The 288,358-nt window shown below is 39.1% G+C and overlaps 2 protein-coding genes across 7 annotated transcripts; one reads left to right on the forward strand and one right to left on the reverse strand.

Annotated features, from left to right (window-relative positions):
* Positions 1 to 31,327: 31,327 nt before the first annotated feature.
* cdh10 (cadherin 10) lies at positions 31,328 to 181,916 on the reverse strand. 6 transcript variants are annotated; one of them, XM_062977614.1, is made up of 12 exons: positions 181,769 to 181,916; positions 138,049 to 138,430; positions 85,426 to 85,720; positions 72,371 to 72,490; positions 71,456 to 71,623; positions 64,476 to 64,663; positions 60,682 to 60,935; positions 48,740 to 48,876; positions 45,010 to 45,131; positions 39,748 to 39,856; positions 36,668 to 36,919; positions 31,328 to 32,790 (listed from the first exon to the last, which is right to left on the reverse strand). In XM_062977614.1, exons 2-12 carry the CDS (start codon positions 138,277 to 138,279, stop codon positions 32,297 to 32,299), a joined length of 2,370 nt encoding a protein of 789 aa, XP_062833684.1. In that variant the 5' UTR covers positions 138,280 to 138,430; positions 181,769 to 181,916; the 3' UTR covers positions 31,328 to 32,296. The 6 variants fall into 6 exon arrangements, with proteins under 6 accessions (XP_062833684.1, XP_008112411.1, XP_062833685.1 ...); XM_008114204.3 differs by lacking the exon at positions 181,769 to 181,916 and adding an exon at positions 177,007 to 177,586; XM_062977615.1 differs by lacking the exon at positions 181,769 to 181,916 and adding an exon at positions 175,836 to 176,067.
* Positions 181,917 to 191,546: 9,630 nt separating this feature from the next.
* On the forward strand, positions 191,547 to 195,103 carry LOC134298202 (uncharacterized). The gene is made up of 2 exons (XM_062977612.1): positions 191,547 to 192,454; positions 194,733 to 195,103. Exons 1-2 carry the CDS (start codon positions 191,618 to 191,620, stop codon positions 194,838 to 194,840), a joined length of 945 nt encoding a protein of 314 aa, XP_062833682.1. The 5' UTR covers positions 191,547 to 191,617; the 3' UTR covers positions 194,841 to 195,103.
* Positions 195,104 to 288,358: the final 93,255 nt, after the last annotated feature.

Raw genomic sequence — 288,358 nt, forward strand, 5'->3', positions numbered from 1 at the left:
CTCCTGGAACTTTTGGATTGCCAAAGTTATGGTATGACTAGCTACCCCTCCTTCTCTCTAATTACAGTTGCATCCCCCATCTTTGTCTTTGTAAAAATACATTGTTATGATTTATTCCTGTTGCAATTCAAAGTATTAGGGGATGATTTGGTCTCGAGTTGGCCAGAATAATCCACTTGGATGAAGACATATCATAGGTGGAGATTAAAATTGCATTCATATGAGAAGAAGAGAAGAAAAATACACCCCCTCCCATATTTTGGATTTTCCTCGAGCATGTTAGTATGGGGACGACCAGGATTTGAATTTTATTTTTTCCACTAAATCACTGTCTCAGACCATTCCCAAATGTATTGACAGCCAAATGGTAGTCTTGCCACAAGAACTAATTCAGAGTTTGGGAATATATCGTTTGGATAAATTATGAATATGACATGATTAAACCATTTATAGTTGACTGCTTATGGGATTGTGCTCAAAGATTCAGATCATTATCTTATGGCCTCATCACACGGGCTAATTTTCCCAACATGCACTGTTTCCTCTCCCCTTTTGCCATTACACAATGTACTTCTGGTGGGGCTCTGTGGCAAAAAGGGAGATGAAGTGGCATACACAGTAGCTTCCTATGTTATATCTGCAACAATGAGGGGAATCCAGGTGGTGGATGGGGCCAAAGGTAAGTCGGATGATGTGGGGCATGGGGCCATGGGTTCTCCATTCCCCCTGCCAGCACCCCACAGATTTGCCACAATGTGTGGAGAATCCTGTTGTTAATGTGATAAGTTCCTTAGTTATGGATGGCTTCACCAAGTTATTTTCGTCATTAATTCAGAATTCAACAACAGCTGCTTGGAAAAGATGTAAGACATGAAGGTGATGACCTATTGCACTGCCTAGTGAATTCTGGGAGCCATAGCCCTAAATGTAACCTTTCCTCAAAAGCTAGTATTTAGAGGTTAACTGTCCCTGTAAATGGAGGTTCTTTTTAATTATAATAACTTATTGATGTTTCTTCTATGAATTTGTCTTATCCATTTTAGAACAGCCTCCTCAGGAAGCTGACATCTTGACATCTCAGTAAGTTGATATGTCCACATCTGAAGGAAGTGCTAACATGAATTTCCTTTCCCCTGTCCTGTTAGTACGTTGGATCAATTTACTTGTTCCCAAGCAATGTCAGGTTTTGGCCCACGGGCCATCTATGCACTTTGCCTTATATCTTCAAACAGAAAAAAAAAATAGTCTTCGCTAAAAAAATTGAAATAAAGGGATTACCCTTAAAGGAAGCTGAGATACCACAAATTCTTTATAAACACACACACGCACACACACACACCATGCCTGTGGCCATAGCTGTGAACTGCATGTTGTTAAACAAAAGAATAAAGGCATCGCAAAATGCAATATCTTTCTGAGTAATCTGACTATTCATGTGGAGCAAATTAACACTCTCTTTTTCAGGTGTCAAACTTCAATCATGAAATTGATATTAACTCTGCAGGTAGAATCCCAATTTAGCATCCTTGGAACTAGAATGTTAGATAGCATTTTAGATAATCCAGCCTGTGATCAAACCTTTGCTGTAGGAATTGGGGAGGAGTGGGAGGCCAAAAGATAGACGGCAGAAAGATTAGAAGCATCAGATGAAATAAATGTGGCTTCTTTGCTTCCATATTCAACAGACATTTAATTCTCTACATTGGTTATTTTTCTTGAGTCCCCTGAATTATTATCTGTATTGAAACACCCAAAACATTATACAGTTAATGTGATTAGTTAGAAGCATTTAAGAGTTGAGTGATTGTGTATAAAATGAATGAACCGTGCTTTGGGAAGTTAGTAATTGATATGTTCCCATCATCTCCCTCCCCCCCTCCCTCCCTCCCCTCTCTCTTTATATATGTGTGTGTGTGTGTGTGTGTGTGTGTGTATTCCCTATGAAAAAAAAGATAAAGTGTCCAGAAAAACTTTATGAATATGGAGATCACACAAACACACACTTATTGGATATATTGTATATGTACATTTTAATATAAATATTGACAGGGTAAAAACAGGAGAAATTAGGTAAGCTAAGTAAAATGTGTGTGTATGTGTGTGTGCATAGTCATGATGTCAGATATATTTATTTAGATCATAGCAAGGTAGCTGTAACAAAGATACATTTTTTTCAGACACATAACTTCATTTCTACTATTTGCATTGTCAATGATGATTCCAATGGTGCAGATGAACATATTTTATAGGAAGATCCCAAATGAATTCTGCATTGTTTTGAGGAGAATATATTGTGTGATCTGCCCATTCCACTCATTCACTATTTCAAATGTTAGTGGCATTGGGATTAGATTGGGTCATGCAACAATGTCAGGAATGCCATTTAAAGTTGGGAGGTTTCAGCTCACCTTCATAGTATCTAAATTTTTTGGGGAGAATCTTATTTCTGGTTTAGTACTATGAAGTTTGTTGCTATTAGGCTTGTGCAAATTGGCTGGAGGACGATCTATTTTTGGTATCTGATTTTCATTGGTCATCCAAATCCATTTTTGAGAACTTCCCGAAAATCGGTTAATTGAAATATCTTTTTTTGGCTAGGCAGCTGAAAGATCTGGGAAGATCCAGCCAATTGGTGGCAATGGGGAACTTACAAGGCTCCCCTTTCCGCTCTTGGGATCTTGTCCTTTCTTCTTTTCAAGGGAGTTTGGGTTTGATCAATAAAGTTAAGAAAGCACCCTTCCTGGAACCCTTTCCTTTCTTGCTTTCAAGGGAGTCTGGGTTTCAGCAACGAGGTTAAGGAAGCCTGTGTCTTGTACTAATGAATAGAAGGGAAAAAGTCATGCCTTGCAGTCATGTGGACCGTTTAGAGCTTTAAAAAAGATGGTGCCTGAGTCCTTGCCATTACAGCCATCCGAACAAACTAAACAAGCTGGATTGGCCAAAGGGAACCGACCAACCCAAATTTGTGCACATGCCTAGTTGCTATGCATACATTCAAGTTCCTGCATGCAAGGAGTTTTGTTCTTGTCAGGAACTGGGAAAGGAGAAGTTGGACATGTAGGCTGGCTTATTGATTAGACTCTTCTCTATTGGACATTGATCTGGGAAGAGTTGTTTTCTCTCTGCTCCCCATACATAGGATCCCTATATGGATCTGACCAGTGCTTACATTACCTTGACACATTCACTTTCCTCTCTATGGAAAAAAGGTTAATAATAAGTTAATGAGACGAATTTGTGGCTAAGATAGTCATTAGTCTTTTAAGTGTTTTACTTCTTCTGCATAAATATATTTATTTATTATTTATTTATTTACAGTATTTATATTCCGCCCTTCTCACCCCGAAGGGGACTCAGGGCGGATCACATTATACACACATAGGGCAAACATTCAATGCCCATAAACACATCAAACAGAGACCGAGACAGAGACAGACGCAGAGGCAATTTAACCTTCTCCTGAGGGGATGTTCGATTCTGGGGGGAGCAGCTGCTTCATCATCCACTCTGATGGCACTTCCTCATTCCAGGTCGTAAATTAGTTAAACTTGCCTCCCCACTTTTTATAAGTGGTACCTTATTTCCTACTTGATAGATGCAACTATCTTTCAGGTTGCTTGGTCAGCAACGAGCAGGGGCTATTTTTTATTTTTAATTGACGGGTGCTCACCCCACCACGGGCTGGCCTCGAACTCATGACCTCATGGTCAGAGTGATTTATTGCAGCTGCTCAACAGTCTGTGCCACAGCCCGGCCCAAATGCTGGTTATTTGGCATATTCTCAAATGCTGATTATGTCAAAACTATCACATGCAGCTATGGAAACCTACTGGATGAACTTCAGCAAGTTTCATTCTCTCAGCTTGGGAAAGCAAGGGAAAATCACCTTTGAACAAATTCTACCAAGAAAATGCCATGATACATTCATTTTATGGTCACCATACATCAGAAATCACTTGAACTTATACAACCACCACCACAATTGTGAGCGAGGTGTGCTAGGGGGTAGGAAAATAAAGATGAATGGACAGCAGAAGAGGATCCAAGGTAACATCCCTAGAATATGGGAACAGCCACAGAAAAGGTCCTCTTGTGTATTCCTATCAAACAAACTTATAATGGTGGTAGGGCTGAAAAAAGTCTCTCCCTGAAGATCTTATAGCTTAGACAAGCTCATAGTAGAAGAAACACTCCTTTAGATAATCTGCACCAAAATATATAGGATTTTATATGTAATTAGCAACTCTTTAAATTTCGTTAATAAATAACCAGGAAGCAGCAGAATTTTTCTGTAATAAGGGACTTCTATGCTCCGTGTACCCAATTTTAATTAATGGTGTACCTGATGGTCTTTGAACTAGGTGGAATTACAGAACATTTCAACAGCAATTCCACACAAGACATGTAACAAAAATCCACATGAGATGCAACTGAGGTATGCTTGCCATGAACAAGTCACACATCCTCCAAAACGCATCTAATAGGTGAATTAATTTTAATTGTGCAAATGCATTCCTAACCTCTGCTAAAACCAGATTGTATGCAAATACGAATCAACAAGTATGCCCAAAATATGAAATCCCCCCCTTCCCCGGGAGATTGTGGAGTGTGTAGTTTCTTACCACCTATCTTGCCCAGGAATGTAATGATTAACAACTAGAATGAGATTCATTTAGATTTTTTCAACATGAATTTTCAATGGCCACCCTTTTGCATGACAGAACTCTACCTCAATCATTCCTGTTACCCATCCAGCCAGTCACTCTGTGGCCTTTTTAATATCAAGTGGTTCTCAGCTCTCCAAGACCGCAATCCATCTTTAGGTTATACAAGTTGAAAACAGACAAGCAGAAAGCAACATTGCACTGACTCAGGCTGCCTTGTGAATGGTGCTTTAATACATTGTTAAACAGTGGTCTTCTGAATTGTCTGTATTCTGATATTTTTGGCCAAGATTTGAAAGACCTCAACCTCTTGAAACAACTCCACTAGACAGTGCATTGTAGTTGCTATAGAGACCTAGAAAAAGAAAAAAAAACTATGATGATATTTGGAAGATGTTTAGGCACAGCTCAATTCCTTGGTTCTTGTATTAGCTATTGGGGAGCACCCAAGTACAACCAGTTTCAAAACTGCATTTAGGGGAATGGAAGACCTTTGCCTTTGTGGACTTCTATAGATTATGTTGGGTTGCAGATTAGTGATGGCAAATCTTTCACTGACTGTGCTATTCAAGCCAGATATCTGCTTCCTCATCACTGATTATTTATAGAGCTTCATTTGTGACAAACTTTACTTCCACTACACAGGTGACAGGAAAGGAGAAGAACTCACCCTTCAATGTAGGTACACTTTTAATACTTCACTAGGGCACTTATTACATCATAGTTATGAACTCCAGAACAATACTTTTTCTTTATAGAAGAATACATATATTAAAAAGTTATTCCGACATGTTAGGTGCAAGAGGGAAAAAAGGGGAAAAAAGAAAGAAAGAAAAAAGGAAAAGTCGAATACAGAAAACCTGGAATCCCAGTCCTTCATTTAATTTCTGGTACAATGCAGTTTCTAAAGGCCAGGTTTTTTTTTGGGTGGGGGTGGGGGGTGGGGGCGTGTACTGCAGAAATGTAAATTTTGTACATTTTGTTCTCAGGTAGATTTTATGAATGCTTAAAGAAAAAAAAGACTTTTACATTATTGAAAAATGTGCATATTTCAAAGACTATTCACAATTGGAGAACTTTGTATGGAAAACCTGCAAAACAAAACAAACAACAAAAAAACCTAAAAAATCTGCTAAGAAAGATGAAATAAAAGAACAAAACACACACACACACACACACACATATATATAACAGAAAATGTAACCATCTGCAGAGAAAATGTATTTCCTGCACAGAACTCTTTATTTCTACCCAAAAATGTTATTTTCTTCAAAGGACTGTTATATTCTGCAAATAAACAAGGTCACTGGTCATATAATGTTGTTTATTGAGCAAAGAAATATACCGATTTCATGCAAAATAAATCTTGGATTCCCAAGATTCTCAATTAGATTTCAACATATTGCTAGAATAGGGTTGTTGTATGTTGTATGTGAATCTGGAAACATAGGATTTATAAACAGGAGTGGAGGGATTGGAGAAGGGGGTAATGGTGCTGATGGCATCCGTAGCCCAATATATGTGTGTGTGTGTCCGAAAAAACTTCTGGAAATGTAGACATTGTTGAATTTCTAGGCTTTTTTGTACCAAAGCTAGCACTATACTTTCTTCAACATCTTAAGTCAGAGTTGAAAGCAAGAGAAAGCTGCAGGATTAGACCATTAAAGGGTTTAGATAAGCTTCAAATTTAATCAGCTACACTTTGGAGTGCTTATCAGAATGGCACCTCTGAAGTGTTTGAGGTTCACCCATCACTAACATGGGAGAAATGCGATAGAAAAAGCCATCTGTTGGTAATGCAATATGACCTTCCATTGTCACCTTCATGCTTAATGTAGATTCCTCCCTCAGTGCGCACAGACAAAATCCTTTTGGTATAACTGCACCTATATAAAAAGAGACCTTTCGACTGCAGCCATATAAAAAGAGACTTTCTGTTTATTAGCAACTTGATGGAATGCATTTGGAAGGGGGGAGTTATTTTCAACTCTAACTGATATCTTAAACCAATGTTCACTTATTTTGTAAATGTCCATATGTTAGCTGTAAGCTGTACTTTTAGTGCTAGAGCAAAGCAGATGGATCCTTATGCTTTTAACTTCTGCATTATTTCAATGTTTACATTCCTAAAGTCAGGATGTAAGTAAGAAAAGGGATTTGAACGAGTTCTTAACCTCATCAGCTCCACATTACTAAAAGGCTCTCTAACCACCTTGCAATGGCACCCAGAAAAGGGTTGCCACATACTACAGAGAACCAGGAAGTAAATTCGAAGCACCTAACGACCACATGGAGCCAAATCCTTAAAAGAACCAACTATCTAAACTACCACAATTACACACAGTCAGATGTCATACAGTGCCATGCACATATATACAGTAGAGTCTCACTTATCCAAGCTAAATGGGCCAGCAGAAGCTTGGATAAGCGAATATCTTGGATAATAAGGAGGGATTAAGAAAAAGCCTATTAAACATCAAATTAGGTTATGATTTTACAAATTAACCACCAAAACTTCATGTTATACAACAAATTTGACAGAAAAAGTAGTTCAATACGCAGTAATGTTATGTTGTAATTACTGTAGTTACGAATTTAGCACCAAAATATCACAATATATTGAAAACATTGACTACAAAAATGGCTTGGATAATCCAGAAACTTGGATAAGCGAGGCTTTGATAAGTGAGACTCTACTGTACTAAATATGGAGAGACATGTACTTCTGCAAAGATACACTGCTGCACATGCACAACCAGTTCCTGGATGCACAGTGATCCATATGGCATAACAGGGGCCGGGCTGTGGCGCAGCTGGCTAGTAACCAGCTGCTATAAATCACTACTGACCGAGAGGTCATGAGTTCGAAGCCTGGGTCAGGTTAAGCCTCCGACCATTAAAAAAAAAATAGCCCCGGCTTGCTGTTGACCTAGCAGCCCCGAAAGACAGTTGCATCTGTCAAGTAGGGAAAATTTAGGGACGCTTTATGCGGGAGGCTAATTTAACTAATCTACAACACCATAAAACTGCTCACGAGGAAAAGAAGAGGAAGAACAGCCACCAATGGACGGTGAAGCAACAGCTCCCCCTGTGGCCGGAATCGTGAACCTGGAAAGATGTTAAAAAAATGCCTCTGTGTCTGTCTAAAACTGAATGTTGTTGTCTGTTGGCATTGAATGTTTGCCATTTATGTGTTCATTGTAATCTGCCCTGAGTCCCCTTCGGGGTGAGAAGGGCAGAATATAAATACTGTAAATAAATAAATAAATAAACAGCATGGACAGAGGTCTTCCTAGAGATGAAAAAAGGCCAAATATCTCACAGTATTTCTTTGAATGAACATGGACCTCTTCACACTTACCTATTCTTCGGTGATGGCAACAGGTACTCTGTATTTTAGCCATGGAGCCTGATGGCTCCCATCACACCATGGAAAACTACTACTTGGACGGCTCTGTGGTCGAATTGCTGCTGCCAAATTGTCAGCAATGGACAACAGGAGGCTCCTTGTCTTTCCATTAGGAAAGATGGGTCAAGCTGGATTTAGAAGGATTCCCCTCATCTGATGAGGCAGGGAGGAAGCCAGAATGGAGAGGGGCATGGGGTAAGAGGTCCCCATGCTCCTGGGTGGGCACCACTCAAATTGTCACAGTTCGTGGCAATCCCTGATAATTCCATGGTGCATATGAAAATGTGGTAAATCAATGTATTGACATACCTTTTTTTGCTCTGGGTGAAAATGTTTGTAATTTATTAAAGATGCAGATACATTTTCTTGCTGTACTTCATGACACTCGCCTGCTTTTTCACAGCTCACTTGGATTTGGGAAGCAAATTGGTTGACAACATTGCAGCTTTTATATGGCTTTGCTTTGGCTAGATTTCTCTCAATATAGTTGAGGCATAGTGGTAAACCATTTATCTATGGATAGAGAACAATTTAACTGGATTTATCAGTTCCTATGAAATTAATATTTGTAAACCTCTGGAGAGTTGTTACAAGAATTAAATTACTTCAGGCTGAAAATTCACACATTTGTGAATTCTGAGGGAAGATGACTGGTTTAGCTTTCCCATTAGTAGGACTTTACAGGGAAAGAAGAAATGTTAGATTTTATTGACTGGTGACAAGCTCTGGCTGGCAATGAGCTTCACCTTTGCCGATCAAGGGCAGGCAAAAGAAGACTGCCTCAAAGGGTCCCTTTACCCAGCATTTGAAAGAAGTTATGAGAGAAACTGCTTGTGGGAGATTTCATCATGTCGTTCTGTTATGTACATTTCTAAAGGGCTGGAAAGGCACTGTTTATGGATAGTAGACTCAAAACTATCTTTCTTTATTCAACTTTCTAAATTTTAGAATTCAAGGTATCTTACATTCAGTTTACTTCTGTCTCAGTAAGTTGTCTTCTTTTATTTCTTTTAAAAAATAAGGACATAAAGTTTAATTAGAATTAGAAATATTAAAGTTTCCAACAGGTAACAGGATTAGCAACAATGAAATTTGATATATTATTGATTTTATATTGGATATAATTAATTAGAATTTATAAATTTTGGAAAACAAGATATCATAAGTATTTATTTTATCTTTTTTAAAAAAAATATTTTTATTGAGATTTTAAAATTTTACAGTGAAATCGAGAAATAAGGGGGGAGTAAACTAAAGGATAAATAACGTGGGGAACTAAAACTAAGTTGTTTTGGAAACAATAAGAGAAGAGGGGAAATAAAAGAAAAGAAAAAAAAAGATAGTTGAGGGGTTGACAGTTAGGAAAGGAACCCTAACGGGGGGGGGGGGGGAGGGAGTTGATTTCCAATCTGCTAACTTCCATCTTCATTACATTTGATTTCTTCATTTCGACATGTCTTGAATATATTCTTCAAGGAGCGACCAATTTGTCTCTTTCATTGGTCTTCCGGTTGATTTTTTCATCAAAAAGGTCAGTCTATCCATATTTTTAATGTCCATTAATTTCTCCAGCCATAGTTCTTTTGAGAGATTTTTCTTCTCTTTCCAGTTTCTTGCTAGCACAAGTCTGGCCGCAGTTACAGCATAGGTAAATATTTTCTCCTTATTACCTTTTTCTTTCTCTGGCATTATCTTTCGCTCTTCTTTGAAATTATATAGACGTAATAAGTAATATTCTGGTTTACATTCAAATTCTAATTTTAAGATCTTTTTACATTCTATATGGATTGTTCTCCAGTACTTTTTGATTTCTTTACAATTCCACCACATGTGGAAATATGACCCCACTTGTTCTCTACAGTGCCAGCATCTATTGTCCTTATCTTTGTACATAAATCCTAATTTTTTGGGTGTTAAGTACCATCTATGTATTGTTTTTAGCCAATTTTCCTTTAAATCGGTTGAGTAACACAATTTTGTCTTTTTGTCCCATATGTCATTCCATTCATCTATGGTTATCGGCCTTCCTATATTTCTAGACCATTTTATCATTGAATCGTTAACAATTTCCGTTTCTGTGTTCCACTCTAATAATTTGTTGTATATTATTGTTATAATTTTTTTCCCTTTTAAGTAAATTATCCCAGAAGTTAGTGATAGTGTTAAAACCTATTATTTTGTCTTTTTTATAATGTTCTTTTAATTGGTAATATTGTAGCCATGTAATATTCTCATAGTTTCTTTTAATTTCCTCCCATCCTTTCATAGGAGGTGCAGACGCTCCTGCCTCTGTTTTTTAAATAATTTCATAATACATTGGCCACTTTTGCCATCCAAGTAGTCTACGTTGCGTTGCTTCTAAAGGGGACAACCAAAGTGGAGTTTTCTCATAGAGGAATCTTTTATATTTTAGCCAAATTGCAATTAGAGCTGATCTAATGAAATGGTTTCCGAATTGTTTATCTATTTTAATTTTGTCCTGCCATAAATAACCATGCCACCCCCACCGCAAATCATGTCCTTCTAATGTTAATGTTTTTATCTTCTTCAATCTTACCCAGTCAATTACCCAGTCTAAGGCGCATGCCTCGTGGTATAACTGTAAATTGGGGAGGTCAAAGCCTCCTCTTTCTTTTGGGGTAGTCATCGTTACATATTTAATTCTTGGTTTTTTTATTATTCCATATAAATTTATTTATTACCCGGTTCCAATCATTGAATAATTTTTTGCCTCTGACAATGGGGATATTACGAAATAAATATAATAATTTGGGCAGGACATTCATTTTAATCACAGCTATCCTCCCCAATAGTGAAATATTTAAATTCTTCCAATTCTCTAAGTCTTTTTTTATCTCCTTCCATTTTGCTCCATAGTTAAGCTCTAATATTTGATTATCCTATTTCCAATCCAAATTCCTAAGTATTTAAATTTCCTAACAATTTTTAATCTCGAGATATCTTTCAATACCCCCTGGCTTTTATCTGACATATTCTAGTATTTATTTTATCAAAAGGAGTCACTGGACTGGACAAAATTAAAATAAAAGCTAGATAATGTCAATTACTGCTAGCTAGGCACTTCTGGAGGATATAGAGAAATGTCTGTGTTTCAAGAATGGAAGTGGGGCACTTTTTGTGCATTGCAAAGTCAGATTTGTTTCAAGTAGGATTTGACAGAGAAAAATAAGTAAGGTTGAATTCCATTTCAAAATCCTTTAAAGAAGACATACAAATATTAAAGCTCAATTAATATTTTGAACAATCAGAGGAATATAAAGAAGTGAATCAACTATTGCAGCATATGGATGTGATGAAATGGTAAACTATTTCACCAGAGGAGAGGAAGGAAAATGGAACAATGAGACCAGACAAGGAACACACAATCATACTACAGAAGGATGAATGGGGAGATGGCAGAGATTACATAACCCTGACATAAGAAGAAGAATTCAGTAAGTAGGTGTTTTCATATCAGACTATAAAAACTCTGATGAAAGAGTTCAGGGATGAAATTGGAGGAAATCATTGGCAATCTATCAGATTATGATTGTGGATAGTGCAGTTAATAGTGAAAGTATTGTTTTAAATGTTTTAAAATGTTTAAATGTATTTTATTCTATTTTAAAATGTTTATTTTAAGTGTAGATTGTTTTAAGGCATCAAATAGTTGCTTATGTGTAAAGCTGCCTTGAGTCCCCTCCAGGGTTGAGAAAGGCAGGGTAGAAATGTTGCAAATAAATAAATAACTAAAGCTTGCTCCTCACTAATATGTCCACATAGGATTCTTGTTTCTTGGCCTAGTCCATATATAACACTTTTTCTCATTGAAATTGACTTGAACTTTGATTATATAACTTCTACAATTTGTAAATATTCTAAGATATTGTTGAGACAATTAACATCTGTTATAATGGTGTGATGAATCCACTCTGTGGTTGTAGTTATATCTGAAAGGTGCTGTCCAAGATTCTGAGCCCTTTCTCTAAAATCCAGTTCAGCACATCGGACCTTTAAAGTTCAGACTAAAATTTGGATATGATTCATCATCATACTGGCCACCATGGTCTGAGATTAATATTACCTATTTGGATAAGGAGGAGATTTACTCTCACAAGGAGACATAAGACCATAGTTCTGATTGGTGTTATGGTTCCCAGAAGGCGCAGGATTCGGATTTAGAGTCAGTATTTTTAAAACAATTCTTGAGGTGACACCCAGAAATTTTTCCTAGTTAAGGGTGACATTCAGTACAAATGCTGTAATGTATTACTAAAAATAAAACAAAAAATTGTAAAAGACAGATGAAGGAGAGAAAAAAATCCAGCCTTGCCAATTGCAACTGACTCAAAAACAACAGGCCAAACCACCCAAGCCTTGATTTGGTTGTTTAATTTTGGTCAATTGGCAACATCACGTGAGCTCATAAAAGCTTTAATGCATACATTTTCTATCCTTCATCCATCAATACACAGTTTGTGTGTCATTTTAGGACAGTTGTTATAGTTAGAGAAAAATGCATAGGGTGCCAAACTAAAGAGCCAAGAGCCAGGAATTTGTACATAGAGCACACTCACAAAGAGATAAAATTAGGATGCAATTTTGGAAACTGGAAACTCAATCAGTGACTGAGCAGCTGTGACATCTGAGAACCCTCACAATCATGGCTGGCCTACCACTTACATAATGTTTGGGCCTAAATCCAATTTTTAGTTCCTAGTAAGAGTAATCCCATAGAATAGACTGTTGATCTATCACATTCACATTCATCTAGTGGGTTCCTCTAGACAGGTAAAACAACTGGATATGGTTCTATTAAGAAATTAAACTCTCAGCAAAAGTACTGCCTGGACAGATGAATTCTCCTGTTTCTTTGTATACAAGTGTACTTGATGCATATATGAATGAACCATGTGAGCAGTTTGTGGAAACTGTCACTTTGTATTGTTAACAAAGAACACTATCATTGCATATGCAATCGTGTTTGTTCCTGGGGAGAAGGGGGGGGGGGGAGAGTGAAAGATTGAAAGAAAGAGATTGAGAGAAAGAAAGATTGTGTAAAACATCAAGCAACACTTCAAATTCAAACAATTGTTTAGAATTCCAGAAGCATGTAGTCAACCCTTTAAATTTACACGATTGAGTAGCAAAAACAGAATGTTAAAGTACTGTAGGAAATTATATTTTATTCCAAATTCTTTAACTGCTTTAATTGGGTATACGTATTTCAACTCATCAGGAGCCCCGGTGGCAAAATGTGTTAAAGCACTGAGCTGCTGAACTTGCAGACTGAAAGGTCCCAGGTTCAAATCCCAGGAGCGGAGTGAGCGCCCGCTGTTAGCTCCAGCTTCTGCCAACCTAGCAGTTCGAAAACATGCCAATGTGAGTAGATCAATAGGTACCGCTTCGGCGGGAAGGTAATGGCGCTCCATGCAGTCATGACAGCCACATGACCTTGGAGGTGTCTATGGACAACGCCGGCTCTTCGGCTTAGAAATGGAGATGAGCACCAACCCTCAGAGTCGGACACGACTGGACTTAACGTCAGGGGAAACATTTATTTCAACTCACATCAGAGCATGTGATGCAAGTGGAAGTCAAGTGTTTTGCTAAAACACTTCAATATTTCTGTTTTGGTAGTTACCACACACCGGGGAGGGTGTGTGGAACTGATGTGTACTCAGCTCTGTTGAGTTCCTCCTAATACTTCATGAGGTCCCCAGTATTTTTGCTCACTATCCTTTTCAGGCTCAGGAAACTTATCAGTAATACCACAAAAAGACTTGTACAATTCCCCCACTCTTTCTAAACCTCAGAAATCTTTCAGTAATGGTTTAGCCCTACCCTGTCATCCTGCTTTGATTTTAAAAATAATGCCTCAAAACTCTTAGCAGCTAGACTAATGTCCTGTCACAAGTACAAATCGGAACAATGTGGATAGGTGGAGTGGGAAACTCTAGTCGAGATCAGGCCTGCACAACATACGGCCCATGGGTCAGATGTGGCTCACAAAGGGCTTCTCTGTAGCCTGTGGAAAGGGCTAGACTACCCCTTTGCTGATCAGCCCTTCCCCTGCCTGCCTGACTAGGGAGGGAGGAAGAGAGAGAGAGGAGGAGTGGCCCTCAGAAGGTTTTTTTAAACAATGGACCTTTATAATTACTAAGTTGTTTAGGCTTGACACAGAAAAAAATCAATTTCTAGCATTCTATCCCCATAGTAACCTATGTATGCGAGAGCTGGACCATAAGGAAGGCTGAGCGAAGGAAGATAGACGCTTTTGAACTCTGGTGCTGGAGGAAAATCCTGAGAGTGCCTTGGACTGCAAGAAGATCCAACCAGTCAATCCTCCAGGAAATAATGCCCGGCTGCTCACTGGAGGAAAGGATATTAGAGGCAAAGCTGAAGTATTTTGGCCACATCATGAGGAGACAGGAAAGCTTGGAAAAGATCACGATGCTGGGGAAAATTGAAGGAAAAAGGAAGAGAGGCCGACCAAGGGCAAGATGGATGGATGGTATCCTTGAAGTGACTGGGTTGATCTTGAAGGAACTGGGGGTGGTGACAGCCGACAAGGAGCTCTGGCGTGGACTGGTCCATGAGGTCACGAAGAGTCAGAGATGACTAAACGACTGAGCAGCAGCAGCATTCTATCCATGTTGATTGTTGTTTGTATGCCTTAAAATACTCTTAATATATTGATCAATATTAGCAATTCATAATATGAAGAAGTTACCTTCATTTAGCTAATTTTAAATACTCACCATATTCTGAGAGACAATCATGAAAATGCTTGTAGTATCATAGTATTTATGACTGGTTCAGAATGAGGTGGCAGCTTCAAGCAAAGCTGTAGCCTAGTTCTGGCCATGTGCAAGATGAGATAAAACCAAACTATATTTGCATCAGTCCGACACCAGATAACAACCATAGTCTTTATTAGTTAAGGGACCAAAGAGATTTCTGAGCAGTTTCATCCAACTGTTCCTTCTTTGATATCCCTGTACAATTCCTGTCATCCTAATTAATGAACTGAGTCCTGTGAGACTTAAAGGATTCTGTTATGGAGACATAAATTGCCCTTTATATAACTTTTTCCTATTAAAATGTGTTCGATGTTGTTGCTGTACTTGGTAGGCAAATTGTATTTCCCTGATAATTCTTGGATCTGTGCACTATCCACTGGGAAGGAAAGCAGTAGGCTGGTATGTCCTTGGCCCATTCAAAGACCTTGAGATAATAATTAGGAAAACTCCCAAAACTCCTCAACTAGGCAACAGTTTTAATATTATTTGGATCTGGGCAACTGACTTAGGCTGGTATTATTCACAGCTGAAGCCAAGATGCTTGTTTATAAAGCTATTGTCCAACTAACTCTATTGTATATTTGTGTAACATGGACCTTCTACAAACTTCGCTCTTGACTTCTGGAACAATTCCATCAGGGTTGCTGCCACAATATTCTGCAAATGTTTTGGAAAGACAGGTTTATTTTATTTCGTGTCAAAAGCATTCTACATTTCAAATAATGGAAATTTAAAAAAAAAAGGAGATCACAAGCAACTAAATAGTTTTGGACCAAAAGCGGGCAACAGCAACCGCATTGTCTGTAGCTTTAAACAACTCCTCCTCCGTACATGAGGCAGGGCATTGTGGGCAAGCATACATATGAGGAGTTGTTTGTTCTGCTCCACAGTCACACAAGGTGGAGGATTCCTCCAGGTAGTGCCACCTTGCCAAGTTGTCTTTTGATCTGCCCACTCCACTTCTGAGTCTGTTCAGGGACTTCCAAGTTGCCCATTCTTGGTTTGCCCCTGGAGGAAGACCCTCTTGGGGGGCCATCCAGTTAGAATTGCCAGGTTTAGCTGCCCAGAGGGACACCCTTGCTGCTGCTGGAGGAACATCAAGAGGAGTGGTGGTTCTCATGAAGCCCTTCCTTGATTTGAGTCTGGTGGGAGGAGGCTGATAGTCATGCAGTGGGTGGCTTTCACAATGTTCGACCTTTTTTCTTTCACCATTAGCAGCAACTTCCCGTTGCACGTCAGGAGGGGCAATGCCAGCTAACTTGTAGAGTTTATCAACAGGTGTAGGTTTAAGGCATCCCGTGATGATTCTGCATGTTTCATTCAGTGCTATGTCCACCTGCTTTGCATGGGCAGACTTGTGCCAAACAGGACAGGCATACTCTGCAGTTGAGAAAGACAAGGCCAGGGCTGATGTTCTTACTACTTGTGGGTCTGCACCCCATGCGCTGCCAGTCAGTTTCCGCAGGATGTTATTGCGTGCAGCTACTGTGTGCTTGGTGTTCATGCAGTGTTTCCTATATGATAGTGTTCGGTCTAAGGTGACACCAAGGTATTTAGGATGGAAACAGTGTTCGAGCTCTTGTCCTTCCCAAGTAACTTTCAGTTTCCTGTTGGCTTCGCGGTTACGTAGGTGGAAAGCACACACTTGTGTCTTGGCAGGGTTAGGCTTCAGGTGGTTCTCTTTGTAGTAGCTGGAGAGATTTTTCAAGGCATTGGTGAGTTGCTTTTCAACTGTTTCAAAATCTTTTGCTTGTGTTGTAAGGCCAAGGTCATCAGCATATATAAAGCTCTTTGTGAGTGGTGGTTGTGGCTGATCGTTCGTGAAGATATTAAATAAGATCGGTGCAAGAACGCTGCCTTGGGATAAACCATTCTTTTGCCTCCTCCATCTGCTTTTCTGGCCCTGAAACTCCAAAAGCATTGGATGAATGGAAAGACAGGTGGACAAATGTCAATGTTCTGTAAGAAGAAAAGGTCACCAGCATTGAAGCAATGATTCTCCATCATCAACTTCACTGAACTGACAATGTTGTCTAAATGCCCCATCATTATATCCCAAATCAATTACATTACTCTCATCTCAAGAATAGGAGCCCCCGTGGCCTAGTGGATTAAAGCCTTGTGACTTGAAGGTTGGGTTGCTGACCTGAAGGCTGCCAGGTTCGAATCCCACCCGGGGAGAGTGCGGATGAGCTCCCTCTATCAGCTCCAGCTCCATGCAGGGACATGAGAGAAGCCTCCCACAAGGATGGTAAAAACATCAAAAACATATGGGCGTCCCCTGGGCAACGTCCTTGCAGATGGCCAATTCTCTCACACCAGAAGCAACTCAGGTTGCTCCTGTCACAAAAAAATCTCAAGAATGGAAAACAGAATGTCAGTAAGTGGAAAAGCAAAAGAGATTTCAAGATGGGCTTAAAGCTAACTTTTTTTTTTAAAAAAATGGAATAAATACTGAGAACTGGGAAGCCCTGGCCCTCAAACGTGCTAACTGGAGGTCAGTCATTACCAATAGTGCTGTGGAATTCAAAGAGGCATGAATGGAGGGCAAAAGGGAAAAAAAAAACATGTCAAGAGAAAGGCGTGTCAAGCAAATTTTTGTTGTGACTGTATTCCACATGGAAATATAATAATAATAATAATAATAATAATAATAATAATAATAATAATAATAACAACAACAACAACTTTATTTATATCCTGACACCATCTCCCCGAAGGGACTCGGGGCGGCTTACACAGGGACAAGCCCGAATAACAACATAGACACAGTAATTTAACAATAAATTTAAAAACATTTCAACACAAAATAAGAACGACATAACATGGCAGTTACTTAAAAACCTGAGCATCCATTATTACGCATGGCAGAAAATGACTAGTGCAGAGCTCAAGGGTCCCTAGATAAAATCAGAGTGAATAAAGAAGGAACACGGGAAACAGAAATGTATGTCCTCACTGCGAAAAGCCATGGGAATCAAGAATAGGTCTCTTTATTTATTCAGGGACCCACTACCAAGTATTTACCTTTGGAAGACAATCATACTTGGCCATGAGTGACATCCTATGATGATGATTTTGATTGATAGCAACAAATGTCTGAAACATGGGGGAGAGGGGCAAGAGAAAGAGTAGCTATGGAATCAGATTACAAAAGGAAAAAGTCCAATGACTTTGGAATATTGCTAAGTGGGAATCGTTGGTACTGAACTCATTGAGCAGATTATCTTTGCATGCCATTTTTAAAATAAGAAAACTAAGTTGACTTAAAGTAATTAAATATGGGAGTTCCATGTGAAATTTACTTTGTAACCATTTCAGATAGTTCTAGAGCAACAAGAATGTAATAAATATAAGCAATGTGAATGCTGGAGCTAGGAGATGATGACCTGATTTCTATTTATGGCAGTCTCCCTCTTGCTTTATCATGATAAAGCCATTCATGGGTGTATGAAATCCTTAGGTGTCCTATCTAAAACATCCCCAAATGTACTCTTGCTTTGCAAAAGAAATAATGCAATATGAAGTTGTAATGTACTGATTGGAGGAAGTAGGGCTGTTGGTGTTGGAGGATCATGTGAGCCTTCAGTTGTTTGTTGAATTGAAACATCCAACATTGTTTATTATTTGCTAAATCATTTGGGATATCTGGGACAACTACATCTGGAAGGGAGAATATGAATTTTAGTGTACACTATATTTTAATTCTGTTTTTTTTACCACACTGTTACTATTTAATTGATTTTAACTTTTATATTGCACATTTTAAACTTGTCAAGTGTGGTGTGTTAGTCACCTTGAGTCTCCACAGGGAGAAAGTCAGGGTATAAATAAAGATGATAATGATGATGATATAAGGTCTTGTGATATCTTTTCCTGAAGATCAGATGGAGAACCAGCATGATGCAGTGGGTAGAAACAGCCCTAAAACTATATTACTTACTTTGGAGCAGTCACTGTCTCTCCCCAGCTCAAAGGATTGTTGGGATAGCATAGACAACTCTAGATTCTTCCTGGACATTGGTCAAAATAGATTTTTTCTCCCCCTTGCAGGCAATGTAGTGGAGGAGATCACTTTGTTGGAGGACATGATACCAATGGCAGGGTGTGGCCAGAGTTATTTAAGTCTGTATACCATCATCTCTTTTTCTTGGCTTTTGTTTTTATCCACCCTCCTGTCCCTAATACAGTGTACGCTTACTAGGGCTGTGTGATCAATGAAAAAATGCTTCAAAACTCCTTACAAACTTACAGCGCACTGGTGTTTCGTTTCTGAATTGTTTCTGTAGTCTTAGTGAAATTTTTGTTACTCTAACAAAATTATAGCAATTGTGCAAGTGGGGAAACTTCAGGGCTCCTTTTCCCTCATGTTTATAGCTACAGTGGGGTGAAACTTGCTATAGTGGTAGAAGGCATTTACCACTGTTTCCCCATCAAGTTTCAGAATGTTTCACTTATCCACAGATTTTTGGGGAATTTTCAAAGTTTTTTTAAACAACATTTTTTTAAAAAAACACTACAAGAGTTATCACCTTGAATTTTCTATACAATGACATAAGATAACAGGGTATCATTCCCACCAACTGTCAGAATTATTCATACATCTACTGATTTTGGGGAATTTTTCAAAATTTTTGACAAAAACATTTTTTTAAAAAAGCCACAACAGCTATCTCACTGAATGTCTCTCATATTAACCAATAGAACTTCCATTTAGGGATTTCTTCCCAGCCCTGCACATAGATTTACTTACTAGAAGTATCAGTCAGTCCTCCTCTTTGCAGATTCAACTATTTATTGGAACTCCGGCTGGCTGATGCTCCTACGGAGGAACAAATCTCTCCCCTATCCTGATTGGGGCTTTCTGATCCTGAGCAGAATTCTGGGAAATGTAGTTTAGGGCAGAGCCCCTTGATTCCTTGCCTTCCCAAACTACATTTCCCTGGATTCTGTGCTTTATCAGTCTCTTTCCCAGTAAACTCTGCTTTCTCCCTGCTGATTCACTCTCCTAATGGCGAGAGGCTATTAATATAAAGAGGAATTTCAACCTTTTTGGCTTGGCTTTGCTTGCGCTGAAAATGAAACTGGCTTTGGGAGGCTTCTGGGATTTACAAAATTCAAATGAGATACTATTGTGTAAGTTTCAAATTGTAAGTTTGGGTGTGGGCTATGCCCATATGTCAGATATTGCATCATAAGTATGATTTTTGTGAATTTGATCCAACTTATGAAGACTAACCATAATTTTGCACAGCCCTAGTGCTTCCTGATCCCTTTAGGACCAGAAAGGACATTCTTCTTTTTTCCATGGATTTATCCCTACTCTACACTGTTGATTGCAACTTGGGAACATGCCCCTTTGGGCTGACCTCCCAGGAGAAGACTAGCCAGTGAGCAAGTCAGAATTTGAGTTTTCTCTGGAGTTTAGGTGTTATCACTAAGGAAAGCTAAGGAGGACCTCTGGAAGACAGCAACTGCTCTAACTTCTTCCGCTCTTCTTACACATCTCAGGGGAAACTACATAAGTGTCAGTTTGAATAAAGTAACTTGTGTTTCCATGCAACTTCTTATTTCATGAGTTGGTCGGCAATATGTGATACAAATAGGATATTTGATAGATATTTTTCAAAGTACCAATTTAATTTATTCATTTATTTTATGATCTTCTAGTTTTTAATATGACGTGACAGTGGTTTTATATGCTGTGTGATGCTTTGAGGAGGTAACCATAAAAAGCAATCTATGAGAATAGAGAAAGAAACATTTATAATGTTTGAAACATTCTGTGAAATGATAGGTGGCATCTTCCATGTCAGTGATTAATTTGCTATGGAATCACTATTTGCAATTCAGGATGTATTCTGTGCAAAAAGTCATGATTGGTTTGAATTAAAAAAATTGTGGAGAAAACAGCTTTCCTTGAGCACAAAATAATATTTCCATTCAGAAATAGCTGTTTCCTATGCATGACTGTCTGTGCAAAAACCACCATATTTTTACATCTCAGCTGCAAAGATTCTTTTAGCTCAGGTTTCTTCTTATGAAGAGTTCTGAGTAGTTGAAAAAATTTGGTTTTTCTAAAAATATGTTTTCAATATTTTTGGATATGCTTTCTATTCTTACTTGGAAGCTTTCCACTACAAAATTACACATTCCAGTCGTCCTTGGGATAGAGACCCAACATTTATAGAGTTATGAAATTGAAACCTTTTGATGACATTACAGCTTTAATGTCTTGTTTAAATGAAAACTAAGTACTGTATTTAGGTCATGGGAAATATGACATGGCTAGTTTTTAACTAAAAGCTCAGGCAATTGGGCAATATGGCAATTGCAATTCCCACTTTTTTGTTCAGCTTTTTTGTCTCTTCTCATTCACACTTTTCATTCATGATTCTCCTCTATCAAGCAACTAGAACCATTATTATTTTTCTGTCTGTGAAAAGAGATATAACATATAGATTAACATGTGGAATATGAACTGCCATAGCTCTTCAGATAGCAGAGTTATATAGAAATAGGCCTCTAAAAAGAAGGGATTTTTAAAAAAATCCTCTTTATGTGTATATGTGTACCTTAAAGTTACCTGTCTACTTACAATGAGTCTATGAAAGTCTCCATACAAAATTAGCTACAAGCATTTGAATCAAACTTTATTACTTGCTGCTCATAAGGAACCTCAGGTCTATCTCTTCAGTAAGGAAATGTGGGCTACAATCTATTTTAGTTAATTAAAATTAATGAATCAGTTTTAAAAGAAAGCAACACCATAACACGAACCTTCAGTGTCTCCAGAGTATGCACATTGAATTCACAATCTTGGGGCTATGAAAGAGACAAACAGATATTCTTTTTAATTATAGATCAGAGTGATAACTAGGGAACCTGTCATCATTCATAACTATGCATAACTAGTGACTAAAGTAGTGCTAAAATGAAAGAGAGATATAGTATTTCAAATAACTTGTATTCAATCCATCTCAAGCTTTATAGATTAAAGTCAGCACTTTGAATTGTGCCCAAAAATGAGCTGGCAGCCGACACAGTTGTTGCAACAAGGAAGTTGTGTGATCCTCACAGCCAGGTCCAGTTAACAAGCTCATTGCTGCTCTTTGGACCAAGTAAAGTTACTGAGCACTTTTCAAAGACAGTCCCATGTACAACATATTACAGTAGTTCAACTGGAATGCAACTAAGGAATGTATCATCATGGCCAGATCCAACTTTTCCAGGAATTGGTGCAGTTGGTGCACTAGCTTTAACTGTGCAAAAGCACTCCTGGTCACTGTTGAGACCACGGTCTCCATGTTCAGAGATATTCAGAAGTACCCCCAAATTGTGAATATGCGTTTTTAGGGAGACTGTGATTTCATTTGATTCAGCTAGTGAATGTGACTTTCAATTGATTAGGTACATGTCTGTCTTCTCTGGATTATGTTTCAATTTGTTTGCCATTATCCAGTTCATTACAGATGCCAGGCACCTGTTTAGCACAGGCACAGCTTTTTTGGAGTTCAATGGAAAGGTGTATTAAAACTGGGTGTCATCAGCATACTGGTGACACCCCACTCCTAAACTGAGGTTAATCTCTTTCAGGGATGCCATGTAGATGTTAAATAGCACAGTGGACAAGACTGAACCCTGAGAGCTTCCAAAGGCCAATGACCAAGGAACGAAACAGGAATCCCCTAAGAACCACTTTCTAAGACTATCCCTCCAAGAAAGAATAGATCCATGGAAAAACAGTACCCCCAAGCCCCATCCCAAAATGGTGCCATGATTTATGGTATCAACAGATGCTAAAAGCTCCTGCAGAACCAATAGGGACACACTCCTCTTGTCCAATTCCCTTTTTAAGTCATCACCAAAGCAGTCAATTCCTTTTCTGTACCATAACCAGGTCTGAAATCTGCCTCATCCAGAAACCCCTGGAAGTGAGAAGTGACTATATGGTGTAGTACACTCCCAAAAATGGAAAGATGAAGACTGGACTATAGGTATCAAGTACAATAGGATCCAAGGAAGGTTTAATTACCAGAATTTCCTTCAGACATGTTGGGATTCTAACTTGATGTAAAGAGAAATTAATTACTTCTCTTATCCATTTCACCAGGAGGGTCAAGGGACTAGAACACACATTATTTCTATTTTTTCTAATTGCTTCCACAATCAAAGGATTTATTTGTTGTTTCAGAAAATACTTATGTGTGATAAACAACCTTAAAAAGGAGAGGGGGGTAGAAATTGACACAATGAAATTAGTTCTGTGATAATTGTTTGTATGAATTGTCTCAAAATGCATGACCCCAATGAGGCATCAGATGGAGAAATCTGTGTTTTTCAGATAGATACCACCATTCCACACACACACATTTCACACAATTAATGATGAGAAAACAAGCTCCCCTATGCTGTGGCTGTCATCTTCAAAGGTTACCATGACATTTCCCAAATATGTCGCACATGCGAATAAACCATGTTTGTTCCTTTGTTGTTGCTAGATCTGCAATAGCAAATCCTTTGGAATGGAACTTGACATTTTACATGGCAAAACAGATTTCTTTTTTTGTTAATTAAATTTGGGGAATTAATAGTCTCAAGTTGGAATGTTTAACCGAGTATCAAGCAAATATGCCAAAATGATTGCAGTCAGTGCATCAAGGATCCAGCTACAGTCTTTGAATAGCTAATCCTCCACAGCATTGAGGTAAGCCTGTGTATGGTTCAGGAGACATGGAGCTGAGTGGGGTGACATGTGGAAATAATTATTGACAAAGAAGTATACTTAGTAGTTGTGCTAATTTATATTATTTGGTTATGTTATGACTCTGTTGCATTTAGTGAAAAGGGGGTGTTTCTATTGCTTTTGGAGTTTACAAGATATAAGGAGCTATCCTAAAAAGATCAGAAATAACAACAACAGCAACTACAGTAGAGTCTCACTTATCCAATATAAATGGGCCGACAGAGCGTTGGATAAGCAAATATGTTGGATAATAAGGAGAGATTAAGGAGAAGCCTATTAAACACCAAATTAGGTTATGATTTTACAAATTAAGCACCAAAACATCATGTTTAACAACAAATCTGACAGAAAAAGTAGTTCAATAGGCAGTAATGTTGTAATTACTGTATTTATGAATTTAGCACCAAAATATCACGATGTATTGAAAACATTGACCACAAAAATGCGTTGGATAATTTAGAACGTTGGATAAGCGAATGTTGGATAAGTGAGACTCTACTGTATGTTGTGATTGACACTCTGAGAAAAATCCAAATAGAATGACAAAATATCTGATAGAGATGCTGGGAAAATATGCTATGGAACATGCTTGTAATGGATTTGGTATATTGTAAAGAGGCAACATATTCAAAATGCTGGACTTCTTGGTCTCAATAGGATTTGTGGCTGATTTAGAAAAAATCAGCCACCAAGAGCCCCCAGTGGAGCATCACATTAAACCACTGAGCTGCTGAATTTGCTGACCAAAATGTTGGCAATTTGAATTTGGGGAGTGGGGTGAGCTCCCATTGTTAGTCTCAGCTTCTGCCAACTTAGCAGTTCAAAAACATGTAAATGTGTGTAGATCAACAGCTCTGGTGGGAAGGTAATGGCACTCCATGCAGTCATACCGACCACATGAACTTGGAGGTGTCTACAGACAACGCCAGTTCTTTGGTTTAGAAATGGAGATGAGCACCAACCCCCAGAGTCAGACATGACTAGGCTTAATGTCAAGGGGAAAGCTTTAAGAAAAAATCTGATGTCCACCAAATTGACAGAATTTCACTAGTTATCCTACCATTTCTTATACTATATTTATATAAAATTCTAAATGTAAATTTTGGCTAAATAGTTCATTTTTAAAAAAGGGTCAGTAAAAAAGGGCCATCTGTCGGGGGGACTTTGAATGAGATTTTCCTGCTTCTTGCAGGGGGTTGGACTGGATGGCCCGTGAGGTCTCTTCCAACTCTACGATTCTATGATTCTATGATTCTATTTCAGTACATTGGTGGTAAAATTCTCCTTCCTTTGAAGTTTCTAAAACAAAGTTTGGATGTCCAGTCCACCTCCCAGGAATATTTAGTAGTGGATTGATTTTTCTTTTAGCAGAGTTTGGACTAGATAGCACCTTGGGATACCTTCCAGATATGTATGATTGTAATGTTTTTCATAATGGATCAAACATTTTTAGTCTTATGACTATCTAAACATGGATTTGAAATACTGGAGCAGAATACTTAATTTGCTGCCATTCGTTTCTTCGGTCGCAGGGGGTTTCAATCATTGCTGAAGAAATAAATTATGTACTTGGGAAAATGTTCAGTGTTACATTCCACAGTTGAATATACAATATTTGTTTAAAGTGATACTTGTTTAATTCTGTCTCCTCAGAAAGTCATTCCATAACAGAGGCTCACTTAATAAGGAAGCATAAAGATTTTTTTCCCACCTCAAAAGTAAATGGTAACACATTATTACCTGTCTGTTGACATAATGCTTGGCAAAGCCTTGTGCCTAGGAATGGATAAAAAGCATATATAAAGAGGGTTTGTCAAACATTCTTAGATGAAATTACTTAATGTAATGGCACAGGGTGTAAAAGATCCCTTGGCTGAAATTCATAGCTCATTTGGCTTAGATAGTGTTCGTCTACAGCAGCATTGGACCAAAAACAAGATTTGGCTCAGCCTCATAGTCCATCGAGATATCTTTCTTCTAACAGATGGTCTTGAAAAGAAAGAAAAACTTCAGCAACAATTTCTGCCTCTCACATCACTGGCTGTTCCAAGGGAAAATAAAAATGGCTATTCCATGAGGAAGGGGGGCAACATATGTCCCCTCTGGGGTTGTTGCATGTTTTCCGGGCTGTATGGCCATGTTCCAGAAGTATTCTCTCCTGACGTTTCGCCCACATCTATGGCAGGCATCCTCAGAGGTTGTGAGGTATATGTCCCCTCTCTTTTTGCATGCCACATGCACACATACCTTGTTTTTGTTTTTGTTTTGTTTTTTTAAACTGTATGATTTCTTCCACCCCACTACAAACGAGAATTAGATCTCAGGTCACACCTCATTCAGAAAACTGCAACTCTCAATTTTTTGAAGGGAGTGTGACCTACAGTGTGTTTTGAAAGGCAAAATTGTCCGAGGATTTGCTGTAGTTGTGTGCCATCTTTTCCCCTATGCTCAGACTAGAAGAGAATAACCTCATTATAAGAGGCAAGAATGTTTATTGTTATATCAGCCTTAGCCCATCGATGTGTTAAAATAATTTATGGATTCTACCAATTCAGACAGCTAGTGATCGTAATGGTACTGAAAGTTAGGAATGGAAAAGCATTGTATCAGAATTAAAATTATTGATAAAAAATGTTGTTTTCACCCTCTTGATTGCTGGTGAGCAACAAAATGTGCCTTGTTTCCCAAACTCGCAGATCCATTAGGCTTGCTGAGCATATGTTCAACTGATGTGTACTTTTTGAAAATGCAAATGGTTAAAAACACATATAACATATGCACACCCATATTCTAGTCAATTGTTAATAAATGTGTATATAAATATGTGCTTTTAAAACAAAAAACAAAAACAAAGGATTGGAAAGCAAAAAAGAACTAAGTCTCAGAATGGAATATGTATGACTGCATATATCCCAGTAAATCTTCTGCAAATAAGCCTATTGCTTTGAGAAGTAGACAACAGTTTCACTGTGGTAAGTAGGATATTAAACAAGGAAAAGAAACTTACTTACAAAAACAGTGAACTAGAAACTTTCTCCTTCCTTGCACAAGGAGTTCTGACATATGGACATTTTCTGTAATGAAATATACTGTCAGAAGTGGAAGAACAGTTTTAACTCCTCTACCTTTCAATTTACTCAGAGCCTTAATTGGTTGGAAAGATAAATAGTATTTCGTTGGGTTGTGAGCTTCCAGTCATAATTTAATGCCTGGAAGCTCTAGGCACAGTTTATGCATCCTATCAGTGTTGGATAATGGAATAATTGGTATATTTCAGGATAAAGTATGCTGTGGGTGTAGCGTAAACAAGCGAATAGAGAAATCTTTTCTGAGTGGATGTATTTTTTTGCCTACATACTTTTTGTAAATCTTGAGCCATCCCTACAAAGATGTATGTATTGGACTGCAGTGTGCAAATGTAGATTTACCTTAGGTTTTAGGGTTGAAAATTAACATCATAAGTTAATTGAGATAAAGTCCACAACATCATATATCAGTGTTGGGTTTCTTGGCATCTTCAGTTCCCTGTTGTCTTCTTGGCATATTCCACCCCTTATTTTCATCTTGCCATCCCCCCCATGTTTTTTTATTATTATTATTACAGAAAACGGGGCTCAATTTCCTCTTCCTTGAATTGTCCAAGAGAAGAATTTACCTCTGAAACAGGTTTTAATGTTCCATTAGCAAAAGACACACACATCCCCCCCCCCCCGCCAAATCAAAAGGAAGTATCCAACTACTCAGTAATTTTCCAAGTTTTTGACAGTCTTGTTGGCCCGCCAGAGAGCTCTGGGCAAAAATTTCTCTGTTGTAACCCATCACTCTGCCATATAAGCTTTAAAAAGCTTTAAAAAGCTGTTTTGAATGCAGCCAGAATTTTCATGGTTATCATTAACTCTTAACTCCTTAGGAAATATTTTTAGTACTCTACATATATGTACAAAACATTGATATTCAGCTGAGTTTGGCTTGTTGGCTTACCAAGTGTGCTAAAAAATCTTGGCATTTAAGGATGTTGATTTTTGATTATCAGGGATAGTTATGTTTTCTGCTATCTATTCTTCATTCCTGCTGATTTTGGTTATGATTCTCACAGTAATTTGGCAGAAGTAATGAGAGGAATAGACTTTCTGCCATGATTACATTGTTGTGGTCCTTGTGGCTTCTTCCAATTCTAGAGTTCTGTGACTGTGTGAACAACCCCTGCTTTAACTTAAAAGATTTGGGAGCAGTCTAATCTCAAATCAACATTTATGAGCAGTTAGCTTTATAAGATACGTCTTCTCTTAAGATAAAACTGTTGGAACTCAATTGTTGATATGGATTGTAACTGTTATTTGCCTTGCGTTCTGCTTTGGGAGAAAGGCAGGATACCAATGTAACAAATGAATAAAATTTAACTAATTTTTGGATTATGTGAACTGTCATGGTGAATACATGCACTTCAGAATTTACCATTTTGGAACCAGTAATTATTTACTTGGGCATAAATACTCTAAAGGCACCAGTTCTTGCCTGATCTCGGAAAGTAAGCAGGGGCAGCTCTGATTAAGGATGGATGGGAGTTTTTCAAAAGTGAAATATTCAAGGCGCAAATGCAAACAGTGCCAACAAAGAAGAAAAATAAGACAAGTGCAAAGAAGCCAGAATGGATGTCCAAAGAACTTCTAACTGAGCTAAAGCTCAAAAGTGACATGCACAAGAAGTGGAAAAGGGGAGAAATCACCAAAGAAGAATTCAAACGTATAGCCAACACCTGTAGGGAAAAGGTTCGCAAGGCTAAAGCACAAAATGAGCTCAGGCTTGCAGGGACATAAAAAACAACAAAAAAGGCTTTTTTGCTTACGTTGGTAGAAAAAGGAAGAAAAAGGAGGCGATAGGGCCTCTGCAAGGAGAAGATGGGGTGATGGCGACAGGGGACAGGGAAAAGGCAGAACTGCTCAATGCCTTCTTTGCCTCGGTCTTCTCACAAAAAGAAAGTCATCTTCAACCTCAGCAACATGGAATGGACGAAGGATTGGGGGAAATCCAACCCCAAATAGGGAAACAAGCTGTCCAGGAACACCTGGCCTCTCTAAATGAATTCAAGTCCCCAGGGCCAGATCAGCTACATCCAAGAGTATTGAAGGAATTAGCGGAAGTTATTTCAGAACCATTAGCAATTATCTTTGAGAGTTCTTGGAGAACGGGAGAAGTCCCAGCAGATTGGAGGAGGGCGAATGTGGTCCCTATCTTCAAGAAGGGAAAAAAGAATGACCCAAACAATTACCGTCCGGTCAGCCTCACATCGATACCAGGCAAGATTCTGGAAAAGATCATCAAGGAAGTGGTCTGCGAACACTTAGAAACAAATGCGGTCATTGCTAATAGTCAACACGGATTTACCAAAAACAAGTTATGCCAGACTAATCTGATCTCTTTTTTCGATAGAGTTACGAGTTGGGTCGATACAGGGAATGCTGTGGATGTAGCCTACCTGGATTTCAGTAAGGCCTTCGACAAAGTCCCCCACGACCTTCTGGCAAATAAACTAGTAAAATGTGGGCTAGACAAAACTACGGTTAGGTGGATCTGTAATTGGCTAAGCGAACGAACCCAAAGGGTGCTCACCAATGCGTCATCTTCATCATGGAAAGAAGTGACAAGTGGAGTGCCGCAGGGCTCCGTCCTGGGCCCGGTTCTGTTCAACATCTTTATTAACGACTTAGACGAAGGGTTAGAAGGCACGATCATCAAGTTTGCAGACGACACAAAACTGGGAGGGATAGCTAACACTCCAGAAGACAGGAGCAGAATTCAAAACGATCTTGACAGACTAGAGAGATGGGCCAAAACTAACAAAATGAAGTTCAACAGGGACAAATGCAAGATACTTCATTTCGGCAGAAAAAATGGAAATCAAAGATACAGAATGGGGGACACCTGGCTTGACAGCAGTGTGTGCGAAAAAGACCTTGGAGTCGTCGTGGACAACAAGTTAAACATGAGCCAACAATGTGATGCAGCAGCTAAAAAAGCCAACGGGATTCTGGCCTGCATCAAAAGGGGAATAGCGTCTAGATCCAGGGAAGTCCTGCTCCCCCTCTATTCTGCCTTGGTCAGACCACACCTGGAATACTGCGTCCAATTCTGGGCACCACAGTTGAAGGGAGATGTTGACAAGCTGGAAAGAGGAGGGCGACTAAAATGATTAAGGGTCTGGAGAACAAGCCCTATGAGGAGCGGCTTAAAGAGCTTGGCATGTTTAGCCTGCAGAAGAGAAGGCTGAGAGGAGACATGATAGCCATGTACAAATACGTGAAGGGAAGTCATAGGGAGGAGGGAACAAGCTTGTTTTCTGCTGCCCTGCAGACTAGGACACGGAACAATGGCTTCAAAGTACAGGAAAGGAGATTCCACCTGAACATCAGGAAGAACTTCCTCACTGTGAGGGCTGTTCGACAGTGGAACTCTCTCCCCCGGGCTGTGGTGGAGGCTCCTTCCTTGGAGGCTTTTAAGCAGAGGCTGGATGGCCATCTGTCGGGGGTGCTTTGAATGCGATTTCCTGCTTCTTGGCAGGGGGTTGGACTGGATGGCCCATGAGGTCTCTTCCAACTCTACTATTCTATGATTCTATGATTAATCCATAATAAACATTTAAAAAACAAAACAAAACAAAACACCATACACACATTACTTTTTTAAAAGCAAATATACCAATCAATATGTAAATCCTCATGTCATATAACAAATATTTATTTCAGAAATTCTAAAATATTGCATTTTACCTACATTCAATATTTCCATTTTCTGAGTCAAATGTCCTCAGTAGTGTTTTCTTCTCTTAAATTCATGGCAAGTGTTCTCAAGCAGTTTGGGCCAAAGTATTCCAAAGAGTGACATTTGGCCCTAACCAGGGGACAGGGAATAAAAGTATCATTTTCTTCAAACAACTAAGTGGCACAATTGTTATTAACTAAGTGTTATAAAGAGTTCTTCTAACAGGTAACCTCACACCTTGTGTATACACAGGACTAAAGGTCATTCCTACTGGGACAAATCCCACTTCTCAGTCTACCACCGGACTGGAGTCACATGTCAGTCAGCTGAGGATTTTAGCAGGCTTTCGCAATTTTTATCTGTTCAGAACTAAGCTATGGAATGGATGAAAATCTTCATTTATGTCATACCTGCATGCACAAACAAATAATTTTGTGATATGATCATAAGCAATGAATGGATATTGTGAAAATCTTCTGAACAATTGTGCTGAAATTCAACCAGAAACATACAATTACATATATTTATGCCTAATTTGACTTGCCTGTTAGGGGTATGGGTTTGTGTACATATATGTGCATTTAAATCCTGCTGACCTAAGGAAACATCATGAATTTCATAGGTTTTTCTTAGGCAAAAAATGCTCAGAGGTTGTTTTGTCAGCTCCTTCTTCTAAAATATAACCTACAGCACATGGTATCCATTGGTGGTTTCCCATTCAAAAACTAACTGGGTGGCAGTTTCTGGAAACAATATGATATACTTTCTGTGAGAGAGAGTGAGTGATTGGCTCTATACTGAATTGTTTTAGATCCCTCAATTGTTAATCATCTCAAAATAAATCCCACTGGTTCAAATCAGACTTACACATAAGTAGGTTGGTATAGGACTGCAGTCTTAAGCAGTAATAAATCACTGTTCTCTATAGAATGGGCAGACAACTACATCGTTATAAAACTGGTTTATTTCTTAAAAATAAATACAAAAATATAAATATAAAACATTGGCAGATAGAATCTGATGAAATGAAGTTGCACAAAGTTTTTTTGTTCTTGTTTTTTTTCTTATGTTTTTTTTTTAAACCAGCTGCATATCACATTAACACCACGTGTACATTTTCAGGGATTTTTTTAATGTACAGAATAAGGACATATTATTTTTGATTTTCACCTTTGGGGCCAAAACTCCAAAAGAAGTGCACAGAAATTCTGTGCAAGCATCTGGTATTTTTAAGAAATATATTCCTTTTTCCCAGAAACTGCTCAAACAGAACATTTTGTATTAAAGCTACTGTGAAAATTATTGAAAAAATATTGAAAAAATCTGGTGGGCTGAGAGCATTGAGCTCTTCTACAGAGGACTTTTTATTTTAATTTAAAAAAGGAGGGGGAGAAAGAATGGTAGAAGTGTTCTTTTATAAATCAGTTTAATAAACTGTGTGTATATATAGCAGTTTCTGAGAAAGAAACACATTTTTTAAAAGATGTGGGTGTGTATGTGGATCGTGCATACAGGACCATTTGAGTCTTTTAAAAAAAGCCTGCACTTGCAAGTGTAGAACATGTATTTAACAGAAGCAACTTGTATCTATGATTGCTTGAGAGATTCTATACCTGCTCAAACAGACTGTATTGTTTCTTTAATAAAATGGATGACACTGAATTTTGATAGCTTTGGCTTTCGGACAGGGGTTAAATTAACTGCTGTATATCTTCCATGTGACATTCTACAAGAGAAAATAAGGGACATTAATGAGCAAATTCCAAAAAAAAAAAATGAAGAGAGATAGAGAAAAAAAAAGCATTGTGCTGAGTGGCAGGAGAACATTCCTGAACATCAAATATTGTCACGTGGAGAAGGTGTCTTTAAAATTACTTCCTTTCAAATGAACAAAAATTGTATATCCTACTGCAAGTTAGGAAGTGTCTTTATCACTTTCGCCTCCACCATACATCTCAGCAAGCTTATTAAATCGAGGGCCCCATTCCTTGAGGTAATCATAGTTTTGGTCTCCTTCAGTAGTGCCAGACTCTAAAGAACTCAAGGATTCAGCTATGGAATCATTTCCTTCATAGGCATAGGTTGCCAGGGAGTCGTACGGTGGTGCAGTGGGGTCATTATCATGCTCTTTTAACCTTTGGTTAATGAAATCTCTGACATCTGTATTATCTGGTGCAGAAGGAGTCCTCCGTGGTATAAATAATGTTTCTGGTATAATATCTCGACGGAGCTTTTTATCTTCAATAGCTGCAGGATTCCTCAGGGTGCCAATATCAAAAGCCTGTGTATCTTCTTCTCCACCACCTTCATCATTATAACTCACAATGTTGTCTCTGATGTCCTCCTTAGACAGGATCAGAGGCTCTTTCTTTCGCTGTCTCTTTAGAGCAGCAAATAACACCACTATGACTTGAGGGGGAAGGAAAAGAAAGAACAAGATTAGCTGAAAATCACATCTTACACCCAAATACCCTTGGTTATTCTGTGAATTTCTACTTTTGTGCAATATTTCAGTTGTTTCTGTTTGGCACTGTATGTTTATAAATATGACTTGCTATCTACTAGTCTTGACTATATATGATGAATAAACCATACTTACGTGTGTGTAAATATTTATAGCAACTTACAAAGAGGTAGGGGGAAGCATGACCTTTGACAGGTAGAGTTAATTGAAAGTACAGTAGAGTTTCACTTATCCAACACTCGCTTATCCAACGTTCTGGATTATCCAACGCATTTTTGTAGTCAATGTTTTCAATACATCGTGATATTTTCATGCTAAATTCGTAAATACAGTAATTACTACATAGCATTACTGCGTATTGAGCTACTTTTTCTGTCAAATTTGTTGTTAAACATTATGTTTTAGTGCTTAATTTGTAAAATCATAACTTAATTGGATGTGTAATAGGCTTTTCCTTAATCCCTCCTTATTATCTAACATATTCACTTATCCAACGTTCTGCTGGCCCATTTATGTTGAATAAGTGAGACTCTACTGTACATAAAAATTATCTAACTAAGGGCTATTTAAACTTTTCCACTCAGAACGCTTTTTGGCCCAATACATTTTTACGTGACCCCGGGCATATAGGTATATAAAATAGGTATAAAAACCAAATGTTTACTGAAAATAAAGCAGCATTTGAAAGGCTTACTAAACATGCTGATTTTCCTTTTTATGAAGTACAGCTGAAGCATCCCCTGCAGAGTTCACTGTAAATGCTGCACAACATATTTGTGTAAATGTCTAAAAAGCCACTAGGTGACATTTATATTAAAAAAAAATCTTAATCCCAACATAGACCTAAAGGGACTGTATTTGGGATCAGGGCCCACAGTTTAAGAAACAATAATCTAGCTGACATAAATCTTGGTTGCCTTCCTGATGGTGACTTATATAAATGTAAATATAGTTTATGAATTCATCGGAGCACAAAGGCCTATTCACTTTATTCACTTGTCTCTCTCTATTTTGCAACCATCAGGATTGGAAAAGGAACTGCACAGCTGTTTGTTACTGTTGGTAAGGGAGATCCAGCTCTTCTGAACTCTCAAGGCACTTCTGCATAGCCATATAACCTAGAATATCAAGGCAGAAAATCCCACAATATCTGCTTTGAACTGTGTTATCTGAATCCATACTGCCATATATTCCAGTTGAAAGCAGATAATGTGGAATTTTATTCAGCTGTGTGGAAGGGGCCTCAGGGGAAGGGAAAAATAGCCACAATTCATTTGATTTGCACTCCAGCCTCCAAGACCAAGCTGCCATGTTCTGAATTCTTAAAGATTTCTATGCTTTTAAATTGACATTTTATATATTTTAATTCTATAGATTCAATAAGATTGAAGACTGTGAAAGCCACCCACTGTATGGGTATCTGCCCCCTTTCAGTAGACTAAATCAAGAAAAGTTTCATGAGAACCACAACTCCTCTAAATGTTCCTCCAGCAACAGCAAGAATATCTCTGTTGGCAGCAAAATCAGGCAATTCCAACAAGGGTGTTCCTCCAGGGGCAAACAAAGAATGGGCAACTTGGAAGTCCCTTAACAGACTCAGAAATGGAGTGGGTAGATCAAAAGACAATCTGGCAAAGTGGCACTACTTAGAAGAATCCTCTAGCTTGTGCGACTGTAAAGCAAAACAAACAACTCAGCATTAATATTCTTGCTCACACTGCCCTGCACAGAGGAAGAACTGTTTATAGCTACAAATAATGCAGTCGCTGTTGCACATTTTGGGTCTAAAAGTATTTAGCTGCTTGTGATCCCTTTTTTCGATCAGTTCTAAACATATTTATTATACAACTTTTTTGGCACAAAATAAATAAATAATTCTATAGGTGGTTTATTATCATTTTAATCTCCATCTTTTCATATGACTATAGCTATACAGTCAACCCTCTGCATCCACGGCCTTTGAATCCACAGATTTCACCACCCTCTGCTTGATAAAATTACAAAACAAATTTCCCAAAATTTAACTTGTATTTTGCCATTTTATATAAAGGGTGCCATTTTGCAATGCCTTTGCATTAAATGGACTTGATAATCCATGGAACTTGAAATCCACAAGGTGTTTTGGAACCAAAACATAGTCAATACCAATGAACCACTGTCTGTGGCTTCACGTGCACTTCTTTTTTATTCTGCAGGCCATCTTGAGTCCCATTTTTGGGGAAAAGGTGAGACATGAATAAAGTGAATTATCAATTGAATTGCCTTCCTATTCATTCATTCTTCATCAGTAAGCAATAAGGGCATGCCAATCTTAGGGCATGAGAGCTCTTAGGTGAAAGGTAGATGTGGGCCTGTGAGCATAACTTTATAATGATGTTGGATCTCAACCACCATGTAGTTAACCTTTTTTCCAAGTATTACACTGAAGCTCACAGTGTATTAAAATAATTCCCAATTTCTGTTACAACAAAGGCAAACCATGTCTCAACATCGAAGTTCTTTTCATCTGACCTATGAATTATTGATTTGATTAATCATTTTTAAACTTTTAAATGCACGAAAATTAGTTTCTATCACCATGTTTTGTGGCAGAGAATTCTGTAATGCATGGTGTTAAAGCATTTTCTTTTATCTGTGTCAAGCCTGCTGCAAATACACTCTAATTAAAACAACCCAACACTCTTGAATTATTTTTAAAATAAAGAAATAAAATAAAGCTATACATTGATGCAACAGTTAACTAATGCTACCTTTGTTCTTTTGCTTCAAAAAGTACTCATTAATATCATTTCAAATTTTGGCAGCTGCCTCTTGACACCTCTACTCTTATATAGTTTCCCACGTATCTACGTGCTGAGGAGCAAACAATGCCTCATTTGAGGAATGAAGTGACAGCAAAGCTAATTGGAAACTTCAGTAAAAATACATTTAATTGACCCCAATACTCTTATTATGGGAGACACTGTTATAAATTATTTACTCATTTGTGTTATATACTGTGAAATAAAGGTACTTTCAAGGAAAATAAATCATAATTTAGGCTGAAACGCCCAGGCAGAATATGTTTATGGAACTAGGTGAAGGCTTTTTCTTTTTCCAAAAGTAGACGTCAAATTGAGAGAGAAAAAGAGAGATTGTAACAGGGGAGAGAAAAAGCCACTCACCTGTGTTATTTCACAACAAGCACACTCAAATCACACATTTCATCCTAAGGCATTTTCTCTGCTATGGCAGGTTATATATTCTTTTTATGGCATGTTGTTTCATACAAATAGTTCCCCTTGTGAAAATGAGATGGTAAAGCTGTCTTGTGCGAAATAAGGGTACAAATTCATATTGGGATTTTGAAGGACTGGTAATAGTATGTGGGGATCTCCAGTAAAATAGGGTTATGTCTTTTTAACTTGGGTCATTTTTTAAGGAGTGGCTTGGAGGCCTGGGAGGCTTTAATAGGATTGACCTAAAATTAGCATGACATTCCTGAAAGCTGGGATGAGGGATGGAGAGATAGAGATAAAACGTTAATTTCTTTGATGACAGAGCCCATCATCCCTTCAGGGGGTTTAGAGCAGCAGCGTAAAACCTGAAATATGCTAAAATTGTGTTACTGAATCCAGGCAGGTGATTCACTACCATAATAATGCCATATAATCCAGTTTAAATGACAAGCAGCATTTAGGCTTGATTACCTAAAAAGCATTCAGCTTACTGCAGGCTGTAATAAGCACATAAGGAGCCATGTTTGTAAAAAAAAAAAAAAAAGAGTTCAAAATGTAGCCTAACATTTTCCTGTTAGCAAGTGACCACCCTCCTGTAACTTACCCAGCAGAATAATGATGCAGAGCAAAATGGCAATGAGTGCTCCTGTGCTGAGGCCGGCTGGAAGGAGCAGCGCTTCAGCATTACAGGACTGCATGTTCCCTCGGCTGTCGCAGGCACATACTCTGATGGTGAGTGTCCCAGTGCTACTTTGGATGGGGTAGTCATTGTCAGATATGACCACTGGCAGCAGATAAGTACTTATTTCATGACGGCTAAAGCCATTTCTTCTTGTCAAAATCCGGGCAGTATTATCTATATCAGTAAGGCACAAAGTATAAAATTGCAATCCATTAATCAAATCAAAGATTTGAAACTCCAGTATTAATTTCTCTCTATAAAAGTCCAAATACATTTGTATGTACTGGTATGTTTATAATAATAATAATAATAATAATAATAATAATAATAATAATAATAATAATAATAATAATAAAACTTTATTTTTATACCCCGCCCCATCTCCCCGAAGGGACTCGGGGCGGCTTACATGGGGCCTTGCCCAATACAACAATATAATAACAACAACAAAACAATAAAACAAATATCCCAACAATAAAAACATCAACATCAATGTTTATGTATGTATGTATGTATGTATGTATGTATGTATGTATGTATGTATGTATATTTGATCCACAAAGGCTCTTACACCACTTGATTTTATTTATTTACCATATTTATATCCTGCTTGATGGATCTGAACCAAACCTGGCACACGTATTGATCATGACCAAGATAAAATACTGGTGGGATTTGGGGAGGATTGAAAGAGGATAATGAGAGTTGTAATCCACCAACATCCAGAGGGTCGTAAGAATCCCATCAATGATACATCTGGACCAAAATGGGTACACAAGCCCACCATGGCCAATTTAAGATATTGGTGGATTTGGGGATTATTGACAGAGGATAATGGGAGTTATAAACCACCCTCATCCAGAGAGCTGTGTTAATACCACCAATATTAGATTTGATCAAACACAACACCTATCCACGATGACCAACTTATATTACTGTCAGGATTTGAGAGGAATGGCAGATGATGATGGGAATTGTATGCAACCCACATCATGATAGCCATGTCAATCCCACCAATGATGGATCTGGACCAAACTTGGTATACATGCCCTTCATGACCCAACTGCAAATACTGGTGGGCCTTGGGACAGTGTAGAGATGATGGCCATTGCAGTCCACCACATCCAGAAAGCCACATGATTCCAACCTACTGTTAAAGGAGCTCCACTGGCTGCCATTTATTTTCCGAGCCCAATTCAAGGTGCAGGTCATTACCTACAAAGCCCTTAACAGTTTGGGACCCATCTACCTTCGAGACCGCATTTCCCCCTATGAACCCACACGATCTCTTCGCTCGTCGGGGGAGGCCCTCCTCTCGCTTCCACCACCCTCGCAGTCGCGGTTGGTGGGGACGAGAGAGAGGGCCTTCTCCATTGTGGCCCCCCAGCTTTGGAACTCGCTCTCCAGGGAGATTAGGCAGGCCCCCACCCTCCTTTCCTTTCGGAAGAGCCTGAAAACCTGGCTCTTCCAGAAGGTCTTTGATGATTGATCCTTGTAGGATCGACTTACTTGCCTACTAAGCAATAGACCCTCATGTATGCCTTCTCAGGATTACACTTAGCACTTTAATGACTATGCCAGCTGTGTAATTACCCCTCCCTGATGACTTGACATTTTTTCTGCACCTTGGCCCAGATCTTTGGATCCAACTCATGATTTTAACATTTTATTTTGTATATTGACCTTTTATGACTGTTTTTATCGATGCTGATGTTTTATTGTTGGTTGATTTGCTTGTTTTTGTTTTGATTTTGCGCTGTTGTGTCCGGGCATGGCCCCATGTAAGCTGCCCCAAGTCCCTTCGGGGAGATGGGGCGGGGTATAAGAATAAAGTTATTATTATTATATTATTATTAGGGTGCAGCTCTCCTCCAAGCCAGTCAAATGGCTTAGCCTACTTACCAGAATGCATCCTTATCCTTTTCCTAGGCAGCTGGGGAATTATTCGAATTGCAGCCCAATAAGAAGGATGAGCCATTTGAATGGTTGGGAGAACAGCCACAAGTTGCAGCCAGACAGAACCAAATTCAAGAGGGCAGTTGGGCCACTAGAGGCTGGCCATGGAGACCTTTATCACCAGGGTGTGATCAATCTAGGCATACCAGCTGAAGCTAACAGTAAACACTCCTAACCATCACATCAACTTGGGCTGACATTTGGCGAGATGGGCACAGGCGCACTCTCAAGCTGTGTTCCAGGGGGAGTGCATATTCATCCAGAACTAGTTGACACACCCCCATCCTTAAAATAGGAGCCTTAATTATAAGCACTGCTGCTTTGTCTAGATTCAGTTCCATTTTTCCCCCCTCAACCACCCATTACCTCCTTCAGACATTCATTCAGAGGAGACACACTATACTTAGCTAGATCTATTTTGGAAGGCATGGAGAAATATGTTTGGGTGTCATCCGAATACTGATAGCACCCTGACCCATGCCTCCAGATGATCTCTCCCAGTATTTCATGTAAATGTTAAAAAGCATTGGGGATAGAATTGCTGATTGGAAAAGAAATGGTTATGTGGATTTTATCCATTCAAAATGCAGTCTACAATAGATCCCCCCCAGACGTGTTCAGTAATTCAACAGACCAGGGAAAATATCCCTTCTAATTTCATCTTATCTCTTACTGCAGAGTTTTCTAATTGGTATGTTGTATCTACGCTGTAAAATTAATGCATTCTCACAGCACTTTAACTTGCCATGTTTCAATGCAATTGAATCATGGGAGTTGTACTGTCTTGTACACAGTCTTTAACTTTCTGTGCCAAAGAGTGCTGGTGCCTCATCAGATTACAAATGCCAGGATTGCAAAGCACAGAGCCATGACATCTGAAGTGATGCCAGACTTCATTAATTCTACTGTGTAGATGCACCTTAGCTATGCTTTCAAGATTTCCTGCTGACTTTTTGAATCCAGTTGTCCAGCTACCCCCACACTAGCTACAGAAATATGCCTACAGGATTAAGAATTTCACATCCTGAGCAGTCAATGCATTATACCTTCATTATCCTGGACGGTGAAGTTGGGATTAACAGCAGCTAAACTGAAGAAAAACTTTTGTCCTCCAAGGGGATCATCCTTATCAACTGCACTTATAGTTTGTATTAGCTGTAGGGAGAAAAAAAGCTCACATTTATGACATGGTTGTCTTCTTTGTATGTGATCTTAAAGGATATTTACAAAACATTTCATTTTGGGTGTGCTTGGTTGCATACACCATTATACCAAACATTATCCCCACTAAACAACACAAGGAAAAATGGAAATATTATACAATTTACTTGATTATCATTGACATTTGGGCATGGGAGGTATGCAGACATGTGTTATAAATGATGGTGAAGGGTATTTTTATATCAGGCCAAAGTTCAGACCTGGATTCTGTTTGGTTCATGATCCTTGGAACCAGTTCATGCCTCACTCATGTATTTTAAGGCATCTCTCCTGCTCTGTTAAAAAAAGGACTCTTTTGTTCCCGTCTTCAATGTGTGAAAAAGGAGATTTGTGCACACAGCAATACACACATACCTATTATATCTTTCAATATGGTAAGTACCTATTATATCTCTCAAGACACTAAAAACGTGCTTGCTGCCAAGACCTCTGTTGGTGTTCACACATATCTATTCAAGTACAACACAAAACAGGGTTTCAATTCAGGAATTGGCAAAGTGTGCCCCATCACACAGCTCCTAGGGTCTCCAGGGATAAAAGAATGGCATAAAAGAAGGGGTGTTTGTGGACGTTCTGGGTTAAAATATGTTTCATGCTTCTTTCTGCTCTTTTTGAAATTCATGCTACATTCATTTTTACACCAGCAGTGGCATAAGCACTTTCAATACACTGCTGAATATCAGTCACAATCATCTCATTCTTACTTCTGAAAGGGGTGGAAATGTTATGTCTTACAGACATGAGTGTTTTATGGTGGATAAGAATGCTTAATGTGGTGGTGGGCAAGGAATCTTGTATTTTGATGTTGGTTTCTATTGGTTGATGTCAGTTGCAGGAACTATAGCGATGGTATGATTCTCATTAAGTTTTTTTTTTTTTGGAGGGCAGGAAATGCAGTGAGTCAACCCATGATTTAGGTTTCATGTATAACAATTCAGTTCAACAACAACAACAACAACAACAACAACAATAATAATACAAAGACTCTGGCACAAGCCAGTCAAGGTGGTCCCAGTGGTGATTGGCACACTGGGTGCAGTGCCAAAAGGCCTTGGCCTGCACTTAAACACAATCGGCGCTGACAAAATTACCATCTGCCAGCTGCAGAAGGCCACCTTACTGGGATCTGCTCGTATTATTCGCTGATACATCACACAGTCCTAGACACATGGGAAGTGTCCGACGTGTGATCCAATTCAACAGCCAGCAGAGTGTCTCATCTGAAAATACATCACACAGTCCTAGACACTTGGGAAGTGTTCGACTTGTGATTTTGTGATACGAAATCCAGCATGTCTATCTTGTTTGCTGTGTCATACAATAAAATAATAATAATAATAATAATAATAATAATAATAATAATAATAATAATAATAATTAATATACTGCCCTCTCCTCAGGAGGACTCAGGGCTGTTTCCAACATAGCAAAGAAACCATACAGCGGGGTCAAATATAATGACCAGGTCTCATGAATTCTTCTTTCTTCTGGCCTGACTTCCTACAAAAAAAGATTTGAAGCTTCTGCTTCACTGGGTTGCCTTCAACAACTTATTCTTCTTCACTTTTACCCTATTTTTACTCGTTGGCTAAATTTCGACACAGTACATGCACATAATGCTGAGCCAAATTCCAAACTATTTCAATGCGAGGGAGGAGGCTAAGAGCATTTTTTGTCTATGCACTGACTTAGGAGAAGATAGATGCAGACAGAACCAACTTAACTGTGTCTGCAAACCTTGTCTTGTTTAGTTATTTTATTTTTAAAAATAATTTTCCAATATGCAAAGCTGAAGCCCTTCTTGTGAACAGGTTCCTAATAAAATGAAGAGATCCTTGCTTTGAAATGATGACTACATTTTGTTTTACACCTGCATACTGTTGTGACATAAGCCACAGCCGTCTGTAACACAAAATGTAGTACAGGAGTTGGATCAAAGTTATCCAAATAAATGCCATTTGCCAAACCTTTCCTCCATATTAGAAAGAATGCAAGTTGACTAATAAATTGGCTCATACACTCAGTCAGGAGGCATCATCCCAAGCCTTTACTCTAGCCCCTTGTCTGGCACATAGCAATATGTCAGAAGAAAGTTCATTCATAAGACTGTCATCTGGGATTGCTTTTGAAGAGTTTAGTTTGGCTTTTTTTGCTTGCTTTCTGCACTAGTGCCAATGGAGAGTTTATCTTCTGTCTTCATTGGGACCTGTATCTTATATTGAGGCCTATACTTTACTCTTTCTACATTACAGCTCAGAGAATTCAAACACATATTAATGCTTTAAATAGCAGTAGTGTTTACAGATTAAAAATATTAAAGCATATCCACAATTCATCTCCCGCACATACTTTGTTAAATACTATATATTACTGATATTTAAATAGAAACACTATTTCCTGTCTTTAAATAAAGGTCATCTCTAACATTTGAACAGGAAGTGCTTCATAAGAAATCATATAAGCCTCCTAAATTACTTCCCTCTACCTGCATAAAACACTGTATCAATGTGATAATCTGCACTGGAGCATTTGTTATGTCCATAGGGAATCCAGTATAGAAGTGACAGTTCTTACAATATATAGTCTGGCAAATCGCCCTGATTCATTTAACCCTGAACAAATACTGAGTGTGAAAATAATTAATGCATGCATATGTATGCCAAAGAGAGATATCTTTGCTGTGACAGTTTGACAAAACAAGTGCAGTAATTTTGAGGTATAAAAAAGTAATCACAATACAAGCTCTTATACTGCAATTTAATGTGGAAATGATGGGAAAGTGTGTTGTTTAGAGTCTTATCTCCCCTTACCAATCTGAAATAGTAGGTAAATTAACTCGCAATGGTGTTTCCTTGCAAGTTATAGGCTGGTGAATCATGTTGTCTGGCTTTAGGACAATACAGTAGAGTCTCGCTTATCCAACATAAACAGGCCAGCAAAACGTTGGATAAACGAAAATGTTGGATAATAAGGAGGGATTAAGGAAAAGCCTATTAAATGTCAAATTACATTATGATTTTACAAATTAAGCATCAAAACATCATGTTTTACAACAAATCAACAGAAAAAGCAGTTCAATACACAGTAAGGTTATGTAGTACAGTAGAGTCTCACTTATCCAAGCTAAACGGGCTGGCAGAACCTTGGATAAGCGAATATCTTGGATAATAAGGAGAGATTAAGGAAAAGCCTATTAAACATCAAATTAGGTTATGATTTTACAAATTAAGCACCAAAACATCATGATATACAACAAATTTGACAGAAAAAGTAGTTCAATACACAGTAATGTTATGTTGTATTTACTGTATTTACGAATTTAGTACCAAAATATCATGATATATTGAAAACATTGACTGCAAAAATGGCTTGGATAAACCAGAAATTTGGATAAGCGAGACTTGGATAAGTGAGACTCTACTGTAATTACGGTATTTACTAATTTAGCACCAAAACATTGCAATGCATTGAAAACATTACTACAAAAACATTGACTCCTAAAAAAAATACTACAAATAAAGATGGGCAAGAGGCAGACTGCACTGGATAATACAGAATGTTGGATGACCAAAGGTTGGATAAGCGAGACTCTACTGTACAATGTAAAGATGATCACAACACAACCAGTGTGAGGTGCAATATTCGGAATATTTGATTGAGATTTGGGAAATACAAATTCTACTCCATACTGAACATAAAACTCATCGAGTTACCTAAAAACATACACTGTTTTTTGGTCTAACCTTCCTCACAGGATTTTAATGAGGACAAAGGGATGAGGAGAAGGAGAAAGGTGGAATACAAATGTCATGATTTTAATCATATGCCATTGACCTGGTGCCAATATGTAATGGGACAATGCTTCCTGCATTCTTCCTACTATTATATTTGCATGCTAAGAGAGAGAGGGGGCCACTGACAATCATCACTGTTTATAGGAAATGCATTGCAGTAGCAAGAAAGGTTCATCTGACTTCTGAGTCAAAAATTCTGTTCAAAATGTTAAAGCTCCAAGAAGACGTTGCACTCTGATTTTCTCTGCTTTGATTGAAGATGGAAGAATATTCTGACTGCTAATTATTCCAAAACCTTTAAAATTGTACTCCTGTAATAGCTTCCTCTCCCTTGCAACACACTCAGGAAAACATGATTGGAGCTTTTCTCTCTCCTGTCTTGTCAACTGCTCAGAAACGTCTCCTCAAAGTTGTTGTTTTTTTCTCTCCCATAATTTCCATCTTCTCCAATCAACAGGAAAACAATATGGGATAAATGTTTATTTTGGACTGAAAAATAACAAGGGAGGGAAACAGTTAAACTATTCCCCCTTCCAATCTGAAGTTTCCAAGACTGTTTGTGTCCTCAGAGACACAACTGGGAGTTTCATCAAGCTCTAATGGCTGATACTTTCCTTCTCTTGATGGCAAAGTCATTTCACACTGATCAAAGGACAGTTCAAAGCATCTCTTGGAGAGGAAAGCAAAACAAATGCTTGCCCTTCTGATATGAGCAACTTTTATACTTTTGTGTGATTTGCCTACAGAAAGTCTTTTGAGATAAATTGGCATTTGCATAAAAATGGAATGCTGACAGTGATGTTTTAGAACACCAGCCATGTCAACTCAAACCACAATTGAGTTCTGTACTGAAGGATGATTTGGGGAGGGGGGGGGCTCACATTTGATTACAAATGACGGTTTATAACATATAGTGTTTTCCTCTACTGAATGCAATTAAGGGATTGTTTTTTCTAAGATGGACACAGTGGCGAAAACAACCAAACAGAAACAGCAGGGGTGAGGGACTTAGAAGTTTTAAAAGCACAATGCCCTTTTTGTGGATCCTACAAGAAAGCCATTTTGCAATTCACATGTTTACGTAGCTGCAAAGTGTTACTGTAGATCTGATTCACTGGGATCTGATTCACTGGCAGCCATTTTCTCCCTTTTCATGTTCCATTTCCCAGGCTGCTCCCACATAAGCAATCTTTCACTCTTCAGGAATAGATGCATGATTGTGCCAATGAATGACTTGGTGCCTGTTCCCATAACCAAACCAAAGAGCTTTAAGCATTTACATAAATGACTTACTTGGCCTGCTCTTGCATTTTCACACACAAAAGTGTCATAGAACACTGCAAACTGTGGTGCATTGTCATTCACATCCAATATTCGGACATAAACAGAAACACGAGTCATCTCTTTGGGATTGTCTGTCAAAGCAGAAGAAAACCCAACCACTTTCATTTAAAAATGATTCTCTTCTTGAGCACAAATAAACACACTGTATGTTTTAAAGCTCATTTAAGATAACCAAATTCAATCAGCTATATAAAAAACATTGATATTACAGCCAATGCAGAATTACAATGAACTATAATAGGAGGTTCCTTTGATACAGGATTTTGTAGGAAAGCTTAAGTCTCAGTCTTAGAACTGCTTGGAACTACTTTGTGGTGAAAGCATGAGTCTCAGTATTGAATCACTGGGAAGTTTTCATTAACATGATAACATCCTTTCCCATCCCAACCAGGCTTGGCTGCTCCATCTGACTTTAGATGAGATCCTCAAGTAATAACAGTAAGGATATTTTTCTGCAACAGTATATTCCTATTGTGATCCCTGTTGTAATAAAAAATATAGTGGGATGGAATTGTTTAATTATCTGAATTAAAAGAATCTAGATCTGGTTGACTGATATGACTTAATGTAGCTGCCTGCATGTTCAGAGTCGTCTTGAAGGAATGGCTACCATGATGAGGTTGGATGCTTCAACACTGACCAATATGTACATGTCTGCACCAAGGTGATTGTTCCAGTGTAAATTTGCTCTTTGAGTACTAGTGGATTCGACACAAGCTGAATCTGGTGCCACTGTCAAGATGTCTTGGGACATCTGTCCTAGTGAGCTGTCACCTTTTTCATGTCACTACACCAGTTTTAACAAGCCATGGAACTTTATCTTTGTTCTTGGCCTCCATGGACACATTTTCTGATGTCAGAATGGGACAACCACATGACCAGTAAGTAGAAGAATCAATCTGAAGGATGCATGCAAAGGATGATGGCACTAGTGTCCAGGGTTGATAGTAAATTGGGCTGAATTGAATCCAGTCTTGCAGTCCAGACTGCCTTAAAGGCTGAGAATACTCCAGTTTCCAGCAAATTCCAGAGTATCCTTTGACTTTGCTTAAAGTGGAGCAAAGTTCTAGTGTAGAAATAGATCCCACAATATTCCCTGGAAGCTCCTGCACATAAGACTGACAGCAGTACATTTGTACTGAGTAAAGAATTTAGGGCCAGTGTAGACAAGTCTGACCACATTGATTTTGACTAAGGATGCAGTTCTTTGCATAATGCATTCTTTACTGAATACACAAGAATGGAGCAAACAAACACACCCTAAACTTTGGGCCTTGATAGATTAGATTTCCAAAAAGTTTGAATTGCATGGGTGGTCGGGTGTTATTTTAGAGACATTTTCAACCTTGTGTATGTGTGCATGGGTACAAAAGCATTCTGAATTACATTTGAAAACAAAAAAGGCAAGGGTTCGCTGACCTCCACCATAGTTTATGTAATTTTTTTTTCAAAATTAACAATAATACTCCAAATGGAGTAGATCAGTCTTTGTCCTTTCTTTCTGATGCATATGTGCCCAGACATAAGCCACTTTACTCAGTTGTTACTGCTGTGGACTTGACTTATTCTAAAGTGAAGAAGTGGTCTTTAGTGAATTTCAAGGAGCTGAGATCAGGGGTATGATAAGTGACTTATCTGATGTGATGTGATGTGATTGTACTTTACTTTAAATCAAAGCTGAAAGGTATCTGGATGGCAGCCACTGCTCTAAAAATATACTTGCATGTAGAGCCCACTACCACCCAGAAGGGCCCTGCATGATTGTTACAGACAGTGGTAAACCACTGGAAGCCAATGTCATGCCCTGACATGGGCACCAGACTGGGATCAAAACATCACCATGGATAATCACTGAGCAGATGAAATAGCCAGCCTCAAGCTTGCCGTGCCTACTTATAACCAGACTTAAAAGTCATGCATTGCTGGAGCTGAGCCAGTAGACTTCTCTCAAATGAATAGATGACCTGCCGCTAGTTTTAGTTATGATCCAGACACCCCCTGAAAGTTAGCCCTTCAAGCTAACTTCAAGCTAACCCCTTAAAGCTGAACTCTTGTAAGGAGAGGGATCTCGGAGAGTGAGCGGCCATCTAATCTCTCTATTTCTATTTCTATTTCTCTCTCTGCAATGTGCTTTCTTTTTTCACTAGATATCTTTCCTTCGGCTCTGATATCCCTTTTGACTTTTCAGTTTACCCTGTTCCCGAAGTAGAGACTGAGTTTGGCATAAATCATGTGAAAAGCAACCCTAAGATAAAGCTGACTAGAATGTCAGCTGACTCGTTACTTAACCCTGAAAGTGGGATATGGTCCTCCACTACCTCTGGAAGAACTAGTTTAAGGTTAGAGGAGGGAATGTAGTGAACACAAGCTTTGTTCTCCAAGCCAGTGAATGCCCAAAGGCTAAAGAGAAATATCTGGGGAAAAGGTGTACTCCCTCCTTCTACCCAATGATATATATATGACTCTGAGTTATGACTGTATTGTACTCTTTCCTTTTTCAAAATTTACTGTTAGAAGTATCATAAATTAAATAACAGTATAAAATCAATGTTCGTTGCATACCAATCATTTCAAATCCACTAAAGTGATTACGGTTTTATATTGTCTAGGAATTTGTGACCCAGTGACCACATTTTTATCTAAAGAGATTTTCTAGTTGATATCATTCTCTCATCTGTATAAGCATGATTACTTTGGTAATTATATTGATCACCCAGACTTCATAAAAACCATTCTGAAGGTGGTGGTGGGGATCTTTCATTTTCTGCAGATCACTATAGACAATTTTCTTGCTGCCATTAAATTAGTAATAATATCTAGGTATATGATGCCTCACTGAAGTACTGCATATAATAGGTTTGGGGAAATCTTATATCCCAAAATAGGCTCAGTATTATGGAGATTTTCTATTATAGCGCTACTAAAGTGAACAGGTACCTCTTGCACAATCCTGCCCATTCTGCTGGTCCCTTTGCTGAAAAGCTTGCCATTGCACCAACAGAAACTGTCAGAGCTTTACAAAGAAAGAATCAGGTGATTCCAGGGACAAACCATTTTCCTTATAACATCTATTCTGAATAACAACTTCCTTTCCAATAAATCATTCACTACAATCTTTTGCATAATAATCAATCTTTCAGAAGCCCTTGGAATTAGCCAGCTTCTAACAAGAAGCTAATACAATTTTACCCCAGATCCAGGTTTGAATTGGGAATGTTTGTTGTTTTTTAGATGGCTGCAATCCAACTACATGGATGGTCAGGTGATCATTGGCAGTTACACCAATTAGCATTTGGAAAAGAACTAAACAAAACTGTTGTTATATCTGATAATATGCATCCTTTCCCAAACCCAGAAATTCAGCTACTTTGACATACAATTCCCATTAACCTCAACTAGCATGCACTAGGGATGGTGATAGTTGCACACCAAAATATATAAAGGAACCCACATTGGGTAGAACTGGTTTATGCACATTCAACCCAGTAGGTATTCTGATTAAGGAGTCAGATCAGCAGCAGCCTGTTAGTAATAAACTTGTTCCATTTCCTGCTAGTCATAAGCCTGTTTTACTTGCTAGAGGAGGACAAGTAAAATCAAATAAATGTTACACTGCCAAGATTTCCCCCCCTCACACATGAGGAGTATAACAATAGAACCAAATGAACAATGGACTTACTGATCTCCGCTGCTATCACACTAAGATTGTGCCATTGTGATATTTCTCGGTCAAGCATTTTGGAAGTATAAATAGAACCATTTCCAGAATGTATGTTGAAGATCCTGTCAAGGTCAGTATGACGATCCAAGGAAAATCTAATGAATTAAACAAAATTTGTGTGATGACAACTCCACATATGGCATTTTATTCTATTTTTTATATCATAAAAAATTCTAACTCAAATACGTGTTACTTTTCTAGCAATACAGACACTTGGATGTACTCTCATCACAATATTTGGACTGACTGTTTCCTTTCCAGCACTGAGCACTGAGAAATCCATAATAGAAACTGTGAACTGTATTCTCTCATAATAATTCTTGAAGCTTCAATAAAGCTTTATATAGAATAACTTTCCAAATACTGCAATGCTTCCAGGTTCCAGCTGATCTCTATATGTGGTATAAGAACATTATGAAGAACAATGTAGCCTCAGGTAGGGATACATTCAACTGGAAACAAGGAAAGTTAATATTATTATTGAGTCTATTATTTCTTTGCTGAAACTGTGTTTAGTTTATTGAAGATACACAGCATGAATTAAATCTAGAGTTAGATATTGGAAGGATATTGGAAGGAACAGAAAATGCTAGTCATGTCTTACATGAGTCCTATTGATTTCACTGTATATTCTGTAGTTAGACCTACCACTATATTTGCCTTTTTTGAAATTGTAAAATTTTACTCATAATGGGGAAAGTAATAAAGAAACTACTGCACCTTCCACTGTGATATCCTGTTGGCTCTTCACATTTTTTGTTTATCATATGGATTATTGAAAATGTGTTCATACTGGCATTCTTTTTTTCTGTGTTCAAAATTAAAAAAAATATTCTTGTCCTTCTCTCAGTGCTAGTCTTCTTGTGACTACTCTCTTAATTTATTCAAGTCTACTCTCATGCTTCTAGATGAGTAGTTCTCAACCTGTCTGTCCCCAGATGTTTTGGCCTTCAACTCCCAGAAATCCTAATAGCTGGTAAACTGGCTGGGATTTCTGGGAGTTGTAGGCCAAAACACCTTGGTACCCACAGGTTGAGAACCACCGTTTTAGACTATAACCTTGTGAGAAGATCTGCTACTATTTTGTACTCTGCCTTATTATGTCATGGGCTTTTAAAACTCACAGTATCAACATTAACAACAGTAGTAAACAAAGCAATAATCAGCAGCAACATAATGTTAATATTTTTGTACAATACAACTGTGTACTTCTCAAGTCAGCATCTCAAGGTCCTTCTACACTGACAATGTAATGCATTTCAAAGATGACTCAAGGCTATGGTGGCCACAAGATGCATGTGAGCAATGTATCCTGTAGCTCACATCTAAGGACATACAACACATTTTTTAAAATCTCTAGAAGGTCCCAGTTCATTCAAATAATATGCTGCAGCAGATGTCAGTTCCAGGGCAAAATAGGCTCTGCAGAGTGTAGACACCCACAGAAATGCAGTAAAAAAATCCAGAATGGGGACTGTCAAAAACATCCCAAGGGCATATCTGAAGATCAGGGGGCTTATTATCTCCCTGGGAGGGGTAGCTGATTATTTTCACTCTTAATTATCACTCACCCCCCTTTTTTCACCCCATATGCCCCTAGAGTACTAAAGCACATCTCTGAACAAAATGAAAAATAAACCCTGCAAAGTGATGTGAGGCCACATTCCATTGTAAATGTATTCACCTTCCTGGCTTCAAACAGGTTCCAGGCATGATTTCTACAGCCAAGCAAGACTTTAAACCAGGCATGGGCAAACTTTTTTGCCTTGGGGCCACATTGCGGGTCTGGCCAGGAGGGAGGCGTGCCGAGCACATGCTGGATAAAAGAGAGCCAGGAAAGAGCAGGGCAGCAGTCACCCTCAGGTTGTTCTCCCAGCATAAGTACAGGGCTGCTCACTCCATCCTTATGCTGGGAGAAAGGCAAGACACGTGGCAACTGCCCCAATCCTCCTCCCCTGATGCTCAGGTTGTCCTCTAGGCATTATGGCAGGAGGAGGGTGAGACAGGCAAAAGCTGAGAGTGCTAAATTCAGGTTGTAGCAATTGAAATGAGCTGAGGAAGAAAGGGGAAAGTGGGAGATGAAGTGAAAAACTAAAACATCTTAGAACCACTTGATATAGTGGAACAACAGAGGATTAATCAGGATTTCCCCTGCCATATAGGGAGAGTTGGAGAAAATGTGCTTATCATGCTGCTGTCCCACTCCATTCACTGAATTTTATGAGAGCTTTCCATCACTTTATACTCCAGATGTAGTTCCTTCTTCTTTTTATCAGCCCATCTATTAAAGAGGAAGTGATGGAATAACTGCAATATTTCTAATGGCTTTCCTCCTGCATGACCTTATGTCTGGAAAAGCTGACAAATGGTATGGCTGAAATATTACAACAGAGGAAATCTGTTGCCCCTCCCAGCCTTCTCTCCCTTCTATGCCTAGAAATGGTGATGGTGATGATAGTATTATTGTAACTATTATTTCCAGCCATATTCCATTGGATTCCATAGCACTGAGCCACGACAGTTAAAGTTGTGTCAAACTGCATTAATTTCACCGAGATGTACCCATAACAAACTTCCTGCCATAACAGACTGGCATTTGCTCACTTTTCACTTCATTCAAGGAAATATATGTGACTTCAGAGGAGAACTTTTTTGCTTTCCAAGCTGTTAGAGCACTCACTTTCTAATAAGTGAGCCTCATGCAGAATTTCCAGTTGTCTGAAAACCATGGAGTTATAGTTCCACTCAGAAAGCTTTTCGTGTGCTTCCTTCCTGTACAAAATCAGTCAGCTGTGAAATGTGTCAATTTTGGTAAAGTACTCCTGACATCTTCTGCTGACATGGAAAATCTGTATGTATGCTTGTGTTTGAAAGGCTTATGGTAGAATAAATGTATATAATCATCATTGCAGAGAAGTTCTATTTAATCTCTGCTTTCCTTTATATATAAATAGTTGTGCTACATCAAGTGTCTTTTCACACTAAAAAAAAAGACAGCTCAGACAGAACTGCAATAAGCAACTCCTGTGCTTTAATAGACAAAAGGCAACTTTCGCTTCCCTCCAAGCTGAACCTAGATAAACGCAGTCATTTAACTTTATTAGCCTTATTATCTCTGTAGGGCAAAAAGGATTTAATTAGGAAGGTGTAATGTAACCCTGCTGCTCCTGCTTCAGACCCAGATAATATCACTGTATATTGAATAAATGGCAGACAGGACTGACTCTATTCTTTCAATATTATCAATACTTTTAGCTTATTCTTCACCTCCACTTCATTGCACAAAATACCAAGAAAACTAATTTGTATTCAGGTTTTTTTAGAAGTGTAGTGGAATTGATATCCATGTTTTGATTAGAGCTTTATGCAAATACTCTCTTCAAATTTTCCGCTACATTTGTGTATAGAGAAATCGTGAAGGTGGTATGTGAAGACATGAGAGTGGGTGTGTGTAGAAGTTGTGAACAATGTTCAATATCTCACTTACTCTACAAATTTGGAAGCTAAATAGTTTTTTTTTGTTGCGGGGTGGAATTTTCTGGGACACAGTGGGATCATTGTACCCTTTATCTAAAGCTACACTTGTTTTGTAGCAGTGCACCTTCATTCTTTTCTAAAGGTTATTCTTTTCTTCATTTTTGTTGAAATTTTCAGCTTTTCCTTTTCATGGATTCTGTATCCACAGATTCACCCACTCATGGTTTGAAAATATATAAAAATGTATTATTATTATTATTATTATTATTATTATTATTATTATTATTATTAAAAATAGAAACTCTTACCATTTTGTAGAAGGGAGTACCATTTAGTCTGAATGAAACGGGAGGTGAACAGCTATGGATTTTGATATCTACAGGGTGTCCTGGAACTAAACTCCATCAGATACCACCAATGGCCTACTCTATCTATTGCATTTATGTCAACCTGCATATAACAATGTGTCCTCCACAATGCCCCACATCTAGTGTTATTGCCTTTAATGCAGATGGTAATAATTTACTTCCTCACTTTCAGAGATATAGTTTTGAGGGTGGGTAGTGGATGGAGCTACAGATGTATCAGAAAACATTTATAAAAGATCTTTAATTTTTATTAAGAAGCTTAATATTTTTCTGCTTGATTTTCAAGTGGTTTAGAATTATTTTAAAATTATTTTAATTGATTTTTTTTTAGTTTATTGTGAAGTGATCAAGGTCCTGAGCATATTTTAGTTTCATTTCCATTCCCTCTTCTTACTCTTCAAGCCTGTGCCTTTTGCCTTAAACTGAAGTGCAAGAGGTCCTGGAAGTTCCCAACCATGAGAGAAATGAAAGACGGAATATTATGTCACACATTTTGGGGTCATCACATAAATAAATAAATCATTCCCTTCTGATAATTTCTCTTATATTTTCTTCTCCATTATGTATTTTGATTTTATTTTTTAAAAAATAACCGTGGTCAATATTTTATATCAGGTGCGTAATTGAGAATAATAATGAATCTTGCCATGTAGCTAATGCCTGGTAAAGTATACTTAATTTGGTAAATTCTCCTGGTTTGAATGTCCTCTACATTGCCATTTACATGTGCTGATTACTGACAAAATGGATTTCTATGTTCCAATTGCTAGCTGTATGGGCTTCATTTTTTCCATGCAGCTGATGTCATCTAAAATAGGTGGATAGGGAGTTAAATATGTATCCATAGTGTCACAAGTGTGACTATGTAATGATCATGAATACTGAACAGTTGCCTATATTAATTCATCTCTAACTGTTCTGTACGCATGATTGCTGTTTGTGACTCTATCGCAGGCATGGACAAATCCAGGTATGGGGGCTGGATGTGGCCCCTTAGGCTATTTTCTCAGGCCCTCCTCTTTCAGACCATCCTATCCTTCTTTCTTTCTCTCTTTCCTTCCCTGTCTCCCCCCTTCCCTTCCACCCTTTCCTACATCCTTCCTTCCCTCTTTCCTACCTCCTTCCCTCTCTCCTTCTTTTTCCTCCCTTCCTTCCTTCCTTCCTTCGTTCTATCCTTCCCTTACACCATTTCATCCTTTTTTCCTTCTCTCTCTCTCTTTTGTCTTTTCTTGCTTCTCCTTCCTTCCTCCTTCCCTCCCTCCCTTCCTTGCCTTCCTCTTTCTTCTTCCCTTCCTCCCTTCCTCCCTTTCATCCTTCCTTCCTTCCTTCCTTCTTTCCTTCTTTCCTCCCTCCCTCCCTCTTTCCTCCCTCCCTCCATTCCCTTCGACACTTTTACCCTTCCCTCTCTTCCTCTTTCTCCTTCCTTCCTTCCCTTTTGTCTTTCCTTCCTTCTCTCTTCCCTCCCTCCCTCCCTCCCTCCCTCCCCCTATTTCCTTCCACCCATCCACCCTACCTTCTCTTTTTCCTTCCTGGGGATATTTAGCTGGGAGAAGAGAAGGTAGAGAGCGAACATGAGAACCAAGTTGCAAGATTTTAAAGGATGTCCCATTGAGGAGGAAAGAGAGGGAAAACTGACTTTCTGCTGCTCTAGAGACCAAGACACAAGGGAGCAATGGATTCAAATGGCAGGGAAAGAGATTCAACTGAAAAGTTGAGAAATAATGTCTTGAAGAGTGGCATAGGCTGCCTAGGAGTGCGATGCAGTCTCCTCTGGAGGCTTTTCCACAGAGGCTGTCCTTTGGGAGTGCTTTGATTGTGTCTTCTTGCATGGCAGGGGGTTGGGCTGGATGGTCCTTGGGGGTCTCTTCCAGCTCTTGGATTCTATATTAGAAGTAGGCAAGATACACTCTTTTTCCCCTGTTCAATATTTTATCCTGACCAAGGGCAACCCTTTTGACACCCAAACATTTCCCGTCTTTCCTTCACTTTCTGCCTCTGAAAGAGAAGATGAAGGGGAGAAAAGGGCAAGGAGGGAGCTTGGGGAAAAGGCCCTCCTTCCCAGCACAACCACCACGCTCCAGCCTGCCATGCCGCCCCCAAGTTAGAAAGTTTGCCCATGCTCAGAGCCGTCCCTAGGCAATTTTCAAGAGTAGGCAAAGAGAATTTTTGCGCTCCTCACGAATTTTGGCGCCCCTCAAAACCAATTGTTGCAATACTGCACCTCTGAGGAGTAGGTGGCGGTGGCGGCGGCAGAGGCAGTTGGAGCGGCTGCAGCGATGGCTGCGGGTGAGCCCGTGGCAGCCTCCTGTAGAGTGCGCACACTGGCGTGGGCCCTCCTTCTGGGCAGCGAGAGTGCTTTCCAGCTGCTGCAACTGGTGGAAGGAAGCTTTCTTCCACTGGTTGAAGCAGGTTGAGATTGCGCACGCCGCCCTGAAGGCCCAGGCTGGCCGGAAGGTGGGACCATCTTGTAGGGGGCATTGTTGAGGTGCTCCCGCGTTCACCTCAACATGCATGCACACATGCATGTGCACACACCCTCAACGGTGCCCCTTATAAGATAGCGCCACAGGCAAGTGCCTAGTTGGCCTGGTGGTTAAACCACCTCTGCCCATGCTTGCTCTATCGCCACAATAACTTCCTCCACTTTGGGCATCAGTTGCATGGGGAGAAGTAAGCTTATTTTATTGGTCACTGTAAAACAGGTGAATGGCATTTCTGTCTAGTTCAGAGGGTCAGGCCAGCAAAGGTGACTTTGTTATGTACAATGCTCCTTTCACATCCACAGGATCAAAATACAGTAGTGTACACAACATAATCCACAGTTCCTTGCACAACACAAGAAGCATAATACATACAATATTGTATTAATAAGGCTGGAATGGCTGCACTGAGAAGCAAGGCTGTGGAGACACAAGGATCTGTGAAGTGGGATGTGTGAATTCAAGCCAAGAAGTGACTTGCTGTGACTTCACACATCCCAACATTTCACAGATCCTTCTGACTTTCTGCAGCCTTGCATCACAGCCTTGTCTCTCTCCTGTCTTTCCCCTTATTTGAAAGTCCCTTATTAATGCAAATAGTGTAAGATAGAATCAAAGATGGTGCCAAGCTCCAGTTGCCAGGTTCAAGTTTTTCATTCTCACCCAATTCTGAGGAGCCAAAGGTGGAGGAACCTAAAAATGCATGCCCAGCATCTGTCTCTGTTGCTGCCCTACACTATTTTAATATCCCATACAGGCAGTCCCTGAGTAACAAACATCTGTCTTAGAAACAACTCATAGTTTAGAAGGGGGCAAGACAACAGGAAGTGAGAGAAATATACTGCTAGGAAAGTAAATTTACCCCTGAGAGAGTTATCATGGGGGAAAAGAGGTGTCTCCACTGAAGCTTTATCACCAAGATAGATGTTGGGGAGTAATCTTGCCACTTTTCATGATTAATCCTCATGACCTTCCCCTCAAATCATGAAATATCTATCTATGTTCTAATTTTCCCCAAAAGGTATTCAAAGCCCTTGTGCCATTGGGTGACATATAGATGTTACTAAAATATCTTTAAATTCTAGATACGAAACATGAAGTACCATTCATTTTCTCTTCCTATTCTTCCTAAGAGAAATTGAATATGTGAAGAGATGGATCTTTTAAATGATATCAGATTCAAACTTATTCAATTCTTCTGCCAGGAACCTTTCATCTTTATTTTCTGCCACACATTGATGTCTTTCTTTAACTGTTCTTAAAATACCTTTTGGCATTCTGCGGAATATCCAGACTGCCTGGGCAGACATTAACAAGATAATTATCATTGGCCTGACTGTCACATAATATGAACAACAGAATGTGATGGGAGGTGAGATTATGCTATTATGGAACTTCAAGCCTTTGTAGAGCCAATTAACCTTCAGATTTTTTTGTTCAGAATTGGTTTATGTCAAATAAGACCATAATAAAGAAGCCATATATTATCCTATTAGTTCTTGGTTATATAATTTTCATATCAACAGTTGAAGAGGAAAATAGCATATGGGATAGGCAAGAAAAACAGCATGTATCTGGAGACCCACAGAAAACAATAGAAATGAACAAACATTTGTCAACCAACTATTCCTTAATGCTCTAATAGTACCTAAATGTTCCTTCACATACCAAAATTCATTTCAGCATCTTGTCCTATAAAAACAACAATGGAGAGCTAAGATATTTTATGGGTACTATGGAACACATTTTATGACGTTAAAAAAGGTTTTCGCTGATGCTAAGTCCAGTCATGTCTGACTCTGGGGGTTGGTGCTCATCTCTATTTCTAAGCTGAAGAACCAGCGTTTTCCGTAGACACCTCCAAGGTCATGTGGCCAGCATGACTGCATGGAGCGCCATTACTTTCCCGCCGGAGCGGTACCTATGGATCTACTCACAATGGCATGTTTTCGAACTGCTAGGTTGGCAGAAGCTGGAGCTAACAGTGGCTGCTCACGCCAATCCCGGGGTTTGAACTTGGGACCTTGACGTTACATCCTCAAAAAAAACCTTTACCTTGTAAGCATGATGGAATTACACTGTAGAATACCTCTCTCAAGATGCTCATATGTATGTCCTAAAATTGAAGCACAATGATTTTGTTGACCAAATATCTAGAAGGGTTACCTGAAAAGGTCTCCCTGAGCCACATCCTGTAGCTAGCACCTATAATGATCTTCATTAATAAGTACATTTAAGTGCATTAAGATTACTGATTAAACTATTGGCTATATATGTTCCAGACAAAGTTATTTCAATCTCCACATATGGCCCTGCTGTTGGTTAGAAGGAAAATGGTACTGATAAAAAAAACATGACTTTGGAGGAAAATGTGATTTAATTCTTTTATGATGTGGGCACTTCTCTTAGTCATAGCTCACTTCTGGACTCCTCTTGTTGAAATCACTGGCTGAAATCACTGGCTAAGTTTTGCTTCTTTTAACTGAATTCATTCTTATTGATCCGCAGAATCTGGGATTTTGAATCTTGCTAGTTCATTCTTTTTCTCAAAAAGAAAAAAAAATGGCATAATGGGCCATAGGTAATATGTCCTCCTTGTCTTTGCAATTTTTAGGCCAGGCGTACAAATACTAGTAGTATCTCCCCATTTGTAATGGGTTGGAACAGGCTGACAGGTTTTATATTCCTCATGGTCAAACATTGATAGCTATTCAGTGGTGGGAAAGAGTTAATCATTATTAGTAATACAGTAGAACCTCTACATACAAATATTCCAACATAAGTAAGTTTTAACTTATAAATCCTCACTCAGCCTAGCATGACATTTTGACATTCATATGCCATTTTGACCTACAAACAGTGCTAAAGAGGCCAGCTCTAACAAGAATGAAGAAACAAACAAAACCTGGACTGGATTCCTGGCTGGAGGAGCTCTTGCTCCTTTTCCTGCAAGGTAGAATCTCCACCTCCATGTGATTGCTTCCTCTGAATGTTCTGGGAGGAGTCCAATATGAAGAATGGCAAAATTTGCTTTAAAAAAAGAATGTTTTGACTTAAGAATATAGTCATGGGACATATTAAATTCTTAAGTCAAGGTATCACTGTATTTATAAGATATCTTTGAATTGCATTTGAGACTGAGGAAATATGGGTTATACGCAGTTTCTACCAGAATGCATCCCATAATTTTTTAGGACTGGATGCATGCTGTATTCAGAAGAGATGTATACTGACTCCATCTAACTCAATTCTTGCATTTAGAAAATATTGTGCATTGACCCATCACACCACAGAGGGCTGGCTATTCCCAGTCCATCAGAATGTCTCCCTACATTACTTTTTCAAAAAATCTAATATTGAGCAGTGAGATAGCCTGGAAGCCTCGAACTACCATTCTCATGAATTTTTAGCTGATGAAATGCATATTCATTTTATCATCACATGTAAAACAGCACCTCAGAACTGAAAGGCAGAATTAGAATTATACAAGCTGTGCCCGGCCATGCATTGCTGTGGCTTATGGGAATCATTTGTTGACCAAGTGGAATAGCAGTGAATAGCCTTGCAGCCTCAAAGCCTGGCTGTTTTCTTCTTATGTGAATCCTTGTTTGGTGAGCTGGAATACAATGGAATAGGCTTGCTGCTTGGAAGGCTGGGTACTTGCGTTCTAGGGGAATGGTATTTAGGCCAATTTGAATTGGACTGAATAGCCTCGTTGCTTCAAAGCCTGGCCACTTTCTATATAGGGACATCCTTCCTTGGGCAGGTTGAATGGGATGGAATAGCCTCATGGCTTCAAAGCCTGGGGAAATCTTGGTTGGCCAGGTTGAATAGCACTGAATAGCCTTGCTGCTTGCAAGCCTGGCCACTTTCTACCTTGTGGAATTCTTTTGCCAGGTTGAATAGCAATGAATAGTCTCAGTGCAGCAAGTATGAATGCTGCAATTAGTCACCTTGATTAGCATTATATTGCCTTGCAGCTTCAAAGCCTGGCTGCTTCCTGCCTGGGGGAATCCTTTGTAGGGAGGTGTTAGCTAGCCCTAGTTGTTTCCTTTCTGGAATTCCCCTGTTTTCAGAGCGTTTCTCTTTATTTACTGTCCTGATTTTAGAGATTACATTGTTCTGTATTATTATAACACAACAATTATTATATATTATATTTATAATCTGATATTATCTGCTTAGAACTGGATTATGTGAGGCCCCTTCTACATGGCTGAATAAAATCCACAGTGAACTGGATTATATGACAGTATGGACTCAAGATAATCCAGTTCAAAGAAGATCCTGTAAATTATGTGCTTTGGCATTCTGGGTTATATAGGTGTGTGGAAGGGCCTTGAGTCTACGCTACCATATAATCCAGTTCAAATCAGACAATCTGTCTTTTATAGGCAATGTAGAAGAGGCCTAACTGAACCCTGGATGTCCCTTGGCCAAGGGGGTTGCTAGGAGATGAAGTGGGCGGAGTCTACCCTTCTAACTGGCAGCAAGGGAAAAAAAACAGTTCTTTCTTGTCCTCTAATTTGGACTTCATTTTTCTTGGTTTTTTTTTAAATTGAAAGTCATATTTTAGATGACTACGTTTTTTGTAGCCAAATTTGGTGTGATTTGGTTCAGTGGTTTTGTTGTTTACTCCATAATAAAACACACATTACATTTTTATTTATATAGATGTGTGATTACTGCATCTCTGTGACATTTTACAAATGGGTTCAAGCAGGTTCAAATGGATTTAAGATCATGTGATAGAACTTATTAAGAATTGCATTCAAAGTGTCTCAGAAAAAGAGTAAAACCCAACGTGATAAGGTCCAAAGGCTGGGAATGGACTATAGAATTAATTTGTAGCTAACCTGCTTGGGCAGTTTTCCTAGTTAATCTGGGAGAAGATGGATCATGCTTGCACATTTAGATTTTCTTTATTTTTTCTGCACTATGTAGCACTTGGCAGCCCGTCTTCCACTAGCTTTGCCTTTCCTATGGGGACTGGATTTGATTGCCAATTGAGAGATAATCTAGGTAGAATTTGTTTAGGGACCCTATTCTACCATTGGCTTTGAGGGGATGCTGGCCTTATCAGAACATGGATTGGAATGCATCAATCAATCAATGCATCCCTGCTGTATACCTTCTGCTACATCATTTATTATCAATTGCAGTAATGTGTCACAGAAAAGAAAAACTCTTGAAGAGGCCTGGAATTATACGTACCTAGGAGTTACAGAACGAGACAACATCCTCAAGCAACTTTCTTATTTGCATATAATGTTTACAATTTATGACTTTCTACCATAATGTTCCAATGCAACTATTGTATATATCTTGATTTTATGTGTTCAGTGAAATTTCCTGTTTAGTGAATTTGGATGGTCATAGTTTGTTGCATCATTTTTTTCCTAAGACTAAGAAAGTTCTCGAGATCCCTCACAAACATATGTACTCAAATCAAATTTCTTCTCTAATGTCATATCTGATAACAAAAGTGCATTCAACACTAACTTTATATATATAATGCAAATGGATTGTTAACTGTATTGCATTTGTATTCATTTTTAATGATTTAAATATTTACCTGATAGGGCCTGCTGCCGAATCTGGATCCCGGGCCATCACAGTGCCTATTATTGTGCCCACTTCAATATCTTCATGTATCTCAAAAAGGTATGAGGATCTGCTGAATATGGGAGGCTCATCAACATCTTCTACAGATATTTTGATAGTTGTTGCATCTTTAAATGGTCCAAGGTAATAAAAACGTGGATCAACATAAAGATTCTCTGCCTCTACCTTCAAAGTATATAGCCTTCGATTTTCATAATCCAGTGGCTACAAGAAAACATAGTGGGAAAATACAATTAATAATGAAAATATCTACTAATGTTCCTTTTGACTAAATGTCAAAAGGAGCAACACCGTTTGCCTTGTATTTAAAACATTTATTATTCAAGTAAATCATTTATTAAATAGAATGGCATATTATAACCTTGTTAAATGTTATGCACATATTATGTATAGCTTGTGTTGTACTGCAGCAGAAAAAAAACACCTTGGTCCATTGTCCTAAAATACTCTTAGATTTTTTTTCAGCAACAAAAACATGTGACATTTTGTCAGCAATTTCTTTCAAAAATGAAAAGATCAAAAGTTTGGAATTATTTTAGAATGCTTGGGGATTGGGGTTGACAAGAGATTTTATTATTTGATTTATCTCTGATAACAGATGAAAAGTGCTAGCTAATTAACAATTTCTAAGGAATGAGCAGGCTGAGAAGAGATGCAGCTTGTTTGACACTAGAGCAAAACTTCATTAGCATGCACTATATAACAGAGATATATTAAAATGGCCTAAAATATATTCTGGGGCCATTTTTGAAATTATTTTCCCTTAAACTTTAATCTGAAATTAGTACTCACAAAGAATGTCGGACTGTCTTGGTGTTTAAATCTATTTTCTCTGAAGTCACAGTATATTGGCAACAAATATTCACTTCCGACATTACCCTGAGACTCCCCTCTCTTCCATTTTAATCTTTCAAGGAGAACTTTATGTCTCACATGGCTGGTCTTCAGATCTGGGACTTTCTGGGGTGAGATATTATAATGCAACTATTTCTCCATCAGATATTGTTTGTCCCTGACTGGACAGCTGCATCCAGAGGGGTCATGGAAAATGATATCATTATGATATCTATATGTTTGTCATTTTTAGACCTGGAGAGCCCTCCCCACCCCAGGAGTGGTATAATGGATTTAGCAGTGGGATAATCCCTGAAAGTGGATAATCAGTCAAATAACTTACTGCAGTTAACTTTCAAGCTCTACATACAGCTCCTGTCATGTCACCTTCATGAGTTCACAAACTTCCAAAATACAATTATATGCAACATTCATTTATTAACATTTGTTCTGATAATAGCAACAGCATTATAAATATGAGACACACTAATGAGTATAGTGCCTTTGGGAATTGCATACACATTGCATCAGTTGAGCAGTGATACAGAAACAATGATAAATAGATGCAAAATTATCTTCACATCAGCCTGTGGAAATCCAAATCTGCATCTTGTGTAATGGAAGAAAACAGCATAATATAAATGCCACATATGGTATAGCATAAGGGTGGGAAATGTGCGGACCTCCAAATATTTTGCAGTAGAATTCCAATCAGCTTGATCCAGCACAGCCACTAGTCTTAGATAATAAAAGGTGTTTTCCAATAACATCCAAAGGAACATATATTTCCTCAAATATAGTACAGCAGGATGGATTTACCTTATAGAGTGTGTTATTTTAGCTTCTTCGATAGGCAGGCATTACTCTTTTAGACCTAACATTTAAGAGGACGGTGTGAAACTTCACAGGATTGTAGAAAGGTATCAGGACATTGATTTTTTTAAAAAAAAATGTTTGACCTGTTTTTCACTATTTTATTGAAGAAAAAAGCCAACGCACACACAAACAAATGGACATTTTTAATCAGATAAAGTTGATACTCCCTAAAAGCCTCTCGCATATGTAATTTGAGAGATCAGGAGTTTGGAAATGTTATTTTTGGACTATATCTCTGAAACTCTTCAACCAACATGATTAGGAAAATTTGGCAAGTTGGAGTCTGAAAAAAAAAGGATTTTAAAATAATGTCTGTCGAGAAACATTATACACAACCATTAAGCAAATCTAAAGGGAAGATATTATTTTTCTTCTCAGGTATTTCATGAATGAGGACTATGTTGAAATGTACTATTTCAGTGTGGCTTTCAACTGCATATGGTAAGTTGTTTATCCTATACTTTGTTCTTTTTTAATTCCAAACATAATGTACTTTCTGGATAGCCCTCGTGTGTGTGTGTGTGTGTGTGTGTGTATGTATATATATATATATATATATATATATATATATATATATATATATGTATATATATATATGTAAATAACGAAAGCTACTTTGGGACTCTAAGCTGAGTCTGGGAGAGGAGTGCCTCCTCAATTACATTTCATGTGTACCAATGGGTGTTAATAATAATAACAACAATATTATTAATAACTATTAGTACTCTGGGGAAGATCCAAATGTTTTAAAAGTTGGTGGGCTCAAAGGGATCAAAATGCCCTCTGTGTGGTGATTGTCACCCTTCTAGCTCAATGGCACAAAAAATTTCATGTTTTTTTTTGTTAGCCAGACAAAAAATTACGTCATATAGATGGCCCATTTTCATTAGCGGGAACCAAATATGAAAATGAGATGACACGAATGAAACTACACAAAACGAACAACAATTCCATACAAAAGCACAACACTAATAATCACATAACATTTTGGTGAAAACATCTGAATATTCATTATAACTCAGCTCTGAAATAATCTTATGCTCAAAACCAGCAGTTCATCAACAATTCTAGATGTTTTATATATGTTGTATACACACTAGCTGGTAGGTTTCATGTAAGGGGAAAGTTGAATCTGTGTCATTGGTGTTACTTATCACTATTCTTAATGCAAGTTTATAATTTTCCTGAAATTATAAAGCAATGGGAAAATATGTGGGAAATGACTTTACCAAATAATGCTATTCTCAGATAATTATTAAAGCAGTTGCTGATGAATCATGGAATAACAATGACAAGGTAATTGGGAGGGGAAAGGCCACTATATTTAATGTTAACCTAATTAAATTGAGTTGAACCTTAAAAGAAGCAACCTAGTATGTGATCAGATGATGCAGGTGCCCATCCAGAGCTTTCTCTGGGTGAATTATCTGAACTCCAAGGTCAATCCATGTCTGGCCATGTACTGGAAAGCAGATCTAAGGAACTCCATCCTAGCTTGCAGGACAAGTGAAGGCAAAGACCCAACTTCTGGGCCTCAGGACCTAACGAGGCAGTTCCAGACTACTACCATTACTTCACCAAAAGGTTAGCAAGGTGTTTTCCACAACTCCTATTTCTTCCCTTAAAACCTGTCAACTGACCACCTATTTAGAAGACTCTATGACAGTAAGGTGCTTTTCTGTGGCATTCACACAGCCAAGGATAGTGGCAAATTTTGTCATCCTTCTCATTGAACTGCTGCTGGCATCACACAATTGTGACACCTCAGCTCTGCACTTCTAGATGAATAGCAAGTTGCCCTCTCCTTCGGGACCAGAAAAGTGCATCCTCCCACACAACATCTTGTGCCTCACAAGTCCAGATCCATACAATCCATTAATGTTCCCATCAAAGTGCTGATGCTATGCAGATATGAATCACACAATATTTCCTGATTGAACTTTTAAAAGGGCTATCACTTGTAATATATACTCTCAAAGTGACTTTGTTTCCTCTTTAAAAAGAACTTCAGTGCTTCACAGTGAAGATACCAACCTTCCTCACTGTTATAATGCCTTCTTGTGTGTCCTTTTGGGTAACAATGTCAAACATATCCCTTCCATCACCATCAACAATGCGATATTCAAGTTCTGCATTTCTCCCAACGTCTGCATCAGAGGCTTTGACACTTCCAATGGGAGTACCAACTGGAGAGGACTCCTGAATACGGAAATGAACAGAGCCTGCAAAGGAAAACAAGAGTAAAAAATACCAAAGAAATGTGTTATTCACTTCTTGCATATATTGGTTAATATCTTAGCATTGCAGTTCCACCAACTAATTTTACAAAAATTTAAAAGGGAAGAAGGTATAGATAGTATACTAAAATCTAAGGTTTGTTTTTAAAAGCTATTCTGTATCATCACAATGAATGTTTTGAAAAGAAGTCTGTACATCTTGCGGTTGCTAACTCCCAGGGCTCATATACACAAGTCTGAAAATCTGGTAGAAAATGGGATTAAATGGGGAGGGGGCTACAAAACGCATACCCATAATGTGAGCTTGATTGTGGAATGACTTGAAAAACACATGATAAAAAGGTTTGCATACAATCCGATATGCAGCTAAAAATGTGCTGCTACAGAGCACTGTATACCCCAGTGCTCCAACAAAAATTATAGTACCTTGTGGTATGCTGGTGTAAACTACTTCAGTTCGGTGCTTATTTTCATTTTAAAATCCCAAAACAGCTGATGGAGGAATGTAAACAGATGGAGCTATGGACACACAGGAAGCATGAGAAGAAAGCAATTTCCATGAGAACTCTGTTCAACCCTTCCTTTGTTCTAATTTCTCATGTATTACTGGAAGGAAATGGAGCTTGACAATACACAGAGAGGAGCAGCATGTCACAAGCAAGTGAACCCAAGGGGAAATGGGGTTCCAGAGGGCTAACCTGGAGGTACCAAGACAGGGGGTAAGGAAGCCGCCTTGAGTCCCCTTCAGGGTAGAGAAAGACGGGGTATAGAGTAAATAAATAAATAAAATAAAATAAAATAAGGAGAAATGACAGAAAATCTGCTTGTACACCTTGCATTATACTTGCATCAGCACTGCAACTTTGGCAAAATGCTTAAGAGGTGCAGTGTATCTCGGAGTGTCATAAGGGGAAGAAAAGAAAACCTCTGGTGGATGTCCCGCCACACCTTTTGTGGTTCTCTTCAATCTGCATTAACCATAACTTTCTGGATGCCATGGGACCATTTCCTGAGACTGAGAGCTACATGTGTGCACTCTCCTTGAGGCATCAGGAGTTTTAATCCCACTTCCTTACACTGGATTAATCAGCTGTCTGGAAGGGCCCCCAGTCGTGTGGAAGTTTGCACAATTTATACTATGCCAATATCACAAGTTTTCCCTCTGAAGAAAAACAAAATTGTGGGTGAAATGCTGGATTCCTGCACTTACCTTAAGTATGTGTCTGTATTTAAGTGTCTGCCTTTAACTGTATGAGCATTTATCTATGTCAGATGTCTATTGGCTATTCATGCATTATGTCATTGTGTGGGCTTTCCCATAAATGCTGGAAGTAAGCAAGATTAACTACCATTAACTGGAAAGCTGTTGAGTAATGAGGCAGACTGCACAATCTATGGCACACCTGGGAAACATCTTCACATTTGGTGGCAAATTTCTGTCTAAAACTAAGTGAGGCCTGCAATTGCCCCACCCCACAATAGGAATTTTACAATGGCCAAGGATGTAAAATGAAAGGGATGTGTATGTGTCCCACAGGCAACATGTTGTTCATCTTTACCCTGTATGAAGAAGGAGTATAAGATGAAATGATGCTACCAGAATAAAGTGCCTGTGGATTATGTCTGCTATCATTGGAAGACTTTCTTATGATGACCACTGTTGTCTATATAAGGAAACATTTTTTAAAAGTATTTCGGTTTTGAAAATAAGCTTTGGTGCTGAAAATGAGCGGAAGGTAACCTCCACAGATTTGTGAAGTAACCCTTCCCAAAGAGTTTTGTCAGGCAATGAATCAAAGGCAGACAATGAAGCAATACATTGCTGAAAAGAAGTGAAATATATAAAAACACAAAGACACACATAGCACCAGTGTCTACCTCATAACAACAATACAAGCTTCAAAATGTTGTGAAAAGAGATTCAAAAGAACTTATGAAATGCCCTTATAATGAGAAAACGGTGAATCTTCTTACTTAATGGAAGAAAGAAAATGGGAGGATGTATTTCAGTACAGTACAAGAACATAATATCAAACACCCGGAATGTCACAATATATAATTCAGCTGTGTTCCACATGGAAAATTAAATGTTGACCAGGAACAAACAGCTTGCACAGTAAAGCTACTACTCCAAATTGGATGTAATGCCAGATAAAGGTTGATCTCACAATGTAAAATAACAATTCAGTAATAAATAAGTCATTTGAAAATGAAGAGCACTGCTGCATCTCCAAATTACAAATCCCATGATTCTACAGCATTGAGCCATGACAGTAAAAGTGGTGTCAGACCATGTTAATTCTACAGTGTAGATACATCGTATGAGGTTTTCATGCATAAGTGCACAGTTTTGTTTTTTGGCCATCTCTGTTTCACTGTAATGTGTTTGTTCTGCTAATTTTAATGTAAAGCAGCTGGATTTTTTTTCTGAAAAGAGCAACTTTCATGCACATGGAAGATAACTTGCTAAACATCTACAAAACAATGCCTACTAAGAAATCTCAGGTTTCTTAGTAGGCATTGATAATGAAGATGGATCAACTTCCACTGTAGTGAAAATGGGCTAAAGTGTCTCTAGCAATTGATAAGAAATATAGTTCAGACACAATTACATCTAAACACAGTTGAAGCAAGTTAAGAAGCATTACTTTCTTTTCTACTTCATTTCTTAGGCAGAAAACTTAAATTTTTAGGGTGCTTTAAAATGATAGTAGATTTTAAAAAAATGTTTTGTACTGTTGTGTCACACAGCTAAAGGACTTTGGTAGTTGTAAAGGAAAATGAAATCACAAGCTATCACTTTTAGAACTATAGGACATTTTATGTTTCTGCCAAACTGTTAATCTCTTCTTAAATCACAACAGTTGGTCAGATTTTATTTTGTGATGTTTTCCCTGGTGGCTCAGCATGTTAAAGTGTGTAGTGTTTTAATAAGGGTTCCATACTAGTCAAAGGATCATCTAAAACTATTATCAAATCATCTTTCTTAGAACTTTGGCCTCGTATGCATAATCCTTTGATGTATTCAGTTTGTCTAATATTCAGAATCAAGATTTCCATTGAGAATATTAACAATAGTGGGGAAAGAGAGCAATTTTGTCTCATTTTTTTCTGGATTTGTCATAAGTTTGCTAAATTTCCATTTACTAGGATTTTTGTATGCTGAGTATTATAAATTGATTTCATCCATAATATGAAGTTGCTCCCAAAATTCATATTTTCAATTATAGATATAAAGAATTCCCAGTTCAATTGATTGAAGGCTTTTTCATCATCCAGGAAGATTAACATCACTTCCTTTTCATTTTGGTGCTCTACATATTCTATGCTGTCTATAACTTCCCTTGTGTTATTTCTCAACTGCCTTTTAGGTAGAAAGTCATCTTGATGAATCCTTTCTTGAGGCATGTTTTTGGGTCTTTCTGCCAATATAGACTTGATTATTTTATAACAATTGTTTCAGAGGGAGATAGAACTATAATTGCTCACCTTTGTCATATCCTGGTCTTTTGGTATTAATGTTATTGTTACCTCCTCCCATGTATGTGGGATTTATGTTTCTTTCAGAACCAAATTAAGTGTGTATTTCAATGGTATACACAATTCTTCTTTGAAACATTTATAATACATTACTGATAAACTATCTGGATCAGGAACTTTGTTGATTTTTATTTTTCCAATTCAGCAGTTTATGTTGTTGCTTTGAGATGCTTGATATGTTCTGTTTTTGTAGATATTTATACATCTTTTCCTGAAGAATTTTTTGATTTTATATAAGTTTGCTTAGTACTTATGAAATGTTCTTAATATTCTTCCATTAATGTTGACATTTCCTGTGCAGAAAATTTTATTTTCTGCACAAAACAACCTTTTGCAAATTTTGTGCAAAGTTCCAAATTGCAAACAGCTTTTAAAAATTGCTAATAGTGTTTGCATGTTTTTCAAAAACTTTCTAATAGTCAGAAGAAAATTACTGAAATTAGTGTTTGCTACTTTCGTGGATCATTCTATAGAATTAGGATGGTAAGCTGGATGAAGGCTTGGGATGTTTCAGTCTCCCTAAGTCATTATTATTATTATTATTATTATTATTATTATTATTATTATTATTATTAGGTATGACACAGTCAAAATGAACCATGACACAGCCACTGGCTACTGTGATGAAAAGAACTGGCAGAGGATAACGGTAAAAGTTCAGCATTACTGAACAATTATGACATTGTCCTACTGATACTGAGTTTTCTGCATAGCTGAATTTGATCAGAATACCTCACACTATTAAATTAACTTGTTCCCGCCACCATTTCAGGACAGGGATATATTCTACTCCTAATGTATTTCCTCAGAAGAATTTCAGTAAGGGCGTTTGTCCATCCAGCTCTGCATGAAGAGAAATATTTCCATAGGACTGGAAACTATATCTGTTTTAGTTTTCCAGTCATGCTAACAGACCTTTCAGTGTTTACAGCTGCACTGTCCATAACTGAATTAATGAAGTCAAAAGTGAAGCCTTGCCACTGTAAAACTGTTCAGTTTATTCATTGTACTTTCACAAATGACTAAAATAGCCTAATGGGATCCCTTGGTCAAGATCACACAGTGAAAAAGACACAACTGATGCTGAAGGGTCAGAACAGAGATGAACACTGACTGCAAATTTGAAAATTGGGAAGAGGGGGAAATTAAGTGATTTCTCCCTGGAATAAATGTTGCAACAAAATCCAACCTGGAACAGCACACATGCATGCAACATATTTAACATTTCTTATAATTTGATCTTTAGAAACATAAAAAACTAAAGTAAAATACAGTTTGATGTGTAGTTTCTCAGTTCCTATAATATAATATCTATTCTGACATTTTTAAAGTCTTATTTCTTTAGACTCACTGGCAATTCCAGAGACAGCATTTTTAAAACTGTGCATAGCACTGTGATATTTCCTAACATGTTTTCTATATTCAAGCATATATATTTCTGGTAATGATTTTAATATGGAATTTTATTTTTAAACATTTCCATAAAGAAGAGCTACATAGCCCAAAACATGGTTCAGTTGTGGACTTTTTAAAATAAAAAATACATTAATAAATATTCTGAACACCTCTAATAGTCTGCTTTGCATAATTTTATACCAGCAGTAGCAGAAAGCAATCAATGAGACAGATATTCCGTGCAGTAAGAATATGCATTACAACCATTTTCAGTAGTCCATAAACTTCTCGAGAGTAGTAAAATGTAGAATTTACATCCTTAAGATAGCTGGGGCTGCTCTGGTGATTCTCACTATTCCTCTTTACTTCTTCTCCCAATCCTCTTATTAAACATGTGTGTGTATGATAGCATGCAATCTACCTTGAAATTCTCATTTTCCTTATTGTTTCCCTTTAACATAAAACAGAGTGATGAGTACATGTATTCAAAATCTCATATAGTAAGTCATAGACAAATAAAAAGTATTGAGCTATTGAATGACTGAATGTAATCAAAAATGTTCTCTTCTTATAGTGCTGTGTGTATTAATCTTGTGCACTTCCAAGCATGCCCAGAATCTGTCTGCTATTGCTTTATATAATGAGAAATGATATTCCCAGTGTCTCACTACTTAATGGATTGAGAAGGCAATTGATTTTTCAAGTTCTCCTGGTTAGAACAAAAAAACACTAGGACTTAAAACGTTGAGGTCCATGCAGCTAGTATTACTCACAGATAACTGTTTTCATGTAACACTTATGGGGGAGTCCGGCCAGAAGGCTAGCTGAGCTTCATTTTTCAAAGCTTTCTTGGAAAAGAAAAGCTCTGTAAGAAGCATTATCTTTCCAAGCATTACCTAAGAATTCTTGGAAAACTGGACTAATTGCATAGCAATCTGGAATAATTATGTCAGTTACCTCTTTATCATATATTTTAAAAATTTCAAGGAGATAAAATTGCATGCAATTATACAATAGAAATTGAAGCAATCTTTTAAAATAATAAAATAAAAATTGAAAATTGCAAGGCCCTGATGCGAAGAATCCTGGACAGATGAGAATCTTCATAGCGTGAGGAGTATTCTATACAGAATTTTGAAATGACATTTTTGTGTGGAAACAGCCTTTTCTGTGCAGAAAATAATATATCTGTGCAGAGAATATTGTTACATGCACATAAAACAATGTCACTTCCTGCTCAAAAAGCAGCATTTTCCTGTAAAGACATGGCTGTTTTCTGTACAAAAAAAGTCACATGGAAATATTTCTCAAACTGTGAATAGTTCTTGAAAACTACACAGACTGCAGGAATGCAGTGTTCAAATACTTTCTCAATGAAAGTCAGCATGGTATAGTGATTTGAGTGTTGAACTAGAATTAAAATCCATTGAGTGAGTCACACTCTCTTGGGCATGTCATACTTTCTCAGCCACAGAGGAACACTAAGGCAACCCTTTTCCGAACAAAATCAAAAAAAAAAACTGAGGGAAATTGCTTCAGTTACACATTGCATCAAAAAAATTACATCCTTTTAATGGATTGTGGCTTTCTGATTATAGAGCTTATCAAAAAGGTTTTCTCCTGTTATTCTGTCTGATCATCCCCCACCCTATAACAATGATGCTCCCGTAAAATTTCATTTTTGCTTTTAATAAAATTGAATAAATCAGCATATAAGCCTTTTGTTCGTGTGTGCCAGATTTTCTAATTTAGGTTTTCTTTAAATTAAACCAGATGGTGGTTGCTGAACTCTTTGCATTCTGGTGCTTTTGTTGTGCAGAAGGGCTGTTAAAGGAGGCTTACTTTGGGGGAACCGAGGTGGATTGTCATTGACATCAGTCAGGGTGATGTTCACTGTCGTGGTCCCCGATAATCCACCCATCTGGCCTCCCATGTCTTTTGCCTGGATAACAACTTGGTACTGCTCTCTGTTTTCCCTGTTCATGTTTGGCAAAGCGGTCCTGATGATTCCTTTAAACAAACAAATAAGTACTTGTTAGTGCTCACAATACTTGCATCATTTAAAGTTGCATGTAAAAATGCATACACATATACAAGCACACATTTTGAAATAATATAACCATTCTAAAATTTCAAAAGATATTTTATAATCTGGAATAATTTAACAAAAAAAGCTAAAACTCAGAAAAAATGATAAGCAGAAAATAGGGGTGTCCTATTTATTACAAGATGATAGCATATTTGATGTAGTATTTTAAATGGTGAGAAACTGAATGCAATTCAATGTTCCCCACAATGGAATTTGTTATATATATATATATATATATATATATATATATATATATATATATACACACACACACACACACACACACACACACACACACACACACATACCATTACATTTGCAAATTTAGTGCATTGAATTTTAAAAAAATAACATGGTAGAGCATTCAAGGAGATTTTTCTCACCTAGATTCCAAAGTGGTACTTTCTAGAATTACATCATTTCATTTTGCATATAATATACAGAACAGCTTTCACACTACATTGCACTTTAAAAAAAGTTATTTCCCCTCTTTTTCAAGTACAAAATCTATCAATACGATTTTCACATTTCACACATCCGGGATTTCATTCCTAAAAGTATCAGGTCATGACACACAGCTGAAAAATAGCTGTGACTGTTCTGCTTCTTTAACATTCTTGTCCAAGGCAGATAAAAAATTGAAACAAAATAATATTCCTATCCCTGACCTGTTTCTGGTTCCACTGAGAAATACGGTTGGCCTTGAAGTATGCTGTAGATGATTCTGGCACTGTTTCCATAAGAAGGGTCATCGGCATCCGTGGCTGTGACTTGCACAACAGAAGTACCTATAACATTCAGATAGGGCTTAGTTTTACATGCTGTTGGAAGATGAGAGTGCTACACACAACATTCAAAGAAACACGGAGAGAAATTTTTCCCCTGCTATTTTTTTTACGATAAGTATACAATAAGACTAAGAGACCTTCCATTGAACCTAATAAGAGCATTTTCATGATAGCAGGAATAACTAAAGATGGATCCACTGTGGGAAAAATAATTACACTGGATCCTGCAGGGACTGGTTGGAGGCAACAGCAGATATCATCAGTAACTCCATGTGAACCCATCATTACATTTGAAGTCCTGAGGTTAGGCCATTTTTTTAAAATAGACCCAGATTATGATTATGAACACTCAAAGGTACTCAGCCTGGTGAAGCCCATGGGATGCATCTATGCAGTTTGGCATCATTTTAACTATCAGGGCTCAATGCTATGTGGTTTGGTGAGACACCAGCATTCATTGGCAGGGAAGGGTAAAGTACAGCTCCCAGGATTCCATGGCATCGAACCATGGCAGCTAATGTGGTGTTAAACTTCAGTGATTCTACAGTGTGGATGAACTCATGGTTAAAATTGGGGGTGGAGAGACTCCACACTCTAAATTAGGAGGCTGAGCTACCTCTTCAGCTTGAATCCTAAGCTGCATCTGTGTTTACTTGTGCTAAGAGTTTTAAGTCTTGGAATTACTATCCTTTCATGAATGAGTTAAGCAAATTATCTTAACCAAAGGGTCATAATTGTCTCTATATGAGACAACACTGTTTTTTTTTAAAACAATTACAATACAGGCAGTCCCCAAGTTGCAAACATCCAACTTACAAATTACTCATAGTTACAAATGGGTGAGAGAAAACAATAAGTTGGAGAAATCTACCCCTCTGAGGGGAAATTCAACCCTTAAAGAGTAATCATGGGGAAAAGGTGTCTCCACTGAAGCTTTATCACCAAACCTTGTTTCCACAACATGTCACATTTTCTGGAATCCAATTATCACAGGAACAGAAAGTGAGGTGAGACCTTCTGAACAGGGGCACAAACAGCAAAACAAACACCACAGGAGTGTTAACCTTTACCTGTGATCCAAAGCTTTTATATGTGTGTGTGTGTGCGTGTGTGTGTGTGTGGAATTACATTAAAAAATGTACCTGTTCCAACTTATATACACATTCAACTTAAAAATAAACCTATAGAACGTGTTGTCGAAGGCTTTCAGGGCTGGGATCACAGGGCTGTTGTGTGTTTTCCAGGCAGTATGGCCCAGAAAACACACAACAACCTACAGAACCTATCTTGTTTGTAACTTGGGGATTGCCTGCATAGTGTAAGCTTCCTGGCATAGTGCCCCATCTGCTTAAACCATATACAAAGCAATAAAAACAATGCAACTATGTGGTCTATAAGTGAAAAAAAAAACCCTCCAGGAACAGTTTTCATTCATTTTGTTAAAGTGTTCTAAAATGGAACATTAGTGATGTGACATTTGAGTTCTCCAGCACTTTACATCAAACATGATATACAAGAATTAGAGGAAAAAATAAACAAAAGAATAAAAAGAACTGAACTGGAGGATAGGGCACTGTAGGTCCCTATAGCTACATGATGCAATCTCATTGAATTCAAGTCTTTTTAACAGCTTTCTTGTTGGGATATATAGTTCATGGGAGAGTAGGTTTTCCTTTAAGATGTATTATGTTGTTGAAATGGCATTGAATGTTTGCCAGTTTTTATGTTTTATGTCTGTAAGCCGCCCTGAGTCCCTCCAGTGAGATGGGGTGGGTTAGAAATTATTATTATTATTATTATTATTATTATTATTATTATTATTATTAAAGCTTCACCATAGGCAATTTTATAATTAAATGGAAGATTTTCCTATATCCATCATACCAAATCCTTATCTCTGCTTTCTTTAAGATTTGTCATCAATATATATCCCGAAAAACTCATAACAGCATATATAGAGGGGTTATTCTTACATTCTTACAGGAGCGGGAGGGGGGGGGGGAATGAAGTGTTATCTCTCTTAAATCTTTCTATGCTATTCTTTCGGTAGGCAAAACAAAAGCCTGGCAGCACAGGAGGAGTTTGAGAGGCAAGAGTTCAAAAGGACTTTTATGATCAACACAGGAAGAGGGGAGAATGTTGAAAGAGTGAGGTTTCTATGGTTGCAGAGACACTAGATGAAGTGCAGAATTTGCATCATTGCTATTTTCTCCAGGATGTTTTGAATATCTTGTTTGCTATACCCCCTCAGTCCCAAAATGGCAATGGCAGCAGAAAGGAATCAATTCCGCCCTTCCTGGCACCTCCCTCCATGACAACATCATTGTTTTATTTACAAACGGGCAAAGGGGGATTTCCATCACATGATAATTTAGGCATTTTTACACATCTCTATGTGGGGAATTAAGGAATAAGTCGCTTGCCAATCAACTCAGGAATTGTGGGGAAAACACACACTCCAGACACTGCAAACTATCTCTACCCCACATTTGAAGCTTGTATCGTGTGAAGGGCACTATCAGTGGCAGTTTCTTAAGTGTGTAGAAACTATTACTTAATTGTGTGTTATGAAGTCAGGAGAGCAACCTCTGCAGAATGCCAGTATCTGTGATGCTTTTCATTATTTTAGTTGTTAGTCAATGTACATAATAACAGGCTCAATAAGCAATTACATAGTCTAAATGGTAGCACCTTTGTATAGCTTCAATGCAACCCACAACCATATGAAGTCCTAAGTATAGAGGGGAATAGTTGGCATCCATAGGAAAGAATGATGAAAAGCATTATTGTTTCACATTCAATCTAATAGCCACTGTCTTATCTCATAGTACTCCTATTTATTCATCACTCATAATCTTTCCACTAGGGTTGTTAACTATTAAATGCCTTGAGATTTCACAGCGATTGTTGCAATGTCACAAGGATGGGTCAAATTCACCCAGGGGTTGGTGGGGACACAATGTCTTTTTGGCCTTCATGATTGAAATCCGTGTCAAATAAACCCACCTAAACCCTTGCTGACTAGATGATATGACAAACCCAAAATTAAAAGGGAACATTTTCTGGCTGATAGACAGTGACCAAAAGGTCTCCAGAAGCTGTACTAGTTGCTCCCTTTCCACAATCACAGAGCTGTGCACACAGCAAAATGGGTTTTTTTTCATACATATTAACAGTACACTGACCCACAGGGCCCTGCAAGCCATATGAGAATGGATGGAGATCTATTAGAGGTACTGGGCAGGCCTCCTGGGCACCCCTGCTTTTAAACAGGGCCCAGCCAAAGATGGCACAGAGGCACTGCCTCCTGACTTGCTGGCCAGCAGTGCACCAAACCGAATGGCACAAAGGGGCTCCTGGGCAGAGGGAGCCCTTACAAAGATGGCAGAGGATGGGGAGCACCATCCACCACAAAGTCCCTGTTTGGTAAGTCAGGCAGGGGATTTAGAGCCACATCACTCTCAACAATAAAACTATATTTTTCCAGTACCACTCATCTTGGGATTTGTCTGCAGGCTTATGGAGGCACAGCACTTCCCTGGAGCTTCAACTGCTGCCCTGAGACCAGACAACTCTGTTTGATACTTTGGTAAAGAAGCCTTGTCCACATTTATTACAGGGATGGAGCTGGCACAAATTAATCCATCATAGATAAAAATGACTGATCATTAAAGCAAGAAGTGGGGGGCAATAACTTTATAATGAATAATTTGGCCAGCTTTAAAGGCACAGCAAATTCTACCCTGTAGCTTCCTTGCCGTCTCTTTTGCCATGCTGAAATGCCTGATCCTCTAATCAGGTGGAAGACTAATCCGTTCCAATCAATTTGAATATATTAAGGGCCTTTCCTTCTGTTTCATCTCTACATTTAACCATTTTAGAAACTGTACAGCCTTCAAAGGCTTCTGAGGAAAAAATAAAGTGAGCCTTGACTCACCCTTGCAGCATTACCCAGCTTGTTACAATTCTGCATTTTCAACTGTTACTTTTTTTTTTAAATCATCTTATTTCTTGCCTGCCAGCCAATTTTTAATCTCTTTCAATGGCACACCCGTGTGCTATGCTTTGCAGATCAAAATCTTTTGAAGAACCAGGAGTCCGGTTTCAAGGCACTGGAGAATATCAGAAGGAATTCCAAACAAATTGTGTGGCACTGTTTTTCATTTCCGTTCTGTTTATTTGGTTTGGGTTTATTTTGTGTGTTTTTATTTTCGGTTTAGGAAAAAAAGGTTTATTTAATGCCTTTTTTCATATTTGGAATTTGGCATAATCTTTAATACAATGATCCATTTTCAGTGAGGAATTAAACTAACATATATTATTAACCTATGGATGTGGAAGGAGAATACTTGTCTGACACAGTGCCCTCTGTGCAAATATACCATCTCTATGATTTCCATTTCAAGAATCCCATTCCCATGGGATATTGCAGTGAATAAATTATTGCCACCAGTTTGCTGAATGATGGCATCTTACACCATACACACACACACATACATATACAGGTTTTAAATCAGATTTTTTGCAGTAATGGAAGGGGAAAATTGAATCTTATTTGAAATTAACAGGAGCCAGTGTTCAATTTGTCAGACTGATCACCGAGTAGGTTTTCATAGCTTAGCATATATCTGAACTCTGATGGAATAAAATTGAAGTTGAAATGAAGAAGCTATGCTATTTGTAGGCAAAGTGTGTCCCTTGAGATGTTGTTGAACTGCAGCTCCCAGCAAGTCTGGCCAGCAGGAATTGGTCTTTAATACCTGATGGACCACATTATTCCCATTCCTGATCTGAATGCATGAAATCAAATTCAGAGAATAAGAATTAAAAAGAGGTGGTGGGAAACTAAATAATACATTAGACTATCCCACAGAATTGGTGAAGAACAATTGATTATTAAAGGTTATGAGAGACATATCTGTCTTTATTTGTTGTCGCAACTTTAATTGCAGCATTTGGAGGCTATCTTTTATGGTAACAGCACCTCCTTTGCACATAATAATTGGGTATCCCTCTTAAGAAGAGTGAATCTGTATTGATTTTGCTTACTGATGTTTTATAAGACTATACAGATACGCTGTGTGGATTTGTTTCCTGGCCTAAAGCACAACTAAAGCAGTTTCTGAAATTAGATTTCTCAACTGTTGTATTTTCCTGGCTTTTGGAAACATTGGAACGTAAAGGGAGTGCAGCAAAGAGAGAATGGGGAGTGTTGGGGGGGGGGGGGTGCAGCAAAGCTACACTGTAATTTTGCAAGATTGTTGTATGAAGCTATCAATACTTGTGCTTCTAAGGCATTCCACAAATAATTTAAGAAACAGTAAAATGCTATCTTTTGGTGTTTCTTTGGGTTGGGAAAAAGGTATTTAAACTCCACTAGGACAAATGAAAGAAAGACAAAAACACACCCTGTTAGGAAGAATCATTGTGGATCCGGCAGCAGGAAAGAGGCCATATCCTACTAATGATGGAGTGAATGAAAAAGCCTGCAGAGAGAGGGAGGAGGTAGCCACTATAAATAGATTGTTGGACTTCAGAAGAGAAAGACAAAAGGAACACCAGCTCAGAAGGACGGCAATATAACTGTTGCAGCCCTCCTGTGAACTCAGAAGGTGGTCCCACCTGTGTGAAGTTTGCATTGATATCTCTGAGGCAGGAGGGCGGAACAGATTAGAAGGCTGAGAGACTGGGAAGGATGACAGCAATCAGCAACAAGGAGAAAATCATAGCTTCCGTAATTCAGATGTAGAGCTGCAAAACCAAAGGATCCAAGACAGACCAAAGGCAAGCAAAGAAATGAAAGACAAAGAATAAGTAGGTTAGGAGAGACAAATGAGGGGACATGGGGAAAGAGCGGTAAAAAAAAAAAACCAATTTGAAGAGTGGAGAAAAGTGAGGAGCTGTGAAGTCTTCTCTTGGCCTCTGCATACCAACAGGAAAGCCACAGCAAAGAAAGCTGGCTCATCAAAAGACAAAGAAAGTACATGGGATTTCAAGATGCAATGAAGGAAGGGAAGAGATAATAAAGGATATTCCTCTACAAGCTGTTGTGGCACAAGAGACAAAGGCCAATGTGTAGGGAGCTCCTCACAATGCAGCTTAGTATAGATCCTCTAGATCTTTTAATCCATCCCTGAGACTCCTGTATAATCACTGATTGTTTCATAGTGGATTAATATTTAGGACATAAGCAGTACTTGTGAGGCAGTGTGTGAGGGAGTTCAACAGCTGGTGTTGCAGGATCTTGTTAATCAGACAACCATAATATGATGGTGTTCCAAAGCCATTGTGTATCATTGCTGTAGGAGACGCTTTAGCTTCACACCACCATCACCCCACACAAATCACATGTAACCTGATTCTTGTTTTGCTGCTGATCAGCAAAATCAGCCTAGCATGTCTCTCTCACCCTGCTCTGTCTAGCAGACTCCTCAGGTATTAAGAGGTTATTATTTGTTTTATACTTTGTCAATTTGCTCTGCCAGTCATTTCAGCACTTAAAGGTTATGAGGCAATGATGGCTTGAGAGTCTCCTCCACAAAGGAAGCTGTTTGTTGGAAGCACCTTGTCACACCAGAGTCATCCAATTAATGGTTTCCTTACTACAAGTTGCAAAGTCATATTTGTGTGCTGGACTAATAAACACCGTCTCTTCCCCAAATCCAGGCTTAATTCAGTTGTGCTAAGAGGAAACAAGATTTGCCAGAGCCCAACTGTCTTCTGAGATATACTGTGTGCTCTGACCTTTTACTGCAAAATAAAAAAAAAGATGTCCCTATTAGGGGCATATGTGATCAGCAATTCTTGTGCAAAATACAGTGTTCCCTCCCTTGTCGCAGGGGTTATGTTCCAGGACCACCTGCAATAAGTGAAAATACGTGTAGTAGGGAAACTATATTTATTCTATGTGTGGAGGAGAGCAAACCACAGACTACTTATTACAATGCGGTCTGTACTTTATTTTAGCAGTTACAATATAGAGTACACCGGCAGAGAAGAAGAATGGAAGCTAAATAACCCTTTTTTATTTTCAACCCTTCCCTCCCCTCCCCTCTCCCCCCCTTCCAAAACCCTTTGCACAATGCAAAAACCCACGAAACTGCAAAAATACTGCGATAAATGTGTACATTAATATTAATTAAAAACCCACAAAACAGCGAGGGAGCAAAAAGTGAACCACGAAGTAACAACAGAACACTGTAATTACCACATGGTTGGCCATGCCCATTCTGAAGCTCTGGTCATTGGTAAATTGAACCCATTGATGGAGCATATTGAAACTGGATTTTAACTTTTGTGGATTGTTTTGAACTGTACTTATTTTATTATGTTTATTATTTTTACTATGTTCACATTGTTGTATGGTCAATTGAACGTTTTGCTTTATATTGGAAACTGCCCTGAGTCCTCCTGAGGAGGTATATAAATAAATAAATTATTATTATTATTATTATTATTATTATTATTATTATTAGTAGTAGTAGTAGTAGTAGTAGTAGTATTGGTATTATATCAGCTTTGTACTTAGTGTAGTAATGGCTGATCTTTCTCTTCCTTTTCTGTATTTGTTAATTTCTTGTTGGCTACACTAAGGAACAAATGTCTCCCCACCACCATCCCAATCAACATTCAAATTATTCTTACTTTGTAGGAAGCAGGGCAGAATCAGAGGAGATAAAGGAGATGCTTGTATCTTTTTTTAAAAAAAAATAATGGCTAGATATATTGCTGGGTATTAATTGTATTGTGTCAATTACTGTAACTCCTGTAAAATATTAATTAAACAATAGCAAACAGAGCATATTTTATTTTCTCTATAGAAGTGAGCACTGATTTCCTCACAGACAGATTGGATGATGTGTTAACATGATGCATATTTTTAAGAACTTATTTTTCAAGTACTGTTCATAGTAGTATGAAAAGGTAATTAAAATCAAAAGATAGGGTGAAAGGGGTTGAATAATATGGGAGGAAAAAAACCCAATATATACAATGCAGGTCATTGGATAAACTTTTTCAGTAGTCGTTAAACATGTTTTGACACATTACAGCTGGGATGAGGAAATATGTCACCATGAATTTTGCTAGACTGCAGCTCCATCCACCAGTTATCCGTTGTGAAACTGGTTATGGATTATTAGACTGGTAGCCAATCGGGCTGTGTGATTGATAAAAAATGTTTCAAAACTCATTACAAAATTAAAGGGTGTTGGCATTTCATTTCTAAAGTGTGTCTAAAGTATTGTTAATGACAATTTCAATACTATAATGAGAGTAAAAAAATATTGTTACTTTTTTGTTATAGTAATTGTGCAAGTGGGGAAACTTCAGAGGCTTTTTCTCCCTCATGTTTACAGATAATGTGGTGAAACTTGCTACAATGGTAGAAGACATTTATCACTGTTATCCCATCAAATTTCAGAATGTTTCACTTATCCACAGTTTTTTGGGGAATTTTCAAAGTTTTTATAAACAACATTTTAAAAAACCCACAAGAGCTATCTCCTTGAATTTTCTATACAATGACACAAGATAACAGGGAATCACTCCTTCCAACTTTCAGAAATATTCATACATTTACTGATTTTAGGAAATTTTTAAAAAGTTTTGACAAAAACATTTTTATTTTTATTTTTTAAAAAGCCACAACAGCTATCTCATCAAATGTCTCTCATATTAACCAATAGAGACTTCTTCCCAGTCCAGCACAGATATTTACTTACTAGAAGTATCAGTCAGTCCTCCTGTTTGCAGATTTAATAATTTATTGGAACTCTTGCTGGCTGCTGCTAGGGATCCTCACCTTCCCAAACTACATTTCCCAGAATGCTGTGCTTTCCCAGTCTCTTGACCAGTGAACTCTGCTTTCTCTCTGCTGTTTCCATTTTCTAATGGTGAGAGGCCATCTATTTAAAGACGAATGTCAGCCTTTTTTACTGTCCTTTGCCTGCTTGCGCTGAAAATGAAACTGACTTTGGGAGACTTCTGGGGTTTACAAAGTTAAATAAAAAATATTGGGTAAGTTTTGATTCTTAAGTTTTTGCAGTTGGCCACGCCCATGTGTTGGATGTTTATTTATTTATTTACCATACTTATACCCCACCCTTCTCAACCCCGAAGAGGACTCAAGGTGGTTTTACATATAGGCAACTATTCAATACTTAATACAACATACAATTAAAATAAACATTAAAATTAAAACTAATACACATTAAAACATTTAAAAACATTACATTCACTAACAAAACCACACCATCCACAATCGTAATCTGGGTCATTCCAGTAGTCATTGCACATATTCCGTATCCATCTATCACACTACAATTATTCTCTGAAGGCTTGATCCCAAACTCAAGTTTTCACTTTCTTTCTGAAGTCCACAGTGAAATCTAATATCACTGGGGAGTTCCACAGCTGAGGGACCACCACTGAGAAGGGCCTGTCTCTCATTCCCACCAACCACACTTGTGAGGGAGGTGGGACTGAGAGCAGGGCCTTCCCAGATGATCTTAATCTCTGAGATGGTTCATATGGGGAGATGCATTTGGACAGGTAATCTGGGCTGGAATAATTTAGGGCTTTATAGGCTTAAGACAGCACTTTGAATTTGTACTCTCTGTACGCCGCTCCTGTGAGCAATCTGACTGCTGCCCATTGGGCCACTTGAAGCTTCTAAACAGAATTCAAAGGCAACCCCACATAGAGCGTGTTGCAGTAGTCTATTTGGGATGTAACCAGAGCATGGACTACTGTGGCCAAGTGCATCTAAAGTATGAATTTAACATATTTGATTCAATTTATGAGACCTCATGATAATTTTGCACCGCTCTAATAGGCAAACAACATCTGGGAAACCACATGGTTCACAAAGCTGCCTTAAAGAATGAGTGGTGAGAATAAATTGAAATGTAAACTGGAAGAAAGTTTAAATATAAGAAAAAGCTAGAGGAGACACTCTTTATATAAATAGTGGGAAGAGGGGGTAAAGTACAAATGGATCAGAACTTGAAACATTACTTCTTCTAGAAGTACAACTTCTAGAATGTTTTAGCCCTTCTGTCATGCTAGTAGGGCTGAGGCTGGGGGTTCCAGGAAATTACCAGAATCTGTTAGCAACTATTGCCGATATAAATATGATTACACCAACACACTTTCTAGAAGATTGAACAATGATTGCATTCTATTTAGGGTTGTGCATGTAGTACCAAGTTTGTATAGCAGATGAGTGTGAGGTATTGCCATATTTTGCATGATTGAGTTATTCAATGGTGCAATCTGGAGTAATTCTATTGCACTGTACCTTTGGATTACATTCACTGGCTGAAATTTACACTATGCAAACGATGAGCAGGATCTCAGTATTTCAAAGCAAACTTTGAATGTGCCAAAAAGAAATATTATCTATACATGAACAAATGTAAGTCAAAGGTTAAAATAATATTCATAAATCTTGTTCATGCATTTCTCATCAGTGGCTTTTCTATCTATTGTGTAATAATATGATCTGTAGTATAATGGAAAGTCATCAGAAATATTACAGTAACTTTTATGTCACTCCAAGTTCTTACATATTTTGACTCTATTTTTATTTTTAAATTTATTTTGCTGTTTATATGAAAAACCCCATCTATACTACACATAAATAAGGAAAATTGAGTTTTCATAAAATTATTCCCAACCCCCAGACATTAGAGAAATGGGATTATTGAAATATGCCTCTTCAAAACAACCTGGGGAACATTAAGATCATGATTAATCTCAAAACCGAGCAAAATAATTGTTTGCATTATCTTTGAAATAGTAAAGTGTCTTAGCAATCCAATTCTATGCAAAATTCTATGCAAAAGTAAGTTTGCTTATGGTGCTCCTTTCCATATCTGTCATTATGCATTTCCACCTACATGACACAGGGAGTATGAATGGAAATAATTTTGATTAATTTGCTCTGGATTTGCTTTGTGATGTAACAGTATACCCGAGTAATTGTTTCTCACGCAGTATAGAATACTGACTACGAAAGCATCCTTCCATGCATTCATATGCCTTATTAAATCCAAATAGATTTAATACCTGGTGCCTTGATGCCTATACTCTTTTGCTTGCTTTCTTACAATGCCTCACTGTTTTCTGATGTTGCCAAATGGCCAAAACTGCACAGCTTGGATTTTACACTAGATAGATAAGCACATTTTCTATTAGGGAATATTCAGCGAACAGCACATAATGTTATGCTCAGGATGTAATTAGCTCCGACATTTGCAAAATAGGGAATGGATATTCCTTCTGGTCAGAAGGAGAAATGATAGTGGTTATTACAAATTCATATAACAAAAATAATAAAACAAACTAGATATTTCCACTCAGAATCAATCCTAATTTTGTTGAATGCACAGGTAAATCTTCACACTTAATATAATTAACTTAATAATCTATTTAATTGAATTGTCTTGCAAATATTATAAAATAAAATTATTAGTGTGTCATCTAGTCCAGCCAAAGCTGCTGATACTTTTCAGGGCCATTCTGTCTTTAATGGGAAGGTGTCTTAAATACTTCCAATTTGATGGGGTCACATCATCAATACATTCCTCCTTACATGCCCATCTTTATTGTGTGCTGAGATGGAGCCCTTGTTGCTTTTTCTTATTCTCGTTTTAATTTTTTAATCATTTTCTTTTTTTTTATCAAATAATCATGAAGAAATAGAAAGAGAGAGAGTGGAAACCAGTCATTAATGCTCATTTCTGGAGAAACCTGGAAGTTATTAACAAACATTTAAAGGTTATACCACTAGTAATGCTCAATGATTATCTAAGTAATAAGTAATTATTGGCAGAACCTAGGGATATAATTCTTTCCTAATTTCCTTCTCAAAAGAAGTCTAGTCGCAGTTCAAGACATACTCTGTGCAAAATTAGCACAAGTTACTTTCCTACAGAAAAGAGTGCATTTATCTCCACAGAAAAATAATGCTTCTTATAGAAATGTTTGTTTCCTGCAAAGAAAAATACTTCCTCTCTCTGCACAAAATAGCTACAAGTAATTTTTGCATTCAATGAATCCCAGATTTCAGCAGACACTAGGGTTGCTTCTGCACAGTTAAAACTAGTATGCCAACTTTGTCCTTTCCTGGAGAAGTTACATCTGGCCATAGTGGTACATTCCTTGGTTATATTCTGTTTTAATTGCCATAATGCACCTTATGACTTGGGTCTCAGTTATGTGAAGAAGCGTCAAGTAGAGCTAAATGAATATTTAGGTAAAGCCTTCTCTTTGTCCCATTATTTTCAAAGGTTCATTTGGCTGGAACAAGGGACAGGGCATTCTCAGTGGCTGCTCCCGGACTTTAAAATTCCATACCCAGAGAGGCTAGGTCCTTGCTATCCTTTTAGAAGCAAATCAAATTATTTTTGCACCAAAAGGATAAATTAAAAACAAATTCTTAAATAAGCAACCCCACCAGCAACTTCCTACACCAGGTTGGAAGTTTATAATCTATGGGCTCTTTTGGCTCTATGTATCCTCTTTTGGACTTTACTAATTTCTCTTTCTATAAAATAAAATGGTCAACTAAAGGAGAATCATTATTCGTAGAAAATATGTTCCCACCCTTGCTCTAGTACATAGATATGTAGGGCACCAGGTATGAAAGTGAAACTAGGGCAAGCTTTGCATTTGATTCCCCATATAAGAGAACCCTGACTCATTGATTAATCCACTCAATTGTGAAATAAGGAATAAACATGTAGATACATTCATGAATTGATTCAATAGATCTTTTGTAGTTAGGTTTCATGCAAGTTGATCTCTGGGTTGACATCCACATTAGCACACACAAAATATAGGTTTGAACATAATTTGACTTTAACTTCCCTGTTCCCATGCCAACTATCAACCAGTGCAGACACTTACAGCTATTTCATGATGACACTTACCAACTACTGACATTTCAGGGACGCTTGCAGTATAAACCTCTTCAAGAAACATTGGTTCATTGTCATTGATGTCATGGATTTTGATCACAAATTCTGATTCCGGTTCAACTGGCCGAAGCGTTCTTCTGTTAATAGCCTGGGCACGTAGGGTATAGAAAGCTTTCTCTTCCCTATCAATTCTTCTTGTAGCATGAATGTCACCCGTTCTCTCATCAATAACAAAAAGAGTGCCAGCCCCATCTCCTGACAAAATGTACTTGAGGGAACCATCTCCTTTGTCTTGGTCTGAATGAAGCTGGGGGAGAAAAAGGGGTAAGATTGGGAAGACAAAAATTTAGTTTTTTAGAGGACCAAAGCAAAGAACTTTAATAATAATATAAGTCAATCTTTTAAAAAGCCACACAGTGTGTTTCAAGAAAAATTTGCATCAACAAAGCAAAGTGTTTTTCCATTTACAGTGACTGAAGACAATGTAGAGTCTGATTGTATGTATACATGTGTCTATGTGTGTAGCATTCATGCTTTTATAATGTCTTTGAAGCTCACCATAATCTTTAGAGTGCAACTCCTATGGCAGATTTTAAGCTTTTTTTTTTCCTCCCCAGCAACACCTGTTCTGTGTCGTGGAACATTTGTGTCACAAATCTTGAAGAAGAATTTTATGCTAATACTGACCTTTTCATTCCTTGAAAAAGAATCTATTAAACATTCACAACCTGCTGTGTTAGTTGTAAATTCTCTAAGCAGATAAGGGACATGGCAGGATACATGGCAATTAAGGAAAGAAGAATAGCTGGGGCTGATGCTGAACATTTTTTAAAAAGTGAAATCTTACCATTTGTTCCAAATGCAAAATGTACGGAGAATCCTGCCTTCCTAGACCGTAACTTTAAGATCTTAAGGTTTCTGTATTTCAATCAACATCAAAAATATCCCAGGACAGTTGAATGGAGGAGTTGTAGCATCAAAATCTCTCTCTTTTTTTAATCTCTGTGACCCCAAGAGGTTGTAATCCCAGAAAATCTAGCCAGCATAGTCTATGGTGGGAGAGCCAGGGAGCTGTTTTCTAGCATTTGGAGAGCCATTTTACTTTTCCTCATTTACCTATCCATGAAACAGCTCTGGTTACCCTGAAGAGGATGAATTAGCTAATGGTTCATAATATGTATTGGGATGGGAAATTATACACCCTTATTCACACAAGGAGCCCTGGTGGTGAAGTGCATTAAAGCACTGAGCTGGAGACCGAAAGGTCCCAGGTTCAAACCTCAGGAGCGGCGTGAGTGGCCGCTGTTAGCTCCAGCTCCTGCCAACCTAGCAGTTTGAAAACATGCCAATGTGAATAGATAAATAGGTACCGCTCCGGAGGGAAGGTAACGGCGCTCCATGCAGTCATGCCAGTCACATGACCTTGGAGATGTCTATGGACAATGCCAGCTCTTTGGCTTAGAAATGGAGATGAGCACCAACCCCCAGAGTCGGTCACGACTGGACTTAACGTCAGGGGAAACCTTTACCTTTTACCTATTCAAACACTAAGGCCATTTTTATCAAAATATTATCTCACTTTATAGGAAGGAAAGAAGGAAGGAAGGAAGGAAGGAAGGAAGGAAGGAAGGAAGGAAGGAAGGAAGGAAGGAAGGGAGGGAGGGAGGGAGGGAGGGAGGGAGGGAGGGAGGGAGGGAGGAAGGAAGAGGATAAACAATATTCACACTGTTTCCCACAACGAGAAGGCAATACAGGTTGAAATACCCCTTGCAAAATCCAACTGGAAAGGGCAAGAAATCAGTGAACTTTTCACACACATAAAATTTTTGAAGTGCCCCCCAAAAGTGGCTTGCTCAGCATTGTGTGTGTGTGTGTGTGTGTGTGTGTGTGTGTGTGTGAGAGAGAGAGAGAGAGAGAGAGAGAGAGAGAGATTCCTTTCCATGTGCAAGAAATAAATAAGACAACTTTATATCCTTCATGGATATTCAGAAACAAGTCCCTTTCATAATAGTGTTCCAGAGAGGTTTACCTGACATCTACTTTATCTTTTTGGCATTAGGCAAATGCCACTTGAGTCTCTCAGGCTCTTTGGCCATCTGTACTGTTCTACTGCTATTCTACATTCTTAAATAGTATTGTTTCTCATATGCTTTTAGATTGGAGGAGACACAACTGGCTTGAAGGCCCAGCATAAAATCTGCAGAGGCTCCTCACATGGCCTTCAGGTGATCCTAGAAAAACTCCTTTTCAATTCTATCATAAGTACATTGTCTGGACGATAGCAAGGAGAGGAAATCTATCATCTCCAATTACTGATAAGATATTCTTACATTCTTATGGCAAGGATTTTCCTACACAGAACTTGCCCTCCGGTGGGGATAACACATGGTGAAAAAAGATAAACAGAAACTAGCTGGTCCACAAGCTCGGACACTGCCCAACATCTGCAACTGACAACTCTTCATTTTGTTGCTTCTCTGCCTTCCACAAGTACAAACACTATAGAAGGGAATCCTTGCACACATCCCACTCATTAAGTCTGATGAGTATACAAATGGATAAGCCCCGTAGTGGCTTATCGTCACACAAAGCTGATACAGGTTGCTAAATGATAAGCTAAATTGGGGAAAAGCTGAAATCCTGATCCAGGATCTGGGTCTTTCCCCAACTTAGAGGAAGTGAAGATAGTTGGACCAGTTTCCAAGCAGAACTGGTCACAACTGTCTTCACTACTAGTCTGCATTCCCCAGACAACCCAGGGACAGCAGTCCCCTGTTATTCCCAAGCTTTATGTTGAAGCACTACCTTGCCCTCAGTGCTTTGCCAGATGTCAACCAGAGCACCACTGTGCCGATGGAGGGGGGGGGGGGGAGAGAAGGGTTGGAGACTACCATGACATGGGGCTGGGGATCATCATGACACAGAGGAGATCCTTAGGGTAGCAGCCTATCTGTATCAAATTGTGTTCAGGGTGGCTGGGAAGTAGAGTCTACCTTCTGCCTCTGAAGACACCCTTGTGGGCTCAATCTGGCATCTTGGATACAAGATAGGACCCACATTCGTTTCCAATGTAGAAGTGCCCTTTTCCTGATCTGACATTAGAACCAGGAAAAAAGTCAGGAGAAGTCATGCTTTTGGGTTATAACATTCAAAAATCTTTCAACAGGCATGATCAGTACAAATGAGTAATGTTACTAAGCTCTGTCAGTAAGTGGGTTGCTGTGGATTTTCTGGGCTGTATGGCCATGCTCCAGAAGCATTATCTCCTGATGTTTTGTTCACATCTATGGCAGGCATCCTCAGAGGTTGTGAGTCCTGCCATAGATGTGGGTGAAACATCAGGAGATAATGCTTCTGGAACATGGCTATATAGCCCAGAAAACTCACAGCAACCATGAAAATCTTTGACAACACTCTGTCAGTAACTTTTTATGGTCCCAAAGTATCACTTATTTTAATATCTAGGTTTCCTTCTTTTAAATGCAAGTATATTCTAACATAAATCATTGCCTTTTTCATTATTTTCAAATAGTTAAAAGTGCTTTAATGTTAAAGGAACAGATTTATTAAGCAATCATTCCTCAATCAAATTCTAGCTGGTTGCTACAGTTTCTCTTCCTTTCCCACCTTTAGTTGCTAATTCAGTCATAGCACAAAATACAATTTCACAGTGTAATTTGGAGAATAAGCATTCTATAACTACAACAAACTTTTAACTTCAGAAAAGTTTGCCAAAAGCTTCCCTCACCCTTGATTTTCTTATCATTACCTTGTCTGAAGAGTGAGCTCCAAATCTGCTTGGGAATATATCTGAATCCCAAATTTTGGAACAGATCTGGCAACTGGATATACTGTGTTTAAAACAGCATTCAAGGATTTTTGCCAGACATATACAGATGGTAGCTAAAGTCCAAGTTTTTAAATTATAAATGTATTGTTTTTACATATATGCTTTTTAAAATCATGATTGATTGATAATGCATTTTTAATTGCTGGCCATGCTTTTAACTGGGTTAGATGTCTATTTGTTGCTCTCTTTTAGGACCTCATCACATTGACTTTTGGTTCCATCCCAGGATGCTTCCAGGACGGATCCCACTGGAGCCCTTCACACAATGCAGGGCTACTTCCAGCAGGGCTCCATCCTGGCTCAATTCTGGAAGTGTCCTAAGATGGAGTTCTGAGAACAGGGGTGACTACCTGTGTTCTCATAGCCCACAATGGGGCCACTGTATGGGAAGCTGGGTGGGGATATGGGGCATGGGACGATGGTTTTCCCCCTGCCTAATGGATTTGCCATGCTGCCCAACAAATTCCCCCCACTGTTGCTCAAATTAGTAACCTCAGTGTGATGAGGTCCTTGATCTTTGGGGATATATTACATGCCCAAGGAAAAATGAGAAGACAGTGGAAACAATACATCAAAGAACAATACAAAATAGATAAAAGGATGACAGATTCATTCAAGGAAGAACCATTTGAAACTGAACCTTAGAAATTCCAGTGAAAGCTGAACTTGGGGGGGGGGGGGATAACCAGGAACAGATGGCATACCAATAGAGCTGCTTGAAGCTAAAGAGGCAGGATCTACTCAATTCAAAACTGTCAAAAATATGGAAAACAGAACAATGACCCACAAATTGGAAATACACAGTATACACTCCAATTCCCCACAAATGGGACACCAGGAACACAGCAGGGCCATCACTTTAAACTCCCATGCAAGTAGAGGGATTGTAAAGAACTAATAACGACTAAGGCTCTTTCAGTCAGGGGGGAATCTTTTATCCCAATGCTGCCACCACTGTGTAAAGGAGGGTAGCCTACAAGACCCAATTAATAATGAATAGATGTTCCAAATAATAAAAGTTAACTGCCACCGATTAGTGGAAATGCAGCCACCACTGTGTGGAGAGACACCTTTAGATTATAAAAGTGCTCAACCACCCAATAGCTCAGAGGAAGCCTTTTACTTTATTCGGTGTTAAAATGGTAGCACAATTGTGTTGAGGGAGTCTATAGACGACAGAGGTTTTGATGTTAAAAGAACAATATCAAGTTTATTCAGGCACAAGTTTGGTGGTTACAAAAGATGTTTCTTATTAACAGTTACAATACTAGAATGAGATGAATCATCTCTAAAGTATCACTTCTTTTACTTAAAGTAGTTAAAACTTCTTCCTCTGCTCCTTTTGAACTGTTACTTCAATGGATCTCTGTGAGACCAGCTGGGATTGGTTCCCAAAGTCTGAAACTTGGACTACCCAGTGACTTCAAACCACAGTCACCCCAATGATATACTATCACAGATTCTCTGTGCCTTTCCAGGACACAGACTACATTAAATAAGTCACCAAACATATTTAAAACTGACTCAAAATGAACAATTGAGTCTCCTTGATCCCATCAACCTGGAATCAATCTTCCCTTTGCCTCATCAGAGCACAGACTGAGGCTTCACTTTTTTTTAAAAAAAACCTCTTCACTTCTCCTGCCCTCGGCAGATGGCTCCGCCCACATCTCCATGGCAACTGCCTCAGAGGAGAGCCACTAAATGGCTGCCGCCGTCTCATACCTACCTAACCAAACCACGAGCACATAGTTAAACACAACAAACATGAATACAAAACTCATACTTCATTACAGGGATGTTCAAAAATTTACAACAAAGAGTTTTACCATAAATGGAGTGAGAAAGGCCACAGGACAATGTTGGGTTCACAAAAGGAAATAACAAAATGTTGAATATATTGGATAATGGAGCACCCTGAAGAATTCCAGAAGAAAACCTGCCAGTGCTTATTAGATTACAGAACAGTCTTTCAGAAAGAATTACTTTTAGGACCTCTTCACACAGTCCCTGGGACTGTGCCGTAGCGCCAGCAGTTGCCTGTGAAAGGGAAGGTGAACAGGGTGGATAGTGGCACCTCCGCACCCTCTCCCCTCATCATATGCTGGATATGGCACAAGGCGCTTTATTGCCCTGTTCCCATCATATGGGAGAAAGGGTGGCAATGAAAATTTCCCTGCCATCTTTCCCCCCATTATATGGGGGAAAGGAGGTGAAAGTACAGTTAGCTCCATTGGAGCTTCCTAAAAACATTTTCCTTGAGATGCTTCCCCTCCACTTCAGGAGTAATGTGGGCAGGGCCAAGACAGTGTCATTTGATGGCACTTGACACTGCCTAAAAGAAGAAAAAGGGGCACAAAAAAAGCCCCATATGAAGAGGTCCTTAAAAAGAAATGGATATGCCAAACATTTCATTATCCTGATGTATAATCTGTTCTCAGGACAACCTGCTACTGTCAGGATAGAATATGGAGAAACAGAATGTTTTCCAATTGGTCCAGGGAGTCAGGGAAGGCTGCATTTTCTCACCTTACCTGAATATATCATACATAAAGCAGGGTTCAACTCGGAAGGAGGTTTGAAAATTGGATGAAGGAACCTCAACTATTTAAGATATGATATGATAACAAAATAATGTATTAGGAGGAAGGGCTCTAGTGGACAGATATTTGCAGTGAAGAGTGGTGGTAATTTTAGGGAAACTATAACATGTTTCTTCTTGTGGAAAATACACAGGCTGAAGTCTACCCATAAGAAATGTAACTGGGGGTAACCTAATGGGGAAGTAAGCATGGCAACATTCTGTAAATTGACACATAACAAAGATGTACAGGCTTGAAGAGACTATGCTTTTGTGAGAATTTTATCAGCATTATGCTTCAGGATACATCACCTTACCACTGCTGGTTGACCTCATGCCCCTGCCCCCAAAACAAAACAAAAGTCTAAGAATTCCTGTACTTTTAGAGAGAGTTTATTGGCATTATGGCATGGAACAATATTTTATCACTATGAATGTGAAGCTTATAATATATTACTCTTAGTGAAAGCAGGAATATTTCATTTCCATAAGAGGTTTGAATTCAAAATTAAACTCTTGATAGAGCAGAGTTAGGCTCATCCTCTGGACACCGATTCAAGGACAAAGGAAACCAAAAGAAGAATATAGATTTCATTTTATGAACTTCTAGTAAGTTTATGCAAATGATCTGAGACTTTTTTTCCTGGTGCAAATAAGCAGCCATACGGTTATGTTCCTAATGGCCAACATTTGCATATTGGTCTCATTATATTTAAATGTTAACAGCAGCAGCAACAACTTTTTGTGCATAAGCAGTCTGCTACATATTTGCATACTATAAAATGCTTCTTGGAAAACATGCACAAGGAAATATACATCACCCTTATAGAGAGAATATCTCAGAAGTCCCTCTAATTATGTTTCAGAATGAACCAAGAAACAATGACATATTTTTAAATGCAAGCTCAATGCTGTAGAAAGCATTTTTCCTAGCCCATATAAAGAATAGGGGAACATTAGTAAAAAAACAAAAAACAAAACAAAACAAAACAAAAAACTGGAACAAGCTTTTATGGTAATACCTTCAGTCATTACAGTCAACAATGAAATGCATGTGAATTAATTAAATAAAAAAGATAGAGATGGGAGAAAGACAGACAAAATTCATAAAAAAATATATTGTAATGCATGCAGGGTCTACTACAAATTCCTATTCTTATCTACACCAGAGACTTCATCTCACTGAACATGTCATGTGTTTGGAAGAGTAGATTACCATCCAGCTCAGGCATACTCTGTTTTGAAATTAAATGGATGATTTTCCTACCTCCATCACACACTAGCAAACTATCTGTTTTGTTCAGAAGTTCTCAGTTGATTTGCCATCGCATTGTAGAGAGTTGTTTTCACCCACTGTCCCTCCCATGTTTTATTTGTGAAAAGAAACACCTCCTCTCCTGGACTATGGTTTTTGTTCCTGGGTTAAAAATGTAATATCCTAATTGGATCTATCATAAACACATGGGAAAAGTTTATTAAACTGAAAAAAAACTTTGCAAGAGGGACATCCTGCTATAAGCACATTTTGGTCTAGTTTCTCAATGATTGAATATCTTGTAGAATCTCCACCAATTTAACATAGCTTGTGGACACAAAAATATGGAGCACAGCTACTTTCAAAGTAAGGACTATACAATTAAACAGGAAATAACACTTGAAAACTAGGCACTTACTATTATTATTATTATTATTATTATTATTATTACTGTATTATATTGTATGACACAGCAAACAAGATAGATATGCTGGATTTCATATCACAAAATCACAAGTCGAACACTTCCCAAGCGTTTAGGACTGTGTGATGTATTTTCGGATGATGCGCGCACATCCCAGTAGGGTGGCCATATGCAGTTGGCAGATCGTAATTTTGTCAATGCCTATTGTTTCCAATAATAATTTATTATTATTATTATTATTATTATTATTATTATTATTATTATTAATCTGAGGGAGGATGACTATCTGTCAGGGGTGCTTTGATTTTGCTTTTGCTACATGACAGAAAGAAGGGAGTTGGACTAGATGACCCTTGGGGTCAACCAAAGGAGGAGAAGGAGAAGTAGGGAATGAGGCATTTGGGGCTCTCCCTTCATTCCCTGTGATGGAATAAGGAAGGAAGGGAAAAAGGAGGAAGATGTAACACATTGCACACACAACACAGAAAAGAAAGGAAGGAAGGTCCCCATAAAGTGCATGAGACAGAAAGGAACATAATGTACTGTCGATCTTCCCTTCTTTGTGAGCAAAAGGTAACGATGGAACTTTTTCTCAAGGGACATTTCATCTCCTGCCACAAATTGCCTAACCAGATCATTTCAAAGGGGCCCCTGGTGGCACAGTGCGTTAAAGCTCTGAGCTGCTGAGCTTGCAGACCAAAAGGTCCCAGGTTCAAATCCCAGGAGCGGAATAAGCACTCACTGTTAGCGCCAGCTCCTGCCAACCTAGCAGTTTGAAAACATGCCAATGTGAGTAGATCAATAGGTACTGCTCTGATGGGAAGGTAATGGCGCTCCATGCCATCATGCTGACCACATGACCTTGGAGGTGTCTAAGGACAACGCCGGCTCGTCGGCTTAGAAATGGAGATGAGCACCAACCCCCAGAGTCGGTCACGACTGGACTTAACGTCGGGGAAAACCTTTACCTTATCATTTCAAAGCTGAGAATGGTGAATACCATCACATGACAGAATTTTGTCCATCTCTATCTGGATAATTTGCAAAAAAGTCTCTTGCCAACCAGCTTAGAAAGCATCTAAAAAGATAATTCTTTGAAATACTTTTTTAAACCCAAATATCTCTACCCTACACTTGAAGCCTACGTCATGTGATGAACACAGTAGGTTGCCATTTCTTAAGTGGGTGGCTCAGTAGTATTTAATGACTGCGATGAAGTGGCAGGTTACAACTACAACAATGATAATCTACACATATCAGATAAAAATCTAAGGTCCATGAATGCACATCTCAGCCAGGAATGGACAAATATGTTATGTAAACTTTTTCAACTTCATTTTTATTGAATTATGAAATCTGTAAATATGTTTAAAAAATTAAAAAGAAAAAAAACCCAGAAACAAATGTAACTCTTAAATACTGTATTATCAATTCCAAGAGGCATCACTATTACTAATACAGAGGGAATGGTATTGTATCTGCTTGCCACATAATGTTTAAGTATGAGAAATCCGACAGGGAAAATAAGGATACTGCAACATTTCTAAATTCAGCATCACGAACATGGTTGAATACACACCTTTACAACCATATTTTTAAGAGCTAGGCACTTAAAACTCTCTGCCTGGATGGATGAACCTGTCAGTTTTGGTTTTTCCACCCTACATTTAAAAACAAACTCATATCTTTTTGTTCAAGTATGTGAAATTTTAGGTGCATTGATCCAAATACAAATCTAAAGAAATTCTCATCAGTTTTCATTTCAGACTGAAGGGAAATCCCAGATATGGAAGGGCTGCATATGCAGCCAGAGTAAATAACACTGGGACACAGAGACCAACCATCTGATTTGATAAAAGACACTTTCCTATTTCACGAAGAAGCACTTCAAACATTTGGAAGATGTTACACAAATAGAAAGGGTTATTTTTAGTATTGTCCTGTAATACTTGAACGTGCGTGTTCTACTAAAGATATTATATAAACTAAAGCTGTATAGGGAAGACATCTAAACTTTTGGTTCATTTGCTCTTTATGTCATAAGATACTTTAAGCTTTATTATTAACAAATTACACATCGAGCTACAAAAGCCCTCTCCCCCTTTCTTTCTTGCACATATGCCCAGCTGACATGCCCTTTCTTAAATATTCATGTCTGCATTCAGGTCAATGGCAGGTTATGAAAAATAGATTTCAGAACAGACTTATTTCAAATATCCTTAAGAACAGCAACAATGACCCTGAAATGCATGCCAGACATGTTGATAGCAGATTTTTGTGCAGAATAACTTGGGGATTGCCTGAACTGTATCTTATCACTTCTCCAAAAAAGAGAAGCACCCCTTTCTCTGAGTAGAGTGATAAATGGTAAGAACTTTGCCCATCCCTAAAAGAATAATAAAACATAATAAATAATAAATAATAAAACATAATAAATAATAATACATAATAAATAATAAAACATGCAAAGATGACTGACAAAGTTCTGGAACACAACACACCAGACATCACAGTTGTGGAAAAGAAAAAGGTTTGGATCATTGATGTTGCCATCCCAGGTGACAGTCGCATTGACGAAAAACAACAGGAAAAACTCAGCCGCTATCAGGACCTCAAGATTGAACTTCAAAGACTCTGGCAGAAACCAGTGCAGGTGGTCCCAGTGGTGATCGGCACATTGGGTGCTGTGCCAAAAGACCTCAGCCGGCACTTGGAAACAATAGACATTGACAAAATTACGATCTGCCAACTGCAAAAGGCCACCCTGCTGGGATCTGTGCGCATCATCCGAAAATACATCACACAGTCCTAGACACTTGGGAAGTGTTTGACTTGTGATTTTGTGATATGAAATTCAGCATATCTATGTTGTTTGCTGTGTTATAATAAAATAATAATAATAATAATAATAATAATAATAATAATAATAATAATAATAATAACTTTATTTTTATACCCCGCCTCTATCTCCCCAAAGAGGACCAAGGGCGGCTTACATGGGGTCAAGCCCGAATAAAAACAATAGCAATTTTAAAAAACACAATAGACAAAAACATGCACAATTATAAAAATTTAAACATTAGCCAATAAAAACAAATGAAAAGAACTAATAAAAACATGGATTAAAAGAAGCACCCTCCCCTCTACTCTCTCTGCCATGATATTGTTTCTGGCCGTTTTTGGATGCCTGGGTGGGGAAATGGGGCTGGCTCCCTAAGGCAGTGCTGATCTTTTCCCGTCTTTGCAGAATGACCTTCGACTAATCCATGGGTCATAAAAAAAATCCATACCACAGTTAGCTCACCAAATTTCAGAGTGGTTGACTTATCCATGCATGGAATTTTGGTGAATTTTCAGTTTTCATAAACAATTAAAAAAAACTACAAGAGCTGTCTACTTGAATTTTATCTACAATGAACCAGATAACAAGGGCACCAATCCCTGGAAGTATCAGAAAGATTCACATATATACAGATTTTTGGGGATTTTTAAAAGTTTAGACCAAAACAATTTATCCCCTAAAAGGTGATAACAGCATTCCCCTTGAATGTCTGTCTGTCTTTATGACACACAACCACATAACTTCAACTTAGCACAAATACTATTACTTACTTACTTTAGTCCTTTTTGCAGGTATTTATTTCATTTGGAATAACTCTAAACGGTGACTGCAAGGTCAGTCCTCACTTGGGCTCTTCAGCCTCATCTGAGTCCTAGGCAGCTTTGCATTCTGGGAAATGTAGTTTACAGAAGGGCCTTTTGCAATACTCTACTATATACTCTACTATTGGGGGCCTGGCCTTTCCAAACTACAATTGAGATGGCTATGATTAGTCACACCCACAGCTCCCTTTCTTATGGCAGTGCCGGCAAGGAATGAGATTTTAAAAACACTTTATGTTACCTTGGTTTGCCAATGTTATAGGCAAAATTAGACTGACCTTGAAAGACATCCAAATGTTACAGAACATTTATAAAAAATGGATAATTGATTCAAATTCTAAATCCCCCCCTCACCTTTCCTGCATGCCTCAGAATTCACTTTCATATACAGTAAAGTCTCACTTATCCAACATTCGCTTATCCAATGTTCTGGATTATCCAACGTATTTTTAAGTCAATGTTTTCAATATATCATGATTTTTTGGTGCTAAATTCATAATTACAGTAGAGTCTCACTTATCCAACATAAATGGGCTGGCAGAACGTTGGATAAGCAAATATGTTGGATAATAAGGAGGGATTAAGGAAAAACATATTAAACATCAAATTAGATTATGCTTTTACAAATTAAGAACCAAAACAACATATTATACCACAAATTTGACAGAAAAGGTAGTTCAATACGCAGTAATGCTATGTAGTAATTACTGTATTTACGAATTTAGCACCAAAATATCATGATATATTGAAAACATTAACTACAAAAATGCATTGGATAATCCAGAATGTTGGATAAGCGAGTGTTGGATAAGTAAGACTCTACTACGTTGCATTACTGCATATTGAACTACTTTTTCTGTCAAATTTGTTGTATAACATGATGTTTTGGTGCTTAATTTGTAAAATCATAACCTAGTTTGATGTTGAATAGGCTTCTCCTTCATCTCTCCTTATTATCCAACATATTCGCTTATCCAACATTCTGCTGGCCCGTTTATGTTGGATAAGTGAGACTCTACTGTACCAAAATTTAATGACTCAAAAAGAGTTCCAATTTTTATTCCAAATTATGCACAACCAATATATATAAAAAATTTACAAATGCAACTTAAGAAGAAACTCTGGGACTGCCTGTATTCTTAAAAATGTTTCATCATTTCCAAATAATGTTTCAGCTTTTGTTTTGATTTACAACCCCCCTCCCCCAGTTTCCTATTTACTTTAAAGACCATTATTAAGTATATAGGTTAATCTTCTAATTTCCTTATAAAATTGACAGTGCAGGCTTGGAGCAAGGATTTACATTTCTGCTCATTTTATTCTTCCACATAAGAAAGGAATTTTTTAAAATCATATCTCTTTTAAGGGATGGTGTACAAGTTTTGCACATTGTTCAGTGCTTTTGTGGGATTTCTGGAGACCATTTTTAAAAATGTTTTGCAAAAAAGTGTATGAAACGAGCAAAACATTGGGGATTGCTTTTCTCCCAGTGGGGACTCAAGATGGCCAACAAATACATATTTTGGTCACCAGTTAAAGAACAATAAAAAAACAATTTAATAGTACTGTGTGGGTTAGGTTAAATTACAGTAGAGTCTCACTTATCCAACATAAACGGGCCGGCAGAATGTTGGATAAGCGAATATGTTGGATAATAAGGAGGGATTAAGGAAAAGTCTATTACACATCAAATTAGGTTATGATTTTACAAATTAAGCACCAAAACATCATGTTTAACAACAAATTTGACAGAAAAAATAGTTCAATATGCAGTAATGTTATGTTGTAATTGCTCTATTTACAAATTTAGCACCAAAATATCACGATTATTGAAAACATTGACTACAAAAAATGTGTTGGATAATCCAGAACATTGGATAAATGAGTGTTGGATAAGTGAGACTCTACTGTACAATTAAAACAGAATAAAACACAAAACTCCCCCCCCCCAATCCTATCCACAATCTCCCTAGCAGTGTGCCCCTTATCCTTCTCCAAATGCTTGCTGGCAGAGAAAGATCTTTATATGTTTGCAGTAAAAAATAACTTAGGGCCCTTCCATACAGCCCTATATCCCAGAATATCAAGGCAGAAAATCACACATTATCTGAGTGTGGACTCAGATAACCTAGTTCAATGCCAATATTGTGGGATTTTCTGCCTTGATAATCTGGGATATAGGGCTGTGTGGAAGGGCCCTTAGTTCCACTTCCTCATATTTCATTTCAATCATTTTCAGTTATTACTATTTTTGTTCCTATTCTTAGTGCTCAGGAGAAGAAAAAAGTGCTGTTGTTTTTATTTCTATGCAGGGGCGAAAACTCTCACAGAAGTTGACAAGTTTTTACAATCTTGATTAAAACACCATGTCTTGTCAAAGACAAACACATTTGCAATATACCCACAGTTCAGATGATGCTTCACACTTGAATAAATAGGTTCAGATCAATTTTATATCATTCATCTCTATAACACGTAGTATTAACTAAGCAATGATGCTGGCCAGAATTCAAACACTAAATTAAATGCACATTTTTCTGGACTTCAGAGAAATCTGATTAAGATTTTGATTTAGCATGAATTACCAATTTCCTTTCAAGGCTTTCTAAACCTGAGCTTCATTTCGTCTTTCACATTTTCTCTCATGGAATCATTCCTGGACAATTAAAGAAATATTAACTAATATGAATTCGTTAGAGCATCTTGTTAAATTATTCATTTTAGCTGGTGGGTTACCAGATGGTTACGTGATACAAATAACTTAGTTACTCATTAGCGCTCATTAAATGAGCATGAGGAAGCTAGATTATTCCAGCAAAAGCCAATGTTTAGCTAGATTCGTTTTGAATATTTCTTTTTATTTTGGAAATAATCTAAAACCAAAACCCGCACAACTTTTAGCCATCATCTTTCAAAAATATAAAAATGAGCTGCCAATTAGCAATTGACAAAGACAGACATAGCTTATAAACTTTGAATGAGCGGGTTGGAAATGGGTTTAAAATGTTTCTCTGTCTTTGCAGGGAGAGTGTTTCTTGTGAATTCAGGTCCCCCCCCCCACACACACACATTTATTAAATTTTAAAAATTAAACATACAACTAACATATACACAAAACATACAGTATATCAGTCATACAATTAATCATATATTTTATATATGTAATCTCTGTGTGCACCCATCACCCATAGGACATTTATTCATCCTTAATATTAATAATTTTTATATTAACCTCTTCTCCAAAATGCTAATATACCATATATACTTGAAGATAAAGTGGATTTTTCAGCTCTTTTTCGAGCTGAAAAAGCCTCCATTGGCTTATAATGGGGTCAAGGCCAGGCAGCGGAGCCTGGAGGCCATTGCTTGCAATATATGATATATTTTTATCTCCTCTTACCCTCCCTTATCAGTGTGTTTTCTCTTCCAAAGCCTCCCTCACTCTTAACCAAGGGAATGGTTTGAAAAGGGAGAGGGAGAGAAGCCCTTACACATCAGCAAGAAGAAGAAAAAATATATCCATTAATGAAAGCATTTTCCCCTGATTTATTTGTTAATCTCTCCTACAGATATCTAGGCATTTTCTCCTTCAAGCCTTTGCAATCCCTATCTATCTCTATCTATATATCTATCATCTATCTATCTATCTATCTACATTAATTTTATATATGAATTTTCCCTTCATATGTTTGCAGGTCTTTGCAAATCCTATATACATATAGATATGTAGAGATTTCCATGTGTGTTAAAACGCTGAGCTGCTGAACTTGCAGACCAAAAGGTCCCAGGTTCAAATCCCAGGAGTGGAATGGGCGCCCGCTTTTAGCCCCAGCTCCTGCCAACCTAGCAGGTCTTTGCAAATCCTCTATACCTATAGATATGTAGAGATTTCCATGTGCCCTGGTGGCACAGTGTGTTAAAGCGCTGAGCTGCTGAACTTGCGGACCAAAAGGTCCCAGGTACAAATCCCGGGAGCGGAATGAGCGCCCTCTGTTAGCCCCAGCTCCTGCCAACCTAGCAGTTCGAAAACATGCCAATGTGAGTAGATCAATAGGTACCACTCTGGCGGGAAGGTAACGGCGCTCCATGCAGTCATGCCGGCCACATGACCTTGGAGGTGTATATATCTGTTTATCTTTCTCTATGTGTATGTATATGTGTATATTATATATATATATTCTCCTCACATGTTTGCAAATCTTTTCAAATCCTATATATATATATAATTATCTATCTATCTATCTATCTATCTATAGAGAGAGATGTCTAGATACAGATATATATGAATATAGATATATAGGGCTTGCAAATATTAGAGGGGAAATGCATACACAATTATATAAACATGTCTAGATAGATATGAATATAGATATATAGGGCTTGCAAATATTGCAGGGAAAATGCACACACACATATAGAGATAGAGGTCTAGACAGATATAAACATAGATATATAGGGCTTGCAAATATTGCAGGAAGGAAATGTACATACAGAGAGAGGATTTGCAAATGTTTCAGGGGAAAATAAATATGTTAAATTAGTACATATAATCATAGAACTATATCTAGTTCTGCACTGCTAATTTTATTGGTATCTATTTTTATTTTGAAATTTACCAGTAGCTACTGCATTTCCCACCCTCGACTTATACTATAGTCAATACGTTTTCCCAGTTTTCTGTGGTAAAATTAGGTGCCTTAGCTTATATTTGGGTCAGCTTATACTCACGTATATACAGTATGTTGATTTGGTTTTATTCCCTTTTCCTTGAAAAATATATATTCTAGGAATTCACCACATATGGCTTGTGAATTGGGTTTTCAAGGCACACCTATCCTTGTCTACCCAGAAAGAACACTTTAGGCTGTTTGATTTCCCCCTTTTGCCCATCACAAGAGAAGAGGAGGGTGGGATTTTGCCTTCCTTAGTAGGCAAAAACTGTTGCAACTTTTCCCAGCTTATGTGTTCTTCCCAATTAATACTACACCAATTAATGCTACACCAATCTACACCAATTAATATTGTTTTGCCATCTTGACCACACATTGATGTTACTTGACCATACATGCCCCAATTTTTCACTGTGAAATGTTGGTGAGTCTGATGTATCCTCTGTAATTTAGAGGTAACAATTAGAAATGTTAGCATTTGAAGTATTAACATAATTCTGAGCCATTACTTACAGTTGAATTTAGTATTATTCCTTTCTTTTTGTTAGTTTGCAACACTTTCTGGCGCTGATCAAGAAAGATAGAGGAATTAGTCTCAAACACTGTGCAAAAGCAATTTCAGAATAACTTGCAGGCTTCAGAAATCTCCACATCTTTAGCTTTTTTGGTGATAAGCACAACCACAGTGTTAACACTTGCCTGAGGTCCATGGTGCCTGTTAATATAGCGGGAAAGAGCTATCTCCATAGAAGTATTAGCTCAAAATGTTTTCTGTCTAAATAAAAGAAATAAAATGTTCTTCTACATTCCAAGTCTGACTGTCCTAGATTGGCATTTGTTTTCTCCATCAATAATGGTGGCAATATCCTCCATCATACCAACAGTAGAAGGCTATCATCAAATGTTGGACTTACATACATAGCACTTTCTCACAGAAGCTCATCACAAGTACCCATCCCCTAGGCATTCAAAAATAAAAACATCCATCTCACTCTACAGAGATATCTTTCTTTGTTGGATAGATTTACAAATTGGTGGTTGCATTTAGATTTCTGGGTCAGAATTTGTGCAAGCCTAATTTAAAGATAGTTCTTTGTCCAAGTAAGTGAATACATCTGGATTGAATTATCTGAGGAAACTTATTTTTTAAATGAATGAAGATAGTGTCATGCTATCCATAGCTTATCAATGGCAGCCTCCAGTGGCGAAGTGGGTTAAAGCATGACTTGAAGGTTGGGTTGCTGACCTGAAGGCTGCCAGGTTCGAATCCAACCCAGGGAGAGTGTGGATGAGCTCCCTGTATCAGCACCAGCTCCATGCGGGGACATGAGAGAAGCCTCCCACAAGGATGGTAAAAACATCAAAACATCCGGGCATCCCTCGGGCAACGTCCTTGCAGATGGCCAATTCTCTCACACCAGAAGCGACTTGTAGTTTCTCAAGTCGCTCCTGACACACACACACACACAAAATGGCAGAATGATGCTCTGAGTCATTTCCTACCACTGTTCAGGTATGGATAATTATGCTATTCTATTGCTTCCCCTGAAAAGTACATTTCTAAGCAATGCATTTGCCCCAATGAGGATCTTGCTTTCTTCCAAATGTGGCTGATATACAACTTCTAGTATCCCAGAACACTAATCATTCTGACTGTAGTATTTTATTTATTTATCTATTTCCAACATTTATATCCCACCCTTCTCACCCGAAGGGACTCAGGGCGGCGTACAAAATTGGCAACAATTCGATGCCTACACATAATTAAAACAGCAATGAAAATCCAATTAAAACAATTAAAACAATATAAAAATATATAACATATGATTAAAATCCATTCATCCAAAATCCTCGTGCTGTAGCCGTAAATCAGTCCGGGTCGTCTTTATCATTTAATCTTCAATCAACACTACTGGTTTCCTAACACCTCCTCATTCTTTTGTAGTTCAGCTTTTCCTGGCAAGATGGTTTCCTGCTTTTGATTTGAAAATAGTTAGGGAGGATACTGGGCTAGCTATTAACTTGCCTCATCCTGACATGCTTTTCTCCTGTGTAATAGAACAACCATTTACCTGGTTCCTAGAAATCAGATTGCTACCCCTTTTTCAAAAATCATGCAATCTTTAACAGTTTAACAACTTAAGGATGGTCAAGGAGATTTCAAAAGAATAGCTCAGCAGATTTTTTTTAATCAATTCTCAATGTGGACTGTTGAGATTATAATAATAATGTTACTAATTTCACAGTCCAACAAAAAAATTCCTGGTGTCTTGGCTTTTAGGTCTATTCCTGGGGTTATTTTGTGTTCTGATTCATAAAATTGTATTGGATAGACTGCATCAGCTCTAGTTTTTCAGCTATGGTTATCATGGTGCTCTATGGGTGAGCAGTTGACAACTGGCAGGTGGGATAGGTTATAAAGCTCAAAATCTAGAGCTGATGGGGGGAAATGGTGGCATTTTTGGAAACAGCAGGTCAAATATACCCAGAACCAGGACTAACATTTGAAGCATCAAAATGTGTGTTGGTCAGTGTTAGTTAATTTAACAATGCTGCCACCTCCTATATTTATTATGATTTCTCTGATAATTACATGCCTCTATAATTATTTCTAGAGTCACATAATGAAATAATTAACCATGAAATGACAAGACGTGACACAACAAATTGGGTTAAACAAGGGCCATTTTATTTGACCTATAACCTATTTAGGTGAATTGTGCATGGGGATGAGCAAAGAGGAGAGAAGCATCCTGATGGAGGTCTAGGTCAGATAGTGTATCAATTTGTGACAGCCTTCCCTTGGACTAAACACCTTATACTGAGGATAACCCAATGCTATGAGTTGCTCATTCTGGGCAATCCAGAGCACCTTCTCCCAAGTCCCAGTACTTTAGAAGAAAAAGGAAAACTCCAGATTAATCCCAAAGGCAGTTTTCTTCACAACACCCCACCTTGGGATCGAGGACATTAAGAGGCCATTTCAAAGCCCCTTCCCAGTGTCCCAAGGTGTACACCAAACTCTTACACAGTTGAACCTCTACTTAAGAGCCTCCCAACTTAAGAGCATTTTGAGTTAAGAGCTGTCACTCGGTCTGGGTTTCACTTTTATATAAGAGCAGCATTTTGAGTTAAGAACTAGCTCTAGAGGGAGCACTAGAATAAGAGTATATGGCTTTAGGGCTTCAAGGGAGCAACATTCATGCCTGGAGTTCTTGTCCACTTTGGGACATTGCTATCTGATTTCATCTTGTCCGTTTTGGGAGATTACTATCCACTTTGCTCTCATCGTTTTGAGGAAATTTGGGTAAGCTGATTTTGTGTGATTTCTATTTCTGGTATGTTTGGCTTTATGAAGAGAGAAAGGGAGAAAGAGCAAGAGTGGGAGTGAGGCTGGAATGAGTAGAGTATGAAGAAAAGGATGCCTATGCCTCTTTACTTTGTGCTTTTACCATTTAAAAGTTGATTTTTCTTTTTTATTGTTCCATGTGAATGTGCATTTATACATTATTTGTTATTTATAAAGTACATTTTCTTATTTTAAAACATTTAACAAAAATGGGGGTGGAAGCCGGAACAGATTAATAGAATTTCAATGCATGTCAATACATTTCTATGGGAAAATTCTCTAAAGACTGATAAGTATGATATGAGTTATGGGCTCAGTCATGGAACAACTTAAACTCTTAAATCAAGGTCTCACTGTATTCTCCCTTTGACACCTGCCTGAGACAACCTATTTATTGACACCACCCTTAACCAATTGTCCAATCATAGAATCATAGAATAGTAGAGTTGGAAGAGACCTCATGGGCCATCTAGTCCAACCCTCCGCTAAGAAGCAGGAAATCGCATTCAAAGCATCCCCGACATATGGCCATCCAGCCTCTGCTTAAAAGCCTCCAAAGAAAGAGCCTCCACCACAGCCCGGGGGAGCTGTAACATACCCCCACAGGTATGTTATGGGGTATACAAAAAGCTCATGTAAAAGAGAGAAAATTCCTACCTGGCCCCAAAACAACCAGAAAAGCTGAAATTGCACTGAAGGCATGAGGAAGGGTCAACCAAGAAGAATTGTGAAGGGGCAGGCTGGCCTTTAGTAACTAGGTTGTTCTGCTTAGCCTTAGTGAACCATGAAAGATTCCTCTAATCAGTCTCAGAAGCATCTTATTGGACTACTCATTAGAGTCCATCTGATCTTGGAAATTAAGCAGGATCAATTAGTATTTGGATAAGAGATTGCCAACTAATATGAGTTATTGTGATCTATGTTTCAGAGAAAGGTATTGGAAAAACCAATCTGAGCATTCCTTGCCTAAGAAAACCCTATGAAATGAACAGGAATGCATAAATCAACAGGTGACCTGAAGTTACAGGGTTGTTGTGCGTTTTCCGGGCTGTATGGCCATGTTCCAGAAGTATTGTCTACTGACGTTTCACCCACATCTATGGCAGGCATCCTCAGAGGTTGTGAGGTATATAGCCCGGAAAACGCACAACAACCCCTTGATTCTGGCCATAAAAGCCTTCGACAACACATTGACCTGAAGTTACATACACACAGGAAAGAAATACTCTTTCACAAACTGCCCTAGTTTTAAAAAGTATCTTAGTTCTTTTCACTAAAAAAAAAACAAGTTACCACCATCATCACAACCACAATTACCCAACAACTAACAAGGAAGTTCTCATTTTCTATCTTAAAGCATAAAATGTTCTCACACTTCCTTTGGCTAATGGGCATCTGTGATTTATGTCAGCCAAACTGAGAAAGGAAAAGACATCTGTTTCACTTAGCAATTTTGTCACCCAGAATGATCATCTGTAGAGATGTGGTTTTGTTTTTATATCTGTCTCTGATATTTTGCAAACTGTTATTTCAATGAATTCCTTTCCTCTCTCCCCAATGGTAGCATCTCCTTTTCCAGCAGTCAATGCTGTATCTTTTTTCCTGCACATTTGAATAAATTTAAAGTTACATATTCATTTATCATTTTCATTTCTGTATAATGATGATCACACTTATAGCAATTACTGAGCATCATAACAGTATTTTGCTCTTCGTATGGTTCCTACTTTAGAATGTATTAATTGGTGTGATTTTACACACTGCTGTTAAGCTAAAAACCATTTAAGAGTTGTGACTAATAAATGCTTCATAGCAACAAGGAAGATTTTGTGCAAAAATGGGCTCGTACATGCTGTAGATAAGCTTAATACACATCTGACAAGAAAAGCTACACAGCTGCTAGAAAATGAAACTGAGTTTTTATAAAGCCTGCTTTCTAAATTAAAGTTTTATCTCTTCCAGCATATATTTAATTATCTTGGCTCTTCTTTTCTAAGCATTTGTGGCATCTGAAGTTGTCATATCACTTTTTCCCCATTGGCATAAACTTTACAAATGAAAACATTTCTTGTTAATGTTTTCCTCTGCAACGTTCTGTGCTTGTACCTTCTCTCCATTAGATGTTACAGCGAAGAATTTTTTTTCAGAATGAGGACCCTACGCATTTGCCAAGTATCCCATAACACTGGAAAGGAAAGGAAATCCTTGAGGGAAAAACAATAGTTTCCTCATTCTACTGTATCCCTTGTGTTTCAGCTTTCCTGATTACAATAAAATACATTTATGTCCTTCTCATTTTCATATGCTATTACAAAATCATGTCTACAACTAAGAGTTTAAATGTCACTCAGGGTGCTTGAAGATTGAAGGTGGCTTGAGGTTGGGGTGTACAAAACATATACCTCCAGAAACAGTGTGTTAAGAAAACAGTCACCAGAAAGTCCAAAACAGGCCAGATAGTGTGCTGCAAGAGTTCACAGCATATCCATCCAGAGTTCAAAACTAGGATGATCCCAAATGGACATGGATAGGCAGGCACATCAACACATCTCAGTGGACATTATGGGGAAAAATCCTATGTTTCCAGCAGCTGTTTAGCCGCAGATACACATTGTGGTTCCTAGGTTCAGTTCTGATCTACAATCAGTTTATACTGTAACCCCCACCATTCCAGCCTCAAACTGGTTCCTGGCATGTTTGTGTAGATGCTGCACAGTGAAACCAGCTTGTTTTAATCCTCTCCCAAACTGATTTATAATGTCTTTGTAGAACTACTCTCAGTTGAGTAGTGCAAAGTGATTTGTTAAATGTTGGTGGGCTAAAAATGTTGGTGTGTGGCGATTTTCATCCCTCTAGCCCAAAACCTGAGGGGGGTGAGCCTCAGAAGCCCTCCCATTGCTTTTCATTTGCCAGATGAAATTCGTATCATATAGGTGACCCATTTTTGTCAGTGGGAACCAAATACGAAAATGAGACGACATGAATGAAACTACACAAAATGAACAGCAATTCCATACAAAAGCACAACACTATTTGATCCCTTATTTACCTTTCACTTACGCAAGAGAACCATTGTCTTGTCTTGACAGTGCTTTAGTTTCTTCATCTTCAACCAGTCCATTACTGATTGTAGACACTGGTTCAGAACTGAAACAGCTTCCTTAGAATTAGATGGGAAGGAAGATAGTGTTGAGCCTTATCACAATATTGGTGGCATCAAATGCCAATGCTCCAGTATCCTCTCCCAACTGTTTCATGTTTGTACACGGAGGATAAAACCAAGCCTCAAGGTACTTCTGAGTAAATGAATGGAACCCCCAGGCACTATAGTCTTAATTAAATAGGGTTCTTAAGTCCCATCCCAGAATAAACTTCCCCCCACTGTGCAGCTGGGGGAGGGAAGTGGATTTGCCCCCTCCCAAAGAAGGAGACTTCTAGAAGGGGGCGGGGCTTCTAGGAAGCTGCCCACCTCTTAGATCACTCACTTTTGGAGCTTCGACACACCCGCCCGCCGCTAACAGTATAGCAATAGTGTGGTCGCTTAGATGGGCCAGGTAGGAATTTTTTCCCTCCCATGTTCTGGGAGGGTTTTTCGCCTACCCTATACTGTGTGGAGTGGTAAACTGGGAGGTGTGGTCATTTAATTAGGTGGTCAGCAGAATGCTTAGGGGAATCTCTTATTTTGGTGTGCACTACAAGGCACCTCTGTTTTGGTGTTGGCCAGAGGCGTGAATCCTCGCTTAGGGTTTGTACAGCCCCGTCGAGAGTGAATGATTATGGCCTTGGAATGGGAGACTTTGACCTCATTTGTTTCAGAGGCAAAACTCTCCAACACATTCCCCTTTAGGTCATCCAGGTTTAGATAGACTGGGGACCTGGTGTTTCGCCCTAAATTCAGTCTTAATGGATGGTTGGGTATGACCACTAATATTGGCTTATGCCTTACCAAATTCTTAGATGGCTAAGGATTTTTGGCCCTAGTTCCAAATTAAAGTTAATTAGGTAACTATCAATAAAGTTGCCCAGTTTTAAACCCAAGCTTACTTGTCTTGTCTCGTTATTTTGGAGGGTTGGAGGGCAAATGCAGTCCTAGTCCAGAAGGATGCCATGTCTTGATGACTCAGACCATTAGTTGATCTAGCTCTGTATCTGAGGTAGATTTTTTTTTGAACCTAACTGGTGAACTCCTGTTCAAGTACTGTGCAAGCCAAAACCTGTTTAGTTTCCATAATCAGTGACTGGATGTGCTCAGGGTATTATGTCATGTTCTTATACGTTTTCAGTAATTGTAATGGTTCTATTTGAAGTTATTAAATTGACCTATGTACTATGCGTTTTTTGCATTAACTGTTATTTGCTGTAAGTCACCCTGAGTCCTTCCGGGAGAGGGGGCAGGATATAAATAAAACTTCTTCTTCTTCTTCTTCTTCTTCTTCTTATTATTATTATTATTATTATTATTATTATTATTATTATTATTATTATTTATGGTAGCATGTGTCATTTAAGAATTACAGCAATGCATAGAGACAACTTAGACTCGTGGTGAATCATGCAACATGTACATATCTGTACTTCAACACCCCCTCACAATTTTCTGCTCTCCTATATGCGTTGCTTGCTTGGGATGGCTCCTTCAGTTTGCCTAATGATGGTCAACCATATATGCAAATAAAACTTAGCAGCTAGTAGTCATGATAGATATGCCAGAATGTCTGTGCTGTTGTTATGCTCATATCTGGGATTTTCTTTTTCTTTTCCTTTGTTTCCCTCAGGACAACTACTCTGTGTCCCAATTTACTATTCAATCACTGTTCCGCCCCCCAGGGGTTTGATTTGCATTGTCCCATAGTTGTAGGAAATAGCACCCTTTTTGCGTTTCTTTCAGGGTTGCTACAGATTCAGCAACACCCTGATAGTTAACCATCAACAGAGGTTTCTAGTCAGTCTGCAAAGCCTTTGCTGCTGTAGGCTTGCAAAAAGTATCTTTTTGATCTTGAGGCCGCCTCCTTTTTAAGAAGCCCTTTTTGCCTTCTACAAAAGAGAAAAAGAACTCAGATGTGCTTGTGTGGTCAAGTCAGGTCAACTCAGACAAGCCATCATAATTACTAACCTCTTGCCTTTAAAACTAGTTCTGAGTTTAGATAGGGAAAGACCTGCTCTTTCTAAAATAGTAACTCAGCACTAGGGTAAAGAATATCCCAGGATTTCTCTGCCATTGAAGCTCTAACCACTTTGTCTCCAAGCTAGCTTTGAGTTTAGATAGGGAAAGTCTGCATGATTCATAAGTTGACTGTTTGTATTTGTAACCTCAACAACTTGTGCCAAGCCTGTCAAGAACTTTGAAAAAATAAACATCTTGTTTGATGTTCAATTTGGAGTGGCCTTAGTTGCTGGGACTCCTGAGCTTCAAAGTAAGCCCCCCCCCCCCCCCCCGTGGTCCACATCTTAATTTCAACCGTAGGTGCCTGGGTGTGACAGCACAACCACAATGAGAATCACTTATTATAACTTATACTAAAAGCAGTGTTAAAAGTAACTTTGTTGGTGAAGAATGTCACACTGTATTTCAATAAGACAAATTAGATTCTCACATTTAATTTACTGATTTCTCACTCATTTACACTCCTATAGTTTGACATTCCAAAGTGGAACAGGATCTATCAGACACTGTGAGTCCAATTTCACAACAAAGGGAGTATTTTCATAACTGATAATGGGAGCTCAATATCCCATGGAGAACCTCATATAAGAGGGACAAAATGCTCTCAGATTTTGGTAATATAATTATGGCAGAAGCTACAAATTATGGGGAACTCTTTGACTAATGGCATCATGGAAATACATTTCCATGGTGTTATTTGATCTTATTTGTATTGGCTAGTAGCAGCTTTGATATGGTATCTGTAGCAAAACACTGAGATCTAGTATGGTGTAGTAGTTTACGCATTGGACTATGACTAGAGATCAGGGTCCTTATTCAGCCATGTGAAGCCTTTCAGTGACCTTGGAAAAATAACTTTTTCTCAAGCCTTTCAGGGGAAGTTAAAGGCAACCTTCTTTGAACAAATCTTGCTAGCATTCTTGGCACATATTCAGTCATTTTCTTCCTCTTCCTCTTTATTATTGCTATTTTTCACGTAACAATAAAACAATCAAAAACTGCAAATGATTCCTAACTTATACATGTGTATGTCTTCAAGTTGACTATCAACTTATGGAAGCCCAGGAGAGGGGGAAATGGAGAATATTACCTTCTTCAATATATGGCTTCTACCCTGCAGGAATTTTAATTGAACAAAATCCACTCTTTAACATTCAGAAGAAATCCATGACAACTCACATTTTACTGTTCCCTTGCAGGGAAGTATTATATCTAGTGTGTTTTTACAAACAAAATTAGGCTTCTTTCTATACCCAAACTAGTCATTGGCACTGTTTCATTACCCAGCTTCTTATTGAGTGTATTTTAGAGTTCTTCATACATTTGAAAGTGAGAAACTCAGCAGATCATCTCCTCACTACTTAACTTTCTAGGTGGGGAACAGTCATAGTATAATTTTAAAAGTCCTAACTGACTACATATTTTGTCATAATTTAAAATCATTGGCTTTAGCTTTTTGGTACATAGATTTGGGATAGAGAGATAGGTTTGTGTGTTTACTGCTTAGCCATGCAGACATCAACCTTCTGTCAAATGTTACCCTGATGACATTTGGCATCAGGGTTTATTCTCTCTTTCTCACTTTAGTATTCAATAAACTAGCAATCTAGAATCTATTTGCTTATGTCAAAGTAGTGTTAACTGGAAAAGCTAAAGCAATGAAATCTATGCTGCTGAATGTGGCTAATTCACCTGGCTCATACCTAGCCACAAACTCCTCTCAAGAGATGAAGATTCTTTTTCATTTATGAACAATATGTACTTACTTAATTTTCCTTAAAGGACAGAGTTATAGCTTTTCTGTTTCTGAAGTTCTTGCACATTTTATATTCATGTTTCCAAATCTTTTTGCCTTCCTTCCTTCTTTCCTTATTTGAAAAGAGTCTGTAAGGCTTCACAGCTTGAGTTTACAGTTTTCTTTAACTACAATCATTAGGAACTAGAATTTTCAAGATGTGGTTTTATGCTACATGCCAACTTTTATAGGTGAATCAGTGTGCTGACTCAGGATAAGGCAAATTCCTGTGCTTCCTAAAATGCTTTCCCATTATAAATGTACTATAACAGGGGAAAGAAGTGAGACAAAAATAAAGACTTTTAAGCTCTTTTTGGTACTGTGGTAGAAATCGATGGCATACAAGTATAATTTTGACATGAATTATTGATTGGAGTATCTATGTAGCAAGTAAAATCTAGAAAACACTTTCCTAAGCATTTTACTCTGGAGGAACCCTTTTAATAATTCATAGGTCTCAGGGAAATTCTACATTAGAAATATTATATCCATAGGTAAAGGTAAAGGTTTTCCCTTAAGTCCAGTCATGTCTGACTCTGGGGGTTGGTGCTCATCTTCATTTCTAAGCCGTTGTCCGTAGACACCTCCAAGATCATGTGGCCGGCATGACTGCATGGAGCGTCATTACCTTCCCGCCGGTAATGATCTACTCACATTGGCATGTTTTTGAACTGATAGGTTGGCAGAAGCTGGAGCTAACAGCGGCCGCTCACGCCACTCCCAGGGTTTGAACCTGGGACCTTTCGGTCTGCAAGTTCAGCAGCTCAGTGCTTTAACACACTTCACCACCGGGGCTCCTTATTATATCCATAGCTTATTTTATTCTGTACCACATCAGAATGCTCAGTGGTTTCTTGTAGCATCCAAGAATTCCAAGAAACCAGGGTGAGAAATCTTCGGACTTTATCACACAAAATTAGTATATCTCAATATACAGCAGGATAATAGGTCTTTAGACAAGACATATCACACAATATCATGTCTATCCTGTTGCTGCTAGTGGGTAGTGTGCACATTTTCATTAATGGAAAAAATATTGACTCAAAATATTGCTGCTTTTCCATCACTGCCTCTGATGTGATCAGTCCCTTGTATTGCATTTCTAATATTGGCAGCCATGTGGTGTCAGTGTGCATGGTTCTCCTCCATCCCCTTCATAATTCCCAAGCAGGATGAGGTTGGTCTTGCTTCATCTTACTTCTGTGCAGACAAGTGAGCCAGAGAAGAAGAGGAATAGCTTTATTGCACAACAAAATTAAATGCCTTCCCCGGTGCACAAAAAACAACACAGTCATTCATCCACACCCTAACCACCACCACACAGCCCCCAAGGCCACATCAGTGTGAAACTATGGAGTTCAACATCGCCACAGCTCTATGATAAAAGCTATGTCTCAGTCTGTTTAGTTTTTGTCACCCTTGACCATCTGCCAGATGGCAATAATTAAAAAAAATGCTGGGTGAGATGGATCCCCAAGAATGCTCTGGGCTTTCTTAAGGTTGCAGGAATTATAAAGTTCTTCCAAAGAGGGGAGAGGGCAACCAATGATTTGCTCTTTGGAGCACCTTCCTGTCTGCCACTGTGCAGTTACCAAACCACATGCAAATGCAGTAGGTTAGGACACTCTCTATAGCACAAAGTAACCAGCAGTTTTTCATTCAGTTGTTGGTTCCTTAGAAGTTTCAGGTCTTACCGTCTCTGCTGGACCCTCTTAACCAACAGAGAAGGAAGATGGGGCTTAGCAAGTTCGGATTTCACTCCTTCCTTCCCCTGGGAAGCACCTTCTCCTGAATCCAACTGTTTAAATTTTCCCTGCAGTCACATTGGTTCTGCCTTTATTGATGCTATTAAAGTGAAACCCTGCTTCTCCAGAGATTAATCACATTGTCACTGACTACAGAACCAACTATGAATTTTATTTTGGAAAAATAAAGAGGCTTATGCACAATATGTTGATGAACAATACAAGCTTTGCTGTCTATCACTACTAATTAGGGATGGCAAGAATATCCAAAGACATTGTGGGGCAGAAATGAAAAGGGGCTTCTCAAGTTAGGAGAAAACCTGATGAGGAGAGTCCTTCTGAAGTCCTTGAGGGGTTTTTTCCTCTTTCTTCTAAAAGGACCTTATCTGGTTATTTTAAGGGGGAAGGGGAGCTTCCCAGAAGTTTAAGATCTATGTTAAAAGACCTCTGGCAATAAGCTTCAGTCTGTCTGTCTTCTCTGATTACCTTCTTGCAATGCCTACCTATAGCCATAATAAAAGTGAAAAATCTGTATGTGTGTATGTGGCATGGGTGTCCGCTCACACAGGCAGACTCCAGCCTCCACAAACAGGCTATAGTTTTCAGTGCTATGGAACCACCAAGTCACTTCCTCACCTGACTTTGCAGGTTATAGTGAGCACCACGAACATGCAGCCCAAACCCTGCCAGTGTCCTCCGCAAACACCATTCTGCCCCCCACCCAAGTGAAGGCTTTCATGTGGGGCCCATTTCATCCTAGATGTTCTGTTTTTCCTCCAGAATGGACATCCCAGGGTTCCTTCATTTGCATGACCCAGCCCACCGCCTCTACCTTAACCCTTTTATATCATTTCCTGGCACACAGTGAACAGAGGAATTAATCAGTAACTGAACAAGAGGTTAGGGGAGAATCCACACCATGATTTACAAGACTTGTACTTGTCCTACATCCAGAGAGGCATGGGTTGGTTCACCCAACCAACAAAGAATCTGAACCACATTTGCCATGGATGATGGGACTTCCAGTACCCTCACTGGTACTGTGACCCCCACTGACTATGGATTGGGATCAAACTTGGCACAGAGAAGCCCCATGACCAACTGAACATACTACAGGGGTAGTGGGAATGAACCTTGATTTTGGGAGTTATAGTTCACCTGCATCCAGAAAGCACTGAACCCAGCTGATGTCTGATCTCGATCAAACTTGGTACACAGACCCAACATGGCCAACTGTGCATGCACACCTGGTTTGGGAGTGATTGACCTCAGATATGGAAGTTGTAGTTCACCCTTATCCAGATAGCATGGAACCCAGCTGACGTCAGATCTTGACCAAACTTGGCACACAGCCCCAACATGGCCAACTGTGCATACAGGCCTGGTTTTGAGGTGATTGACCTTTGCTCAGGGAGTCGTAGTTCACCCTTATCCAGACAGCATTGAACCCAGCCGACGACAGATCTGGACCAAACTTTCCACAAAGCCCTAACATGTTTAACTGTGCATACAGGCCTGGTTTCGGGGTGATTGACCTTTGCTCTGGGAGTTGTAGTTCACCTTATCCAGACAGCATTGAACCCAACCACGATGTATTTTGACCAAACTTCCCACACAGACCCAACATGGACAACTGTGCATACAGGCAAGGTTTTGGGGTGATTGTCCTTTGCTCTGCAAGTTGTAGTTCACCCTTATCCAGACAACACTGAACCCAGCCGATGATGGATCTGGACCAAACTTGCTACAGAGACGCCCCATGAGCAACTAAACATACTGAAGAGGTTTAGGGGAATTGACCTTGATTTTTGGAGTTACAGTTCACCTGCATCTCGAAAGTACTGAACCCTGCTGACATCAGATGTGGACCACATTTGGCACACAGACCCAACATGGCCAATTCTACATACAGGCCTCCTTTGGGGGTAATTGTCCTGGGAATCTGGAAGTTGTAGTTCACCGTTATCTAGACAGCACTGAATCCAGACAACAACGGATCTGCACCAAACTTAAATGATATTTCCTAACATCCCAAAATAAATAGTGCCTTCTTCTAATAACCCGGGCACCACCAGGTCCCCAAGCTAGTGGAAAATAAAACTGAACTTCCATTTTTTCCTGTAAATGCAGTAAAGATGAAAACTATTGTCATATCAAATCAATTACAGCAAAGTCAATGTAATTCCTCCTCCTGTCATTAGGGGGTTTATCTTGCTTTGTCTAGCGATTTTGTTCAGTTGCATTTTCCCATTAGTCATACCTATCTATCCATTACTTTTAAGTCTTTTGAGCCTCCCAAGTTGATTTACACTAGATAATCATATAAAACATTAAATATACAAACAAAACGTATTTAAAAACATACTATTTCCTTTTCCAACACATCCAGTGCTTTCCACAAATCCGGAAAAACATAAAGAAATATAGAAAAGATGTGCATAAATATGTACAAGCAAGAGCAATATTGCCTTCTATTCTGCTACATAGTTATGGCATTGCTGCCTACACTGCCTCATCCCAGGCCTCCATACTTTTCTAGAGTACGCCTTTCCATCACATAAAATGCTTTTTACTGCCACCTGTCTTGATTTGCCAAGAAGTGAACTAAATGGCAATTTCTAAGGCACTAGTTATGGTCCAGCAGTTTCCAGATGTTGATTTCTACACTAGAGGGAACAGTTATGACCTGCAAGAAAATGTTAAGAGCTTTTTGTTTATTTTGACATAAACCATGCTGCTCTGTACAGGACAATGTGTTCAATTCATAATTACACCTTGATTCACAAGATAACTATGTCAGCTCTGAAAGAAGCAACAAAACACAAAACAAAAACACTGTAATCAGAAGTTAACATTTCTGTAATGTTAAGCTGAGTGAAGAAAAGAATTCTAAAAAACCCATGCATGTAATGGTAAAACTTCCCACAGAGAAAGATTTCGTTAAAAAACAATAACAATATAAAAAAACCTTTTTGGATGCATTGAAATAGCCTCAAGGGAGATGTAAGGCTCTGATCCCCCCCCCTCCCATCTAGCCACCCACATTCATCCCGAATGTCCACATAAGTAGGAGATTTAAAAGGTCAACAGCATTTGTGGGGAAAATGGCTCTTAACAGCAGATTTCAAACTGCTTCGAAAATTGCTGTGTTTTCAGCTGTTGGGAGCATTTATAACTTAAAACAAGGTACAGATTTAGACTTTGGAAGCTGTTTTCTTTCTTTCTCCTTCCTTTCTTCCTTCCCTCTTTCCCACTTTCCTTTCCTCCTCCTCCCCCTCCATTCCCACCACTTGGGGTGCATTTACACTGTAAATTTAATGCAGGGATTCTGGCCTGCATAAATAGGGGTATAGCATCTAGATCCAGGGAAGTCATGCTCCCCCTCTATTCTGCCTTGGTCAGACCACACCTGGAATACTGTGTCCAATTCTGGGCACCACAATTGAAGGGAGATGTTGACAAGCTGGAAAGCATCCAGAGGAGGGCAACTAAAATGATCAAGGGTCTGGAGAACAAGCCCTATCAGGAGTGGCTTAAAGAACTAGGCATGTTTAGCCTGCAGAAGAGAAGGCTGAGAGGAGACATGATAGCCATGTACAAATACGTGAAGGGAAGTCATAGGGAGGAGGGAGCAAGCTTGTTTTCTGCTGCCCTGCAGACTAGGATGCGGAACAAGGCTTCAAACTACAGGAAAGGTGATTCCACCTGAACATCAGGAAGAATTTCCTCACGTGAGGGCTGTTCGGCAGTGGAACTCTCTCCCCCGGACTGTGGTGGAGGCTCCTTCTTTGGAGGCTTTTAAGCAGAGGCTGGATGGCCATCTGTTGGGGGTGCTTTGAATGCGATTTCCTGCTTCTTGGCAGGGGGTTGGACTGGATGTCCCATGAGGTCTTTTCCAACTCTACTATTCTATGATTCTATGATTTGCGGCCACTTTAACTGCTGTGCCTCAGTACTATGAAATCATATGCCGTAATTTGTTGAGACACCAGCTCTCTTTGACAGAGAAGGCTAAAGACTGCAACTCCCATGATTCCATAACATTAATCCAGTGTTGTTAAAGGGATGTCAAACTGCATGAATTCTACAGTATTGATACACCCCATGGATAACTGTATTGCAGTGGAATAGACTCTTGCATCCCTACTTTTTCTTGTTAGCTATCACGATGGATAAATATTGTGCCACTTAGTTATCTTTTTTGATGAGGGAGAGGCTTTTGTGACCCATCATTTAAAATAAATAAAATAAAACCTTTCTTTGTGAGATATTAATTTAAATTGTTTACGCAACACTGCATTGTTTTATGCAGTGTTGTAGTGTCTTTGGGAGGGGAAAGAGAGAGAGAAGACGGAGGGGAAAATATGGCCTATAGCCTCATATCATTTGCAAATAAGAGCCTGGCAACTTCTCAGCAGCTAAGTGCATATCACTGATGATTAATTATCTTGTACATTTAGTGGACGGGTGCCCGCTGCTTAGACTGACTCTACATCAAATCTCCTGGCCAGCTGATCAATGAGATCCCATTTATTTTTGGCATGTGGCTATACCAATAGTCTGATTTAAATGGGAAGGGCAGCCATGACAGATCAATGCTACAATATGGATGGGTGAGTTTGGTGGCCAAACAAATGTTCAATAACCTTTTAGAAATCATTTCCTCCTAGAGTCTAAAAGAGGCAAGCATTCCAGCCATCATAAAGACCATACAGAGATTACTTGAGCTTTAAACATTTACCAAAAAAAGCTTGCATCACAAGCATAGTTCAATTAGACCTGGGGGGGGGGGGGGGTTATGGATCAACTTTCACATGCCACTCAGATAGAATTCAGCCCTAGTTCACATGGCCTGTAATGAGGTATGAAGGAAGGAGGTACTTTCGCTCCTCAAGAACTGAGCAAAGCCCTAACAAAATCAAATCGGCATATGCAATCTGTGTGCCATCACATCAATTCCAACATTTCAGAGATCCAGGCTCACCAAGCAACATCAGTGTCATCAAGACAACAAAAACGATTAATGAGGAAAGACAGACCAGCTTGGAGAAACTTCAGAAGTTCACTTTTTCCTGAACCTAATGAGAAAAGTGAGATTTACCCCCCTCTTCTGCCCTCGGTTGAGTAATTAAATGCAAAATACTTTTGCCCCTTGAGCTCAGCCATTGGAATAAGCTAAGAGCAAAGGGAGGAAGTGAGCAAAGGAGAAGGAAAATGGAACATTTTAAAAGCAGCTGAAAAAGTAGAATGGCAGAAGATTAATCAGGACTGTCCCTACCAAATCAGAATGCATTTAAGCCTTGTACATCTGTCAGGCATGCATGGAGGCTTTTGGACCCCTTGGTAGATTCAGCCCATATCATTCGTAAGTATTTAGGAGGCTTCATGAACCAAATATTGCAAAAACACGAATATCACATACTTCAGGATTTCTATGCTGTTGATTCCCCAGAAACTCTCTAATGATATTATTTCAGCTGCAACTGAAATACCTTTCAGAGATCTGTCCCAGGGAAATAGTGGTTTTCATATGTTTATTTCTTCTTTTCTCTTTACATTGTACAGTGAATGCTAGCAGCAGGTGAAATCTGGAAAAAAGCAGCTCCACTAAAGTGATTGTTCTAGAACTGGAGATAGTTCCAGTCCTCCCCAAAACATCATTTGGTGCCAAAACTGACACAGTGCTACTATAAGACAAACTTTATTGGTTGTAAATGGTTCAGCAGATGGTATACAGCAGATGGTATGCAGCAGACAAAGCTTCCAGTCCAGCATTCCCTCACAGCCAATTGTAGGATTGGGTGTCTAAACAACTAACACGATCCAGAGTATTGTTGGCCAGCAGCCTTTTTTATTATGAGTGCAGACATCTCTCCCACCTTCATGGATGAAGCCAATGGAAAATAGACTCCCAAGAGTTAGATAATGCTTAAAATAAAACTTTGCAAACATGACCCTATCAAATAGTGATACTTGTATAAGCAAGTTTGATTCTAGAAAAAAATAACAGTGTGTGGTAAACAAATAGCAGCAGCAACAACATTGTATGATTTTAAAGATTGATATTCAACTAATCTTCAACTAAAACCTGAAGTATGTCTTTTGAAACTGTTGACTGCAATGTTAGAGAAGACCTATGGATGATTGCTTCCATATATGACCATGATAGCAAGAGTGTTGTAATGTACACGTAAAGTTGGAAGGATTCAATATTATTGACTAAGGGGGAGTGGCTGGCTACTGAAACTGATAGACTTAGCAGGAATCCATAAATTTACTTGTGTACTCAGGAAAAAGATTTCTCAAAGATTGGAAACGTCTGATGGACTTTTTTTTTTTTTGCCAAAAACTGACTTGGTATCTTTGGTTTGGGAACTTAGAAGGTATAAATTATGAAACAAAGATAAGTTGTCTTACTATTAGAGTGTGAAGTATGTTATTATGTATAACTGCTGAAAAGCCAGTAATGTTACCAGTTTTACTTTTTTTCCCCTTTTCTCTTTTTTCTTTTTCTCCATGTGTGTGTATGTGTGTGTGTGTGTGTGTGTGTGTGTGAGAGAGAGAGAGAGAGAGAGAGAGAGAGAGAGAGAGTTGTACAAACAAGTTCCTAACAGAAAAATCACCCCCTCTCAATTCTTAGCGTTCATTTTCCTAGCCTCAAACAATTAAACTAATTCAAACTGTCCCAAAGGCTGACTACTCTACATGGATCTCAGATGTAGATATATACTAGTGTAAAGTAAGATATATATATACAAAGACATTTTATAGCAAATTAAATCAAGGATGTGTGTGCATGAGAGAGAGAGAGAGAGAGAGAGAGAGAGAGAGAGAGAGAGAGAGAGAGAGAGAGAGAGAGTTTATATACTGTGCTCCAATCCAAGCTGTTGTACATTTATTCCTTGCTTTGAACAGGTTAAAAAAATCCTCCATTTACTTCCCTCCCTGTTTCTTCCCTTTTTTTTTCTTTTTTTCTTTCCTTCTTTTTTCTGCATTTTGAAATGAATTTGTGAGGAGATGAGTTTTGTAAGCATGCTCCTGAGGCTCGCTTAACTCCATACAACTTTCCTGGCATATAAAAGTTTATTGCATAAAATGTCTTTAAGCACAGGAAGCAAGAAGGGCAATGGGTTCTTAGCTATATTAGGGGCTTGTTTTATTATGTTTGCACTGCAAAATATACTTCATATATTCATGGGCAGTGAAAGTCAGAGTGGGAAATTGCAGGCAGGGAAAATATATTTCAGCTTTGAGTATATTTCAGGTTTACCCATGTGTATGAAGCTGTTATGAAAAAGGTTTCATACACAAATATTAAAGTACAGTAATTAATTAAGTTTTCATTACTACGTTTACTAAGTTTCTTCTTAATTAATGTGAGTGCTTAATTGAGTGTGAATAACAATAGGCTGGCATGGTAATGTTCAGACATGAATGTAAGTCTTTTCTAAAATTCTATTATCATTTGAAGAAGGTGAAAACAATCCTTGCTAGGAGATGGAAAATGATGCCGCAGTCCCTAAATACATCAATTTTACAGCAAAATCTAAAGCTTCTTAGATTATTTACTTGAGCATCGGAATCAAAACTGAAACTGTAATCCTCAAATGTGGTATTCTAACACTGCCATGGATCATCTTTCACTAAATGATTTCACGATTATGAGCTGTATATATCTGCTGTGTCAGTTATGAATTCTTAGAATGTTTTCCTTTTCATCCTATGACAGATATTGCTATAAAAGTTACAGTCTAATAATAAAATCCAATATACCTCCTACATGTATATGCACTACATATTCATCACTGTTTTCATTAGCTAGGGAAGCACATTTAAATATATTGATCTTCATTTAAAAAGAAAAGATTGCTTCGTAGCTGAACTGATGAATATCATAAATCTACCTTTCAACCGGGTTTAATTTGACTTGCAGCACTGTATAGATTTTAAGGTGGCAATCTCAGGACCCCTAAAGGGAAGTACAGAATTCATAAAATGTTTTGACTCCTCTCCTGCCATCTGACAAATAGTGGACAGAGAGGGTCTGACTGCAAAGGAGGAAATTTGGCTTCTCAAATTACTGATCTTACAAATCCCACCACAAAACAGTCAGCAAACCCTTGATTTTCCATTGCTGAAATAGTGCTGTGGACTTGTTACCATTGGACATGAAGCTTTCTAATTTCCCTAACACACATGCTGAAATGTATATTGGCATGAGGCTAACATACATTGACTAGGAAAGACGAAGAAGAAAGTATTTAGTACCTACCCAGGTTGTTAACACTGGGGTGCACACCCAAAAGAAATCAGTGTGCATGGGAATGAGGGTTGTCTTATGAGTGCCAACCAGCTTTTTTTTTTAACAGCTATGGAATATGTTGTGCTGCTGTTTTCTCAGATTTCTAATAAGAATAAAATATTTGCAATAATGTTCCTTCACTTGCAGTTAACGAGAGAAATGGAAAAGTACTTTCTCTTCCCTAAAAAAAAAAAGGGTACGGCAGGAGGGAAAGGAAGTGAAAGAAAAATCTCTGGGTTGCGGGTGCAAACATCAACCAGATCAATCAAATCTCATGCTAACTTAGTCCTCTAATCCTTTCAAACTTAGTGGATGTCATCATCAATGAACAATCTGTTATCATATTTTGACATCTCTTTTCATTTTGGGTCAGGTTAAAATTCATGCTTCAAGCACCTGTCTTCCTCTTTTGACTGTTCAGCAATGATGGTTCACGAGAAAATTGTTTTGCTTTTGCTCTATAGAATATTTTTGTCTGATATACCCCTCTCTCTCCCTTTCATTTTACTTAGAAGTGTCTGAAGTCAGTTTTCACATTTGTGCCAGACAGTATTGTCTTGTGTTTTTTTCCCTGTCTCCAAGGGGCACCTTTCTTCTTGCCCTTACAAACTACCAAATCTCTCAAAAAGAGATTGGTGTTCAACCTGAGTAATACAGAGCAGATGAGGTAATAGGGGAAATGCGACCCAAAATAAGTAAAGAAGTAGTCCAGAAATACCTGGCTACTCTAAATGAATTTAAGTCTCCAGGGCCAGATGAACTACATCCAAGAGTATTGAAGGAACTAGCAGAAGTCATTTCAGAACCAATGGCAATAATCTTTGAGAATTTTTGGAGAACAGGAGAAGCCCCAGCAGACTGAAGGAGGGCAAATGTCCCTATCTTCGAGAAGGGAAAAAAGAGGACCCAAACAATGACCGTTCAGTCAGCCTGACATCAATTGTCTTTGTAGGCAACAAGTTGAACATGAGTCCACAGTGTAATGCAACAGCTAAAAAGGTCAATGGGATTTTGGGCTGCATCAAAGAAGTATAGTGTCTAGATTGAGGAAAGTCATGGCATCTTTGTATTCTGCTTTGGTCAGACCTCACCTGGAATACTGTATCCTATTCTGGGCACCACAGTTCAAAAGAGATATTGGCAAACTGGAAGGTGTCCAGAGGAGGTCAACTAAAATTATCAAAGGTCTGGAGGCCCTATGAGGAACGTCTTACAGAAATGGGTATGTGTTGCCTGGAGAAGAGAAGGTTGACAAGAGACATGATAGCCATGTATAAATATGTGAAAGGGTGTCATAAGGAAGAGGAAGCAGGTTTGTTTTCTGCTGCCCAGGAAACTAGGACTCAGAGCAATGGTTTCAAATTACTGAAAAGGAGATTCTACCTGAGCATTAGGAAGAACTTCCTAATGAGGTGTTCAACAGTGGAACTCTCTGCCACAGAGTGTGGTGGAAACTCCTTTCCTGGAAACTTTTAAACAGAGGCTGGATGGCCATCTGTCAGGGATACTTTGTGCTTTTCTTGCATAGCAGGGGATAGGACTAGATGGCCCATGTGATTTCTTCCTACTCTATTATTCAATGATTCTGTTATCCTACCAGTACTTATCAATGTGCGAGTAATCATGTGAATACACGTAGAAACTCTTTATCCTATTAAAATTCTTAAAACCAGGATTCATTTTTGTCTTGTACCTTGAGCTTTCACACAATTGTTTGGGACTGGCCTAAATACTCTAAAAAACTAAGATCCTGTCTGACCGTGGAAGGTAAACAGGGTTAATCCTGGTTAATATTCAGATTGGGATAGCACCAATGACTACCAGGTACCATGGGCTGTATTTTAAGGCACATAAAACAAACACGTGTCTCATTAATCACAGTGAAGAGTGAGAATATATATTTTTCCTACTTTTATCTCATCAATGAGTATAAAAATTAAAATCCCAAATACTGATTTTGTGCAAAATACAACACTTTCTACATCCACATTTATACAAGCAAAAACGGAATCTTTTTGTTACAGGGTAATGCCATTTTGTAATCTTGGACACACACAAAGATCTTGCTGCACAGTTGACAATATTTTTTGATTAGAATGAAAGAGGTGAATCTTCCTAACATTTGTTGTTCTTAACTGCTTTCAGGTTGACTTCAACCCCATTAATAGTGGGTGAAAATTAGAAAGCGGGACTGCACTGTTAATCCATGGATATTTGTGTGTCTGTGCCCTAATTAAATCATCAGACAAAATCAAATTTTGATGGAATTTTGTTATGGCATCAATATTCCTTTTTGTCTGGGGGTTTTAATCAATGTGCATTTGCGTTTGCATGCAGAAGTGAAATCGGGAGGAGAGAGATGCATCCTGAAAAGTGCAACAATGCTCAATCACATGCATTTTAAAAAAAAGAAAATTGGGAGGGGAGAGAAATAATTGTGGATCAATAATTCATCTCTGTTGTTCAGCAGAGATTACACCAAACTGGGAGTGATAGCACATACCTCAGAGGACAGGATCAGAATTCAAAATGATCTTAATCGATTAGAGAGCTGAGCCAAAACTAACCAAATTAATTTCAACAGAGAGAATTAGCTTTCCTTCCCCGCTTGCTGGGCATTGGGGCACTTTGTTGACCTTCAATGAGCAAGATCTATGGGCAAATAGTCCCTACTGGGACTATTTTCAGGGCGGGGCTAATTTAGCCTTGCAGCCCTGACCTTGAATTCACTCCAGTTCTGGTACTGACCCACCCTCTTGTCCTCTAACAGTGTACTTAGGGGTGACTTCTGGTCTGGGTAGGAATTCCTCTCCCCTAAGAACTATAGGGTTGTTGTTTTTTTTACCTATTCTACATAGTTTCTTTATGAGATAATTGGTGTCATGGATCTTAAATGGGCTATCAAACAGGACACAGGGATGGGTTCACATCTTGGTGTGCACTTAAGTCACTCTTTTTGGTGAAGGCCTGAAACAGCAACCCTCACGTGTGGTTTGGATAACCAAGATGAGGGCAAATGGAAACAGCCTTGAAGCGGGAGGAATTCTGGCCTCAATAAATCCTTGAGACTTGGGACAGAATTCCCTATACTGCTTCCCTAAGTGGTCACCCTGGAATCAGGGCAGTTTTATTGCATTCAGGGGACCTAGGTATCACAGCTAAGTTAGCTGTGTAGTAGGTCTTAGATGACCACTGCCTCAGCTTATTCCACATCAAGTTAATATTTGTTAAGAATTGGTTTGCAGATCACAAGAAAGTTAAATAGATAACATTGATAAAAGTTGCCCATAGTTATCCCATATTATTGTGTGGTCTCATTATTTCAGTGGTTGGGGAGCAAATGTATGTACTACACTTTGACACTAAAAATGATATAGGATGGGTGACACCTGACTTGAAAACAGTCCGTGTTAAAAGGATCTGGGAGTCTTAAAAGGCCACAAGCTGAACATGAATCAATAATGTAATATGGCATCTAAAATAGCCAATGAGATTCCAGGATGCATCAAAAGGAATATAGTGTCAAGATTGCAGAAAGTCATAGTCCCGATCTACCCCACTTTGGTCAGACCTCACCTTTAATACTGTACTCAGTTCTGGGCACCACAATTGTGTGTGTGTGTGTGTGTGTGCATGCATGCACACATGTGTGTATAAGCTAGAACATGTCCGGAGAAGGGCAGCCAAAAATGACCAAAGGTTTTGAAGCCAAACCCTATGAGGAATGGCTTGGGTGGCTGGGTATATTTAGCTTGGAGAAAAGAAGGCTGAGAGGGGACATGATAGCCATATTTAAATATTTGAAAAGATGTCACACTGAGGAGGAGACAAGCTTGTTTTCTGCTGCTCTAGAGACTAGGACACAGATCGATGGACTCAAATGGCAGGAAAAAAGATTCCAACTAAACATTAAGAAGAATTTCCTAACAGTAAGAGCTGTTCAGCAGTGGTATATGCTCTTTCTGTGAAGGTTAAGTAGGGGCTGTGTGGCCATTTGTCGGGGATGCTCTTATTGTGTGTTCCTGCATTGCAGAATGGGGATGTGCTGAATGAGACTTTGATCTCTTCTAACTCTATGAGTCTATGGTTCTACAGTTTTATGCATATGAGAAAAGGCAAATACTAGTACTGAGTAGTCTATGGAGAAAATTGGATTTTATACCTACCTCTAGCTTGTTCTTTCTATCTGTGCGCACACACACATACATATATATATATATATATAACTATTAAATTTACTTTGTTATATTTCTTTGAGGATGTTTATTATATAGCTGTGCATTTATCTAGTAAACATTCTAAAGAAATGTAACAAAGGAAAGTACACAGTTCTTAGGAAAGGTAAAATCTATAAATACGACTGGCATTTTTTCTCACTGTCATTGTTCATAATAATAAATTGCACAGACAGACTACAAACAGAGGCACAACTACGTGGCCCAAATGATTCATTGGAACTTATGCCTCAAGTACCACCTTCCAGCAGCAAAGAACGGGTGGGATCACAAACCTGCAAAAGTATTGGAAAATGAACATGCAAAGATACTGTGGGACTTCCGAATCCAGACTGACAAAGTTCTGGAACACAACACACCAGACATCACAGTTGTGGAAAAGAAAAGGGTTTGGATCATTGATGTTGCCATCCCAGGTGACAGTTGCATTGACGAAAAACAACAGGAAAAACTCAGCTGCTATCAGGACCTCAAGATTGAACTTCAAAGACTCTGGCAGAAACCAGTGCAGGTGGTCCCGGTGGTGATGGGCACACTGGGTGCCGTGCCAAAAGATCTCAGTCGGCATTTGGAAACAATAGGCATTGACAAAATTACGATCTGCCATCTGCAAAAGGCCACCCTGCTGGGATCTGCACGCATCATCCGAAAATACATCAAACAGTCCTAGACACTTGGGAAGTGTTTGACTTGTGATTTTGTGATATGAAATCCAGCATATCTATCTTGTTTGCTGTGTCATAAAATAATAATAATAATAATAATAATAATAATAATAATAATAATAATAATCATCATCATCATCATCATCATCATCATCATCATCATCATCATCTGTACAGCCGAGTTTCTTAAGGAAGTTCAGATTGGCACAATGACTACAATAAGTCACTTTAGCTCTCAGCTAGGAGGTGTTGATGAGCATTGTTGATTATTAACACCAGTTTTCACTTACAGATAAACAACCATGATCTTTGAAAATTTACTGCTACCAATGCCACATTCCTCGAGTGTTAATGAATGTTCTACTTCCTTCCTTCTTTGAGTCCTAGACTGCATTATCATTTTATCATTTTTTAAATATACTTTATGGAGGGAAAACTACAACTCAGTTGTAAGCAAAGCATTGCAATACAATGCAACCCTGAGTTGTTTCCTTTACTCACTCTTGTGGTTCACTATACGCATATTTTAGGATCTTTGATTCCCTCTGGCTAAAGTTGCCAAACCAAGAGGGGTTTATGTTCAGCTTTTAAAAAGCACATGGTCACAAGGTTGTTCCCTCCCCAAAAGTAAGACATTTGTTAACAGTTTCTTCTGGTTGAAAAAATAAAATGTCACAGGGTTTTGGATTTCTACCAAGGATCACTTTAGGGCCATAATCTTATACATTTATTATCCCAATGTTTTATACTATATAATATCAGCATGTACTTAGAACCACGCTGAATTCATATTGGAGTGATGCTGTTAAATTATTTAAGTAATAAAGCAGCTGCAGAAGTCAGTTGCGCAACACATTCCTATCTCAAACTTTCAGCTGAAAACGAATCTTCCTACTGAAGGGCATGGCAGAAAGCTTTGGTGGAATTTGCCCTCTCATTTTTTGAGCTAGGCAGCCAAGTCATATGCAAAGAAGTGATGATGCATGTATTGATCACTGGCAGAAGAGAAAGAAATGGGAAGAGGTAGAACCAATAAAAAAATACACACTTATAAGGAAATGTTTCTGGAAGAATATCTGCCTTGAAAAGGAATACATAAGGTAATATTTTTTTTTTGGGAGAATTCACAGGCTTGGTGAAAAAGTCCACCCTGTGGATTCCCATTTGTGCACATTTTTCTAATAAATCTTTCTTTTCCTATCTTCCCAACTCGTGTTGGGGCACCCACAAAAAGGTGTCACTCATATTAATATTTTAAAAGGCCATATCATCATCATCTTTGGTTGTAGTTGTGGGATGTGGGATTATGGGTGTTCAGGAGATAATTTAGTGCTAGTCACCAATCAAAACTAGAATACAATAACACGGCTAAAAATTGGAAATATATTTTTTCTTTAAATGAACATTTAAAGTTTTTTTTGTTTTGTTTTATAAAGCAATTTTATAGTTTTATATTTGTTTTCTGTTGAAAAGAAAGGAACTGTCAGTATCCAATAAATGCATTAATGATACTTTGCTTTTAACTGATCTACCATTATGCAAATTACCATTGTTATTGTCATATGTTTGTATAGCACCATCAATGTACATGCCACTTTAAAAGTAGAATGACAAACAATAACAATAGCCCTACCAAAGGTATATAATCTAAAATATGCATACATGTACACACAGGGAATAGATGAAGTAATCCAAATGTAAAACAATGCAATACAATTATAAAATAGATTATCCAGATATAATACACAGTGACAAATACACATCTTCAAAATACACAAATGAACGAAAGAATGTTAAATCAAAACTTCAAATGAAACTAATATCATTTTAGCTGCTTTGAAAAATAGATGGTTAAGAGCCCGGGCCCGGGCTGTGGCGCAGGCTGGAGAGCAAGCCAGCTGCAACCAGCTGCAATTAATCACTCTGACCAGGAGGTCATGAGTTCGAGGCCCACTCAGAGCCTATGTTTGTCTTGTCTTTGTTCTATGTTAAAAGGCATTGAATGTTTGCCTATATGTGTAATGTGATCTTCCCTGAGTCCCCTTTGAGGTGAGAAGGGCGGAATATAAATGCTGTAAATAAATAAATAAAAGGGACTCACATCTTGGATTGTTGGCCTTGTTGTGTTTTGGGTATTTTTTGTCGGAGGTGGGTGGAGGTGGTTTATTTGTTTTGGGTTTCATTTACCGTTGGCTCTTGAGGGTTTTGGTCATACAGTGGGCCTATGTAACTTGGGTCCTAGTGGGTTGAATCTAGTCTTCTAACCAGAGCATGAAGAAGTCATTTTTCTGAGTACCAAATTGATTGAAATTGAGCAATGAACATTTCTTTAGAGTTTTGTTCCTTTCAGTAGTTCCAGAACTGGCTGTGCAATGAAACGTTAGCATGCTTCTACCAATTCAGTATAAAATTTGGTGGAACATTGAAATGGGTTGAAATTGATGCCCATTAAAATTACTGGGATAAATGAATCCTTAAAATGAAAGCAAAATGGAAGCATTTAGGAAGGCACTATTGAATTCCAGGGGAAACCTAATGTGTAGCATGGAGCATTGGGGAATTTGCTATGAAGAGAAGTCTCACTAGCCATATCATTTTTATGGTTCTCTCAGTCATGCACGTTAACTTTTATTACTATTATTTCAACTTATGGACCATAGGACAAGTGCTCAAGAGGGCGCCCTTGCAAGGATTCAAACTGGTAATACTAATCTATCATTCCAGAAACAGAACTAGTGCCATAAAGGGCAAACATCAATGCATACAGCTCAACTATTTTAATAATTTGTCCAAAGGAAGACACTCAAATTGATGAAATTTTCAGTGAACAAGCCCTTTGAAGGCCATTTTAGGGTGTTAGGAATGCTCAGTTTGGAGAAAAGAAGATCAAGGGGAGATTTAAATCTTTGAAAGGATGTCACATTGAAGATAGGGCAGGCTTGTATTATGTTGCTCTAGCAACTAGGACCTGCAGCAATGGATTTAAGCTGCAGGAAAAGAGATTCCACTTGAATATTAGGAGGAACTTTCTGCTGGTAAGAGCTCGTTGATTGTATAACAATCTCCCTTTTTGGAGAATTTTAACCAGAGCCTGGATGGTCATTTGTCAGTTGTGGTTTGATTATGTATTTCTGCATGGCTGGGGGGTTGAATTGGATGGTTCTTGTGATCTCTTTCAAATCTATGATTCTTTGATTCTGAATCTTAATGAAACTACCTTGTACGAGGAATGGGAAAATTTACTAGTTTAACTCATTTATGATGTTGTTTTATGAATTTTACTGTGCTTTATTTTAAACCATGTTGACCGGGCTTGTCCCTGTGTAAGCCGTTCTGAGTCCCTTCGGGGAGATTGTGGCAGGATACAAAAATAAAGCTATTATTATTATTATTATTATTATTATTATTATTATTATTATTATTATTTCCACATTCAGTTTTAATTCTTGCCAGATCAAGTATGAAGTTGTTATATTTTTGTAATAAGGAAGAATTAAAATGAAATTTCATAATATCCACTGTAAAATTGCATAGATACACTGACTACTACAGTGTTCCCTCACTACTTTGCGGTTCATTTTTCGCCGATTCGCTGTTTTGTGGTTTTTCAATAAACTCTAAAAGACTATTATACATTTTTTAAAAATTACAATTTACAGCCTAAGGAAGGGAGGAAGGAGAAGCCAAAAGGAGCCCAAGCAGCAACGGGAGGAGAAGGAGGTGATTTATCAACACACGATTGGTTGATAAAGACTTAAAATAGTGTATAACTACTAAAATAATGTATAAATATTAAAATAAATATAGTGTCCCTACTTCGTGGATTTTCACTTATTGCGAGTGGTCCTGGAACCTAACCCCAGCGATAAGTGAGGGAACACTGTATATAGGAATTTAAGAGAACAGGTATCATGAGGGAAAGGACATGTGGAAATCCTTATGGAGCACTGGGATAGCTGGGCACACAGTGATCCAAAGCTAAACTTCAGTATTCTATTTTACTCTCCAACTGTCTTGATTTGGCTGAAATACTCTGTCTTAACCTGCTGTCTTTATGTTTCTTTTTCAGCAACATTTATAATTCTCAAAATTTTCCACCTCTTTCCATTTTCCTCCTTTTAATGAGGCTGCCCACAGCTTGCTTCAGTTGTTGAAAACATTTGATTACAGTTACAAACTGAGTATGAAAATAGTTTGCACTCAGCTGGCATGGCAGTGGGGGTGGGAGAAGTGGGGACAGAATTTCCCTCTTCCCTATAGAATCACACTAAAGCAAACTAATACATTATATTCTAGAATTTTGAATTTTTTTCTCATTAAAAACTTCTGCCATCTTTATTACACTCCAGTGTTACTTGGCACATATATCCCATTTTTCATCTGTGAGGGTATGAGTCAAACATATACCTTCACAGGAGAAAAATGGGATACATGTGAGTTGATTTTTTTAAAAAAATTGTACTGTTCGATTATCTAGGCAGACTCCAAAAGGGGAGCTAGAGAGAGAAGAATATTCCATTTTAAAGGGGAGGAGGGAGTTGAAGGAGGTGGAGAGTTGAAGGAGGAAACCTGTTTTTGCCATTTTAGCTCGATATTCCCCCCTTCCCATGTCATAAACGAGAATTGTTTCCAAGATAGTGACATAGGTGCGGGAATAACAGGAAAAAAGGAGAAAATGGTTTTAATCCTTCAATCCACCTTCCACCCCCATAAAATAGACTATTTTTCTCTCTCCAGCACCCTCTTGTGGCCTCCGCCTGGATACTGGAACAGTACCAAAAAAAAAAAATTAAATGCCCACCAGAAAGGAAAGAGAAATAAGCAAAAGGAAGAATACCTTCAAATGCTTTCAGCCCTACCTATGAATGCAGGGATCTTCTTCAAATAAAGCCTGTGCACTACCACTGAACTAAGAGATACATCACCTTATCTTCTACCCCCTACTCCATTTTGCATTGTGGATATAAAAAAGCCAAGCTTTTAACCTCCACTGATGTTAAGAATTATAGATTTAGACTATTAGAAAGAGCTCAGTGTGTCCAACACCCTCCATATTTTTAGATTCAAATGTATGTGGATATGTCTGACTTAATATCATCAAACTAAATGCATCTCTCTGGCATGCTCAATAAATTGATTTCACTTGAGCTTCTGTCAGCAGAAAAAGCCAAAATCATTTTCCTACTGAATCTGGCCTAATAGAATTGATAAAGCATATGTAATCTGGCATGTAACATTGCATTAAATGAAGTAATTTCAGTGGAGGGCCTGTTCTTGAGGAAAGCAACATAATGTAACATAGATATTTTCTCAGGGAAATGTGGCATAAACAGATTTTTCAAAGCCATTACCCACTGGCTTCTGCGTTATAGTATAGTATAGTAAATTATTCATGTGTTTATTTATTTTTCCATCTGAAGGAGTCTGCCACTAATAAAAAAGCATAAAATATAAAATGTCCACTCATACATGCAAACATACATATTATGTTCATTAATTATAGATCTTCGGTTTCAGATAGCCAAGCTCAATGCACTCAGATAACCACTACTAGAAAACATGTACAGGATACAAATCTTTTTGATTAATCTTTAGTGGTTCTAAATGGGTTACTTATGTTAAGAAAAATGCACTTATAAATGACTTTTTGGATGTATTTGTGCTGTTTTAGAGACAAAGTGCATATGGTATCTGCATACCTGGTATCAAATGCACTGGCCCACTTTGTATATTATGCAAATCCAGTGCAACTTGTAAATAGTACAGTGGTCCTCAATAAAGTTTTGGCTTTTGTGTGCTCCTCTTTTTTCTGAATATGTGACAAGGAGGGCAATTTTGGAAGTGTTCATTTTAAGGTTTCTTCCATTTTGATCTCTTGTGTCATGCATTTATTAAATTCTATCCATATTAAAAACAAGGCCATTTCAAAACATAATTTGAGCTGTTATATTTTTCATCTTTCTTTTTTTACATTTTGTTAAGAGAAATGACCTATAGAAAGGGCCAACTGTATTACAATATGAACCCCTCTGCTTTGGCCAAAATCTGGTAAGCTTATTAGAATCAGAGTGTATTAAAATATGGGCAAATCTAGTTTTGGGTAGAAATTCAAAACAGGAATTAATCTTCCCGAAATATATTTTTGTCTGTGTGTATAGCAATTTCTCTGAATATTTTATGAGGCCGTGAATATTTTCTGCATATGGCTAAGACCCAGTGCTTCTACTAAACTCCAAATAGCTATTGCAAATATAGAAAAAATTCCAGCATGATCCATCTATTTCTACCATCTATTCATATATAGGGTGTTTGAAAAAGAACTCCCTATTCACCATTTAAATTAAATGGTGAATAGGGAGTTCTTTTTCAAACACTCTATATTTCACAGCACCATGGTTATGACACTATGGGCAACTTTTATATATTGTACTTTATTATGTTATTTAACTATTTTAACTGTTTTATTATTTTATTGTATTATGATATACTGGTAGTGATCCTGCCAGTTGTGTAAGCCGCCCTGAGTCCCCTCAGGGAGAAGGGTGGGGTAGAAATATCAGAAATAAATAAATAATAAATAACTTTGTTTGCTACAAAGAAGCTCCAAGACAGAGCTGTGTGGTGTCTAGATAGTGTGTGTGAATATTTACTTATTGTATCATCATCATCCAGTACACCCCCCTGCTAAGAAGCAGGAAAACCTCATTCAAAGCACCCCCGACAGATGGCCATCCAGCCTCTGCTTAAAAGCCCCCAAAGAAGGAGCCTCCACCACAGTCTGGGGGAGAGAGTTCCACTGCCGAACAGCTCTCACAGTTAGGAAGTTCCTCTTAATGTTCAGGTGGTATCTCCTTTCCTGAAGTTTGAAGCCATTGTTCCATGTCCTAATCTCCAGGGCAGCAGAAAACAAGCTTGCTCCCTCCTCCCTATGATTTCCCTTCACATACAGTAGAGTCTCACTTATCCAACACTCGCTTATCCAACATTCTGGTTTATCCAACACATTTTTGTAGTCAATGTTTTCAATATATCATGATATTTTGGTGCTAAATTCGTAAATACAGTAATTACTACATAGCACTACTGTGTATTGAACTACTTTTTCTGTCAAATTTGTTGTATAACATGATGTTTTGGTGCTTAATTTGTAAAATCATAACCTAATTTGACGTTTAATAGGCTTTTCCTTAATCCCTCCTTATTATCCAACAAATTTGCTTATCCAACATTCTGCCGGCCCGTTTATGTTGGATAAGTGAAACTCTACTGTATTTATAAATGGCTATCAATTGCTCGAGTATTAATTGTGTATCCTTCCAACACATTAACATTAAAATAATGATTAAAACACACCAAAATGCAAACATTAAATCATAAATTCAGCAAGACTCCAATATAGCATATATTGCCTAGGATGGAACCTAAATCAGTTTTGAATCTCCATGAGTCCACTGATTTAGGTGAGCCTATGCTGAGGAGTACTTCAGCCATTACACAATCAATTGAAATCTTAAAAATAGCCATTCAAAACTGATTTCTGACACTGGGCAATGCAGTCACTTCAGAAATGTTTGAGTGAAGAGGTTGCACTTCAGCATGATATAAGAGGTGGAATCTGAATACCAGGAAAGAAACCATTTATGAAGTTAGTGATCACCATGAAGAAAGCTCAATGCTGGAATGACTACTGGTATCTGAAGGGGCCCTTCATTGATTTTTTTTTTGTATAGGTAGTAGCCAGACTTATAGATATAGCTTTATTCAAATGTAGTCACTGTTGATAGTGAGCCATGAAAGGGTGGAAGATACTTGATTCACTCAAGCACTCTATCTGGGTGTTTTCAAGCTCAATTGTCACCTGGGATTCCATTGAGCAGGGGCAATTCTGTGTGGAAGAGTGATTCATCCATCTGAGTTGGCATAGAGCTTAGATAAATTTATTTCCCACTCCCCTTGGGAGGAACTCCCATCACCACTCTGAAGCATCTTACTTCAGGGAATGGTACTTGCCAGAGTGAAAACGTAGTAGAGATACATTACTATTTGTTGAGAAGTTGCTACATAGATTTCCCAGTAGTCATGAGATCATGTTGAGAAGAATAATAGATGTGCAAGAACTTTGACCAATTTTATTCAAGGATTCAAATGTCCCTGAGCATTGCAGAATAATTATTCTAGAGATCTCTGCATGCAAGAGCACACTGATATACACACACAAATGTTTTCTGCATAGAAAATGGGTTGCCTATATTAAATAACTTTTATGTGTTGATACAAATATTTCCAACAGATTTTTATGCTCTAAAACAAGAATTGAAAATACAGGGGAAATACTACATAGGATTTTTTTTTTCATGTAGCAGTGAGAAAACTAATCCTTGCATGCTACATCCCACAAGTAGGTGGGACTTGAACACTTTCAAATGTCTTGTGCTCCAGAACTCTAAAGAGCAGAGTGGCTAAGAAAACTATGTATGCTACAACATTGCTTTCATTCTCCCTGGCTGTGCTACATAGGACAGATCCCTTAGCACAGGGGTCCCCAAACTTTTAAAGCAGAGGGCTGGTCCACAATCTTTCAGACTGTGGAGGGGCCGAATTATCATTTGGGAAAAAAAATGAACAAATTCCTATGCACACTGCACATGTCTTATTTGTAGTGCAAAACAACAACAACAATGAAAGAACAATACAATATTTAAAAATGAAAACAACTATAACCAACATAAACCTATCAAGACTTCAATGGGAAATGTGGGCCTACTACTGGTCAATGAGATAGTCAAGTTAATTAGGATTGTTGTTGTTGTTGTTGTTGTTGTTGTGTGCCTTCAAGTCATTTCAGACTTTGAGCGAGCCTAAGTCTAAAATTATTTATTTATTCATCTACTACATTTATTTATTACATTTATATCCCACCCTTCTCACCACAAAGGGGACTCAGAGCAGCTCTATGTACATAGAATATATTATATTATTAGCATTGCACAATATTAGCATTATATATTACTATATTGAACTATACTACTATACTGTAATATTATATGTAATATATAACATATAATTAATATTATTATATGGTATTATCATTTGTATTATATTGTATAACATTATAATATTATTATCAGTATTATAAATACAATATATTATATTATTAAAAATGATATAAAAAGATTATATTATAAAACTGAGGGCGGGGGACAGGTAAATGACCTTGGAGGGCCGCATCCAGCCCCCAGGCCTTAGTTTGGGGACCCCTGCCTTAGCATATGTTACTAAGACTAAATCGTACTGGAAATACCAGAAGTAGTCATAAGAAAGGAAGAGGGAAGGGGAGGGAACTATATTCATCCATTCTTTTGGTGACAATTAAGAGGACTACAAAAAAACCTGTAGGTCTGGCTGTATTTTTCTCATTTTTTAAAAAATATGTTCACGGGGTCCTTTTCCATATTGACTTGTGTGTTTGGCACCCCTAATAATAATAATAATAATAATAATAATAATAATAATAATAATAATAATAATAATAATAATAATAATAATAATTTGACTTGTGATTTTGTGATATGAAATCCAGCATATCTATCTTGTTTGCTGTGTCATAATAAAATAATAATAATAATAATAATAATAGTTTACTGAGCATTTAGTCCATATGGAACTATGGGCTATTCAAGATTATCATTATGGGCCCTTCCACACAGTTCTATAACCCAGAATATCAAGGGAGAAAATCCCACAATATCTGCTTTGAACTCAGATAACCCAGTTCAAAACAGATATTGTGAGATTTTCTGCCTTTATATTCTGGGATATAGGGCTGTGTGGAAGGGCCCTGTATTACTTTAAGTTAGAATGCAGAATATATACTTTTCTGTGAATTGTTCAACACAGAAACATGTACAGAAACTTTTTGCAAACTCCTAAATGAGATCTTGACATACTTTTCAAGTTTTTTATCCCAAATGATACCATCATAATGCCACATCACAACCACCATCATGGCCTCATGGATGTTTTCATATATTGAATTAGTCAAATAATAAGGTTTAGGGATAGAAATCGTCTAGCCATATCAAAGTCTCAGCAGTCTTTGCTAGCATAGTCAATGCTTAATAACACGTGGAGTTGCACCAACAATACCTGCACGACTGCTCACCAGATAGTACCATTTCACTGTTTCCCAACTACAGCAAGATTCATGACATAAATATAAGACTAGAACTGTAATTAAAAACACTGTATACTTGGATATAAATCAGCTGTATTTACTTCTGAATAAATGGACTCAGGGTCATGTTAGCCAACTAAGAGCCCTTCCACACAGCCATATAACCCATAATATAAAGGAAGATAATCCAGAATATCTGCTTTAAACTGGTATATCTGAGTCCACACTGCCATATAATCCTGTCCAATGTGGATTTTATACAGAAGTGTGGAAGGAGCCTAAAATAAAATTACATCAACACAGCTTTGTCCTTCTTTATCTGTATTTTGACAGAACAGACAACTCTTCTTTCCTGAAACTATTAATCCATTAAAGATTTCATGCCAAAATTATTTCTCCATCTCATTCATTAGTGTGGGTCGTATTTTTTCTCTCAAAGACAGAACCCAGTCTAAATAATGAAGCAGCAGAGAAACAGGTACCAAAAAGATAAGGCATTTCATAATTTAGTACTTAAAATTTACTCATACGTATACACACACACAAAGGAAAGCTCATATTTCCACCAGTAAATTAATACATCAAACGGAAAAAAATTAATGCTGTCTTCACACAAGACCATATGTGTCTGTTGCTCTTCTCAAAAATATTGCCATTTTAATTTAAACAAAGCAAACAGTAATGTTGTGCTGGAAGTCAATTTCCTATAGTTAGATCACCACAATTCATGGGATGGACAAAAGAAGGGGTAAACAAGGCCTACCTTTCCAACATACTGGTAATCAGAACCAGTATATTCCTCCAGCAGGAAAAACTGGTTCCACATCCAGCCTCGCTTTTGGCGGTGGAGAGTTTTCCCATCACTCCCTGTTCCACGTGCAGCAAATGCTTTCGGCTGGTGATCTGTAGTCCTGCTGAATACCATTGCTGTCAAACAGGGGTGTAGCAGGCACACCCAGAGCAGCACCAGCAACAAGACTTGTTGTATGATCATAGTCCTTCGCTGTCGACTGCCTTCCCAAGTGCCTTCTGATGCAAGATCAATATGACACTTTGTCTGAGATGCAGCTCTTGGTACTCCTTTAGTGGAATGTGCAGTCAAGCGGTTTATAACAGCTCATCTCTAGCTGGTGCATATCCCAAATCTTTAAAAAAAAGCGAACAGGAAAAAAAACTATGGTTACAGATATATATTTGTAAGCTGGAAAACATTCATTTTTTTTCAGTCTGCATTAGGTTTCACATCAGTTTTGGCATCAGAGCTGCAAAATCTTACAGAAAATTGGTTATTTTTCCCCTAAGCATCAAACAAACAGTTGATGTGGCAACTATAAAGGTTATGTAGTAACTGTCACTTAATCTGAGATTTGCAAAATACATTTGGCAGCTTAGTATAACGTAAAATACCCTGGAAAAAATGAACAGCACAAATAAATTGGCTTTCCCTGCCCCCAACCCTATCTAATAGCTTCTGCTTCTAACTTTTGAATCTAAGGTTTTTGAAAACATTCATCATGCAGACTGGGGGATTTGTACCATTGGTACTTACATATTAAATACCACAGTCTTTACTTGAAATGTTTTCCACCTGATTTGATTTACAAGTAACTCAGTGTTTTCTTAATCTTGTTACCAAGAGGCACTTAAAGGCTAAAGCATAGGCAGTTTTAGAAACCATGGAAATGGTGAAATACTAGCTCCCTAGGGTGCTTTAAATGGCAAAGGAAGACATCATATGCATCGGAAGAAATACAACATGACAAGAAGCAAACTTCTAACCGAGAAAGTTCCTAGGATGCAGAGTTCCGGCAAGAACTAATGTAGCAGGGTTAACCATGAGTAAAAAGAAATGACGGAATGAAGTGAGATTTGTAGTGTGCATTTGAAGCTACAGCAGGAGGAGTTTTGGGATGTAACACATTTTGAGTTTCATTTTCACACATTGTCACTATGGTGCAGAGGATCAGAAAAGATGGTCCGTATATACAGACTGTCACTTGTAGATTATCAGAAGCCATATATACAGACTGGATGCATATATGTGCTGAAGATATTATGTTTTCATTTAAGGTTTATGCTTAAATGTCACCACTGCCATTTTGGCAGCATGATGATGCTTTCTCCATCAAACAGAGGAAGTGTTGTCCAAACAAGGCTAAAGCATGCTGGCTTCAATGGAGCCAGAAGAACTCAGGAAGCCTTCTATGTTGCGGGGAAAGTGTCTAACAATGGTTGGGGGTAGAGCCTCTACTGGAAGTTGCTTGACATCGTGTGATAGCTGGCATGAGGCTTCAAGAAAGAAGTGTCCTGAAAGCATCCTAGGATGTTAAAATTACCTCATGTGATAAGGTCCTTGATCTTTCAAGTTCAATACTCTTTGTCTTAAAAAGGAAACAGGCCTTTCTTTTCCCAGTCATTTCAGAACATGCACAAAGATACATGGGGATTTGAAGTTGGAACTTTGACTAGTGATACATGTTCACCCCATTTCAAATACTGGCTAAAATGCTAACATATTTATTTTATAGAAACATATGGGGAGTTTATATACAATTGAAAACTGACATGTTGGGAATCGAATAACTTCACTGTAGAAGACCAATGAAATGACTCAATTCCTAGGTGTTTTTGGCTTGTCATCGTGAATTGATTGGATACATACAGACCTTTAGTTGTCTTGTTTCATCATAATGAAACAAGTTGTTTTCTGTGGTTGTTTGTAATAAATCATTTATCACTATCTGGATATTATGAAGTCAAATTAATTTGTTTGAATCAGATGTTCTGCCTATAAGCTAATGGGGATGTTGAGTGGGTTGGGTGGGGATGGGGGATATGAGTTTTAAATGTTATTTTACTGTATTTATTGTATTTTAATTCTATTTTTACCACATTGTTACTATTTAATTGTTTTTAACTTTTGTATTGCCCTTTTTAAACTTGTCTAGTGTGGATTGTTAGCCACCATGACTCCCTACATGGAGAAAAGCAGAGTATAAATGATTTATTTATTTTATTTATTTATTTACAGTATTTATATTCCGCCCTTCTCACCCCAAAGGGGACTCAGGGTGGATCACAATGTACATATATATGGCAAACATTCAATGTCATTAGACAAACAACACACAGACAGACAGACACAGAGGCTATTTAACTTCCCAGCTTCTGGCTTTGTGAGGGTATGCTCGATTCCAGCCACAGGAGAAGCTGCTGCTTCATCATCCACTGTGATGATGAGTCCTATTTGATGGAGTACTTCCTCATCCGGTGTTGTAAATCAGTTCAATTAGCCTCCCCACATAAGTGGTCCCTAAATTTTCCTGTTGTTGAAGGCTTTCATGGCCGGAATCACATGTTCTAGAATACTTCTGGAACATGGCCATACAGCCCGGAAAACACACAAAAACCCAGATAATATGTTAATTCTGTCATCCCTCACATTTAGAAAGACTTTGAGAAGAAGAGGACCTCATCTATCCACGCAGAATCTCAATACATTTTACAATAATGAAAATTTCATGTGTATTTAGAGAGAGAGAGAGAGAGAGAGAGAAATTTACAGTTATATAAACATATTCTATACATTTTCCCCTCTTTTATTTACATTCACCCCTGTGCTCCCCTTCTGCAGAGCCATCTCTTCTTCTAAAGTCCCACCAAAAGTTCAATTCTTCATTTGGAAGTAAATTTCATGTTTTGGAATGTATGAATGGCCTCTTTCAGTAGAGATCATAACACCTATTTCAGACTAATAAACATTTGGTGTCATACACAGACCAAGTAATAAGTATGTCAGAAATCCATCTGAATGAAACAAGAAGTCTAAACAATTTACCTCTGCTTCCCCCCCCCAGACCCCCCCCCCCGCAGAGTCTCATGAATACTTGTTTTTTTAAAGGGGACCAGAGGTCCTAGACCTGACCTCAACATTAATTCTTGTTCCCTTAATTTCAAATCTAGCATTGTTTTTGACAGACTTCCTACTTGTTGTAAGTAAGATTAAAACTATTATGTTTATGATAGAAAGTATGGCATAAATACTAAGCATAATCATGCTATTTTTATCTAATATACTTATTATTTGATCATACTATTTATTTCTTTTAATTAATCTATTGTCTAAAATCTACAGTGAAATATAACACATAAAAGTTGTGAAAAATATGCATGCCAAAAACAGCTGAAAAATACTGATATCTGCATGCACAGACCAGGACTTGTAGCAATGAGTCATTAAGTTTCCTACACTTTGTTGGAAATTATCTATCACCTTGTGTAATGTGTGACTTTAGAAGAGCTGATTGAGCCATCTCCTATCACAGCCCATTTCTATAGAGTCTACAGCATAGACCATATAATGAGAATAACAGCATGAATGACACTGATTGGAATTCAATATAACGTACCAATTATGACTTGCTTTTGTTTCCCAGAAGTCACCGTTTTTATGCAGCCGCATAAACATACAGAAAAAAGCTTAATGGACAGCTATAAGTTAATATTCAGGCCCTGTCATGGTTGACTAACACATTCACTATCAATAAATCTCACTGTAAATTTGCAGAATACATGTCCTTTGAAATATTAGTGATTCAACATGCTCCATTGTCCTTGCAATCAGTACTGATGACTATAAAGACAACCAGAACTTGTACACATTATTGACAATAATGGAAGCTCATTGCAACAGCTGACTTCTTTTCATGGCACTGTTCATACACATTATACCAAAATATTTGCTTGTTATCCTTCAACCAGCCACAGAAAAAAGACTATCAGAAGGTATTGCTATGTCCTGTTCCTTTGCAGATATATAACCATGGAAATTACATGAGAGGATATAAATTGTCCTTAATTTTGGATAATTCTCAGAAAATCATGCTGTCAGTAAGTTATAAGTTGTGGTCAATTCCTTCTACTTCACAAAGTTGATATAATACTACACCAAATAAATGAACATTGAATTCCAGTGGTATAGGAGAACTAGAGCTCTTGGGATCAAACTGCCATGGGTAGATGATGATGAAAAATTGTATCTTCTATGCAAATACATTTCCCTGTCTCCTCTATACCTCCTACAATCCTGGTGGAGGAAAACAAATTTCCTCTTCCAATAACATATATTACAAAATTCACTTCAGCTGTCCTAGTTCAGCAGATGGAATCCTGGGACTAAGGTAGAGAGTTATTTAGAATAATCAGACAAAGAGATCTACAATCTCTTCACACATGCTGCTGGAATCACCATGGATTGTGGTGATTCCAATAGTGCATGTCTAGGGGTGTGGGGAAGCCATCACCCCATACCCTGCATTGCCCACCGTATCCACATTCCCATCTCATGGGGGAAGCGTCTGCTACCCAGTTTCCCCCATTGATCCAAGGCAACACAGGAAGCCTCTCGTGTTGTTGTGGCAGAAGCATGCACTGATCTGTCTTCTCCTTTAAGATGGAGCCCTGCCAGAAGCTGCAGTACATCATATAATGGGAGCTTTAAGGTTCCATCTTAAAAGAGAAGCCGAAATGGCACATCCGCCAATTTCACCCCCTGTGATATGGAGCCCCCAATGGCGTAGTGGGTTAAAGCCTTGTGACTTGAAGGTTGGGTAGCTGACCTGGAGGCTGCCAGGTTCAAATCCAACCTAGGGAAAGCGCAGATGAGCTCCCTCTATCAGCTCCAGCTCCATGCAGGGACATGAGAGAAGCCTCCCATCAAAACATCCAGGCATCCCCTGGGCAACATCCTTGCAGACAGCCAATTTTCTCACACCAGAAGAGACTTGGTGCAAGTCACTCCTGACCCAGAAAAAAAAACCCCCTGTGATGAGGTTGTTAGTGCAACATCAGACTACAAATTTCAAGATTTCTTTGGGTACAGTGTTAGCAATTAAAGTGGTACCAGATGGCCTTGATTGTGTAGTCTGAAAAGAGCTATACTGAATTAGGTGAGATTGAGAAACCTGCATAGCCTTTTTTTGTTAAAAAAGGAGCAAAAATCAAAAACAAAGAATTTACCACCAAGTATATTGGTTTAAAGACTTTTGCTCCCACCACTCTCCGCACCTCCTCTCCCCCCCCCCCAAAAAAAAACTTCCTACAAGGAATAGGTGTGCTTTACCAGTTGGCGGTGACGTACAATTGCATCAAATTATATATTTTCTTATAGCTTCCATAATGCTTCTTTAACCAAATGAAACATTTTTGTTGAACTATCTGAGAAAGAGACTCTTTAAACAGGTCGGCTTCCTCCCTCTAGCTCCAAAAGCATGCTTAGTCCACTCTTTGCACATTTGAATTTGATGTTGACATGTTGTTAATTTTCTCTTGGGAAATAATTCTTCAATGTTAGCAGTTGTTATTGAATTTCCTTCTTTTTAAATTAGGTCAGTGGAATGAAAGCTTAGATGGAATTTGTTGAAATTACAAAACTAGCTAATGTACACAGACTTGGCAGGCAAAGGCTGCTTTGGCTTAATGGATTGCTATAGTAGGCACACATCTTTCCCCTCCATCCACCCACTTACTCGCTCCAACTCATACTCACCCCTTTGGAGACTCCTGCTTCGATTCAGTTTGCTGTGTTAAGTGCAAAAGCCTTAATGGTTACCTAGCTGTAAGCAATAATGTATTTTTGTTCATGAAAAAGGCTGTAATAACTAAGATCAACTATGCTCTTATGGGGAACAAAAGGTCATTTCTACTGTAGACATTCTGAAAATATACATGAGTTGTTATAAAATGAAGGGAAAGCTAGTTCTGTGTTGTTATATTAGTTTGTCAACTTTGTTTAGGCAGTAATAGTATGTACATGTTAGGAAACGTACTGAATACTAGTAGGTTTCCTAACATATGTCTGAGTATCTGAGACATTAATTTTTAACCTACAGCAAGAGTAGTCGATGTCCTATTTTGAGAGGACAACATTAAATTCAACATATTTTAGAATGGCTCTCCCTTAGCTGCTCCTCACACTTGTACCTGAAGCTTTTTTTTGTTTACTTCAAAACATCTCACATTTTCATGCACTGCAACATCCACGATCGCTTCAAGTTTATGGTTAGAGAAGTCAAGCAGTATGAATGTATCCAGTTTAATCCTGTTCAAAAGTTGGTTTGTACGACATTTTGCTTACCATTCCATCCACCACATGCTCATTCCAGCCTATTTACTTCAGTATGCACCTGCACCTTCCCTCCGTTCACCTGAGAACATACCCAAAGGCCCACCATCAGAAGTCCAAGGCCAGAAAGGCAGGTGCACCTCAACAGGGTACAGGGCTGAATGCCTTACCTTTCCCTCAATCCCATATGTCAAGTCTGAACAAAACAGCTGCCCTGGGAGTCACATATGAACCAGCATGCAGTTCATGCAACCATAAATTTCCCATCTGTGACCTATTATATGCTTATTTATAAGAGACAAAGACAGCATACATGCATCATTTAATCACCCTCAAGTTCTTTCTCTCATTATAACAGGATTTCCTAAGTATTTGGTGTCAGAATTTGCATTATAATAGCTTGGTAGGATGCCAAGAAGTGGGGAAGTTGTTCTATAGGAAGGAACATAAACCAAAGTGTGGTCTCTTAACTACTAAAGGTTTAATAAGAAAAGACATTACCATTTACCTGTACCAGGTACTGTATAGAACAAGCAAGTCTCACAAATGCATTATGTTGTGCCCTTATAGTTTAGAAAATACTGAAGCCAATTCTGTATTGGAACCATTGTGAGTGGTTTTAGACGCAACACAGTGAAAAATCTCAAAGGAAAATAAAGGACCAGGACTTTCATGTACCCATCTTCTTTCTCCTGAAGTCCTTATATATTTTCTGCCTTCAATGTATAATGTTCATTTAATAAAAAACACACATTTTCAAGGGCATATCAGTGTACCCTGGATATAACTCTTCCTCTCAGTAGTACTCAGCACTACCTGAAAACTGTATTTATGCTTTTGTTTTTGTAAATTGTGCTAGTTGGGCCTTGCCCTATGTGAGCCACCCCGAGTCCCCGTGGGGAGATGGTGGTGGGGTATAAATAAAGTATTATTATTATTATTATTATTATTATTATTATTATTATTATTATTATTCCTGTTGGAGTTCCCAGTTCTTTCGAGTAACTTTTTTTTTTGGGGGGGGGGGGAGCTCTACCATGCAGAAAAGAAATTGTTCCCATTTTTTCCATTAATTGATGGGGTTCCCCATTGAATTAGGTCACAATCAAAGGGAAAATATGACACTAGAAATGCTATGTAGAGACAGGCCCTGTAATCAAGTTTTGTTTAGTCAAAGTAAAGCTAAACCACATTTAATTGCTCAGCATATAATAGTTGCTTGTCCTCAAATTGGCTTCTCGCATGCATTGAGGCAACACAAGCTAATTGTTAAGTAGATTAAAGCATTCAGTGGAATTAATTAATGCAATAGCTAATAGTGCAATTCTTTTCCATACCAGAAAATGAAATCAGTCAGACTTTATGCCTTCACAGAATTTGGAAGTAACTAATTACAACCAACTGGTTATTTGAAATTTATTTATTTTTCTGCTACAACAAAGATGCATTAAGAGTATACCTTCACTCCTTATAGTTTAGTTATATATTTTAAGTCTACTCTGACAGTTTTGGAGATGTGGTCTGATGAAAGGGTGAAATGCTGTGAAAGAATTATTCAAATGCTGTGAAAGAATTTATTTCCCTTAAAGTAACTTCCCAACCATTGCCATTTAAACTAGCAGTTGTGAAAAACACTGCTTAGTCTAAAATTACACAGAATATTTAAACCAATTAGCTATGCTAAAGTACAACATTATGTATGTGAACTAAATGGGTATCTGTGATAGAAATATTTGATATTTCTCCAGTTCAGTAAGCATTATCTTTAGCATAGTGGAGGTTGGATGAAGGATTGAGAGGATGCAAGACACTAGAATGTTGTCAACAGCCCAAATTAATACTGCATGAATAGGGCTTAACATTTCTCATGTCCTCCGGGTGATTTCCTGCCCTGAAGTGTGAACTCCACAGAATGACACGGGATGTCTATAAAAGAGGCACTTTCTCCCTTTAGGGCAGTAGATGAAATAAAATAAAATACAAATCTCCAGGCTCTTGCTTTTCAGCACACTCATCGTCCTGTCAGCTAGCTAGTGAGTTTATCAGAGGAAGGGTTTCAACATAGAGACATGGCGAGTATCTAAAAACCCACCATTAATTCATCAAGTGTTCCTCGCTTCTGTTTGGGCTGAAGCCTTGCAGCTTTAAAGAACGACACCGGTTCACTGAGCATGAAGAACTGGGGCACCGAGAAACGGTGCATGCTTAGAAGACTGTGTAATTTAATAACGTGTTCACTGATGGCTGTACCCAAGCATCGCAAAGTTGTGGTACAACTCAAGCATAAAGCATGGAGAATACCATTACTGCTAATTAGATGGTGACAGTACAACTCAGTTCTCTTGTACAGACGGACAGGTGCCATCAGCCATATTCCCTCAAGCATCCTAGGATGAAAATAATCATTTTTCTCAATGATGAGAGCAGAAGATGAGCCAACCTTGTAAAGCTAAGTATTTGCTTTTCCAATTAAATCATGATACCAGCTTCTTATTTGCATTTCCAGTAGCCCCTCAATTGATTTTTTCCAGGAATGTGTGAACATTTTCATCTCAGCAAATTCCTATATCCAGTCACTGGGTCTGGACACTATGCACCTCTGGAGAAAGATCGATTAAGGATACCTGGTCAGCTTGCCCATTTATGGTCTTCTACTACACAGCTCGTTTTCTGTTTTCTAAACTACTCTGTGTTCAAAGATACTTTCATTACTGTATTTGGAGAAAGTCTGGATTACCAGTCCAGGAAAATTTCATAGATTAAAAGGGTGGAAAGTGACAAATGGTCCTTCATCTCTAGTTGCTAAATGGCTTCAACTGTCGGACTGTGGTACTTAGGGGCTGTCATATTCACCTTTCTCAGAGAATTGAGAGGGTGTTCAAATTTTCTTTCTTAAAAGAGATTTCAGATAGCGAAATTTCACTGTATTTTCTTTCATTGTATATGGTTTTATTTTTGCCTAAACCATGCTCCCATACATCTGGAGGTATCTTGTTAATTAATATGCACTTAATAGGTTTAGTACAGTCAAATTTTAAGGTCAGTGCTTTAATCCAAGGAACAAGACAAAAAGATATGTAAGTAGGTTTTGGTGTTAGAGATATGTCACCACTTTTTTGCATATAGATCTCAGACATATTGCCCTTTATATCTTGGTTAAAGTAGAGAGAGGGGCTCTGATGGACACTCGAGGTTGTCCTTGTGCTGAATTCATGCTTTCTTTTCAGATGTCTTGTCCTCACATGGCATTTTGGAAGACTGACATGAATAAGTGATGTACTAAAGCTATAAAAAGGACAGCTCATAGAGTTCCTAGCATGGAGTGGGCAATTTCAGATGGCAATGGGAGCACATTGACCATCTGGAATGCGAGCACATTGACCATGTAGATCTCTTAGGGGCTACATACAAACGCTTCTGCTTGATTGCTAAAATTTGTCAGGGTAATGTGGCTTTTTAAAAAGTGCATGGTATTCGTTTTAGAACGGCGCTTCATGCAGTCATGCCAGCCACATGACCTTGGAGGTGTCTACAGACAACGCTGACTCTTCAACATAGAAATGGAGATGAGCACCAACCCCCAGATTCGGACACAACTAGATTTAATGCCAGGGGAAAATCTTAACCTTAACCTTTTAAATGAAGGTTTGTGTTATTTCTGGTTGTTTCATCGCTGCAGGAGCTACAGCAGTGGGGTGGGAGGTTTCAAAGTGGTCTACAGGCATGGTATAGCCTGCTAAACATTGGACACCTTAACATATTTGACAAGTCGCTTATTTCCTTTGGCAAGTTTGAGGGTGCATCTAGACTGTAGAATAAATGAAACTTGACAGCACTTTAACTGTCATGGCTCAATGCTATGGAATCATGGGGATTGTGGTTTTACAAGGTCTTTAGCCTTCTCTGTGAAAGAGTGCTGGTGCCGTTCCAAACTACAACTCTCATGATTCCATTGATTCATAGCAGTTAGAGTGATGCCAAACCTAATTCTACAGTGTAGATACACCCACAGTTTTAGGCATACTGACCCATAGTATGGAAGTCTTTGATACTAAATAATCAACACCTTAAAACTAATTTGAAATGTTAGTGCAGAGGATTTTAATTTGAATACATGTTATATTTTCAGTATCCTGCTTTTGAAGAAGTTTGTTTTGAAAAATGCAATCAAGGAAATTGCTCTGTCTAAAATAGAAAAGGGTTCAGGAGGATGAAAATAATATAATTATAAGGATCTTTAGCATGGCTATAGCACTATACATTATCAAAGCTGTGCAGAATATTTGCTAATTAATTCATTTTCACACACCCCTTGTGATGTTAATTACTAGCAACCTTATATGCTGATATGAAATAAGGCATATGCACTGTACACTAGCAGATAACAAAAAGGAGGCAATGTGTCCTATTGCAATATACGTCACCATTTTTATTGACCCAAAAGAACAGATCAGTCTTTCTGAAAGGGGAAGTATGAACAGGAAGAGAAGGCAGGGTGCATCTACACCAGTGTTTCACAATCTGTGCTCCTCCAGGTGTTTTGGACTTCAGCCTACAGAAATCCCAGCCAGCTTGCCAGCTATTAGGAATTGTGGGATCTGAAGTTCAAAACATCTGGAGGAGCAGAATTTGAGAAACACTTATCATCACTGCTGAATTAATGCAGTTTGCCATTATTTTATCTGTCATTGTTCAATGCAATGGAATCAAGAGGATTGCATGCCACGTCTGTCATTGAGTGCTGGTTCCTGACTAAACTACAACCTCATGACTCCATAGGATTAAGCCAGGGCAGTTGAAGTGATGTCAAATTGCATTGTTTCTACAGTGCAGATGCAACTGCAAAAGGATATTCTTATCATCTGTTTTATTTTCCCCTCAAGGCTTCCCTTTGATTGACGTATTCCCCATCTACACTGCCCTATACTGCAGTTCCATACTGCATTATATGGTCATGTAAACTCATATAACACAATTGAACTGCATTATATGCGCCTACAATGACCATATAATGCAGTGGCAAACTTCATTATATGGCAGGTAGATGGAGCTTCAGTTTGCTTCTCTGTAAGGTACAGCAGTATAATGCTAGATTTGGAGTGCAAGTGCATAGACAGACAATCACTATAATATTGCCCCAAGCTCAAAAAAGGCTGATGGTTTCTTCCATATCAATGGGATGCCAAATTGATTTTGAGATTGAGTCTCAGCTTTAAAGAAGTATTCAAGACATTGACCTTGTTATGGAAATAAGATTCAATATCTTAGATGGTTGAACCCAGAGCATATTCACCACCACACTGACACACGAAGCTTTACTGACCAAACTATGTCAGTTTATGCCAGGGGTCCCTAAACTAAGGTCCATGGGCCAGATACGACCCTCCAAGGTCATTCACCCAGCCCCCACCCTAAACTTTAGACTTAGTGTTGCCCTAAGTCTGAAACAACTTGAAGGCACACAACAACAACAATCCTAATTAACTTGACTATCTCATCAGCCAAAAGCAGCGTACTTCAAATTGAAATATTGGTAAGTTTATGTTGGTTAAAATTGTATTGTTCTTTCTTGTTTGTTTGTTTTGCATAAGTAAGAGATGTGCAGTGTTCATAGCAATTTGTTCATTTTTTAAAAAGTATAGTTTTCCCTCCCTCCTCCAAATAGTCTGAGGGACCATGAACTGGCCCTCTCCTTAAAAGTTTTGAGGACCCCTGGTTTATGCCTTTGCATGAATTTTAGTAGATTTCCTTTCCAGGAGAAGATCTGTTGTAAACCTAAGTAATTTCATAATCAATTGTGAAAGAAACAGACTATATGCAAAAACTGAGATTGTATAATGGCCACTTTATTTAGCCTATGTCCAGATTTCTCCCCCCCCCCCTTTTTTTTTTTCTTGGAGCTTAAAGGTGTTGTGAGTGGGGGAAGGGGATGACAACTTCAAGTAAATCCAGCTAAGGCTACGTGTCTACCTGAAAACCACTCCCATAGTCTTCTCTTTGAGCAAAGCACATGAATCCTGAGGACAGTCCAAATATTTAGACCGATCCTCCGCTGGCCACTTACCAGAAGATAACCTCAGATACTCCCATTCATGTCACATGCCTTTCAAGTGAAAGCACAATTTGGGCAGGATTGATATAAAGATACTTCCCATTTCCTCCAATCTTGCCACCAAGCTCTTAAATTCTGTGCCATTACCTATCAAATGACAACCTATTTATAGAGTGACCTAGCCAATAGTCAAAGTCCACCAGATAAAATAAGGAGTAGGCAAAAAACACAGGTAAAGGGGGAGAAAATTCCTACCTGACCCTGAAGTGACCAGATAAACTCACAGGGCTGTAGCCGGGGGGGGGGGGGGGGGGAGAGTAGGGGTTCAACCCCCTCCCCCCAATTTTTCAGATTTTTTAAAAAAACCTACTTAATTTTAACTGATTAACTCGATCCCCATGAGTGCCCACTGAAGTTTATCTGTCTTGAGTGTCCACTGAAGTTTACTGATGGAGCTTGATTTCTGCATTATGGAACTACTCTTCGTGATTCACTAAAATTAAAGTTTCAACCCCCTCCCCCCCCCCCCAGAATTTTTTTTTCTGGCTACTGCCCTGACTCACACTGCACTGAAGTCATAAGTCAAAGGACCTCTTCACACAGGTTAATTTTAAGCAGCAGTGAAGGTGTTTTTAAAGTTTGTCCATGGAGCCCAACAGCTCCCATCACACCCATTACAACTACTTCTGGGGCGGCTCTGGGGTCGAAGTGGAAAAAAAAAAACCCTGCCGCCACAAAAAACAAGCTGATGGCCAATGGGAACTCCCCATTTTTTTATTAGTAAAGATGGGTTGAGCCAAATTTAGGAGGCTTCCCCCATGTGATGAGACAGGGGAGAAGCTGAAATGGTACAGGGCATGGAGCAACAGGTCCTCATGCCCCTGGGATGTCATGAGACTGGATGATTCCGGTGACACATGTGACAAGGTTGAAAGAGTCAAATAAGGGGGATAAATTATCTGTAACGTCTCCCCTCCCCCCCCCCAAAAAAAACCCAGTCTTTAGGCCACTGGTGTCCAAAACAAAGTATCCTGGTCTCTATCCATTAAAGAGGAATCTCTTCTCTAGCATAGATGTGCTGTCTGGATACACACAATCTGACTTGCCCATTCAAGACCCAACTATAGTATGATACCGATACATTAAAACAAGGACAGCTCATTAAATACATGTATGTGTCTGTGTGTAATGCTTCCCCCATATTTGCTCTTAGGGGGCAGGGATGCTTGGGTGGATGTGGCAGATGGCATCATTATACCTCATAATCCCGAAATGCTGGTGTGTTGTCTCTGTAAAGACTGGAACATTTCAAGTGAAAAATATGAACAGCAAGCAGTGAATCTTATTTCTCTTTATTTGAATTAGAATTGTTGTTAATTATCTTTTCCACCCCCTCTCCTGAAGAGGCTGGTATCTTGTTGTAGGTCATCCCTTGACAGTATAAGATTGTGTACTTTTATCTGTTTGTCTGTAAGTGTTCATACAACAGCTGTATGAACCAGTAGCAACTCCAGATAGCATGACATCTACGCAGCTATTAACAAGCCTAGGGTAACTGAAAAATTAACTTGCACTAGCCATTTAGAAATAACCCAGTAGTTTCTTTTAATGCAGCTTGACAACTGGAAACAAGAAGCCTGCATTGTGTATCTAACATTCCCGCCTGTCAGACACCAGCATTTGGGAATTACTCTTTCTAAAGAATAAAAAAGCCACTTGACCGAGATTCAGAATCAGCTGATGAAAGAACTATGGGCTTTTTCCATGCCCCCCAGGGTTTAGTTTAATTTGAATGCTGAAAAATCAGCTTGTGTTATGTTTAAAGGTAGTTCGCCTTGCTCTACTGGCATTTTAAATTGTCACTTTAGACTACAACTTTTCTAGAAGTACCTTTTAACATTATGGGCAAGGGAAATCTAGCTCAAGGGCATAACTATACAATGCTCAGTGCCTACATATATGGTGTAGTCAAAAGGAAAGTGGGACATTTCTAAATGTGGGGGTGAAACTGTCTCTGCAATGCACATAAGATTATCCCATGCAAACATATCAGTGGTGTTGCAGTTAGGGAGGGATGTCTCGTCTCCAGCATAGTGGGTGACTTTGAGCTTAAGATTTGTATTTTTTCTTTCAAAACACATGCGGTTCCAAGTCGCTAAGTAACGGCATGATCCAGCCAAAGCTAGCTGCTATATACAACTAATTTCAGTAAAAAATAATTTACTACCCATACAATATCTGTGCATATAATTAAAGTCAAAAGGCGTATCTATATATGTATGTGTGTGTGTGTGTGTGTATGTATATATATATATATATATATATATATATATATATATATGTATGAAAAGGAGTCCTGGTGGTGAAGTGTGTTAAAGCACTGAGCTGCTGAACTTGCAGACCGAAAGGTCCCAGGTTCAAATCCCTGGAGCGGAGTGAGCACCCACTGTTAGCTCCAGCTTCAGCCAACCTAGCAGTAGGAAAACATGCCAATGTGAGTTGTTCAATAGGTACCGCTCCGGCGGGAAGGTAACGACACTCCATGCAGTCATGCTGGCCACATGATCTTGGAGGTGTCTACAGACAACGCCGGCTCTTCGGCTTAGAAATGGAGATGAGCACCAACCCCCAGAGTCAGACATAACTGGACTTAACGTCAGGGGAAACCTTTACCTTTTATTATGTATGTTTCTATTGATTTGTGAATGTGTGTGTGTGTGTGTATGTGTGTATGTATATATATGTATATATGTGTGTGTGTGTGTGTGTGTGTGTGTGTGTATATATATATATATATATATATATATATATATATAGAGAGAGAGAGAGAGAGAGAGAGAGAGAGAGAGAGAGAGTTTCCAGATTGGCTCCCATACCTAGAGAGCCCTGTCAGTCCCAAGAGCATTGCCATTGGCTCTAAACCAAACTTGGCACACATATCCATCATGACCATCTTAAAAACTGGTGGGCTGTGGAGGAGATTGATGATGGGAGTTGTAGTGCACCCATATCCACAGTGAACCACAACAATGATGGATCTCGATCAAACTTGGCACACCTACCCATCATGACCAACTTTAAATCCTTGTGTGGTTTCTGGGGGCTTTACAGAAAATAATGGGAGTTGTAGTCTGCCCACATCTAAAGACTCACATGTATCCCATGTATTAAGTCTTACCGAGAGCTGACTCTCTGAAATTCTTGATGACTGAAGACTAAAATACAGTTAATTTATGCAGTTTAACACCACTTTAACTGACATGACTAGAAGCTATGGAATTCTTTGAGTTGTAGTTTTGCAAAGTCTTTAAAGATTTTCTGCCATACAGTGCAGGAGTCTCACCAAATCCCAACTGCCTGTGTAAATGCACCCATAGTCTCTATCCAACCCAGATATTTATTGTCATGTTTTTTCTTTTAAAAATGGCAATTGCATCTGACATTTATTTGGAACTGTAGTCTTCAAAAACTTGTCATAAGCAATAATGTTCACCAGATGATTATGAAAACTAGAAGAATCGGTTTGAAAAAAGAATTTGATCCTTTTTTTAAGTGTTAGCATTATTTTCTCAGGGAAAAAAATTCTCTCTGGGAATCGCATTAGATTACACTAGTTATGGAATACTTTCTGAACAAGTGTCTAAGGTATCCTATATTCACTTTTGCCACAATTCCCCATTCAAACCATTGCCAGCTATTATTAATTGTTTGAGGTCATTGTTCATTATTCAGAGACAAATCAGCTAAGAAAAATCACTGCCAACATTTTGTGCCAGGCTATTTCCGATCAGTTCCTCCTTTCAAAGGCCTCAATCTATTTCAGAAACTGGACTCTTATTAACAGTTTGACATTCATAACTTAGCTTCAACTAACTCTTATACTGCAAGCCACATTAATTCTCATGAGATGACCATTCAAGAGCTATCCCACTGTCCAGAGGTTTCACACACTCTTAGAGATTTCTGTGTTTTGTCTTATTGACCTTGTGATACTTATCTTCATCCATGGCTATTCAAATTTGACTTAGTGGATAGAAAAAATATCTGTAGGACTCCTAATGATTTGCCCTTCAAAAATCTCAATATTTGTTCATTACTTCATATGTGATTTTGAGAGAGAAGAGGAAAATATTGGGCATTTGCAAGCAGTAAAAAAGAATAAGCCACATAGCCCAGCAGTCAGATGTAAGTTGCCATGGATTTGCTATCTGGGAGAAAGGGGGGGGGGGGGAAGAAATCTCCCTCACGGTATCAATCTCTACTCACAAATTGCTCTTACTGAATCAAAAGGCACTGTGCTAATTCTTGCAGCAATCTACATCAATTAGTGACAATAAGAATATTGCCATCGATTTCAGATGAATGTAGATTGTCACTTTTGTGTGTGTGGCAGAGCAGGGTCATTTTTCAAATTTACCTCTGTTGTGTAATTATTGGATTCTACCTCCTGGAAACATCCATCAAAACACTTTGTAAAACAATATTTTTCCATTGACTGTTACTTGCAGTCCTTATACAACAGAACAAAGCAGCAGCATCAGTCTGATCTGGGAGATGCTTCTAAACATTTGGGGTAACACAGGAGAAAGTGTTGAGATTTATAATAGATATTAAAATGTGGGGAGGTAGTAAAGCTGGAGGTATGTTGATCATAAGTATATGCAATCGGATGCAAGTGGAATGGCAATGAAAGGGTTTGTGAGGTTGAAATGTATGCCTGAGAAACATGTACCAGGTCTGGAACTAGATAAGAAATCAATGCATGGATTCAAAGAGGAATGCCATCTGATCAGAAAAATCAGACAGTTTAATTATTGGATAGTGATGTGCATAAGTTAAAGACATTTGATGATGGCTTGGTGGAATTTTGGAAAATCTTCAGACAACTTTGAAAACATTAATAAAACATAAAATAAAAGAATGTGGTGAGCTAGTGTGCTTTAAGATAAATATTAATATAACAAATAATCTGCCCCAAAAGTAATGCTTTTTTGTGTGTTCAGTGCAGAAGGGCCAGGAAAGCAAGAGGTAGGGGGCACCCAGACATACATTTTTACCTTCCTCAGTTGGTACCTTTGTAGCAATTGGTACGTCAGCTAAATATGTAGTTTTTGTGCCTTGTGATGGAAAACATGCAGAGTATCTGGGGCACTGAAATGGTTTCTAGAGTCATAGCTCAATGGTGAAGCCACTACACCATATAGGCTCTTGTCATTTGTTACCCTGAGCTTTTTTTTTTTAATGTGCTCGTCTGTAGAGTTTGAAAGTTGACTGCTTCTTATCATTCTACAAGAATTAGTTTTTCATCTTAACCCATCTGTGTAGCAATGACATTTAGATGAATTTAGCCATTACATTTACTTCAATTAATGAATACCTTCCCACTGTTGCTTTTTCAAGCTATCTTTTGCAATCTTTTCAAATCTTATAAAAGGCTGATTTGTAAATACCCTGATAATATTATGTCTAAATCTTCTTTTTAGATAATCTTTAAGTACTTTACTTTTTCACATCATTTTACATCTTCTTAGTTCTTGTTTTAGATAATCTCAATTCAGCCCTGGTCTCTTACTTATTCGCACTGATCTTGTATCTCAATATTGCTTGGTGATTATTTCTAATAACTTTCAAGAAAGTTACTGATTTATTCTAGGCTCTTATCATTAAGTCAGAAATTCATAAAGAGTTTGGATATCCTTTTCTCTTGGTTTTACTGCCTTTATCTTTGCTCTATCCTAATCTATGAGCACAAGCTTATTAGAGTCAGTGAACCATCCTGATGTAAACCAGTTACAGACTGTGGCCCAAGAAGCACATAATTAATGCTGCTTTATGCTAATAGTTCACATATTCAAATATTCATACTGCTAGAATATCAATGATGAGAAAAGCTTTTATAATTTCTTAACCAAGGGTGAATAACAATGGCCTTCGGATGTTTTCAGAGTGCTTTTACTTCTCCAGCAGCTAGACTGCTAAGGAATAGGCCGGATAATCCACAAAAGGAGAAAATTGCATTCCCTTCCCCACAGAATCTGGTGCCCTAAATAGACTGTTTCATTTCACTTGTGATAAGAAATGATCAAGGGTACTCACTTTGTTGATGTGATCTAAATCAGAAATAGGCAAAGTGCAAATCTGGAGCTATAAATGACCCTTCTCTCTCTCTCTCTTTCTCTCTCTTTTTTTTTTTTTTACCCTGCCTATCAACACTTTCAGAATCCTTAGATATACCTTTCTTTGATTACAGGGGTAGTTAGTTACTGCTTCTGGAAGCCTACATGTATAACTATTTCCTTTTTTTAATGGCTGAAAGGCTATTCACTGCTGTTCAATGTTTTAAAACACTAAGAATCAGAAGTGAATTGTCTGGCACTTAGCTCCCCCACCACAACCCACATTAATCTATGAAACCCATGGAGACTCCAATTACATAAAAGTCATTGAACATAAAAGCAATGCTTCGGACCATGCTGGATTCTGCCTTGGTGTTTGTGCTACTCTGCAGAAGTACAGTCCTCATTGTCTGATGGAGTTGATTCCAGTTTGGCCCCATTGGATAGTAAATCTTACCTGTGTCTCTTGATCTTTGAGGCTACTGCTACATGAATAAAAATGCCATGTTCAAGCGCCATCTCATTTTTCCCGCACCACTGAGAGTGGAGGAAGTTGGTGGCACTCACCTAAGTGAACCACATGTCCGGTTCCAAATCAGAACCACTCCTGCTCTTTACATGTACATCTAAGGTGTGGGGGAGCTCCCTAACTTTGTCCAACATGGGGTCCAACCTTGTTAGGCAGCTATGTCCCACATTGGCAAGAGATGGTTCCATGTGTCATGTAAATGCCATGGGGCCAATTCTTATCCTCTTTGGGTTAAGTGCCCACACAGATATGCCCTAAGAGAAAGGAATGGAAAGGATATTTGACAATTTTCTGACTCTGGCCAAAATTTGCTATTCCCAAACATTCTGGAAACATTGAGAGGAAGAAAGCAGTGCTTAAAAAGTCCCACACTACATTATATACTCAATGTAAACTCATACGACACAATTGAAATGTGTTATATGGGTCTACATGGTTAACTGCACAGTTGGAACACAGCAAAAATCTCAAAGGTAAAGTTGCACACCTACACTAACTAAAACTACAATTTTGCAAGCTTCTTCATGGCTCAACACTGAAAAGGGGAGAACAAGATATAACATCCCTAGCCTGCTACGCCCTCAAGTTGTAATATCTCAACTGTGAAAATCTCCTAAAAAGTAAAAATGGGTGAATGGATAGACCCATCTGGCTTTTATGGATCTGCCTCTTTTCCATGTTCCATGTTGAACATATGTTCAATCATATTCACACAATTTGCCTAATTATTTTAATACACAACTATTTGAATATATTTCCCCCACAAATACATATTCCGTTTTCATTTCCCCTCAAAGCATTTTTATATGTTTAGCATTAAAATGTACATTTTAATGTACCTAAAAGATGCTTTTTGGATGGCATTTCTGGTTTAAACCTGAAAAACCTTCAGACAACCATGTGAAATTCCTATTAAATTGAAGCTCACCAGCACTGAAAAAGTCCATAAACCACTATCTAAAATGTATTTTGAATAGATTCTAGGTGAGTTGTTTGAGTCTTGAGCTCTGCCAGTAACACCTATATATATAAAAAAAATGCTTCTAAGTCTCAGAATCTAAACTACCTCAAATTACATCCAAGTTCTTACTCTGCTTTTGTGGTATGGCTTCCATGCTACCATGGTTGGTTCCAACATGGCAACTAGCTTCCTTTTTTCACACATTATTAGTAAAATAATTCAGCATTTTTACAAGCAAAGTTATCTCTGTTGTCATTGGAGTTACTCCATAAGATGAGAAATCCTATGCAGCACAAATTTTACAAGAGAGTCAACTGCAAAAATGGATAGCAAAAACACTGTTTCCTCACCCCTATTTTGGGGAGGGCAAAAATGGAGTTGTGCCATTGCTCACATTCCCTGCATTCCTTCTCTCCCCCCTCCCCAGCCTGTCCTCCTTCTCTTTTGGCAAGGGGGCAGCAATGCAGGCAGATTAGACTTCACCCACCTGCACACCTGTTCCCTTTAAGTTAGTACTCGTGCAGGCAGGTGAAGTGCAACCCACATGCATGGGTACTCTCTTTGAGTCAATCCTCACAGCTACAAAAGGCAAAGATGGTGGGGAGGAGCAAATTCACTCCCTCCCTCCCACCCACCCACCATTCTCTTTCCCTTTGTGCAAGGGGGCAGCCATGTTGGCAGGTAAGGTCACCCATGCATGCAGGAGAAGCGTTACCTGCCCATGTAAGTCCTTATGTTGAGGTTGCACCTATAAGGAGAAACTGTATGGGTTGATGACATTTCACTCACCTATGTGACTGCCTCTTTAAAGGGGCAGCCACATAGGAAAGTGGAGTAGTCAAAGAAGCCCCTCAAATGGGTTTTTCCACTGCATATTAGACATCATTAGGGGCAGGGCTGTGGCTTAGGCTGTTGAGCAGCCTGCTGCAATAAATCACTCTGACCATGAGGTCATGAGTTCGAGGCCAGCCCATGGCAGGGTGAGCACTCGTCAATTAAAAAATAAAAAATAGCCCCTGCTCGTTGCTGACCTAGCAACCCGAAAGATAGTTGCATCTATCAAGTAGGAAATAAGGTACCACCTATAAAAGTGGGGAGGCAAATTTAACTAATTTATGACGTTGGAATGAGGAAGTGCCGTCAGAGTGGATGATGAAGCAGCTGCTCCCCCCTGTGGCCAGAATCGAACATCCCCTCAGGAGAAGGTTAAATTGCCTCTGCGTCTCTCTGTCTCTGTTTGATGTGTTTATAGGCATTGAATGTTTGCCCTATGGGTGTATAATGTGATCTGCCCTGAGTCCCCTTCGGGGTGAGAAGGGCAGAATATAAATACTGTAAATAAAATAAAATAAATAAAATCACTGCATAATAGTAGCACACCCATTTTCCTCCAAAATGGGGAGGAAATGTGTGACTATTATGTGATGAAATATATTATTCAAAGTTACAGTTAGACTAAAATCCTTCTGTTGCATGTGATGGTTACATGCCTTCAAATCAACTCTGACTTATGGTAATCCTATCTTAGGGTTTTCTTGGCAAGATTTATTGAGAGAACACTTTCCTTGCTCCAAAGATGAGATAGTGTGACTTGCCCAAGGTCAACAAATGGGTTTCTGTAGTAGAGTGGGGATTCATAACTTGGCATCTGGAAATTCTAGTCCAAAAGACAAATCACTGCACCACAGGCTTAACAGTGTTTATGTACATATGCACACACTCATGGAGGCATTTGGCAGTGATGGCAGGAGCCAACAATCAGACAGGGCATATTCTAAACCATTTTTGCCTGAGTGCTTTATCTCTGATGATGTCTCCTTACAAAGCCAGATATTATAAGATCTCACTGTTTACTGCTGCAGCCCTTTCCCCTTCTGCACTGCTCGTGTTTCCATAGCCTTTTCACCCACTTTGTCCATATTTGTTTATACAGATGTAGGCAAGTCACCAGTGTAGATAAAAGGGTTCCAGATAAATCCATCAATAAAGGTTACATTTCAACCAGGATTTTCCCTTTTGGTTAGTGTTATCTGCCTCTATCTATTATATTCAAAGTTAAGTGTACAGTTATAGTTTGGAATCATCCCTTTTGATTGTTATACACACCATCAAATCATTTCTTCCAAAAATCATTTTACAGACCACAAGATGGCAGCAAAGGACTTAAAATCATAAACTTCCCAAGCCGAAGCAAAGAAAGGAACATTGATGGGAATTCCATTAAAAAAAACCTGATTCACCTTCTTGTGGGTCAATACATTATTAACATAACCCTGCCTGCTTTGACATGCCACTATAATACCTAATTCAAATTCATTTAACATGCTTAATGTTTCCCCTTCTTTACAAAACCTCTGTGTCCAGAACAGGAGAATGTATGGTATTTCCGTTGTTACAGGGTTATATATATTATAAATAATTTAATGTAGGTAAATGTTAAAAGTAAATTAAGCAAATAACAATATTACATCATTGATATAAGTGAATTTTATGTTATACACATTTGGAATAGACTAATATTAGTCTGATGCTAGAACATAGCCAGTGTTTTTCATGCTGTAGCAAGACACAAAACATGATGCTAGTTCCGATCTTAATCCAATTGCTACTTCTAAATACACAGAGAAGGCACATTAATTAGGTTTCTAAGTGATAAGATAGCACTTATTGAAATTCCAGTGATTTAATGCACCTGTCCTAGTTGGTACAATAATTATACAACCTAGTGACACATATATAATATTTCTATAGAGAGAGAATGGCAGAAATAAACAATTTAAAATGAGCTGACTAGATGCCTTTATGGGGTTATTGTAAAAACAAACAAGCAAATGAAAATGTTTCTTTCAGAACTGTATCAGAATCCTTATAGTACTTTAGTTAGAGAATGAGGATTCAGCATATTTATTTTTCCTAACCCTTTTAAAACAGTAAAATGTACTTTTGTACATACGTTCTTATTTGGTTCTGAACCTGACACTACAATACAATTGTACTACAATTGGGAAGTATTACTCTGAGAGTGATTTTTGTTGTATTGTTCAATTCCAGGCCAGCAAAACTTGAGTTAAATTCCATTTCCCACTAGCAGACATTCATTAATACAACAGGACTTTCTTTTCTTCCTACCCATTCCTGCAGCCATCTGTATTGTGCAAAAGCTGTTGTTGATAATTTCCCAGCTCGCTGGAGAAGATTTTGAGATGTTGCAGAGGAGAGAACAGATGGGAAGGGAGACATACCTTCCCGGTTCTGCTGACAATAGTGGAATAACATCATTGGATTCTCCTACATATGCAGGGCCGGCCCCACTATAGAGGCCCCTGACGCCGCCGCCTCGGGCGCAGGCCCGGGGGGGCGCCGTCAGGCTGGGCGGGAGGCGGGGCACCGCCCTGACGGTGCCCCGCCTCCCGCCCAGTGCGCTCTGGCCCGTCTGGCCTTTTCTAGCTGGCCAGACTGCAGCGGAGGTCCCTCCAGGCCGCAATCGCGGCCTGCAGGGACCTCCGCTGCAGTCTGGCCTGCTAGAAAAGGCCAGACGGGCGAGCGGGAGTAGCGTGGGAGGCGGAGCCAGCTCTGGCCCTGCCCCCCGCCCAGCGTGCCCTGGCCCCGCCTCCCACGTTGCGTGGGAGGCGGGGCCAAGGCACGCTGGGCGGGGGGGCCAGAGTTGGCCCCGCCTCCCACGCTACTCCCGCTCGCCCGTCTGGCCTTTTCTAGCAGGCCAGACTGCAGCGGAGGTCCCTTCAGGCCGCAATCGGCCCTGTACATATGCCACAAAATAGATTTTCAGCCATGTGTGGTGGCCCATCAGATCTTTGGTGTATCATTTATTCCCTGACATTTTAGGTCAATGAGAGCTTGACGTATCTGGCAGAACCCAATACACAGCTAGACCACAAATTAGATTTAGTTAAAGGTCATAAATAAAATACATGGTTTGGTATTTACAATTTTATATCATACAAACTCTTCTTTCAAACATTGTGGCATTATCTTAAATATCTAATGTAAAATAGCTCAGATTCAGTGATCTGTTTTAATCAAGGCAAAGTCTGCTGAATCATCTTGAATAGTACAAATATCAAAGTTTCCACAGGGCTTATTTTAGTGGGTTGGATCAACCTAAAATCTCTATTATGTTAATAATAGGGATCAAAGCACAACTTAGAACTCAAAAGGTCCATATGTATGTATGTGAGAGAAAATGTGAGCCACAATCGTTGATATATTTAGATTGATACATATCTTTTGAATAAATGTATCTGTAAAGGCTGAAATGGAAGTAGTTGTGGTCATGATACACATACTCATTTTCATACTATTATAAAAAGAATTTCCTAAGTCCTATCATGTGCTTGGGCAAAGTGTTTCCCTTTACAGTATGCACTGGTGGAATGATTTCCACTTCTTGTTCACTGATTTCAGTGCTGGGATGCTGGAAATCTAAAAGAACCAATGATGGGACTACATATCTAATATGTTTTAACAGTATGCCAAAAACATTGTAAAGCTTGAACATGATAGACACATTTGCAAAGATGCATCAGGTCAGTACGTTTGTCCCGGAGCTGTGAGTAGCTCACCTCCCTCCTGAGTCACACTTTTGATCTGACAACTCTTGCCTTCTGGCTGCAGAATCTGTGAAATGGTCTTACTGACGTTCCTAATATCTGAAAGCAGGCGTGCTTTTCAAAGAAATTGATTATTTTTCTTTTAAAATGGGAGCATTTCACATCTGGATTCATTTCTGTATTTGTTAAACAAGGCAATGTAAGAACAAACACACATGTTTAGAAATGCATGTTCATGTGAGTTTCAGAAGGTCATATAACTCTTCATTATCTCTTATGTTGAAAGCCTACTATAACAGGGAAAAGATAGCCACCTATGTATTCTTGGACTTTGTGGCATATTTAAATTTCACACAGTAAAATATTTGATGAATAACACATTCATCACTCTAACATATAGTAATACTGGTATTTATTGGTGCCATACCACCTTCCTGATATTAACTTAGTATAGAGATCTGCTGAATACTAATAGCCATAGCCATCTTCATTTTGTACCCCCCCCCCCTCACACACACATCCGATTCCTCAAAGCATCCTAACATATTCCACTTTGTCTATTTTAGGCAGTAAGCTGAACTAAGGCCAGTTAAGGCAAAGAAGGATATGCCAAAATTCTACGTAATCAAAATCTGTGTCTACAGACATATTAATGCTCTTGGGGAAAGGAGGGAGGAGGATAACTAAATCCACCTGAAATAGATATTCATAGTTGGAGCTAATCTCCAGAAAAGTAGATCTGGTCCATGACACATTTTGACCAGAAAGCATTTTCAGCAATTCATTGAAATGTGGCCCGATTGCATTAACGAAATAAAAATGTCTTATTCACCATGTATCAATTGGATTCCCCCCTCCCCCAACAATACTTGAAAATAGAAGTGTGCATTTTGTTACCAAACCCAGATTAGCACTGGTGGAGAAGCTGCTTGGAATATATCTACTTACATTAGAAAATTTAACAAATTTGTGTTGTGAAAAAAACTACAAAATTATGTACAAGAAATGTTCACTTAAAACAGAATTTGGCATGGAAATGGGTCCACATGCAGCACTGCCAAATAAATTAAATTAATTAAAACCCATAGCATGTGAGAATACTTCATGAGACTGTTGTGATATCCATGTATCAGAAGAACAGGTGCTATTTCAGGTCTCAGTAGAGGAGGCACAAGTCATAGCAAACTATCTTGGAATAGATTGAAAAACCACCTACAAAACCAACATTTGGAATCATATTGTTTACACATTGTCAACTAAGCACCCTTCATATGCCAGATAGCATACAGTACAAAATCTTCTAAGAAATTCTGGTGCAAGATACAAAAAGTGAAGGGCTTTTAGAGTTTTCACACAGAAAGCTATAGTGCCTTGTCAAAGTACAAACTGGCTTTTAGTAGGATGAAGCCATGGCAGAAAAATTGGCCCCAGGAAGGCAATTGTTTGCTCTCAGATACACCATCCTCATACTAATTTATGTCTGAAAATTCAAGTAAAAGTATGGGTACATGAAAGGTAAGTTGTATGCATACACAAGTTTGGTACTAAAGAACATCTCGAACTATAATAGATCAAAATTAAGGTTATGCTCCATTATAATATAGGATTTATGTTACAGCATCAGCATTAGTTTTTAATTTCCTGGCTCTGCGGATTGTGAGCCAACATGAGATAACCTTAATTCTTGTCTATTACTGATAAAAGTAACTGCCCAACACATCTCAAAAGGCTAGAGTATTCCTACTATTTTGTCATACTGCACTTGTGCTTCAATTCTCTATAGCATACATTCTAAAAATAATACAATGATTAATAAAATGATCAACCATAGCATAATGGCAAACAGATGCCATATATATCTTGTACAGCTTCTCTCGGTGAATTACACATTCTAATTAAACTGCATCCAACTTTATGGAATCCAATTTCCTGAGCAGTCTACAAAGTTATGCAGTGAACTCATGCTCATAATAGTTGCACAAATGTGTGTGTGTGTTCGTTCACACACACACACACACACACACACACACACACACACACACAAGCATTCAGGCAATGGAAAGATTTTTTATGGGGAACAGGCTACACACAATGTGAACTTCTAGGTCTAGAGAAGGCCTGAAAAACATATGATCTAACAATCTAAATTCAATTTTTGAACCGTTTATATAGGTCTACCAAGAACAAACAATGTAATTCTATACATATCTACTAAGAAGCATTTCAAAAGGATAACATGGCATAATGTGTTCTCTAGGGCATATTGCCAAATGAGAGTGTAGGACTGCACCTAAGCTTTCTACTTTTGCTGCTTTCAGAAGGACAAAAAAGGGAAAATTAAGCAACAGTGTTGTGAACATTAAATTCATGTTTGCAGATCAAAAATATTATTGAGAATGGCCTATACATGCCTTTGCAGAAATAAAAACCATAAATGACAAAGAAGAAAAGAAAATATATGTGAGAACTTGAGTTAAATATTGAAGTAGTTCAATATATGGCATTTAATTGACTAAAAAGGCTACAGTACAGTTCCGTACATAATGACTCCCTTAAATTTATCAGCCTTTATAAACTAAAATACAGTTCAGCTTGTGTCACTCAAGTTCAAAACTTCATTAGTAAGGTAACCTTAACTTTATTTAAAATGAATGTTTTTTCAAAGCTTCTTTGATGGCCTCCATCCCATTCCATCTGGACAAAAAATAATACTATTAGTCTGGGCCAAATGTGAGTGAACTATACCTAACTATTCTTAGATATGCCAAAGAAAGTGCATCTTCATGAGCCATATACTAATTTTCAGCCCCGTTTTCAGCTGCCCCCCTTCATTCCATTTCAAGGAAATTCCTGAAATTGGGAGTGGGGGGGGGACCATGTTTTCAGTCCAGTAAGATTTGGTTCATTGGTGCCTATGGGGAAACTTTAGATGTTAGTTTCTCTACCATGTTTAGGTTCATCAGGATGAAACTTGCCTCATTTGTAGGCTACATGTATGACTACAAGCCTGCCAAGTTTCTGAACATTTCACCAATCAACTGATTTTGGGGAAAATTTTAAATTTTTTATCATAACACTTAAAAAACAAAAGAGGGGAGGAAAATGAACACAGTCAATCAGACCTCTGATTAGCTGAGAAAGATACATGAGAAACACAACACACAGAGAGAAACCTCAACTCCCATCATGCCCCCAGAGGTAGTGCAGAGGATCCTTCAATGCCTGTGCCATGCAAAGTGCTGCTGGGAAAGTGGGTTCCCGGTGAGGCCTTCTCTGGAAGAGAGGCCTAGGGAGGCCTTTCTCCTTTCTCTTGCTTTTTCTTTCTCTTTCCAGCCTTATTTGCTTCAAGCGGGCATTCCGCTGGGAGGGGGGCTTTAGGAAAGGATGAAGCAGGCTGCTGAGAAAGAAAGAGGAGGAGCTGCCACCGCCAGGCGCCTACTCTTGCCTGATTTGCAAGACCACCCACACACTGCAGCCTCCACCTCAGATAGAGTGCTGCTCAACGCCATCACCCCCATGAGCTAAAAGACCTAGCAGCACATGATCCATTCTGGTTAAGCCTTTGGCTGGGTCCAGTCCACTTTTGGTGATCCAGCTGCCAGATCATGGAATTTCCAAAAATTTGGAATTAACCAAATGGAAAAATGCATACCCCTGCCATATAAACCGAGACTGGTCTGGAGTAGATTCCTACAAAAAGGCCCCAACTATATGTATAAAGACCATTTTAAGCAGACTTTCCTAGTGTGTAGATTGGCTCCATGTGCCATGTGGACATCACAGAGTCCATTTATCCCTGCTCTGCCTCATTGGGCTCATGTAGATGGGCCCAGAGACAGATGCAATTCTGACAAATGACAGTATGCCTTGTGAGATTATGATAACAATTTTCCCCAGCCTCATTTATTTTCAAGATAGGGAAGCATACATCCAAGATTCTGATCTAAATCCAATTGCTTGTGTATATAAATGTAAATCCACTATGAATGGTAAGTCAGTACTGTAAAATATCAGCGAGTGTGATCTATTTGAAACTAACAATTGAATATAGGCCTCTAGCCTTTGGGTATTGATGTATTTTCCATTACTAGAAAAATATGCAGATATCCTTCCCCAATCCCTACCTACCAAAAGATGATGTGATGTCTTCATCTTTGGAATTTGGACTGGGCCAAACTACTCAAAGTTAATATGCTGTCATTGACATATATAGTTACAAATGTTCTGTCTTTCATGTGGACAAACAACTCATGGATACTCTCTAAATCTGAAGGTAGCACTGGTTTATTAAACATTTGTAAGCACTCAGTTCCTGAGTGTTGCCACATCTGCAAGAGTTATAAAGACTGGATTAATTTAAAATGGTGCAATTTTAAGCAAGGCAAAACATATGTGTCTTTGTTCAAAAGGATCTTATAGTACCATTGAAACCAAGAGAAAGAAGTTGGTAGCATAAGCTTTCATAGCCCTGAGTTTACTTCATCAGATGCAACTTAAATCTACCACATCAGATAAAGTCTACATTTCTATGCTGCTCTTTAACACACACGTACAAACACATACATACAAACAGAACAATTTGGAGGGGGAGAAAGATTTTCCTTTTGAGTGCTAACAGGACATAGAGGATGACTGACCACATCATTTTCTAGTAACATTTATTTGACAGGCTGCTTTGCACATATCATCTTCTTTTTCCTCCTTTAAATATAATTTGTCTTATGTGCAAAGAAAGGTAATCAACGGCAAAAGGGAAAGAAGTTTAAATGTTTGCCTAGATTGGAAATCATACATGGCAATGTTATTGATAAAACAAACCATGCATCTACAGCTAAAAGAAGAAAAAATACAATAAAACATAAGGTTTTGTATTCTCTTGATGCCAACAGCTAGTGCTGAGAAATATTACATCCTGCACCTAGTAGGCTTTCCTCTGGAAGCTGCTACTCCAATCTTATCCACTCTGATAGAGCAAGTTAAGCAATATCTCAAAAGAAACTTTCTGCACTTATGCCACCTGCAGCACACAATTCATCCTTATCAACAGAATGCAGAGGAATCTATTCTGTCTTGAGTCCTGGGAGGTATAAAAGAAAAAATGGCAGCTGAAAGAAAGATACCAGAAATTGATGTCACTTGTAAGTTAAGGAAATGAAATGTGCTAATGCTTGGCTCTCCGGCTAACAGCAAACTCTGGTTTGAATTCTTCAGTGAAATCCCCATTGTACCTTTTCATGCCTGTTTAGTAAGAAAAGAATATACTACACATAGACTCAGAATTCAATCCTCTGAAAATAAGAATATTCACAGCAAATATGGGATTGCATAGATGTGCTGGTGAAATTCTTCCTTCCAGGTTTGTACCTTTCTTCAATGTTTCATATACAGTAGAGTCTCACTTATCCAACATAAACGGGCCGGCAGAACGTTGGATAAGTGAAAATGTTGGATAATAAGGAGGGACTAAGGAAAAGTCTATTAAACATCAAATTACATTATGATTTTACAAATTAAGCACCAAAACATCATGTTTTAGAAAAAACGACAGAAAAAGCAGTTCAATACATGGTAACGTTATGTAGTAATTACTATATTTACAAATTTAGCACCAAAACATTGCAATGTATTGAAAACATTGACTACAAAAACATTGACTACTAAAAGGCCAACTGCGTTGGATAATAAAGAACGTTGGATAAGTGGAGGTTGGATAAGCGAGACTCTACTGTATTCCTAAATCTCTGTTGCAAGAGCCTTACGAACTGGCCACAATGTATTGGTGGTGGTGGTGATGATGATGATGATGATTTTTGATTCAATCTGTACATTTAGGATAACCAACTGGAGCAGTCCTTTGTGGACTGTGCTTCCTTTGATTAGAGCTGATGTGATGGTTGATGGATGTCAAATGTTTCCTCTCACGCACTAAAAAACAAACATATTTTAATATGTAAATGAGGATTCACACAATATTTTTTCCTCACTCTGCTGGCATAGTTGTTTTTTCTGTTACTTCTTAATGGAGAATGATATTTTAAATGCAAGAGATACAATGCAAAACAGAGCTGTCTCATAAAACTTGAAATGGTTATACTCTGCAAACTGCAGAATTGAAAAGTTTCATCCTGATTTCTGAGGAATTGTAGCTCAGCATTTCAATTGTAAACTCATGTCCTTTGTTTAATCTCCATTTTGTGTATTTTAATATGTGATTTATAGAAATATGTTTAATACATATTCTATAGAAATGCATTTTAACATTTATTTATTTATTTATTTATTTATTTACAGTATTTATATTCCACCCTTCTCACCCCAAAGGGGACTCAGGGCGGATCACATTATGTACATATAGGGCAAACATTCAATGCCCATAAACACATCGAACCGAGACAGAGACAACAGACAGACAGACACAGAGGCAATTTAACCTTCTCCTGAGGGGATGTTCGATTCTGGCCACAGGGGGGAGCAGCTGCTTCATCATCCACTTTGATGGCACTTCCTCACTTCCTCATTCCAACATTGTAAATTAGTTAAACTTGCCTCCCCACTTTTATAAGTTGTACCATATTTCCTACTTGATAGATGCAACTATCTTTCAGGTTGCTAGGTCAGCAACGAGCAGGGGCTATATTTTATTTTTAATTGACAGGTGCTCACCCCGCCACAAACTGGCCTCGAACTCATGACCTCATGGTCAGAGTGATTTATTGCAGCAGCTGTTTACCAGCCTGTGCCACAGCCTGGCCCCAATAATGTGTATTTATATTATTTTTTACAATGTTTATGTGTTTTAATTGTTCTGTAACCCACCTCGAGTTACAAGGAGAGGCATATAAGAAATATCATCATCATCATCATCACCACCACCACTTCTCCTTTGCACTCTCATATTGCTACATTTCTCATGAGTTGTTGATGAAGAAGATAAGTATTATACAGATAGGCCTTAAAACAGTGCAGTGTACATCAAGTGTCCAGGTTTGACAGGTCTAAGGGACAATTATATCCACCTAGACCACTGAAAGAGGCACATAGATCACCAGTAATCCTCTTCCCCCCCCCCCCCAAAAAAAAAATCCAACCAAAAAAACAACCACAGATGAACAGGGAATCAAAATCCCAGGGACATCTAGAAACCCACTTTTTAATTTTGACAAACATTGTTATCATTTACTTTGCTTTTGCTTGTTTTTTGTTTTTGTCTTGGCATAATAAGCAATATGTGTGAAGACACACAGCTGAATGATGCTTGAATTGTGAATTTCTATTCTTGAAGTTTTCTAGAACAGAGAATTTACTTTTCTCCTTGGCTAAAAGAGGGTGGTCTTGGATATCTGGAGGAATCAGGGGCTACATAAAAAGCTTTAGGAGCCACATGAAGACCTAGGGTCTTCTTTTGCTTGCTCCTACTGCAGGCATAGTGGATGACCTACAGGTTTTGAAAACACTCTAAGCACACTTACTTTGACATAACGCTCTGTACAATGTATCTAATCTATTCTTCTAAATGGTGCTGAAGACAGTAAGATAAATTTCTCTCCATGTATAATAAAGTAAGGCCTTCAATGGAACAACTACATGGAACAATAATAAGAAGCAAAAAGAGCAAGAAATCAGGGCTGGATTTATAATAAGACGCAGAGCATCCTCTTGCCTGTGGCCTCCAATTTTTTAGAGGACAAAAACTCTCCGGGAAAATAAATGGCCCCTGCGCTAAGACTCTCCTAAGGCTACCTTTTAATGAATGCTTATACAGAAGAATATAAGAGAAGTCAGAACTGGCAGATGAGGCTTTCAAACTGCAACTTCCCACTGGCGTCAGAAATAATTTAAGTTACTTTGGGAAAAAGGCCAACCTTGAAGCCTTGATCCCGTCACACTAGAAACTAGATATGTTTTTTTTTAAAAAATGCAGAAGCAAATGTGATGACTGTGGCCACAATTCAGCCAAAGGCAAGCACTTTTCTATCACATGGATTTCAATGGGAAATTTGAGCTTTACTGCCTGTCACTAGCATACATGTAGCTTTGAAAGCTTTCATACTGGTGGACTCATTTGCCCTGTATTCTTTCAGATGATAATTAGATGCCCTGTGAGGGAGTGATGAAGACACCAATTTGTAAAAACCTCAAGAGACACCACAAATCAAGAACTAATCCTGGTCAAATTGGTTGTTGACCTTGGGAGTGATAGGAAGGAAAGTGTGTGAGATGGTGCATACTTATGGGGAAAAAAGGCAAAGGCCTAACAAAGAAGATTGTGTTTGTAAATAATAGCAAGGCAAATCTAAAGTGGCAGCTTTGACATGGCAAAATACACTAAACAGAGAGGAATAGGCTGTGAAGTCAATATTTAGAAGCCAAATTATATCCAATAATAAGTTAGCCCTTTCTGACACTATTTTGAGTGTACACACACCCATATTTGCCGCCCACAGGGGAGCAGCAAAACACAGATTGCCATGGCATAGCAGCATAATAAGCATGAGCTTCTGGTGGCCTAGGGGATAAAAGCCTTGTGACTTGAAGGCTGGGTTGCTGACCTGAAAGCTGCCACTCGGGGAGAGTGCGGATGAGCTCCCTCTTTCAGCTCCAGCTCCATGCGGGGACATGAGAGAAGCCTCCCACAAGGATGGTAAAACATCAAAACATCTGGGCGTCCCTGGGCAACGTCCTTGCAGACGGCCAATTCTCTCACTTCAGAAGCAACTCCGGTTGCTCCTGACACCAAAAAAAAAAAAAAAAAAAAAGCACGCAGCAACATTTATTGTTTATAAACCTTGTTATATCTTGCCTCCAATATTTTACTGGCTTGTAAAATACAATTAAAACTTGTTGGATAATGAGTTCAATGCCAAGTATTACACTGCATGTTTTTGCTAGCATATATTCATGTTATTGTCCTCCTGAGAAACCCATTCCTTGCAGAGGAGAATTTGATGGGTGTGTGGGAAAAGGCTTCCTCTTGGTTTGATCCTGGATTATGAAATGCACTCTCTTGAGAGCTGCAATCAGTTGCTATTCTGTATGTTCTTAAAAGTGGAATAAGGAGGATTCCTTGCAATCTGGCCTTTGAAACCATTTCAATTATTTTTGATGAACGTAAGGATTTTTATACTGTGCAGAATCTGTGTTAGTGATACATGATACCCACCTTAATCAGTATTCACTATTTTAGTGGAAAACAAGATAAAATATAACAATGAGGAAAGAAAATTAATTTTGCAGGCCCACAGATGGGAATCACTAACTAACACACTCAATTTTAGGTTGGAAAAGAAAGGCCAAAACTTGTATTGGTTTTAGTTATGAACGTCAGTTAGCCTTGCATGAGTTCAAATCCAGGCATTGGATGCATCTTCATCAACATGTTAAATACTCTAGCCTTCTGCTGGAAACAGGGATAGAAGGACAGATCAGTTATAGTGGATGCCTCCTGCATGATCCCCTCGCCACTGTGGAGTTCAGGAGAAGTACTAGCTTCTGAGTTGGGCCACCCCGAAAACTCACCACATCCCTTGAATCCCACAAGGGAGCACCCTCTGTTACCAATGTCAAGGAGACCTTGACAATAAATATCCTGGAATCATGGCCTATGCCAACCGCCATAAAAATTGATACAAAAGACCAGGAATCCAATATATTCAGGGAAAAAAAATCACCCACATGGAAAAAACACACGGCAAAATGTCCATTTTGTAGCAGATTTTGCAACTACAGTAGAGTCTCACTTATCCAAGCTTCACTTATCCAAGGCAGTCTGCCTTTTAGTAGTCATTGTTTTTGTAGTAAATGTTGCAATGTTTTGGTGCTAAATTCATAAATACAATAATTACTACATAACATTACTGTGTATTGAACTGCTTTTTCTGACAATTTCTTGTAAAACATGATGTTTTCATGCTTAATTTGTAAAATCATAATGTAATTTTATGTTTACTAGGCCTTTTTCTTAATCCCCCCTTATTATCCAAGATTTTCGCTTATCCAAGGTTCTGCTGGCCCAGTGTATCTTGGATAAGTGAGACTCTACTGTACTAGAAATTCTCAGAGGTAATAGTTTTCTACTTATTCTACTTAATAGTTATCTACTTATCAATGGTGGGGTGACTAGTGTGATATACATGGGAGCATTCTGTTTGGAATGATAGAAAGTCTGAGAATTGGCTTTATAAGGAACAGAAGCTTGATTTCTTTTAGGCAATCTATAGTTTCAGGATGAAAATACAGGTACAGTAGAGTCTCACTTATCCAACATAAACGGGCTGGCAGAACGTTGGATAAGCAAATATGTTGGATAATAAGGAGAGATTAAGGAAAAGCCTATTAAACATCAAATTAGGTTATGACTTTACAAATTAAGCACCAAAACATCATGTTATACAACAAATTTGACAGAAAAAGTAATTCAATACACAGTAATGCTATGTAGTAATTACTGTATTTATGAATTTAGCACCAAAATATCATGATGTATTGAAAACATTGACTACAAAAATGTGTTGGATAATCCAGAACGTTGGATAAGCGAGTGTTGGATAAGTGAGACTCTACTGTATACATAATCCATGTCCTTGAATCTAACCAAAGACAAGGAAAATGTTCAATAACCTGAAATACATTTTTTGGAAAAGTCCTTATGTCTAAACAATCACATTACAAGCAAATTCATTAACTAAAGGGAGCAACATATCAAAGATTGACCTTTAGCATCAAGTTTCATGAGATTCTTACAAGGTAAATGAAAGTATCCTCAACAGTTTTAAGTAGTGAGACCAGCTACTTATCAGCTGCCTGGCCTTCCCAACTGTATCACCATAAATGTCATCACAATGGATGACTCTCAGCATTATGCTGAAACAGAAAGTAGATTGAGTTTCTTTATTGCAAGTTGGTTGGAAGATATGCAAAGGGGAGTGGTTCACCTTTCCAATGGAGAGGCAACTGATACAAAGCAGCTTATGCTTTTATCCGCAGCAGTATATGTGACTCTTCCTAGACACTACCCAAGAGGTGTGGAAACTGGAGATATGGCTCCCACCTGCTTCTTATTTCAAAGCTTCCATATACCTTGGGAAATCAAACACTGCTTATGACATCTCCAGTATAGAAACCCATGATGCTAGCTGTTAACTTAATTCTATATGCCATTTGCTTTTAAAGTGCCTGAAAGTTTTCACGCTGTCTTTACACATTTTCAAGGGTCCTTCATCTGATTTTCTCTTGTTCAAAATGTAGTCTTTCTGTTTCATGAATAAGATGCTAATTAGCCCCCTGTGCGTCTATTAAATAAATAAGGCTGTTGTGCCACTATACTGGGGTAGGAAGGTAGGGAAGTAGTTCAGGTATTTGGTATGTTTCTCTCATCAGTCTTTATCCTCATTGGATTCAACCCCACACATCTACGCCTGGCAGAATGAAAGATCTATAAAATCCTTTCCTTGATCTATAGGAGCCAAGAAATGTGGGAAGGTCTAATGAGAAAAGTAGGAAGATCTAGCAGAATAATTTGAACCATGAATCATTAACCATCCAATGGGGCAGTGGGTGGGGAGCAGCATAAAAGACACACCTCTTCTTTCTTCCCTTCAACAGTCTTCCAATCTTTAATCACCCTAGTGTACTACTGCTGACACTTAGTAGCATTCCAGAGCAGAAAATTCAATATTTTTTATCAAATCGAAATAAGTCATCTGGGTAAGAAGAACACAGAAAAGAGATAGTGGAAGAGTGACTCTGTTATCTGTTTCCTTGGGATATCACATTGAGATCAGGAAATGACTTTCTAAAGTGCCAGAGGTGGTTATCATTTTTAAATTAACCTTCCTTGTCTTCTACACTGAGTCTTTTAATGAGAAAGGCACAGCATTATAGGATTTGTTTAACAGTCACATTCACTGCCAGGGCTCCCTGGATTGCTTTTAACTTACAGTGCTAAGATTTCTGCATACTTCTAAAATAATAAACAACTGCCACTTCAGAGGAAATATGCCATTAAACATTGCCTAAGTACCACTACAGAAAACACTCGACGTATCATGATTTTTTTTTTAAATGTTCATCTCTGCCACAAGGATTTATCATCATTAACTGAAGACAGAAGTAGCAATATGAGTAGAAAACAAGCAAATTAATATGCCCTCTGTGGCTATCTCCCAAAAGTGAATAATTTTGTAATGCAAAAATTAAATGAAAATAGTGACAGTGATGTCATGTGTTTTGTTGCTGAACCTTTGTTGAATAAAAGTAAACTGTTCGTTTTAAAATGCTGTCTAAATACTTTAAACCATCTAAAATCTGTAAGGTTACATTCTGAACAGTCACAATCATTACAATGGAAACAGTCACCTCCCTACATTCAATCCTCTTCTCCCAACATGTACAGTGGACCAGTTTTGTTTATGAGGGTAGATTTCAAATTAAGGAGTTTGAGTCTTAGCAACATAATCTCATGATATTCCTAAACACGTTGTCTCTCTCCACCAAATTACACTGACATTATGATATAATAAAGGGTCTCCTCAGGAAGGAGAAGTTGTCTTTCTTATCCTTTCCCCTCTCCCCAGCTACCATCTCCACCTTTTCATTTTCTTTTATAGTAGTTTACTTTGCAATATTTTTAAAAATAACAGTACAATGAAATACAATATTCATATTAAGACATATTACCAAACCTGTAATGAGCTATATAAAACACAATAATGGTTCAAAACATAAGTAGTACACAATATGTATATTAGAGCATCATATACATATTACATTCACAGAATCAATGCTCAGTCCAATAGTATATTACCAAACCTACCAGCCCAGAAAGAAGGAATCCAGTTGCCCCAAGATTACGATATGATGACAGGGAATCATTTTAAGAAATGAAACAGAAATCCAGTTGTGAATACCAAGGCAAAAACTGCTCACTTACGGGCATTAATACAAGTGTACTCCCAGAAAAAAAGAAAAAGCAAGTAAATATCTCTTATTTTTCCTTCTTTCACCCTTCTTTCTCTCTCTCTCTCTCTCTCTCTCTCTCTCTCTCTCTCTCTCTCTCTCTCTTTCTCTCTCTCCCTCCCTCCCTCCCTCTCTCTCTCTTTCTCAGTCTAACTCATACATGACTTAAAATCATGCACCCCTGCCACGTTTTAAAAGTATTGGAAGTGCAGTTTTGAATAACACAGATGCCTTTTTGTTTGCTTACTTGCTTGCTTTTTTTACCAGAATGAAAGCTGACAATGACGGGCAATGGCTCCATTTGGGTAGAAAAAAACAAAGATGACAGCTTCAGTACCAGGGGCCGCTGTCTGTCCCCAACTGCAAGTGCAGTCCCTTGCTAGCATCCTTTATGTTAAAAGCTCTGTTAAGGTTTAGGTGGCTCCAGCTGGCATCATGGTGTACACTGACTTGCTGCTAATTCTGTAGCACAGCAGCAAAGGCAGCTGACAAAGCCACCAACAGTGACTTGTCAGGAGCTGAGAAGGGGACTTGCAGCCTGCTGCATTAATTTAACACCACATCAAATATGGATTTTATTGCAGCAGCGACAAGAAAGGCACACACTTACTGCTGTCTGAACGACCATGGAACATGCTCTCATTCTCTTGAGCATGCTGTCTTCTCTATCCCTCAGAAGTCCAGTCTCGCAAAGTGGAATGGGTACACACTTCCCATTTTGCTTGGGTCCTACTAAGTATCTCTACAGAACCATAAGTTTAATGGGGATGCTTCGATCCCTCCCAAATGCCTGCATGTGGTACGACTCACCTCAAATGTGTGCCACCAGACAGTGAGCAACGTTATGCAAAAGAGAAAGAGCAAACTATGACAGCCTCACTGCTGAAAAAGCCAGTTGCAGTCTTACAAGAAGAATGCTGTGAGCACCGGGCATGTATGTTTGTAATTCATGCCACGTTACTGGTGAGAGACGAAGCTTTTCAAATACACATTCAGTTCTCTGCCCTGGCTGTTCCATCTCCCTCTTCTCCAATTTCTTCACCACAAGAAAATGCCAGCAGATGAATTTTGATGCTGCTGTGTTTGCATGATGAGAAAGAGAGGGGGGCATTGTATGCACTGTACAGAAATCCAGCTTGGCAGTTAATGCCCTGGTTTTGCAAACTGCACAGACCTTTGCTTTCTTGGCAGGTAGAAAATGCAGCTCAGCCAGAAGGTGATCTTTCTCTCTCTTTGTGTGTATGTATGTGTGTGAGATATAACTTCTCTTTTGCAATCGTATTCACCAAGATTTCTTTTTCACCCTCTCTGGAAAGTTACAGATCTTCGAGCATTGTTGAAAAAACACAATTCAAAAGCTGTTCCCAAATTCGCCCACACACTCCCAGGTAGAAAACCCAAAGGCGAGAAGGTCCTACCTTTCTCCCTTTGGAGCGAAGCAGAGCATCCAAACAAGCAGAGCAGCAAGACAGTCGGATCTTGAGCTCTTTTCTCTCTCTGTATAAAAATCAGAGAGAGCTGGTCCTTTTTCAGGCTTATTCCCAGAGCATCACTTCACTCCGGACAGCAGAAAAAGCAGTGCTGGGGCAGGTGGAAGGGGGAGGGGGAGGAGGAAAAGGAGGGAGAAGAAGAGGAGGAGGAAGAAGAGGCAGAGGAGGAGGAGGGAGAAAGCTTGCCTTCCCTGGCTCTCCTCTCTCGCTCACTTGGACTGGCTTTCATTCAGAGTGCCTGATGATTTTTTTTTTTTTAAAAAAGGGCACAGCACTGAAAAAGAGAGAGACTGAGAAAGGATAGGAGAGAGGGAGATGTCAAGCGAGGTTCTGCTTCCAGAGCCGCAGCACTTGCCATGGGAAGGTTAGGCAGACTGGGGGAAGCAAAGGCTTTTCCAGGCTCAGAGTGATTTGCAAGTGAATGTAGTGGGAAGGGAGGGGGGAGAGAGAGAAAGGAGGGCTTTCCAAGGAAGATCTCCCCTCCTCCTCCTCTTGCTGCTGCTGACAGAATGGCTCTCTGTGTTTCAAGCCCAGCCTCATCACTTTGCTTTCTCTGTCCCAAAAACACAGGGCACACAAGTCGTGCATCCGAGCATCACTGCTCCTGGACCCGCTTTCTGGTTTTGCTTTCCTCTCCCTCTTCCTCAGGGACAGACTGCAGCCCTTGTCATGTCCAAGCCTCCAAGCCACCCCCTCCCTCCAGTCCCACGTCCTCAGCACAAATGATGGCTGAGATGACAATTAAATTACAGCCCTCTCCCCAAGTGATACCAAAGTAATCGTCTCGGCGTTTTCTGCCCAGGCTATTAGAGATAACCCAGCAGTGTTACAAGGACTGATAAGTGAAAGGTTTGGGGGTGGAAACCTCATTGAAACAGATTGGATTGCACTGGATTTCTTTCTCCTAAACTCTGAAAAAAAAGGAGGTGTTTATTCCCCCCTAATTATGAGATGGAGAGGGCACATTGGTCGCTGTTGTCTCCTCTGATCTCTGGCATCGCATGCGTCTTGGTGACATTATGGGGATCACCGCCCTGTGTCTTTCCATACTGCAGCTGTAATCCTTTGCACAGATTAAATCTGTAACCATTGATGCTCCCTAATGCAACAAACTGGACTCCGCACAATCCTTCTTGGATCACTCTGAACCTCTAACAGTGCACAGACTTCCTAAGACTTGGTTAGCTGGGGGAGCAGGAGGGTGTTACTCCCTGAAAAGAGTAAGCCAAAGGATGTCAGTGTTGCTCCATCCACTTCTGTGCCATGGGGGATTTGGAATGGATGCTTACAAAAATCATCGTCATAACGCGAGGGCGTGCACAAGGGTTCACTTTAAAGGAAGGGAATTTGCCTATTTATCTACAAGGTAGAGCTCAAAGCTATTGTTCTATTTCAGACCAGCTGATAACTTTTAATTGATGTATGCGTGTAATTTAATTCATTTCTCTGTGTGTGGGTGGGAAGAGTTGTAGATCCTGTCCTTGTTGGCCAGAAGAGGCCCTCAAGGCAACGTCTCATCATAACAGCATCAGGAACCAAAATAAACACATTTTTAAAACATGCCTATGAAATGATAACCTCAAAGAAGGATAAAGTCAGCAAAATAAAACAGCAGGAAGAACAAACAAGGCAGCTTATAGCCCTTAAGGGCCTCTGAAATGAATAAATATGAATATTTGTTCTCCTATTTTCACTCAAAGTCAAGGTAGATCAGCTCTAAGAAACCCAATTAAGGTGCAAAAACCACAGACTGGAAGCCGCAAGAGACCACCTGTTGCTTACGGATAACTGTCTATAGATTGATCTGTAAAAAAGAACAGCAACTGGTGGCCTCTGGGGGAAACCTCCAGAGATGAGAGTTGTCAATGCAGAGACAAAAATAGTACCTGGAAGATCTACCGTTGTAGCATTGAGGATTTGTCTGAATTTGTTGTATGTGATATGTTGTTACAATGGGACTTCCTTTCTCCCAGTGTTCCTCTAACAAATTTACTACTGAACAGAGGTAATTGCTCTATCCCAAATTATCTTAACCATGCAGGAAGTGTCATCATAATGGGCATTTAATCAGAATTGAGTGCTAGCCTACACAAACAAAAATCCCTGAACTCATCTCAGATTTAGCACTGGATATCAATGCTCGACAACGTTCAATGAGTATCCTGAGTTTTCTGCCCTTAGCCTGACTTTATTCCACTTCAGGAAAATGCAAGGAATACTCTAGAGCTTCCTGGCAACTTGGGAGTATCCTGGGGCTTTGGGGCCTTCTAGATAGGTGGATTGGCCTGATCCACTGACACCACCAGCAGCACTCTTTCATATGAGTTATCCTTGTGTTGTTGTTGCTGTTGCTCCTCACAGACTATAGAGATCTCTGCAAGTGTCTGGACATCATCATCAGATCTGATGATGTCAGGATGGGGCACTCACATGACCAATAAGAAGGAAGGGTTGAGTTTATCCCTGATGATCACATTGGCACCCATTAAGACCTCAGCAGATGCAAGAGGTGATGGCCAGGTGCTCACCGGGAACTTAGTGGCCAGTAGAGTAGTGGCAGAGACGCAGGAATGGGTTAAACAATCTGGACAATTGAAAATATCTCAGCAGGTATATGCTGGATCTGGATCAGTTCTGAGACAGAAATACCCTTGAGTAACTTGTTCTGTATAGAGGTGAACTAAGTCTTGCTGAGTTTAACATCTAGAATCCCATATCAACACCACAGTGTAATAGTCCATTCTGTAAGTGATTTTGCTATATGTGCACTCAAATACTGCAATGTACCACCTCCTTTTATGTTCCCAAAGTGTTCTAGTGGCAACCACTGGTTTACATGTCAAGAGTACTGTAAATTCACATTGTGTTTTATTCCAAACTCACAAGAAGCTATCTAAGGTACTGAAACTATTTTGGAGATAAGGTTTAGCACCTTAGATAGCTGTTTGAAAATCTGAGTAAAGTCTGAGTAAAAGCTGAAGCAGATTGACCACACCCCTGACATGAAAGCCACCTTCCAACATTAACTCCAGAGTCTACCTCCTTTCTTCACCAGCCAGGGATTTCATTAAAAGGCAACACAGAGCTGACCATCTTCACTTCCCACTCCAGTTTTTTTTCTTATTTCATCTCCATTGCTTCACCTCATTTAATAGTCTACACTATTGCCTCTCCCACCTTCAGAACTTATATAATTATACTGGATGGGGGAGCAATGGAAACATCACTACAGAGGTGGAATTTTATCACTATACCTCCTGAAGCTTCTTCAAGATGAGTTAGAACCTTTCCAATGCTGAACTACATCTCTTCAGAGGTGTAGAACTGATAGAGCTCTTCCATGATGATGGGTAGCTGTGGGAGAAGTGGTGGTAAAAGCAAGAATGGATCTGCCACCTTTGCGCTGAATTATAAGTAATGACATAATGATTTCCTGTCATGTCAAGTACCTCACAAACAATGGTAACCTGACAAAATGTCACCAGCAGAAAGAGCTGTGGAGCTATGCTATGATCTATGGGAATGGAGAAAATCCATTAATACATTTGTACTGAGATTGGTCCATGCTACTATGTGTGCGCATTGTGGGATTGACATATTGTCTCTTATCAGAATGAATGGCTATACATATTTCAGAGAGTGTGGAAATACTGTATTTTTTTTAAAAAAAAGTATTAGTAGTAATTTTATTGATAATAGTGAAAATGGAATGAGGGGGGAGGGGGAGTGGTAATGGAGGAGAAATGCATGAGTACAGCTGCAGTCTACACACTTACCCTTAGATCTGAACAAGAACATACAAATTGGATTATTAGTATGGGAAACCCAGCAAGGCATAATATACAGAATCCTGATCTGAAATCTAAGCAGACTTACCAGGGAGTTGGCACATATTACTTCTGAGTGAATGTTATATAATTGTACTTTTGGGCATGAAATGGGAGGTATTGAAATGAAATACACATTCACTAGGTGTTCTTAATTCATTAACTGTCTTAGTAATGAGCTAACTAACTTGGAAGTAGGGTAACATTGTATTCATCAAATAGGAAAAGCCCACATATAATTTTCCAAATTTCCATGCTCTATATTTATTTATTAGGTATATAACCTGTCTTTTTTCCAAACATGGAACACAAGGTAGCTCACAGCAAGATTCAATAAAACACATTAAAAACACACACAGCCAAATTCAAAAATAAAAACACAGCGTGAAAAAAGAAGTTAAAAACGCAATGTAAAACACATAAATAAAAAGCAATAAAATAAAAAGTCACTTCTCAGGTAGCTGATTAATTTTTTAAAAATCTGTCTGGTAATAAAGACATTTATTTTGGAAAAAAAATCATTGTCAGAAATAAATCATATACACATAAGACCTGCATGTAAGCTAAAATATAATGGATGGGTCAATATGAAATGATGGCGTTAGTTAAAGAGACTTGTCTGAGGGAATCCCAAATACTCAGTTCATAAGAACACACACCATCTTGCAACACAGTTCCTATTTCCTAAATTGTGCTGCTTCCCTTCTCCACAATACAAAAGGAACAAATTTCAAGCACTTTTTTCCCAAGGACACAAAAGCCACTTGCACTATTCTCTGTGCTTCTTTCCTGACTCTGGGTTGCTTCAGTCATATAGACATAAGAGAACTCTGCACTTCCACAAATCATTTCCCTCCATTTACCTGAAGATGGGCATTAAACAGCCTCTGCAATTTTGTACATTCTCTGCAGAGTCAGCCTTGCAAATTCTTCCAGAAGCAACAGACGTTTCCAGCAATCCCCATTCTGTCTCTGTTTCCTAAAGGCAACAGACCTGCACACTTTCTCTCCAGTGTTGGAAACAGCCTCTTAAAGTGACAGCCACACTGCAGGTTTTGCACTACAAGACAAGAAGCTGATGGAATTCATAAATACTGTACATTGAAAATATGTCAGTCTAAAACAGGAAGGAGTTGGAACTGATGACTGTTAGATCAATTCTTTTCCCTTCAGATATGCTGCGTTTCTAGTTCAGATGCAGAAACTGAAGGTAGACACAAAACAGATATAGCAATAGGATTTTCTGCATAAATTATGCTCTAATAATATTGGCTCACCCATATAAATATTAATGTTCCCAGCTCATTCTAAACATTTCAAATGTGCAAATAGACACCGATGTTGCCAATTGCTAGATGATGCACAACACTGAAAGCAATGGCAGGAATCTAAATAAAAATTGTGTACCTGGAGAAGTGCAGTGATTTTCATGGTGAAAGTGGACATTTTTGATACCTCTATGAACAAGACATCAGAATGCGAACATAATCACATTTAAGACCTGGCTTCTCCCTTACGTGCTTCTCAGGATTAATGCAGTACTTCCTTCTCTTGTAGGCCACATGCACTCCTGCAAGCCTCCCAAGTTTCAGAACGTTTCACTAATCCTCTATTTTGTATTTTTTTTATTTTAAAAAATACTGTAACATTAAAAAATGATAAGAGGTTGTTCTGGGAATTGAAGTCCCAGGCTCATGCCACAAGAGGGGTGGAGAATGGATAGTCAACCAGGCCTCTGATTGAGAAATAAAGTGAGAAACATATACAGAGAAAAACCTCAACTCTCATTATGTCCCGGGAGGAGCACCAGACTCCTTTAATGCTTGTGCGATACAAAGTGTTGCTGGGAAAGTGAGTTCCCATTTGCCTCAAGAGGGAGAGAGTGGGGAGGGTCTTTGGGAAGGGATGGAGGAGCCACAGCTTTCCTGATTTGCTAAGCTGCCTTGCCCATACACCATGGCCTTCAGCTCAGGTAGAGCGCCGCTCAGCCCCATTGGTCCCTATTAGCCCTCATTATTCAAAAAGATAAGACTGCTGTGATCTGTACTGGCTAAGACTTTGGCTACCCTGCACTTGGCTAATTTTCATGGATTTGGCAATCAAATTCACCAAATTCTCTGAATCTGGTACACAAAAACAAAATTATGCACATCCCTACTGTACACCTCAGTACCCTTTTTAGTGAAAGGCAGGCACAGTGCGTCAAAGCGCTGAGCTGCTGAACTTGCGGACCAAAAGGTCCCAGGTTCAAATCCCGGGAGTGGAATGAGCGCCCGCTGTTAGCCCCAGCTCCTGCCAACCTAGCAGTTCGAAAACATGCAAATGTGAGTAGATCAATCGGTACCGCTCCGGCGGGAAGATAACGGTGCTCCATGCAGTCATGCTGGCCACATGACCTTGAAGGTGTCTATGGACAACGCCGGCTCTTCGGCTTAGAAATGGAGATGAGCACCAACCCCCAGAGTCGGTCACAACTGGACTTAACATCAGGGTAAAGGTTTCCCCTGACGTTAAGTCCAGTCATGCCTGACTCTGGGGGTTGGTGCTTTACCTTTTACCTAGGGCTCTGGAAGGAGCCCCAGTGGTGTACTGAGTTAAACTGCTGAGCTGCCAAACTTACTTACTGAAAGGTCACTGGTTCGAATCCGGGGAATGGAGTAAGCTCCCTCTGTCAGCTCCATACTGTAGCTAAGTTTTCTTACTTTAAAAAATTCATTATGTTAAGATAATGCTTTATTTCTAAGAAGAGTAACAGTAGAGCACATGTGTACCTGGAATGGATAATACTGAGCCTGGAAGCATTTTCTTTCCTAACCAAGATAGGAAAACAAGCATTATGTTGAAAGAAAATCACTGTGCACGTGGTCAAATGCTCTGTGTTCTTTGACAGAATGCCATATTTCCCACAAATAAACCCTGTGATGCATGATTAAAATTTATCTCTGGTCCTAATTGGAGAATAGATATCAGAGATGTAAACTGGAGGTTAGTAAGGGGCTAATCAAGTTACATGTGCTAATGTTTTCATAGTAGCAGCACTTTGACTTTGTCAAGCACAAATACATTCTCATTTGAATTAGAATGTCTATTTCCTATTGGATACAGGATTGCAGTTAGAAATGTACATTATGAAGCAGAATGTTTATAGAGAGAGAGAGAGAGAGAGAGAGAGCATGTCTTACTTCTCTCTTAGAAACAGAGGGAAAGGGGAAGGGAAAGAAGTCAAAGTGTCACAGGGACAATGATGCCCTGCAGGTTTAAGGATGTTCTTTGCATCAAAGCACAAGAGGGCAACTAAAAGATCTGATTAACTGTGATAAATATCAGGATGGAGATCAAAAAGAACATACGCTATGTGTGACTAGTAACAAAACTTCTCCTTAGTATCAATGGAAGTTTAACATTTCTCCCCTCTTTCTCATGAAGTAGGCATGTACATGTACTTTCATTCATTATTTCTTTATCACAATTTCTTTTGTCATGTAAAGACTGCATGAACTTTTCCGCACAGGGTGGATCTACATGTTAGGCAAATGTGAAGCATTATTACTCGACTCATCATTGGTTTGCCTTAAGGTCCTTCAAAAAGAAGCACCATAGCCAGGGTGATGAGATGCTCAAATTACTTTGTGAAGGTAAATTTGAAAAAAAAATCTTTGTAAGTTTGCTTCCCTGTAACCCAAAGTTTATTAGGGTTACAGATCATACACATGCTGAATAATGGAGAGATCATAAGAATAAATTAGAGAACGAAATATATACAAACTATATGAATTCTTAGTAGTATTTCAACCTTCTAGTATATAGTGAGAGCAGCCTGCAATATTGGATAGAGGCTGGCTAAAATTCAATTGCTACCATGCCTCAATTTTTCTTCTCTGAGGGAGACTGGCATATTTTATCCATGATTTTAAAAATCCAGATTAAAGTAGCACCGAAAGATCTATATGGTTGATGTTTTGTGTTTTAATAATTCATATTTTAATTATTGGTTTTAATTGTAATTTTTATTTGATATATGTGTGTATGGCATCAAAATGCTGCCTGTTGTAAGGCCACATTGAGTCCCCTCTGGGGTTGAGAAAGGTGGGATATAAATATGGTAAATAAATAAATAAATAAAGGTTTCCAACTGTGTACAGTGGGCTTATCATATTTATGGGAGTTCAATTCTGGGACCTGGCACAGATATGAAAAATAAATATGGATATTCATGCCCTATATTATTAAATGGTAGCTCCAGCATGCCCATTATTTTGGGAACTACCATTTATTAATATGAAGCATGACAATTCAAGGTCACTGAAATCACAGATCGAGATCCTGTGAATTATGATGATGATGATGAGGACGATCTTCATGATGATGATGATGATGATTAATTCATTGTATCCCACTTTTCTTACACAGGTGGGAGTCAAAGCAGCATTTAATGGTTAAAATCAACTATATTTATAAGAATTTTTAACCCCTAGAACCTGTACAAGTCAATTTTTGTGTGCTGTTTTCCGAGTTCCATCCTGTCTTTTAAATTCACTAGGAAAGGAATCTGGAATAATCCCAAATTAAGTACTGCCTACATTGATTACTATGCTTTAGATTTGTGATATTTCTGGAATAGTTACCCTACCCCTTAGCATACTTGGGGCATGGGTTTGCCATGGACCTGAAACCTCAAACCAAAATGAGTTACTTCAGATATATTCTGGACATAGTCAGAGCAAACTGGGTGTCCTCTGTAATTATCCAATCTGTATAAGCTCATTTCAGAGATGTAGGGAGTCACAAAAACACAAACAATATGTCATTAAAATATTACTTTCTTTCCTTCACTGGGTACATGTAAAAATGATAGAGATGAGAAAATTAGTGAGATAGATTTGGGAATCTCCCCTTTTCTCACTGAAAATTGATAGGCCTAGAATAAAGACCGTGCCCACGAAACAATTTTCACTGGAATTCTATATTGCCTTTTGCTTAATGCAATTGTATGTATACTTAGCTAAGTAGTGAGACACTAAGAAACCTTAATAGTGAATTGTAAGGATGTGTATTAGGACATTGGTGCCCATTTCACATTACAACGGATGTGTTTGGTGCACAAAGTGTATTAGACATTTTGGTGATTCTGCAATACAATATCGTAACAGCAGCCCTCTTCTCCATGTGGATGTTATGAAACTGACCAATTCCATTTATGAAGATATAATGCACATATAATATTCTGATGCATATTTTTCTTAGGTTTGGATGTGAGATTAGTGAGTGTTCATAAAGATTTCTATTTGTAAAAATTAGGCAATTGCTGGAGGAAAAATGGTGACTCACACTTCGGGAGAAATTGACATGTCAGAGTAGACACTACACCTGTACAATCAATGAAAAATAAATTTCAATACTCATTACTAAATATAGGGCAGTGGCAAATTATTTCTAAAGTATTTCTAAAACATCGTAAGGGGTCAATATTGTAACTATAACAATATAATGAAATTTTTGATTTTTTTGTTATATAATTGTGCAAGTGGGAAAGTTTCTGGGGCTTCTTTCTTCCTCACTTTTAGATCTATTGACTTACTACAATGGTAGAACACATCTGCCATCGTTACCCCACCACCACCACCACCACTGTCAGAACCCTGGCAGCAGAGCACCAATAACCATACACAGAGGCCAGTCTCTATCTAATATCTTTATTAAAGAAATATATAAAATCAATAAAAACAAGTGAAGAATATAGTTCAGAAGCAGACCTTTCAAATGAGGTCAAATATAGTCCAAAAATGTATTGTCCAATAAATGATATTAGAGTTCAAAGTTTTAATCCACTTGACCGAAACACACACTTTGCCAAGCAATAGTGTGGGGAAATAACAGAGTCTTAGAGTCCAATGAAGCTTGACAACAAAGCTGGAAATAAACTTGATTCTTGACTAGGTCCGTGACTGGAGACAAGGCAAAACATGAAGCATGAAGCAGGGTCCGTGGTAAAACCGCGAGGCAGGGCAAGGCTTGAAGCTTGATCCGGGAAGCAAGGAACTGGGATTACGAAGTCCACACACGGTCTCACTCCCGAAGCTGATCAATTGACTCCGCAAAGAATCCCTCGCGCCAAACACCTATATTGGGTCTCGTTTTTCCGCCAACAGAACTCTTTCCCTAGAGAACGAGAAGCAAAACCCAACTCTGTCCAGATGTGTGACTCCTTAGAATTTCCCAAGGGAAGCAGGCCTAATCAGCTTGATTTTTGGCAGCGATGCGTAAACTCCTCCGTTGGGCTTCTCTGACTCCCCTTTCTCTAGAATAAGATTCCTTTCTGGGAAACGGAGGGGAGTTCTGCCCAAGGCCTGTTTGGCTGAATTCTTGAGGGCAAACATCAACATCCTGCAGGTGAAGGGACTCCGGCTCTTGCTGAACTGGCGAAAACCCCATGTTTTCCTCTTCGTCTGCCACAATAGTACTAGGAACAGGACTACAAGGCCCATGAGGCATCACACTATCCCCGCCCCCAAGGCCCCCCTCATTCAGGGCCCCTCTCTGAGAGTCGCGGGGCCGCGGCTTGGTAGGGTAGGCCTGATGGAAGCGGCTGACTAAGTCGGGGGCATGGACTGTGAAAGCATCTTCCCAGGAGCATTCTTCGGGGCCAAAACTCACTCAGTCAATGAGATACTGAAGGCAGCGGCGATGGAAGCGAGAATCCAAAATGTCCTGAACCTCGAACTCCTCCTCTCCGTCCACTAGAACAGGGGCGGGGGGCGGCTGGCTCGCGTCTGGGCGGACACCATCCGCCGGAAGGAGCAGGGAACGGTGGAACACCGGATGAATGCGCATGGAGCGTGGAAGTTGGAGTTTGAAAGTCACGGGGTTAAGTTGCGCCACCACTGGGTAGGGACCAATGAAACGGGCATCTAACTTCCGGCAGGGATGGTGGGAGGGCAAAAAGCGAGTGGACAACAGAACCCGATCTCCTACCTTGATCTCGGGGCCCGGCTGGCGATAGCTGTCGGCGTGGCGTTTGTAGTCCTCCTTGGCTTGATCCAGTTGCTGGTGCAAGAGTTCTTGCACTGCTGTGAGTTCCTGCAGCCAGTCCTCCGCTGCAGGGACTTCTGAGGTTTCAATGACAGAAGGAAAGAAACGTGGATGGAAACCGTAGTTTGCAAAGAACGGGGTTTCTTTAGTTGAAGCCTGGACACCATTGTTGTATGCAAACTCTGACAGAGGTAATAGGGAAGCCCAACTGTCCTGTTGGTAGTTTACATAACAGCGAAGGTATTGTTCCAAAGTGGCATTGGTGTGCTCAGTTTGTCCATCTGTTTGGGGATGGTGAGCTGAAGATAAATGAGAGTCTATGCCCAATAGTTTTTGTAGTGCCTTCCAGAAACGAGAGGTGAATTGAGATCCACGGTCAGTGACTAAACTCTTGGGCAATCCATGTAGTCGGAAAACATGTTGAAGGAATAAATCTGCAGTCTCTTTGGCCGTGGGGAGGCCATCGCAGGGGATGAAATGGGCCAACTTGGTAAAAAGGTCCACCACTACTAGAATCGTGGTGAATCCAAGGGAGGGTGGTAAGTCAGTGATAAAATCCGCTGAAATTATCTCCCATGGGCGAGAAGGAGTGGGAAGGGGATGCAGTAGCCCTGACGGCTTCTCCCTTCGTGTCTTGGAACGCTGACATACAGGACAGGTATTGACATACTTCTCCACATCCTTGCGGATCTTGGGCCACCAGAAATCTCGCAGGATCAAGTGCATGGTTTTAAATAGCCCAAAATGTCCTGCTGGCTTGCTGTCATGACACAGATGAAGTGCTTTTTCTCTGCCGGGACCTGGAGGAATGTAAACATGATTCCTGTAGCATAGTAGCCATAGTAGTGAGAATGGGAAACGTAGTCCTTGGCGAATCTGTTCTTGAGCCCAGGCATCTGTCTGTTGTCTGGTTCTAATTTCTTGAGTGAAAAGGGATTCCGGGTTAGAGGGAGTTGGTTCAATTGAAGTGGATTTGGTGTTTCCCACTGTGAGCGTGGCAAAGTTTTCGGGTTGCAGCAATCGAGATTCTGAGGTCTCTCTGTGTCCTGCAGCATACTCTGGTTTCTGTGATAGAGCATCTGCTTGCTTGGTCTGAGCCGGGGTCACATAATGGATCTGGAAGTCAAAATGTTCAAAGAACAAAGCCCAGCGCTGCTGTCTTTGATTTAACTTTCGTGCGGTCCTTAGGTGTTCTAAATTTCGATGATCAGTATGAACTTCAATGGGGAATTTGGCCCCTTCCAACCAATGTCTCCAATTTTTAAAAGCTGCCTTTATGGCCAAAAGTTCTTTCTCCAAAATAGTGTAATTTCTCTCTGGGGCTGTTAGTTGACGGGAGTAATAGGCACAAGGATGAAGATGTTCTCCCACTGGTTTTATGAGTACAGCCCCAATTGCCACATCGGAGGCGTCAGCCTGCACAACAAAAGAGGTTTTAGGATCAGGGTGCTGTAGAATTGGCTGGGTCGTGAATAACTGCTTTAGCTGGTGGAACCCTTTCTCTGCTTGCTCCGTCCAGCGGAAAGGCTGTTTCCCTCGGATGCAGCTGGTGATTGGGTCAGACCAGCGAGCGAAGTCTGGGATGAATTTGCGGTAGTAGTTTGCAAACCCCAAGAAGCGCTGTACTTCCTTTTTGTTGGTTGGCGCCCGCCATTCCAATACTGCTGAAACCTTTGCCAGGTCCATGGAGAGCCCTAGTGGCGAGACGCGGTATCCCAGGAAGTCTACCTCTTGCAGATCAAAGGCGCATTTCTCTAACTTGGCATATAGTCCATGATCCCGCAATCGTTGTAGCACCATTCTGACGTGTTGCTCGTGTTCCGATTGTGATCTAGAAAACACCAAAAAATCGTCGAGATATATGATCAAGAACCGATCTAGATAGTCCTGGAAGATATCGTTGACAAAATGCTGGAATGTTGCGGGAGCTCCAGATAATCCGTAATTCATGACTAGGGACTCAAATAATCTCAATTTGGTCTGGAAGGCGGTTTTCCATTCGTCCCCTTCTCTTATGCGAACTAGATTGTAAGCCCCGCGGAGATCCAGCTTGGTGTAAACCTTGGCGCCTCGGAGCCGGTCTAATAGGTCCGAGATCAGAGGCAGGGGGTAGCGGTTCCGCTTTGTGATATTGTTCAATGCTCTATAGTCCACAACCAAGCGTAGGTCCCCTGACTTCTTTTTCACAAACATCACTGGGGAAGCAGCTGGGGATTGAGAGGGTCTGATGAACCCCTTGTGGAGGTTTGACTCTATAAACTCCCTGAGAGCTTCTTGCTCTGGTTCAGTCAGGGAGTAGAGGTTTCCTCGCGGAATTGGGGCCCCCTCCACCAGGTCAATGGCACAGTCGTAGGGTCTATGTGGGGGTAGTTTCTCGGCTTCCTTTTCATTGAAAACATCCCAAAAGTCCGAATATTTCTTGGGCAAGGTGATGATGGGCTCTGCGTCTGTGGCATGGCAGACTGTCATGGAACCAAGTCCCAGGGCTGAATTTCCAAGCCCTGGTCTTGGAGTCATAACATAAATAACCCTGAAAGCACCTGGCGGGAGAAGATATAATGAGCCTGGGAACTCAGGGTTGAAAGTATAAACAATCATAATTGGTATAGTGTGTGAGAATAGTAGAAACGTGAGACAAAGGGGTGGGGTTTGATGATGATATTTGCGTGTGGTGTTACGTTGCATCAGAGGTGATAAAAATGAGTGTATGTAAACATTAGGTCATTCTCGACTTTTCCAAAGTCATGTATTCTTCAATAAAGATTGGATTTGAGAGCAGCTATCTCTGATCTGCGTTCAGACTGGTCCTTTGAAGTAAGCACGACATTTAAGTCGAGAATCCTGTTCTCATCCTCCTGCGAATTCGCAGTGAAGTGATAATGAGTGGAGAAGGAGATCAAAGCCCAAATGGAGCAGAGAGGCCTTTGCCAGGGGCCCGGCCGTTGGGGGAAGAGACGCTGCAAGCCATAGCTTCCTCTACGGGGCACCCCAGGCCAAACGGCGTGACCCAGAGGATTCCCAGAGGAGGAAGAGGCGTTTCGGCGGCGGCAGAAACCAGTTGGGGATCTGGAGGAAGCATGCCAGAGACCGTGGCCCTGCGGTTATCCATCCTGGAAACGAATTTATCCAGGCTGTCGGAAACCGTGGGGAGGTTGGTGCCACTATTGGAAGAGAATCTCCAGAGGGAGCCCATCCGATATGGCGCCGAGACAGAGCCACGTAAGGAGGAAGATTGGAGCCAGAGGGGCCAGCGCGCCTCAACGCAGAGCCCCGTGGCGGCGAGGAGCGAGGGGGATGAAGAATACTGGCAGGAACTGGAGTTCCGAGACAGAATGGCGCGTGAAGTGGAGCGCCAGCAAGCTCTGGGAACTCTGAGGCCGCCAACTCCAACAGAACTTCCTACCCAATTTCCAACCCCCCGAATGGGCGTCGGGGTGGAAAGACCACTGAGGCCAGGGATCGGGTCCAGTGGATTAGCAGACGAAGGCGGAGAGGAGCCGGAGATTCAGGAAGGGGAGGAGGATGTGCCGTACGACGAGGGAAGGCGAGGTGCGGGGGCTACAGCGAGGCCCGCATTCGGATGGGTAGAAGGGCCGACAGCAGTGGCAGAATTTCGGGAGCCACGCAGAACGGCCGCCGGAGTGGGGCGCGGCGTGTTCAAAGGGGCCGTCCAAGGAAACCCGATGCAACCCTTCCCCATGCCTCCCAAACAGCAGCAACGGGCCGCACAATGGATGCAAAGGAGGGAAGATCTCAAACTGGAATACGGAGGGGAATCATCTGAACTGAACTTTTTCCTCATTAGCATCAGAGGATATATAGAAGACAACGCACACACATTCCCCTCTGAAGCAAGCATGGTTCGGGCCATCGGCAACACACTAAAGAGAGGAGCGGCCAGCTGGTATGTGCAACTACATGCCAGACGCGACCCGTGCCTGAGGTCAGTGCCCCGCTTCCTCGCCGCACTGGAAAACCGGTTCAGAGACCGGCTAGAGCAATTGAGGGCTAGAGACCAGCTTAAAGGAATAAAGCAGAGGGACAAAACGGTGCCCGAGTACGCAGAGGAATTCCTCCATCTCGCGGAAAAGGTACCAGAGTGGTCTGAAGTGACCAAAGTGGAGATATTCAAAGAGGGACTACGCCCCGAGGTTTTTAGTTGGGCGGCGCATAGAGACGACCCAGAAACACTCCAGGGCTGGATACAACTAGCGGGGCGCGTCGAATCCACCCTGGCCCAGGTGAAGCGTTTCAGGGGCGGCGGCAGCCAGCAAAGACCGGCGGCGAAAGGTCGAGGAGAAACGAGGAAGCAGGAAAGGCCCGGAGGGAGGCCGGGGATCCCCTTCAAAGGAGATGACAACAAACCCAAGCCGGGATGCTTTGTATGTGGGAAGACGGGCCATCGAGCAGCAGAATGTTGGGCCCGGAAGGGGGAGCCGCCAAAACCCTCAAAGCCCAAGCCAGCAGCCGGGAGGCGAGCGGAGGAGGAGGTGCGAGCCCCAGAATCTCCGGAAAGGCTGGTGAGTCGAGACAAACGCATGCTAGTAGTGCCAATCTGCCTATCGGGGCTAGAGAATCGGGCCACCTGCAGGGCATTCGTGGATTGCGGTTGTTCTAGGAACATTATAACTCCGGAACTAGCAGGAGCACTGAAATGCCAGCAGACATTACTTGACTCCCCAATTGCATTTTCACAGCTAGATGGATCAGTTGCTGCTGGGGAAGTATCTACTAAGGAAATACGAGGGGTCCCATGTAAAATAGGCAAATGGGAAGGAAGAATATCCTTTGTGATAGCCCCTATTGCTACATACCACGTAATACTAGGGATCCCATGGCTCGAACAGGCAAATCCTGAAGTAGATTGGAGAGGAAAGAGCCTAGCATTTAAAGAACAACAGACGCAATGGGAGATAAGCAAAATAGCAGGAGAGGAGGACGAGGGAGATGAAGCAGGTGAAATAGACCCACAGCTATTGCCACCGGAATACAGAGACTTTGTGGATGTTTTCAATCAGAAAGAGGCAAGTAAATTACCTCCCAAGAGGAATATAGAAGTAGAAATTGAAATAACCCCAGGAGCAAACTTACCAAAACCAAAAGTGTATCCCATGTCTGTTCAGGAGAAGGAGGAATTGAGGAAATATATTGATAAGAACCTGGCGCGAGGCTTTATTAAGCCATCCAATTCTCCTCTCGGAGCCCCAGTGTTATTTAGGAGAAAGAAAGACAACTCCCTAAGATTGTGCATTGACTATAGAAATTTAAATGCAATTACTAAGGACAATAAATACCCTATGCCTTTAGTAAAGGATTTAATTACCGTATTGAAGAAAGGGAGCATATTTACTAAACTTGATTTAATTGAAGCATATCATAAATTAAGAATCAAACCTGAGGATACTTGGAAAACTGCATTTTCCTGCGCATTCGGCCATTTTGAATATAAAATTTTGCCATTTGGATTAAAAAATGGCGGCAGTTGCTTTATGCAGCTTATAAATGAAATACTGCACCCATTGTTGTACCGAGGGGTATTCATATTTCTTGATGATATCTTGATCGTGAGCGAAGATAAAGAAAAGCACGTGGAATTGGTCCGGGAAGTTTTGCAGAGACTAAGGGAAGCAAAGCTGTACGCAAAACTGTCCAAATGTGAATTTAATAAAACTCAAATTGACTTTCTGGGGTATCGGATATCTCCAGAAGGGTTAGCTATGGACCCGTCTAAAGTATCAGACGTAAAAGAATGGGGAGTACCTCAAACAAAAAGGCAATAGCAAAACATTGTTGGTGGCCAGGAATGAGGAAGGACATAAAGAATCATGTTGTTCAATGTGATGATTGTGCCAGAAATAAATCGAGAGGAGGGAAGCCAATGGGATTATTACAAACAGTAGCGGAACCTACCAGACCTTGGGAATGTGTAGCTATGGACTTTGTGGGGGAACTGCCGGTTAGCAAAGGACATCGTAATATTTGGACAGTATTAGACCTGTTTTCTAAACAGGCCCACTTTATAGCACTGACGAAATTACCATCGGCAGAGAAACTAGCTGAATTATACATAAACCATATTTACAAACTTCATGGATGTCCCAGTAGAGTGGTCAGTGACAGAGGGGTTCAATTCACAGCAAAATTTTGGGAAAAATTCTTGGAAATGCTAGGAGCAGAAAGGAGTCTAAGTTCTGCTTTTCACCCCATGACAAACGGGGCAGTAGAACGTACTCAACAGACGCTTGGGCAGTTCCTTCGAATGTACTCTAACATGAGACAAAATGACTGGTCTAGGTGGCTGGCTTTTGCGGAACTAGCTTTTAATTCAACTATACATTCAGCAACAAATAAAACTCCCTTTGAAGTAGTTTACGGGTATGAAATACAACCTCTGCCCCAGTTGCCAAGATGGACAGAGAATGAAGAAACAGGGGCAGGGAAATGGAAAACTCAAATGCTAGAATGCTGGAGTCAAGTGACTGCATCCTTAAAGGAAGCACACAAAAAGTATAAAACGTTCGCAGACAGAAAAAGGGTGGAAGGCGATAAATTGGGGAAAGGAGATCTAGTGTGGTTAAGTACCCAAAACATCAAATTGGGGCTACCTTCGAGAAAATTGGGCCCCAAATATATTGGACCATTCAGAATACAGGGTGTTATCAATGAAGTAACTTTCCAGTTGGCATTGCCAAAAAGTTTAGAGAAAATACACCCAGTATTCCATCGCAGCTTACTGAAAAAGTATATGGGAACTTTGGACAAAATGGACACATAGAATTATTGTTTGATTTATTTCAGGATTGTGATGAAAGAAGAACCGAAGAGGAGGACGAAGAAAAAGAGGGCGCCATGTCATGGAACCAAGTCCCAGGGCTGAATTTCCAAGCCCTGGTCTTGGAGTCATAACATAAATAACCCTGAAAGCACCTGGCGGGAGAAGATATAATGAGCCTGGGAACTCAGGGTTGAAAGTATAAACAATCATAATTGGTATAGTGTGTGAGAATAGTAGAAACGTGAGACAAAGGGGTGGGGTTTGATGATGATATTTGCGTGTGGTGTTACGTTGCATCAGAGGTGATAAAAATGAGTGTATGTAAACATTAGGTCATTCTCGACTTTTCCAAAGTCATGTATTCTTCAATAAAGATTGGATTTGAGAGCAGCTATCTCTGATCTGCGTTCAGACTGGTCCTTTGAAGTAAGCACGACAATGCTTAGCTACTAGACAATGGTTTTGGCAATATCTTGAGGCGAACTGCAGTTCTCTGTTGGACCAGGAGATGTTTGGGTCGTGGAGTGTCAGCCATGGAATACCCAAAATCACAGGGAAGTGGGGAACCTCGGTAACGAAGAAAGAGATTTCTTCCATGTGTTCCCTTATCCACATTCTGGTGGGCTCAGTCCATTGGCTTACTGGACCTGTCTTCAGGGGTCGGCCGTCTATGGCCTGCACCACCCGGGCATTCTTGAAATCATGATATTGTAATCCCAGAGAGTCAGCATACTCTCTATCGATGAAATTGTTTGTTGTCCCTGAGTCTATCATGGCATGGATCATGACGGGTCCCTTTTTCACTGACCACAGCGTGACCACCAGGAGAAATAGGACCCCCGTTTGCGGCTCTTGAGTGGGGTTTTTGACCGGGTTGGCGAGCCTCTCTACGCCCGGTCGCTGGCTTCCCCCGCCGGCTTTGCTCCAGCCGCCTCGGCCGCCTCCGCCTCCGCGGAGGACGCCGCCGCCAGACGGGCAGCAGGCTTCTTTTTGGCTGGACATTCTCTGGCGAAGTGGCCTCCATTTCCACAGTACCAACACAGGTTCAAACGTTGGCGGCGGGCCTTTTCAGCAACATCTAGTCTGGGGCGCACATTGCCCAACTGCATCGGCTCCTCCTCGCTTCCCATGGGGTTTGGGGCTGGCGGTGGGGTTCTCCATACTGGACGGGGCTGAACGCTGGTAGAAGTGGGGGGCTTTACTCCAGCTCTTCCACTCTGGCCTCGGAGCCACTGTTTTTTGTTGGCAAGCAGGACTTCAGCCCATAAACACTGGTTGATGAGTCTTTCAAGAGTCCCTGGGGGGTCCACCTTAGAGATTTCTTCCTGCATCTCGATGTTGAGGCCCTCGCGAAACTGTCCTCTGAGGGCTATATCGTTCCAGCCAGTGTTCTGAGCCAGCACCCGGAACTCGGCTATATATCGGGACAACGGCCTGTCCCCTTGGAAGAGACGCCGGAGTTTATGGCCGGCCGCCTCCTTGTCGTCCTCGATCCCCCAGGTCTTTCTAAGGTGGTTCAAGAAATTTTGCGCGGTGTTTAGATGCGTGGAACCCGCATCGTACAACGCCGTTGCCCAAGTGGCCGCAGGCCCATCTAGGAGACTGAAGATCCACGCCACCTTGACATCTTCTTGGGGGAACTCGGCTTGGCGGGCTTCTAAGTACGCCTGACATTGGCAACGGAAGACATGAACCTTGGAGGCTTCTCCAGAAAACTTGGTTGGTAGCGCTAGGGCAGGGAGTCGGGCTCCGCGTTCCTTCAAGCCCCGTATTTCTCCCTCCTGCGTATGGAGTGTGTCTCGGATCCGATTGAATTCTTCCTGGGAAATGGTGTAACTGGGTGGTTGAGCTTCCGCTCCGGTTCCTGTAGACATTCTGGCCTTAGGTTATTTGGTGCTTAGGGTGGCGGAGTCAAACTGTCAGAACCCTGGCAGCAGAGCACCAATAACCATACACAGAGGCCAGTCTCTATCTAATATCTTTATTAAAGAAATATATAAAATCAATAAAAACAAGTGAAGAATATAGTTCAGAAGCAGACCTTTCAAATGAGGTCAAATATAGTCCAAAAATGTATTGTCCAATAAATGATATTAGAGTTCAAAGTTTTAATCCACTTGACTGAAACACACACTTTGCCAAGCAATAGTGTGGGGAAATAACAGAGTCTTAGAGTCCAATGAAGCTTGACAACAAGGCTGGAAATAAACTTGATTCTTGACTAGGTCCGTGACTGGAGACAAGGCAAAACATGAAGCATGAAGCAGGGTCCGTGGTAAAACCGCGAGGCAGGGCAAGGCTTGAAGCTTGATCCGGGAAACAAGGAACTGGGGTTACGAAGTCCACACACGATCTCTCTCCTGAAGGTGATCAATTGACTCCGCAAAGAATCCCTCGCGCCAAACACCTATATTGGGTCTCGTTTTCCCGCCATCAGAACTCTTTCCCTAGAGAACGAGAAGCGAAACCCAACTCTGTCCAGATGTGTGACTCCTTAGAATTTCCCAAGGGAAGCAGGCCTAATCAGCTTGATTTGTGGCAGCGATGCGTAAACTCCTCCGTTGGGCTTCTCTGACTCCCCTTTCTCTAGAATAAGATTCCTTTCTGGGAAACGGAGGGGAGTTCTGCCCAAGGCCTGTTTGGCTGAATTCTTGAGGGCAAACATCAACATCCTGCAGGTGAAGGGACTCCGGCTCTTGCTGAACTGGCGAAAACCCCATGTTTTCCTCTTCGTCTGCCACAATAGTACTAGGAACAGGACTACAAGGCCCATGAGGCATCACAACCACCACCACCACACGCATCCACTAATTTTTGGGAATTTCAAAAGGTTTTATGAACTTTAAAGTAACTATAAAAGCTATCTCCTTGAATTTCTATTTTGAATGATACAACATAACGAGGTCATAATTTTGCTCAGGTTTCAGAAATATTTGCATATCCACCAACTTTTAGGGAATTTTAACCAACATAAACTTAACAGTACTATTTCACTGGAAGACCCCAGGGGCCATCCAGTCCTAACCCCTTCTGCCAGGCAGGAAAAGCAAAGTCAAAACACCCTCAACAGATGCCCATCTAGCCTTTGAAATAATAATAATAATAATAATAGGAAACTTACTAGGTAAACTTTCAAGTTACAGTTTCTCAACTTGCCTAATCTACAGAGTTGATTCAATTCCCAACAATCCCCTTTTATCTCAAAATCCCTTTAGAGAATGGACACCAAAACTTTCAGGGAGGAATTCTGAGAAATGTAGTTTGGAAAGGCAAGAACCCCTGTGTCAAAATGCCCCACCCTAAACTACATTTCCCAGAATTCTGCTCTCTTCCAGAGTTAAAACCTCAATGTGAGCATGGTCTCTGCCTGTCTCTCTCTGAGCTAGCCATGTACTGGAGAGGCCTTTTCCTCGCCCAGCCATCCAGCCAAGCATCCCTCTCTCCCGCCTGCCTGCCTGCCGGGGCCACCTCATTGGCCCCTTTGGGGAAAGAGCAGGGCTTTTCCCTTGACTCCAGGCCTCACCATCCTCCTTGGGGCCTTTGGAGCAACGAAACCCAGCCCTTTTGAGAGAGAGGTGGTGCCCACGGCAGGAACCTGGAACCACTTACAAGACTAACCAACTCCTCTGAAAAATCATAGGTCAGTGTTTGGAATCTTAAGTTTTTTGTATGTTTCGGGTTTGCATGTGTTGATAATTATCTTTCTTCCCAGTTTTTTGTCTTTTTTCTCTCTCTGCCTCTTCTCTTCTCCCTGTCAACTCTTGTGGGGTGTCCTTCAGCTCCTCACATCCATCTTCTGGCCCTCTGCCAAATGTCTTATATCCAGCCATGTCTTGGTAAAGATCAAACTGTTTGAGCAGTTCAGTGCCTTCTCCCAAAGTTTTAACTGTGTGTTTTTCCCCATCTTTCTGGACTAGTATTGTGGCAGGGAAACTCCGCATAAATATAATTCCAGTCTTGTTTAAACATCTGGTTATCAGTCATATAGCCTCCCGGTCCTGCCACATTTCCTTTGCCAGATCTGGTTATATAAATATTTTGTAATCCTTGTAACATAGGTTCCAGACAGTCCTCAGCTTTTTAAAGATAAGATCTCTAGATTTCTCTCTGGCAAAAGCCACAATGGTATCCTGAGGGAATGCAGACTGAGGCTTCTTGAAGGGGGGGAATTTATGAGCTCGCTCAATATCATTTTCTGAGAGGCTTATGCCATAGTTAGTACACAGTTCTATCAGAAACGGGCTGAAGTCCTTAATATGCTCTGGGACCCCCTTCAGCCGAATATTCCTACGAACAGTCTAACTAACTTTAAAGTCCAAGGGGGCAGGAGAATTATGCTACCCAGTAATTGTTGTTTAAAGTGAAGATTATGAATAATTATAAGGAAAAATCCACAATTAGGGTGTGGCTGGGTTTTGGTATGCTGTATAAGGGTTTAAGGGGAGGTGACTGCCTTCAAGGAAAGGGGAGTTATAAATATAGGATGATATTGTCCTTGAGTCTAGGATAAGGGATTAGCATTGTATCAAAATAAGAAGGGAGGGTAGGCAAGACACCGGCCCTGAGAAATCTGTCTGGAAAATGGCAGGAAGTAGCTTCCTTACCATTTCTCCCATAGATAGCAGGGAGGAATTGAAATCCAGACAGGGAGGGGGGGGGAAGGGAAGGGGGGGAAGGGAAGGGAAGGGAAGGGAGGGGAGGGGAGGAAGAGATCAGTTATTCAGAATTCAGATATAAAGGGAATGAAAAGCCAAATGAATGTCAAGATGAATCATTTAAATGTTGATGGCTGATTAAATAATACAAGATCAAAACTGTTAAACTTTACTAACTGGGAAGCTCAGTTTGAATCCAAGGGTACAAGTAAATCTCGAGGAGTAGCCATTATCATAAAAATGACCTAAATATTGAAACAAGGAAGGTAATTACAGATGGGAATGGGAGGTTTATAATGGTAGGTGGGAAATAAATAATTGTAAAGTTTCATTTATCAGTGTTTATGGTCCCAACCAGAGGCAAAAAAAGATTCATTAATAAAATCTTTAAAAAATAGATCAAGAGGCAGAGGGGGATACAATTTTTGGAGGTGACATGAATTTAGATCTATATAAGAAAAGAAAGAATGGGGAAGAAAATAAAGTTAACTTTAAGAAATGGAATATTCAGGAAGTCAATGAAAGAATTGAAGAAAGAGTTGACACCCCCACATATTATTCAGCCAGGTATAATTCATTTTCCACACTAGATTATTTTTTGTTGGTAATAATAGTGCATGTCCTGTAATTGAAACATCAGTGGGAAGTAGGTGGCCAGTAGGAGATCATGCTCCACTCTTCCATAAATTAGGAATCAGCAGTAGGAAGACAGAATACAAGTGGAGATTTAACCCTCTGGTTACATTTAAAGAACAAGACAAACAATAAAGAAATAAGAAGAAATAAAACAATATTTTAGAATAAATAGATCACCTGACTTAAAGGAAAACACATTTTGGGATGCCTTTAAAGCTGTGATTAGAGGAAGATGTATCACAATGGAAAGGGGTATTAAAAAGATCAAAAGAGAGAAGGGAGGGACTAAAACAGGAAGGAGACAAATTATTTCAGAACTTCCAAAAAAACCTATCAGTTCAAAATAAAGAACAATGGAAAGAGAATAAGAAGTTATTAGAAGATTTAGAAAACAATTGAAGTAACAAAAAAGTACTTGTTTGTAAAAAAAAAATGATTTCCAGGTTAACTCCATAAATAACACAAAGAGATTAGCAAATTATCTAAAAAAAAAGAAAGGAAGGAAGAAACATGGTAATAAAATTAAAGGATGCGAATGGACAAATAAAAACCGAGGAAGACTTGAGGGAAATAATGGCAAGTTATTATGAAAAGTGATATGCAAACAAAGAAACAGGACAACTAAGGATTGGGAAATAATAAAAGACATTTGTGATCAAAGTAACTGGCTTCTTTAGAATGGACTGAAACAAAGGATTATGAATTGGAAGAAAAAGGAATGCCCAGAAACAGATTTTGGCCAAATTTTAAAGTGGAAATTAGAAAAAGAGAGAGGCCTGATGGGTTTTATATATAAGAAATTAATTGAAAAACAATATAAATTGAAACAAACATTGGCTGAGATATGGAAAAAGGATTTGAATGTCAATGACTCAGACATTGAACACTGGATCAATTCAATTAAAAATTCAAACACATAAGGATTAGAGAAATACAAAGGAAAATACTGATTAAATGGTATAGAACCGCAATCCAATTAGCTCATATAATTAAAACAACCACAAAATTGTTTTAGCATAGATGTGGAAAAATTGGCTCATATATTCATATGTGGTGGGAATGTGACAAAGTACAAAAAAAATGGTACAAGGTAAAGAAGGAAATGGAAGATTCAACAGGACATAAATTGGTATTGAAAAATAAAGAATTATTCACCCAGAAATTAGATAAGAACGAAAATACTAAGGACCGGGGGGAAATTATAAAAGACATGATAGTTGCTGCTCAAGCAACAGTTGCCTTGGGTTGGAAAGAGCACAGAAAGTGGGGAGTTAAACATTTTTATGGATACCTAGCTGATTTTATGCTTCAGGATTACATCCTTGAAAGGAGAAACAAATATATATCAGGCCGAATTAAAACGAACTGGAATCTGAAATGGGAGATAAATGGTAGAATGATAGATAAGATCAAAGGACAAAGAAAATATAAAGAACTGAATCATTCTCTTTTTATGATTGATCAATTAAAATAATATCTGAATGAAAGAAAGTACTGTTCCCAGAGGATGGGGGGAGGGGTGAAAAACCAACAGACACAAGTGGGAGATAAAGGTGGAATTAGAAAGGATAACATTACTAAGAATATATAATTCAATATGTATATTGAAATGGGGATGGATTTTAATATTATTCTACCACTGTTTACAATAAAAAACATATTAATACGTTTTTTTGTGGGCGCCCCTTACGTTTCTTAATATTGTGTACATCCAAATCTTATGAAATATATATGAAAAACAAGGCACAGCCCTAGTAGACTATTTGATCCTTTTTCACCCAAACACCACAAAGATGAACAAGAATTATAAGTTTATTAGGAAAAGATTTTCTAATATTAAAAACAGTTTCAAGATATATCCAGGAGATAGATTTACAGAAGCTTAACAAAGGCAATGACCAACTCTGATTAAAATTCCAAAAATTACTTAAGACAAAACTGTATTCCAAGTGTTCCCTCACTTATCGTTGGGGTTAGGTTCCAGGACCATCCGCAATAAGTGAAAATCCACAAAGTAGGGACATTATATTTATTTTAATATTTATACATTATTTTAGTAGTTATACACTATTTTAAGTCTTTATCAACCAATCGTGTGTTGATAAATCGCCTCCTTCTCCTCCCGTTGCCGCTTGGGCTCCTTTTCTCTCTCTCTGGCTTCTGCTTCCTCCCTTCCTCAGGCTGTAAATTGTAATTTTTTATGATTTATAACAGTCTTTTAGACTATTTAGAGTTTATTGAAAAATTATGAAACAGCGAATCCGTGAAAAGTGAACCGTGAAAAGGGAACACTGTATATCCAAAAGCCTGAAAGCATGAACATGACTATCATCCAAAGGCTTGATATTTGAATTTGACTATAATCTCAAAGGCTTGAAACTTAAAGGAAGATTTGTAATCCAAACAGGAGGCATGGAACTAAAATAGGAAAACAAGATCCTGACCAAATAATAAAACTCCTAACTTGGAGCTCCCAAGACAGGCAACTTGACACATAAAAATCCAACATTGAGCTCCCCACTGAACATTGATTCCAATTCCTTAAGAATACTCCCCCATGCTCTTTGTTTATCTTTCAGTCTTTGGGCAAACTGTATTTGCCACTGATTTGTAAACACTGTGTTATCTGTAACTGTCCTGTCATCTTCACAGTCCTTTCAATCAATTCCTGGCTGATTCTCATGAAAATAACTGCCTGTTTCCCCAACAACAGATCTACCCAAAACATTCCCATAATGTAAAAAAAAAAACACTTTTTTTCAGCACCAAGCTGAACCAGAAACTCCTCATCCTCATCCTCATCCTCAGTGGCTTCACAGGCCTCAACAAAAATGATTATTATTAATTTGTTTCAATTTATTACATATTGGAGGCATGCAATTTGGCCAAAAGGCATGCTGTTTTGGGGTCCATTTTCAGCTAACCCCTCATTCTGTTTACCAGGAAGTTACCTGAATTGGGAAGGGTGTTGCTATTTTCATTCGGCAAAGATTCGGCCCATTGGCTATAATGGCAAACTTTAAAGGGTCAATCCTCAGTCATTTTAAGACTTATCTGCATGAAACCTACATTAATTTTACAACTACAAGCCTGCCAGGTTTCAAAATAATTAACCAATCTACTGATTTTTATAATTATTTTAAGTTTTTACCATAATATTTTTAAAAATAAGACAAACCGCAAGAGAGGGTTCTGGGAATTGTAGTCACCAGTTCTGTACATTCTCAGCCAATTAGTGCATGGACACAACTAGGATTTTTATTGGCTGAGAAACACAGAGAGATAAACTTCAACTCCCATCATGCTCTGAGATGAACTCAAAGACTTTTCAATGCCTGCCCATACAAGTGCTGCTGACTAAAATTCTTAGATTTATAAATGAGTATGCAGGAATGTCTTATACTTCTCTAGCAGATTTGATTGATGCAAACTATAGCAGCCAGCATTCTAGGTCAACTACTTAGTTAAGTAAACTTAATTTACCTTATTTTCTCCAAAACGAACAGAAGTGTCATTCTCCAATGTCCCAATCAGTGTCAGAATATACTTCCTTTTCCATTTTTTTCTAGACATATGTTTTCAAAACAAAACTGCAACCATCTCAGTATCTCTAAATAAAAAAGAGGCATAGTTTTCAAAGACTGAATGATACCATTACAAATGCTGAAAAACATTGGCATACGGTATATATCAGCCATTTTCCCCAGATTTAATAAACTCACTCTGAATAATGAAGTTAGCCAATTCAATTGAACTCACTCTTCAGCTTCCTGTGCTACAGTGAGAAGAGAGAAAAAGCCAAATATATATATAAAAATGGCCCATCTCAATAGAAGACAGCTGTGTTTCAATGCAATGTTGCAAGGTCAAGAGACTCACTAAGGCCATTAGGCATCATTTAGAAGCCAGGTTCATAATAAGTTTCCCCCCAAAATAAAGTATCAATCAAATTGCATTTTTCCTCTATTATACTGCTTTGGGATTTATCATGCTTGTGTAGTATCAATGGTGTTCTCTCATATCATTTGTGTTCTATGTTATTCATGTGTTTTCCTATTGTAATCCTAATCTCTTGTTTAGATTTCCTGGAACAAAAAATATTAATAATTTCCAGTTCCCCCAGTAGAGTGCATTGATTATCCAAAACAACAGAACTCTTCTTTTTGTCTATCTAGTTCTTTTTGTACCCACCTTGGGGGTGAGAATCTTAGGGTGTTGGGTACAAACATTTCATTAATGTGCATATCTGTGGGATTATTGCACTGCATTTTAGAATTTTCTCTATTATTTACAAAAACATATTGAAATCATTGCCAGTAAAAAAAATGCAGCTATAGTTCTAATAGTAGTTATTAGGCTTGATCGATCCATGAAAAATTTGATTCTAAACTCGTTTCAAATCTAGAGGGGGCAGTTTTTCGTTTTTGTTGCTAATAACGAATTTGGCCCCCAATATTTTTCGAAATTAACGAAAATTCGTTATTTTCTAAATTAATTCGTTAATGGCGGACGCGCATGCGCGGTGGCCCAAAAACAGCCCAAGGGGGGGGGACTTAGGGGGCTCTCCCGCCCTCATTTTTTGAGTGATCTTCTTCAAACTTGGTACAGTGGTAGAACACATTTAACACTGATAGCTCACCAAAATGTGGAACGTTTCCCTTATCGTCTGATTTTTGGCAAATTTTCATAGCTTTTATAATAAACCTTTTTTTAATAATTGCAGTAATCTGTTCCTGGTTTGAAAGTCTTATTTCCTGTTAAATTGGGTTGTCTTTACTGTGAAAGTCATTGTTCTACTTCAGAAACTTTGTTTTTGTGGCTGAAACTTTGTTAAATTGGTGTGTGTGTGATATATATTGTGTATATATATATATATATATAGTCCCTGCTTGTGTGTGTGTGTGTCTGTGTGTGTGTGTGTGTGTGTGTGTAGGTAAAGGTAAAGGTATCCCTTGACGTTAAGTTCAGTCATGTCTGACTCTGGGGGTTGGTGCTCATCTCCATTTCTAAGCCCAAGAGCCAGTGTTGTCCATAGACACCTCCAAGGTCATGTGGCCGGCATGACTACATGGAGTGCCATTACCTTCCCAGAAACACCCAGAAAATGGGAATTCCAGACAGGAAACAATCAGGGCCAGCTAATACCTCCCAACAAAGGATTCCCCCAGGTAGGAAGCAGCCAGGCTTTGAAGCTGCAAGGCTATTCAATGCTAATCAAGGTGACCAATTGCAACATTCACACTTGCCTCCCACAGACAAGAGTTCTTTCTCCCACCCTGGACCTTCCACAGATATATAAACCCCACTTGCCTAGCTTCGCACAGACGTCAAAACCTCTATGTCTGCCACAGATGTGGGTGAAACGTCAGGAGAGAATGCTTCTGGCACATGGCCATAGAGCCCGGAATACATACCACAACAGTGTGATCCCGGCCATGAAAGCTTTCGACAACACAACCACAGTATCCATTCAAGTTCATGTAGCGTGGTATGGACTGGAGACCTGTATTGGGGGGAGGGAGGGTGCGAATCTGGGCCCCTGGGAGCAGCCGAGGACAGGCCTGGCCCACACCCCCTCGCATCCCGGGCCTCTTCCTTCCTCTTCCTTTTGTTATTTAAACTATATATTGTGAAATTATGGTGTGTTTTTTTTCATGCGTGTTCTGTGTTCAAGATAGGGAGACCAAAGAGGAAAAGCAAGGGAGGGACGGAGGCCCCAACACTTCCGGCTCCCATGCGAACTCCCCCCTTGTGTGCCTTGGAGGGTGGAGCATGCGCACTGGCTCTCCCTTTCTCTATGGCTCTTTTCAGGTCGCTTGGGAACCCGAAGTGCCTCCTCCCTTTGCCTTTGTGTCCAAGAAGGAGAGAAGGACGTTGCAAGGTTTGCATTGAGGGTGTTTCTCTGGTGGGTTTGGCTTGGAAGGGGGCTCATTAAGGCCCAATTAATTAATGCACTGAGCTGAGGCGAGGCGGCGGCGGCGGCGGCCATTTCCCCCCTCCGTCTTCCTCCTCCTCCTCGGCCTCCTTCCCCCTCGCCCCCTCCCATTGGCTGAGCCTCCCATTGGCTGAGGGGCAAAAGGAAAGGAGTTTGGGTGCTTTGCAAAAGCTTTTTTTTCTTAACAAAAAAACGAAGAAATTAGAAAAAACGGCCTCTCGCGATTCGAAACCGCGATATCCAGACGTGTGGACAACCAAGGTTCGATATTGCTTCAAAACAATCGAAAATAACGAATCAATAACGGTAAACGGGGAAAACGAATTATTTGAGCAAGCCTAGTAGTTATCGGCTGTGAAGAGAGGAGTTTGAGAAGCCTAAGTAAATTTAGGCCAATCATATCCTACACAAGTTTGTCTTTAGATGACTAGAAATAATTAGTTAGAAATAGAGATATGGAATGAGGAGAGAAAGGAAAAGATTGAATCTTTGGAAGGCTAGCTAGAGGTAAGGTTAGCTCATAATTTAAAAATGCATAGAACCATGATCAGGTAAAATCTCCATAGGAATCTTGGGGTACATCTGCACTGACCAAAAGAAGTGTGCAACACTTTAACATTGAGTACATTATTAAAAACCTGTAAGCTCCATAGTGAGACCCCACCCTATAATTATAAACAAACCCAGCTAAATGTTTAATTATAGTACAAAAACGGTGATATTTAAACCTTGCTCAGTTTCAATAATGGTTCTATCTTGCCCAAAAGCGGAAGAAAGGTTTAATTACACACAGTTCATTATATGCAACTAATTGTGTCCATACTCTGCAAGTAAACCCAGGAGGCCTGATAAACAGTCTGATAAAGTAAACGTAAGTATTCTGAACATTTGATTTCCCTTAGGTTTTTTAAGTTAGTTTACTTGTTTTGCCTTTTTCCTTTGCCTCAGCAAATGCCAATGGTATTTTAAAAAAGCAAAACCAGTTGATGCAACCTGCTATTTGATCCTTTCCAAAAGTAAATAAATTACCCCCATTCCAAGTGTCGGCATAGCATTTTTCATGGGGAAGATCTAATCAAAAGTGTATTTTAGCTGGCACGGCTGTAAATTTTAGTGCATTGCTTCAGCAGCATTGTGAATGTATCTCTTCCCAGAGAGATGACAGGTAGTACATTGCCACCCCATTATACTGAAATAAGCATGCATGTGCATATGCAGTTGTACTGAAATGAACAAATGATTATCCCCTTTTCCTTTGATAAGGTTAATCTGCGTTTCTCCGGATACATTGTTTAAACTTTGCTCTTGCCAAAATGTGATGCCGTAAATGATAAAAAATGAAAGCTAACTAGCTCCGGTCCCGTTTTTCACATTGGAACTGAGAGATGCCTTTCTCAACAAAGCAACATTATGAATGGTGTGTAAATTCATCCATGCGTGTGCTTGTGTGGAGGGCAATATCATGCACAGGTGCAATTACAATATTATATATGCAATACATGTGAAAGGGCACAAACCTCTTAGCTGAAACAGTAGTTTGTAGGATTTGTTTGTTTGTTTTTAAGTAGACATCTCTGCAGTCACACTTATGGGATTTCCACTTGCAAAGAGGAATCTCTAAAGATTAGAAGAGTTTGCAACATTTACTGTGACCTTTTTGCCAAAAAGAAAATACACCCTAAAGGTAATTCATCTTCAAGACCAAGTAAAGACATCTTGCTACCTCGGACAACTTAAGGTGTGTCATATCATGACAGGAGAGTTATTTTGGGTCAGGAAGCAGAAACTTACCTATCATTTCTCTCCATTTTTAGCATTAAATAAACACACACATACTTCATAAACTGTATAGCTAACAATTGTGATTTTTTTTATGGCAACAACATGGTTGAGTTCACTGTATCACTCACTCTGCTTAATGGTAGAACTGGCCCTATTTGCTCACAAATGCTCAATAGGTTTTTGCCTCAATGTCAGTTGAATGTTCCAGCCATCAAACTTTTCATTTTACTCTGCAGCACTGAGGGCTTTTGGGAGCTGCTGACCTAATGCTAATCTTTTGTTTATTTGTTTGTTTCATTTCTTTTCCCTTCAGGACTTGATTTCTAAGATATATTAATTGATATTTTGACTTTTCATTGTATCCTTACAACCATGCTACATCACCAAATTCCAAATGAGTTGATTATACCATCCCCCCAGGTTCCTTCATTGTCCAGCTTTCACAGCCATACATAGATATTAGGAATACAAACAACGATAGTTTAAGAGTATGATAATATCTGAATACAAGAAATGGGAATCAGAGTGATCTAATAGCTCTATTGGTTTGGGTTGGTGAATCTGCATTAGATTTATTGCCTCTTCTTGAAGATATGGCAGATTCAACCACATCCCACACAAAGAAATATTATGTATCTGTGGAGCCCCTGAAGTCGAAAATTTGAACCACACTTTGCATAATTGTAACCTTTATGAAAAAGAAAGGAAACAATACTTATGGCCTTTTATTTTTAATAGAACAAGCTGGGATATAGCAGCCAAAACTACATTTTTGTTGGCCAGTTATAACCCCATTCTGACAACAAAAGTGGCCCTGTATTTGTTTAAAGCTGCTAAAAGGAGATCGGAGAAAATAGATCAGATTGGGGTGTAGTGTTTGGGAGATGAGGATAGTTGATGCATACATCTATGGCTAAGCTACATTGGCACCAAGCTAGCAAATACCTGTATATCTGTATTTTATTTTAAGTGAACTAGTGAACTGAGCATAGACCCATAGGTATGCCTTCTCAGTATTACACTTAGCATTTTAATGACTACGTCAGCTAGGTAACTACCCCTCCCTGATGACTTTGACATATTTTGCACTTTGGCCCAGATCCGTGAATTCAACTCATGTTTTTAATACCTATTTTGTATGCTGACCTTTTATGACTGTTTTTATCAATATTGTTGTTTTTATTGTTGATTGATTTGTTTTATTGCATTGTTCGCTTTTTATATTGTTATGTCTGGGCATGGACCCATGTAAGCTGCCCCGAGTCCCTTCGGGGAGATGGGGCGGGGTATAAGAATAAAGTTATTATTATTATTATTATTATTATTATTATTATTATTATTATTATTATTATATGTTGTATATTGTGTTTGTCCTGTCTGTTCTTGATAAGGCCAACTGGCTAATCAATTAATTGTTGTCGTTGTTGCCTCTTCTTTTAGTTTTAGTGGAAGGATTCATGGTTCTGAACTCAATCCCTAAAAGAACTCCAATATAAGTAGAAGTAGTTTCTGGAAAATTCAGAATGGATTCATTATACTTTCTCCCAAAGCAATATGGTAATTGTATATTTCTGCTGGGAATAATACATACGTTCATATATTTTGGGCTGCAGCTCAGTTTATCTCACTATGGGTTAGACTAGCTAGGTTTGTTAGTACATGCAATCCAACAAAATCTACAGGCTGATCCCACTATCTCCAGTTTTTGAGGCTGTATCCCAGAATATTAAAAAAAATGCCAAGGAGAAACAGTAAAATGGGGTAATTACTTTCACAATTTACTTGTAGGATTTCTGTAGCCACCATGTTGTTCACTGCAGGAAACAGAATACTGTCTTGATAGTCCATTGATCTGATTGAGCAGTTGTTGCGCACAGTCTCCTCAGCTAGATGAAAGTGCTACAACAGGAAGGCAGGGATTCTTTCTTCAAAGATCAATTAGGCTTGTGCAATCTGGGTAAATTGTGATCCATTTCGATGTCCCAAATCTCAATGAGGGTCCCAATCTGTTTTTGAGAGCCTTCTGGATTCTGGAGGACAGAAATCCATTTTCAATCAAGGAAGCCAAAGGATTTGTTTTCTGTCCGGCCCATTATGTTGGGGGGGGGGGGCTTCCCATGCTTCCCTTCCCCTCATTTTAGGCATTGTTTATCCTTATATCCTTCATTCAGACATTAATGTCGGGTTTAATGCTACTCTAGAGGAGACAAGTACATGTGGTGCTCTCTCCCTCCCTGCACAGAACACTTCCAAGGCATTTTAAGGAGGCTTGAATACCCACTTTTCCAAGGCAGGGAAGGAAGAGCTATCTATCCTCCCCTGGGCTTCCTTAAATAAGTCATTTTTTCGCTTGATGTGCAGGCCCTGGAGTGGTGCCTTGCTTTTTTTTTTTTGCCCACACACTTTTCTTTCTAGCAGTTGCTTCCCACCCACACTGCTCTTGTAACTGAAGGCAACCAGTTTTTGATAGCCACTGTTCTGTTGTGGCCAAAAAAAAAACAAAAACAAAAAAAAAAACCATGGCCGAGCCTTTGCCATTAAGGCCAACCGAACAAGCCAGACCAGCCAAATTGGCCAAAGGAAATGGCCAAAACAGATTGGAACTCAAGTTTAAGATCCATGGCTAGGTTTTCAATTCATTTAACTGAATTTCACTTTGCAATGCTCAATTTTGCCAATAAATAAATAAATAAGTAAATAAATAAAATCTGGGGTTATGAAACAGGTCTAGCTGATGGCTGGCTACAATCTTACCAGGTTTGGATAACTCTGTCAATTCAGAGACCATTCCCACCATCTTCTCCTTGCCCCTCTTCCCATTTCCAGGCCTTGTCCATTCACTGAGTAACACTGTAAATAATGTGTCACTTTTAGTCACTGCCCTCATCCCAATTTTTTTTACTAGATTAGTGGTTTATAGTGGTTGGATTTTAATGTATTGTCCATTATTTTATTTTGTGCATCGTTAGAATGTTTTATGTTTTTGTCAAATATGTTGTGTTGTTGTTTCGGGCTTGTCCCTGTTGTGAGCCGCCATGAGTCCCTTCGGGGAGATGGGGCGGGATATAAAAATAAAGATTATTATTATTATTATTATTATTATTATTATTATTATTATTATTATTATTAAAGGTTGGTAGTTTGTAGTCAGCCTTAGGAAGCTCCAGGAAAGTTGCAAAAGTGGAGTTCAGGGTTCAGTCCAGTCCATGTACCATACTTCTCCACTCATGTTCCTATATATATACATTTAATTAATTAATATCCTTCCTCCCAAAATGGGACCTAAAGGCTTACAGAACAAGTGTCTTTTAAAAAATCACAAAATATAAGAACAATTAAAATCATATAGCACATTTTCAAATCAAATAAAAGCATGCAAAAGTTGAAAGATATATAAAACATCTACTATAAAAAGCCACCCTTACTTATACACAAAAAGCCTGTTTAAATGAAAATGCCTTCACATGCCAGCCAAAACAAAGCAAGCATTACAAAAAAATCAACTTTGGAATGTTGTTTAAAAACACAGACAAATAACAACAAAGATAATCATTTTTGATGAGGCTATATTATGTAAGGAGTCAGAAACTGCTCCTGGCAAGGGCAGGTATAAAGGGAAATTGACCAGATTCCACATAGTCAATAGGGCTCTTAGTACATTAATGGGAATTGGACCTAGCTCATAATCCATTAGTTACAATATCATAATTGGATAATACATTTTCAAAGCTGCTACTATGCTTGTGAAGTTCAAGTTTTATCACTGGCCAGTAAGTAATAGCAATTTCAAGATTTTTTTTTTAAGGAATATAAAATGTTGGTATTTCCTCTGTGTCAGTGTACTTTCATTCTCTTTGTAAGATTTCCAAATTGGAAGGGAGGGAAAATCTGAAAGAGCAATGGAAATGCAAAGCAAATATGATTGTCCTTGGAATGACTCTTACTCATTTGCAAATGATGAAACCTGACAAGTTATGAAAATAAATGCTGAGAAAGAACTAAAGCAATTTGATAAAGATTATTAAGATTATTAAGCAGGCTAATGACAGCAATCCTACTACCTGAGCTCTTCCAGTTTCAAAGATTTGAAGCTCCTCCCATCTGCATCATCAATTTAACACAAAAATGCACATTATTTTTGTGGGGCCTAAAAATAAAATAATTTGATAGAAAATTGTGATGGAACAGATGGTAATAAAAACCTGGACGAATTTGACCTTGAGTAAATCTGTAGAGATATGGTCAATAGCAGTTATTTCTCAGTTGTGTCCCCTTATTTCTGAAATTTTATACCAAAGAGACTATCTTAGCAGACAACACCATGATGATATGCAATGACTATGAACCAAAATGCATCCAGTTAACCAAGAACCTATACAACCATTCAGGGAAAAAATTACATAAGATGAGGGTTGATGCTGTTTGCTAATCAATCCACTAGTGAGGTATCAAACGTCTGGAAATTTCAGAGTTCCAAAATATTTACGATACAATGTTTCTGCTGACTTTGTTCTCTCATTGGTTCTGTGCTGTTGATGTGAATTTGAACAGGAACTATAGAGACAAGATTCAGAAGGCCCACATTTCTGGCTTCAGTGTCTATGGAAAACCTGAGAACACCATCATCATCATCATCATCATCATCATCATCATCAACAACAACAACAATGTTATGCATCCCAAGAGACACAAATGACTCTTTAGGTATGTATATTAGGGGCCCTATTGACTATGTGGATTCTGGTCAACTTCCCTTTATACCTGCCCTTGACAGCAGCAGTTTTTGACTGTTACATTGCTCTCTACATAATATAACCCCATCAAAAATGATTATTTTTGTTTTTATTTGTCTGTGTTTTTAAACAGCGTTCCACAGTTGATTTTTTGTAATGCTTGCTTTGTTTTGGCTGGCATGTGAAGACATTTTCATTTAAGCAAGCTTTTTGTGTATAAGTAAGGGTGGCTTTTTATAGCAGATGTTTTATATATCTTTCAACTTTTGTAACACCGAAATTAGATTGACTACATCCTTTGCAGCCAAAGGTGGCTGACATCCATCCAGTCGGTGAAAACAAGACCTGGAGCTGACTGTAGTTCAGATCACTAACTTCTTATTGCACAATTTCGAATCAGACTAAAGAGAATGGTGAAAATACACAGACCAATTAGATATGATCTCACAAATATTCCTAGTGAATATGCAGTGGAGATGAAGAATAGATTTCAGGGACTAGATTTAATAAATAGAGTCCCAGAAGAACTATGGACAGAAGTTCACAACATTGTTCAGGAGGCGGCAACAAAGTACGTCCCAAAGAAAAAGAAAACCAAGAAAGCAAGATGGTTGTCTGCTGAGACACTGGAAGTAGCCAAAAAAAGTAGGAAGGTGAAAGGAAACAATGATAGGGGGCCCAATTAAATGCACAATTCCAGAAGAGACAAGGAACTATTTCTAAACAAGCAATGCATGGAAGTGGAAGAAGACAATAGAATTGGAAGGACAAGAGACCTCTTCCAGAAAATCAGAAGCACCAAAGATATATTTCAGGCAAAAATGGGCATAATCAAAAACAAAGATGTCAAGGACTTAACAGAAACTGAAGAGATCAAGAAAAGGTGGTGAGAATATACAGAAGGAAGGATAATAATATAGAGAATAGCTTTGACGGTGTGGTGAGTGAATTAGAACCAGACATCCCAAGGAGTGAGGTTGAATGGGTCTTAAGAAGCATTGCTAATAACAAGGCAGCAGGAGACGACAGGATCCCAGCTGAGTTGTTTAAAATCTTGAAAGAGGATGCTGTCAGAGTGATGCATGCCATATGCCAGCAAATATGGAAAACACAAGAATGGCCATCATCAATGGCCAAGAATGGAAAAAATCAATTTATATACCCATACCAAAAAAAGGAAATTCTAAAGAATGCTCAAACTTCTGTACAGTGGCACTTATTTCCCATGCCAGTAAGGTAATGCTCAAGATCCTGAAAGGCAGACTTCAACAATACATGGAGAGAGTTGCCAGATGTCTAAGCTGGGTTTAGAAAAGGAAGAGGAACAACAGACCAAATTGCCAATAACCGCTGGATAATGGAGGAAGCCAGGGTGTTTCAGAAAAACATCTATTTCTGTTTTATTGACTATTCTAAAGCCTTTGACTGTGTTGATCATAATAAACTATAGCAAGTTCTTGGTTGTATGGGGATACCAAGTCACCTTGTCTGTCTCCTGAGAAATCTGTATAAAGACCAAGTAGCCACAGTAAGAACAGACCACAGAACAACAGACTGGTTCAAGATTGGGAAAGGAGTACGGCAGGGCTGTATATTTTCCCCCTACCTATTCAACTTGTACGCAGAACACATCATGCAACGTGCAGGGCTTGACGAATCCAAGGCTGGAGTTAAAATTGCTGGAAGAAACATTAACAACCTTAGTTATGCAGATGATACCACTCTGATAAGGAGTGAGAAGGAGCTGACGAGCCTTATCACCAAGGTGAAACAAGAAAGTGCAAAAGCTAGATTGCATCAAGAAAACCAAGATTGATAACTGGCAAATAGAGGGAGAAAATGTAGAGGCAGTGACAGACTTTATATTTCTAGTTGCGAAGATTTCTGCAGACACAGACTGCAGCCAGGAAATCAGAAGACATTTACTTCTTGGGAGGAGAGCAATCGCCAACCTCGATAAAATATTGAAGAGTAGAGACATCCCACTGGCAACGAAGGTCTGCATAGTTAAAGCTATAGTATTCCCCCATAGTAACCTATGGATGCGAGAGCTGGGCCATAAGGAAGGCTGAGGGAAGGAAGATAGATGCTTTTGAACTTTTGTGCTGGAGGAAAATCCTGAGTGCCTTGGACGCAAGAAGATCCAACCAGTCCATCCTCCAGGAAATAATGCCCGGCTGCTCACTGAAGGGAAGGTTATTAGAGGCAAAGATGAAGTATTTTGGCCACATCATGAGAAGACAGGAAACCTTGGAAAAGATCATGATGCTGGGGAAAATGGTAGGAAAAAGGAATAGAGGCCAACCAAGGGCAAGATAGATGGATAGTATCCTTGAAGTGACTGGCTTGATCTTGAAGGAACTGGGGGTGACGACGGCCGACAGGGAGCTCTGGTGTGGACTGGTCCATGAGGTCACGAAGAGTCAGAGACAACTGAGTGAATGAACACAGAAACACAGATGGTTGTTGAATCTACAGTAATTAACTCTCTGAAGCAAGAATAGTGCGCAAAGATGGATGATGTGTTATTAGCCTGATTTTTTAAATTTGGAATTAAAAAAAAATCTTTCCAAACTTTTCAGTTAAACCTTGTTGGTATTTCAACACAGACAAAAGCAGATTTTTTTCTGATTACTTATCACTTCATTTTCCACAAAGGGGGGTATGTAGGTAAGAGCTGGGAATTCCCGGTTGGCTAGGTCTCCTTTTTAACTGAAAGCTCAGGCAGAGGAATAATATAGATACTTTAGCACCTATCTTGATATATTTTCAATAGTGAGGGAAGGCTTATTTTCCCAAATGTTCTGCTAAATTGAAGTACTGTATATACATACATATAAGCCAACCACATGAATAATTCAAGGACAAGCTTTGGGGTCAAACTTATGTATTTAGATATGAACCATGGATTAAGGTGAGGCTCATTCTGCAGAGAGGGGAAATATCAGTATTTCCTCAATGGGCCAGCTGAGACACCACCAGGTATTTGAAAAGGCCTTTTACCATTCTTCTCAGAGATGGGTATTCTTTTCTATTCTTTTGACAACTGTTAAGTGATTGAATTAATTCTTATTCTAAATGATACCGCCCCTTCTCTGAATAGATGGTGAAAGGCAAATCAGTTACAGGAGAATCTAAAAGAAGCACTGACTATCTACTCTCTGGCACTCCTTTGAGAGGAAGTGTTATAGACTGCTGCTCCCACTGCCACTCGCCCACCCAGGCATTCAAAAAAGTCAGAATCAGTACTATGCAGAGAAAGTAGAAGGGAGTCAATGCTTGCTTTAGGTTCTCTCATACCTTTAATACCTTTACCACAGTATTCAGAGAAGGGAATGGTTCTTTTTTTATATATGAGTTAAGGTACAGTACGTACTTTAACCTAAGAATAAGTCAACTCAGGTTAATTACAAATTGATATTTCTAGACTTATACATCACTATATATAAGTATGATTCATGTTAATGATTTCGTACTAATACAACTGCATATAAATACAACCATATTTAATATATATTAGGCATATGCAATTGATAAAAATGTTTGAAAAGTCATTACAAAACTGGGAGGCATCAGTGTTTGGTTTCGAACATGTTTTTAAAGTATCATTAGTAAACATTTTGTCACTATAATGAAAGTAAAGAATTTTCATTACTTAACGTTATAGTAATTTTGCAAGTGGGGAAACTTCAGGGGCTCCCTTTTTCCTCATTTTTAATGCTCTTGGGTGAAACTTGCTACAGTGTTAGAACACATTTACCACTGTTAGCCCATCACATCTCAGAATGTTCATTTATCCACAGATATTTTGGGAATTATGAACAACATTTTAAAAAACTACAAGAGCTATCTCCTTGAATTTTCTATACAATGACACAAGATAACAGGGGACCACCCCCCCCCCCAACTTTCAGAAATATTCATACATCTTCTGATTTTAGGGAATTTTTTAAAGTTTTGACAAAAACGTTTTTTTTTTTTAAAAAAAAAAGCCACAACAGCTATCTCATTGACTGTTTCTCATATTATCCAATATAACTTCCATTGTCTACTAAAAAGCAGACTGCATTGGATAATCCAGAATGTTGGATGAGCGAAGTTTGGATAAGCGAGACTCTACTGTACTTTCATTCATAATTGCAAGTTCCAAACCAAATTATGTTTCAGGAAGTGCATTTATTTCAATTCTAAGGTGAAACCCTTGACATCTGGCTTTCAACATCTGTTTCTTTTCAGACAGCTTCAGAGCTTTTCTTGGATAGTTTTTCTAGGTACATGGCATTAAAATCACAAGTACTTCCATATGAGTATGATACACTTCTAAGCTTGTAATGTCAAATGTTATGCATTTGTGCCACACTCCTGGCTCTCCATAGACTGTCGCTTAGACTTAGCAACATGAGCAAAGATGAAAGTGCCCATTCTTGTTTTCTACCAGATGTTCTGATAACTGTTCTGCTTCCTATTTCACATGCTTGAAACCAGAGGGTAGGTGCTTTGATATTATTCAAAATCATCAGATATTGAACTCTTGAGTTTTGTGGAGACAGTTTAAATAATTCAATATCATCACTGCACCATTTGCATTCATTAGTCAAACTTTCATAAAGAAACTCAGAGGTTTCTAATCGGAAACAGTAAATGAATAAACAAAACCTATTTCAGTTGTTTTCTCTTGCTTATCCCTGTTTTTCCTCCTTTGCTGGGCTTTGTGGGATCCTTAGTGTCACAACATAGGATGGCAAACTTTCATGTTTAACCACCTAGTTGTATCACAATATTTTTCCCATAGAAGGATTGCAGAAATGTGATGGAATGTATACAGACAGGATATTGAGAGTTTCAACAGTAATTCACATGGCACTCATTTAAGTTGACCATTTATTGCTCTCTCTCATCTCTCAAAATGTCACCAAGTGCCATGAAATGAATTTTGCACAAAGACTTATATGAGACTGTAATGTTTTCACCTCAGGTTAGTCACATTTGAAAGAGTGGAATGAGGGGGCAATATTATACAAAGCCCCCCCCCCCATACTCAAAACCCTTTAGAAACTCATCTGGAAACTGGCCAGCAGCCAAGGAGCAAGGTTTCCATCTCTCATGCGATCATTCAGTGTGTCTTTTTATTTCTTTCAGAAGAAAAGAAGTATTCAAGGAGTAGGACGTACTGACATATTCCAATTACACTACCGTACAGCATAATATGAAGCTATGAGGTATAATGAAGGCCTACGGGAGACTATTAGCACAGTTTTTCAGAGATAGCAAAAATCTTTCTTTAAATATTTATTTTAGTCACTAACCTACATGTAGAAATGGCAATTAAAAGAGATGTTAGTGAACAAGAACTATACTATAAAAAAATAGAAGGCTGTCTCATAGGAAATGATTCGGTGTTCTGAACTTATTACCAGTTTTGATTTTTTTAAAGCAACATGGCAATAGAAAATGTATGTGTATGTGTTAGAGAGAGAGAAAAAATTATTTTAATTATTTTTCAACTTCAAATTAGTTAGGATAGTGGAGGAGATAAAAACCACTGCAAGGAGAAACACATTGGGAATTCTTCAAATGTCACTCTTGTGGCCCATTTTGTCAATTCTGACCTCCTCACAAGACAGAATTCAGAATGTCCACTGACAGTCAGCATGAATGACAGAATAATCCCGATAGTTGCAATCAACGCAGAGGATCATAACTTCATGTTTTCTTTCAAACTTGTTTTACCTTGTGTTCTCTTATTTTTCTTACGAAGAAACAGAAAGCTCTACTAAAATGCTGCAATGCTGAGTCTGATCCATACGTTTATCATGTTATTATCTGGTCACTTCTTCATGGATAGTATACACACACAGGCACACAACCCATCTGCATTGAAAAGCTGACATTTGAGGTGACAGGTGGGAACTGATTTGACTGATGAATATAAGTCAATTCTCTACCTGTTATCAAACAATAGTCAGTCATCTGTAGACTCGCTGTTAGAATTAATAAATATATGGATGTGTGTTTTCATTAATTTCAACATCAACAGATCACATGGCTATGTTGATGAATCACCACAGTTTAATACTGTAGGCCCTTCACATTCTCTTGGATTAGGGATGCAAGACCCCAGGAAAAGTGATAAAAACACAAATAATAAACTCCCCCCCCCCCGCACAGCTGGGGGAGGGAAGTGGTTTTGCCCCCTCCCACTAAGAGAGTTGAGGGGGCGGGGCTTCTAGGAAGCAGCCCGCCCCCTAGATCACTCACTTTTCAGTCATCGACCCACCTGCCCACTGCTAACAATATAGCAGAAGTGTGGTCGCTTAGTTGGGCCGGGTAGGAATTTTTTTCCTTCTATGTTCTGGGGGGGGGGGGGGGGGTCACCTACCCTGTAATGTGCAGATTGGCAAATTGGGAGGTGTGGTCATTTAAAAAGGTTGTCTTCGGAATACTTAGGGGAACTGCATATTTTGGTGTGCACCACAAGGCACTTCAGTTTTGGTATAAGCCAGAGGTGTGAATCCTTGCCTAGGGTTTATACAGCCCTGGCGAGGGTAAACGATTATGGCCTAGGAATGGGAGACTTTGATCTCATGCATTTCTGAGGCAGAACTCTCCACCACATTCCCCTTCAGGTCATCCAGGTTTAGTTATGCTGGGGAACTGATGTTTCGCCCTAAAATCATTTAAAAGGATGGTCTGTAAGGACCACCTATATTGGCTTTATGCCTTACCAAATTCATAGATGACTATTGAGAATTTGGCTCTAGTTCCAAATTAAAATTTAATAAAGTAACATTCAATAAAGTTGCCCAGTTTTAAATCCAAGTTACTTGTCTTGACTCATTATTTCAGGGGGTTGTAGGGCAAAAGAAACGTGTTTTTTAACAAGAGAAAACACATTTATGGGGATCTCTAGATCAGTGGTTCTCAACCTGTGGGTCCCCAGGTGTTTTGGCCTACATCTCCCAGAAATCCTAGGCAGTTTACCAGCTGTTAGGATTTGAAGGCCAAAAGATCTGGGGACACACAGGTTGAGAACCACTGATCTAGAACCTCCAGTTCTTCTCTATGGTCAACTTCCACTTGCAAATGTTATTTTTTTTCTAGAATATAGATCAAAAAATACTAGAGTATTATATATTAAAGAAATATAAAATATTTTTGAAATAATATATGGGGTATTCCAACCCATTGAATTTCTTATGCAAACCTATTGCTTTAATTTTGATCTGTAGAATGTTTGGACACTAGTGCTTGACCTTTGGCTAGGGATGATTGAGAACTTTGTTTGACTTTCTAAAATTTTAAATATTTTTAAATATTGTAGAAGAGCAGTTCCTATGTATTCATCCATGCTTGTAATACTGAATTAGATTGTCACCCTAATTTTGGAGAAGATTTTAATCTTTAGCAACTGTGAGGCCCTTCTACACTGCCATATAATTCAGATAATCAGAGCAGAAAATTCACTATCGGCTTTGAACTGGATTATATGAGTATACTGCCATATAATCCACTTCAAAGAAGATAATCTGAATTTTATGTGGCAATGTAGATGGGGCCTGAGTGAGGAAGGATGTAGGCAAGGTCCTCTTCAAGATGGGAATAGGTAAAACTATAGAATGTGACAAGTGGAGTTGGGGACTTTTTCCAATTTAAATAATTTGATAAAATAAATACGTATGAATTATTAAACTGGATAGGGATTTTTTGCATTTGTTTTTATAAAAAATGTATGCAGACAAAAGTAAACCTGCCAAACTATACTACAGACGCTAAATTATTTCAATAAAGTACGAATGGCCTCAATTTCTATTTCTTACTGCAAGGACACCTGTAATTCAGCATTTTATCTCACTTCAAACTACTGGTCAGCTTTTGGAGACCGCATACATTTCACAGAGGTTTTTTTTTTTTTTACAGCACCTGGAATTTCTCGGTAGTTCCCCATAAACAGGTCTTGTGCCTTCAGTATATTGACACAACACAATTCAGCATTGCTATATCCATTAGTCAAATTTACATTAGTTAAAAAGTGCTTGTATGGTTATATATGGAGTGATAAATATTTGACTCTTAAGAGGAGGCTTTTGAGCCCTAATAGATTCCTATATTTCTCCCAGATTCATGTGCTAAATTTGCACTCCACTAGTTTTGAAGCTGAAGCAAAAAGTTTCAATAAATTCCTTTCAACAAATTCTCTTGTCTACTCATCAACATAGAGTTCCAGAGTTTTTGAATATTTTCCATTGTGTGTTTGATATCAAGACTTCAAATACTATAGTACCTGACCCCATTGTTTTATACCTGACCTCATTATTTTCTACTTGACAGAATGTGATGGTGAGCTAGGAAGAATGTATCACATTTGACTATATTTAAACCTGATTTATAAGGTAATTTTGTATTACAACACTCCTAAAGAAACATACCATTCAAATTTAGATTTTACATCTGAATTTAGCCAGCTTAAGTGACAAAGGTGTGGGCTCTGACGATTCACTTTTAGTTCTAATGTCCAGTTTAAAAAACCAGGGAATGGGCATTAGAGCCAAAAGTGAATAGTCAAAGCCCCCACGTTTGTCACTTAAATTCAGATTTAAAATGTAATTTAAATTTAGTTTAAAACACCAGGGAATGGGGGAAACCCCAGTGGTACAATTGGTTAAACCCTTGTGCTGACAGGACAGGGGAGCAGAGTAAGCTCCCATCTGTCAGCTCCAGCTTCCCATGTGGGGACATGAGAGAAGCCTCCCACAGGATGGTAAAACATCTGGGCATCCCCTGGGCAATGCCCTTGCAGACGGCCAATTCTCTCATACCAGAAGAAACTTGCAGTTTCTTAAATAGCTCCTGACCCAAAAAAAAAAATCAGGGAATGGAAGAGAGATGGAGAGAAAAAGAGAAAGAGAGAAAGAGAGAGAGAGAGAGATTTTATGCATTTCATTTTAAGTGGATTTTAGGAGAGGGAGATTGGCATCTAGGAGTCTGAAAACAAAACACTAAGGCTCTTCATGGATCCGTTTTTAAAAAACGGGCTTCAGATGATGAGTCTTTTTCATTTCCCATTTTAGCCATAATGGCAGAAGCATTGTGACCTTTTTTTTTGTCTGTAACAAATCATGCGGTTGCTGAAGCTGACTAGTTTCACTTTCATTTGGAAACCGCCTGGCGCACAGAAGAGCCCTGTTGTAAGAGCCCATTACGATTTTGCAGTGGTTTTCTGACTGTGTGAGAGAGATGTTGCTTGTTTCAGTGCTTTACTTTACTGCTGCCTAGCTGTTCATTGGTTGTATCTCTCTCATTTGGTTTGCTTTTTGCCTTGCTTTTTGCTCCAATAAACAAAAACAAAAAATTAACAAAGCTCTTGGAAGTAGTTTGTAATGTTCACATCTCTGACTCACTCACCCACTCTCTCTTTGCTATGCTGCTGTGGAGACATTCTAGGGATAGGAGGATGAGCTTTGGGTTTTTTTAAAGAGCATTTTATTTCATGAAAATTTAAAAATAACTAAAAATGGTGGGATGACCCAATTGTTCTGATACTTGGGGGGCTTGCAGTGGTAAATATGTCCTCCTGATGTGGCCACTTTCATCCTGTTAGACTTAAAAATAATGGAAAGAGGAGCCCATGAAGCCTATTGTCACGACCCAGGCTGCAGAGCACCAATAACCATACACAGAGGCCAGAATCTATCTAATATCTTTATTAAGGAAATAAGTAAAGGCAATAAAAATAAGTGTAGAATATAGTTCAGAAGATGACCTTTCAGGAAAGGTCAAATATAGTCCAGGAAAACAATGTCCAATATGAAATAGTAAGGTCCAAAGTTGTAATCCAGTAACCAAAACACTCACTTTGCCAAGCAAAGTGAGGGGAGATGACAAGGTCCTTTAGTCCATGAAACTTAGGCAAGGCAAGGAAATAGCTTGATTCTTGGTACACAAAGCTTGATTCAAGGCAACAAGGAACGAGGAACAGGGACAAGATCCGTGGTAAATACTTGGCAAGGTCCGGGAAGCAAGGCAAGGTCCTGGAAAGCAAGGCTGAGTCCTAGGTAGCAAGGCAAGGTCCGTGAAGCAAAACAAGGCTGGAAACAGGAACGAAGGCTTGGAAACGGGAGTAGCGCTGTCCACACACAACCTACTCCGGTAGCTGACGAATTGACTCCGCAAGATTCCTACGGGGCAAGGAACCTAAATAGGGTCTCGTTTTCCCACCAAAGAACACTTCTCTGGGGAACCAGAACCGAAAGTCAATCTCTGTGTCCAGATGCATGACTCCCTAAAGGTTCTCATGAAAGCAGTCTTAATCAGCTGAATGCCTGGCTGCGATTCTCAGGCTTCTGCGATTAGCCTGTTGAACTCCTTTTTGTTGTTGATAATAACTACGGCGAGAAAATGGGGGAGATTCTGACTCAGGGCTTGTTTGGCAGATTTCTGGAAGGCAAACCTCCTGCAGGTGCAAGGGCTCCAATTCTGGCTGGGAAAGTTCCAATTCTGGCTGAAACGGTGGAAAAACCAAGTTTTCCTCTTCATCTGTCTCAACAGCGCTAGGAACGGGACTACATGGCCCATGAGTCATCACACCTATTGCTGCCTATGGCTGATCCCGATCGCTCCCAAAAAATGGTATATCAACCATTTCAAAAACTGAAAGTTTCCAGAAAATTGATTGGGCATGTACATTAGAAAATGGCATGAAATTCAGAAAGGATTTTCTCCAAAATGCACACCCCTACAAAACATAAGGTAAAGGTAAAGGTTTCCCCTGACATTAAGTCCGGTCGTGACCGATTCTGGAGGTTGATGCTCATCTCCATTTCTAGGCCGAAGAGCCAGCATTGTCCATAGACATCTCCAAGGCCATGTGTCCGGCATGACTGCATGGAACACTGTTACCTTCCCACTGGAGCGGTACCTATTGATCTACTCACATTTGCATGTTTTTGAACTGCTAGGTTGGCAGGAGCTGGGGCTAACAGCGGGCTCTCATTCCTCTCCTGGGATTTGACCCTGGGACCTTTTGGTCCATAAGTTCAGCAACTCAGTGCTTTAACACACTGTGCCACCAGGGGGCGAAACATAATGTAATGATATTCTTTCTTATTTCAAATTTTCATTTTTTGAGGTAGGAAAGTTGGAGGGAACTTCTTTTAGAAAGCATGTTTGAGTCCAGGGAGGCAAGACAATACATATCTGCTACTTATATATTTAACATTTAGAGGTGAAGGGATCTGATCAAACCCCAGTCCTCATTCAAATTTCATGCCCTCTAGTGGCTGCAATTTCCTTTCAAAAAACAAAATGCAATTGTTGTGGGTTTTCCCCCTTTCCTAGTTGAACAGATCAAAAAACCGAAAGAGGAAGAAGGGACAAGAGAGAATTTCCACATTTACTTGATTCTGGGTAGCTAGAAACTACCAAGGAAGAAATGACTATAAAGCATATAGAGAAGATAAGGAAGAGGGAGCTGCTGTAGGCTTCACAAATGGGAGAGGAGCATCACAGGATGTGCAAGGGCAGGGAAGCCATGAATAAAGACTTCCTTGGGGCACACATACCTGCTGAGATTCCCTTGAATACTACAAACCTATATTTAGTTGTGTTCTCTACTGATCACTGTGGCACTTTCTTCTACTTAAAAGACTTCCCTTCTGGCCCTGGCAGCAAATGATGAAATGAAGCAAATGGCGGGCAAAGCGGAGGGTTTCGCTATATCCTTTGAAATGAAAGTGTGCCTAATTGTGCCAGTAATCTATCCTTTTGCATATATTTTTCTCCCCCAGGATCTCTCAAAATGTGTTGATCCGAGCTTTACTTAATCATCCTTCTGAAGTTTTTTTTTTTTTTTTAAAAGCCTTTCCTTTAAGGACAGAAGGAAGCTCCATACAATCCCCATCATTCACAAAATTAGTTGCAAACTGAAAGGTTATTACATTATCCACTTAACATGCAGTATAAACAGATCGGCTCAATGTAATAATGCACCTCTCTCTCGGCCCCCACTGAGTGTCACATTTGCAAGTTTTGAACTGGATTTGTATTCACCTGAAGAGAAATATCCGAAGGAGGCAGCATTAGCGTAAACAGCTTTCTTCATACAGGAGAGATGACATTGACACGTTAAGCCAGATTTAGTGAATTCCTGCCTCTAAATCACACAGTGAACTCCGAATGGATCATTTTTAATCTAGGCAATTGTACACAAATCATCAGGCGCTTACAGACATTTTAAAATTAAATCAATAGCTAAGCCTTTCATAGGGAAAGCATAATTTTGCTAGTGAAAATATTCCAATTAAGTTGCTGTTAGCAAATATGACTTATTTCTAACTTTGTTTCATGAAGAAGATGACTGATGTAAAAGTACTTGGGGGGAAAAATAAATCCAAATGTAACTTGATGACAGAAGATTTGAAGCTTAAGAATAAATAAAGAAGCCAAAACAATTAATCTGCCACTAAAAAAAAGTTTGTGACATTTTTGACATTACAATGGGACTTTTCAGTCCCCAAGAATCACTTTTAATTGCATCATCTAAACAGAAATGAATTCACATGGTAAGTGCATCTACATTGTAGAATTAATGCATTTTACAGCATCTTATCTTCCACAACTCTATGCTATGGACACATGGGACTGGGAGTGGTAATTTCATAAAGTCATTACTTTCTGTTAAAGTGTGCTGGAGACACACAAAACTGGAGACACACAAAAATTCTGGGATTCTATAGCATTATGCCATGGATATTGAGATGTGAAATTGCATTAATTCTATAGTGTGGAATTAGCCACATACCACATGACTGGAACTGACTTTGTTAACCTCCTGTGAAGCCTTTGCATGTATTTGCATGTATTGCACAAGGAAACATTCAGTACCTCTTTGTGCCTTTAACTTTTTCAATGCAACCAACCTTTCCAAAGCTGGAGCAAGCCCTCAAAGTTAATAGTAAACAGAATATTTTGCAGAGTGTCCAGCTAAAGTTCCATTGCTGGGAGAAAAGAGAATTGGAGAGATGGCTCCCACCCTCCCATTTAAAGAGTTATAACTGAGCACTGTCTGTATATCATCCCCACCCTTCCCAAACAACTCAAATTGTGAAGCCATACTACAGCATATGATGGACCAGATATGAAAGTCCAGAACGACACAGAAGAATGCTAATTGAACATCTAAATCATCCCCACCCTTCCCAAACAACTCAAATTGTGAAGCCATACTACAGCATATGATGGACCAGATATGAAAGTCCAGAACGACACAGAAGAATGCTAATTGAACATCTAAATCTGTTAGGCTGGTGTAGGATGTTGGATCTCCAGAATGTTATTTTCTTCTATTGTGATATAATGTATTGGAAACAGAAATAACAAACAAGAAAACATGAACTTTTGTTGTAGGTGATGGTTGTAAATGACGATGCAGCAGAACAGAAGTGATGCACTCTGTTTGTGAGTTGATTTGCCCATTTTAAAGCAATCAGTTGTGTCAGGAGTAGGCCAATGAGGAAATGATATGTGTTTTATTTTATTTTTAAACTGGCTTGTGTACCCGGCAATGTCTGGGTTATTAGAAAAAGGCATTGTTTGTTTTTGGATATTATGAATTGATCCATAAGAAATTGTTCCAGATCCATGGGCAATGTGGTTTGCAGTAGTCTCTGGATGTGAGTGAAGGTACTGCAAATCCCATCATTCAGGGTCCATCTTCTCCTAAATCTCTCCAGGACATAAAGTGGGTCATTGGGGGGGGGGGGGGGTCTGTGTCCCAAGTTTTGTCCTGGTCTGATGGGGTTTGCTGCAGTCTCTGGATATGGGTGAAGGTACTGCAAATCCCATCATCCAGGGTCCATCCTCCCCAAAACCTCATCAGGACATAAAGTGGGTCATTAAGGGGGAGTCTGTGTCCCAAATTGGTCCAGGTCTGTCATTTGTGGTGGTCACAGTGGTCTGTGAAAGTTGGAGCCCCAGCCAGAAAAACACATTGTCACCTACAAACATACTCTGCCTCAAGCATGCATAAAACATTCACACACACACACACACACACACACACACACACACACACACACACAATGTAATTTTATGCTACTTGTGTTTTTTTTTTGTCTTGAATGTCCTTGGGTGGGATCAAAATGATTGAATTCTTACTGGGGTCAGAAAAATGACCCACAGTTCAGCCCAATGTGTTTCACATGGCTACCTGAATATATCTATTGTTATGATCTGATTTATTAATGTATTGTCATTATCTCATCCTGAGAGGAAAGCAATAGCAAACCTCTTCTGAACAAATCTTGCCAAAAAAAACTGTGATAAGTTTGCCTTAGGGTTGCCATAGGCCAGAAATCACTTGAAAGCACACAATCACAACAAACCTCCAATTTCTCATCTGTCTATGAGTTACAATGGCAGTCATACAAAATCTAATGACCTTATTTGTTATCTGCGTGTCCTGGTAAATGATGGAGAAAGCAAAGTTAGAATCCTCTACCCTGCCAGGAATATCCCATAGGATAGATTTAATTAAAGCAAAATATCTCTCTGGATTAAGAAAGAGAAAAGAAAGGAAAGGAAATACAGCACATAAAGGCATTGCAGAGAGTTTCTAGCACCCAATTTACACAAGGAGAATCACCATGAAATGGAATCCTCTTATATTTTTTCCCTCCAAATAACAGACAATGGCTCACTAAATCATGTTAATATAAAAGTTCTTCCATACCTAGGAACTGTTAAATTTGTCAGGTAACTAGGTCAGCCAAAAGATTTCATATTAATTCCAAGACTGGGGTTTTTGGTGATTAAACTCAAGTGATCTTGCAACTCTACATCCCTTATTTATTGTTTGTAGCCAAATGCTACTAAAGCATTTAATGAAAGCACATACTTTAAAAGTTTTTCATTTACCAACTATTTCCACGAGGATCAGTCATCATTGGGAGAATCAGCCCAATTGCAGAAATATTATTATTATTTTATTATGACACAGCAAACAAGACAGATATGCTAGATTTCGTATCACAAAATCCCAAGTCGAACATTTCCCAAGTGTCTAGGACTGTGTGATGTATTTTCGGATGATGCGTGCAGATCCCAGTAGGGTGGCCTTTTGCAGTTGGCAGATCGTAATTTTGTCAATGCCTATTGTTTCCAAATGCCGGCTGAGATCTTTTGGCATGGCACCCAATGTGCCCATCACCACCGGGACCACCTGCACTGGTTTCTGCCAGAGTCTTCTATTATTATTATTATTATTACTACTACTACTACTACTACTACTATTATTTGAGACACAGCAAGATGAGTCCACAGAAGACACTCTGCTGGTTGTTGCATTGGATCACACGTCGGACACTCAAGTGTCTAGGACTGTGTGATGTATTGGCGAATAATGTGTGCAGATCGCAGTAAGGTGGCTTTCTGCAGCTGGCAGATGGTAATTTATTCATTTCTATACCGCTTTTCTCTCATGGGTGAGATTCAAAGCAGTGTACAACATATAAAATTCATACAAATGCATCTGACTACGATACATAATCAATTAAAACATCATATATAAAAATGAGTTTTAGTTTCAGATCTTAAGAATTCATGCAGTTGGGATCAATATTACTTCAAGACACAAGGGTGCATTGGGAACACAACAAGGGACATTGAATACATCTCTAACAAATTTATTTTGCAACACTTGGAAGAGTTAAATTATCACAGGGACATAATTGTAAACTTTACAACAACTAGCATACAACCTTGGCTAAACATGCTTGAATAACAGAAGAAATATATTGCCTCTGTTTTGTATTTAAATAATCTAAGCAAAGTTGACATATGACCTCATCAGATGGGCAAAATTGCCTGTTGTACAATGCTCCCTCTTCACTTGCGGCAAAGATCCTACTGGCTCCAATCCCACAACATAGATATATTTCTGGTTAGACTGCATGGCACAAGTGAAGGGGAGTTCTGTAAGCCACCATGGCAGCAACATGGGAGGCTTCCTCTGTTTCATAGTTAACAATGGGGGGAAGCCAGGCAGTGGAATCTTCCCCCCATGGGATGAGAACAATGTGTGGTGAATCATGGTCTTAATGTGATGAGATCCATAGTCCTCTGGGCTTTCTCTACTGATTATTTTTTCTGCCATTTCCATGAACTAGAAAAGTGAAGAGCTATGCCATTATACCTATGCTTTGTGACCTATTTGATAGGAGTACCATTTATTTACCATTAAATGACCCCTTTTCTAGTAAAAAAAAAAAGTCTGTACTGACCATTTAATACACCTTCAAGCCAATTCTAAGCCACAGCAGCTAGAAAAAACACACCACCAAAGTACATGGTAGTGCAAATTTAAAATTTAAGTGCATAAAGACAAATCAGGGGAAAGTCCGAGTTAAATTCCTTAATGTCCACAAGTGAGCCCTAAATTTAAAACACATCGCATAGTGAGATTAGCTCCATCCGAGAAAAGGGGGCGAGGAGCTGACAAAAAACACCTCAAGCCATAACTGAGTATCAGGGGTCTAACCAACTTTGGGACAGACAATTGATTAACACTACTGCTATCACTTTCCCCTTCTTTTGCTTTTTATGCCTCTGGAGTGCTGGTGTGCATCCCAATCAGAAATGGAAAAAAATACTGTGGCTTATGGTAGAGGTTCGAGGCCAGCTTCCATGGTTAAAGTAATCACCTTCCTGGCCTCAGGCCTGTTCCTGTCATGTCAATCTAATCATCCACACAATGAAACCAGTTTCTCTCAAATCAGTCCCAAACCAACCTCAGTGGTCATTGCAGATGTGGAGGCATCCTATTACCTATCCCAGGGGTCAGTTGGTGGCCTGGTGCCCAGCTGTGCCCTTGGGCATTTTTGTCAGTACACGATCTGATTTTAGAACATACCCTTTGCATTCTGCAGAGATGTTTTTGCCATGTGATGTGATTTAAATTGTGGCATTCTGCTATGCATTCAGGGACTTATACATTCAGGGACTTTTCCCCAACTTAGCTTAAGGACTTCATCACATTGTCTTTAGAAAGCATCCTAGGATGCTTCCAGGGTGCTTCCTCAACAGAGACTGATGGGTATCATCAAATGACACACAGTTACTTCCAGAGGGGCTCCATACAGAAAGCATCATGGCAGCATGCTAGGACACTGCCCAGAGAACAAGGGGGGGGGGGAAGGCTTCTTGTGTTCTCATTAGATTAGAATAGAGACAGCATGAGTAGAAGCTAGGCAGCACCCATGGGATGGAGGATGACTATGTGAGACATGAAGCGACAAGTTCCCATGCTGCCTGCCAGACTTGTCCCACTGCCTAACAAATGTCCCTGTGGTTCCCTGGCTTCAGGACCTCAATGTACTGAGGTCCTAAGTCAGTTTAAAGTACTTAAAGCTAAATATTGAAGCATAAAAAGACCTGGGACAACAGTTGAACATTCACAGCTTGTTCATCATTATTCTATATGGTTTCCTGTTCAAACCAATCCAGAAAGTTTGAGTGCAAATTATTAGCATACAATTTACTAATGATATTTAGCAAGATGATGACTTTATAATCAGCTGGGTCCTACTGCTCTCCTCTTTGTATAGTTTGGGATAATCCCTACCAGATCTTAGTCTTTGGAAAAAAACACTGTGTGGTTAGTCCAACCTGCACTAAAATATGTTCACCAAGTTGGATTTGCTTTAAGCAGTTTTGGAGGGATATTGTCACTCCCCAGCACTTTACCTGACTTTATCTGTAAAATTAATTTGGACATTTCTGTGTCAGTGACAGGGCTCCATTCAGGTAAAATTATGGCTATCAGCTGTCATAAAGCATAAAGTAGGCTTTTCAAGAACATGCTGAAAGATTACAATTCATATCGGTAACCAAGTTACAGAGACTCCCCACTACCATCCTCCAGAATGTAATTGAATCATGTATCCTAGATGCTGTTATTAAGCAAGCATTGTCATTTTCTCCCTGAGTTTGTCCCCTTTTCTCTTTAAACTAAGGTTTTGTACTTTGTTTTTAGGAGGAATTGGGTAATTAAATACTGTTTTCTATAGAACCTATATCTGACAATTATAAAGTTCATAATAGCAAGTTGGCAGTGTTGGCTTCTTGATTTGATTGATAGTCTTGTTTTATCTGTAGTTGTAAATGGTCCCAAGGGGATTTTAAATTTAGATGATCTTTTTCAAACACTTTTGTATGAAAATATGAACTCTAATATCTGTCATCTCCCACACTCACATAGCAACAGTAATGTGTGCTCAACAGTACTTTCCCAACTTTTTATCTCTCTCCCATCCCATCAAAGATGTCTATCACTTTCACAAAGGAGCATCAAAGGAAAAAAATTACTGCACAATTGGACTGCCTCATTTATGAAAGCTTAGCGGTAGTCTAATGTTGGCATTGTCTGAGATCTATCTACTTCAAATTAAAATCATGGATTGTCTCAATTAAAAAAGAAGGAAAGTTTATTGAGGCAATGACAAGATCGACACATAGGAAAGGATAGGCTAACACGACTGAGGAGAAGGAGGAACAAAAAAAAAGGAAGTTGGTCCTGATACCCATGATATCTGGAAGATATTATGCATAGCTAAAAGTACCCAACAGTCCGGATGTATTTGTGTATGCTACTGTTAAATTACCCTGTCTAAAAACCCCAAATAGTCTAAGACAGGCATGGGCAAACATAGGTCCGTGGGCCGGATGTGGTCCTTTGGCCTCTTCTCTCAGGCCCTCCTCTGCCTCAGCAATCCTCTGACCTTCCTGAGGCAGTGGCCCACCATGTCCACAGGCTGAGAGTAGGGCTAAGACAGAGACCAAGCTTTGGCGAGTACTCTCCTGAGAGCTCTCACGAGTGGCATGCTTCTCCTTCTCCTCTGAGCCCTGGGAAGGCAAGCCATCTTCCCCAGACTCAGAGGAGAAGAAGGGGGTTAAACGCGATGCTGGAGAAAGGGTTATCACCAGCTCCATGTTTCTCCTTCTCATCTAAGGCTTGGGAAGGCACAGGTGTGCTTTTCCCAGACGTAGAGAAGAAGTGGGGGACAAACACAGTGCTGGAGAAAGAGTTATTGCCAGCTCTGAGTTTTTCCTTCTCCTCTGAGGCTTGGGGAGACAAGCCGCCTTCCCCGGCCTCAAGGAGAAATGGGGGAGAAACATGGTGCTAATTCCTTCTTCTCTGAGCCTTGGGAAGGCGGACCTTCCCCAGACCCAGAGAACTGGTGGAGAAACACAGTGCTGGAGAAAGGGTTCTTGCCAGTTCTGTGTTTCTCCTTCTCCTCTAAGGCTTGAAAAGGCACATGTGCACCTTTCCCAGACTTAAAGGAGAAGTGGGTGAGAAACATGGCACTGGCAAGAATGTTCTTGTGAGCACAGTGTGTCTCCTCCTCCTCCCATCCCACTCCCTCTTGCCCCAACCCCACTCCCTCTTCAATCCTGCTCTCTTCCAGCCCAGCCCCACTCATGTCTAGGCCCAGCCCCGCAACTTCCAGTCCCAAACCACCCCCTTCTAGCCCCACCCTCATTCTCTCCCAGCCCAACCCTTGCAGCCAGGCCCAGAAGGCAGACCCAGAACTCTCCCAAAAAAGTTTGCCCATGCCTGGTCTAAGATCTCATCTAATCCTAGAAACCAAGCAGGCTCAGTCCTGGTTAGTACTTGGATGGGAGACTGCCAATAAATATCAGGCAGAGAAAACGACTGGCAAGACAACCTCTGAGTATTTCTTGCCTTAACAAAACCTGTGAAATTTATGAGATCACCATGAAGTTGACAGGCAAATTGAAAGCACCCAGTTTACACACTGCTACGATGCTGTTATGCCTGTAGATCCACAGTATGTGCACAAAAGCATGGAGGGCAGAATTGCATCCTTAAACACAGATGAAGCCCAGAGTGAGGAACCACAGCAAACACCCCTGCTGCACACAGTATGAAGCAGCTATATGAGCAGTTCTCAATTATACATTTTAAACTCTTCCAAGCTATCAGCTAGTTATTCAGGATCCCCATGAGTCCTTAATAAATCATAGCTAGAAAAGCCTTTTGGGCATACTCAGCCCATATTGAATGACCTCCATTATCTTACTATATGTATTTCCTATGCCCATGAGAAATACAGTGCATCTCTAGTTCCCTTTAAATAATATCCTCAATGTGCTTTTTTAAAAAGAAGGGAGGCGGAGGGGATCTTGGTTGTGGAGATTAATATGTTGCATGAAAGAGCCGCAGAAATCCTAAAGCAGCAGCAAACCTCTCTCAATTGCTTTCTCTGTGGGAGATTAAGGGAGTGTTTGGACACATACCAGAGTTTGTGGGGTTATTTTTCAGTACACACCACTGTGCTTGCTGCTATGGTAGCTGCCTGGTACACATAGTTTGTGAGAGCTCATCTTAAGATCATGCTAAGTCTTTATTTAAAAGCATACCTACATGGGAAGCTGGAGGTAAAAGGGGGAGGATTTTGATTGATTAGGGACAAACTGAGGCACTTAAGAGGAATCTATTGGCTATCTAAAAGCAAAGGAAACTCTGGGTGCATCTCCAATATAGAATTAATACACTCCTTTTCTGAACGTCAGCAGACTTAGAATTCCTGAAAGTTGGACAAACTGGCTGGGGTTTTTAGAAATTGAAGACCCAAGCACTTGGAGGATCAAAAGTTGGGAGCCACCGATCTAAATCATCAACAGGTTAATACTCACATGTGAATTGATTGTCCAATGATTCATCCATTGAACTGGTTCTTATGTTCTTCTAGATTGCTCACCAGCCACAAAAGAATGCCTGTGATAGTAGTTAGTCAGTAGTTATGGTGGACTATTTCCTCTCCCCTCCCCCCAGATGTTGTACTTTTCATGCAAGTTTGTGTGTTGTGTGTGGGATGACAGATTCCGTGTTGATTTCACCTGTTTCACTGCTATTGCAATTAAAAGAGCTTCAAACGGATAGCTATTGGAAGTATCAAGCACGTGGACCTGGAGGTTCTAATCTATGAATGTTTCTAGAAAGGTGATGACAGCTCACAGCTTTCTTTACTGTTGATTGTCTAGTCTTTATTGGATAATTAGATCCAGTGTGCATTTGCCTAGTGATCTTCTTTTTTTTTACATTGTAGCAAAGCAAAACATGGTGCTTTTTTCAACAATGATTTACCTACTACTTTGTATGTGTATATGTGTGTATTTCTGTGTGAAGGAATCAAAGACATCAAAGAGTACATTCGTATCTTTTTTTTTCCTGGCATGTCATTTACATTACTGTGATTTGGTTTCACTGAATGAGCATATCTGGATCTTTTCATAACTTTTATAACAATGTAAAAACAATAACTCTGATAGTTTAGATGAAAAGATTACATATTCTCCTTTCTTCTCTTAATTTCCCTATCTCTGAAAACTTGATAGCAGTTAGCAGATAACGTTTTCCAAAATGTACCACAAGCATTGAGAGTAGCAAAACACTGAGCAATACTACAGGTGGTACCAAGAAGGCTCAACAATGAATAAAGTTGTTATGAAGAAAATCAACTTATTTGAAATGTGGTACTAGAGTAGAGTCCTCCTGATACTGTAAGCTATTCTAGGAATGGGTCTTGGAACAAGTCTGAACTCTCCCTAAAAGTCAAGGTGTCAAATTGAAAGTGATGTGTTTTGGCCATATCATGGGAAGACATGATTCACTAGAAAAGACAAAAACATTTGCTAAAGTAGAAGGCAGCAGAAAAGGAGGCAGATCACGTTCCATATGGAAAGACTCCATATGGATAGGCTCAACCACAGGTCTCTCATTTAGATGTTACCACAAGTCAAAATTGATGGCAGTTAACAACAACATCAACCACAACACTCCTGTAACTCTTGCTAATTTGTGTAGTTCAGGTCATGCAAGTATAAAGCTAGAGCTACTACTGTAGCTAAAACCTTCTTGTATTGATAGACTGCAATTTCCACTGAATCTCAATTTTAAGCTATGCTTTATCCTCATCAAGCTCCTTTTCCCTTCATATGAGATGATGTGGCAATGTTCTTCAACTGCTGGTGCTCTTGAGCAGAAGTGATTTATGATGGCATGTTGACATCAGTGCTGGGAAGGAATAGGCTGGAAAAACCCTCACTATTGCCTTGCCTCTATTGCCTTGCCTTAAGGCATCCTTTTGGGCCCACTGAAGCTTCTGAGATGGACCCAGTGGCATTTGAGTTTATGTTGAAGTGCAGGCGTACATCATGACAGTCCCCGTGGTCAAAGGAAGCTCAAAGGGAATAAAAAAATGCAACCAGCTGTCTCAATCCATTGATAATTATTTTCTGCACTAGCAATAGCTCTTAATGTCAAAAAAAAAAAAAGACCAATCCACAAGGAAGTATTTGTATCACAGCAAGGAAAGCTCATAACTTATTGATTTTCATAATCAACACAGATCCCGGTTGCTCTGCATACTTCAAAAATTCAGAGTCCAGATCAACTTGTGAGAGGGAATGCTAGAGGAAAATGCAAATTCAGTCAAGATGTTCATAACTTGTAAACCCAAGAAGTTTTTTTTATATACTGGACACATTTCAAGAAAAGGTTTACACAGAAATGGTAGAAGAATGCATCACAGATGGACTGATTAAATAAAAAAAGGAATGGCTCTGAGTTTTCAATATTGGAGCAGGTTTGCTGGTGATGTGGATGGGAGGGGGGTCATGAAGTATTGTCATTTAATGGGTTACTATGGCATGAAGCTGACTTGATGACAAATAATGACTATTGAAGTGGCATCAAAAAAGTTAGCAGATACCAATTTTTAGTCCCAAAGCACTGAAAACATCATATTCAATTTTTTTCACAAAGGTGGGAAAAACAGAATGTATATGACAGATTCACACAAAAAGCAAAACAAAAATCAGAAAAAACAATAGCAGTGTCATTTCCCCATTGAAACAAGAAATGTACTTTCCATGATCCTTGCTCACAAATAAATTTATACTTGGAAGGTTCCCCAGAGCAATATTTTCCTTGTTTAAAAACTGAATTTGGATCACACACCTGAGAGAAAATCTGCAGAGAGAAAGCAGAGAGAAAATCTGCTTTTTGTGTTAAGCACTGCTTTTTTTGCTCCTTCTCCCTCCCTTTCTTCAGAATCAGTGCAGTCCCTAATGTGTTCCATGGGTCAATCAGACTGCCAAGCTCTGGATGTTGTCCTCCCTTTTTTTAAAAGAAAAAACTCTGCTACCAAATTTGCCACGAATTTGCCTCGTTGCCATGTAATTGACAATCCTAGTATTGCTACAACGTAATATACAAATATAAAGTCCAGCTGATAATGGCACATTTCACATTTGTTCACACAGTTCAACAATCCCTTACAAGTCTTGTAGATTTTTTAAAAGGTTGTTTTGTAACATGAATTAATTTTTCACAAAAATTGTCACATCAGCAGTTATTAAAATCTCATCATAGTGAAACACTGAAAAAGGTTGTGCTGATGTTAATAAGGTGAAAGTGCAAATTTACCAATATAGCTTTAGTTTAAGTGTAAATAAATTATTCAAGACACAGAAGAATACAAAGTGTAGGTAGATCTTATGTATTTAGAGTGAAACAACATCTGTTTTGTTACCAGAACAACTACAGAGATGTGGGATGGGAAAGTGGTGAATATAGCAGAAATATATAAGAATTGTCATAATGTTTGTGCGAGAGACAGCAGGCTGCATCGTTTTGAGCATTGATCTACAACTCTGGAGACCAGTGTTGAAATCCCTGTTCAGCCATGGAAACCTACTATATCATCTTGAGCATCTTAGCTTCAAACAAAACCAACCACCCTTTGAAAAACCTTGCCAAGAAAATTGTGCGATAAGTACACCTTAGGGGCACCATAAATTGGAAAAGAATTGAAGACACACAACAACAATGCAATGTTTGTTTAGTGCAGAGGATAGTCATGGTGGATCTAATAATCTCATCAAACAGTAGATATACAATACTCTCTGACACTCCCTTTTGGGACGTATAGTTACCACATCAGTTGGTACAAGGAGTTATCGTTTGCCAATTTGAATAATGCTGGCGTAACCCACCTTCAAATGTCACAAGTTATATTAATGCACAATATCTGAGAGGCATGGTATCCCTCTAGCTAAATTATCTACTTGCTAAATTAGGGGTGTGTTTTGTGCTATTCAACCCAGCACATGATCTGTAAAAATCAAATGCAGTTCACACCACCAGATGGAGTATTGCACATCAAAATTGAATGATAACCACACGGTACTTAAAACTATTTATGGAGTGCTTAAAATGTAGTACAAATCTAACTGTTCTTTCACATTTGGACAGCTTGCTACTTCAGGATCATTTGTCTATTTTCTCCCATCTACTTCTTAGAGAAAATGCACTCGTCAATGAAGAGTATATTCCATTACTGTAATAAGGATTTGTGTTAATTGTTGTTTTCCTTCCAACAAGAGCAAATAGATTCCCACCTATAACAAACTTATCATGCCTCTACTTAGTAAGCCCTTTTCCTTCCATTATATTGCTATTATAATATTTACTGTTCAAGCAATGTCTTCAATGATTTAAAATTCAGATAGATATTATAAAAAACAATGTATTTCATTGAAACAAGTATGCTTCGTTCTTTCTGTGCATCTTTCTGTGTCCATGTACAACAGGGCTGAGAAGCTTAACCACATGATTCAATATGTCATATAATTAGGCATTAATGATTGCTCTAATAGGAGTATATGCAGATTATAAATTAGCATAGAGTATTCATAGCTTTCTAGGTTCATTGATACAGTACATACAAACTGGGCTTACAAAAACTGCAGATAATATATATATATATATATATATATATATATATATATATATATATTCTGCTGAAGCACATATTTTTTATTCACAGTCATTGTGGTATCACCCGATCACTGCAGATGCAGACTGCAGCCAGGAAATCAGAAGACGTTTACTTCTTGGGAGGAGAGCAGTGGCCAACCTTGACAAAATAGTGAAGAGCAGAGACATCACACTGGTAATGAAGGTCCGCATAGTCAAAGCAATGGTATTCCCCATAGTAACCTATGGTTGCGAGAGCTGAACCATAAGGAAGGCTGAGCGAAGGAAGATAGACGGTTTTGAACTCTGGTGCTGGAGGAAAATCCCGAGAGTGCCTTGGACCGCAAGAAGATCCAACCAGTCCATACTCCAGGAAATAATGCCCGGCTGCTCACTGGAGGGAAGGATATTAGAGGCAAAGTTGAAGTATTTTGGCCACATCATGAGAAGACAGGAAAGCTTGGAAAAGCTCATGATGCTGGGGAAAATGGAAGAAAAAAGGAAGAGAGGGCGACCAAGGGCAAGATGGATAGACGGTATCCTTGAAGTGACTGGCTTGACCTTGAAGGAACTGGGGGCGGCGATGGCCGACAGAGAGCTCTGGTGTGGACTGGTCCATGAGGTCACAAAGAGTCAGAAACGACTATGCAACTGAGCAGCAGCAGTGGTATCACCCCCTGGGTGTGATTCCATTGCTCATGCAAATATCTTCCAAGGCATACTTTTTTTAGTTCCTGGTAAAAAGTAGGGGGCATTGGAGAAAGTTCTGGCCATGTCCCTATATCCAGATGCAAATGAATGACATCATCTCTTGGTACTTTTATGGAGTGTGGCCTGCAGTAACAGACACAAGGTATGACATGGGACAGGTAAAAGGTAAATAGACTCTGGGCCTGTTTTCCAGTGCTTGAAATGGTATATTTAAATGGGCAAGCCATTGCTTTATACTTTTCTTTGTTGATGTTACTTGTTATGAACAAAGTAATACATTATTAGTGTATAACCAACACCTTAAGTTTTAGTCCACTTCCAATTATTCATTTTAATAATATTTCAAATATAAATATTATCAATATTACAAATAACCCCCTAAAATCAACATTTCAAGTAACAAGTACATTATAATAAAAAGCAATAATGTTACTGAGGTATTACATTACTGTACTTCAATGCTGTATGAGCTATTTAATTAATATGTATATTCAACTAAGTAACTTGCCCTGGCCCAAACACACAAAGCCTCATGGAAATCATTCAACCATGCTAAGCTCTGGCAAAAATGGTGTTTCTTTATTATTTCCTTGCTCAAGGATTATAAACTGTAAATGCCTTACTATATGTCCAGAAAGGTTAACATGTTCTACAACTTGTTTTTGGGTATTGTCATTTCTAAATGTCAGATTTATATTCAATAATTCTTTTGCATAGAGACAGTCATGTTTGTCCATTGTATAATGTAGAGGGGAATTGCTGGCAAAGAATGGCATGTATCACATTGGATGAAGAGCAAGTAAATGCACAGCAGAAGTTGTGGATGCTGTTATTACCTCCTGTAATGTTGCTCCTAAGGTTGATGCTTGTGCTTGGGTTTTTGGTTGAGTTTTATTTTTGTATTACTATCCATATTACATTTTCTATTGTACGTGAGTAGTAGTTTAAAATTGTGAGGTCATTTGTAGTATAATAAAAGCTTGCTTTCCAGAGTTTCCAGAATGGCTGTCTTACTGTTACGAACTGGTTATAGCTTGTTGATTATGTATGTGAATGGTCTCAGCTGAGGACTGTAGATGACTTCTAGGAGCGTTGTCATTTTTATTGTTTTTGATCTGTCCTGTTGTATATGATTTCTGGATACTGTTAATTTGTTTATTCACCTCTTTAAGTGGATATTGTAGTTTGAAAAATATCCATTATAAATCCAAGATTTTTTTAATCTATGTCCTATAGATCTGAGAAGATGCAAATGAATCAGAAGACTTGGCTGTAAATGATTTGATAAGAATAATAAAGATAAAATTTGAATAGTGAAGAGCTGGGAAGGAAGACAAGAAGAACATAGAACAATACAAGAAGATATGAAAATGGGACTTTAAGTTAGAGGACAATATTTCTCCTCACTTTGTTATAGAGAATATATATAAGTTTCAATATTTTGAGGAATGTGTGTAATTGTAACTGATATGAAGAAATAGTTGTATCAATTTTAACTATGTATAATTTCCCCCTCCCTCTGATCCCCCTCTCTCTGTGCCACATTAGATAGTTTTATTTCCTTCATTCACTAACAATAACCCCATTACCACCACCTTCTTTATCTTTCTTTCTTTCCCTGATTTTCCCATTCCCCCTCCCCTTTTGTGTGGGGAAAAATAGGAAATGTTCAGTAAAATCATTTTAAAAACCTAAATACAAAAAAAAAAAATACATTTTGTAATTTTTTCTGTGTGGACATTTGAGACATCTTAGTGTGTGTAGCAGACAGTGGTTTTCAATAGAATATGGTGTTTAAAAAATTCATTTTTTAGTTGCAAAAATTTTTAAGGGATAACATTTGCTTTATGATTTGTTCACCTGGCAGGGTGAAAATCATTGAAATCCTGGTGGAATTTCTCAAGTGATACTTTTCATGAGGCAAATGACAAAGATGATATTAAGAACCAGTAGGTAAAGGTAAAGGTTTTCCCCAACATTAAGTCTAGTCATGTCCAATGAGTGGTGCTCATCTCCATTTCTAAGCTGAAGTGATGGTGTTGTCCATAAATGCATCCTAGGTCATATGGCCGGCATGACTGCATGGAGCTCCGTTACCTTCCCGTCGGAGTGGTACGTATTGATCTACTCACATTTGCATTGTTGGCAGAAGCTAGACCTAATAGCAGGAGCTCACTGCGCTCCCCGATTCAAACAAGTTCAGCAAGTTCAGCAGCTCATTGGTTTAACTCATTGTGCCACCAGGGACTCAACCAGTAGGTAGAGTACAGCTTTTTTAGATGCTTGTATTGAGGAACTGTTGTTCCAGATAAACCATGAAAATGTTTCCACGTATGCCCAAGACAAAATTGTTGGCTTGGCAACAAATGTTTGGCAAGCTATAAATCACACCTAAAGAGGCAAAGAAACAAATCAAGCCAGGAATAATCTATTTAGCCTCTTGTAGGAGAAGTACAGGGACAGTTCCTATTCCAAATAATGTGAATTCCAAATGGACAATAGGCTTGTGCATTTTGGCTGAACCTCAGTCTGTTTCTGCTGGCTGAATTCTGGGGGACCAGCAGATCTGTTTTCGTGTGCCTCCAGAAAACGGGCAGGTTGTCAAATAGTTGTTTTCGATCCACAGACAAAAGATCTGGGAAGATCCAGTCCATTGGCAGGAATGGGGAACTTACAAGGCTCCCTTTTCAGTTCTGGGATCCTTTCCTTTCAAAGGAGCCTGGGTTTGAGCAATGGGGTTAAGGAAACACGCCTCCTGGGACACTTTTCTATCGACCTTCCAAGGGTGTCTTAGTTTGATGAACTGGGTTAAGGAGGCATCCTTCCTGGGATCCTTTCCTATTTCCATTTCAAGGGAGTCTAGGTTTGAAGAACGGGGTTAAGGAAGCACCCCTTCTGGGATCCTTTCCTATCTTCCTTTAAAGGGAGTCTTGGTTTGAAGAATAGGGTTAAGGAAGCACCCCTCCTGGGACCCTTTCCTTTGACACAACTTGAGTAAGACACATCATGGCATTCTTCTATTCTGATTGGCCCAACAGGCAGGGCTCACAGCAGCCCCTCCATGACACATGGAGCACACAGCAGCCCCTCCATGACACATGGTGACAAATAGGGGAGAAGGAGCCATGATCGGCTGCCACATGGTTTTGTAACAGATGAAAAACATGATCACTCCAAATATAACTTAGTCTTTGACATAACAGCAAATAAACTCATTCATCTTGAAATCACCCTTAGAGGACAAACCCTTAGTATTTTTAGAAATGGAAACAACCTTGCATATAATTCCCATAAGAGATGACTTAGACCTTTTACTGCTGTCATTTACAGAGATAGACCTTTACATTAAGGTTGTATATGCATTATTGCCTGATAACATTGACCAGTAAAAGAGCATTTAGCTATGATTGTGAAAAAGCAATCTTTACATCCCTTTGCACTACATTTTCAAAGGGACTCATTGCCATTATTAATACATTAGTAGACATGGGATTTAATTTACCAAAAATATTTTCAATCAACTTTACCTGGAAATAAGTGCCAATGAACTTGTGATATTTACTTTTTAGTAGACGTGGACAGGACTGTGCTTGTCAGCCTCTGTGATACAATGTAAGGTGTTAAGGTTAGAAACTGTGCACTGAATGTTTACTGGGAGCAAGAAGCTAGAACAATTTCCCCCCATTCTTCCTATATGCTATTAATCGTTCCGACAGGTCACTGGTTCTCACATTAATGTGGAGTTTTCTAGAATTCTGCTGACAATGTCATTGCAGCCATTAGTGGGCTCTGGGGCATTCAGGTTCACTTCAGAGGCATGTCATTCCAGAACCGAGAGAAAACTTTACAAGATGTCAACATATTTTTTTCACACAATAGTACTGCAAAATGATTTAGCCCCTATGGCAGAAGGAAGATAAATAGTTGCAATGCCACTGTCTTTTATAAAGGCAGCAGTAGATGTTGATATAGCTCGCTATAATTGCATATTTTCCCCCTAAAAATTGCAAACCCATAAGGGCTGTTTCACGTGCACTGCAGTAGCATCTGCACACAGGAAATGGTACACAAGGAGAATGACATATCAGGAAGATTGACACCTATGGAATGGTTGAAAATTTTGTAGAATGGAAAATACTCTCTGTGTGGAAAGATGATGTGACATTTTGTCCCCCCATTTGCTTCACAGTTTTCAACAACTATTTGCTGGCATTGTATAGGAAGAATAACTGCTTACCCTGGCTGTTGCTTATTAGGCTTTATTTTGTTATCATAACACATATTTTGATACTTTTCTATAATACAAATTCTGTATCCTTTCTCCACTGTAATAATAGATGGCAAACTGAAACAGGTGGTAGAAATACCTGTCATTGACTCTCCTCAGACATCCATTCCCACACACATACACTTATATATTGCATGCTGGTGAAGTAGCATATTGTCCTCCACAGTTAGACTAAGAAACACTCTTACATAATTCTTGTGGCTCTGTACTCTGAAGCAGAGTTCAAACTGTAGATATATCCTCATTATAACCAAGTCACATTTTACAAAAGAAATGGATGAAATCCCTGATTTATCCTATTCATCCAGTCTCTGAGGTTGGTACTAGACCAATGAACATTAGCGGGTCCAGTCATTTCTGGATAATACTTGTCCAGTTGCCTCCAAGCAAAGTATGGTTGGAGAAGCCATTGGAGACAATACAAGTTCTGGTTTGGATTATCTATCTATGAAACCATATTCAGACGTGCCTCTTGATATATCCATGTTGAGTTCATTAGGTAAAGTAAAAAAAGGAGCTTGATCATGATGAAAATCATTTACACTTGGACGAAACCACAAAATTACTACAGGATCTTCATGAGGCACAGACTGACAGAGTAGGATCTAGGCCTTCCTCCAACCTCAGTTCCCTCTCTAATGCATCTGAAAGAGATCAACATAATCTTGGAAGCCCTTTTCATCTAAGTGTAGGAGAACAACAAGACATGGTCCATGACATCTATGAATTCCTTCAGTCCCCAGAAGCTTCAAATGCCAACAACTGATTTTTCATATATAATATATGTTTTTAACTGTCTGATGTTTTACTGAGTTTGATGAGACAATATGCATTTCAGTTTGTCCTCTTTTTGTACAAGGATTGCTGTATAATAATGTTTATGTATATATTTGTAAATTTGACTTGGATAGTAAATAGATCATGATATTATATACCATCTCATGCAGTGTTTTAGGGATATGTACTATAAAACTCAGACAGAAACCAATTACGTATTTAAGAAACCTTATTTATTCAACTAACCAGCTGTTTATCATGCTGCCGATCATTAAATGTTTTATACTTTGTTTACAATTATAGCCACTTAGAAATTCTTCAAGGAGAAGTATTTTCAGGGCCAATACAGTTTCAAAACTATGGTTGTCTTCATGTTTATTTGTCTTGCACAATTTGTTTCCTGTGAGGATGACTAAATTAAAATTTAAGAAAATTGACATCCCAGATCCTAACTTTTTAAGAAAAAAGTTATGGTGCCTTCTTTTAGATTCTCTGTACCAGATTGTCTAGTTTAAGTGTTTTGTGAATATGGGTGAAGTTGTACCTTCAGAAAGGATAAATGTGTTTGAAGTTTTTAAATTAGGTATTTGAAATTTGACATTGAATGGTTTTTAAACAATTGGTGATTTCAGAGTTGATGGAAATATGAGTCGCATCACAAATCATGGCCTATACAAAACTGAAGAATGGGAAGTGTTAATTGTATTTTTGTATGTGGAGTACTAAAAGCCATGTCATTGGATGGGTTATTTGTATGTTTGCCATCAACCAATATGTATTTCTGTGATTGTTTTGAGCTTTTGAGCTTCAAAATCACCTCCACCTGAGTTTTTTTTTATACCCAATAAGAAGTTTTTGGCCATCTCAACTGACTTGAAGGCAATAACAAACATCAGGGCCATTTTTACTTCCTCGTTTTCTATTTGTCTACTCTAAATTGATACATTTTAGCCCTCAGAGTAATGTTTTAGTCATGAATCTACATGGGCCAAGATAAAATAGTTAATGTAGGCAGTGTATATAGGCTAGGGTGGTGCATGGATTTGTTGTGGTCGGTTCCCTTCAGTTTGCAACAGAGCCTGCTTGTTTGGCTTGGCCAGATGGCTGTAATGGCAACAGCCCAGCCATCATTTTCCCCATCTGTAACAGGACCATGTGGCAGCCGATCTCGGCTCATCCTCCCCTATTCGGCATCACAATTTAATCCTGGTTTCAGTATATTTTTTTGGCTTGGTTTCTGGTGTGACCTCTCTCTTGAATCTTTTTAAATTTTCCTTTATTTTCTTGATTCTTTTAATTTAGTGGGACTGACTGGGAGTTGGGAACATGAGGGATGGGTGGGGTGCATGAGTGCATTTGTGGACTTGGGGAGTCACCCTTTAAGCTTCCTTTTCTCTTTCCCTCGTCTCCTTCAGAAAATACTTCTAAAGGATGATAGTAATTAATAATAATAGTAACCACAGCAAACAAAAAGAAAAGCCTCATTCTCAGGAAACTACTATAACCTAGTTACCTCTCCTCAAGAGTAGAAAGTAGAAATAGTTTTAAGGAAGTATTAATCTCGAAGCAGAAAGGTGTGAGAGGAAAAAAGGCACCACTTCAGGCAGGGCCTGCAGTGCAAATCAAGAGAAAAGAGAGGGCTTTTAAAAGGAAGCCCAGGGTAGGATAGCTCCAGGTCATTGCTCTTCCTTCCCTGGGAAGTGGGAAGTCTCCTTAAAACGCTTTGGAAAGCTGCATGCAGGGGGAGGAACCACATGTTTGCAGCGTCTGTAGCGCCTATCTCCTCTAGAGTAGAAACAGTTTTAACGAAGCATTAAATCCAGGTCTCCTCTACAGACCAAAGGGAAAGGATCGCAGAAAGAGTGGTATCTTGAGCTCTTTCTTTAAATCCAAGTGTCCTCTACAGATTGAAGGAGAAAGGATCACAGAAAGAATAGTATTTTAACTCTCATGCATTTTAATCCAGGTCTTAATGAAGGAAGAAAAAAAATGAAATTCAAATATACCGATTGGGGGATGAATGGCTTGACAGCAGTATGTGTGAAAAAGATCTTGGAGTCCTTGTGGACAACAAGATAAACATGAGCTAAAAATCTGATGCTGCAGCTTAAAACACCATAGAATCATAGAATCATAGAATCATAGAATAGTAGAGTTGGAAGAGACCACATGGGCCATCTAGTCCAACCCCCTGCTAAGAAGCAGGAAATCGCATTCAAAGCACCCCCGACAGATGGCCATCCAGCCTCTGCTTAAAAGCCTCCAAAGAAGGAGCCTCCACCACGGCCCCGGGGAGAGAGTTCCACTGTCGAACAGCTCTCACAGTGAGGAAGTTCTTCCTGATGTTCAAGTGGAATCTCCTTTCCTGTAGTTTGAAGCCATTGTTCCGTGTCCTAGTCTGCAGGGCAGCAGAAAACAAGCTTGCTCCCTCCTCCCTTTGACTTCCCTTCACGTATTTGTACATGGCTATCATGTCTCCTCTCAGCCTTCTCTTCTGCAGGCTAAACATGCCCAGCTCTTTAAGCCGCTCCTCATAGGGCTTGTTCACCAGACCCTTAATCATTTTAGTCGCCCTCCTCTGGACGCTTTCCAGCTTGTCAACATCTCCCTTCAACTGTGGTGCCCAAAATTGGACACAGTATTCCAGGTGTGGTCTGACCAAGGCAGAATGGAGGGATAGCATAACTTCCCTGGATCTAGACGCTATTCCCCTATTGATGCAGGCCAGAATCCCATTGGCTTTTTTAGCAGCCACATCACATTGTTGGCTCATGTTTAACTTGTTGTCCACAAGGACTCCAAGGTCTTTTTCGCACACACTGCTGTTAAGCCAGGCGTCCCCCATTCTGTATCTTTGATTTCCATTTTTTCTGCCGAAGTGAAGTATCTTGCATTTGTCCCTGTTGAACTTCATTTTGTTAGTTTCGGCCCATCTCTCTAGTCTGTCAAGATCGTTTTGAATTCTGCTCCTGTCTTCTGGAGTGTTAGCTATCCCTCCCAGTTTTGTGTCGTCTGCAAACTTGATGATCGTGCCTTCTAACCCTTCGTCTAAGTCGTTAATAAAGATGTTGAACAGAACCGGGCCCAGGACGGAGCCCTGCGGCACTCCACTTGTCACTTCTTTCCATGATGAAGACGACGCATTGGTGAGCACCCTTTGGGTTCGTTCGCTTAGCCAATTACAGATCCACCTAACCGTAGTTTTGTCTAGCCCACATTTTACTAGTTTGTTTGCCAGAAGGTCGTGGGGGACTTTGTCGAAGGCCTTACTGAAATCCAGGTATGCTACATCCACGGCATTCCCTGTATCAACCCAACTCGTAACTCTATCGAAAAAAGAGATCAGATTAGTCTGGCATGACTTGTTTTTGGTAAATCCGTGTTGACTATTAGCAATGACCGCATTTGTTTCTAAGTGTTCGCAGACCACTTCCTTAATGATCTTTTCCAGAATTTTGCCTGGTATTGATGTGAGGCTGACCGGACGGTAATTGTTTGGGTCGTTCTTTTTTCCCTTCTTGAAGATAGGGACCACATTCGCCCTCCTCCAATCTGCTGGGACTTCTCCCGTTCTCCAAGAACTCTCGAAGATAATTGCCAGTGGTTCTGAAATAACTTCCACTAGTTCCTTCAGTACTCTTGGATGTAGCTGGTCTGGCCCTGGGGACTTGAATTCGTTTAGAGTGGCCAGGTGTTCCTGGACAACTTGTTTCCCTATTTGGGGTTGGATTTCCCCCAATCCTTCGTCCATTCCATGTTGCTGAGGTTGAAGATGGCTTTCTTTTTGTGAGAAGACCGAGGCAAAGAAGGCATTAAGTAGTTCTGCCTTTTCCCTGTCCCCTGTCGCCATCACCCCATCTTCTCCTTGCAATGGCCCTATCGCCTCCTTTTTCTTCCTTTTTCTACCAACGTAAGCAAAAAAGCCTTTTTTGTTGTTTTTTATGTCCCTGGCAAGCCTGAGCTCATTTTGCGCTTTAGCCTTGCGAACCTTTTCCCTACAGGTGTTGGCTATACGTTTGAATTCTTCTTTGGTGATTTCTCCTCTTTTCCACTTCTTGTGCATGTCACTTTTAAGCTTTAGCTCAGTTAGAAGTTCTTTGGACATCCATTCTGGCTTCTTTCCACTTGCCTTATTTTTCTTCTTTGTTGGCACTGTTTGCATTTGCGCCTTGAGTATTTCACTTTTGAAAAACTCCCATCCATCCTTAACTCCCTTGTTTTTTAATATCGGCGTCCATGGAATGCCGCTCAGTAATTCCTTCATTTTTTGGAAGTCAGCTCTCTTAAAGTCCAGAAAGCGTGTTTGACTTGTCTTAGTTTCAACCAATGGCATTTTGGCCTGCATAAATAGGAGTATAATGTCTAGATCCAGGAATGTCATGCTACCCCTCTCTTCTGCCTTAGTCAGACCACATCTGGAATACTTTGTCCAATTCTTGGCACCGCAATTTAAGGTAGATGTTGACAAGCTGGAAAGTGTCCAGAGGAGGGCAACTAAAATGATCAAGGGTCTGAAGAACAAGCCCTATGAGGAGCAGCTTAAAGATCTGGGCATGTTTAGCCTACAGAAGAGAAGGTTGAGAGGAGACACGATGGCCAAGTATAAATATGTGAGGGAAAGTCATAGGGAGGATGGAGCAAGCTTGTTTTCTTCTGCCCTGGAGGCAAGGACATGGAACAATGACTTCAAACTTCAGGAAAGGAGATGCCACCTGAAAATCAGGAAGAACTTCCTCACTGTGAGAGCTGTTCGGCAGTGGAACTCTCTCCCCCGGACTGTGGTGGAGGCTCCTTCTTTGGAGGCTTTTAAACAGAGGCTGGATGGCCATCTGTCAGGGGTGTTTTGAATGCAATTTTCCTGCTTCTTGGCAGGGGGTTGGACTGAATAGCCCATAAGGTCTCTTCGAACTCTGTGATTCTATATACCTGTTGGCAACATGTTCATTCACAGTAAATCTCAATGATTTGGATTTATTTTTTAAAATATGCCTTAGTTCTACAACAGAAGCAAATAAGCAACAGGTGATCTAGGGCTATTTTTCCAAAGCTGACTGAAGAGAGGTGAGGCAGGGAAGGAATCTTTTTCTGAATCCCACCACTGCCTCCAACTGAGGAGAACTGTGCACGCGTATGAGAGGGAGGGGTGGAGGATGTGTGAATGTATGACAGGGAGGATTTAGTGGATAAGGAAGGATAACGGAACTGATTGGGTTTAAATGAGTAAAGATGGTAACTTATATAGAAAAGTACGGTAACTTATATAGATAGGTACGGTAACTGCCACCAACGTGAGGTAACAGGCTTACGGAAAGGCAAGGAGACTTATCTTTATGAACAATAACAAAATTCAAGTTTATTTTTGGTACATAAGCGTATGGTTTCAATCAGTAAACGTTCCGGATCTTAAGTTACAATGTAGTCTTTCTTGAATGGATATTTCTTAAATAACTTCTCTTCAAAACAGTATACTAAACTCCCCTGGTCAACTTATATTCCCAGCCTTTCCCCTGAGTGACCATAAGTTGCCGTCCTTAGCTGATTTCCACAGCTCCTAATCTTTTCAAAACCTAACCGCAACTGTCCTTTTTAAACCCTCACAGCAACTGAACTTTTAAAAGGGAATATGCTCTAACTGTCATCTTAGCCACGCCCCTTTTCTCCCAAGGGAAGCTGTGTTACCATGGCAACCTACCAAATGCTGCTTCCAGCTAGTTTCCATGTTAGGCTTTTCCTTGCTAATATATAACTCTTTTTTTCTTTAACAAACAAATAAATAAAATCATATCAATAATCTCTGTTTAACACACAACTTCTCTACACCTTCCCCCTTAGAAAGATTATTTTTGCCTTTTCTATGCCTAGAATGGGCAAAAATAATTAATAAATACATATATACATACACAACAGTATTCCTGAAATAAAACACAAAGTTAGATACAATACATAAATCATAAAATACAAACCTTCACTGTTGCATATACACATAACATGTCCATATCTTACCATACAGTTATGACATTGTCACCATTCAACATACAAACCATAAACGTATTGGTCATCTTTCCCATTGTTAAGATTCACAACCTCAAATCAAAAGACATTTTTAAAATACATTTTCCATAAATCATATTTGTAACAGTTTAATTTTCATTCAGGGTTATTCCCCAAGTCTTTATTTATACACTGGACTAAACATCTTCTGATACTCAGCACATTCCACAGGGATCTTCCTCATGCCACCTGGCACAGTTCATCGATGTTTCACTCTGCGGAGCATTCCAGAGGTTAACATGTTGTTGGGGATAATTACACTCATCCTTCCCACACTCATCCTTCCCAACACAATGAAGTCTCTCTGTCCCAAAATGTCTTTTTGCGAAACTTCCAAGAGTCATTTAAGAAGTCCTGCGAAACATAGTCCAAGCATTTTTGTAGAATCTTGAAAGTAAACTGTTGATGGTTAAAACTACCAATCCCCATCACGTCAGGGTCTTTACCACTCTCTCCATCGAAAAATAACCTCCGCTTGCTTCTTGGTTTGGCTGACCTGTCATAGTAGCTCTTCTGTCTCTGCTGGGCTACAGCTAGATGTTCTTGTGCGATGTCTCTTGCCACTCTCATTGTTGACTGAAGATCGGTCAAATATTCAGCCACTGGAACTGTATCAGCTTCCCGTCCAAAGAACATATCAGATGAGATGACTTTGGCCCCTGCAAACTTCTGCTGAGCTTCATTGGACTCCACTACTGATATCTTGCTCCCTGTCTCTCTTCTGTTAATGGGTCTGTCACCAATAGGCCGGATGCTGGAGATGGCAATGTCTGTCTCTTCTTCCCCTTTGTCCATCCCCCAAGAGGAGTTGTCTGTCTCCCACTGTGAGCTGAAGGCATCGCCTAATGAAAAAGGATTATCTTTGTACTTTGGTGGTCCAGATGTGAAGCTTCCAATGTCTTCAAAGAGATCTAGCTGGGACCGTGTGGACTTTGTAGTCACTGGCGTTTCTTGTTCTATCACTTGCATCTTAGAGAGGACAGAGTGAGAAATAGAGCTCCTGGACACCAAGCCCATGTCCAACCGCTCTGTCTGTTGCTCCTTCAGTTTCTCAGCCACCTGCGCTTGCCTTTCAATTTCAGTGAAACTCTGACTATGTATTTCTGACCTTTCTTCTGATTTCAAACTTTTGCTTTCTCTGTAAAGCACACCATCTTTTGTGACAAATTTATTGGGTAGTTCTTCTGCTGAATCTGGTAAATTTTTGGCTTGCTTAAACAAAGGCTTCAGGGATTCATCTTCCTCCTGAGCTTGTTTAATTTCTTGCACTCCCCCTGTTTTACTAACAATTTCAATAATGGCGGAACTGGATTCTGGACCCTGTTCAGATTCTGGTTGAATAGGTAAGCACACTGCTTCCTGAATAGGGCTTCTGTTGTAATCTTCCTTCTCCTCACACAACTTTTTCCAGTTCTTAACTTGTCTAGCTAGGTCATTGCTGATTAAACATTCATGAGGGATATCTGAGCTAATTGCAAAGTCCCAGATCCCTTTCCATCCATTGTATTCAATTGGGAGAGATACTACCTCAGCTGGTACAGCTGGTCCCAAACCCTTTAGATTTATCTCAGAGGTGGGCTTTTGATATTTCTGAGGTACCGATTGTGGGTGGATAACACACACCTGGGATCCTGTATCCCTCCAACCTTGTTTTTGTTGGTTCACAATAGTGACAGGCTCAAAATAATCTTCAGAAAAATCATCGGATAAAATAAATAAACATTGTTTCTCCTTAGGGACAGTCTCAGTACTGCTTAGCAACTTAATATCACCATTAAGAGTATTTTCTTTGGGCTCTTTATTCATAAAGAAGGATGTTTTATCTCTTCTTAAAAGAGGACATTGGTATTTTAGATGATCAGACTTCCCACACTGATAGCACCTTGCTTTTACCTCAGGTTTGGTCTGATTAATTACCTCAGGCCTCCTGTAGGCGGTGTTTTCTATGGCAGGCGTCTTTTTGTATTGTGTGTGTGTTTGATAATTGTAAAATGGCGGTTTATTCTGCCTTCTCTCACTTAGTCCCTCATCGTTCCTAAATCCTTCCCTCAGAGTGATTAATTGGTCTGTCATTGAAGCCGCTTCATTGGCAGTTGATGGCTTTCTGTCTTGAACTAACCACCGATAATCTGAGGGCACTAATTGAAACAGTTGTTCCAACTTAATTAATTCCCTCAGCTGTTGAAAAGTTTCCACTTCTGAGGTTCTGAGCCAACTATCAAATAATTGAGCCTGTTTTGAAGCTACTTGTGCGAAGCTTTGGTGCTTTTCTTTCCTCAGAGATCTGAATTTTAAACGATAAAACTCAGGTGTGAGTTGCAATTTCTGTTGTACCTGCTTTTTAAAGAAATTATAATCTCTGTGTGACTCTTCAGGTACATCACCATATATTTCTAACAATTTCCCACAAATTTGGGGTCTTAAATAAAGCATCCATTTTCCCTCATCAATTTCAAAATCTCTGCAGCACCTCTCAAAAGAAATCAAAAACTTTTCCACATCATCATCTTTATTAAACTTTGGGAATCTCTTCAGAAGTAGATCAGACGCTTCAGTCCTACCATTCCCTTCTTGGTTAATAATGTGTGGTTGAGACAGTGCCAATTTCTCTTTTTCCAATTCCAATTCCCTCATTCTCAACTCGCTCTCCTTTTCCTCAGTCTGACTGGCTTTTTGTAATTCCATTCGTTTCAGTTCTATTTCTTTTTCCTTCTGCAGTTGCCATCGTTTTTCCTCCCATTCTCTCTCTCTTTGCTTATCCTCCCTTTCTCTTTGCTTATCCTCCAATTCTAATTTTCTCAATTCAATTTTATATTTAAGGGTTTCCCTTGTCTCAGGGGTTTGCTCAGAGTCCGAACTATCTCCTTGGTATTCACTAGCCTCTCCTGCTAATTTCTTTTGTAGTCTAGTAGCCATTTTCCTTAAATTTTACCTCACGATTTCTTACTATGCGGTCTCAAGGCACTTAGTTTGAGATGTTAAACGTATCCCACCGCTTGCCACCAATTGAAGAGAGGTGAGGCAGGGAAGGAATCTTTTTCTGAATCCCACCACTGCCTCCAACTGAGGAGAACTGTGCACGCGTATGAGAGGGAGGGGTGGAGGATGTGTGAATGTATGACAGGGAGGATTTAGTGGATAAGGAAGGATAACGGAACTGATTGGGTTTAAATGAGTAAAGATGGTAACTTATATAGAAAAGTACGGTAACTTATATAGATAGGTACGGTAACTGCCACCAACGTGAGGTAACAGGCTTACGGAAAGGCAAGGAGACTTATCTTTATGAACAATAACAAAATTCAAGTTTATTTTTGGTACATAAGCGTATGGTTTCAATCAGTAAACGTTCCGGATCTTAAGTTACAATGTAGTCTTTCTTGAATGGATATTTCTTAAATAACTTCTCTTCAAAACAGTATACTAAACTCCCCTGGTCAACTTATATTCCCAGCCTTTCCCCTGAGTGACCATAAGTTGCCGTCCTTAGCTGATTTCCACAGCTCCTAATCTTTTCAAAACCTAACCGCAACTGTCCTTTTTAAACCCTCACAGCAACTGAACTTTTAAAAGGGAATATGCTCTAACTGTCATCTTAGCCACGCCCCTTTTCTCCCAAGGGAAGCTGTGTTACCATGGCAACCTACCAAATGCTGCTTCCAGCTAGTTTCCATGTTAGGCTTTTCCTTGCTAATATATAACTCTTTATTTCTTTAACAAACAAATAAATAAAATCATATCAATAATCTCTGTTTAACACACAACTTCTCTACACTGACCAACCCAAGGCAACTGCTAAGACAAAGAAAAAATACAACATGCAGAAAAAATACATTAAGTTATCGTCTTTTAGTCCTCCCAAAATTTAGGAACACAGCACACAACATTGTGTTTGTTTTAAGAACACAGTTATTTTTAGGATTAGAAAATGTAGTGGGATGTGAAGGGGATAATCTATTCTTTCATTGAATAACTCAAAATGACCCTTTTATACATTAGATCAGCTGAAGTTGCAATTCAGTATTCCTCAAAACCAATTTTATGTCCCAGCAGAAATATCTTCCAATTCTTTAGACTCTATGCATAGACAGAGGAGTATCTCAAGTAATTGCTTAAATGCTGGTTTGCAAAAGTAATAAAAAAATTCAGGGTCGATGTGCTCATTTTATTTGCATTGAAATGCTGAATCATCTCTAAAACTGGATAAATTAAAACATTCTATGCCAGTTAATTAACTTAGTTGCATTGTACATCTCTCTGGACCCACAAATTATTGCAGATTAATGTCCTAATTTGTAAAGATTTCTGCAAGAGTGTTTGAACACAGTACTGGATAGTGTTATGTTCTGTGCTTTTCTGAAGTGAAGCTGATGGTACAGCTCACCTTAAGTAATATTTATATGCTTGCAGAATGAAATTCATGAATCAGCCATAAAATTCTTTGTTACAAGAATACCTGAACATAAATTACATCCTGCAATGGTCTGAAATTTCTCAAGCTTTGAGGTGAATTCATATGACTTGCTTGATTCACTCAAGATTGCCTTGGCTGCTGCAAGGTTCTCTTTTGTCACAGAAGGGGGTGGGGAGGAATATGTCTGTAAGGGAAAACACATTGATGAGGGGTAGAATGTAGTTTGTACAAATGTTTCATATTGTTCAGTGATATATAATAGGGCAGTGATGGTGGGCCTTTTAAAGATAGAGTGCTCAAACTGGATGAAGGGGGGATCAAGCACTTGGAGGGTGGCAAGGATGAGTAAGAGGAGTGGGGCAAGCATTGGGCAGGTGGGCAAGCAGCAAGGGGGTGGGCAAACAAGTGGAGTAGTGGGGGCAGGGTGGTCACCGGGGGACAGGTGAGTGAGCAAGTGGGGGGTGCGATGTTGTGGCTCAGCCTTTGCCTTTGCATGAGCCTTTGCTTTGTGTGATTCTGATGTGCCTTTACATGATTCTGATTAAGATTCTGGGTACATCATGTGTATAATGATGGGATTCAGGATGAATTGGGGGATGACTCTGATGCTGGGAATTATAGGAGTGTTCCAGCTGTGGGAAATGAAGAGCAGGGAGTTGTTCCCATGGGAATAAATCATGATGTTGTTTCTAATGAGGAATTTCAGGTGCAGGGAGTAGAAAGGGAGGATAGCGCTTTGCCGCCTGATACCAGTAATGAGCTCAGTGGCCTTGACTCTGGGGATCTCGATCGGGCTACGAGACTGGAATTGAGAGGGTTGCGGAGAAGCCTTTCCATAGCCAATAAACAAGAGTTCAAAGGGCAAAGGAACGCCTTTATGTCTTACTTTTAAAACAGTCTGCTCGCAGAGAGCTCTCTGTCAATGCAACTTCATTGCTTGATCTAGAAGCAAGTCTGCTGTCCTGTGCCAAGTTTGCCTTCCTGTAATATCTCGTGGATATATTCTGTTTGCTGGGACTTTTGGCTTTCATGAAAAGGACCTTGTTCTATGCTCTATGTTTCTATCGACTTATTACTTAAAGCCTTGGTTTTGTACCTATCTTTTGGAACTGCTCAATTACCCTTTTATGAATTATCCTTTGCCTATTTTCTAAATAAACTACAAAAGACTACTTCCTGTGTGTGGATTGGTGTCTTTAGCAAGGTGAAGCTAACCTGAGGTGCAACATGTGGATGGGATGGCGAGTGGGAGTGGAATGACAAGTGGGCAGGGGGAGGCAGTTTATTGCACTCATGCCAGGAGAGAGGGTGCTGTGTGCACCTTCTAGCACACATGTCATAACTTCGCCACCACTGTAATGCTGGCATTAAAGATAAATTAGTGAGCAGGATTCTTTTTTCTCTTCTTCCTCTTTCTTTTCTAAAACTGTTTATTTGGTGGAATTGCAAAATTGCTCTAAAATAAAAAAAATACAAAACAGTGGTAATGTGAGAAGTCAGAGTTATGAGTGCCTGCAGAAGTATGATTATAGAAACACAAATTGGAGAATCTGCATATTGATACAATTGCATGATTGAAGAGACATGTGATATGGAAGGTTTTAAATCTGGGTATGTATCTGCTATCAATAATGAGAATGAGAGATCTTGGAGATGAAACACAACTCTAAGCACAAAACTCTTATATTTCATACATGCTTTATAGTACACATAGCCTGAAGGTTACACAATATTTCAAAATAACTTAGTGCATGAAACAAAATCAGAAAGCAAAGGTGTCACTATCTTAGCCATGCATGCAGACCATCTTGGATTTGGGAGTATTTCAGATTTTGGAATTCTGGATAAGAGATTTTGTGATGTGATTTTATATGCTTTTATGGTTTTAACCTGGATTGTTTTAATACTAATGTTTAATACTGTTTAAATATTTGTATACTTGTATATTTTAAGTTTTATTACAATGTTTTAAGTTGTGAGCTGCTTTGTGTCTCTGTATGGAGAGAAAAAGCGGGATATAAATAAACGTGATGATGATGATGATGATGATGATGATACAGCTTTTTCGAAAAACATGACTGGATGCTACTAGTGACTGCACGTAATATTACATTAATAACAGATTTTATGCCTTTTAACTCAAAGCAATTTTTAATCTCTTCTCAATTTTCATTCCCATTTTGATTAACACCCGGCCCAATGAATTCTGGAAAAGATGAAAGGCAACTTAACTGTCATTAGACATTGCTTGATTGACTGTAATAAGTGGTCTACTGTGGATTTTGGAATTTAGTATTTAAAGAATTAGACCATTTGTATCACTTCTGCTGGACTCAAGTTTGGCCAAAAAAAATCAGTGAAATGAAGCACCTCAATAGAGTGGAATATGCAATAGTCTCTTAGAGTAACTTGCAATATTTTTTTCCAAAAACCACATTAGTGTAACTGATGTATTTCCATATTACAGTATATGCTTATGCTATAACAAACCTAAAAAGCCAGACAATATACACAAACTCTTTTGGTCCGCGATTTTCTACTGCATTGGCCAAGAGCACATCTGAACTAACAACCTAATAGGAAGAGCCACAGATCAGTTCTGTGGCAGACAAACATTGCACAGAGCTACTCCCGAATAACATGAGGCAAGGCCAATTTAAATTGGCTTTGTCCTGCATTTGTCCTGCATTAACCAAAGTCATGGGATAATTAGAATTCTGGCCCCAAATTCAGAGTATTTCCCAACTTTGGGCTCATGTAAACAGTTGGGTGAGTTCTAAAATGGAACTGGATGCAACTGTTTTCACAGCTATCTTGTCATTCCTGGACTTCAGCATCCCCAGGGACATGAAATTGTATTTACTTTTGCACTATGGCTCTGAAACCTCTATCAACACAAAACACACACTGTCCAGATGATCCAATGTAAGAGTTTATTAAAAGCAGAGTATAATAAAATCTGGATATATGAAAAGCAAGCAAATATAAAAAGGGAATCGAAACTCAAAAGGTTATTTCCATAGAAGCCAAAAGTACAAAAATCCATTCAAGGAAAGCATCTAAAACAATTCCACTGATATATTCAAATGCAGGGTATATAAATCCAAGGCAGGCAAATCTATGCCTCACAAGTCCAGGATGCAGGAACAGCTTGAAAACTTGAATACATGAATTCCAAGGCCCATGAAACCGAGAGCACTTCACCTGAATGCAGCATTGTTCTCACAAAGATTATATCAACACAAACCACTTTTAAAAAGCCAGAATCCCTCCCATGAGATCATTTCTCCTGCACCTGCCTTCCCACTCCTTATCTCTAAATCACTTGGAGGAGTTATTCTGTTTTAAGTGCAAACCTTGTTTCCTCAATTCCAATCTCTTTGACCTCAACAAACATTGATTTCCCACATTTCCCTTAGTCTGCACTTCTGGCAGGTTCCCATGGGAATGGATATCGCACTGTTTGAAACTGCCAGGAGATTTCAAAAATCTCTTTCTGGGCCGCTTTCAGTCTCCTCTGGGCCTTGTGAATCTCTCCCAGCATCTCCTTCCTCCTTATCTGAACACTCCGCATCTGACCAGGCCACAACATTTAACATCCCCTCCTGTTCTCTGTGTTGGAGCCACAGTACAAATCCTACTGGTCAGCCATCATCTGCAGTGACATCAGAGTTACAAGGTGATCAGGAAAGAGTGTGAGAGGATAGGGTGATTCCTCCAAACCCCTCCCTATTCACCCAGTTGGCCTGGCTGATGTCACTATAGGCACTGGCAATGACCAGTAGGGCCCATGTAATGGCCAGAGACTACTACACACAGGATAGAAGTGGGTAGCAATAGTAATCATCATCATCCTCATCAACAACTTTATTTCTACCCCACCCTATCTCCCCGTGTGGACTCAGTTAGGGTGGCCATACAGTTTGGATGAACCAGGTTCAGTTCTACTGGACAGTTGGGATTCTCTCTTACCACCACTATGGCTGGGGATAGCAGGTCAGTTTAGATCCACTCCAAACTTTTGTAATGTGAAAGAATGGAGTTGTTAGCTGCTCTCTTCCTATATTGAGACAGGAAAATCAAGGTCTAACACAGAATCAGAGTAATAGCAGCTTAGAAAATATAGAGGGGGGGGGACCCTAAGAATATTATTGGTAAATCTTGAGCCATTTACACTGAATAATTGGTGCAGTTAGACACTACTTAACTGGCATAGTTCCGTGTTATAGAATCTTCAGATGTATTGCTCGGGGAGGTACAAGCACTCTTTGGCAAAGAAAGCTTAAAGACTTTCTAAAACTACCATGATTCCATATTACTGAGCCATGGCAGTTAAAGTGGTATCAAACTGCCCTAATTCTACAATATAGATATACTCCAAGATCACAAGTTCAAAGTAATATGGCTTTTTGATTAGCAGGGACAATTACATCATCTCTTACCTTTCTCATTCGGCTTCTGTATTCCATCTGAGCATAGTTTCAGTTCTCACAGTAGCTCAGGATAACATATTTGATCAGAAACAATATGTAGTAACGTTGTGACCTATTGCTATGATGTTATAAAGTATTTTGGATTGTCATTCTGTGGACAATGAAGCCCAATTTGTTTTACAAAATACATATTTCTAACAGTGAAGAAAACAGGTTCTGACCCAGGCCAATATATTTTTAGAATCTTTTGGAGGTGTTCCAAAGACTGGAACTTTGGAAATTATCATTTATTATCACATAATGGCTAAAAAGTTGGTAGGTAAATAAAGCATAAAGGTCTGGCAAATGTAGACAGACTGGGAAACAGAGGAAAGATAATGGATAAAGTAGGAAAATGCATGCCTATGACAAAAGTTGTCCAGGTGAGAAGATTTTTGATAAACTGATTTGAAATCTATTCTCCCCCTGCCTCCTGCTAATATTCTAACATGTTATTTACATTTTTCAAAAATGAGAGTAGAATATCCACAGTTTTATCAAGAACTCACTCCCTATATGGCATATTTATGAAGGTCTCCTGGTCTCAGAGTCAACACAATAGTCTCCAGTAGGCTATCAAGGGAAAAGAAAATCCTGAAGCTCTCACATTTGGGAGTCTGTGTTAAGTTTATTTAACAAATGTGTATTGGGGAAACTTCAAAGGAGATCAAAATAATGCTTTGAAGTGTCATAGTACATTGGCCATTTCTTTTTCTTTTTCTTTTTCTGAGACAGAAGAAGAAGAGGAAATGTTGACTCTATTTTAAGCATAGGTTCTTAGATATTGACACTATAATATTGCAAGGTACTTGCATAATACAAAACTATGCTTACAATAACAGGGAAAGCAACTACATTAAATTAGCATTGTAGTTGCTACTTTCTTTCAAGTTGATTTTCTTTTAGGCTTCATTTTATCAGGGGCTGAATTATATATACGAAGAGAGCGGAGACAAAACAGCTCAGCAGTTCATTCATCTTGGGGTACCAAGAGAATCAACCATTCTCAGCTGTACACTTTTACCAATAAAATTTCACAGTATGTGTTTAAAAAGTAACACTTTCATGAATAGAAATCTGAATTTTAATATATTTGAAGAGAATATATTCTCAACACAATTTTGCTAGCTGTGATTTTGAAAGAAGGACAATGACCAACTGTTTCTGGATGTATCAGTGGGTGTTAGTCTCTTAACATTTTCCATCTGCAGCATTTCTGAATAGATTTACAACTAATGACAAATAGTCTTCGTAATATTTTCCAAGTATCACTTGGACTAGAGCTCATTTCTTAAATGACACACAGAAAGACTGGAGGCAAAAGAATTCTTCCTGTGAAAGTTACTGCTTGGCACTGTCTTGTCATCTTTTTAAAAATAAACCATGATAGTATTTGATCGAGATTATTCACTGTGTCACAAAGAGATGGTTCTTCTTCTTCTTCTTCTTCTTCTTCTTCTTCTTCTTCTTCTTCTTCTTCTTCTTCTCTCTCTCTCTCTCTCTCTCTCTCTCTCCCCTCCCCACAATACTTTGGCTATGGCTGGCTCTTCTGTAACAAAATGAGGTTGCCACTTTAGATATTATGTTTAAAAAGAAATGTTTTTTCCCCACTGGTCTCCATCTTTTTATGTAGCTGTAACCAAATGAATTTGCAATTTTATGCTTATAGAGCAGTTATTCTGGAGCAAATTCTATTTAACCTGGTGGGAAAATGTGTAAAGATTCCTTCACTAATTCTTGTGTGTATATACATCTTCAAGTTACTTATTGGCATATGTCAAGACCATACATCGCATGAGATTTTCTTAGGCAATCGACATTCCGAGATTGTTTGCCAATTCCTTCCAGTGAAACACATCCTACGGCACTTAGTGCACCTTTCAGATAAGTTATGACCCTGCTTAGCTTCCAAAAACAGACAAGATATGAAGCCTGCAGGGCATTTCAGTTCTAGTAATTGTGCTATTTTGACTTTAAGTTCATATTGCCATAGTTTCAGCTCTCCCTTTGTCAAATGTTTCTAAGTAACAAAAAGGTGTGTGAACATAGCAATTGAAGAAAAGTACTCCTCGATTATATCAAAGAAACATCTCACACAATATCCTGTGCCCCATGGTGAAGCAACATCTGTTTTCAGCAAGCCCACAAACACAAAGGCAACACTTTTGTTCCCCCCATTGTTTTCCTTCTAGTTACCAGAATTCCAAAGCATACTGCCTCTGGACCTAAAGATTTTGTTCAGCTCTCATGTCTACCTGCCTGTGATGGAAGTATTTTGCCTGCAGGTATCACTATGATCTCCCTATTAAGCTATGTTAGCTTGTGGTCATGACCAATCTGATGGCAGCAAATGCCTTATGCTAAATAATGCATTGGGTGCTTAGAAACAATTTATACTAGGACTCTACATATTTGATACATTTACATAATGTGATCACAAATACACAGTCCTATGGGAGGGGGTTACATATTTGGTGTTTAAAGTGTGATTGATTTACATTTTGTCACATGCCATTTTGTCACACATATTTTGATAAGTAGTTTTATTAAATGTGCCACCAGACGATCACTAGGAGACCTACCTTCCTTCCTTCCTTCCTTTCTTCCTTCCTTCCTTCCTTCCTTCCTTCCTTCCTTCCTTCCTTCCTTCCTTCTTTCCTCTGCTCCTAATCTGGTGGCCATTTTTATTAATGAATGCTCTCCTATTTGTAACCAAGTTTTTTACCCAAACATGATTATTTGTTAATAATTTCTGAGAAGAACACTTCCATGGTACAGAAGAAACATTTAATTTTGTACATAGGCTGTCCAGTCCTTAGATGACATTTCAGTTTTATCTTAGTGATGGCATTCATAGAATCATAGAATCATGGAATCATAGAGTTGGAAGAGACCTCATGGGCCATCCAGTCCAACCCCCTGCTAAGAAGCAGGAAAATCATAGTCAAAGCACCCCCAACAGATGGCCATCCAGCCTCTGCTTAAAAGCCTCCAAAGAAGGAGCCTCCACCATACTCCGTGGCAGAGAGTTCCAGTGCCAAACAGCTCTCACAGTGAGGAAGTTCTTCCTAATGTTCAGCTGGCATCTCCTTTCCTGAAGTTTGAAGCCATTGTTTTATCTTAGTGATGGCATTCATAGAATCATAGAATCATGGAATCATAGAGTTGGAAGAGACCTCATGGGCCATCCAGTCCAACCCCCTGCTAAGAAGCAGGAAAATCATAGTCAAAGCACCCCCAATAGATGGCCATCCAGCCTCTGCTTAAAAGCCTCCAAAGAAGGAGCCTCCACCATACTCCGTGGCAGAGAGTTCCAGTGCCAAACAGCTCTCACAGTGAGGAAGTTCTTCCTAATGTTCAGCTGGCATCTCCTTTCCTGAAGTTTGAAGCCATTGTTTCGCATCCTAGTCTCCAGGGCAGCAGAAAACAAGTGTGCTCCCTCCCCCCTATGACTTCCCCTCACATATTTAGACATGGCTATCATGTCTCCTCTCAGCCTTCTCTTCTGCAGGCTAAACATGTCCAGGTCTTTAAGCCTCTCCTCATAGGGCTTATTCTCCAGACCCTTGATCATTTTAGTCTCTCTCCTCTGGACAGTTTCCAGCTTGTCAACATCTCTCTTCAATTGTGGTGTCCAGAATTGGGCACAGTATTCCAGGTGTGGTCTGACCAAGGCAGAATAGAGGGATAGCATGACTTCCCTGGATCTAGACACTATATTCCTATTGATGCATGCCAATTTCCTGTTGGATTTTTTAGTGGCTGCATCACATTGTTGGCTCATGTTTAACTTGTTGTCCACAAGGAGTCCAAGGTCTTTTTCTCATGTACTACTGTCGAGCCATGTGTCCCCTATTCTGTATCTTTGCATTTCATTTTTTCTGCTGAAATGAAGTATCTTGCATTTGTCCCTGCTGAACTTCATTTTGTTAGTTTCGGCCCATCTCTCTAGTCTGTTAAGATCATTTTGAATTCTGCTCCTGTCTTCTGTCTTCCTGTCTTGATGATCATGCCTTCTAGCCCTTCATCTACGTCGTTAATAAAGATGTTGAACAGAACCGGGTCCAGGATGGAACCCTGCTGCACTCCACTCGTCACTTCTTTCCAAGATGAAGAAGATGCATTGGTGAGCACTCTTTGGGTTCATTCGCTTAGCCAATTACAGATCCACCTAACATTAGTTTTGTCTAGCCAAGACATAGCTTTCCTAATCTGTACTGTATAAAACTATTTGCACTTTTTTGGCCCACTACCCTTTTTAGGAGCCAACCCAAGTTTTTATCAAAGTGTGCTTATTGTTTATTGGTATATGTGATTTTATTTGTTTATGATTTGTTTTTATTGCTGAGTTTTATATTCCTATTGCCTGGGCTTGGCCCCATGTAAGCCACCCTGAGTCCCCTCGGGGAGATGGGGCGGGGTATAAAAATAAAATTATTATTATTATTATTATTATTATTAGTAGTAGTAGTAGTAGTAGTATTATAGCACCCATTGAATGAATGAAATCAAGGAGTTTGTGTGCAAGAGACCTTTGATTGATAGGACCCCATTTAGTAATCCCCATGCGTACTCCACTCGAAGTAAAACACTAGACAAAGCATTCACTAATATGAGAAGTGTGAAACAGGCAAAATATTTCCTCTTGATGCAGGGAAACCATAGGATCACTTGCAAGCAGCCTGTGTTTCTGATTCTGGCAACTAATTCACCATAACCATATGACAAATAAACTAAGAGGAACAGAAGGGACTGGGATTGCTAGCCTCATCACACCAGTAGTTTCTGTGAAAAACGTGAAAAACAATGTGAAAAAACCAATCTTTTAAAGTAAAGTTTCCTTAGCAAGATTTCCTTAGCAAGATTTCTTTCCAGGGGATTTGCCTTACTTTGAGGTTAAGAAAGTCAATTGCCGAAATTCACTTGCTAGGTGTCCATGGCTGAGAAATGTCTCTAATGCTCAAACCACTGCTATCTCTCTCTGCAACTTTTGCCCATATACTAAGGATTTTTAATGCTTTCCTGAAACTGATGCACATTTCATGGTTCAAACATTAAAATATGTGGTTGTTGTATGTTTTCCAGGCTGTATGGCCATGTTCTAGAAGTATTCTCTACTGAGGATGCCTGCCATAGATGTGAGCGAAACGTCAGGAGAGAATACTTCTAGAACATGGCCATACAGCCCAGAAAACATACAACAACCCTGTGATCCCGGCCATGAAAGCCTTCAACAACACATTAAAATATGTGCATTATTTTGTCTGTTCTTCCCAAAAATATGTGTTGTAAAATATATGAATGTCAAAGGTGAGACATGCCTTTTCCCACAACAGAATCCATTTTTTTTTCTTTCCTCCCCTATCCACAATAACAGAGTTAAGGAAAGGAAAGGAAAAAAAGAATAGCCACAGGAGTAAATAAAATGTAGAGAAAGAGAGCTGTATGCAATTAATCAATGTAATGGGTAGCCTGACCCTGAGGTAAACAGCACTTAAACATGGCAGGCATGTATGGTTCTGCATATGTATGCATTGTGATAGTAGAAGAAAGCATAATAGGTTGTAAATGAAGTGTAACCTTCAGACAGAATACATTTTAGACCACTTGGAACAGAAAGAAAAAAATAGTAGAAAAAAATACGGCCAATTCTTGACTATACTCTTTGTGATACATTGGTCCCTTCTAAAATGACATTTAATCCAGATTATCAAAGCAGATAATCCACATTATCTGCATTGAACTGGAATATATGAGTCTATACTTCCATATAATCCAGTTCAATTTAGATAATCTGGATTTTATATGGTAGTGTAGATGAGGCCATTGAAAGCTAGACAGAAAGACAGTCCAGTAAATTAACAGATGAATGATAGATATCAGGGTTGCTATTTCTCACATGTTCTTTTATTGACAAAAATGCCCCTTTATCTGTAAACATGGATAGGGGTGCATTTTATCCTCTGCATTAACAACCCATTTTTGTTTTTTCATAAAGTATGTCATTGAAGCGTTGTTAAAGAAAGTCTGGAAAAGGCTGAAAAATTACCAAAATACGAACAGTGTACTCATTTATATTCAGCTAATAAGGTTGGCATTAAACTAGATTTTCTACTGTCCTTTAAAAATGGTGGTTAAACTATTGAAAATGCCAGCCCAGCTTAGTTTTTTATTGTTATGTAAGCATTTGTAGTAGCTGGTAAATACTTACTTTGCTACTTTCTTTTGCTAGATGTTGGCTTGATTTCTGACTCTTTTTATAACCTATTTGTCACCTGCTACTGCCTGTACTTTATTGCCTAAAGCAAAGTTTGAAAACACACTAAATCCTTACACCCTTGGATTACTTTACCAATACAAACAGCAAATGGAAGATCTGCTGAACAAAAAAATCCAAGTTCATTTGGGAAATGAGATTGCTTGCTAAACATGGAAAGAGGATATCAAGGATATATGAGGATTTTTGTTACTGACAACACTGTGGAAGCTTTTTTAGACCTAAGAAGTACCACTAGCTGGCTTTTAAAAATGTTATTTTATTTTTCCAATAATGAAGGTATTATCTATGTTACATCACCACTGCAACTTAGGGCCTTATAACACTAATCTTTTATGCCATGTTATTCTATTTGAAATCTGCTCCATTTTGTGTGAGCAGCAAATTGCTGACACCTTCTATCATGCTGTTGCCATGTTTGCTCTTTAAGTGTCATTTACATTGGAATTTTTGGGCACCTAAAATTTTGGGCAGACTCCCGTTTCCCACCACATGTTTTGTGATTTGTTCATCTAACATATATAAAGAAAGGAGGGAGGGAGGAGAAAGGGAGAGAACCATAAAACATACACATATTAATACTGTATTTCTTCAATTGTACCCTATTTTCCCCAAAATAAGACCTATCATGATTTTTGAGCATTTCTGAAGATGCTTGAAATATAAGCCCTATTTCAAAACTAAACTCTAGATATAGTTCATTTAAAAGGTCAGTTTGGAAAAATAAGGCTGCCTCTGAAAACAAGCTCTAACACATCATTTGGAGTAAAAAAAATAATAACATAAGATCCTGTCTTATTTTTGGGAAAACATGGTAAGATGCCATTGATTGTAAGACATACCCTAATTTCAGTACCACCTGCACCAGTAAGAATACATGAGGTATTTTATCACTGCTGGTGATTCTAATACATGCCCCATTTTAGTGGGTGGAGTGTGATTGTAATGTGGGGTTTGATATTAAGAGCTGTTTCTATAATTAAAAGTTTGTCATACCCCAGCCACCTTTGGCTTCTGAACCTGATCCAGAAATGAACTATGATAGACTAGAGAGATGGGCCGAAACTAACAAAATGAAGTTCAACAGGGATAAATGCAAGATACTTCATTTCGGCAGAAAAAATGGAATGCAAAGATACAGAATGGGGGACGCCTGGCTAGAAAGCAGTACATGTGAAAAAGATCTTGTGGACAACAAGTTAAACATGAGCCAGCAATGTGATGCAGCTGCTAAGAAAGCCAATGGGATTCTGGCCTGCATCAATAGGGGTACTAGCATCTACATCCAGGGAAGTCATGCTACCCCTCCATTCTGCCTTGGTCAGACCACACCTGGAATACTGTGTCCAATTCTGGGCACCGCAGTTGAATGGAGATGTTGACAAGCTGGAATGTGTCCAGAGGAGGGCAACTAAAATGATCAAAGCTCTGGAGAACAAGCCCTATGAGGAGAGGCTTAAAGAACTGGGCATGTTTAGCCTGCAGAAGAGAAGGCTAAGAGGAGACCTGATAGCCATGTACAAATATGTGAGGGGAAGTCATAGGGAGGAGGAAGCAAGCTTGTTTTCTGCTGCCCTGCAGACTAGGGCACAGAACAATGGCTTTAAACTACAAGAAAGGAAATTCCACCTGAACATCAGGAAGAACTTCCTCACTGTGAGGGCTGTTCGGTAGTGGAACTCTCTCCCCCAGACTGTGGTGGAGGCTCCTTCTTTGGAAGCTTTTAAACAGAGCCTGGATGGCCATCTGTCAGGGGTGCTTTGAATGCGATTTCCTGCTTCTTAGCAGGGGGTTGGACTGGATGGCCCATGAGGTCTCTTCCAACTCTACTATTCTATGATTCTATGATTCTATGACCAGGATGAAGCTTATACTGACTTTTTACCTAGTCCACAGAGCTCTTTCCAATTACAGCTGCCGACTGTTGATAGCTCGGATAATTCCTTAATTGGGATAGAAAGTGAAAATATTACTCCCATGGCTGAACCAGATGTTCTTAGTTCCCCAGAGAATGTGTCCTTTAACAGAAGGGAGTTTCTGCATCGCCAGAAATCTGAGAAACAAGAACTCTGCAAGAGTAACCGCTTGGCATCTCGAGGGGATAATGGATAGAATCATTTCCCTTGGGAACCTTTAGGGAGTGGCTTTCCTTGTTTGTGATCAAATCTAAGTTCCTTAAAAGTGTTGTGCACCGTGGACACTTTGCGGTGTCAACTATTTCCTGAGAAAGGTTCACCAACTCTAGCTCGTGTTTCTTCCAAGCCAAGTTTCCAGATCCTGCCGGCTAAGCCGAGCCATGACTCCCGAGTAGACCCCGAGTAAGTCTACTTCCTTGCCTGTTTCCTGAACCAAGTTTTGCCTCAGCTTCATCTCGTTCCTGCCTTGATGTCAAAGACTTCCTAGTGACTTTGGATTTTGTTATTCAGTCTTGCTTCCTTGTTGTTCCCTGCTCAAGAACTTTCCAACAGTTTTGAGCATGTTTCGGTTTCTTGACTTTGGACAATAATATTGGGCATTTCCCTTCAATTCTTTGGACTAATTCATACCTTTTCATAAAGGACTATTATCTGCTCAACCTTTCCACCTATTCATTCCTGGATTTATAATTGTTTTAATAAAGATATTATATGATTATCGGTCTCTGTATGATTTTCAGTGCTCATATTGCCCTAGGATTTATTATTTGATTTAAAAGAATACAGTAACAAAAATCAGCAGTAGGGATGTATGAGATGTCCAAGAACTGTACAATTTTCAGTTTCAGTTTCAGTTTCAGCTTCCTCCTCCCCCTTGCATTTTCCAGGAAATTCCCAGAGTCGGGAGGGGAGTGCTGCCTGCTTTCATTCTGGTAAGATTCAGCCCATTGGTGTTAATGGGGAAAATTTATAGGCTCGTTTCTCTGTCATTTTAGGCCTATCAGGATGAAATTTACCTTGCTTGTAGACCACATTTGCAACTGCAAGCCTGCCAAGTTTCAGAATGTTTCATCAATCCACTGATTTTGGAGAAAATTTTGAAGTTTTTACCATAGCATTTTTTAAAAAAAAATTCACAAGAATGGGGTCTGGAAACTGAAGTTCCAACCAGTTCATGCTACAAGAAGGGAGGAGAATAGACACAGTCAACCAGCTCTCTGATTGGCAGAGAATCAGTGCCCGCACTGCATAAAGGGCTGCTGGGAAAGTGAGTTCCTGGTGGGGCCCTCGCTGGAAGAGAGGCTCAGGGAAGTCTTTCCCATCTTTTTCTCTCTTTCTCTTTCACTTATTTGCCTCAAGCAGGTGCTCTGCCCGGGAAGGGGGGGGGGGGGCTTCAGGCAGGAATGGAGGAGGAAGAAAGAAGATGAGGAGCCACAACCACCAGATGCCTACTCTTGCCTGATTTGAAAGGCCATCAACACTCTGCAGCCTCTGCAGCCTCCACTTCAGCCCCATCACCTCCATTAGCTGAAAGATCTGGCTGCTTGTGATCCATTCTGGTTAAGGATTTGGCTGGGTTCTGCCAAATTTTCCCAAATCCCAAATCATCAAATGGAATTCTGGACACCACTAGTATTGGTTATGAGGGATTTAAAAATACTAAAAATGTGATCTTCTTCACCAGAGCACCAGGAATAGTCTGGGGCTTCTTTGTCAAAGATTTCCTTCAGAGGTAAGAGATAACCTGGCCACACCATAATTTGGGCACTAACAATCACTGGTGGAAGAAAGCACTATGCTAAATACACACTCTAAATAGTTACAGATATGTGGCAGAAAGGGGAGGTCAATAAAAGATCATTTTCATAGTGAAAAAAGTGACTTTTCAATGATCCCAGAGTGCAATAATGCTTGGAGAACAGCAATGTCATGCAATAACACTGAAGCTCCAGTGAGAGTAATGCAGTTCTGTAATGCACTAACAGCACTATAGGGTGTGATTGGATTAACACATGAGCGAGAAAAGTGCAGCTTGCAGATCATATTCAATCACATTTAGGGCTGGAGAAATACAAACTTTTGGTGTTAGATGGATGCAGAATGTTTGCAATGAAATGCAAGAAATGTTTGGATTGTGAAAGAATAAGATTTGACTATAGTTAATCCTTCTGTAGCTGTGTTTGCCAGCCTGCAATAGGCAAGATAACAGCAGCTGCCTATGGAATCTCTTATCAATTAGAAGAAAAAGAAGAAAAAGAGGGGAGTAGCTAAACCTGCTACCACAGATCTAGTCACCAAAATGAAAATTTTAGGTGGATGCTGGTGAAAGAAAGGAAAAGCTTTTAGAAGATTCAAAATGCTTTCATTTGCTTGTAGACAATATAAAGTTTACTGCAAGTCTGTTTTTCCGTTATATGGCTTGGATAAACTTATCTTTATTATTTCTATGTTCACCCTGAGGACCTTTTCATCAGCTGCCCCAAGACTGTGGAATGACTTGCTAGAAGAGTTTCAACAGCTAGATCAGCTGTTGGAATTTAAGACACAATTGAAGACCTCTTTTGGCAGGCCTACCAAGTTAATTTTCAATTGTTAATTTTAATCTGCATTTCATCAGTGGATTTTAACTTGTATTTTAACTGTGTATACTGTTGCATGCCTTTTAATAGTGCTTCTCTTAATGCTTTATTTCTTGTTTTAATGATGTATCCTGCCTCGAGCTGCAGGGATAGGCAGGTTGTTGTTGTTGTTGTTGTTGTTATTATTATTATTATTTCCTCCTCTAGTACCAAATTTCCTGTTAAAGAAGTAATGTCTAGGAGCACATCGACTTTATAAACTGAAGGCCCATCTAGATATACCTGAGACCTGGCTTGGTTCTACCACAGGCGTCCAAATGACGTCTCCAGTAAAACCGAATTAATTAGATACCCAGTAAAACCCGGATCTTAGGTAACATCCAGGTCTTTCCAGGTGTGAACCCTGTGTGGACTGTGCCTGGGGACCATGTCATGTGATACCCAGGCCCAATCCATACAACAATCTCAGTTTTTCAGCCTCCATGATCCCAAAAAAACAAGAGGGCACCTACCTCTCCCCCAAAACCCCAAAATAAGCCCTTAAAAGTATTTAAAACTTACTGAGCCACCAGTAAAATTGTCTTTCAGTCCTCCTGGCATGTAGCAATGATATGCCAGGAGACAGGGGGCAGGAGCAATTTTCCTCCATACGCCCCTCCTGGCACTTAAACACTTTAAACACGCCAGAAGGACAGAAGGACACCTTAATGATGACCCGATAAGGTTTATTTATTTTAAGTCTTGTTTTGAGGAGCTTCAGGGTGGCATCTATACACACCCCCAGGGAAATCTCAGGGTTTTTTGGGGGGGGGGGGGGGTTGGAGACAGAAATGCGGGCCAAAGCAGGTTTAAAAAACCCACTTTGGTGATCATTTCTGTCATGTGTGGAAGTGCCTTTAGATACCCTTGTACTATAGAAAAGCCTCCATGGGACTAATTTTATAATATCTATATGTCTGTATCTATATCTGAAACAGTTAAAAGCATGGTATTGGAAAGATACAATAACTGACATTAAGGTGGAATGTGTACCTGGATAAGTAAGGTGAGAGACTTGATGACCAACATGATCAGAGACCTGGAGCTTTTGCTTGTGGCTCAAGATGCCAGAACATGGCATGTGATGGGTGTGAGGTTATAGGCTATTTAAGGCCTAGCCATCTCTTGAGAATTTGAGACCAGTTTACAGCATGGCATCCCTTTTGGTGAATGGTAGAATTATGGAATGGCCTGTACATTTCCTAGAATTCGGTGATGAGGAAGAAGACAACACTTAAAGCTGAATTTTACTCTCACATACAGGATCCTGGGACACGGATGGGAATATCCTGGTTTACCTTCCAAAAAGGGGCTTGTTGGGGAGTAATTTAACTATTAGATTGCCTTTGGGGCTCAGTTGTTTCTCCAAAGGAAGTACTAAGGATGTAGTCTATGGCCTCATCCACATTCCCATGTAATGCAGTTTCATTATGCAGTACAACTGTATTGAACTGTTTTGTATGAGTCTATATTGCTATATAATGCAGTCCAGTGCAATTAAACTGAATTATATGGCAGTGTAGATGGACGTGGGGCAGACATCTGGCCTCAGCTGAACCAACATCAGGTTTTGCCTCCCCTCTTGCTCCTTTCAGGCTCAATCAGCTTAAGTAAGAAATAGGTCATATAAAGAAATCTTTTTAAATCCATTTTTCTGTGTCAGGTCTAGTTATTCCACGGTTTATTATAAAATAATGGATAGGAGGGTATTAAGAAAAGCAGCATCTTCCACTGATTCACTGAAGAAGTGGGCAGCTGGGCATGTATTGCAAGAGGAATTCACTCAGGTATTCCAGAACCCAAGTTCATTATGACTTCATAGTTCAGAATCACAATCTTGAATTGGATCTGGAAATAAACAGGTAGCTAGTGCAATCATTGACTGAATATGCTCACAACATCCCATGACTGTCAGGAAATGGGCTATGTTTATTCTACAACAATAGTTGCAGCTTCTGAAGCTTTTTCAAGGGCATGTAGAATATACTGTTGCTGTTGATCTCAAAGTAACAAGTGCATGGAAGGCAGCTGTCAGATTCGTACTATCAGAATGCATTATGCCTTCAGATGATCGGACAACCTTTCAATCTTATAGGGCAAAAGCTACAGTGAACACTCTAGGGCCATTCTAGGAATACTCTTTGAAATAAATCTATGGCAGACTTCCTAATACTGGCAGAAAAGATGGGCAAAATTGGTTGTGAGTTCACCTTTGCTCTATGTTTAATAGAGCACATTATTTCTATATGCCAAGATATGCAACGTATGATTCCTATGATGCATGTTAACCCCATACCCTTCAACTGTCCCATTTTGGCAGGGTCAATTTTCACGAATCCTCTGTTATTCTCCTTTCTCAGCTGCTTTTACTCTCTTCTTCTTCTACTTTTCGGCTTACTTACAGTTGTTTCAAACTGAGTTGAAAGTGAGGAAGTAGTTGACACTGAGTCAACACAGTAGGAAGCAGGGAGAAGAAAGGAGAAATTGAAGTAGAGTATTATAGTCTCATCCTGTATTAGCTTGTCTACTTTTCTCATTAATAAAGTTTGCCATCTTGACTACACTCTGATATTGCTTGGCCATCTGTCTCAGATTTCATCTATAGAATATTGAAGGGTATGTGTCCCGAAATGTCAGTATACCATATATACACTCCTAGTTTTAAATGGGAAAAATGACCAGCAGTAATCTCTGAAGTGTCTAGAAGTATAATTGGCCATTTTGCAGCATTTTTCTGTGCATGGGCTTGAACAGTAGCTCTCCCCAGAGGTGGTATTATCTGTAGATATCTCCAAGGTCATGTGGCCAGCATGACTGCATGGAACACCATTATCTTCCCGCCAGAGCTGTATCTATTGATCTACTCACATTTGCACGTTTTTGAACTGTTAGGTTGGCAGAAGCTGCGGCTAACAGCGGGAGCTCACCCCACTCCCTGGATTCAAACCGCTAACCTTGAAGCCCCACCTTTTGGTCAAAATGAGGAGGCACAGGCATAAATGGGATTGCCAGTATCCAGAGGATGGAGAGGTAGGATATGGATCCTCAAACCACTACATCTTGTCTGCCTCTGATCTACATAGCAAAGGGTGAAGTTCATTGGTGCCATATAAAACAACTCACAACTTATGATATTAACAATGTATTCATTTATTTTATTTCTATTGCATGTAGCTTGAGAGCCTTTTTGTTAAGGCTTTCTCTAAAGTATGATTTACCCAGTATTGACAGGGACCCAGGGACCAAATAATACCAGAGTCTGAACCAAACAATAGACACAGTAACCATAAAGCATGAGAAAACTGCAACAACAAAGTTCTGGAAAGAGCTTTGGGAAAATAATAAGAACTACAACAAAAATGCTGGGTGGATAAAGGAGTTTGAAGGAAAATTCTCACAGAAAAAAATGGAACAGATGGAAATAATAACTGAAATGATCAGCAAACGAGAGCAAAAAGTCAAGAACTGGACATTGCCTGGTAGTGATCAACTTCATGGATTTTGGCTCAAACATCTGATTAGTTTACATGGAAAAATGGCCCAACAATTCAATGAGATGCTTCAGAAAGGAAGTATCAGTGAATGGCTAACAACTGGAAGGACATACCTGATACAAAAGGATCCAGCAAAAGGAGCAGCACTAGGAAACTACAGGCCAATAACGTGTCTACCCACTATGTTTAAACTACTGACTGGCATCATAGCTGACAAAGTTCAAGATTATCTTGAAGAAAAAAACATCTTGCCAGATGAACAGAAAGGCAACAAACGGAAAAGCAGGGGCACAAAAGACCAGTTATTGATTGATAAAATGATTCTGGAGAACTGTAAGAGCTGAAAAGCTAATCTTCACATGACGTGGATTGACTACAAAAAGGCCTTTGACTCACTCCCACACAGCTGGATCATCAAGTGCCTGGACGCCATCGGGATTTGTAAAAACATTGGCACCTTTATTGGAAACATGATGGAGCACTGGAAAACTGAACTGTTTGTTGGAAATGAAAGCTATGGACTTGTCAACATCAGAAGAGGAATTTTCAGGGGAGATTCATTGTCCCCTCTGCTTTTCATTATTGCCATGATCCCTCTGTCAACAATCTTACAAAAAACAAATCTCGGCTATCAAACAACTAAGAAATCTCACAAAATTTCACATCTGATGTACATGGATGACCTGAAGCTGTATGGGAAAACGCAAACTGAAATCTAGTCTGACTAACACTGTCTGAATTTTTAGCACTGATATCAGCATGGAGTTTGGTTTGAACAAATGTTCGACAGTGGCATTGAAGAAGGGAAAAATCATTGAAAGTGAGGGCATAAATATGCCTAATGGCCAAACAATAAAGTGTCACCAGCCAGAGGCCTATAAATATCTGGGCATACTACAGCTGGACAACATCAAGCATGAACATGGGAAAACTGTGGTCAGCAAAGAATACAAACAAAGCGTCAGAAAAATCCTCAAAAGCAACCTCAATGGAAGCAACACCATCAAGGCCATAAACACCTGGGCCATGCCTGTCATAAGATATACTGAGGGCATTATCAATTGGACACAGATGGAACTGGACAATTTGGACAGAAAAACAAGAAAACTCATGACCATTCATCATTCACTGCACCCTCGCAGTTATGTTGACCGGCTATATCTGCCTAGAAGATCAGGGGGCAGAGGACTCTTACAAGTAAAACCAGCAGTCAAAGAAAAAGAACATGCCCTGGCAGAATATGTAAAGCAAAGTGAAGAACCTGCTCTGATTGAAGTAAAAAATCAGAAACTCCTCAAAGCACAGCAGACAAAAAACCAGTACAAGAAAACCACACAAAAAAACAAAACATTGCATGGAAAGTTCCTTGACAAAATTGAAGGCAAAGCTGATAAGGAGAATACCTGGCTATGGCTCACGAATGGGACCCTGAAGAAGGAGACAGAAGGCCTGATCCTTGCAGCCCAGGAGGAAGCCATCAGAACAAATGCAATTAAGGCCAAGATCGAAAAATCAGCTGATGACCCAAAATGCAGACTGTGCAAGGAAACCGATGAAACCATTGATCATATCCTCAGCTGCTGTAAGAAAATCGCACAGACAGACTACAAACAGAGGCACAACTATGTGGCCCAAATGATTCATTGGAACTTATGCCTCAAGTACCACCTTCCAGCAGTAAAGAACTGGTGGGATCACAAACCTGCAAAAGTATTGGAAAATGAGCATGCAAAGATACTGTGGGACTTCTGAATCCAGACTGACAAAGTTCTGGAACACAACACACTAGACATCACAGTTGTGGAAAAGAAAAAGGTTTGGATCATTGATGTTGCCATCCCAGGTGACAGTCGCATTGTCAAAAAACAACAGGAAAAACTCAGCCGCTATCAGGACCTCAAGAGTGAACTTCAAAGACTCTGGCAGAAACTCCAAAATCAGAACATAAATATGGAGCAAGATTCTAAAAACTGGAGAATTCCAGACATGAATCAATCAGGGACAGCTAACTACTCTGAACAAAGGTTTTCCCCAGGCCAGGAGGTGAAGCTGGGAATGCCATTTAAAGCTAATTGAGGTGATTAATTACAACATTCACTCACAAACAAGAGTTCTTTTCCCCATCCAGGATCTTCCATAGATATTTAAACCTTCCTTGCTTAGTTTCTCCATATACCTCACAACCTCTGAGGATGCCTGCCATAGATGTGGGTGAAACATCAGGAAAGAATACTTCTGGAACATGGCCATACTGTCTGGAAAACACACCAACCCTGTGATCCCAGCCATGAAAGCCTTCGACAACACTTTGCTGGGGAGTTACTTAGCACTGCATCTCGCTGTCAAAACAGTGGCAAAGGTAGCTCCAGGAGGATAGGGCATTGATGCTGATGTGCTGTTGGCCTGGCCAGCCATCTGGACTCCATAAAGGCTTTGGAGCCCTTCCATAATGGTAGTTGTGGACTCCTTGTGGTGCGTCCAGGATAGACTTGAGCAAGCTACTCTGAAATATCTGTGCTGGTAGTGATGTAGTCATGGATATGCACAGCTTAACTAATCATGTGATTATTTATGATGTATTTTCTCATATGAATTTTAATACATAGGGCTTTGTGTAGTACACTTCTCTGGCATTTTTATGTTCAATTGCATATGCATTTGGAAACGAATGAACAAATAAAGAAAAAAAGTCATGTTGTGAGTTAGAAAACAGAGTTCATCAAAAAGCTTTTGATAATATGGCATGTTGTGGTTCAAATGAAAATAAGTAAATAAATAAAAATACATGAATGGGCATTCAGGCACTTGAGATCCATAGAATTCTTTTAACTGGACAATTGAACAAAAGCCTCATTAATAAAACAAAATTTGTGGAACTGACTTACAAAGCCATCTCTGACAAAACTAACATCCTTAGGGAGTGAAGGGAAAAAGAAAAGAATGCTGACTATTAAAATGCAAGTCACATCTGCAAGGGTTATCAAATTAGAAAGACAGGAATTAATTAAGTTTTAAGAATGAAAATCCAGCATTTTTAATGATAAGCCAGGAAAGGATTTGCTTAATCAAATGCCACACTGGCATTGCTGTTATTGATCCTTTTGCATGACTGCCTTATTGAACCTTGGTTTTAAGAAGAGAAATTGAAGGATCAAAATAGTTGGAGTGTAACTGAAGGAATGCTCTACATATAGGATGGTGTCAGATTCTTCTGACTTAGGTTTTCGGTGTTGCAAAATAATTTCTTTTTCGAAAAAGCTGCTGGCTATCCTCTCTCTTTTCAATGTTGTCAGCTCTCTTCACCAGACCCTTTGCTCTTGTTCCTTACTCGGCAGCTCAGTAAAAAGGCAATCGGGTTCTTTCAAGTCTTATTTTCTTTAAATTACATTATTATTCTCCTTTTATCCTTCGCCTTTCTTCACTTTATGTCCTTGGTTTTCAAACAGACCTGCATAATTTGTGGCCCACTGAGCTGAACTCAACCAATCAGAAGTATGTGCTGTTTTGTAAAGAGTATCTCAGGCATGCTGGTGACACTACTCGACAGGCTAGAGGAAGTAAAATAGGGACATGACTAGTAAACGAAGGTTATTTCTACACTTCTCTGATTAATTTGGGTTAAATCACTCCTGAGCTTCTGCAATATAGCTTGGGAACAATCCGTTCACACAGCTGATCAAACCAAGGGCACATTGGATCTGCTATTAGAGCTTGCTAGTGATGTTTGCTTTCTTGTCACATGGCTGGGCTCCCTTGTATGGTATAACAGACACCCCTCACTCTACACTCTTCACACAAGCAAGCACACATATGTGAGAGGCGAGGGAACACAGTTTGTTTTTGGATTTTCCTTTAAAATGGTAGCTGCCACCAACCTAAAATGTTTTTAGGATTTTTGTTGTTAAATGTACTTGAGATAAGTTTCTCCCATTCCCTGCCCACACTGTTTCCACCCCCTGGCTCCCAAACTGATATTTACTATGAGGCTTTTATGTGGTATTTAATTGTTGTATTGCAGGAACTATTATAAAGGCTTCTTAATAGAAAGATATACTGTAGAGGCTTTTGAAAGTTGAAAATAGAATAAAAATTTATTTTCTTAAAAATGGGCAAATAATTACTTCAGAGAGGTACATAAGAATAAACGGTTACAGAAGTTCTTCAGCTTAACTTAGTTGGATGTTTCAGATTACTTCACTTAGTTTCAAACAGTTCCAATCAAACCAAACTATCTAATGGTCACAGAAACCCTTGCTCTATTTGCTGAGAATAGTCATGAGTTCGACTAACCTAATCTAGATAGCCCCCTGGGTTGTTAACTAACTCTAACCTAGAGTCATTCTATTAACCAGCCCAGTAGTGAGAGTCAATCTCTTGAATTATCTCCCCCAAGAGATCCAAACTGCCTGACCTATCCTGTCAGTTTCACAGCCCTCAGTTCTCTCACACACAACCAAAACTCCAAACTGCACTTTCCTCTCCAAAACCCAAAACCAAACTGCTTTGGAGCTCTTTTTTCTCTGCCCTCTAAGACTTGGCTCCTCCCATCTGCTCTGGCCAATCCTAGGATTCTCTCTCTAAGCTCCTCCCTTTTTCTAACCACACTCAAGATGGCTGCCTGGCATTCCTCTAAAAATGGAGGCCTGCCTCACTCACTGTTACCCAGGCTTCATTCCCAGCCTAATAGGTAAGGTTCACTACGTATGTCATCACCAGAAATGACATCTCCAGCAAGTGTCTGGCAGGAAGCCTCCTGTTGGCTATGAAGCAGTGGTTGGTCTTTTAGAGATGTGGACAGTAGATTGTGCCAGACCCAGCCTGATCCAGCCATCTGGACCTCTCAAACTTTGGGATCACTCTGGAGCTTCTTGTCCTCTTGACATGCATTAACAGCTGGATGCAGCATTCTGCAGTGAATCTCACTATGCATCATTTGGATTCCCCACAGTACCTTGGTCAACACAGCCAGATAACAAGCTAGTCTGGAATCAGGAAACTATAATTCATTCTGCATGTTGTTGATTGGAATCTGAATCCAACATCATCATCTTTTCCAATCCCCGAATTAGGCCTTCTTTACTTGGGGCAGAACAGTGATAATCCTGGATTGTTGTGTGTTTCCTGGGCAGTATGGCGATGTTCCAAAAGTATTCTCTCCTGACATTTAGCCCACAACTATGACAGGCATCCTCAGAGGTTGTGAGGTACCTGTGATCCCCGCCATGAAAGCCTTTGACAGCACAGTGATAATCCTAATAACTATAAGATCAGCCAGTTAGTCTAATAAAGAAAGAGTTATGTCTTCTCCTTTGACAAAAATAGTGGAATTTTTTCTTCTTGTTTCTTTCCTCTTTTTGTTTTGTTTTGTTTGTTTGTTTGTTTGCATGGAAAAGAAAACATTTTTGAGAGACTTGAAATATTTTTCAAAATTATATTTTATTCTTTTCTAGAACTTGTGTTGCTGTTCCTGTATTGATTAGTTGCTTTATTGCTGAGTGTTGCTTGTTGATTTAATTTTTCTGTTATGTAATGATTTTGTTTAATGTCGGCACTGCTATTGTGCGTAAGCTGCTCCAAGTCCCTTAGGGGAGATGGTGGCGGGATATAAATAAAGTTGTTGTTGTTGTTGTTATTTTATTGTGTGTGGAAGCAGGAATGAATGATTGGTTGTTGTTCTGCTGCTAACTCCCCTCTTTGAGAGCTCAACTACTATTACTCTCATTTCCCAATAGGTTATTGGAGCCTAGGCATGTGTAGTTAACCACATTGTTAGAACTTTGTTCCTTTTTAGTATTTCTGATGTGTTTTTTTCTCTCATCCACCAACATCTCTGAGGCACATATACTATCAGAAGGGTGCGGCTTTTTTGGGGGGGGGGGATGCTTGCTGAGTTTTGATATGTACATTATTATAGATGATTCTGAGATCTGAATATTGTTTTGAGTTTTCAAACCCTGTGTCTTCACAGAAATAGACGTTTCCGGATAAGACTACCCATCATGCCTAGCATCCTCAAATAGATTTCTAATGATTTGGAATGAATGGTGTTGCAAAAGAACCCCCTGCAGACATCCTGCCAAGAGAAGAACCACATCTTTCACAAGTGCCTTCTAAGGGTTTATTGCTGAATTGGCTGCTTTTTTATTCCCCCTTCAGGAAAGCATTGTTCTTCTGAAAAATTGCATCCCATCTGGAGAGTGCTTCTGAATGGCTCTAGGATACCAATGAAGATTCAAATCCATTCTTGGGATAGTGACAGCAATGGGGAGACTGCTTATCATTTTCCCTGTTGTTAGTGGGTCCCTAGTTGCTCTTCTTAAGCTTAGATCTATGTCTTTTTATGTATATCTTCACAGCTAGAATGCATTTATTAATTACAAACACTATCTCCTAGATAGGTAATAAAGTGGAATGAAAGCACCTAATAAAAAGATACCGAAGGCATAATAGGAACCAATACTGCATTACATTTTCCCTGATATCCCTTCTTCAAGACTGTATTATTTTACTGTTTAATATCAAAAAGAGATTATTTAAAATCTAGGCCAGAAGGACATGGTTTCCTTAAGGGAGAGGTCTAACAAATACTATTAGCCAGAATAGTTAACTGGATTCAGAGCACCATGAATCATAAGTACCAGCTGCTAGTGATGATAAATAACAAGAGTTGGGCATCAACTTCACACTTTTGTGAGCTTGTTACCTAATAGTTTAGAATAAGCCGGGCATTTGGAGAAAACCCTGCAGGATAACAAGGCAATGCTTCTAAATTGTCCAAAATGTCCTTTCAATAGCTAATAGTGAAGGTATTTGGTACTAATCTCTGGAATGGAAGGTGAGCTATGAGAAAGTGACTCATCTTCTACTTCCTAGAGGTATGTAGGTGGCTAGTAGTTGAATGAAATGTATGTTTATTACAGGTAATCTGGAGACAGGAAGATAACTTTGGAGTGCTATGTTAGCAGAAAACCTGGAAGAGACTGAAGAAGGACTTGAGAATGGAAGAAACTGAATTTCCCTTGAGAAAATTAGTCAGGACAAATATGAGATACATTGAACCACACAAAAGGGGCAGCAGATGTAGTGATCCCTGTCTTTATCACTGACACATGCAGTCCTTAGTGCAGGTGTTGCTGGAATCCATTTCCAATACTCTCTCCTTCCAACTATAAGAAAGGGGTTCAATATAAACATTATATATGGTGCAGATACCTTCACCTCTGCCCCCCCCCCCCCAGTAATCTGATAGAGGTCAGTGGATTTATTGCCTGTTGCCTTCTATTTATAATCTGGCTTGTATAATTGTAAATAGATAAATATTACAAAGGCAGTACAAGTCTCCAGTTTGTTTTTTTCTTCCAAACGTGGGCCATGGTTCTGGTCTTAATATTTTGTTTCTTTCCTGCTTTTTTTTTTTTTAGAATCTTCTTAGTTTAAGAACAGTTTTTCTTGCTGTAATTATTCCTCTGTTATCCCTACTTTCCCAACTACAACTTTTGCTGATTCTCCCAGAACCCTAAAACCCCAACCAAACACACAAAGAAAAAAGCCCTGGCATCTCATAAAAATCCCTTGTAAAATAGGACCCATTGACCTAAATGATAGTATATGATGGGTACGGATATGGAAGTCTGTTGCCAAGTGTACTATAGCATACGTTATGATTTAAACTGATTGGAACTAAGTGTTTTGTTTTTAAAAGACAAATAATCATGAATGCATACCCACAGTTTATTTAGTATTCAGGCAAAGTTTCAGGTGTCTTCACACAACAATTTTGGAAGTATGGAGGTGAAGTACAATTTGTCACTTCTGTTAATATAGATGGGCAAAAAACCCCTTCAGATTCATATCTGAAAGGGTTTTTATAGGGTTGTCATGCAGGGAGACAGCAAATCCAACCTTTTCCTTTCCCCTTTTCTGAAAGTATGCATGAATGGGAAGCAAAGCAGTATTCTGCCACTGATAAACATCTATGAACCAAAAAGTCTGTCTTCTGCATGACTTCTTTTAAAAGGTTCATCATCTGCTATTTGCTCTCCATATGTGTTATGCTACCATAGGCACTCAAAATCTGTCTATTTGAATGAATTATTTATTACAATCCAGAAAATTTTTAGTTTAACTTACAGTTCTGCAAGTAGCAATTATCAGGAGAAATACATTTAGAATGATCATAATAGTCTCATCATAAATAGTATCTTTGCTTGTTTGACCCCCCCTTCCCTTCTTAAAGACGTTAAAATGAGAATATTTTTCCCACTTTTAAATTAGTTCTTTTTGTAATATCTTCATTACATCCCCTTAACCCTCCATTTAGAAATGAAGGGATCAAACAGTTGCTTGGTTTTACAACTTCAATGGCTTCTGGTCTTGTTTTTGAGAATAATACTCATAAAATTGTATATGTGATGGCAGTGGGCTATCTACAAGACTGGGTTGTACCAGAACTATATAGGTTTCAAAACTTTATGGGCCATTCTTGGAAGGAATGTGAGAGGGTATTCGATGGCTGTTCCCAGTCACCGGAAATTTGGTGCTAAGACATCAAACTTCCTGATGTTCTACTGCCAGTTGGTAAAGAGCACAGCTCCACAGATCACAACTGGGGTACTCTGGATCAGCACCACTGAAGTCCATATGGCCAGCTGCCATGCCAGTGCAAAGACTGGAGTTTGGCTGCACTACATGCCCCTGAGAAGACCTGGTGGAAGCACTGCCCAGCAGAGCTGGAATTGATTTGGCACCACTGAACTGTAATTTTTACATTGTCCTGTTGTTCTAGAATTTGCAGTGCCCACTGAGCACAAAAATGGCACTTGTTATGGATAGCCATAACAACAACAACAATTTTATTTCTTACCCAACTCTCTCCACAGCTCAAGGTGGGTCATAGCACAGTTAAAAACACAAAAATACTATAAAAATTCTACAAACACACATTAAAATTCAGTTCCATAAAAGATACAAATCAAAGTATTGCTGTAAAATACACATTACTCATACAGGACAGAGACCAAAACACATTACATGAGTTAAAAATTCATGCTTAAAGACTGGCTAGGTAGGCCTGCCAGAAGAGATAGGTCTTTACATGTTTTTAAATTCTGACAGCCAATCTAGCTGTCAGAGCTGTACCGGCAGGTCGTTCCACAGTCTTGGGGCAGCCGATGAAAAGGTTCCCTGGGTGGTAGTTGCCAGTCAGGTTCTGGCTGGTTAAGCAGATGCCCACCAGGGGACCTCAGTATATGAGGCAGATTGTGTGGGTATAGGTATAGGTAAAGGTAAAGGTTTCCCCTGACATTAAGTCCAGTCATGTCTGACTCTGCGGGTTGGTGCTCATCTCCATTTCTAAGCTGAAGAGCTGGCGTTGTCCATAGACACCTCCAGGTCATGTGGCCAGCATGACTGCATGGAACGCCGTTACCTTCCTGCCGGAGCAGTACCTATTGATCTACTCACATTGGCATGTTTTCGAACTGCTAGGTTGGCAGAAGCTGGAGCTAACAGTGGCCGCTCACGCCGCTCCCGAGGTTTGAACCTGGGATCTTTCGGTCTGCAAGTTCAGCAGCTCAGTGCTTCACTTCACTTCGCAACCGGGGCTCCTACTGTGCGGGTATAGGTGATCCTTTAAGTAACCTAGACTCAAACCATGTAGGGATTTAAAGGTCAAAACCAACACCTTGTACTTTGCCCAGAAACTAATTGACAGCCAATGGAGTGACTTTAGGATAGGTGTGATATGCCCAATCCTGGATGTTCCCGTAAACAATCTGTCTGCCTTATTTTAAACCAGCTGGAGTTTCCAAACTTGGTAGAAAGGTAGCCCAATGCAGAGGGTACTGCAAAAGCCCAGTCTTGTGGTTACCAGTGCATGCATTACCATCATAAGTTCCTCCAAATCCAGAAAGGGGCACAGCTGGCCTATCAGTCAAAGCTGATAACAAGCACTCCTGACCATCACATCTACCTGGAATGATATTTGGGGGGATGGATCCAAGTGCACTCCAAAACTGCAGACACACTCCACCGTCAGTGTTAAGATGGACATCACTGACTAAGTCTCATCTCCATATCCTGCTCTGAAACCAGTTTGAAATGGCTCAAGGAATGTGTGTCATCCAAGATTGCCTGGACCTGGAGGGCAACTTCCTTCTTAATCACCTTGCCCAAAAAAAGGAAGTTAGAGACTAGTCTGTGGTTGTTAAGATCCAAGGGATCCAGGAAGGACTTTTTCAGCAGCAGTCTAACTACTGCTTCTTTTAAACAGGATGGAAAGTTTTCCTCCCTGAGAGATGCATTAATAATTTGTTGTATCTGAGATCAGCTTGTCCACATCAACAGTCCTTAGCAATTGAAATGAATCCAGTATAATCCCATTCACAGAGTTGCTGGATACCTCGCCGTTGGCCTCTGCTCTAATTACTACATCTAAGTCAGCTCTTATGTGAGAGATTTTACCTACAAATTGTTGTTAAAGGCATCATAGTGAGCTACTGAAGATTAATGATGTGATGCAAGAAAGGGGAAGTTAGTAAGGTGGAATTGTTCCCTACTTTCACTTTTCCCTTCTCCGATTGCCTCATTGCTCTAGCTAACATCACTTCAGGTGCTGAATAATGGACACCACCATGTAGGTGTCTGTAAGAAACTGCAAAGTCCAGAACAATAGGGCAAGGAAGGTGCCATTTTCTGTTCCCGAACTCAAGCATGATGATGTAAACAGCTGTTTCTGCCCCCTGAATAGGAAGCAACACAACTGTGTTTACAATAGAGGATGAACTCCAGAGCTTTGGGGATATTTGTTGATGAGGTTCAAGGTTACATTAACCCAAATCATCTTACTGTATCATGCAGCCACCATGGAGCTGATTTCCCTCTGCCCCCTTTTTTTCAGAAGAAAGGGTTCATGTCCCCTCCTTTCCTTCCTTTGTTCTAATGGGCTTTTGACTGGATTACTCCTAAGCAGTACATTGGCTAAATTCATATCCCCCTTCATTAGTTTTTCAATCTCTCTTTTTAAATATTATCAGTGCTAGCCACCTTGAGTGTCATATATGGGCAAAAGGACAGGATTTACACACCATACATCTATGTATGCAGACATACATATATGCCAGGTTATCTTGTACTTTAATCCAATTTTACCAAATGTATTATTTCATCATGTTTTATTGTGTTTTAATTTGTTTTAGTTGACTATTGGAGGTGTTTTAGGATGGTGATCAGTGTCTATGTGTCTGTGTATGTTTTGTTGTTGTCTTTTGTTGTTGATATGGTTATTGATTACAATAAACAAATCTACCTAACTACCTATCTACCTATCTACTAACCAGGTTAAGTAAATTACATTTCAGATTTTTATCTGAATATCTTGGTTGCAGCTTATATTAAATCTGAAAGTCACAAATATTCATCATAAATTTATCACCCATAAGCTATGCTTCAAAAAAAAAAAACTGTCAAGCAAAATGCATTTCTAAAAATAAAGATCTTAGCATTTGGATTTTTATCTGATTTTCTTCTCCCTCTCTCCCTTTCTTCCTTCTGTCCTCCCACCCTTCATTCATCACTTTTCTTTTCTTTATATTTTGTTCTAGTTTTTGAGGAAAGGCACTATAAGTGGCATTTAAATTACCTATTTTTGTGGTATTAATGCACAATATTGCTTTACATTACATTGTATATTGGCTACCACATTTTATGAAATGTTCATTTCAATATAGAATACAAAACAAGTGTGAGGAAGTTGAACCCTTTACCTTCAGAAGATATTATGTGCAGCAAAATATCCTGAATGAATGCATCTTCTTTTATATCGATTAGATTCCCAATTACTAATTCACAACACGGGGATATTGTTCAAGCAGGATTCTAACATGTCTGCATGCTGCAGAATTCAGAAAGGGAAGTCAAAGTCTAAGGGGTTTAAATTAGAGTATAATGACAGAGATATATGATAACAGCTGGAATATGGATTAAATAATTGCTCTTTTTTCCTTTCCTAATGCATTACAAGCAAGCATATGTTTATTTATGGTACTGGATTCTGAGGCAAAACAGCATTTTAACAGTATGTTAAAACATAAGTTAATTTTTTTAAAACATAAAAAACCACTTAAGGTTTTCCTATATTTTAGTCTAAAAATGGGTTCTCTGAGCAATCGGAATGACGTGCCACCATGAACAATATGTAACAAGAAAGCCAGATTACTTTTTTTTTGTAAATAAAAATGGATTCAGAAGATATACAAAGCAAAACACAGCAGCTGCTGTTAATGACCTCCCTGCAAAATAAATAAATTCAACTTAGTAGGGTTGAATACAGGCCACTTGATTAAAACTATAACTTAATTCCAGTGTGGCTCAAGAGAAGACTTACTTGTGGACTCTTTTCCACTGGAGGCCAGCAAATCTTGGATCTTGGAGTCCTCATGGACAACAAGTTAAACATGAGCCAACAATGTGATGTGGCTGCTAAAAAAGCCAATGGGATTTTGGCCTGCATAAATAGGAGTATAGTGTCTAGATCCAGGGAAGTCATGCTACCCCTCTATTCTGCCTTGGTCAGACCACACCTGGAATACTGTGTCCAATTCTGGGCACCGCAGTTGAAGAGAGATGTTGACAAGCTGGAATACCATATGAAAGTTTGGTCAAAATGGTCAGAGGAGGGCGACTAAAATGATCAAGGGTCTGGAGAACAAGCTCTATGAGGACTGGCTTAAAGAATTGGGCATGTTTAGTCTACAGAAGAGAAGGCTGAGAGGAGCCATGATAACCATATACAAATATGTGAGGGGAAGTTAGAGAGGAGGGAACAAGCTTGTTTTCTGTTGCCCTGGAAACTAGGACGCAGAATAATGGCTTCAAACTACAGGAAAGGAGATTCCACCTGAATATCAGGAAGAACTTCCTCACTGTGAGAGCTGTTTGGCAGTGGAACTCTCTCCCCCGTCCTGTAGTGGAGGCTCCTTCATTGGAGGCTTTTAAGTAGAAGCTGGATGGTCATCTGTTGGGGGTGCTTTGAATGTGATTTCCTGCTTCTTGGCAGGGGGTTGGACTGGATGGCCCATGAGGTCTCTTCCAACTCAACTATTCTATGATTCTATGAAATACAGTTGTTCCCAACTGTGCCATATCACGGAAGCATGGTGTTGGATTTCCATAGTTCTTTTATTGCTAATACTGTGGACTTGAGATAATATTGACGATCTTGTGTATCACATTAAAAATTATGCTGAAATGTGTAGGCAATATATAAACACTATGTGTTTCATTGCTTTCTGAAGTATGTTTGATTGAGATACGAGACATGGTACTTTCTACTTCTCCTAAAAGGCTTAATTGCGTTCTTCTCATTTAGACTTCATGTGTGTGGCTGAGTAGAGTTTAAAAAAAAATCTTGAAGATAACTCATAGAAAAAAAGTGTATAGTTTTGCAAAAATAGCTACCATAGCTGTTACAGGGTTATGAAATTGCATACCCTTAAAGAAATCTTGGTTATAAAAGGATAGGGAATACTTCACCTTCTGGTAGATGAATAGGTGTGGGGAGAACCTATGTGGCAAAATGAGACAAGTGAGAAACTACATCATTACCTGTAAAGCAGCTCGTTTGGGGCAGGAAATTCTTAGTATTACAACTAGACATCAGGGATAGAATGGATATATGTTACATAAGCTTATTCTCTTCATTTTTAAAAACCTCATCCTAACAGTTGGGAATCCGTACCAGGAAATATAATAGACCATTGAAAGTATTATTTTTCTCCTGATACTTGACATCCAGTGTTGTGTAAGAATTATTCTGGAGAGGGGAAAAAACACTTTTTGTTGCATAAAAGAACTGAAAGGAGGTGATGGGGTTTCCTTTACAGAGAACTCTGACCTATATACAGTAGAGTCTCACTTATCCAACATAAACGGGCCGGCAGAATGTTGGATAAGTAAATATGTTGGATAATAAGGAGGGATTAAGGAAAAGACTATTAAAAATCAAATTAGATTATGATTTTACAAATTAAGCACCAAAACATCACGCTATACAACAAATTTGACAGAAAAAGTAGTTCAATACACAGTAATGCTATGTAGTAATTACTGTATTTACGAATTTAGCACCAAAATATCACAATGTATTGAAAATATTGACTACAAAAATGTGTTGGATAATCAAGAACGTTGGATAAGTGAGTGTTGGATAAGTGAGACTCTACTGTACCATTTTCTTTGTGGTTTTTTTGGGGGGGGCACAGAACAGCTTACTTTATGCAGAAATCACATGTTTCTTCTCAAGAAAACAATTCATGTGCAACACATTGCGACATTTGAAAATGGGAAAAATACTTCAGAGGAATATTCTTTTTTTTCTACAGCGGAAAGAAATATATTTCCTGTGTCACATTAGAAGATGAATATTGGAGGATATGCATCCCTGCTAAACTCCTTAGTAAACTTTAGTCCAAAACTTTACATTCAACTTGGACAAATCAGGAATTTGGAATGGAAGTTGTAATGTTAGGAAGGTTATTGCTAAAAGGAATTGATGATAAAATTTCAAAATGTTCACACTATAGGCTGTTTAAAAAACAAAACAAAACAAAATAAAAACTAAACTAAATGCTACCAACCATTGGCCTGTGATAAAAATGTTCTTTGTACAATATTTTCTGTGGTATGCATCTTTCCCTTTCACTTCACTGAAACCTCAATACCCAAACACATTAATGAGACTACCTCACCCTAACAATATAGTAACTAGAAATTATAATTATGGTTTGATATCATTCCTTGTTCTGTTATAAACCTACTGCAACATATCTGTGTCCTTTGTTATTAAACCATGGGATAAGTTGCAAGTACCTAGTTATTAGTATCTTGCTACTTTCAAATTTCTAGGTTGTGCATAATGAAATAGGGTCATCTTCAATGGAATCATGCTAACAGATTTTCTGCCTTCTGCGGTGAGCAATTTATTGTGCATTATTTATATAACTTCACAAACATAATTAAGTTTTGTGTTTGGGTATGTCACATCACTTACTTAGAGTGAACAGGATAGCCATCAATTTTGCCTAGATACAGATAACAGCAATGATGAATTAAGAGGGAAATTAATCATAAAGGTAATTAAAATATATTTGTTACTCTCATAAACCTGTCAAGAAGAAATGGAATTTGTTTGCACAAATTCTTTAATTGCAGGCTATATAGACTAAATATCTCCATACGTATCTCTCATTAATTATTCACGAGACAATCTGTTGCTACTAAGGTTCCAAACTAGCATTTCAATGAAGTTCATTTTGCATACAATACATTTTTCAGACACATCTCTCTAACACAAACCATTTATCCCCTAGAGAAATAGACACAAACACGACACACAGGTGCAGCAGAAACTGCTTCAAAGACATTATTTACTTCAAATAAAGGATTCCGAACTGCAAAATTAAAGCTGATAAAGAGCCTGTGCTAAGCTCATTTTTAGACTTATAATTTAATGATTTGCAGGGAAGGGCTGAATAACTCTAGAGTGGAGAAACAAAGGCTTGTGAGTTATATGCACTAGTGTGATTGGCTTGTTTCAAGGGTGGGCAATTAGGTGGATCCATAGATGTAGTTTGACTTCAGGTCTTAGCATTTTTCACCATAGGCTTTGATAGCTACAACTGCTAGGAATTGCTGGCTCACAACATCTTATGTACTTCAAGATTTGGATACCAGTCTACTTTAATTAGACTCTCAGTATCATGTTGATTTTAATGGAATCATAGAATGATAGGATTCAATGATAGGACAATGAATCCAACCACTCATTTGGTGCAGGAACTACAGGTAGAGCATTTCCAGTAGGTAGAAATCCAGTCTCCTTTTGAAGACTGACCCCATCACCTCTTAGGTAGGAACCCCCAGATGGCATAGTGGACTAAGCGACTTGAAGGTTGGGTTGCTGACCTGACAGCTGCCAGGTTAGAATCCCACCTGGGGAGAGTGCAGATGAGCTCCCTCTATCAGCTCCAGCTCCATGCGGGGACATGAGAGAAGCCTCC

Source organism: Anolis carolinensis, chromosome 4, assembly GCF_035594765.1.
Source record: "Anolis carolinensis isolate JA03-04 chromosome 4, rAnoCar3.1.pri, whole genome shotgun sequence".
Lineage (NCBI taxonomy): Eukaryota > Metazoa > Chordata > Lepidosauria > Squamata > Dactyloidae > Anolis > Anolis carolinensis.

Excerpts from the sequence above, each read along its gene's own strand:
- LOC134298202 (XM_062977612.1), top strand. The coding sequence starts at position 191,618 with ATGCAACCCTTCCCCATGCCTCCCAAACAGCAGCAACGGGCCGCACAA. Across the intron at positions 192,455-194,732 it reads CAGAATCTCCGGAAAGGCTG|GATTGTGATGAAAGAAGAAC; the intron begins GTGAGTCGAGAC and ends GATTTATTTCAG.
- cdh10 (XM_062977614.1), bottom strand. The coding sequence starts at position 138,279 with ATGATCATACAACAAGTCTTGTTGCTGGTGCTGCTCTGGGTGTGCCTG. Across the intron at positions 45,132-48,739 it reads TGTGATAGCAGCGGAGATCA|ACAATCCCAAAGAGATGACT; the intron begins GTAAGTCCATTG and ends CTGCTTTGACAG. Across the intron at positions 32,791-36,667 it reads CTGCATCATTATTCTGCTGG|TCATAGTGGTGTTATTTGCT; the intron begins GTAAGTTACAGG and ends TTCCCCCTCAAG.